Raw genomic sequence first — 260,353 nt, forward strand, 5'->3', positions numbered from 1 at the left:
GGCATTAGTCTTTCTTCTTGACAAACTGGTTCTGAGAAACGATTCTGCACATGATTCTGCAAAGACATCAGGCAGTGAAACTAGCTGCAAAATGCTTTGGCCCCTCCAAGGTGACTTAGAACCTTGAACTTAGAAGCCCATATGACAGACTATTTACTGTGTCTGAAACAACTGGCGACACAAGCTGTTTGGCCTCCAGTCCAGTCTCACTCAACAAGCACGCCACTCTGCAGCGCCCCTGCAGCGCCGAGCCTCTGGTACACCCACAGCCACCCTGTGGTCCAGAGCAGCACTTTGTCCACCCCAAAGAACCCGTTTCCAAACCTCACCCGATTCCTCATAATTTCCTCAGGGTGTCTATGGTCCCATCTTCCTATATTTCAGCTGCGGACCCATGCCTCAGGTAGAGGTTGCGGGGGAAGGAAACGAATGTTAATGTTGGATATTGGTCCCTAAAGCACAAACCACCAGGCACTTTATCTACTTTATCTCTTCGCTTCCCACTATTTCTGTGAGCTAAGCATTATTACCAGCAGAGCCATTTTATCCCCAAGCAAAAGAAGGTTGAGAGAAATGAGTTAAAGTCTCACAGTGAGTAAGTGATGGAAATGGGACCGTACCCTGCTCCTTTTTGAATCCAAGTATTGCACCTTTAATGAAGCTGCATTACTAATTAATTATCGTTTTACCTACTCGGTTTACACGGGATAATTTCCTGAGACAGGGAAGCCTCTTCTCAGTTTGTCTGTCATGACATGCGTGTGGAGGAGGGCTCTGGCTTACCTGCACAGGGGACGTTTCTCAGAACACTTGTCAGTATAAACAAGGAGGGGTCAACATGGCTGCTGAACTGTCCTTACAGCTTCCAAAGCACACTGTTTCTTCTGTTTTAGCCTCCCTGCTGCCATGAGGGAGGAGGGCTGGGGGCCAGGCCATGCAGTGGATGGAGCACTGCAGCTGCAGGCAGGGGGAGCGGGGCAGCCCACAGCACCTCAGGCTCCCTGACGCACTAGGTCCTGAGCTCTGGGATAATACAGTGAGTGTTTGGTTCCCTTCCAACACCGCCAAAAATGCATCCCACAGCAGCAGGGCCGTGCCATTTTCAAAGGGATTTCATATCCATTATCTCATGCCATCTTCGAACACCACCCTCAACAAACTGAGTTGCGGGAAACTTTTATTCTACCCCTTACTTTGTGATCTGGAACCAGGAGAGTAATGATATAAGTCTGTTTCTGGTTAATTGCAGTTAATAAATGCATAATTCCCATCTGGTTGTCCACAGGAACCAGATTGCTTCTTGGTCTCATTTTCACTTGTAAGAACATGAGCAGAAATGTGTGGAATGACGGTTGATCTGTGAGAGATTCCCAAATGATGAACTCAGGGCACTCACTAGTGTCTTTCAGAGCTAACTTGACATTTGTGCTCAGAGGCTATCTGCTTCTGTTCCTCCTCCCACCCCTGTTCCTGAAGACTCATGGATAGGGACTGCGGTCAGGGTATCTGTGGTTATGTCACCTTCTGCATCAGTCTCAGGGCCAGGGAACGACATGTGTCAATATCCAGCTGGAGCTTCTCTTGAAACTTGGGGCTTAGACGACCCAGGATCTGCCATTTCTTGGCTACAAAACCTCGCAAATCCCTTAACATCACCTGGTCCCAGTTACTTCACTTCTAAATGGAGACAGTGACAAAACCTACCTCTTCTTATGAAGATTAAATGAGGTAATATCTGTGAAATTAAGATGCTTATTAAAGGTAACTCCTATACTGAAGGTAATTATTATTAGTCTTCACTAAAGGATACTGCGGGGCAAGGATAAGTTTTAGTGGGTTGTTCCAATCACTCTTCTTACAGAATAGAGTCGGCACATTGAGAGAGAAAATTTCTCGTCTGTATAGTACCTGAGAAAGATAGCAGTATTTCCCAAAAGATTGAACTATAACATCAAAAAGCAACTGAACAAACACAAAGATGTTCTGTCACCTTTAAAGATTCTGGCCCACAGTTTAAATGAAGAAAGTGAAAAATATTAATGTAAACGAAGCATTTTTATGTCAGAGCAGGAGGTTAAGGAGGGGAGCCTGTTGGTCAGCAACAACAGCAGAGGGGGGAGAGAGCCAGGCGCTGCCCACCTCAGCTCCGTCTTCTGGAGCCTCTTCCAGGGTCCTGTCTGGCACGGCCGCGCACTTACATCCTCTGGCCGGGTTGGCGTTACCCCCGCTTGCAGTCAGGTGTGCTCTGGTATCTCCCATCATTAATTCCTACCTCTCTGACCTCACATTCTCTTTGGAGTTGCCATCCCATTTCTCTGCTCCTTATCGTAGAGAGAGGTTTTGAAAGCACATCTACATTTCCTGACTGCATTGCCCTCCTCCCGTTCACTCTGCAACCCACTCCAGTCCAGCTCCCCCGGGAAAACTCTCGATGAGGTCATCAAAAGCCCTTCTGTTTGCCAGATCCAGCAAACATGTTCAGTGCTCATCTTTGGCTGCTTCTCTTTCATTTCTAGGCAAGCCCTTTCTGGCTGCAGACCCTTTGCATACACTACTTTCTTTGCATGCAGTTCTCTTCCCTTCTCCTGCCTTGTCTTATCATTCCTCTCCCCCATACGCTTGTTCCCTGGCCGACTTAGATCCACCTTCAGGTCTCAATATTCTTTCCTTGAAGAGGCCTTACTTAACCTTCCAATCTAAAATAGATTCCTTGCCCAGGCCAGGTGGCTCAGTTGGTTAGAGCGTCATCCAGACACACCAAGGTTGTGGGTTCAATCCCTGCTAAGGGCACATACAAGAGTCAACCAATGAATGCATACATTGGTGGGACAATAAATTGATGTTTCTTTCTCTCCCCCTGCTTCTCTCTCTCTCTCTCTCTCTAAAGTCAATGAAAAACACAATAGGTCCTTCATTATACCTGAAAGTAATACAAAATAGTATTGAATGTAAACTGTAATAAAAAATTAAAAATGTAAAAAAAAGTAAAATAGGCCCTTCATAATTACTTCTCATAACCTTTCCTTTGTACTATTTACCACAATTTATAACCATACACGTACCGGTATATTTGTGAAATGCCTTTCTTACCACAGACTGAGAAGCTCTGCAGGAGCAGAAGTCACCTGTCTTTTTGGTACCCCAACACTCAACCTCACTAAAGCGCCTGAGACTTAATCGGCTTAGTAAACGTGTGTTGAGCGATGGATAAATTACTGTCCTCCTGATAGGCATATTCTACTGTAGAAACAAACACGAGAGCTTCATGCCAATAAATATTTCAGTATAGCTTATGTAGATTCCCCTTGCTAGGATCCTAGGCTCACCAACTGCTCTTCCAATAATTGCCTTCTCACTTCTCACTCAAGCAGCTTCAGCCCTGTCCAGGTAGCTCAGTTGGTTAGAGCATCATCCCCATATGCCAGGGTTGCGGGTTTGATCCCCAGTCAGGGCACATAGAATAATCAACCAGTGAATGCATAAATAAGTGGAACAACAAATCGACCTCTCTCTCTACCTTCCTCTGTCTAAAATAGAGCTTCCCAGACAAGGTAAAGCTAAAGGAGTTTATCATCACCACATCATTATTACATGAAATGTTAAAGAGACTTATTTTAAAAAAGATCAAAACTATGAATATTGAAATGGCAATAGCCCTAGCTGGTGTGGCTCAGTGGATTGAGTGCCTGCCTGTAAATCAAAGGGTCACTAGTTCAATTCCCAGTCTAGGACACATGCCTGGGTTGCGGGCAAGGTCCTTGGTAGGGGGTGCATGAGAGGCAACCACACATTGATGTTGCTCTCCCTCTAAAGTAACTAAAATAAAATGGGAATAAATTCACAACTATCGACCACTGAATCTAAAAAACAAGCTAAGCAAACAAGTAGAACAGAAACAGAATCAGGTATGGAGATCACTTGGAGAGTTTTCAGTTGGAAGGGAGCAGGGGGCAAAATGGGGGAAAAGTGCAGGGATTAAGAAGTACAGATTGGTAGGTTCATACAGAAAGGGGGCTGTTAAGAACAGTATAGGAAATGGAGAAGCCAAAGAACTTGTATGTACGACTCATGGACATGAACTAAGGGGCGGGGGTTGATGGGGGGGGATGAGGGTACCCGATGGAGGGGCACAAAGGGGGAAAATTGGAACAATTGTAATAACATAATCAATAAAATATATTTGGAAAAAAAATAGCCCTGGCTGGTGTAGCTTAGTGGATTGAGCGTGGGCCTGCAAACCAAAGGATCGCGGTTCGATTCCCAGTCAAGGCACATGCCTGGGTTGCAGGCCAGTCCCCAGCAGGGGACCCATGAGAGGCAACCATACATTGATATTTCTCTCCTTCTCATCTTCCCTTCCCCTCTAAAGATAAATAAATAAAATATTTAAAAGAAGAAGAAAAAAATGTTTAATCTTACAATTTCATCAATCATAAAAAATAATATCAATCAGTTTTTAAAAACTCAAATATCTTCAAGTCCCACAAAGGCATGATCAAGTCCAGCTGAGCTTTAACACAATTCATAACTTGGTGGCTCCTCTGAAGAGTCTCACGCTCAGCCCCCAGAGTGCCCTCGAGTATTCTCGCAGTCCACTTCTCCACCCGGTTCCTCCGCTCCCCTGGGCAGGTGTTATCCTTCCTGAGGGGCCTTCCTCAGGGCTTTCCCAAGTAGCAAAGCCTTCCAGGATCCACTTAAAGCTCTGTCTCATGAGCCTTCGCTATTTTTGTTCCAAGTGAAAGAACCTGACCGTGGGGAGCAGGTCTGCAGTCTGTTTAGCGCATGGGCAGCAGAGCAATGACTCAGGGGCTGATGCAGCCCCTCAGCGTGCACAGTACAGTGTGCTAGACAACATGTGAAGGGGTAACACCCCTGGGGAGCAACCAGCCCATCGGAGCCGATGTAAACCAACACAGGCCTCTCGGAGCTAATGGATATACAACGCATGCCTGCTGGGATGGAGGAAAACAGCACATGCTCACCCAAATGAAGAAAGCAATGTGTACGAGAGATTGTGCAAGACCAACATGACTTTGCAACCAAATGAAGCATAAAAGCAGAGAACTTCAGACCGTCCTTCTGACTCTGCCTTGCAAGATGCTGACTCCCCCCTGTTGCCTTCGGGACCCGACCTGATCTGCACTGGTCTGGACTCTTGGGACTTGGGTTCATTACCGCCCCCCCAACTCTCTTGTGTGGTGTTATTGCTGACTGTTTCTGAGTGATTATTACTGTTACTAGGTTAGTGTGGATTTGGATCAAACCCGCATCAATAAAAGCTGGGTCAATAGCACAGTCACCTGTGTCGACTCACTGTCATCCTTTGGTGCCGGTGTCACCTCTAGGGCTGGTGGTCTTATAGGTGGCCTGGTGCTTTTGCTTCTTAAGGCCTGGATCAGCCGACTTGAGCCGAGGCTGAGGGCTGACTTATGGGGAAAAATATATTGCAAAACACTCACTGACAACACCACCTCAAACCAGTTTGAGCACAAAAGAGGCCCGATTAGTTCTTGTGACCCTGGAAGGGCCAGAACTGAGCCCTGGGGGCATCTAAGAGCAGGATCTCCCAGCTTGCTGGCACTCCTTCTCACTGTTCCTCTCAGCTCCTCTCCTCCTGCGCTATAACATTCATTGTCTCTAACGACAGACAAGTTCTTTCCACATATTGGGTCCACGTATTGGGACCTGCTGCAGCAGGTCCAAGATTTCAAGCCCAAGTCCCACCTCTTAGAGAGAAAGAGCTTTGTACTTAGAAAAATCTGAGGGAAGAGTGTTAGTCGACCAGGCAGCCACATGCCATGCTTGGGTGACATTCAGTCCTATGCGGCCAGGGCGTGGATCCCCAGGTTTGGAGTGGTAGGGAATACAGTCACGTGCTGCTTAACAGCAAGGAAAAATGCATCTTTAGGTGATTTTGTTGTTGTGCGAACATCAAAGAGTGCCCTCACACAAACCCAGGTGGTATAGCCCCTGCACACCTGGGCTCTCTGGTACGGCCTATCGGTCCTAGGCTACAAGCCTGCACAGCATGTTACTGCACAAAACACGAGATTAAATCAGGCATGAGAGAAAATGATGCAATCCCAAGATGCAGTAAGTATGAAATGTATGGGGCTGCTGCCTGTGGCATAACACAGCTCACGGCAACTTCTTTTTATAGGTAGAAAGAGTGCCCTTTAAAAATAACCATGTAAAGTGCAGTATAGTAAATAGATAAAGCAGTAACATAGTCATTTATTATCATTATCAAGTATTAGGTACTGCATATAATTGTAGGTTATACTTTTATACGACTGGCAGAGCAATAGGTTTGTTTACACCAGCACGCCAGCACACATGCAGGCCACAGGTTGGGTTTCGAAGTCACAAGGGCTCCTACATCCCCAGGTGACAGGGGTTTTTCAGCTCCACCATAGTCCTACAGGTCCTCCTTCCTGGGTGCCATTCATCACTGACCAGAACATTGAGATGTACGACTACAGCGCCCCCACGGGACAGGAAGGGGGTGGTACACTACCGGAAGACAGGATAAAAGTGTATGAGGCGACATTAGAATGTCCGCTATCCTACGTTTCATGCAGAAATAGAGAGGCTGCCTGCCATGGTTGAATTGCATCCCCCCCAAAACACACATTGAAGCCCTAACCCCCGGTACCTTGGAATGCGGATATCACTAGTTGAGATTGGGTCACACGGGAGCAGGGTGAGCCATTAATCTAACATGACAGGTATCCTTACAGAAAGGAAATATTCACCCTGACCAGTGTGGCTCAGCTGGTCGGGTGTCATCCCGAGAAGTGAGAGGTCACCTGCTCGACTTCTGGTCAGGGCACACATCTGGGTGGTGGGTTTGGTCCCAGGTCAGGGCACATGCAAAAGGCAACTGATTGATGTTTCTCTCCCTCTCTTTCTCCTTCCTTTCCTCTGTCTCTAAATATAAAATATTTTAAAAATGTCCATGGCCCTTGTTAAACAGTGGTAAGGAGGGTTTTATTCAGGGGTACCACGGAGACAGGTTAGGTTAGGGGCCACTGCAATGGGGTTTTGCAGTAGAAGGGGATGACTGGCCTTGACTTTAACACAGCCAGGAAAAGTGAGAATTTTTAGCCAAAGAACAGGGTGGGGTCAGTGGATGGAAAACTCCTAAAAGGAAGCAGCAGGGTAAGGAGGGATTTATTGGTAAACTCACTTAACAGGCTTCTTGCTGAAGGCAGGGCAGGGCAGGGTGACCAGACGTCATCTGAGGGATGATGGCGGATGAGGAGCCCAGTGCGATTCTGAGGGTAATCAGATACTGAGGTGATGGTAAGGAGTTCTGGCTGAAACTGGGTAAGACAAAGGACACAGAACTCCAAAAGTCAAGGCCTCGTTTGAGCACAGAGTTCAGAGGAACCCGACTGGAGTAGGTCAAGGACAGACTCTGTTGGGAAGATCACCCTGTGAAGACGGAGGGGAAGGCTGTGGAGATAACATCTACCAGCCAAGGACAGTCACAGATGCCCTGCCGCCATCAGAAGCACCAGACTGTCCCTCGGTGCTCTCAGAAGGGACCACCCTGCTAACACCTGAACTGCAAACTTCTAGCCTCCAGAATTGTGAGAAGAGAAATTCTACTGTTTTAAGCCATCCAGTTTGTGGAAGTTTGTTATAGTAGCCCTAGAAAACTAAAATATGGCCCCTTTCCTAACTGCAAATGGCCTTTTGTCTCCTGGGCTCCGAATCATGTATACTTTCTCATGGAACCTCCCTGTGTCTTCTGACCAGCTTCTGACTATATACCTCACTCTGTGGGGGTTCGAAACCTAGTCCGTGAGTCTGGAAGGAGAAAGCGATGCTATTGGATCTGCTCCACTGTGCAGATTCCCCTCTACCCAGCAACCACGGTCCCCGGGGCACATGACCCCGGGAGGGCCTTGGCCAAAGCAAGAACGCATTGCTGTGGGCCTCCCTGGCTGACAGGGAGAGAATTCTCTGACTACCCTGACTCAATACCTGTTAAGTTGGGCAGGTGTATTTCCAATGTTTTTCATTGGAAATAAATAATGTGGCATTCTATTTTATGCATTCCTATCTTTGTGCTTCGCTAGCGAGTTAGTGTCTGAGTCCTGCCAACTGTGGGCTGCTAATTTAAGATTCTGAATCTGCAAAGGTAAAAGCCAAACCTCTTGGGCCTGTCTGGAGGGGCTGTCGGGAGGCCAGGTGACACCTGGATCCACGACATCACGTTGCTCCCTTCCACTGAGATGTCTCCACAGGTGAAAGGGACTCCGGTCACAGCACTCTTTCCTGCCCACGGACCCCACCCTCAGTTCCCAATGGGGAGCAAGAACTAAATGTGGCTGTTGTTCTATTTTATTTCTAAAAGCTTCTCTGATTTTATTTCATCTCTAATTAATTTTCATCCTATAGAAAGTAAAATACTCCCAACGGATGAACTCCACTGTAATTCAGCGGTCATTTCACAGTCCCAAGAATACCTGTCCTCGGGCAGAATGTGCCTGTACCACTGAGCAGTTGCGAGTGCCTGTCTGTGTGCATGGCTGCTCCGCTCCAAATGAGTTGCTTTTACAACGTGATAACCTCGTGCCATATGTTGGGCAAATATCTTGGCCATAAGTCACAGGCAACTGACACATTAATAGATCCTCTGCCGTGCTCACCGTGTTAGCAGCCTTTGTCTCCCGTGGACCTGACAGAGGGCAGGATTAGCTCACTGACACTGGGAACACAGTTGACAAGGGATTTCGTGAAAACAAAGCCAAACAAATGAGGCTGCTTCCACGGGCACCGGGCTGAATAAATTAAACTTGATCGAATCCTCTATTATAAAGATGACAGAAAAGGAGGTAAAATACACCTTTCTTAATGAGTTTCTTTACAGTCATTTACTGTTGAAAACTTGCTATTCCAGGAGAACAGACACTCTGTAAGACACCTGCAACTGGGTCTCTAAGGCCCTCTGCCCAGGTCTGGGTGCCCAGAGGCGCTGTGCTTGCTGCAAGCATAGCCGCTGGACGGTGCTCCTACAAAGCCAGTGCTAGCAAACTGAGCCAGCACCCTCTCCCCTTGGTCTGCCCTGGCTCTGGAGTGTCCATGAGAGGAGGGAAATTAAAACGTGCCCAAAAGAGAAAAGACTGACTTGAAGTAACAATCTTTAAAAAAAAAAAAAGACCTACGGGAACAGCAAAATAAGTCCAGATACTACATGGAAGAAGAAGAATATCGCAACAAGGTTTATTTCTAAGACCGATATAAATAAACACTATGTTACTGACTTTGTGGCATTATCTGTGGGTCTCTCATTTGCTACAAGTTGGTGCTACCGGCCAGCATCAGACACCCAAATGCAAAAGTACAAAGGAAACATTTTTCACTTTGTAAAAAACTACTACCCTGCCTAGTGTGGTTGTAATGGAGTCATGCGTTTCCGAATAGAAATTCCCATCAACCTGCCCTGTGCTCTCTTCCCACGGAGAATGCCCACCCCCAGTCCTTCAGCAAAGACAGCAGTGTAGGTCGAATGGGGTAAAAACACACTGAGATTAAAGAATGGAGTTGAAATGCACCAACATTAAGTGGTTACCTAGGAGAGAAAGGAGTAACTGAGGTTAGCACTCACCCATTAGTAAACTGTAGTTGACCAGAGAATCAGCTCCCCACCTTGGTAGATGTGGGACTGATGTTTGATTTCTGTGTGGGAGCGGGGTGCCCACCCCAAACAGGAAGTGGCCAACGGTCATACAGAGCAGAATAAACAGAGCAGAGAGGCAGGCATGCGGAGGCTGTGTGTGTGTGTGTGTGTGTGTGTGTGTGTGTGTGTGAATACTTACTGACCCTACCTCAGAACACTGCTATTCCTGCCACTTCCTAAACCGTGTAATTGTTCAACACATTAAGTTTCGTGGGCCCCCCAGTTTACTCATTTGTAAAACTAGGGTCATAATAGAAGTACCACAAGATTGTTGTATTAACTAAATAAGCCATTCATGTAAACACAAACATATGAGACATAGTATGCATTTCAAAATATCAACTTCTGTCCTCACAGGTGTGGCACAGTTGGTTGGGTGTCGTCCTGCAAAGGAAAAGGTCACTGGTTTGATTTACGGTCAGGGTGCCTGCCTGGGTTGTGGGTTCAGTCTCTCTTTCTCCCTCCCTTCTCCTCTCTCTAAAACACACACACACACACACACACACACACACACACACACACACACACACTTCCTACCTACATTTTCTGTGGGATAAGCTGCACTTGTGGAGCAGTTTGGGGAGGGCAATGGAGCACCGAGGGAAGGCTGTAAAGTGTGGCCAAAGGTGGGACCTGCTACGTTAATTGGTTAATAAAATCCTGTCTTCATATAACCAGTATCATCAGTGCTGGACCTCAACTGGGGCGTTGGCAAACTTCTGTCAAGGGTGAGAGAATAAACATTTTGAATTTTGCAGTGTGTTCCCAGACAATCTGTAAGTGAAGGGCGAGGTCCCGATAAAACATTGTTTGGACACTTGTATTTCAATTTCATATAGTTTTCATGCGTCACGAAATATTACTCCCCATTTGACTTTTTTTCAACTATTTAAAATTGTGAAAACAATTCTGAGGTCATGGGTCATGAAAACCAGGTGGGAGGGGTGAATGTAGTCTGTGAGCCGAAGGCAGCCGATCCCCCCCACCCCCTGCCCCCCACCCCCGCCCTGTTCTGGACACTGGACTGTTTTCTCCACATTCATTATCTCCTTTAGTTCGCATGTCAACCTGATGAGCTAATGTCAGGAAGGGAACTCATGTTATGAAAAAGGACACTGACCTTTGGAGTCAGCTGTGTGACCTTGGGCAAGTTTCTTAACATTTCTCTGCTTCGGGTTTCTCCTCTACGTAGTAGTCTTGCTACAGGATTGAATGAGTTCAGAGGCCGGTGAAGCCATCGAACGGTGCCTAACACATCGCAGGCACCTCAGAAACATTAACTGTTACTTTCCTGAGTGTTCAAAACTTATCTCTGACATTTTTAATGACTGCATAGAATTTCACATAGATTTTCATGATTTATAGTCTCTAATGTTGGACATTTCATTTATCCTTTATTTTCTTTCCTCAAAAGGAACTCGTAATTATTTTGAGGAAAAAATTTAAAGTGGAGATAAGAAGAAAAGAAAAAGAAAATTGCTCGTGATGCCATTATCCAGAGTATAACTGCTGTTATTGTTACATTTTTTTTCAGTTTTATGTTTACCTTTAAATAAAGGGCTTACATTGTGCATACTGTTCTATAACTTGAATTTTCACATATCAAAATAAGAAAAGGTCTCTTGGCCTCTAAGATCCTGATCTTGAACTCTGGCCTCTGACTTCTATCACCTCAGTATATCTAGTGCCTTCCTGGTGCCTGCCACCCAGGCTACAGGGAGACTGTGCTGACCGGCTGGTCTTCTCAGCAGCGCACGTCTTCCTGGCAGACTGCGGATCGGCAGCTGGCGCGCCCAGCCGTCCCCGAGGAGCCTGGTGACCACTAGCTCCCACGGTGAGGCTGAGAGATCACCTCCAGACAGCAAATAAGGGGCTTGGGGACTCTGTGACCTAAATAAATTCACGCAGTTGTGCGTGAGCAACCAAACCCTGTCGGTTCCTTCCCTGACATCTTTATTTTGCTTTCTTCAAGTGCCTTACTAGTTATTATACATGATGACTGGTATTTATCCATTTACATGGCCAACATTTCTAAGTGGCGCTGGCAGGGGGCAAGTTCAGACATCACAATGGAGACTGGCTGAAAATAGGTGCCCCTTTGGTGTAGTATTTGAAAGGCTGACTTTGGTTTTCCAAAATGCCAAGTTACCTCTCCCACTGCCAAATGTTTTTTATACTTCCCCTTCCTGTTTGTACTATCATGGGGGGGGGTGTAGACCTCAGAACTCAAATTTCGATGGGCTTTTGATTAAACTGTAGTTTACAGAACTACGGTAATTTTTTTTTTTGCACTGCTGAGAAAAAGTTGAAATGCTGCTACAATGGATTTTCTGTGGGTACAGAAACCTCTCTCATTGATTTTAATTATCTAAAAGTGTCAACATAATGTGTTTGTGTCCTCTTCTGGTTACACTTGAAGTCAGGCACTAAGACACACTAGACCGTAAACTTGACTGACGTGAAAAGACCACTGAAATCCAGGACTTGCTACCCTACCCACTGTGTCTCCTCTGGGCAATGAAGAGAGTTGGGTACATGTAATTTTTAAAGGCAAGTGTTTGTTGATCTGGAAGTTGAGTAATCCGTGCGGGTCCCTCCACCTGCTGGTAATGGCAGAGCACGTGTGGCATGTCAGCCACTGCATTCAATGTGCTCTCAGTGACACGGGCGCTTTCCTTTCATCTGTCACAGGGCCGAAGCAGAGGCACAGAGACCTGAATGCAAACATGAAAAACACCTTACCACCTGGGAGTCGTGCAGGTTCAGACACATCCATTCCTCAGGCATGTGAGCAGCTGGTTTCCAGAGCATTACCCCGAACAGCAGAGGCAAGACAGTCAGATTAAAAACCGATAAAATAGTGGGCCCCTAACGTCACCCTCAACCTTCTCCTACTCCATCCCCTGCCAAACAAACAAGAAACCTAATGTGGCACTTTGTCAACATTTTAGACATGAAATCTTCTTTTGCTTCATATATTTCCAAGGGAAAAATTACAAGGATTGTTCAGGAACTTTTAAAACACACAGCAAGGCCCTGGCCAGATAGTTTGGTTGGTTAGAGCGTCATCCAGATACACCAAGGTTGTGGGTTTGATCCCCGGCCAGGGCACATGCAAGAATCAACTGATGAATGCATCAGTAAGTGGAACAAAGACTCCATGTTGCTGTTTCTAAATATCACTTTAAAGATAATACAAAACACACAAGAAGCATTTATTGAACACTCAGTACTACGTGCCATGCATTTTCATATTTGTGGTGAGTTTTCATCTCAGGACAATTGGGGAGACAGCTCATCAGCAGACCCAATCCAGGGTGGAGCCTAGGATGGCCAGGCCACACAGCCAGGGTCAAGACCGTAAAAGGCAGAACTCCAATGTGAAAGCAGACCTCTGGCCTTCACCTGTCTAGAGCACAGTTGATAGGCATAAGCTTCTCAGCAACAGGGAGCAGCTGAGCAGAATGCAGTCAGAGGAGGAAGGGCCTGCTGGGGCGGGGCGGACAGAAACACACACCATAGGGTGCAATGGTATTCGGGAGCTTTTTTTCTCAAATACACAGAGGTGTGTTCATACCCAGGCGTGTCTCTCAAACATTCATTCATCCTACTTGGGTACAACAGACTCGCCAGCAGACTGTAGCCACGGGGGTGGGGGGCTGGGAGCAGGTGGGAGGAGGCTGGGGAAGTTGCCACAGTTGTAGTGTGCAGCCAGCACAGGGGAAGAGAAGGGTCACCAGGAGGACACAGCTGCCTGCCCTCTAGCAACGGCCAGGAGAGTGAAGCAGGACCGCAGGACAGTGCTGCTCACCTGTCTGGGGGAGGTGCCACCAGACACTCCAGGAACCCCAGGGGCACCTTACTCAGATCTCAGGGTTAGGTCAGAGGGTGCGAGTGGCCTGTAGGTTGAGTCATCAGAAAATGAAAGCAGCAAGAAGTGCTAGTGCTTTTTTTCTTTTTATTTTCAGGAACTCCTTAAACAGCTCTGCTGGCTGGAAATAAGGGTGGAGGAACCAGGCCATTCAAAGGTGGAAGGCTCAGTGCTTGGGGCGGCTCTGCCTCCCCATCTTTCATACAGAAAGGTCACGTGAGTGTAGGGTGGGGGTGTGTGTGAAAGGAGCGAGGAGTGGCTCTACCCACTCTCCTCCCGAGGAAGGGGCAGTGGCCCGAAATGTCCAAGTGTATGTGCCTTGTGTGCACGAGTGTGTCTGGGAGGTGGGGGCCGGGAGACTTGGCTGTAGCTGGCCGGTGGACACTGTGGGTGGAATAAGGTGACGCCAGTAGCAGAGCAGGGATTCGGTCTTCAGAGGGAAAATGGTGACTTCCTTTCCCTACAGAGCCTACAATCTGGGGGGCCGAGAGATGGATGAATCCCTAATTATAACGCTCAGGGCAAAGTCCTGGGGATGACGGGTGGGGACAGCATCAGCTCCAGAACTCAGAGGGGCACTGAGTTTGGTGTGGAGGACGGGCAGGGGTCCCGAGGTGGTATTGCTGATCTATTTCCGTGTAACAAATTAACAGAAACGTAGCTGCTTAAAACAGCATATGCTTATCATTTCACAGTTTCTTTGCAGTCAGGGATCCAGGTGTTGGCACAGTGGGTGCCTCCGTGCCTGAAGGCCTTCCATCTCAGCTGCAGGCTCAACTGGTGCAGGGGCTGGTCCCAAGCTCCCTCACACGGTAGCTAGTAGGATTCAGTTCCTCCCAGCTGTGGGCTGCAGGCCTCCCTCTGTCCCTTGTCACGTGGCCCTTATCACAGGGCAGCTCACCCTGTGGCAGCTGGCTTACCACAGAGCAAGCCAGTGAGAGAGAGCCTCAAGAAAAGAAGCCAGTCTTTAAGGAACCTGATGTCAGGAGGGACATCCCATCACTCGGCCGCAGTCTGTCCTTCAGAATCCCGTCAGGAAAACCAGCTCGCACACAAGGGCAGGGACACTAGGAGGCAGAAATCAATGGGGCCATCTTGGAGGCTGACGGGAAGAGAGAACCGGAGTCAGCCAGGCAGGAGGCGGGTGGGGAGGCGGGGCGGGCAGGTGCGGCCACTGCAGCCCTAGCTCAGTGTCCCTGAGCAGAGAGCCGTTCCTGTGGGTGGACGGGGCAGCAGGGCCCAGGGAGTGCAACACCTTTCGGCCCAGGTTTGCGAAGGTGGACTTTATCTGGGTGGAATGCAGAGCTAAAGCTGGAAGATGAACTTGAGGATTTGGACTTAGAAAGATTATACTGCCTTGGACTGGAGGAAGTCGAAGAGAGAGGAAGAGGGAGGCCATAGGTGGTGGTGTGGGGGGTAGATTTTAAACTACAGCAGTGACTAAAGAGGCAAAATGAAGTGTAGCAAAATTAAAGACTAGGATCCATTAGATTTAAGGATGATGGCTGATAGTCTGGTGTCCCTCTCTAGAATAGCAGGGCAGGGAGGGCAGAGATTTTTGGCTGGTAGCCTCTGGGATCCCCAGTGCCTGGCACACTGGCTTTAAGAGAAGGAATGGGTTCCCCCCTCCCCATTTGTGGCCAGTGAGGGGAACCCACGTTCTGCCGCCCTGCAGCTACTTCTGGGATATTGGTTTTAAGCTGTTTATTATGAACTGAGACTCAGAGGGAGCCATTGACCCGCCCCCTGACTGCCCAAAAGATTCAGACAGAGAAAAATGCTTCAGGAAAGAAATTTTAGGATGTGGCCTTAGCCTAACTTGCATTAAGTATGGTAAACAAGAAGGCTTCAGGCAGGTGCCTGTTAGATACCCTCTGTCCCATGGTTTCCCAGCCGCCCAGCAAGGATTTTTCTGCCCAGTCTGTTCAGCCCTGGCTCCACTACCCATGAATCACCCATTCTCACTTCTGAAACCCAACCCCCAGCCCCCACCCCCAGCCCCTGCCTTTTTCTCCTTTGTCCCAAAACTGTCTGGCACACCCTATGTTGCCCGTCTGTGGCATTTTTGTGCCTACCTGAGTTCCCCACTGGCACGTGTTAGACTTTGATTTCTCTCCTGCCAATCTGTCTCCATTAACTTGATTGTTAGCTCAGCCAGAACTTAGAAAGTCAGAGGAAAGTATTATTTTTTTAGCCCCCAGATGAGAAACTTAAGATTTGAGAAATATTGACTTTGAGGTGCCTTGTGAGACACCCAAGAGTAAATGCTAGCAGGCAGTTAAAACGTGGGGATCGGGAGAGCTTCCCAGGGAAACGGTGACACATGCAGGTTTGAGAGGCTTCAGCACCCAGATGCCAACTGCGGGGGCCGATGACATGGCCCAGGGTCAGTTTCCCCGAGTGTCCGGACACCCCGAGCAAGGCAGTGCCGTGAAAGACAATACAAGGAGAAAGGCCAACTGTCATTCGCAAAAGAAAGTCCGAAACATGCTGCCGGAGAGGAAAACCAGGAAACACGAGAACTGGAGTGCACCCTGGACGTGGGGGCAACGGCATGGAGATGGAGGGTTTGGGAGGGTCTGCGAGCCCAGGGAGCCGGGGCCGTGGGAGGTGGGGAGAGAGGTGAAAAGGGATGGCTTCCAGAAATGCAAAACATCACTTAATATGTTGGAAGTTACAACCACCATTTCCGAACTCCATTGAAAAACAAACAAAAACACACGCGCGTTTAGACCTCAGTGCCCCAAAGTGTAGCAGCAACGTAGGAACCACGTGGGAGGCTTTTCCAAAACACCAGCTCCAGGGTGCGTGTCTCAGCCCCACAGAGTCAGTCTTCCCAGAGGGAGTCAGGGAAACTCTGATTTTTTAAGTCACCAAGTGATTTTGAAGTGTGATGAGGTTTTGAAATCATTCATGTAAATCTCTAAGAACTACGGTTTCATATTTGACTTAAGCTTTTTTAAAGGAAGAATTAAAGTGGCAGAAAATTCAGATTGTTAAATTCCAGACTTTAATAGGAAATTTAAGTCAATAAAATAAACTCCCCCGCAAAGTCTAAAAACAACTATAAAACACATCCTGTGTGTTTATTATCCAGAAAGTGCTGATGACTGTGAGGAGGACCATACATTTGGTTCAGAGTCAATGAGAGCTAGAGGCATAAATGAAACTGCAAACATGTGTAGACCAGTTATCCCCTGAATATGCTTTGTAAACGGCCCCAGTGGCTACTTGCAATGCAAGGGGACAGTCCCTGGCTCTGGGGGGGTGAGAAGTCCCCACCGTTTCACAGCCCAGAAGAGGCCTGTGTCACACCTCTTCTCTGGGAAAACGCCACACCCACCTCCTCGCCACTCCTGAGCTGCACCGGGGCCTCCACTTCCTCACGACCTTCCTTTGTCCCTCACAGTGTCACTTTGATCCTCCAAAGTCCATTAAAAGCCCTCAGGGTCCTCAGGGGCCGCCGGCCTCCTCCGCTCCTCCTCCGCACAGAACGGCAGCCTCCGCTGTCCACCGTCTCCGTCTCCGGCGCTCCCCTCCCTGTCTGCCGAGAAGCGAGCAGGCCCCCAGGGACTTACCTCTCATCTTCTGGCAATTGCCTTCCAAGTCCACCACTCGCCCTCCCGCTTCCCCAGGACTTTCGGTTGAAATCATTATCCTATGTCTGCCTTTTCTTGCTGTCCTCAAAGACACGTATGCAGGTTTTTCACTTGGTCGATAACATTTAGTTGTCATCAGGAAATGAAAACAAACATAGGAAAAGCAAGCAAGCCACAGCTGTCCTCCCTGGCTGGGGCGGGGGGCGGGGGCCCTCGCTGGTGGGGCTCAGGTGTTTGCGTCTTCAGGTCAAATCACCCCAAACAGGTGCTCTTGGGTTTCACCACACGGGGCAGAAGGTGTCTCGATCTCTCTGGGTTCCATAGTGTTTCTTTAAAATCAGTTCAATCTCCACCTACTACAAAGAGAGGCAAAGAAAAACACCATTTTTATTCTGCTCAGGTGGTAAAAAACAAAATAAAAACGAAGCCCGACAACACGCAGCTTGGGCCAGTGTGTGCTGACTCATTTCTGAGCTGCTGGAGGTTTGCTGAACCGAGACCCTTACGTGTGTGCATGGCCTTCAACCCCGTAAGCCCACTTCTAGGAAAATGTCCTAAGGAAATAATCAAGAGATGCAGTCAAGGATGCATGAACAAAGGATATTCACGGAGAGGCCATAACTGAGAAAAACTGGAAGGGACTTCACGTGCCTCCCAGGTGTCTCGCCCAGGCCTCCTCAGTCTCTGACGAAACGGGTGCATCCAGCCGTGCGGGCCTCCAGGTGGCACAAAGTCACTAAGTACCTACTCGGCATTAGGCCCTTGGCCGCGTAAACAAAACAGGTACGTTCACAGCACCCCTGGAGATGTACTCACTCAAAAGCATGACCTTGTAAAGCCATTTAAAAACTGTACACGTGATTTTTTTCGGGGTGAGGGTGGGGGAAGCAGGTTGCACACTGCACTGCCCCCTTTCTCTCCTCCCCTGCAGGAAGCAGTCACCAAATCCGTGTCGATTTCCCTTCACTGGCTCTCCCAGGCCGACCTCTTCTTTCCTTTTCAAAAGCAGAGCCTGGGGCTCCGAGGTAACCTGATAACAGCGGAAAGAACAGCAACATGGAAATCTTCCGATTGGTTTCTGGTTCCAGGAAGTTGCACGACTTTGGGCAAATCACGTCACCTCTGGGACTGTTTCTAATCAGAATAATGAAAGAAGGGGCTGGACCGATCTTTCCGGTTTTCTCAGTCCAATAATTTTTGGCTGCGTGACAGGACCATCTATAGATGACGGGGTCATAACCTGTGGCTACAGGGAGGGAGCGACTGTTGAGCCCCTGCAGCATCTGAACATTTCTGTTGCTGGGAGTTCCAGGGCAGAAAAAAGGCAAGGGGCCATCCGCTTGGAAGGGGGGTGAAAGCATCCGGAGGCAGGCAGGCCTGTGGGTGGTGGGGAGGTGGGAGCCCCGCAGGCTCAGCCCCAGGCCAGCTCCCTGAGCTCTGCTTTTCTTTCCCCTTCGCAGACTCCAGGCCCCCTGCCGGCTTTGGTAAGCAGGCAACATCCTTCTTCAAGTTGTTATTTAATATTAATAAAGAACAGCTAGCAATTAATGGGTGCTTCTAGGCGCAAAGCATTGTGGAAGCAATTTACACTTCCCTTGCTTTCTCACAACAAAACTATAAGGTCCATTTTGCTATTCTAGTTAAGGCAAAACAGAGGCTTCAGGAAGTCACAGAGTTTACTAGTTGCCAGACCCAGGGCTCTCCACCTTTATCCTGGGCTGTCCCCCTCTTTCCCTGAAAGGGCTGTGGGACAGTCTCTCATTGCATCCCTCTGCTGAAGCAGAAGACAGGAACTCGAGCCCCCAAGGCAGCCCCGGTTTGCTGATTGCCAGCTGGGAGGCTGAGAGCAGCAGCTCACATGCACGTAGGTTAGGGGGCTGTGGAAGCTTACAAACGGCTTTAGAATCTACTGGAGCCCCATTTCCATCCAGAAACCGCCTTCCTCCCAGGCCCCGTTCCCCGGCCGTGCCCTTCCCATGGGGGTCGGTTCTCAAAACGCAGCCCAGAAGAACAATGTGGGTCCGCTCAGTAAAAGGGAGGGAGCCATTTGCTTCTCTGAGGAGCCCAGTTTGGACTCTGACCCTTGCAGTAAAGATCTGCTCCAGGAATTTCCTGTGACCTGTTGAGGTCTGCTGGTCCCAAACAATGAGGAGTCTTTGATGTTAATGTCCACTTACTTCAGGAATCTCAAAAGCCAGTTTAGTGTCAGGGTTTGTGTGCTCCCTGAATGGCACATGAGAGCTTGTGTGTGTGTGTGTGTGTGTGTGCTCGCACAGGTGCCTCTTTTAGGGAGCGTGTTCATAGCTTTTCTCTTGGATTCTCAAAGGGGCTTTCCGCTGCTCAGAGGTTAAGGCCTTCAAGTGACCGGTGGGACTAAGGGGGAACAATGGCGCAAATCCTGTGGGAGGGGAAGAGGGAGGCGGGAAGAAGAAATAACTAACAGGGAGGAGGGGTGGTGGGAGGAAAGACGTGCAGGGAAGACTTCACAAAGAGGCCGGACTCTGAGGGGGTGACAAGGGGGAGCTAAGGTATCTTGTTCTCTTACTGTGTGCGAGCCTTGTTCCAGACTAAAATTTACAAGCATTCTTTAATTCTTGTAACAGCCCTATAAGGTAAATAGTAAGATTAACATTCTGGCTTTGCAGATTCATTCATTTAGTAAATATATATTGGTACATGTTACTATGTATCAAGCACTGTTTCCAGAGCTGGGGATACAGCAGTTACCAAAATACGTCCTTTCATGGAACTTCCATTCCGGGTTCACAGAGAGTTAAATGATGGACAAGGGCCCTCAGCTGGTAAGCAGCCGAGCTTTCAACCCAGGCAGTATAGCACCAGAAGCTGTTTTTCTTTTCTGAAAGAACTGGATAAATAGCTTCAACAATTGAAAACTAAAAATATCTGTGCAACCCCAACAAAAACACCAAAAATTACAGAGAAAATGAGAAAATATTTACAATTGTATACAGCAGATGGAATAGCTTAAAAATGTTTTCAAAATATAAATCCAAAGATGCATATTAAAATGAAGAAATGGGCAAAGATTACTAAAATAAGAAGAGGATATATAAATGATCAATGCTGTTGATACTGGCTTCCTGAATTATCATCAAAACAGTCTTGGGCCCCGGCCAACAGCCCGGCCAGTAGCTCAGTGGGTTGGAGAGTCATCCTGATACGGCCATCAGAGCACAGGCAAGAGTCAACCGACGAATGAATGCATAAGTTGGTGGGACAACAGTAAACGTCTGTTTACTGTTACTCAGTAAGAAGGAGCATTACCTTATCAGAGGACAAAGGGCAGGGACTGGATATTTTTCGAGAGTTTGAAGACAGGCCTCAGGCAAGTTTTCCAGTGGGGAAGGGGAGTTTGGAAAGGATTGTGTAGGATCATGGGTAATAGTTTAGAATTAACAGACAAGGCCAGGAAAGGCTTTTGAGGGGAAGAACCAAAAGAGTCCTAATAAAATGAGGCAGGAAACCTAAGAAGCTCAACCACAAGTTGGCTGTCCCTGAAGGAGTGCATCCTGCGACTGCGGCCCTGTGTCTCACAGGGGTTCAGAGCCAGTCTCCCCGGAAATGCCACTTTGGCATGCGAGCTATTTTGAGCTAAAGAGACAATCAAAGGTCAAAAAGACGGAGGAAGATCTTATTACCTCCCTTTTAACAACCTAGAAGAATGTACAGATAGTTGGCCTGGCCCAGGAGGGAAGCTGTCTCTGGGGATAACTACTGGAGTGAGGGTTGGGTGTGGAGGGTGGGCTGGGGGCAACGGGGCAGGACCTGCAGATCCAAGCCCTCTCTCCGCCCCCATCTCCCCAGCCCCCTGTTCTCTGCACAGCCTGGCAAATGCTTGTTGAGCAAACATTTGCTCTTCCCATCTTCCTGCAAACTGTCTTCCTTCGCTTTGAAGCCCTGGATACCTACTCCCTTCTCGGCCAGAATGGCATATAAACTTTTATTTTGCCGGACTGACAGTGGACTTCATATTCTTATGGGGTTCTTGTGCATACACAATTGTACTTGTTTTTCTCCTGTTAAGTTGTTTTATGTTAATATAATTAAACCAGGCAAAGAAAATTTTTTTTCTCCCCAACAGTTTCTTCATACTAGGCATTTCATCACTGACCCCTGAACACTGTATCTGATGTGAGGAAGTTTACTGAGTTGTTCTTTCTTCCTAAGACATTATTAAATGTTAGAATTTGTCCATTTTTTGCATCTATTGAGATGAGCATCTAATTTGCTTTCATTTTTTACTCTGTAGATGTGGTGAATTATATTGCTTGATTTTTTAAGTGTGAAACCAATTTTGCATTCCTTGACAAACTCCAATTAGTCATGGCATATTTTTGTCACTGGATTTGAATTAATAACATTTTGTTAAGAATTTTTGTATCGCCCTGGCTGGTGTTGCTCAGTGAATTGAGTGCTAAACTGCGAACCCAAGGGCCACCAGTTCAATTCCCGGTCAGGGCACATGCTAGGTCCCCAGCTGGGGACACGTGAAAGGAAACCGGTCGATATTTCTCTCGCACATTGATGTTTCTTTTCCTCCCTTCCCATTAGTCTATAAAAATTTTTTTACAGATTTTATTTATTTTAAGAAAATTTTGTATCTAGGTTCACAAGAGTCGTCGGTCTATATTTTTCTTGGTACTGGCGCCCGGGTAACGCTGGCTCCTGGAAGGAGTTGGGGAGTATTACCTTGTCATGGGCTGAACTGTGTCCCTTAGGAAGTCGTATGTTGAAGTCCTAATCCTCCAAAACTTTAGAACGTGACTATTTGAAGACAGAGTCTTTAGAGAAATAATGAAGGTGACATGAGGTCACTGGAGTGGGCCCTCGCCCAATGCGACAGGGGTCCATAAAAGAGGAAGGGATCAGGACACAGGCGGGTGCAGAGGGAAGACCGTGGGAAGGCACAGACAGGCGGCCATCGACAAGCCCTGGGGAGAGGCCTCAGAGAAACCAGCCCTGCTGGCCCCTTCGTCTCAGACATCGAGGCTCCAAAACTGTGGGAAAAACATTTCTGTTGTTTAAGCCTCTAAGTCTGTGGTACTGCTGGGGCAGCCCGAGAAAACTTGTTAAAAGATTTTATTTATTCATTTTTAGAAAGAGGGGAAGAGAAGGAGAGAGGGAGAGAAATATCAATGTGTGGTTGCCTCTCGTGCGTCCCCTGCTGGGAACTGGCCTGCAACCCAGGCATGTGCCCTGACTGGGAATTGAACTGGTGACCTTTGGGTTCTTGGGATGACGCCCAACCAAATGAGCCACACCAGTCAGAGCCATGTTTATTGATCTTAGGGGACAGGGAGGCAGGGAGAGAGAGACATCAGTGTGAGAGAGAAGCGTTGATCATTTGCCCCTCATACATGCTCCAGTGGGGGACCGAACCGGCAGCCAACCCTTTGGGGGACAGGCCAACGCTCCAACTGAGGGAGCCACCCAGCCAGGGCTGTATTTCCTCTTAACTGAGCTTTGGTAGTTAGTTCAGGTCTTTAAGAAACATCTATTTCATCGAAGTTGTAACATTTACTGCCAACAAATTGCTCATGATATTCCCACGTCATCCTTTAGTATTTGTAGGATCTGCGTTTACGTCACATCTCTCATTCCTGACGTGGGCAGTGTGTGCCTTGTCTGTTTTCTCTAACCGATCTAGCTAGAGTTTCATCAGTTTTATTGCTTTCTCAAAGAACCTGGCTTCATTGATTTTTTTTCTATTTCATTGATTCCTCCTCTAATCTTTATTATTTTCTGTCTCCTTTTAGTTTTTTAAGGTAGCAGTACAAGTCATTGATTTGACTTTTTCTTTTTCTAACAATGTTTTTTAAAGATGTTACTAGTTGAGAGAGAGAGAGAGATTGGTTTGTTGTCTTCCTTATTTAGGCATTCATTGGCTGATTCTTGTATGTACCCCAACTGGAGATCGAACCTGCTACCTTGGCATGTTGGGACAACGCTCTAATGAACTGAGCTACATGGGTAGTAGGGACTTTTTTCTAACATAGGTATTTAGTGCTGTACCTCTAAGACCTGTTTTATATTTATTCCACAAATTTTGACATGCTTTGCTTACACTCAATTCAAAATATTTTCTTTTACTTTTGATTCATTTTGGGACCTGTGTGTATTAATAATTTCCAAATATTGGAGATTTTTCAGCTACATTTTCACTGATTTCTAATTTGATTCCACTGTGGCCAGAAAACATACTCTATGATTTGAATCTGTTGAGATTTGTTTTATGGCCACAAACATAGTTATTCTTGGCATGTGTTCTTTGTGTACTAGGAAAGAATTGTATTCTACTATTGTTGGGTATTCTATAAATATCGAGGTCAAACTGGTTAATTGTGTTGTTTAAGTCCTCTGTGACTGCCGACTTGCTATTTACTCTACCAATTACTGAGAAAGGGGTGCTGGAGTATCCTACTATAATTAAGGATTGTCTGTGTCTCACTGATTCCACCAATTTTTGTTTCACGTATTTTGAAGCTCTGCTGTTTTTAAATAGGACGTGAGAAATCTAGGGGAGGTTTGGGGGCATTTAAGAACCCAAGTTATGGATACAATGGACCTCAGGATTATGTCATTCTGGAGTACAGGGAGCACCTGGCCCACTTGCGCGCGCTCACTAGTGATTTATCTTCAGGTGCCGCAGCCCAGAGACTAACTGCTCCACCTGGTGTCCGACCTGCGGCCCCTGGGCCGCACACAGCCCAGCGAGGCTGTGAATGCAGCCAACACAAAATCATCAATTTGCTTAAAACTGGGAGATTTGTTTGTGATTACGTGTCACGTGCATTTAATGTGTGGCCCAAGATGACTCCTCTTCCTCTAGTGTGGTACACAGATGCCAAAAGGTTGGACACCCCTGGCAGGCTGTGGAATCTATTTTAATTATAGTACAGTCATAATAAAGTATCAAAAGAATGATCAAATATAGCCCTGGCTGGTGTAGCTCAGTGGATCGAGCACGGGCCTGTGAAGCAAAGGGTCACCGGTTCGAATCCTGGTCGGAGCACATGCCTGGGTTTCCGGCCGGGTCTCCAGTGGGGGGCACATGAGAGGCAACCACACGCTGATGTTTCTCTCCCACTTTGTCCTTCCCTTCCCCTCTCTCTAAAAATAAATAAAATATTAAAAAAAAGAATTCATCAAATAAGTTGAGTCATATGGAGCTGTTGACATTAGCCTTTGTTTGACCGACAAAAATGGTAATTTCTCATGAAGCAAAGATGTCTGTTCCTTACGGTATTGTCCGGAGTAGTGAAACACTGGGAGCTAACCCCAAGTTTTTCCTCACAGCATTGTTTAGAACAGAACAGTGACAAAATCTAAATGTTAAATAATCATGCTGCATCCATGTTGTGAAATTAGAACTGTTTTGGGAGATTATTCAGTAACTCACTCCCTTTGTGTCCTCATCCAGTTTTAGGACAATAAATCCCACCTATAAATGCTTGCAACTTCCCAGTTTATATCTAAGTCCAATTGCTCACAAAGTGCAGACACACTCAGTTGCCTTTGCACGGTTTCCACTTGGATATCCAATCAATGTATGAAATTTAACACACCCAAAACCGAACACTTGATCTATCCCCAAAGCCTCCCGACATCACTACTCACCTCGGTTCACAGAAATTCTAGCTTCAGGCTTCCGGTTGTTGGGGTCACAATCCTGGGAGCCATTCTTGGTTCTTCTTTCACTCACACCTCACCTTCACTCCAGTAGGAAATTCTCTGGCTTTTGCTCCAACATATACCCACAACCCAGCGCTCTTCCACCCCCTTACTGCTAGCACGTGGTCTTCTCTCCCCAAGATGGCAAAAGCCTCCTAACCTTTAGCAACCTCACTTAATATTTAAAATTAAAGTCAGTATTTTAAAAGGCAGTGATGAAAACTCTATATATCCGGACCAAGTTCAAAGGAACATGACAATGTCTGCTCTGAGGCACTGACTCATGAAGTTCGGACACGTTTGTTCGGACATAAGAGTTACTCCACCTCCTTACCTTTTCCTCCTGCATTTTCCTACTCATCTCCTCCGCTTACTCCTCAGTGGAATACGAGGAACTAAGCTGTTGGGTGGTTATCGATTTACTGCCTCTCTACTCCAGATCTACCCTGGATCACCAGCTCTGCAACAAGGAGCTAGACCCTCTCGTAAACGTTTCTCCTTTGCCAGCTGGCACAACGGTCAGTCAGGTACAGTGGAGAAACTCTGGAGGAGGTCTCTTCTCTGGGTTCAGCTTTGCTCCCCTCTGCAGGGTCCTGCAAAGTGCAGCGCCTCGTTCCCATGCTCCTCGGGCCAGGAGTGCAGCATGTCCGTAACTTCTTGCCATCCAGTGGGCAATCGTAACCGCTCAAATAAAGCCTGGCTCTCAGCCTCAGGAGGAGGGAAGTCCTCCCTTTGTCGTGACTCAGCCCTGGGGTTAGTGGCTGCTTCCCATTTGGGAAGCTATTCTGTACTCTATGCTATTCTTGTACTCTTTTAGTGTTCTTTTTATCACTTATTAGCAAATCCTCCATTATTCCATTTTTTTTTTATAGTTTGTGATAGTTAATTAAAAAATATTTATTTTTAGAGAAAGGGGAAGGGAGAAAGACAGGGAGAGACACATTGATGTACAAGAGATACAATGATCGATTACCTCTCGCATGTCCCCAGCTGGGGACCTGGCCTGCACCCCAGGCATATGCCCTGACTGGGAATCAAACCAGTAACCTTTCGGTTCACCGACTGGCGCTGAAGCCACTCAGCCACACCAGCCAGGGCTGTGATGGTTAGTGTCCACTTGGCTGGGTCATGGTGTCTATATTTGGTAAAACATTATTCTGGATGTTTTTATAAAGATATTTCTTTTTCTTTTTAAATGAGGTTAACACTACACCAGTGAACATTAAGTAAAGCAGATTACCCTCCATAATGTGGGGGCATCATCCAATCAGTTGAAGGCCTTGATAAAGCAAAGACTGAGTTTCTCTGAGCAAGAAATTCTGCTAGCAGATTGCCTTTGAATTTGAACTGCATCTCTTCCCTGGGTCTCCAGCCTGCCCACCATGTGGATTTTCGATTACTAAGCTTCTATAATTACTTGAGCCAATTACTTAAAATGAATTTGTCTATATTTGTATGTATATACTATTGGTTGTTTCTCTGGAAAAGTCTTAATACACAATTCTTTACATTAGAGTACTCCTGTTCAAAATGCATCGGTTTCTGTCTCTTGATTGGATCCCGACCAATATACCCTTGGTCTCCCCTGAACTACCGATTCATATGTGCAACTCGCTACTCAGCATCTCTACTTGGATGTGCAAAAGGCACTCCAAACTTGTGTCTGAAAGCTCTTCATATTCCTCCTGCAAACTTATTTCTCCTATATTTCTTCCAATCTCAGCTAAGGGCAACTTCACTTTTCTATTTATTAATTTTGGGGGGTGGGAGGCGGAGAGTGAGAAACATCGGTCCGCTGCTCCGCTCATCCATGCAAACACTGGGTGCTTCTGGTGTGGGCCCCGACCAGGGTAGGCCCTGCAGCCTCGGTGTAGGGGACCATGCTCCAACCAACTGAAGTCCCTGGCCAGGGCAAGACAACTTCATTTTCAGTGAGACAGTCCCTACATAACACACTTATAACTGCAGTCCAGCTCCAAGGAGCCCCAACCATACCTTCAATCCCTGTTCTTTGCTTGTTATATTATTATACTACTATATGTACTACTTATTTACCATGTTTATTGTGTAACTCCTCCATGAGAATATAAACTCCGTGACAGCAGGCACTTGATGTAGTTGTATGTTTAAACTGATATATGCCCATAATCTAAAGCAATGCTTAACACATAGTGATAATCAATGAATCTTTGCCTTCTATTTTCACCACGGACTATAAGCTAATTATTTTTGAGTGTCTTGTTTAAAAAATCCTTCACTTTCCCAAGTTTATATTCTGTATTTTCTCACAAAAATTTTGTTTTGTCTTTTAAGTTTCAGTTAAACCGCTAAGAATTGGGTTTTGGTATGATGTGAACTGGAGACCCACGCCTGTATCAGTATCTACTTTTCACCCCTTCTGGATAACCAGCTGCCAGCTGGCTGTGCTTTTACCACTTAATGATCTTGGTTTTCTCTCTCTACTCTCTGACTTCACAGGCTCTGTTAAACAGTCAGTATTATGATTCTACAATAACGAAGCAAAACAAAGTATCAACCCCACAGTTTTATTGTAAAGAACAAAGCATGAAAAGTCAAATTTAAATGTACTCTAAAACCTGAAAAACCCACATCAGTGTCTCTCATATGTATGCTAAAGTGCTTGAAATCACAATACTCTTTAAGTTTTATATTATGTTCAGATGAGGAAAAAAATCCAGTTCTGATGCATTTTGTTAATAATATACAGGAAAACAATATAATTTAAATGCAGAAATGCTCATTTGTTAAAAAGATACACAGGGTACATTTATACATGGTTCAAGTATAACATAGAGGATGTTTTCTGTATGTTTAACACCTTCAGTTGATTGACAACAGGCATTCCTTCCCACACCTCTGTGTCAAGAAGATTCAGTGTCTGGGGTAAAGATGAGCCACACAGAATACATTCAGGTGACTGAGTCAAGTACAGTCCCTTCCCACATAACCCAAGGATACCCTGGATTCCTTCAAATGAGGAGGATTACTTTTTCCAAAGGAGGAGAGCGATTTTGGTATTTTTCACTCTGGTGTTCATTGCTCAGCGTCACGCCTTTCTGGAGTCGACTGTTACTTCGTCCTTGGAGGACGATCAGTTCTAGAAAGACATGAAGGGCGAGGTTCTCCTTGAGTTATTTTGAGCATACTCCATCGACACTCTCTTCAAAAAGCTTGGAAATCGGTTTGAATGAAGAGATGTAGAAATGCATTTAATAGGAATAAGGGGCCTAATAGTTTATTATTTGCTTCTGTCTCCTATTAAGCTAAATGGTAATGTGATGACTACTTAACCTAAGAACCAGGGACTTCAGAAGACAAAGATGACCCTGAAAGAGGATTCACTTTAAGAAAGCAACGAGGAGCAGAAGACTGTGTTCTCCATCAACGAAGGCGCTTTAACACTGAAACAGAAATAGCGAAGGTTCCGATTGTCCTTTCAACACGGTGAAAAGGATGGACTGTTTCTGTAAACCTCACAGAGAAAACACTCACAGTTCTCAAAATAAAAAATCTTCTGAAAAATCCTAATTCTTAGCAGAGAGCCGTTCATTATGAAGAGTTATACTCCCACTGCTGTCGAAATATTTCCCTGGGGATCTGAGGTCCCTGTCTGTTGCCTCATGTTTTGAAACATCTGGAGGTGTCAACCTTGACAACACACAAACTGTTATGCATCATCTCTACCCCTTTCACTTACATGTACATACAACAGCGATTTATTGCCAAAAAAGGAAATATAAGCAATTCAGTATCTCCCCCATATCACTCATTGAGTGGGACAGAAGTTCATGAAAATAATTTTTTAAAAAGCCACGGTAAAGTAAATACCACAGGGTTACAAAAGGTACAAAAATCTGTGAAACATTTAAAATGAATTTTAGAGGGAAATCGTAAACTTTTACAGGTTTTTTGTTACTTATGTGAAATTCTTGCCCCCAGTGGGAAGGAGGGCGGGGAGGGCGGGGAGGCCTTTTTTATTTTTTTTCCCTCGTAGCCTGTTTTCCGCCACCTGGAGCCTCACTTTTCTACACGACTGGACCCTGCGCCTGAGTCAATGTCAAGGTGCTGATGGGCCCTGGCAGGGCCCAGCTGTGGGGTCTCATGCAAAACGCCAACACTGCCGTGGGGGGTGACGCTGCTGTGCTGCAAAGGGTCAGGCTAGGAGTTTCAGGCCACTTGAAAAATGCCTAAGAAAAGGTTTTCAAGAAGTACTATTTTTGGCGATGTAATTTTAAAACGATTTCTTTTTAAGCCATTACTATGCAAAACTACTAATTACGGTCCCAGACATTCCTTCTCATTTATTTTGAGGGAAAAATGTCAATTACAAAATTGCTCTTTATTTACCTTTGAGGTGTGATGATAAAGCCATATACTAACTTTAAAAATAAACATAACAGAAAGGATACCTCTTAAAGGGACCGGCCCCTCCCAGAGTCGGCGTGGAAGGCTGTGCGCGTTTTTCTGTGGAATCCGCTGTCGCCCTGCTCACAGCCCTTGGGTGTTGGCCCAGAGACAGGCAGAAGCCACGTAAGAACTAAACCTCGTTTCTTTAAAATTGTGTCTCTTGTGTTACTCAAACTCTGCTTGAGTGTCCTTTTTATTCATCGGCTTGGATCCCAGGGGCTGCCGGCCTTTCCAGCAGCTCAGGAAGAGCTCCTCCCGGGCTCAGCTGCTTAGCACACTGCTGTCTTCACTGCACTGAGATGTACGGGTTCCCAGGGCGGCCACTTCAAGGGGCCTGGCCTGGTGGGGGGTGTGTCTCTCTCTCTGGACATCGGTGGCATCACCGTTACAGTTATACTACACAAAGTGGATAAAACTTTAGGGATAATAACTCTGTGGGCATTACCTTTTAAGGTCATGGTTTTATTCACAGACCCCCAAATCGAATTTTCTCCCAGTTTTTACTACTTGTGAATAATTTGTTAAAGTGAATATTAATCCTTGTAAGTGGTTATTAGGCAGGAACATCAACCCTTATTTCCTGCCTGTAGTGAATGCCTGAAGATCTGAGGGCAGAGGGCTACCCGGATGGATGGATGAGTGCTCTGGAGGCCGGTCCCACACGGCCTCGTGGAATAAAGCAACGTGACTCTAGGCTCTGTGTTGTCGCTGACCAGCTCTGGGAGTACTTGATCTCTCTAATCCTGAAGTGTTCCCACCTATAAAATGAGAAGGCGGGACGAGTCGGCTCAGTCTAACTAAGTCATGTCCCGGGTTGCCGGAGTGTGTCAGAAGCATGGCCTCATGGAAAAGGCAGTAAGAACAAATCGCTCGATTGGATCGTTCTCTGGTTCCCGATCACTGAACCACGGTAAGGGCCTGGTGCAAAACAGGCTTGTGACGCCTCCCATTGAAGAATTTCCATGTCTCTGAACAGCCACGCCACCAAAGACGTGCTTTAGCCTCAAGCAAACCCACCTCTGGTCCCCCAAGTCACCCAGAACCACCGCCTTAAACCCTTTCCATGGTTTCTAAATTCTTCAACCCCTTTCCCCCTCAAGAACTAAGTCGCGCATCAAAAGGAGGTGTCCCTTGGCTGGCCTGGCTGAAGAGTCAGATAAAGGGAGTGAGGTACTTGCTTCACGAGTTTCTTCCTCCAGGAAATCAGGGCAACACCACTGTTGGCTGGTGTTCCACCAGGGCCGACACCAACCAGGGCCCTCGGATCACACGAGGGTCCTGACAGGCCATGGCTTTGCATCTCGGCCACAACTGGGAATAAAACCCAAAGCTCTGCTGAGGCAATTTCACTGCTAACGATGTGCAAAAAGCCTAATTACAGGACCTCCTGTATGATGAAGACGTAAGGTAACTAGCTAACACCACATTTGTTTAACTTTCTCATACAACATCAAGCTGGAAAGTTACTCATAACATTTGGTCTTTGAAAACCGCTGCGTCTCGTTTCCCTCGCATTTTGCCGTCTGTGCCGTACTGGCTTTCACCTCCCGTGGGCCAGTCGTCTGACACTACTACCCCTGCTCACAAAGGAGCGTAAAGCTTGCCCCAAACGCCCAGAAAGGGCTTGTTCTTTCTCTCCCCTTCTGTTATTTGCATTATCTTGGTCAACAAATACTTTCACAAAAACATTCCAAGCCACACAAAGCCCTCCTCCTTCTCTGAAATTCCTTCCATTTCCTGAGAGGGGGATGGGCACGGGAGAGGGGAGGAGGCGTTGGGAACCAAACAAAGACGGGTTTATGGTTACTCTTCAGAGGTAAGGGACCACTGCAGGGTTTAGGTGGCCAAATAAAAAGTACAGAATCGCATTGCTGTTTGCAGTCGTTATGACTATGAGGCCAACACTTCGAAATTCACATCTGCCCAAAGTACCTCCAATAACAAGAATAAAAATGCAAAGAATGAAGTTAGTCTAGGCTAATCTTTCCGAACTGTAAAGAAGGTATAATCCCACAATTTAACACACTTCTCAGGGCTTTGTGTATTCTCTTTCCAGTTAAGCCAAACTCCTGGGGTTCAGTATTTTAAGTATTTGAATTATATCTTCATCTTGTGCCGATAAAAAATTTTTGGAAAAGTGACTCAAGTCATATGAATGAAACCATTTGCAACTTAAAAAATACAAGTGAGGACCGTCCCCGTACAGTAGGTAGAGCTGTTTACGTTCACATGCCAAGGGTCCGCCTCCAGGGTCCATGGCTTGGACCCAGCAATGCATTCTGGGTTCCTTTGTGATTCCAGGAGGAAAAAAGCCCGGCTGGGCTGCCCTCTATTCACATGTTTGCTGGCTTCTTCCTGACTAGCACCACTCTTCCCCCCAACTCCCAAAGCTTTTAAGCTACTTATTTTAAATCACAGGAATCTTCAATCTAAGAAAAGTATCTTATTAGAGTAATATAATTTCTTAAAGAAGATAGCATATTTACACACATCTAACACATGAAAATACTCTATCTGATACTAAATTCCTGGTTCAAACGAACTACAATACAGCATTTTGCCTTGTCTGTGGTGTGAGGACTGCTCGTGGGCGGGGGCAGGGTGCGCCGCCCCCTGCAGCGGCCCACTGCCTGTCAGACAAGTCCGAATGGGTCCCAGACGGGAGGTCAGGAGCAGGGGTCTGGACTGAGTGTCTAGCCAGCTGGGTTACACGTCCACTCCTTTGATGAGGGATCCTTCTAAGACTATGGTGAAGTCCTGAATGGTCTGCAGAATGCGGATGAGGGAGTTGACGGTCATGCGGTCCCGCAGGAGGGCACTCTCTTCATACATTCGGGTAATGGCAGGACACTCGGCTAACAGCGGAATCCACTGCGGGAGCAGGCGGTCCCTACAGGCCCAAACAGAAATAAGTCCTGAGTGCGGCTGGCAGCTGGCCCTGCTGCGGAACAAGGCACATACTGCAGCTTTCCACGGGAAGGTGGTGGCTTCCTCAGCAGAGAGGAAACCGAAGTCAAGGAGCTGGGCATTTACCGGTTACAAAGGTGCAGTAACAAGACAGTGTGAGCCAGTGGGAACACCCACCAAATTCTAAAAGCAGACCTGGGCAAACAGGCCATGGGAATTTCTGCACATTAAGGAAATTCTCTATTCGGATTTACCACTTTTAAAAAGAGGCAGAGTGAAACTGTGGACTTCCTTTCTTCTGGGGTGTTACTTAGGCATCTGTGGCAGGGACGCCAAACTCTACTAACCTTCCGGAAAGAAAGACTACAAATAGTAGGGACTTAATAGTAGGGATTAGCTTTAAAAAAACACAAAAAACAACTTACACAAATAACAAGGTAAGGAACAAAATCAAAGCAGAACGCTAAGTAGATTTTATAAACCAAAAGAGGGGTTGCGTTGGCCTAGTAAATCAGAACAGTGAAGATGTAAAAGATGATAAGGATGGTGTTCAAAAGGAACTTTAAGAGCACAGCTGAAACTGGGCCCCTTTTGTTAAGAAGAAATTTAGAACTCAGTTCTATAAACCAGTTGTTTCAGGAAGAGGACAAAAACCCCAGTCTTCAGTGTTTTTTGATTAAACTCTGACATTAACTGGCTGTCTCTAAGTACCAAAGATGTCCTTACTGAACATCCTTCGACATGCCTTCTACTGCAAAGACAACCGTAACAGACAACCTGCATCTCTCCTTGGGGCTCTACAGTTTAGAAGGAAACAAACAGTGTAGACACAACTTCCAAAGGTTTCTGTGTTTCATTTCTTACAATTCTGAGAGCCATTTTAAAATTAATGAGTTTATATAGCTCATATTTGTCATTTTGAAGAAATAAAGGGGTAGAAAATTGTCTTCAAGAGAAAACTATATAGCAAGAATTTCGCAATGTTACTAAATTCACTATGGTGGTGTATGTACACCACCAAGCCCTACACGTGTGCACAACTATCCACGAACCTGCCTGCCACCCATTGCTGGAACCAGGAGACTGGACCGGCTGAGCGCCTGGGCTCTGGAGTGAGACTCGGGGTGAATCTTGGCCTCACCTCTTTCTAGCTGTGTGACCTTGGGAAAGTTTGTTAACTTCTATGTGCTTCATCCATTTTCTATTTTCTCCTCTATACGGTGAGGATACTGGTTGCTATTTCAAGTAGTGGTGATGGCGAACCACTACTTGGTTTCATTATTTCACTGGATTCAGTAGGATAATGTGAAGTACTTAGCAGTCTTTACCCAACACATAGCAAGTACCCAATAAACGGCAGTCTGGTAATGAAACCTGGAAGGAAAGAAACCCCGGAGAAGCTGGGGGAAGGGCACGGTCTGGTTTAACCCTCTCTGGACTCTTGTTCAACACGTAAACAAAGACAGTGAAAGTCAAGAACTGGCTTTACCGTGTTCCGAGGCAAACTAAAATCTGGAATTTGCCGTCCTTCCCAATATTCCTGGGTGCAGTATTAATAGCATTTACATAGTGGCAGAACGTTTTGCAGGATGATTTTGGAATAAGGACATCATCTCCGCTGTCCAGGATCTGGTCAGTGGTTTCAAAATAAGCAACCGCTCTCTCTGGGGAAGGAAGTCGGAATCACATCAAAATACACATCAACACTTCATAATAGAAAGATTAATCACTAGGTTTATTTTTGAGACACTAATGCTGTTTTCTTTGTATCACAGCCAGTGCTGAAACCAAAATCATTACTTTGTCATGGGTTTCACAATGAATTCGAGGTCCCTGGTTCATGGTGGCATAATATGTTCCTGGGAGTTTAGTTTCTAATCTAGACTGAATTTTAGAAGGCTGGAAAATGTTTACTTCTCTTTAGAATAACTTTAAGAAATGATCATTGGGAAAAAAGAAGGAAAATAAAAACAGACTCCTCTGTTAAGGCTGGAACCTCGTAGGAGTCAAGCAGAGACACTGCCCCGTCCCAGCTCCCGGGAGGCAGGCCAACGCTCTGCAGCAACATCTCCGAAATGAAGTGGGATCAGTACCTCTGAGAAGGAGGGGTGTGCACATATAGAAAGCAGGAGCAATAGCCTGGGCCTTCCAGAAGGAAAAAATATCATTTCCAGGGTCCTAATCTGTCCATTTTCCTTCTTTCATACAAAAATTCTTTAAAAATATATTTTATTTATTTATCTTTAGAGGGAAAGGGAGGGAGAGAAATATCAATGTATGGTTGCCTCTCGTGCGTCCCCTGCTGGGAACTGGCCTGCAACCTAGGCATGTGCCCTGACTGGGAATCAAACCGCAATCCTTTGGTTCGCAGGCCCCGCGCTCAATCCACTGAGCTATGCCAGCTAGGGCCCCCAAAATTCTAAATTAGATGAAATCAACTACTTCATCTAGACCTTATTTACAAAACACAAGCGGTTAATCACCCCTTGAAAGAAACTGGAAATTCTAGGAGAACTGCATACCAAAGTAAAGAAGAGAGCTTAGCAAGCTAGAGCAGCACACTCCTGTGGACCTTTCTGTGATGATGGAAATGTCTCCATCTGTAAGGTCCAACTGGTAGCTACAGGCTGGGTGATGAGGGAAGCGAACTTTACATTTAAATGAAATCGGTGCAAGTTTAAATAGCCACATGTGGCCAGTGGCTGCCGTATCGGACAGCAGAGAGCGAGAGCCATGCTTCTGAAACATGTGGTACCCGAACCTTCCCAACAACCTCCTACCTCATTCAGGGTCACGACCCAGGTCCTCCCAGTGGAAGACTAGAAGGCTCTACCCAACACCCCGCTCCCCAAACAGCCTTTCTCTCACCCTCACTCTGCCCGGTCCCTGACGGCCCTGCTCCTCCACGAGGAGGCCAGGTGCACTCCCACCCGGGGCACGAGCCCGGCCCTGGCCACAGCCTGCGTGCTCTCCTTCCACACACTCCCACGGCTTACTCTTCGCTTCCTCACAGCCTCTGTTCAAAGGCCGCCTTGTCAACCGATAAGCCTCCAGCCACCCCATTAAAAGAGCCCTTGCCACTCCGTGTCCTCTCGCCATGTCTCACTTTTTCCAGGTATCAGCGATCCCCTTCTACCGTACTAGATAAACTGCACGTTTGTTCTGTTTTTGTGTATGATTTGTCCTCCCTGATTGACCACGGGAATTTGTGCTTTACCTTTTTTTAAAACAGATTTTATTTATTTTTAGAGAGGGGGGGAGGGAGGAGGAAGGGAGACAAACACTGACACTTGAGAGATACATCAATCGGTTGCCTCTTGTTTGCCCCCAGCTGGTGACCTGGCCCACAACCCAGGCATGTGCCCTGACTGGGAATCAAACCGGTGACCTTTCTGTTTGCAGGCTGGTGCTCAATCCACTGAGCCACACCAGCCAGGGCTTGTTTTGTTACATCTTGATAAGTATGTTAAACATCGAGAATAGTGTCTGGAATATGGTGGACAGTATAAATATTTGTTAACTAAATGAAATGCAAGGATGGTGATTATTTGATATTTATTTAAAAAAAAACAACAACCAACAACACAGTCCCTTATCACTAACCCTTGTTTGCTCAATGCCTGGGTTTTTGAGTTTTCTAAGAAGCATCTCCATGACCTTGTAACAACATCCATCTGCCGACACTCACCTATGAAGTCCCAGATGAAGACGTTCTTGTGGAAGATGCGGGCGGATTTGAACCCGTGGTGGAAAACTTGTTCGAGGGCCGCCACCAGGCCGTTCTCCCCACACAGCAGCACCGTGAGGCTTCCTCTCTGTGGGACACGACACACGGGGCCGGAAGTTACCCGCCGCGCCCGTGTTTAAGAAACGCGCTAGAGAAACGAGTGCTGAGGGGAGCCATGAAGCACGGCTCTGCAGCTATTAGAAGGCTTACAAGTGAAAACTAAAACACCCTGATTTGCCTTGCGTATCATGATTAAAAGTGGTTTCAAAACCCTACTGTCTAAGTTTTACAGCTCGTCATACCTCTTTTTCAGGTTTGTGAAAATGTTTCACAATGTTGTTCACGGCTTCTCCGATCCCTTCTTGGATCTGCCCAGCATTGGGTTCTGAAAAACAGTAAACAAGGGTTGAATCCTCACAAGAGGGAGATAAACCAAACAACTATGGGTTATCAGCTGCGTCCACCTACGCAGGCAGCACTCCAACACGCGGGCTGGCCTTGCCAGGGGCTCCAAAAACTTGCCTAGGGTCAGTTTGGCCAAGCGAGAGGCATCTTGGAAAAGAACACAATGAAAAAGAATCCAAGGGACCCCTAGATTTAAACCCCAGCCTTACCCCATTAATCTATAACCCTGGTCAAATGTTTCACTCCGAGTTTGACTTTCCTCAATCTAAAATAGGGGAAACACACACGTCACGCATGGGTCGCTGGGAAAACTGAATGAGATATTAGGTGTAAATCTCCCGGCACGGTGCCTATCAAAAGTGCTAGGGTAAAATAAGCTTTCTCAAAACAGCACTACCGCACGAAACCGAACTGATTCAGAAGCTGTACAATTGGATAGGATGAGGTGAAACCTATTTCTTAGTTTTAAATCAGCATAATTAAGGTATTGCACACAACAAATCCAACAACTTTAACTGTGTGATCTGGTTAGCTTTGATAGCGATGTGGCCATGTAACCACCACCCCACAATCCTAACACAGAAAACTCCCACCGCCCCACCCCAAAAAGCGCCCTGTGCCCCGAGTCAGCCAGTCCTGTTCCCCAGTTCTCCACTCTGGCAGCTGCTGATCTGCCTTCTACCACTATTACATTGCTTTTTAGAACTTAATCCAGAAGGAACCCTACAGTACCTAGTCCTCTGCATCTGGTTTCTCTCACTAAGCGGCACGTTTTTGTGATTCGCCCAGGCTCTAAGACGCATCAACAGTTTGCTCCCTTTTACCTACAGCTGGGAAGTACCCCCTTGAGCAGGTGTACCGCAATTTGTTTATCCATTCACCAGCTGTGGACAGTAGGGCTGTTTCCATTCTTTTTTCTTTTTAAACATCAGTGTGTGGTTGCCTCTAGTGCGCCCGGGACCTGGCCCACAACCCAGGCACGTGCCCTGACTGGGAATCAAACTGGCGACCCTTTGTTTTGCAGGCAGCACTCAATCCACAGCCACACCAGCCAGGGTGGGCTGTTTCCATTCTGACTACATGAATGAAACTGCTATGAACATCCAGTGCATGTCTCAGCGTAGATATCTGTATTCGTTCCTCTTGGGTAAATATCTAAGAGTAGGATTGTGGGGTCAAGTACATGGTAAATGCATGTATACCTTCATAAGAAACTGCCAAACTGCTTTTCCTTCCACACTCCCACGAGCAACGTGTGAGCACTCCACTGTGCTCTATCCACAGCCACACTCACTTCCCCAGTCTTTCACGTTTGATCTATTCTGGTGGGTACATTCTGTGCATTTTATTTCTGACTACAGAAAGGATTTATGGATCAGGGGAGTAATTTAAGAAAGAATAGGGGGGGGTTTATATAACATAATTTTACTAGTGAATATATCGCCACGTGTTAACAGGTGGACTGGGATTAAAACTAAGGAAATTGCTTTGTTAATAAACCAAGGACCTCTTAGGTACTTCTGTTATTCTTACAGTTACTGTCCACAGCTAAAACCAAACCAAGTCACTGATAAGCGTTTGTAAACTTCCACTAAATCACACCGCCTCTGCATTAGCTTTCTGTGGCTCCTGTGACAGAATGCCACAACCTTGGTGGCTTAAAACAATGGAAGTTTATTCTGCCCCAGTTCTGCAGGACAGAAGTCGGTGTGAGCAGGGCCGTGCCCCCTCCCGAGGCTCCACGGAAGAACATGCTCCTTGCCTCTTCAAGCCGGTGGCCGCCAGTGAGTGTGCTGAGGCTTCGGGCCGCATCACTCCGGTTTCTGCCTCGGTCCCTGCACTGTCTTCTCTGTGTCTGACTTACCGCTGCCTCTCTCTCATCAGAACACCTGTGAGGGCACTTAGGGCCCACCTGGATAATCCGGGATAATCTCTGTGTCTCAAAATCCTTAACTTAATCACACCTTTTTCCAATTAAGTAGTATTTACAGATTCTAGGGGTTAGGATCTGATATCCCAGGGAGACATTATTCAGCCTGCTAAAGCCCAACTTAGAATAAATTAGGAGTTTACTGAATTAGTAAAAATGGCCTGTGAACACAGTATCCCTACCCACAGAACTCACTCCTTTATAAATAGTGTCTTCTGTCATCACTTCTGTATGAAGCTGCGGGGGGGGGGGGAATTTTTAGAATCTCTCTTAGAATAAGGGGCTCCAGACAGCTAAATGTGGCCATCTAAGAGTATGTAACACAACACTGTCCTCATTCCTCTTTGAGGTTTCAGGCAAAATATTTATTCATATTTCCATAGCTTAATTGAAACAAAGCATGCAATTGCATTAAATTTTAACATCTAAATTCTTCAGGCTTTTCATTATTTGTAATGTCTTGCCTTATTTTCTTCTCCTCCCTCCCTTTCTAAAGTCCCTTCTCCCAAATTAATTTTTTCAGCTTTCTTCTTTTTTATTTTTAAAAGATTTTATTTATTTATTTTTAGACAGAAGGGAAGGGAGAAAAAGAGGGAGAGAAACATCAATGTGTGGTTGCCTCTTGCGCTGCCCCCCACTGGGGACCTGGCCCACAACCCAGGCATGTGCCCTGACTGGGAATCGAACTGGTGACCCTTTGGTTCACAGGCTGGTACTCAATCCACTAAGCCACCTCAGCCAGGGCAGCTTTCTTCTTTCTAACCTCCCTATTATAATTCATAAATGTGACAGCTTTCTGTGAAACGGCCGTATGACACCTGCAACATTTGAGACATGTTGAAAAATTAAAAACCCAACTACTTACTGGTGACTTTTCCTGTTAGTGAAGTGATGCTAAGTCTCCTGGCCGTGGTGGGGGACTTCTGCTGCGGGGGCGTCCGGCACTGCTTTACCGGGTCCTCGTCGGCTGCCGATGCCATCAGCTCTCCAATAAGGATCCTCTCCAGGCTTCCGTCATCAATGCCCTTCCCCAGCCACCGCCCACAGGGGAACCTAGCAGGACAAAACACACACACACACACACACACACACACACACACACACACACTTCAAATCACCACTGTTGTACTAGCTTTATTCAAAACTTTAAAAATAGCACCATGGGTAAAGTCCATCATTTTAGTGCCTGTGGGTTGTTTCTTTTAATCATGCAAAATTTCAAACACGGAAAAGTAGAAGAACAGTATAACCAACACCTGTATTCTTACCACCTAGATGTAACATTTTGCTATACGCTTCGTTTTTGTTGAAGTATTTTAAAGTTACACACACTAGGGCATTTTACATCTAAAACACTTCAGTATAAATCTCTCTAAATAATGAAGGCATTCTCTCTTATGCATCCTTTACATAACTATAGATTGTTATCACACTGAACCTAATTAAAATAATTTTATATCTTCTCATATCTGACATATTAAAGTTTTGTGCTTCATTCTAGAAGAATATTCTCAAGAGGCTATAAATTAATGTCAAACTTAAAAGCTGCAGAAGAGGAGAAGGTGCCCAGAGAGCAGTTTCAGCTCTAACCAGCTCAGTCTAAAAGAGCCTTCCTCTTACTGAACTTGTTTTAAGCTTCTCTTTTTTCTTTCTATCAGAGTTACAGCAATCTTTTTCAATACAATAAGCAACACTTGTGACCTGAGGATTAGCAGCAAACACAATTTGTTTATCTAAGTATTTGGGGGGTAATTTTGTAACACATAAACAAACCATTAAATAAAACCACCCCCACAACTAAACTAAGATACAGAAGGCAGTGGGAAAGCCTTAGAAAGAAGACAATTCTTAACCTTTTCTTGTTTGAAGAGTCTCAAAATAAGAATTCTGACCTCCCAAGGACATTTACTTACCTGTATGTATGTCCTGTGATTTCATTTCTGACCATGACACAATCCACTAGCCACTTGGCTAACAGCCCCGAGTTATCATGACCAATCTGCACCGTGGTCAGCTTCCCCAAGTTCTGGCACTGCAGGGACAGGACCACAGGTTACTCAGTACCCGACCCCATCCCACTGCCTCCCAGCTCCACCTAACTCAACTGCAGAGGACGCACTCTGCCTGACGTGTGCTCTGCTATGCCCCGGAGAAGCATATGTGCATCTGATGAGCGAGAGACAAGTGGACATTAGCTACCTAATGAGGGGACTGCACAGGTGCCAGACGAGAGAAGTGAACAGGTGGTAGAACACTGGGAAGGAACAACGATTTCTAACCGGGGAAGCAAGGAACATCGCACAGACAGTGACTTGTGCCTTAAAGCATGAGAAGAATTCCAAGAACCAGAAAAAGGATGCAATTTAGACTCAGTTACAAAGAAATCAGAAAAACAACTGCAGATATTAAAAATCACTGACAGTTATTTTTCTGTTTCTAATAAAATACTAAGGTGAAACTGACCTCAAACTTGATCTACTAGAGGTCTTTGAAGCTGTTAAAAAAGAGCATAGTTATGAACATCTTTCCTGGCAAGAAAGTGATAATAGAAATAGTAAAAATAAATGCTGACTAAATTCTGATAAAAGATCACAGACCCCAAGTGCCTATGGAAGGCTGTGAAGATCAGGGCCATGAGTGCTTAAGGCCCCTGACTTCTTTGCATCGTAGTTGAGAGGGCGCCATAGCAACTCAGGTGAGGGAGGAGGCACCTTAAACTAGTGGGGGTTGCGGAGAAGGAAAGAAGCAGGCGATATGAGACAGACTTTGGAAACAGCAATGATGGGACTTACAAAGCAGTTTATGTTCCCTACTTGGAAGTCCAAGAAAGGCTAAGGTGCGAGGTCACTGGGCAGAAAGGGCCCAAATGGAGTTCTGGGTGGAAGGTGCTCTTCCTAGGTGGCACGTAACACGCGAACAGGACATCTGGTTAGACCACTGCCTTCCCGGAGCAAGAGCAGGCACTGCCTTCCTCCCACGGGCCAGGGTCAACCTGCACGCCAGGTCAAACACACGGGAATGCTTCGCCAAGTGAGCTCGGAACTACAGCACTGACAGGCCTTTTTACAATACACTTCAGAAATGTCACCATGTGGTCTAAATGCCATAAGCATGGATGTCAGCTCTCCTGTCCTGGTGGCCGCGTCCAGGGAGCACTTTGCAGTAAGGAAGAGAACCACTGTGGGGGAAACGGTTCGCGCTAAGGCATTCGAATCACGGAAATCACGGAACGGGACCTGGAAGAGGCCCACCGGCACCATTACAAGTGGAAAAACAGAGCTTAACAATGAAAACGGTAACAAAAACACAAAATAAACTTGCGTGTTCATGACAAACTTTAGGAATACAATCGCAAAAATGGTTGTGCATGCCTGCACGTTCCTTTATATTATCCGACTTAAGGAAAAATGAAAACGAGCAACTGGAATCCTTGTGTAGAACTACACACGACCCTTTCTCCTAAGAAGGGTGTAAGCTGAACCCACCTCGAAAGTCATTTCGAGGAGGTTTTTGGGAATCTGCATCACTCCTGTGTCTCCCAGTTCTCCCGACACACAGACCCAGGGGTTCGACGTGATGATCGCATTGCTCAGCTTTTTGATGGGGATGATCACTGACCTATATGGAATCACTGGAAGAAAAATGCTGAAATTAGTAAAACATTACAATAAAATTCTCCTGATAACAAATCAGTATGAAGAACTCTGTTTGCTTTCATAGATAATTCACTTTTTATGGCCCATCGAGATGGACTTAGACAAAAAGATGAGATCACAAGCTCTCCCAGTCTAGAAAACTAGGGAGGCTGCATCTGTAAGCCCTAAGTCCCGGCACTTGTGGTGGTTTCCCAGCACATACATCACAGTGTGCAGGGCACGTGTGCACGGTGTGTGTGCCACCACAGCGATGTCCATCACCACCGCAGGTGTAAACAATCGCAGGCCTCAGCCCCAGAATACCTGAGGCACGGACACTAACGGTGCTATATAGCATTTTCCTCATCTCAACATTTTTATTGATTTTTACAGGACTGAGTACAAATGAGCAAAATTCCTGGATAAGTTTCATATGAAGAAGGGGTGGTGACTATCCCTTGGGGCTGAGGGTCTTAGGCAGTGCTCCAAAGCACTGTACTTACAAACTTTCCCATCCCAATTTTACAGCTCAGTATGCAAAGCCAAGAATAACAACGGCAGGCACCTCCATTCTAGACACAACTTGGAAAGCTGTTAAAGTGACTCATGAAGGAAGGGGCCCCAGGAAAAGAGTCAAGACTTTTTCTCTTCTCTCTGGGAAGAGAGCTATGTGAAACCGGTTCTCCTGAAGGCTCTTCAAAGGCACCACTAGATGTCACTGTGCGTCCACTGTCAAACGCAGAATCACAATGCAGTTAGGTATTACAACCCTCCCTCCATTTTCCCTGAAAAAGTGGGGATGGCTCAAACACAGTAGCAATTTTTCTCCTTGAGGGTCATTCGTTTTCCTTTTCAAAAAGCAGAGTAGAATATTTTTTTGTTGGTATTCTTGTGATTTCTGCTCACCTGGCCACAAGAGGGCATGTTAGAAGCCCTCCTTGAAAGCACTACAGGTAGGATGGAAACCTATACTGGACGAGGTACCCAGACACCGCCCCACAAAAGGGGCTGCAGTCCAGTGTGGAAACTTAGATGAGGAAAACAAAAGGGAAAAATGGTTCATTTCCCTAATTTCATGTAGACCACTGTCTTTATGTTGAGTGAATAACCTCCCTTTCTGCCCTTTTTTTTTTTTGGCTGAAGGAAAGGAAGATATCAGGAAACACTATACTTTCACACTATACGTTCATGGTTTAGTAATCACAAGAATCAAATGGTTTTGAAACTGAAAGCAGGAGAGGGCAGTGCAGGACGGTTTTAGGTGCCGCAGGCCTCTGTGGTTCCTTTCAGGGACAGGATGAGAAGAGCTGCAGGGGATGTCCCTTAGGGCAGCAGTTCTGCGCCTGCCCTGCGAAGGGCCCGCAGACGCACAACCGTGATTTCTTCAGGTATGAAAGTAATATGGACTTAAGCTCAGAGTGTGTCTGTTATGAAGCATCTCGATTCCTCAGACTGAGTTTCTTACACAAACAGAAACTGCAGATATAAAGAAGACCTTTCATTTATTTATTTATTTAATCTTTCTTATATATTTTTTCCATTACCATTCAGACCCCTATATCCCACTCCCCCCAGCAATCACCACCCTGCTATCCACGAGTCTTTTCTCCTTCTCGCTCATTCCCTGCCCCCCAACCTCCCTCCCACTGGCTGTCATCTGCTCTCCCTCTATGAGTCTGTCTCTGTTTTGCCTCGTTAGTTCAGTTTGTTCATTAGATTCCACCTATGAGTGAAATCATATGGTTTTCATCTTTCTCTGACTGGCTTATTTCACTTAGCATAATGTTCTCCAGGTCCATCTATACTGATAAGGAGAATCTTAGGAGTCCTATTTCTTCTCTTTCAAAACTGTATATGACATTTTAGCTTCTCATACATGCAATAAACTAATAGGCTAACAGCAGCTTGACAGATATTATGGGTTGGCCCAATAACCATTTCTACTCCAGTTTTCCTTGTCTGCCTGGACCAGAGACTGGAAAACACAAAACCTAGACAGTTCTGGCCTGTGAAGTGGTAGTGCTGTTCACTGTTATTTCTTGGAAAGTTACGATTTCTAGCACAGATTCTGACCTTTTCCTTGGCATTCCTTTGCTCTCCCCGCTCGAAGGTGGGCTGAGAAAAGCCACCTTGTGACCGTGAGGGTTGTCTAGGAGAGGGACAAAGAGTCTGCGTGCGCACTGCGGGCTGCCTACCTCAAGACTTCTTGTTATGTAAGAAAAATAAAACTACTAATTTGCTTAAAGCAGTGTTTTGCAAGCTTCTGAAACTTGCAGCTGAACACAACTCCAAACTGATACAAGTAAAAATTCTCTAAACTAAGGAAGGGGACCTACTGCTAATAAGAATTAGTAATGGGGAAGAGAATAAACCCTTTAATTTAACTAAGCCATCTGCAATCAGCATTCCTTCCTCTGTGGACCTACACTGTCCATCAAGATCCCAAAGCCTTTGTGACTCATCAGAGTTTACTGATGCTCAGTTAAAGCAGTTTATTTGTGTCACGTACTGAATCTTTGAATTTATGTGTTTGGATAAGATGTAAGAATACTGTTTAGTAAAGCATTCCTTTTCACATCCACCCCATTCTGCACTGCAGACTGAGTGCACTGGGAGGCAGACGCTGAGTCAGAAACCAGCCTGCAGAATGCTGCTTCTGGGATCTACCTGAGAGGAGGAGGCGAGCAGGCCTGGCTGACCAGAAGTTGAGCTGTGATGCTGTTGTAACAGAGAGCTCGGCAGATCCCCCGATGAGTTCTGCGCCAGCCCTCTGATCAGCCCCAGAGGCCAGCTGGCCCTGGCAGGAGGGCTCCCCTGGGTGAGGCACTCCCCACGGGGCTGGGGCTGAGGACTGTCTTTCAGCAGCTGGGGCTCAATCTTCACTCTTTAAGGGAGATGGGGTGGGGGTGGGGAGTGCCTAGCTCTCTATACTATGGTGTGGTGTCACTTTTAGAAATATGAACTCATATTTCATCAGTCACTGAGCAACTCTTCACTTAAGAGTCAGTTCTCCGGACTTACTGATCGTGGTGAACACACTGGTGAAGCAGAAGTAGTCCACAGCGTTGAGGGAGAGGAGATGGTAAAGGAACTGTTCTCTTTCTTCTTCGCAACGTAGGAAAGCATAGCGCTTATAAAGCTTCCTAGGAAAGAGCAGGACAAGCACAAAACGACAGTACAGTATGTTTTTCATTATGTCTTCCATTAAAAGTAAACACCTCCCCTTACACAAGCTGTGTACAAACTCTAACCTGGAAAGAACAGACAATTCCCAAAAGTGACCGTGTACAGAGCTGACATTTTTAACCTGGTCAGTACCAGAGGAAAAACACACTGCGGACGGCCTGGTAGGGAGGGACGAAGAGCCTGCGTCCACGATGGCGCCATGGACTGCCCGGCTCGAGACCTCTCGTTACGTAAGAAGAATTAAACTACGGTTTGTCAACTTACGCAGTTTGCTTTGTGAGCACACAGGTCACAGAAACAGAAATGCCTCAAGAGGCCATCCGTTACCTGGTGAGGGGTTGGTTGGAGAGCAACTGCTTGAGGTGCTGGGACAAGAGCTTCTTTTCCAGAGACAGTCTTATCCATGCCCGAGCTCGTCCAACATCAGTCTTGATCTCGCTCATGTTTTGAATATGCCTAAAAAACAGCAGCAACAGAAAAGATGTAAATCCTGAGAATGACCTTGAACTGGAAAAGAACGCAGGGTTACAGCACTCTGTTCAGGTAAGTTCTTTTATATTTAAAGGAAGCAACGAGTCGCACATGATTTACGCGTGCTCAGGCTCCACCTGGATCCCACGTTTAGCCCCACAGCAGAATCACCGAGACAACACAGGCAGACAGACAGGCTGCCTCCTGAGATAGAGCATTTTACAGCCATTTATTCTTGCAGGTTATGTCCTTATTTCAGCCTCATAGATACCTGTAAACTGTCACCTGGTTATTCCTGACTCTAAGGAAAATAAAATAAATGGGCTGAATATTCAACTTTTTATTAAAGATATCTGTTCTATAGTTTAATTTAGTATCCGCCACAACTTTAATCCACTCAATTATTTGCAAGCAGCCCTAACAACACATGGAAAATATGAAATCTTACTTTCTGCGGCATCAGAAGACAAGCTGTATCGCACTGATAAATTCAACATTTTAAAAATCTGAAATACTTGGAAAATTATGTGGCTACAAAAAAATACCGTATGGCCAAGCCCCTAATGAGTGTTAGACGTGGCGACCAGTGTTCCGTGCAGAAGTCGCTGCTTTCCCCTGAAGGACTGGCGGGAGGCAAGCCTAAGGGAGGGGTAACCGTAAATCCACCCCAGGGAGTCGCTGAAGTCTTTGTAATTGTGACCCGCCCTTTCCTCCCCTGATTTTTTTTTTTGTCTAAAATGACTCATCCTAGCTGTAATAAATACTGCAATAAAACCTTCTGTCTGCCGGTTCTAAGCATTCAGAATAAGGAACAGCCTTACTCTGCAAAAGGCACACATAATTCTCGTCCACCCTTCCTCTCTCCATTTCTCCTTCCCTTCCTCCCTCTCTCCCTCCCTCTCAGTCTTCAGATCTGAAGATTTAGGCCCTCACCCCTCAGTGCTGATTTACAAGCAAACACTCTTGAAAAACAAGATGTGAAGCAGTACAGCACATCACGCAGGCGCACTGAAGAGGTGGCATAAACACAAGTCAGAACGAGATTTACGACAGACTTGTTTTATTTTCCTTTTAAAGGGCCGATACCATTACTTATGGTCATGCACTGAGAGAGCTGGTGACAAGCAGGCCCCCCTTAGACCCTGGTGGCAGCGGTGAGGCACCTGGCAACCCACATGTGACCCCATCAAACAGCACTGGCTGCCTGTCAGCCCTGTGGACAGCCCGGGACTGCCAGGCCGGGGCTGACGTGACCCGGGAACACCAAGTGGATTCAAAGTGAATTCACTGAAAACGAATCTACATGAGGGTTAAGCACTTATGTTGTACAGTTTTTCCCTATGTGTCCTTCCTATTCTGAAACAGTAAAGTCTACTGAAACCAGTTTTATCAGCTGATCTTAAACAAGTACCTGGACACGCGACAGGAGGTGAAGAATGACAAAGTGGAAAACAACTGTAATTTGAAAAACGATCACGTTTAAGGAAAATGGGAAGCACTGGAGTTGAATGATTGAAACCTACTTTATTCAGGTGGTGGTCGGCATTCCCACCATAAAAACACTTGTGCGCATTTTCTTCGGGAGGAGGCAGGGGTTTGGGAGATGAAGGGACCAGACTCTCCTCCTCAAGCCCTTCACGTTCACTGTCAGCGGGGAAACTACTCTGCCTAAAGTACTGCCTCCTTAATGAAATTCCTTTGTTCCAGATCCCTGTGAAGCTCACAGGATACAGGCTGAACTGCTCACTCCTCCTCGGTCTCCGTATTTCTTGCTACTGAAAACGGTACCTTCTAGGCAGTTGGCTTGTGAGACTGCATTCCATTACTTAACACACTTCCTCTCCACTACCTTCCCGGTTTGAGTCTATTCGTGTTTGAATTCCACCTTCTTCTGAAAAGCTTTCCCTGACCACGACAGCCTTCCATGACCTCTCTAATTTACGAAATTCTGTAGTCTGACTTACATGTATCACGCACTGCCTAGTACTCTCATCATTTTCTCTCGACATGCATTCTTCTCGGCCCACCAGGCTCCCCGAGAACAAGGACCCAAAATCCTTCTCAGTAGCCCTGCATCCTTCTTTTACCCAGTAAGACCACGTGCCTCTTACGAGCTCAAAAAATCTCTTTTTGCATATCAAAATTTAATACTACGCTTTAAAAAAAAGATTTTATTTATTTATTTTTAGAGAGGAAGAGAGAGAGAAAAAGAGGGACAGAAACGTCAACGTGCGAGAGATACATTGTTGTCTCTCGCATGCCCCCAACTGGGTACCTGGACCACAACCTAAGTGTTTGTCCTGACCAGGAACTGAACCAGTAACCTTTCTGTTAGCAGGCTGGCACTCAATCCACTGAGCCACACCAACTAGGGCTAATTCTATGCTTTAAAATTATTTGTATGTGTTGTGCTATTATTCCTTAATCCAAATCTAATATTACACATTTTTTTCTGTATAGTTATACTATTTTGATTTTGCTTTAGTTGGAATAATTTATTACAGGTAATTATAATGGCATTTAGCATAATATTATATGAGTATTACTTCCAAAATAAAGCCTGCTAATTCACGGAAAAACATACATGGTGTGGTTTAAATGAATCTACTTGGTTTATTTTTTAACCCTGATACAAAGCTTTCTAATTTAGAAGAGTTTCTATGCACCTTGTCTAATCGGATCATCACAATGACTAGTGAGAGGGAGATCATCACTGTTTCACTGTAAAGATGAGGACACTGAGACTCTTTCAGACTCAGTGACCCACCCAAGGCCACAGGTAACAAGTGTTATGCTAGAGGGGCTGCCCATTTTCTACCCACCACTTCTTCCCGGTGCTCACGTTCTTGGAGAAGCAAACTGTAGGCCCCACGGTGTCCCAGGGCCCAGGCTCCTAACCCCTCAGCTACAACGGGTGGGGCAAGAAGCACATGCCTCCTCTAAGTGGAGCGATCAGGGGTTTTTCCTCAGAAACTGTGAATTAGTACACTGGAAAACCAAGTTAGCTTTTACTGAATATTTAAAATAAGAAAAGCTGTTAAAGCCGGGCCTGGGCGAGCCTGTGCACAATAAAGCAGAAAAGGCAGGGAAGGGTGGGGAAGGGAGGAGCAGAGGGGAACTGCTTCCTGTGAGACAGACAGAGGCTGTTTCCACTCCAGCCCCGGTTCTTGGTCTTGGATTCTGGAAGATAGCCTTGCAGAGCTCCAAAAAATCTGTTTTTGCTGGAATTCAAACACGAATTCTGCTGCAGAATTCTGCTGGAATTCTGCTGGCTCAGTGGGTTCAATCCCAGGTCAGGGCATATACCTAGGCGGGGCACATATAGGAAGCAACCGACCAATGTTTCTCTCTCTCTCTCTCCCCTCCCTTCCTTTCTCTCTAAAGTCAATATATAGCCCTGGCTGGTATAGCTCAGTGGATTCAAGTGTGGGCCTGTGAACCAAAGGGTCACCAGTTCAATTCCCAGTCAGGGCACACGCCTGGGTTGCAGGCCAGGTCCCCAGTGGGGGGCAGCGCAAGAGGCAACCGCTCATTGATGTTTCTTTCTTTCTCCTTCCCTTTCCCTCTCCCTAAAAAATAAACAAACAAATAAATAAATAAAATAATAAAATCAATATACACATCCTTGGGTGAGGATTAAACAAGTATATATTATAAAAGTCTCAACAGCTAGATGATATGTGCACAGCTACTTCGGGAAGAAACTGGTAATAATGGTAATGCCATGGTAATACTCCTCTCGTATATGTAGATAATCTGTAGTTCTTGACTGGCCCCAGCCTTTCCCTCTGGAACAAAAAGTCATTCTGTAACTGACAGTTTGGTGATACCTGGCAACTACGAAGGTCTGGGGAATTAGCCTGAGACACTAGCACAAAGGGATCACAGCCTTTAGGCGTGTCTGTCTCGGACTCATGACATCTGCTAAGTAATCTGGGGCTCAGACCCTGCACAACTGCAAGACCTCAAAGTCCCTAAACTGCCCACGTATTTGCCTCAAGAAATAAACGTGGGAAGACAGGAGGTAACGGTAGAGGCATGAGCCCAAAAGAGAGTCAGAGAGATACACTTTCTAATCTTTAGAAAGTAAGTTTTTCTTTAATTGTCCAGATTTAAAGAAATCAGAGTTTAGAATATTACTTGGGTGTTTTTCTTCAAGGAAAAACCTACTACGTAAACTGTCTAGGTAGCAATTGGGAATTACAATGAAGTACTAGCCAGGAATTTGGAAATAAGCCTGGCCACTGAGAGTTAAACTCTAAAGTAAACATATCAGAAATAAGAACAACAATGCACAATATAAAAAGTCATCTTAAAAATGCAGAAGGAAGCCGAGAAAAGAGAGAGACAACCACGGGCAGCGTTTGTGCAGAGCTTTTCGGAGGCGACCTCAGCCCCCCGAGCATTAAGATCACCAGCGCAGAGCCAGATGGCCAGCCTTCGGCATCTCTGCTACGGCGCACAGGAAGCCTTCCGATTTTAATCTAGCTTCCAGGTAGTCCCTCCCGTATCAGTGCAAGAATATCAAGTCATCTGGGTCAGGAAATAATAAATTGGTTCACCGGATTCCTGTGACTGCACCCATACCTGGTCATGGCAACTAGACAAGAGTAGACAGATAACCAAAACCCAGCCCATTATTTTCCCATCTCTCTTAGGAGTCTAAGTAAGTCTGTTGGGTTAGTAAGAGTCAGTACCTTAGAGTCTGGTTACATTTTGATTCACTCATGAATAGGTTCTGAGCTTATAAAGCTGAAGACTCTAGTTTCATGGGTCCATAAAGACCCAGGGCTTCGTATGCCAAGAGAAACTGGAAGCCATACACCCATCAGGATGGCTATCGTCTAAAACAAAACAAAACAAAATGAAACTAAACCAAACCCAGAAGATGACAAGTGTTGGTGAGGACGTGGAGAAACTTGACCTTGTGAATTGCTTGTGGGAATGTAAAATGGCACAGCCACTATAGAAAATAGTATGATGGTTCCTCAAAAAATTAAAAGTAGAATTACTATAGAATATAATAGAACATGATAGAATAGAATATGACCAAGCAATTCCGCTTCAGAGTGTATACAGAGAAGAACCGAGGCAGGGACGGAAACAGTCACATTCACAGCAGCCAACAGGTGGAAACGACTCGAATGCCCACTGACAGACAAATGGGTAACAAAATGCGGTAGGTGTGTACAGTGGGTACTACTCAGCCTTAAAAAGGACATTTGGCTACACCCGAGAACACGGGTGAACCTCAGTAACATTATGCTAAGTAAAATCAACCAGAGGTGAAAGGCATGGTTCCGCCTATGTGAGATAGCAAGAACACTCAAATCCATAGAGACAGAAAATAGAATAGTGGTTACCAGACGCTTGTGGCGAGGGAGAGAATGGGGAGCTGTTGTTTAAATGCACACAGAGTTTCAGTCTGTGGTGACAAGAAAGTTCTGGAGAGGGACAGTGGTGATGGTTGTGTGTAGTCAGTGTAAATGCCACTGACTACACACATAAAAATGATCAAGGTGGTAAATATTATAGTGTGTTGTGTTAAAAAAAAGTTTTAGCACAACTTTTTAAAAGGCCATAGAAAAACATAAATGGTAGAACCTAGGTGATGGGTATACAGATGTGTTTACAGTAGAATCTTTTGACTTTTCTGTATTTATTTTTTATATTTAGTTTTTACAGATTTTACTTATTTTTAGAGAGAGGAGAAAGGAGAGAAAAAGAGAGGGAGAGAAACAGAGATCAGCTGCTCCTCTCAAGTCCCCAGCTGGGGACCTGGCCCACGACCCAGGCATGTGCCCTGACTGTGAACTGAACCAGCAACCTTTTAGTCTGCAGGCTGGCGCTCAATCCACTGAACCACACCAGCCAGGGCTGACTTCGCTGTATATAAATTTTTCTATCATAAAATGTTAGGGAAAAACCCCTGGGAAGTCAGCTTGTCTTTTCTGGGCATTGCCGTTCTACCTTAGTAAACATCTTTTAAAGTAACCAATCAACCAATCAACCAAGTTTTTATTAAAAGCATCTATCATTTGGCCAAAACATCACTTTAGAATTCTCAGGGGGTCTCTCAGATTTTCTTTTATAGAACAGAATCTGAAAATTAAAAGCCAAAGTAACCCTTAAGTGAGAAATCACAGGACATCAATGTTTTAGTTGTGTGTCCTGAACCAAAACAGATTATCCAAGATTATACTAAACTATACTTAGACTGATGTGCACCCACACACTACTGTCAGCCAGGGCAAGCGATCTGGACTTCATTTTTAAGATCACCGTATTACCCATGGGGAGGTTAAATTACAGTAAGGCAGGCACAGAAATGTGGGGACCATGATGAAACACAGGCGAGAAAATGTTGGGGCTTAGGTCAGATGGGTCACAGCTCATTCATCTGACATTCAATGGCGCATGTGAGCTCTAGCTGTATTGAGATTTGTACCTACTTATCCCTAGGTAACGATAAGCTATCTACCCTTGCATATCTATAGTGATGACAGCCCTTATACACTTGCTTTGTACCAGGCCTGGTTAAGCATGTTTTATTCTGAAATGATTTACTTCTAAAAATGTTGCAAAAGCAACATAGAGTGTTGCAAACCCAGGTTCCCTAAATGTTAACATCTTATATAATCGAACTATTTTTTAATGCTTCTGTTAAAAAAGCTGGTGATTATTTTCCCCTCAGAGCTACAACTACTCCTTTTATGCTGACCATCAAAAGGAATTAAAAGCCACATAAGGACAAATATATTTCATCTACCAAGGAATAATGACTTTTAAGATATAAGTCCATAAAACTGCTTCAGATAACAAAAACCAACATTTACTGAACTCATACTATGAGTTAAACACCTCTTGGAACTTTGAACAATAATAGGCTAATTCATTTCATTCTCATTACCACCCTATAAGGTAACTTTTTACACCTCTGTCTGAGAAAGGGGAAACTGAGGCAAAGAGAAGTCACACAAACTGCCTGAGGTCACAGAGCTGGCCAGTGTGGAGGCCCGGGTATGTTACCACCACACTGCGCTGCCACTGCTCCAAGTCAGGCCGCTCGGCTGCAGTGGCTGACAAGTCAAACATTAATCATCAGTGTCTCAATATTAATAAATCGATAAGCCATAAAAATTACAAGTGTCGTAACATCCACTTTAAATCCACATAGTTAAAGAGCTAAGTATTGTACCTGATATGTCTAAGAGAGAAAAGCCTCTGCCTTCCTCATTTAATAAATTTTTTTAAAGATTTTATTTATTTTAGAGAGGGGAAGGGAGGGAGAAAGAGAGGCAGAGGAACATCAATCGGTTGGTTGCCTCTTGCACAACCCCACCTGGGAACCTGGCCTGCAACCCAGGTACGTGCCCTGATGGGAATCAAACAGGTGACCTTCTGGTTTGAGGGACAACGCCCAACCCACTGAGCCACATTAGTCAGGGACAATAAATCTCGTTAGATATCCTGATGCCTTCTAATGATTTCTAAGACCAGTAATTGCAAGTGATAATTCTCATAGTTGCGTTTGCTTCAAATAAAATCTATTTGACATCAGTTTTTCTGCCAAGTAATCTGTTATTGTTTGCAGATTATTTTTTTTTGAAGAGTGTCAGTGGGCAGCAGGTACTTAAAGAGATTTTAAAACACTGAACAAAAAACTCCGACCGGTATGGCTCAGTGGGTTGGGTGCTGTGCCACGAACCGAAAGATCACAGGTTTGATACCCCATCAGGGCACATGCCAGGGCTGCGGGCCAGGTCCCTGGCTGATGGTACATGAGAGGCAACCCATCAATGTTTCTTTTCCTTTCTTTCCTCCTCCCTCCCCCTCCCTTTATAGAAAATAAATAAAATCTTAAAAACAAACCTGAACAAAACATTGTAAAATAATTTAGGGTGCTTTAAAATTCTTCTCAGCTGCATTTTCCCTTTGGATTTAATGTCAGAGAAAATATAGTATGAAAGTAAAATAAACAAAGTTTTAAAAAATGTTTTTTTAAGAATACATAAGCAAAAAATACACATAGACCAAGTCATTTGAGCAATTTAAATGAAAGCCATTACTATTTCAAAGTTTTCAACACATGTCAGCGCACAGAACAAATACCTCATGTCTTGGATAAGGGAGACCCTGAGTGTTGGCAACATAACTCCGGAGTCAGATTTTCTCCTTTCTGGTCCCAGGGCAACTATGTAGAAAAATATCAGCAAAGTATTAGAGAAATAACAGTAAGAAATAAGCATCTATGTGGTTCACATTCTGTAAATAAATACTTTTAAATTACTTTGATAAGAACAAATTTTCAAGACAAAAGCTCAGGTTCTTTTCCCCCAATGTTGCTACTTTATTAATACTGTAAACCAGCTATTTTCCTTCTAGTTAATCTAGGGCTATGCCTGTAAATTTAAAATGAATCATAATAGCCCACTTAGCAAACAATGCAGTATGTGCAAGTTTTGGCCATAAGGGCCAGTCATTTTCTAAAGTTAGTCATTCTAATTGAACTGGATAATTACATGAAAGCAATGTCTATATATGAAGCCACTGAGCATGTGAACCATCTCTGGGCTCATGAATTGCAATCACACAACTTCCCTACACAGCAGGACTTCAAATAGTGTTATTTCTTTATAACGATGATGAGATGCCATAAGCACCTAATCAGTTTATATCAATTAGCCTGTGGTAGCACTGGTTTCATTACATGTCATTTCACTTCAAGACTCAGAACCTATCGACAATATCACATGAGAATTTACTGTGCTCTATGAGTGCTTGAAAAGGAAAATCTAAGAGTTTGGGCTAAGTTTCTACCTTGAAGTTCAGAATCCAAACTATAGTATATATATAATGCAAAATCTAAATGAACATTTAGAAATGCATAACATCCACAAGTCTCTTATGAAACCCGAATAGCTAATATTTATTAAAAAAAGGAAAAATTGTTCTCTTGTACATCAATGGCTGGAGCATCGATGACTTGCTGCTGTACTGCAGCTGCAGCGCCCAGCCTCACTTTCGTGAGATGCCGTGGGGTTTCACACCTGTGTCTGTTCTCTGATCTGCAAGTGAAAACACAACTGCAACACCGCACTCAGCAAATGCAGCGAACGGCATGGGTCTGAACTGCATGGTCTACTTACACGTGGATTTTCTCCAGTAAATATACTGGAAACATTTTTGGAGAGTTCCTTACTATTGTGGAGCAATCACACTGATTACATTAAGCTATTATAAAGCAATCGTATTGTTGCTTCATTATCAGTGCATGAACCATTATACCCGTAAATAAGTATGATTTTGCTTTTCCCATTATCTTCCCATTTTTAATGTCTAGTGCATCAGTAACATGTATAACACCTACAGTGTTTTGCATCATAGGCACTAACAGAGAGATGGTACATCTTGTGAACAGGTGACAAACTAGAAGTAGTATTAAATACAGCACAGTACTGTTAATGCATTCTCTTATGATTTTCTTAACACATTTTCTTTTCTCTAGCATACTTTATTATAAGAATATGTATATAATATATATAATATAGCTCTCCAAATATGTATTAACCGACTGTTTTTGTTACTGGTAAGGCTTCCTTCCGGTCAACATGAAGCTATTAATTTATTAGTAGTTGAGTTTTGGAGGAGTCAAGTTATGTGTGAATTTTAGACTACACAGTGGGGGCTGGTGTCCCTGGCCCCCATGCTGTGCTAGGAACACTGTATGTACATTGATAACATCACAATTTAGGATGTGAGTTTTGCTGTACGTTAAATGGTATTTTCTCAGATTCTGGACCCACCCTGCCTTGAGGGGCTAGGATGCAGTGTCAGAACACCATCTACCTGATGCTGGCAGGTGGTGAAGGGAGACAGACAGGGACACTGTGCTGTGTTAGCATCTGCATGTTCTGGCCCTTGGGGAAAGCGGCTGAGCTGACACTTGGCAGGGACAAATGAATACTGGCGGGGCCAGCCCAATCTGGGGGCAGTGCTTCTGAGGCCTTCTCCACCAGGTGGGTGGTAGACAGGCCATTGGTTAGGGCCGTTTTGGGAGGGAGTTTTCAATGGGTCACTGGAAACACCTGTTCATCTTGATACGCGGGAGGTAAAAGACCTTAGGAAACTATTCCAAAGATTGTGTCGTATTCGTCTTCCTGTCTGAAGCTACCAGCACTTGAGTGTGTTATTAGTGAAAGCACATCTCTCTTTTTTGAAAGATAGTAAGATACACTCCAGAGACTAGACGGTATGAAAGAGGGACGCACGAGTGGTAAGAAAATAGGTTAAGAGGGAAAAAAAGATCAGGAGGCCAGAGAATGGAGACGAAGCTATAATCAGGAAGGGGGCTGGGAGGGAGAAGGGGCAACAAGGAGTCATGTCTCCAGGAGCAGAGAACCAGCGACAGACTTGGTAAGAGAGGAGCCTGTCGTGTAAACAAGCACCCACAATAAGAACACCCAGACGCCTGTGCACGTTCCAGGAATCCTGTTTGGGGGCCATACATCCTAGCTGCCCTTCTCTGATCGACACTCCTTAAACACACGATGTATACGATGTACTTTCATGTCTCCGTGCATCTGATAGTCTCCAGCCTGTCCTTCAGCGTTCTGCATACTTCTCCTTGTTTGTAGCCTCTTTATCACTTCGGATGGAGAGCAGTACAGCATAGTGGTTAAGAAAACGGCTTTTTCAGATCCTGCAGAGGGAACTTAATAGCTCACTAACTTTGATTGAGTGATTTAAACTCTGGTCTGTTTCCTAGTCTGCAAATTGGGAACAGTAACAGTATCTACTTTATTCAAATAGATGAAAAGCACTTAGAATAGTGCCTGGCACAAAATAATTCCTCAATAAATAAACTGTAGCTTTAATTTTGCCTCTGTGTGAAGTCTTTCCTGAGCATCCTCTCTGCCCTAGGTACACTATTAGGTGTCATTCTCTCTCTCGGACACGACCTGTAAGACCGAACATCTATTACAAACTTACCACAATTGAATGTTCTGTTACTCCTATGATCCTACTAGTCTGTGCCTCTTGAGGCTCCGTCATATCCTGTTTTTAGACTCGCAGGGCCGAGCAGAGGCCCCACACAACACACATGCTCAACAAATGCTCACCATGCTCACCTTCTGAGGAAGGTGAGTCTGTTTAGGGCCAGATAACAGAACCTTAAAAAAGAAGTTAGACATTTACAGAAATCCTAAAGAGAGGGCAGGGATTTGGAAAAAAATGACATGCTTGTGAGTACTTTTTAGTTATTAACTGGAGTGATGGTGTGATGGTGTAAAAGGAAACAAGACTGAGCTAGAAGTGGTTCGAAAGGCCAGTGGATGAACTAGGACAGTGGCAGCCGGTGAGCACCATGAGGCGACACACACAGCAGCAGGGAACACAGGACTTAATCATGACCAGATGTAAAGGGAAGCAAGACTCAAGAGTCAAAAGTGGACAGGCGCATCAAGACAAAAAAAATGGCCTGAACGGAAGAACAGATCAAAGCCCCAGAACAAATACAACTAAGTGATGAAGAGATAGCCAACCTATCAGATGCGCAGTTCAAAGCACTGATGATCAGGATGCTCACAGAACTGGCTGAATTTGGTCGCAAATTAGATGAAAAAATGAAGGCTATGCCAAGTGAAATGAAGGAAAATGTACAGGGAACCAAGAGTGATGGGAAGAAAACTGGGACTCAAATCAATGGAGTGGACCAGAAGGAAGAAAGAAATAACCAAATAGAAAAGAATGAAGAAACAAGAATTCCAAAAAATGAGGAGAGGCTTAGGAACCTCCAGAACATCTTTAAACATTCCAACATCCAAATTATAGGGGTGCTAGAAGGAGAACAGGAAGTGCAACAAGTGGAAACCTTATTTGAACAAATAATAAAAGAGAACTTCCCCAATCTGGCAAAGGAAATAGACTTCCAGGAAATCCAGGAAGCTCAGAGTCCCAAAGAAGTTGGACCCAAGAAGGAACACACCAAGGCACATCATAATTACATTAACCAAGATTAAAATGAAGGAGAGAATCCTAGAAGCAGCAAAGATAAGGGGACAGTCACCTACAAAGGAGTTCCCATCAGACTGTCAGCGGATTTCTCAAAAGAGACCTTATAGGCAAGAAGGGGCTGGAAAGAAGTATTCCAAGTCATGAAATCCAAAGACCTACAACCAAGATTGCTCTGTTCAGCAAAGCTTTCATTTAGAATGGAAGGACAGATAAAGTGCTTCTCAGATAAGATCAAATTCACGGAGTTCATCATCACCAAGCCCTTATTATATGAAATGTTAAAGGGACTTACCTAAGAAAAAGAAGATAAAAAAGATGAACAGTGAAAGGACAGCAAACTCACAGTTATTAAGAACCACACCTAAAACAAAAGCAAACTAAGCAAACAACTAGAACAGGAACAGAACCACAGAAATGGAGAGATCACATGGAGGGTTAGCAACAGGGGAGTGGGAGGAGAAGAGGTGGGGAGAAGGTACAGAGAATAAGTAGCATAGACGGTAGGTAGAAAATAGACAGGGGAAGGCAAGAGTAGTGTGGGAAATATAGAAGCTAAAGAACTTATGATACATGGACATGAACTAAAGGGGGGGAACGTGGGTGGGAGAGGGTGTGCAGGGTGGAGGGGAATGAAGCAGGGGACAAAAAAAGTCAAAAGCAGTGTTGATCTTACTCGTTGATCTATGGATATAAAATGTCTGAACATATATTACCCTAATCATAATTTTCCTCTGAAATTTTTAATCTTAATTTTGCAGATGAAGAAACTGGGGCTCAAAGAGGTTAAGGGGCAAGGTGTCCTGATGGTATGTCCAGTGGGCTTCTGGTACATTACAGATGACTTTCTAGCTTCTAAACTCAACAGAGAGAAGGGGGCTGATGCCTTCAAATAAAGTGGAGAGAGAAGGCCTGACAGGGGCAGGAGGAGACACACTGAGATAATGAGTTTGACTTAGGACCTGCTGGGTCTGAGATCCCAATGGGCCATCCAGATGGATGGGTCGGGACTAGGGCTGGACACAGAGGTCTGTGGATGATCTGCTAATGGGATGCTGGAAGATAACACTGCAGTAGGCAACAGTAGTTGCTATGGTTTGAATTATGTCCCCCAAGAGGATGCCAAAGTCCTAACCACCAGCACCTACAGATCTAATCTTTTTGGAAATAGGATCTTTATGGATGAAGTTAAGATGAGGTCATTAGGATGGGCCCTAGTCCAATGTGACTCATTGGACCCCTTATGAAAAGGGGGAATTTGGACACACAGACAGACATGTGTAAAGAAAAGGACAGGTGAAGACCCAGGGAGATGCCATCTACTGGCCATGCAATTCCTGAGACTACCAGAAGCTGGGAGAGGCGTGGCACAGATTCTCCGTCACAGCCCTCAGCAGGAACCGCCCCTCCTGACACCTTGACTTTGGCCCTCTAGCTGCCAGGACTGTGACACAGTAAACTCCTGTTATTTGGGCCACCCCGTCTGTGGTGCTTTATGACAGCAGCCCCAGGACTGACACCTTAGTTTATCAGGGACTTTGGAAGGAACCGTTTAGAAAGCTTTGAGCAGAAGGCAGGTAAGAGTTAAAAAGTAATGCCGTACTTTTAATCTACAGATCTAAAATCTAAGGTTTCCATAGAGTCTACTCCAGAAAAGAAATTTATAAACTATTTAAATGTGTACCCCTATTACTGTTCTTAATGCAACACACTTAAATGCAATCGGCCACGTTCTCCTTTGATAAAGCCCCGGTGGGCCACCACTTAGCCGCGGGGAGTCCTCTGGGGATCTGCCCGAGTCAACGCTGCCGCAGAGCAGCAGGTGTGCAGAGGGCGGAGGCCGTGCATTCTTTTTACAGAATCATCTACAGTCCAGATGGAGGTAAGCAATTAATAGAAAATTTGGGTTAAGATCAGACGACTGAAGAATGACTCAAAATTCTTGGGCTAGATCCGGAATAACCGCTTAAAAGCAGTATTTCTTCCCTTTTGTGCATCCTACCCTATCTCTTGCCAATGATTTAAAAATCCATTTAAAGTTTAGTGGAATCTTGCTAAGGATTCAAGGCTTAAGAACACCTACATTGCCCTGGCTGGTGTAGCTCAGTGGATTGAGCGTGGGCTGCGAACCAAAGGATCACGGTTCGATGCCCAGTCAGGGCACATGCCTGGGTTGCAGCCCAGTCCTCAGTGGGGGCATGGGAGAGGCAACCACACATTGATCTTTCTCTCCCTCTCTTTCTCCTTCCCTTCCCCTCTCTCTTCTCTAAAAATAAAAAGAAGAAATAAAATATTAAAAAAAGAAAAAAAAACACCTATGTCTAAGCTGGCCAGCATTTTCAAAAGTAGACAGTTTGGGTGATTTGTCAGGAACAATTCCCTTTCTTAGGAGCAGTTCCAACCTGAGATCCTTTCTCTGCAGCAGGACTTCAAACTACAGTGTGCAGGGACTTGGTCAAAACTTGACTAAATCACAATCAAGTTAGTCTAAAAGACACGGAGGAAATTCAAATGCACAGTGCCAGGTGCAAGAAGCCCATCTGAAAAGGCTGTATCCTATATGACGTTCTGGATGGGGCAAAACTATGGAGACAGTGAAAAGGTCGGTGGCTGACAGGTGAGGGAAGAGCAAGGGATGAACAGGCAGAGGGCAGAGGAGTTTTAGGGCAGTGAAACTACTCTGAATGAAACTATAATGGTGGCTACAGGTCACTATACATTTGTCTAAACTCATAGTTCAACACCGAGAATGAAACCCAGTGTAAACCATGAACTTTGGGGTGATGACGTATCAATGCAGGTTCATCAACTGTGAGAAATGTACCACTTTGCCCTGGTGCCTGTGGCTCAGTGGTTGGGCATCATCCCGCAAACCGAAAGGTCGCCAGTTTGATTCCTGGGCAGGGCACGAGCCTGGGTGGTGGGTTTGGACCCCGGCAGGGCGTGTACGGAAGGCACCCAATTGATGTTTCTCTCCCTTTCTCCCTCTCTTCCCCTTCCTCTCGAAAAAAAGGGGCAGGGAGAGAGAAGAAATGTATCCCTTTGGTGGGAGATGTGGATAAGGGGGGAGGCTACTCATCAGAGGCAGAGGGTACACGGGAAGTCTCTGTATCATCTGCTCATTATTGCTATGAACGAAGAGCTACTCTAAAACATAAAGTCTATTAAAAAATTAAGACAGTCTACCCTGCCATGGTCCTCTGGCTGAGATAGACCCTTCCCATCTTCAGCAACCCTTACAATGTCTCTGGTTCCTGACACTGCTGCTTCTGAAGGTCACCGGTCTTCTCCTGGCTCCGGTCAGTGGGACCAGCACGCACACCCAATGTGGCTCTCTAAGAACTCGGAGGGTCTTCCCTTAATGTGAAAATGCAGTCTGTTTACTGCCATTAATTAGAAAGCCTAACAGTTGGCAAACAAAAAGTGTTTCTTTTTGAAAAACAAAACAAAACAAACCACCCTGATTTAAAAGCAGAGAAGTCAATGTACTCGCTGCTCATCTCTACATTATTTGTACACACTGTTTCACAATAATGAAATATTTTATTTTTAAACTGATGTTTTTATACATATTTCACACTGTTATATTTTTAAATCCTAATTTCATGGGCTGAATCATCAAAAGTGTTAGAGCAGTATTTATAAAACCTCTCTCTGCAAACAGACAATAAATTGATTTCAAAAGCTGCAGGGCTTACGTGCACCCAGCCGAGGGCCCGTGAAACAGTGAGCTCCTGCTTTCTTCTGTCCCACTGGCCCTGTGGCACTTGAGAGCACAGCACAGGGACTGTGCCTGGCTTTAGACATTTGGGATCTCTTAGCCTCGAAATCAGAGTTCCACTGGTCCCCTGTGGACTGCCGGCCAAGCCATGAGGCTGTGGGCGGGGCCCGGCGCTGCTGGCTCTCCTGGCTGGGGACCCTCAAATAGCATCCTCGGCAAAGGCTTCGGCCTCCCTGAGGTAACTAAGCTTGGCTTTCCAACCTTTCATCCTAAAGACGTTAGTTTTTCCCTAGGAATTTGTTTCCTCTAATTAGAGTAAGCTTCTTTGGTTATGGTCATACAGGTTGAAAGCTTCCATTTTCTATGAACACAAATGTCAAGAGACAGTTTGAGAGCTGAGATCTCAACAGGTCTTGGTCTCAGTCTTAGCAGATATAGTTACATTTTGAGACATGAGAATCATAATATCCTATTTAGAGGGGCTCCCGGGCAATTTAGTATCAAATTCACATTCTTCGCTGTTTCACTGGACACATTTAAAAACTAGATTTCCAACAGGCACCACATTCAGGGTAGTACTGTGCTCTGGCAGCAGCAAGGCGGGTGGGAACAGAGTGCGTCTGTCCTATTTGCAAGGCTTTATTTTTTCAGCTGGTGGTTGGCTTATGAGTTAATTTTTTTTTGTTTTTTTACATTTCTGAATGTCTTAAAAACTCCACAATTTTAGAAAAGTTTTCCAAAGTCAGTATAAAACATTCTATCTCTACTAGGCTTTCCACTGTTACTTGCACTTTTTGTGAAACAGATGGCTGTTTTACATACAGAAAATCGAGCTCCTTGTTGTAAAAAAAATACACAGCAGGTAGTGCGTCTGGGGACCTCACGTAACTCTAATTAGCTAAAGAAGTTGACGCTTCTAACTTAAGTGTCCTATTATAAACTGAAGGAGAAATCTGACTCTTGAAGATTTTGGAGACATATGCATTTTCCCTCCCTGAAAGATTAATGATGGTTATAAAATTTTCCTTTCAGAAAAAAATCAGTATATATTCACCATAATATTGGTGAGAGTAAGGCATATACAGAAAACCCTCACTTAATATTGACAAGTTCTTAGAAACTGTGGCTTCAAGCAAAACCGTGTATGACAAAACCCCTTTCATCACGGGCTATAAAGAGTTAAGTACTTACAGCATACTTCTGGTCACAAAAATATCACCAAACTTCTAAATAAAGACCCAAAACACTTCTAATATCAAACAATGAAACATATGTGACTTCAGGAAGATTAATAAAGTAAGATGATTTTTCCAATCTGCTTATTCCAGTCCAGGGCCACAGGTGCCTGCAGCCTCTCCTGGCAGCTCAGGCGGTAAGGTGGGAACCCACACTGGACAGGACACCCGTCCGCCGCAGGTGCACGCACAGCCACACGTACTCACACTGGGGCAGTGCGGACAGGCCAGTTCTCCTCACAGGCACACCTTTGGGATGTGGGGGGAATCTCGGTCCCTGGAGAAAGCCTCACACAGATAGTGGCCATGGCCAGGAACTGATTTTTCCTTCATCTGATCAACGTGACAGTCTTGGCACAGCTAGTATCCTCTCTCCTGTCTTGTGAAGGAGGAGACTGAAGATCAGAAAGGTCAAGTGACTTTTCCCTGCTCTCAACCCTAGTAAGCAATATTGCGCCTTCTACTCTACCCCACTACTGACAAGATGGGGTCAGTTTCAGCTTGAGAGAGAGAGAGGCAGAGACAGAGCTATATGGTATTAATCCTTCAGGTGGTCCAATTCTGCCAGTTCTGTAGAAACAATCAAACCAACGAACTCTCACCTGGTGATTCTGCAAGGTGCTCTTGTTTCTCTTCTCTATCCTGAAACTGAATTAAATGTGACCATAAAGCCGACTTCCCCTGAAAGTACAAGGTACATAGAATTTTCATTTTATAAGAAATAATACATCAAAAAATAATTTTGCATCAAAACCATTCATGATAAAATGGCCATTCTGAAGTCTGAAGAACCGAGCTCACCCATGCCCAGGTGTGTGACACCGTGAGCATGTAGTGACTCTCTGTGTAACAAGGGTCATTCTTTGCTTCACTGAGATCAGTGGCAACAGCCTGGGGAGGAGCAGCTACAAAACGAGAGGCCAGAAGTGGAGGCACAGACTTCTGACTTCGGCCTGGTTGTTACCTAGCTGTATATATTTAGGGCTGCCTGTATTAGCCAACACCAGTAACCATGGAACTAAAAGGCTCTAGCAGCACAGGATGAATCTGTGTCCATCCACACGCAAAATATGTTTCATTATATGGAATGGCAAAGAGGGAAAAAAACTGGGCCAAGAGGGGAAAGAGAAAAGGGGAAGAAGAAATATGCACCCAAGAGAAAAACAAAACAAAACAAAACAGAAAGGGAGACAAGAGAGATAAGAGCAAAGAAGCCATCTGAATTTTTCCATCCTGAATAACTAAGCAACTTAAAATGATAAAGAACTGTCAGTTCTGGCTGACTTTTTTGCTGGACATGACAAAAGCAGGCACTTCATGGGACCTACAGGAGACACAGTCTCTGCAGCAAAGGTGCTGCTTCACTCCTTCCTGTTTACCAGGAAGGAGCCCCAACCCGCCTCCTAATCATGGGCTGTGTTTTCTTTTTCTGGCATAAAAACGCCTGTGGTGCGTTCCTAGTCATCCTGTGACAAAGAAACACACCCTTTAATTTGTATGATACTCTCTTCCCCTTGCTATGGTTCCCGACAGGGCTCCTAAGCGGATGTTGCTGAGGGCCCCCTGCGACAGTTACCTGCTTGACCTGCAGGCCGTGGCTCCATATCCTCTCCAGGAGGTCGCAGAGGCTGGCGATCAAGGTGTTCTCCTCCAGGCCCGTGATGTTCGCTTCCCCGTGGCCCAGCTCCACTGCTTCGTGGCCCATCTTCTCCACCAACATGCGTTTTGTCTGAAAACATCACATGCGGCCACAAGTGTTATCCCAGCAGTGAAGCCAAAACTCAGCGAGTCCATTACTGGGTCAGGAGAGCAGGGTTCCCCGTTTATTTCTAACTGCAGGTCTTTGGTCACCTCAGAAAGTGTCTTAATCTCTGTGGTCAGTTAACTGGAATAACATTATGTATACGCTTACTACTTTGTCAGAGAAATAGGTGGTCACTAAAGAGACGTTATGATACTAAAGTGTCCTCACGTAAATGTCGACGTATGACAATTTTCAGATTATTAACTTGAGTAATACTGAGAAAGTACACCAGACCTAGAACAGGTACTGTCAGAATCTAAAACCCTACCTTGCCACCAAGGGAACCCCAGTGCCCCTCATGTCAGGGACACAAGTCTCTGCACTTTGGCAGAAAGCACCATACAAGCCAGCAACTCTCATTTTTCCCCAGAACTCTACTTTGCGAGTGAATCCGTATTTTTCCCTTCCTCCTTTCCCTTTTTATTTGTCTGCTCATGAATATGCACCAAGAAATGGAAAGGAAATGGAAATCAAGTTTCAGGTGGGTTAATTTACAGTCTTAGCTGCTCTTATAAAATATAAAGTGACAGGGAATCTAGTTCCCAGGCAGAGACCTAGTCTATGACTCAGCACTATCTGTGGATGCTAAAAATAGGGCTTTTATTGAGTACACAGAAAAGGTTCTAAAAAAATGACTGTCAAATAAATGAGTAAAACTGTTGGCTAAAATGATGTTCTGAGGTTTGTCAATCTGTACTGCCTACCAGAGGGCAGACTAGTGTGTAATACACATGAACCAGCGATCTTCTTCCTTATGTGTATACTCACATATGTATGGGCAGGAATAAAATTCCCCACAGATGCACGGACAGATACATACAAAAAGGGTGTTGCCTTTTGCATAAGGTGACAACATCCCTGAGACAACTTCTGACTGGCTTAGTATCTGTTCCTGCTGGAGGGGAAGACGGCAATTGTTGAAAACATGACAAAACTGCGCGGGGCCCCCACGTCACTGATTCTGTGGGCAGTGGAGAACCCAGGGAGGTTTACGACCTCAGGAGAAAGCACACGGGGTTTAGGCCCTAGTAAACCCCGTGTGCTTCTAGGGAAGCTACAGGCTCAAACGAGGGTGGACTCTGGTCGTCTTGGCCTCACACGCAGAGTGGACACGAAGCGCGCTGCCCCCGTGCGTCCGTGAGCAATACACACCTTCATTCTGCATTCCTTTAATAAGCCTTCGACAAATTTCCAGTTGGTCTGCGCAATCACTGCTGGGGAGAGGTCTGACAACTTCGGTTGCCTCAGGTTTTTTCCTAAACTTCGCGCCTCTTGCATGTATTTCTAAAAATCAGAAAGTATTTTTAATGCCTAAACGTCAGACACTCCTCTGACCCATTCAACCTTAAACAAACAAGTGCAGGAACGATGTAAAGTGTACATGTGCAACAGGAATTCAAGTTTCAGTGTGCCGAAAGACAGAGGACGTTCCCCGCCCCTGCAGCTGTTAACCGCTGTGAAAACAAGGGTGCAGAAAGCACACTAGGTTAAAGCTCATTCAAAATGAGACAGAATTTCAACCAGTTTAGTCTTTTTATTGGGAAGACGCAAAGTTGTGGTTAGTCGGGATCATGGTCGGAATGACAAAATTTGGTGTCTGGATTGCAAATCGAAGGTTCTGCAGGAACCCAGAGATTCTCAGATCACTGGTTTCCTCCACATCTCTCCCCACAGATCAAGAGACTTAACATACTTCTAGCCTGTTGGGCACTGCACCCAAACCAGCCTTTTCCTCTAATCATGTCACAACAGTAAAATCAGGAGCTCTAGGATCTGGGCGCAACTAATTTCATGACCTCAGGCGCATCTGCATCTTCACAAAATGCGCATAAAACAAGCCCGGCCACCTCACAAGAAAGGCTCTGAGATCACTCTCCCAGTGTCATGCGCTGCACATGCAGGAGGCCTCTGTGACGTTTGCTACATCCCTCCTCTGCTCCCTTACACAATCAAGAGGAAGTGAAAACATCCCATTACTCGAGATGGCTCAGGGAGCAGCACAGCAATGCAGTGAGCTGTGCTTGAGCTTTGGTTAGTGAATTTTCAGGGGAGAAAATATCACTACATGTGATGTGCACAGGACACCTGCTGTCTCATTCTATGCCACCCGCAAAAGCTCATTCAGGTACCTTCTGTTTGCATCAGGACCAGAGAGCAGAAGCCCAAGCCATCCAAGTACCTCAGAACAATTTTTAGAGAATAACAACTCTAAATTATGTAGTAAAACTAGCAGTCTGTTGGAGGGAGAGACTGCAAGCCAGCGCATCCTCCCACAGACACATATGTGAAACCCATCTTGCTATCTTAAGAGGAGGATTTGAAATTGTAAGTGAAGATGTGTAAAATTCTCTGAGTTCTTTAAATAAAAGGGAATTCGTACATTTAATATATTTCCCCTCTGCCAAATCTGACAGCTTTTTTTAAAAAACCCCCACTGATTAGGGATTCAGCTGATTAGCTTACTGCCACTCCCCAACTCTCCCGACAAAATGCCGCATTAGCGAAATAATCTGTTTCTATTCCAGTGTAATCATTTTAAGGACAGATTTACAAATCAAACAAACTCCACAAGCATTCAGTGCCCATAAACTTGTGCCTGCCTCTTTCTGCTTCGAATCCTTTTTAGAGGCTCAAACGAAGAGGGAAAACTGAGAATGAGAGACAACTATCCCCACGAGGAAAACTAGAACAGGCCCATTGAAATATCCTGAAGGTTAGTGTTCAAATAAATAAAAGCAGGAAATGAACTGTCAGAGAAACTAACCTGAGACAGAGGCAAGGGATCCCATGCGATTTCTATTATTTCGGGTTGTACTAATGTTATTTGGAATATTACAAATTAGAGATAAAAGGTTGGTAAAAACAAATGCTAACTGGTAAGTGTTAATAAGGTTTTATTTCCCACCCTCAGTTCCTCTGACTCTAGGACGTGTGCAAATACAGAGAGAACCACTACGAGACTCATTCTCGAGAAGAGTTAAGTGTCGAACTTGGCTTAGGAACAAATGCTGCCTGGAAGGAAAAGCATGAGGTCAGGCAAGAGGGCAGGAAGAACAACTCACTAATTGGACCAACAACTAAGCCCACTTTAAAGTTTATGTCCTATTACATAAACAAGAACAAGTTAGAATGGGCTGTGCTTTGAATGGCCATAAACACTGAGCACCCAGCACTATACCCCTGGGGCCGGGAGCATTAGCAGCCAAGACTGAACTCCACAGGGACCACGTGTCAAGTCTCCTTCTGAGAAGCTCTGCTGCAGCACAGAATGGGTAACAGTCCAGGGACATGCACGGAAAGGATATGGAAGGCAGCACAGGCCCTTCCTCGCACAAGAAGTAAGGCCGCTTCTGTATACTGCAAAACCAAGGGGGGAGAAATACGTGATTTTCCTTGGGACAGCTGGAGGAAAAGGTGTATTTCTAAATGAAAAGGGAGGAGAAAGAAAAGTCTTTCCCAAGAAAGGTTTTTATAATACAGCCATTTCACTGCAGAGAGAAGTCGCCTTAGCTTTGTTCTGAGGTTTCTAATTTGTTCTTTTTTTTAAGGTTTTCAATTTTTTTCTTTTTTAAAAGATTTTATTTATTTACTTTTAGAGAGGGGGGAGGGAGAAACATCCATGTGTGGTCGCCTCTCACACACCCCCTCCTGGGGACCTGGCCCGCAAACCAGGCATGTGCCCTGACTGGGAACAGAACCACCAACCCTCTCCTTAGTAGCCCAGTGCTCAATCTACTGAGTTATACCAGCCAGGGCTAATGTGCTCTTCATTTCTGTCAAAACCAAAAGCAACGAACCACTAGGAAACACCTATGAAAACATATCCTACTAATTAATAATCACTGAACAAACTACTCCTCAGTATAGGCTCTCTCTGAATTTTCTATTAAACATTTGCTTCTAACTGGCACTGAAGTTGTGAAGAGAAGGCCATTACAAAAGTAAGTAAATTCATGCTAATATCATAACAGGAAGAAAATACAACCAGTAGTCTCTTGCCCTCAGAAGTAGCAGTTTGGAAGCACCTGGTCGGCAGGGTTACTGGGGCGAGGACAGGCCTGGGAGCCAGGAGTCCTGGGCTGCAGGCCTCGCTCTGCCTCTGTGTGTCCATCTAACTTTGGACAAGTCTTTGGACTTCAGTGAAATCATGTCAGGTTACACAGATGACCTCAAAGGTTCCTCTTAGCACTAATATTCTGTGTTGATGACCTGATTAAAATATAGACCACAAAAGGTAAATTAAAATTCTGTGGAGATAAAACCTAACTAAAGAGCTGACGAAATTAAATCACTTCTGCGAAATGCATACATAAAAGTGAGCTTGAATATTTAACATATATCCCTTTGAAAGAAAACTATTTTGCCAAATCTGTTCTCCATCCCCCTACCAATCCCACTGATCAGGGATTGGAATGACCAGTTTTACCTGCCAACAGCACAGAATTATTGTGTTAGCACACACCACCATAAAAGAATACCAAACACAAGAGGAAGTGAAGAGCAAAAGGGAGAAGCTGAGAGTTCGCGTCACTGCGTGGTGGGAGGCATTCTGGAGCTATGTGCACCCACACGTGTGGATCATTCAGGAACACCTGCAAAGCACCTTCAGGCAAACAACATACCAGGCAGCACTCAGAGAAGGATTTTTTGGGAAGTCGTGCAGGAGGAGGTGTACCCTGATCCCACTCCCAGAATGCCATGGAGTTCTGACAGACCGAAAGTTCCCCGGAAGGCTACGAGGACAGAGAAGGCCAATGACACAGGAGCAAAAAAGAAAAGGGTATGGGGGGGAGAGACAAGCAAAACAAGCATGCATATGACACAGTTGCCGCAAAAGAAAAAGGGGGGAAGAAAATACGGCAGTGCAAAAAAAGAACTACATGTGCTATGCTCTGGTTCTTAAGAAAATATTTAAAATCATATAGGTAAGAACAAGAAGCCATATACATTTGGAATGATGTTTTCCGCCACACTTCTACACATTTGAGTTCAGAAAATAGTTAACGGATGTTCTGATTGTACTTTTTTTTTTTGATCACAGGAAATAATCAACTTATTTAAAAGCATTCGAATATGTAATTATGGTTTTATTTTCAAGCAGTACATATAAAGCATGGGATCTTAATTTAAAAATAACTTTTAAAAACTTTTAAAATGGTTTCAGCAAGACAAAGACAAAATACAGGCAAGTACATCTTGACTACGTTTAAATTATGCTTGAAATAATGTCTACACCTTCTTAGACATTTTTTTCCCCTACAGGAGACATATTGACCAAAGATTTATCTGAAACTTGACCTTGTAATCATGATATTTGGGGAGATTTGTTTTAGATGTACTGAAACTACAAAAATGGAAAAAAGATGTTTTCTGCTGTAGGTCAGTACAAAAGGATGACTCTTTTAAAATATGACGAAGCAGTTTTTTAAAAAGAATGGGCAAGGATCTGCGTGGTGACCCTGCGGGCTGAGCGAGCCCAGGCAAGGGCTCCCGCATCAGGGCTTCCCAGCCAGGCGGCAACGTACCTCCCTCACGTCGCTGTCCAGGCCCACGTGGTCCGGGTGCTGGCGGAGGCGGTCTTTCCTGCGCTGCGTGGTGGCGCTCCGACTTACCCAGCGGCTGACAAAGTAGAAGAGGTGGGTGAAAACAAACCAACCAAAAGAATACAGTTACTTACCTTAAAAATAGAATGAATGAACTGTTCAAAACAAAAGATTGACAATACTTACCTTTTCTTTATTAAATACAGAACAGCTTTACTGAGATGTAATTTACAATCACCCACTTAAACCATGTAATTCAATGGTGTTTAGTATATTCAGATACATAATCATCACCACAATCAATACTTTTTAAAAAAACTGAGGTTAAAAAAATGCATACTATCTTCTCCGTAATGATCCTCTCCTCTCCATCCTGCTCGTCCAACAGAGCCCCAAACCCTGGATGGATACAACCCTCTTCCTTCCTTATCCTCACACCCACGTAGGTTAGTTATTGATTTCACTCTGGACTGCCGATGAATCACTTCGCCGGCCCTTTATCAAACCTCCCAATTCCCACAAATACTACTCCGTATCTTTCACCCAGTACCTCCACTCAGGCGATGACCTACCTTGCCTCCTTCCTCTTGCCCTCTACTTAATGATGTGCACACACAGACACCTCACCATTCTTCTAATCCCAAAGCATGAAATACGCTGGCCAGGGCTCAAAACTGTTTACCCCGCCTGGCCCCCCTGACCAGTTCTCTCTTGCCTTCTTCAACCTGCTCTCTTGGTCACCTCCTTTGCTGTCTTTCTAATTCTTCTTTCCCAACGGAGTCTTTCCTTCCATTTTACAGGCAGGCCGGTGTCTCTCTTGACTTTCTTTAGTTATGTTTAAACTCCTTCACTCTCCTCATGTAAAACTTCTTAAAGTGAAAAGTGTAGATGTAAGACCTCTACTTATCTATCTCTGGATTTTAGTTCATCTCATGAAAATGCTCTTGATGAAGCTACTGACAACCCCACCTGCCACATGCGATGGCTATTATTCATTCAATTCTTGGCTTAATCAAACTCTCTGTTGCATTAGTGCTGCTGCTCACTCTTTCTACCTTAAAACTGCAGTTAGTTTCAACTGCCTCAGCATTTCCAATGAGATAAGCTCTCTCACATTTGAGCCTTTCCCATGAAGTCTTCTCCCAACTTCTACTCATCTTTCGGATAGCTTAGACAGCACACACAAGATGTTCTATGATTCTTCCAAATCCAAATTAACTCCCTGTTTTATACTTCCCAATTGTAGTGCTACTTATCACAGTTTGTTATTCTCACTCATCTCCACTTTCTATAAAATCCTCTCTAATGTAAACGCTTGAAGGGCTTGTAACACATCTGTCCGGCACTTTATTGGCATAATCCACTATGTCACCTGACCCTTCTATAAATACACCTCAAAAAAATAATCACAGATGCTGCCCTGGCCTGTTTGGCTCAGCTGGTTGGGCGTCATCCTGCAAACCAAATGGTCACCAGTTTGATTCCCTGTCAGGACATGTGCCTGGGTTGTGGGTTTGGTCCCCAGTCAGGGCACATGCAAGAGGCAACTGATCAATGTTTCTCTCTCACATTGATGTTTCTCTCCCTCTCTTCTTCCCTTCCTTCCCCTATCTCTAAAAATAAATAAATAAAATCTTAAACAAAATCACAGGTGCAATCTAACACTGAGCTTTACAGATGTTCATCATGGCATATATGCAGTAACAAATTCTGTGTTTCCTTTATTCCAAGACACATTTTGGCTTGTAAATATTCCTGAAATTAGGATAGATCTTTAACTCCAAAGCATGCTGAATGTGTAATTTTTCCAAAAAGCTCTTGAGTAAACAGCAGATCTTACACCCAACAGTTATTAAGTAAACCTGCTCGAAACAACCTGACTGTTCAACAGTAGGGGGTGCTATACAATGAACTATCACATAATCATTAAAAAAATCAAATTTCTAGGAATATTAATAATAGGGTGTTCCCGATACAATAATAAATGAAAAAGCAAGATACAATGCTGTATATATAATATTCTAACTTCGTAAAAAAGTGTGAACATGCACACACGCACACACACGCACCCCCAGGATCCATGCAAAGGGAAAACCCCACCAAATAAACGTTAACATCTCATGATTTTGGCCTTATGGGTGGTTTTAAAGTTTACCTTCTCACTTTCCAATGTTTAAACACTTTGAATAGTATGTTTTATTTTATATTTAACTGTTTAAAAAATGCCTCAGGCCTTGACTCTGTATTAAAATGGGAAGGCTGCTTCTTTTGTTTCTCACTAAATAATTTACACGTGCCTTTGGCCTCAGGCTTCTACATCATCTCATTTCAGTCTGCTAGGGGAACACAAATAATAACAATAGTAGCAAGAAAGGCAGCAGTGGCCTCTTTTAAAATAGTTTTTTGTTTTGTTTTATTTTAAAGGCTATGGACAGGTTTGTATCAGGGGGAAAATGTGCAAAGAGAGATCTAGTGATAGATCTCTGAAGTGGAATCCTGGGATGTGTCCCTAAAGCAAAGAGAGGGTCAATAAAAGACTGTGAAAAGGATTATCAAGAAAACTGGGGAAACAGAAAAGACCCAGAAACACCACAGTAAGACACTGACAAAGGTTTCTTGCTTGGCCAATCTACAATCAGCCCCCTGAACCTTCTCCTAGACCCGCCTGTGCACATTCTTGTAAAACCCAGTTTTAGTTACGAACCCTGCTGAGTCAGTTCAGAAGAGACCCCCACCCTCAGGAGACAGGAGCTCTCCCATCTGATCCGGTCCCTCGTCCCTCCCCGGCCCCAGGTGACGCAGAACCACCCTGGCCTGCCTTCAGCAAGAGTTCTGTTAGGTCAGTTTAGTCAGGTTCTCCTTGACCCCTAACGTTTCCACTTAGTGATTGCCCATCCACTGACTTCCACTCTGCTCCTTGGCTATAGATTCCTCCTTGGCCATCATACATTTGGAGTTGAGTCCAACCTCTCTTCCCCACTGCAGACCCCACCGTGGTGGTCCCCATCACTACGGCCCGTCATCTTCAACAAGTGTCACGAATGTTTTAACAGCTCTGAAGCAGAATATAAACATCAGGTGATAAAGCTGCATAGTAACTAAAGGGGGAGAGTAAAATATAAATAACAAAAAAATGTATAAGACCTGGGTATAGATTTTTGACCTGGAGGCCTTGGAAATAGCCTGGGAACAAAAATTAAGAAGTAAGTGTAACATAGTAAAATTTGTTCAGGGTTTTAAAAAATTAGGGCTACTGGGTAGAGTAGTAAATAAGTAGTAAATAAGTAGTAAAAATCTGAAATAGAATATAAACACCAGCTAAAGAATTTACATAATAAAAAGAAGAATATAAAGGGCAGAGCATTTATTTGCCTTGGCAGACAAAGTGAAAAAGACTTTAGGCAAAGAAAAGGATAAATATTAACTTAGATAATATAACTAGCATCTTACTATTCACTCTGTGGGACAAAATGCCCTATTTAATTTGATTGTCAAAACAATACCAGGTAAACGAGTGCCCTGGCTGGGTGGCTCGGTTGGAACGTCATCCCATACACCAAAAAGTTGTGGGTTCGATCCCCAGTCAGGGTGTGTAAGGGAGGTAACTGATCAATGTTTCTCTCTCCCCTCCCTTCTCTCTCTCTAAAATCAGTGGGCATGCCCTCAGGTGACAATTAAGAAAATAAAATAAAATGCTAACTATGTTACATAAAAACTTTTAAAAACCCCACACAAGTAAATGAGCACCTGCTTAAGAAAATTACTATGAAGTGCACACATTTCTGGTCTGATTAAATAATTCTTGGGTTGGCCAAAAAGTCTGTTTAGTTTTTTCCCAATAAAATAAGACATATTTTTCACTTTTACCAATAACTTTATTGATTTGGATATTTTGACTGTGTCAGCTATCTCCTGTGTGACCTAACAGTGATTGTTCTCAATTAACATTTCAATGTAATCACTGTCAACTTCAACTGGTTTATCTGGCCATGGAGCATCATCCCTTGAGAAATCTCCAGCATGAAACTTTGCAAACCACTTCTGACATGTTTGATCAGTCACGGCACCTTCTGTATATACTGTACAAATCTTTTTTTGTGCTTCAGTTGCATTTTTACCTTTCTTGAAGTAATAAAGCATAATATGCCAAAAATGTTGCTTATTTTATTCCATTTTAAATATTACAATGGCTACACAAAAACTCATCGATTTTGATGTCTTTTTAAAATGCACACTGATATATGACAGTTGTCACAATACAGTCTAACAAACTTGTTTCAAATGAAGTTAAAGACAGCCAAGCACTACTAGAGTCATCTTACAGAAAAAACCAAATGAACTTTTTGGCCAATGCAATAATTTATTCTTTGCATTATCAAACTTCATTTATTTTTTTAGAGAAGAAAGGGGAGGGAGAAGGAGAGGTAGAGAAACATCAATTGGTTGCCTCTCCCATGCCTGCAACTGGGGACCTGGCCCACAACCTAGGCATGTGCCCTTTACAGGGAATTGAACAGATGATCAGTCTACTGAGCCACACCAGCCAGGGCTAAACCCCATTTACCAAGCATAGTTTTACCAAAGATGATCATGTTTGCTGAATCACTAAAGACTGCTTAGTAACTTCTGCCTCGTAGGCAGCATATTAAATTCAAACAGTGAGTCAACCATTTATATGGGCATGGTTATAAATCCCTTTAATATACAATTATTTCTGAGGTCTTTTTTCTTTCATACTACAAAAAATATAATGCTTAGGCTCTGTGTGTAAATGGGAAACCTTGAGATTATACATAAGATTAAAAGCAAGAAAACGAGCAGTAAGACTTAAACTTTAAGATTAAATTTAAATGCTCCTGAGCATTCCCTACTTCCCTTCCCTGCTTGATTTTTCATCACGAATCTTATCACTGTCTGATAGGTTACTTATTTTACACATTGAGCTTCTTTGTTTTTTTTCCTCCTACTTAGAAGCAGGGATTTTTGTTGTTTTGTTTATTACTAGGCTTTCAGTGAACTAGACTGTGCCTTACATTTAGAAGGGAATCCATAAATATTTGCCAAATAAATGAATGAGCAATCTAATGCTATCAAAAAGAAATAAACACCATTACAATTAATAGCCTACCTGTTTCACAGTGATCCAAACAGGATATTTTACAAATACAAGAAAAAGAGAATGAACCATTGATGATGGAAAACTCTCATCCACTTCTGAGAAATAGCACATTGCTTCTAGTATCTGACCGGGAAAGTCTGAACCCCAACAGTCAATATAATAAGTTCAGTGTTTATCAAAGCAGGGACAGCTCTTCAGTGGAGGGTGAAACCTTGCCAATTAACCGTACACATTGCTGTTTCTTTTCTTTCAAAGTCTAGTATTTTTCACGATAAATCTCCACCCCATACAATCTCAAGTCACAAAAACTGAAAAATTTCATCACTGTTTAATTAAAAGCACCTTGGGAAAGTACCCAAAATTCTGCAACATACAGTTCAGCAGATTATTTGAAAGGTCAAAACATCATACTCTAAGGCCACCTTTCAAAAATCTTCATATTAGTTATTTGGTTTGGGCCACTTAGGTCAAAGGGCACAATTCCGCCTTTTCTCATTGCTGTCAATGACTCTATGCTTGCCTTCTGAGAACTCTGGCAGCTCAGTGCCACTTCTATCCTGTGTATCCCGTCTGTCCTTCAGTCTCCCAAGCCCACTACTTTGCTGCTACGTTACTATTTTGCCACAGCATGGCTTCTTTTCTCCTCCTCCTGACTCTCTTAGGATCAAAGACATAGAATGTTACTTTCAGATGAGAAGAGAGGAAGGTGATTTCCAACTTGTCCGAAGTTCCTAAGTTGGTTAGGAGTTAAGAATGAACTAAATTCCAGAACTGCTGATTTCCCATTCAAAACAAAGCTCTTTGTAACTTACTGCCTTCCCCACTGATAACCTTTTTTGCATCTTTTCTTGTAAAACCCTTTTTTTTAATCACACATTTGTTAACAAAACACTTGTATTGGCCAAAAATCAAGGAGTCCCCTAAACCTAAATAACTGTTTTCATTTCTAATTATATTCAGATATCTTCTGAATGGAATCATCTTTCATAAAGAATAATAGGGTTGGGGGACTTCCGCCAAGATAGAGGCATAGGTGGAGACGCTGTGCTTCCTCACACAACCAAGTTTAGAGACAACAAAATATTAACAATAGAAAACACAGTCAGAACACAGAAAATTGAACTTTTTGGAAGTCTGATAACAACAAATTCTTCAGCCTGACAGGTAAGAGGGGCGAAGCCAGCAGCTGGTGGAGCGGAGTTGCACAGGAAAACTCAGTCAGACGGACTCAGGCTCACGGATCCCAGGTGTGGGGTTGCAACGGGCGGACCCAGCGAGGGCGCAGGGCAGCAGGTTGACTGTGGTGGCGCATTCCTGCGCAGATACAACAGCGAGGGAGTGGGCAGTGAGACAGGACGGAGCAGGCTCCAGCGGCAGGAGGCAGCAGAGGGGGATGCCATTTCCCCGCTCTGACCCCGCCCCCACATACAGCGTCACAACCCAGTGACCTGGATGGCCCCGCCCTGGTGAACAACTAAGGCTCCGCTCCTCATACTTAACGGGTGTGAACAGACCAAAAATGGCTCAAGAAGATCTCAAAGCCCCAGAGCCCGTAACTCTAAGCAATGAAGAAATAGCCAAACTTTCAGATGCGCAGTTCAAAACACTGGTGATTAGGATGCTCACAGAACTGGTTGATTTTAGTCACAAATTAGAGGAACATATGAAGGCTAAACTAATTGAAATGAATGGAATTGCACAGGAAACCAATAGTGATGAAAAGGAAACTGGGACTCAAATCAAGGGAGTGGACCAGAAGGAAGGAAAAAATGACCAAACAGAAAAATATGAAGGAACAAGAATTCAAAAAAATGAGGAGAGGCTTAGGAACCTCCAGGACATCTTTAAACGCTCCAACATCCGAATTATAGGGGTACCAGAAGGGGGAAAGGAACAGCCACCAGTGAAAAACTTATTTGAACAAATAATAAAGGAGAACTTCCCCAATCTGGCAAAGCACATAGACTTCTAGGAAATCCAGGAAGCTCAGAGAGTCCCAAAGAAGTTGGACCCAAGAAGAAACACACCAAGGCACATCATCATTACATTAGCCAAGATTAAAATGAAGGAGAGAATCCTAGAAGCAGCAAGAGCTAAGGGGACAGTCCCCTAAAAAGGAGTTCCCATCAGACTGTCAGCGGATTTCTCAAAAGAGACCTTACAGGCAAGAAGGGGCTGGAAAGAAGTATTCCAAGTCATGAAAACCAAAGACCTACAACCAAGATTACTCCATCCAGCAAAGCTTTCATTTAGAATGGAAGGGCAGATAAAGTGCTTCTCAGATAAGATCAAATTCAAGGAGTTCATCATCACCAAGCCCTTATTATATGAAATGTTAAAGGGACTTATCTAAGAAAAAGAAGATAATATGAACAGTGAAAGGACAGCAACCTCACAGTTATTAACAACCTAAAACAAAAGCAAACTCAAAGGACAGCTAGATCAGGAGCGGAACCATAGAAATGAAGATCACATGGAGGGTTAGCAACAGGGGAGTGGGAGGAGGAGAAGGGGGAGAAGGTACAGAAAATAACTAGCACAGACAGTAGGTAGAAAATAGATAGGGGGAGGGCAAGAATAGTAGGCAAATATAGAATCCAAAGAACTTGAGACACATGGGTCATAAACTAAAGGGGGGGAATGGTGGGGGTGGGGGGTGCATCGTGGAGGGGAATGGAGGGGGGAATAGAACACCTGTAATGGCATAGTCAATAAAATAAAAATAAAAATAAAAGAATAAGAGGGTTTATCTTTATTTTCAGTTATTTTACAATTTTTGCACCAGATACTTAAGAAGTATAAAGATGGTACTGTGAGTTGAATTGTGTCCCCCCAAAACATGTTGCGGTTTTAATCCCAATACCGTGAATGTGACCTTATTTAAAAAGAGGGCCTTTGCAGATATAATCAAGTTATTCCAACATTACTGGTGTCCTTATAAGAAGACAATGTGGACACATACCACAGAGATAAGAGTCATATAAACAGGAATAGAGAGATTGGAATTATGCTCCTGGAAGCCAAGGAATGCCTAGGGCTACCAGAAGGAGAAAGAGGCAAGGAAGGGTCCTCTCCCCAGAAGTGTCAAAGGGAGCACGACCTTGCCAATACCTTGATTTTGGATTTTCAGCTTCCAGAACTGGGGTAAAAAAAATTTTTTTAATTTTACTTATTTTAGAGAGAGAAGAAGTGAGGGAGAAAGGCAGGGAAGGAAACATCGATGTCAGTTGCCTCTCATATGTGTCCCACCTGGGGAACCAACCTGCAACCCAGGCACATGCCCTGGCTGGGATTAGAACTGGTGACCTTTGGCTTTACGAGACAACACCCAATCAACCAAGCCACACACCTCGGTCAGGGCAATTTCTGTTTTTGAAGTCATCAAGTTTGAAGTATTTTGTTATGATAGCCCCAGGAAACTAATACAGATAGTGAAATAATACAGATAATGAAAGTACAACTTAAAAAATATTTATTTATTTTAAGAGAGAGGGGAAGGGAAAGAGAAAGAGTCGGAAAGAAACATCAATGTGTGGTTGCACTCACACACCCACTACTGGGGACCTGGCCCATAACCCAGGCATGTGCCCTGACTGGGAATCGAACCAGTGACCCTTTGCTTCACAGGCTCATGTTCAATGCACTGACCTACATCGGCCAGGCCAAAAGTACAACTTTTTAAATTCCATTAGGCAGTATCAATATTATATTTAAATACAGTCATTGAAAGTAAGGCTATTTCTAAGTGCACGGTACCTAAAAAAAAAAAAAACTCCAGTCTTTGAATTTTTTTTACACAATCAAATCAAAAGCCAAATAGAGAGTCAATCCATATCTCAAATGAATTAATTTGAATTTTTTTCTTCGAAAAAAGTAATCAGATTGGTACAACGTCTACTGGCCAAGCACCCCTCCATCAGAGCTGCAGAGCACCGCACCCTCATTCATCCCTCAGCCAACCACTCAAGTCAAGAATGTACTTACTTGTTATTCGTTGGTCCTGTTGCCAGAACATCGGACTGTAACTTTGGAAAGAACCCTTGCTCGTATTTGCCTTGGCCAATTTTCATATCAAGTAGATGTGGGTGGATTGCAGTGTGATCCATTTTCATCAGCCGCTGCTCAATTGACTGGGCTATAAATTAAATTTGTAACAAATTATAAACATTTCACTGGCTAAGCCTTAAAAAATAATGCTTCCTCTACTCATGCACCAACAAGGAATTCAATCTTTCTGACACTCTGAAATGGATTTTCACTAAGGCTCTTTAGAGATCAGTATAATGTAAGTACAAAAAGGTGAATTTTAGGCAAATACCAAATAATTACTTTTCACAATATTTCTGCCTTTATCAAAAGCAGGGCAGTGGGGTTGAAAAATCTATAATTTAGTATTAAAACAGTTTCCCATAAGTTGGAAACTCAATATTCTTAATGAAAATGTGTTTCTAAGAACAATAGTATAGAATATGATGGCAAATATTTCCTATGAGCTGAAAGACAGGTGAAGAGAAGAGAAAAGCAAGCACAGAAATCTTAAACATATTAACTTTATTTCTTTGTACAAAGACCCCTTAAGTATTTGTAGTTCTTCTTGCAAAAACAAAGAATTTATAAAACAAGAAATTGTGTGAAGTTTGTTACTTTTAGTAATTGTTTTAGTTATTATAGTCTAGTTAGTAGGAGTTATTTAGGAGTGTTTATTAGATCAAGAGAGATAATGCAGAGAAAAATAAAATAAGCAGGCATTTAGCAAATGTCTAGAGGATAAGAAACTGACCTTTTAAAGAATAAAATAGTACAAAGTTAAAAGACAGGAATTACTCAACATCCCTATTTTTAAATCACTGAAAGTTAGAGGATGTGGCAAAACCCCAAGAAATAGTGAATTATGTCTTTGGTAAAAAAAAAAAAATCTGATGTTGAATGTCACTATTAACTGAATTTTCAAGAGGAAACTGAGACTATTTGAGACCAAAAACAGGAGAACAAGAGTGACTGCAGCCGTGTGATACAGAACACACAGGGGGGGGGGGGGGGGGGACTGCTGATCTTGTGAGTTCAGAGAAGTAAAAAAGCATTTTTATAAATATTTCATCGAATTAGTTTCTTTTGCCTCTCTGAACACCAGCAGATTGAGTACTGCTAGTAATTCCCCAAACATGGACTAAAAGAATTGGGGGGGGGAGGGTCCTGTCCATAACACAACCTACTCTTGTCAAAAGAACATGCTCAATACCACCTCGTGTGGGATCAGCTCTTCACCCGAAGCAGCAGCCAGTGTCTGACGCTAACAGTGCGAGGGAAGCTTTGAGCAAGTCGTAATTACCCTCTGTGACTTAAACTTCTGAGTGCTAAATTGTTCTAATTCTTCTTTATAGGAATTTATTCAAAACTTCCTGAATTTCATTTTATTTTTAACGTGTAACTTGTTACCTTCTATTGAAACATAATCCATTATGTTCTATGCTGGGGCAAAGGGTGCCATGTTTTAATGTGAAATTATATTTTAACAATGCCCTATGGCTCTCCAAAGCCCCATCTACGCTCTCAATGCTTCCTAATATTTATAAAGCACAATTAACAGATGGTTTAGGCAAAATAATGCTTAGATTCATGGCATGGAATTTTCTGAAGTTCCTGCCAATTTTATGTTCCGTGAAATACTACTAAATTCCATCTCTATCAATTTGTGCCTTTGTCCTCATGAAAGGAAAATAGGAAAAGTAGCTTCAGTTTTTCCATTGGATTTAAAATGATAGAGAAATCCATCTGATATTGAATTATTCTCCTTTAGTTCGGAAGCTGTTTGAAAACAAAAACATAATTCACAATGACTTGCTCTTGGGTTTACAGTTAAAACTGCCACAGGGAACTTAATACAATGTTCCTTTTCAGTGACACGCCACCAGCGAATGCCGAACATTCAGAGATTATTAAATGCCTGCTTTGAGAGGCCATGGGCCTGTTGTTATACTTTTAAGGGCTGGTGCCAACATTCATTTCTGTGATTGGTAAGGGAAAAGAAAACTCTGCATTACTATCAACTTGTTGCCTTTCTGCACAGAAATCATGAGGTTCTGGGGCCGCAATATCAACAGCAGACAGCCTCTGCCTAAAGAGGTCACCTGTAAATCAAAATTCTTTTCAGTTACGGGGGAGAAAAAGTCCAAAAGCAAAACAACAAAAGACAAAAACAATACACAATAAAAATCCACTGTTCACAACAAAACCCCAACCTCTATAGCTATTGCTGGGGGTGGAGACGATTTCACCGTACAGTAGAAATAACCACACCCTTTCTGAGGGACGGCCGGTGACAGCCATCTGCCTCCTTTTACTTTTTAAAAAGTCTGATAAGTTCCTGGGAGACTGCTTACTGCTTTAGCTGAATCTCATGTGTGTTAAAACTCTAATGGTACACTTTCTAGAGTATTACATAATCTCTATCATGATAGTGGGAATACCAAGTTCTCTGAGAGGCTGAAAGAAACTCTATTTAACTGTAAGAATTTTCTGGAAGCACACACAGGAGTCAGTGCTGAGCTCCACTAAAAGATGTGTCAGGAAGGAGGAATGACACTGGCTTAGCAAGGCACTGTCCTATTCACGTGGCCGTCAGGGCACCGAGCGCCCTGTTACATATACTCTGACAGGTAGAGGCAATTTCTTTCTTTTTAAGGATTTTATTTATTTTTAGAGAGAGGGGAAGGGAGGGAGAAAGAGAGGGAGAGAAACATCAATGTGTGGTTGCCTTTCACATGGCCGTCACTGGGGACCTGGCCTGCAACCCAGGTGCGTGCCCTGACTAGGAATCAAACTAGCGACTGTTTGGTTCACAGGCCGTGCTCAATCCACTGAGCCACACCAGCCAGGGTGGCAGAGGCGATTTCATTCATTCTCCTCTCTCACTCTCCCAGAGACACTGGGACGACCACCACTTCCTGAAAGGCTCCCAGGACCTGCCCTCAGGACATAAAACAACAGGACCATGTTCCAACTAGTGACCAGAGAGACCAGGAAGGCTACATAAATGACATTATTTACATACTTCTTTCCTTAAATATACTACAACTACAGCAGCACAACTCCTGTGACTTTGATCTGCTTACATAAAGTGAGAAAGGCAAGCAACAGAGGCAGAGCAATTTGCTGTTTCCTTTTTCTTCAGAGGAAATACTGCTTTCAAATAGCTCTTACATTTGAACGGGAAGAAATCAAAGTGGAGGGCACTCAGGTGGTAAATATCAGTTTGTTTGGCAAAGAAAGAGTTGGGAACCGGGTATGAATGCATAAAATTGTGCAAATTGGTACATTGTACACGTCTACTGAATGCACAGGTAACATCACAGTCAGGCTTCAGGGGCTAGAAACAGCCACACCTGTCTTCACATCACAGCTCCACCAGTCACTAGCTACCCAATCACAAGTAAGCTGCGTGACTGCTCAGTTTTCCTCAACTGTAAAATGACAGCTACAAAACAAAAGTAAATGTGCCTACACCCCCTTTATCATTAAGAGCAAATGCAAAAAGGCATGTAAAACCTGTCGTATGCTCGTGCAGCACAGAGTAAATACCCAGTGAACACTATTACTAACATGACTGTTTAGTTAGTGGACCTACTAGAGCACACTGCCCGACGAGAATGGCCAAAACTCATGATTATTGGAGGGAAACTGGTGTCCGGGCTGGGAAGTCTCTAATTTGAATACAAGAATCCAGAGACTTAATTTCAATAGATAGAGCTATTATAACTAATAGTACCACTAAACAAATAAATATACGGTCACAGCTATATAAATGAGGCAGCATCTCAGATTTACTATTTTAAATCAATACTTACCCTTCCCTGGATAAAGAGAAAAAAGGCTAGAAGTAAAAAGGCAACATAAGCAGGAAGACAGAAAAGAACCTTTTTTTTTTTTTTTTTTTCCATTTAAGGCAATAAAGAGAGTAAGACACAAACCATAGCAACCTTGTAGTTACACTCATTCAATTTGTTACAGCTTTTCCTCTTCTATGAGAACAGGAATGTCAAGTAGGAATGGGATGGGCATGAACTCACAGAAGCAGGACGAAAAACTAAAGAAAGTACTATTTCTGCCTATAAAGTACAAGGATTAACCATAAAGTGGCAATTTTGTGGCTCGTAAGGTCAACAATGTGTAAAAAATAATCATGAATTTTTAGTTAATTGGAAAACGCATGGCAAATGTACCTGCTTCTTTTAAAGTGCTGCATTTCTGATATATCGACGTCCTCAAGGTGGGCGCCCTTACATTGTACAGTCTGATCTTCTCAATCCGAGAGTCAAAGACTCGAAGCAAAGGCTCTTTCTCCTCCCACTGAGACATAATTTTATTATCAATGAAGGTGGCAAACATCTGTGTTTCAATGAAGCGTGACAGAAAGGGTAGGTATGGCTCAGGCTGGTCAGAGAGAAAGGAAGCCTGTAATGAGATTAATCAGAACATTATTAGTGCAAGAAAACTCACCTCAACACTAAATGATGCATCTGGAAGTTACGTTGCCAAGGTCTTTCTTTTTTTTTTTAACCGTATAACACACAAGACTGACACAATTCAAAAATGTTTAAAAATGCCCTTTTCCCTACTTTCTTCTACATTCATGGAATTTGGGTCACCTAGTTCTTTAGCACTGATCCTCCCTTTTAAAACTGATTTACATTCTGATCCTCATGACCACTACGTAGAGAGAACAACATCAGTAATGAAAGTTGGTGGATCAGTTGCTGCAGGACTGTCACTCCTCTTCACTCACCATTAAATTTGACCCATTCCCCAGTGAGCTGTATTCTCTTCTGCTCTATTTCTAGCCTATGCAATATACCTCTAAGTCTTAAGGCAGTGAGGTGGTTTAGATACAATAATGATATATACATACATATATACATATATAATAACCTTAAACTAACACAACACGGAGTTTGTCTTTATGGGTGAAATCCTTTTATTCTTCTTCAAGAGGATGTCTCTCTAGGCACCAACGCCGAGCTTGATGGGTGAGTGTTAATTCAAGATCAAACTCCTTCCAGACCTCTGCGGACAGAGTAGTCTGGGCCTGAACAACTATAAAAAGCACTGCCTGAAAAACCATCCGAGGCAAGCCAGGTCTCTGGAAAATGTGTACAACACATTCATATTACCAGTTTGTCTGCTGCAGAGAAAGATTTGGTAGATTGTAGTCAGTTTTTAATTCAAAATGTTCGTGTGTATGTGTGTGTGTTCTTCAGGTCTATGTGTCTAGCAATTGTAGCTGCAGTTTGGTACTGGCTGAAATTTGGAGGTGAATTACTATTTCAGCTGCTGGGTTGGTTTGGCTTTTCATTCTTTAGAGCAGATGCAGAAGGCGAAAGGGAAAGATGGAAGGGTAAGTTCTGACATGAGGTTACTCTCCTTAACACTTAGCAGCTTCTTCCTGGCATGATTTCCATTCTGAAACTTAGGAAGCCTTTTAAAAACTCCCTTACAGAAACCCACTTACTCAAGTTAAGCACTTCCACAGTTCAGATGTGTTTACACAACTCCAAATAGCCAGAAAAAGGTTCACAGTAGTCTCTAGAAATCAGTTCACCTCTTTAAAGGGCATTTTACAGATAAACATGAAGCTACTTTTTATAGAGCAAAAAGCTTTTTTTTTCTAAATGGGCCAAATGCCTCACTTTTGATATTCAGACCCTCAGGGACTACAAGTTTAAGGTCAGCAAAAACTTGGCTTGCAGAACTGGTATGTGATAAACTTGTAAATTTTCCTGGTGAAAAATTAGATGATTACAAGCCTTTTGGAATCCAACACAAAACTTTCATTTTCTCAGGGGGTTATATAAAAAGATTTCCATTTACAGTTTGAAGCTGCATAAAGATTAAAGAGGAAGAAAGCACCAGTGCTCAATTTAGATAAGCATTTCAATTGCCCCAAGGATAAATCATGAGAGTACACAGTAGTTCCAAGCTGAATAGGAAAAAAATGTGGAAAAATGGTCAAGCTTAATGAGAAAGGAACCTAAGAGCTTGAATACATTTGAAGAATTGAAGGCTTCTGAATGTATTAAAGTTTTCTCAAACATAACGTGCAGCAGAACTTAACTGTTCAACATAGTTTATATCCTCAACCTGAAAAATATATCTGATAAAATCAGATAATAATCTTTTATACTACCCACTTTGACAGAATGTTGTAATTAACATTTACTGTCAGCTGCTCCAAGATTGTAGATGAGGCCCCATAACAAATTAACCCCTTTAAAAGGTCTTTAACAACAGCAACACTTTTAGTGAAAAGCCGTAATTCATTGTGATAGCGATAGTCACGCCTCAGCCACCACAGAGGCAGGGAACTGATTGTACCCTGGTGACCTGAAAGAGTTAACGCCCATTCCCCTAAGTGATTTTGTCTGGAGGGGAAATCTGTGATAGAGATGCCAAGAAAAACTGGTAGAAGAATCCTCTATAGTAAACCTTTGAAGCTTCAATGTCAGCAGGACAATCAAAAGCTGGCACTATTTTCTTATCTTCCTTTCCCCCAAACTGGAACAGAACCTTAGGCTTATAGTCATAAAACCTTACTCATTCATCTCTCTTTTGATCCTAGAATGAGATAAAAATTTGGCTTCTGAAACTAAACTGTTTTTTACCTTTACATGAGCAATTTCATTATATTTGAAGACAAATATAAAAACAGGATTAGAAAGAAATAGACCTTATTTAACTAGATCCTTAAAATAAGAGTAAATGAAACTTTTACAAGGTCAGATGGTATTAAAAGATTAAAAAAACCCGTGAAATTGAAGCTTCTCTAATTTAAAAATTTTCAAAGTATATAAATTTAAAAATGTGATGATAGGCAATTTAATACACAATTCAATGGCTGGCTTATGAGCCTGCTGGTTTGCTTTCCTGTGAGGTTGTTCTATCTAGTGTAAAATACTGGCAAAGTTCTGAATGGAAGGGAAAGGGGGGGATCTGTGTTTTAGAAAGGTTAACAAGGTCAGGTGACATGGCTCACTAAGAGCCACAAAAAAGGGAAACTACGGCTCTTTTTACTTTGTCAAAGTTCTGCATCTGCTCTCGGTTGGTGAGCCAGGACTCCAAGTCCTGGGCGCTCTGAATCACGAACGCTTCATAGTCTGCAAACATCTGTGTGAAGCGGTTAGCAAACACCTCTCGGAGCTGTACGTTGAGCTGGTAGTCCCTCAGTTCTGCCTCTTCGCACTGCAGTTTCAAATCCTTTTCTTTTTCACCCAGAGAGGCAGAGAGGTCCATTTTTTCCACAGTCACACCGGTCCTCTTGGCCAGAGCCTGGAGGCGGGCTATGGTTTCATTGCCCTTCAGTAACTCATACATGCTGATGTTATTCGCGGAGACGTTGCCATTCTTCTTGTCATTGACCAAGTCTTTCAGGACCAGATTCTTCAGTTTGGTGGCACTGTCACTGCAATGTAAGTTGCCCTCAGGAGGGATCCCAAACTGAAGGAGAACTTCAGAAAGTTCCTGGATAAAATCCACTTTATTGGGGAACTGTGGAAATTCCTCAGGCAACTCAATGAAATGGTTGTCAATATCCACAAAACACAAATTAGCCTGAAAGAGAAAAAAAGAGATATGAAGGTTTTAAAATGAAGGAATTTTAAGCTCTAAAATGTTTTTGCCAGCTATTATAAACAAAATCACAAACTACACAGCATTTTGTTAATCTTCTGAAGGTTAAGAATTTTTTATTCTTTAGAAATAAACCTCTGTTGCCAGCAGTATTCCCTACATGACTATTTTATAGCATATTTAATACAAGCGAATAGTTTTCTCTGGGTTTCATCAACTTATAATAATTGAGACATGCTTCTGTTATATCATGTATCAATCATGGCAGCCACTAGGCATTCCTAAATGAGGGAAGGTGCGCGGACTGGTCGCCCCCTACAAATCAAAGGCACTGGGTGAATCACTGGAAGAGCCTGAACTTTCCATTCCACTGCTCTAACACCATTTGCAATAAGCAATAACAACCGCTAAAATCTAGCAGCTACAGTAATCCCCCAGAAATGGGATGAAATTGGCAAAGAGCAATCCGGTTCACAGAAAATTCACAAATTTTTACTTCATCTAAAATCTGCTTCAACCTCTTGGGCAACAAAACCACTGCAGATATTGTTACGACACAGAGCAGGGGGCGGAGGAAGGTGGAGAGGCGGTGCTTAGAGAGCCACAAATACCTAACCCTTGATAATTAAGAGTTGGCTCAGGGGAGATTTCTGAGTAGAGGAAAAGAGGAAACAGAATGAGAGGAAAAAAATTTTTTTAACTTTGCTTATACTGTAGATTTTGAATAAAAAAGATTTTAAAGTATTTTTGAAGTAGACATGGAAAATTCAAGGGGCCAAGCACCTGTCTAAAATTCTGATTACCTCTCAGGTACTTGATTATATCAGACTCCAAAACAGTACTTCACTCTTACTGTTCGGACCCTCTTAATCTGAACAAGGCTGTCAGGATAAAGGAAGGCTGCCCCTAGACTGGAGGGTGAGGTGTGCAAGGGTGAAGCCCTCGCAGGAAAACTGCATTGCACTAGGGACTGAACACAGAGCATGGGGTGGAAGTCAGCGAACAGAACAGGAAGCTTCACCTTGTGTTTGCCCACCTCGCCCCCCACTCTGGGCCCTACACCCCAACCCTACCTTCCTGGTGAGTAAGTGGAGAATTCACAATGTTCTCTGACCCCGAAGCCAAAGAAAGGTGAAAAGAAGAAAGCAAACACAGCTGGATCTCTGTTTTTCTCTTCATGTTAGATAGTGATGAGCACGAGGTAAATCAAAGTTCCAAATCAACTTCAATAAAAACTCAGGCATTCCACCATCCCAAAACAGAGAACAACAATGATTTCTTCAAGGGCTGGTATAACCTTTGATTCCAGCCCATTAATTCTGCAGACGAAGGAAGTGAAGCCCAAGAAGGTAGGTGACTCCCTGACACCTGTCTCAGACATGCATCCTCAAAGAGCGTGGTGGCTCAAGGGGATTTTTCTCCTGCAGTTTTCCTCTTCTCCAATGTCAATAGTTTTCTTTAAATAAAAAGCTGAAGTCACAACTTGCTGAAGACACAGTGTGCTGCCTATAGCTTTCTTTAAATCCACATCTTTAGATATGTTTCTATAGTCTCTAGAGAGCAGCACATATTAAAAAGCTTAAGGGGGAGAAAGTAGGTCACCATAATTCAAATGGATGATTTAATATCTTTAAAAATGAAAGAGAAAAAATCCACTAAGTTGCTAATTTAAATGGTAACTGGCAACTTCCCACCACTTACATTTTGTACGGTCTCCTTCATTAGTGCCTTCCTGCACTAATGAAGCCCAGTTTGGGGCTTTGATTATCACAAAGGTGAAAGAGGAAATATGAACTGGTGTTATAAAAATTTATGGAAGAAAAACCAAAAAGTTATTTTCTAAAACAAGTAAGAACTTCATGCAATAGAGTATTCTGGTAAGTCACTTTCTCACTTAACACTTAAAATTTAAATCTATGAGAACAGCTCAAGAAGTATTAATACACAATGAAAAACATACTTGACATCTCAACCACAGGTTGTTTTAAGACTAAGTATTTCCGTACTGTTACTGATCAACAATGCTCGGAAACTTTCATAACATGTACTACTTCCAATGAAAAGCAACAAACATTCCCTCAAAAGGGAACAAACTTGAAACTCAATCATCTCCTGCCATGAGGCCTTCCCACGTCCCTATCCTAAAGGCACTCTCATTTCCTCTGTATGTATTGTTAGTTCATTCACGCGTTACTACCTTGAAGTTTTAGCCTGTGTTACTGATAACTGGTAAATGATTTATTTTGAAAAGTGGAATCACTGCTCACTGATCTTGATGTCTCTCAACATATCCTACACTAGTAGTGTATGAGGCAACTATTTGCTGAAAGAATGGACACGGCTCAAAGACACGTTTCCATTTTGAGGAAACATACAGTGCAAGCAGGAGGGGAAGTGTACAGGGCTGTGAGGCCCGGGCAGCTCTTCCCCTGCTGAGTAAAAAATCTGGCTTCCCCATGGCACACGTGACGCGGGCATAAGGGTAAGCCAGAAGAACGCATTTAAAACATTCTCACAGAATTTCAGGGCAAGATATGGCAAAACCAGAAAGGCAAAACCAATTCCTCAGTTTTCTCTAGAAACTGAGATTTTTTGGGTCGACCATTTACTCTAAAGATGAGCAGGAATGGTAGAAAGTGGGGTGTCGTACTATGCAATTATTCCTCAGTGCTATAACCTTCCACATCACTAACTCCACCCCCCTGAAAAAAACAATACAACAAATGGCTACCTGCGCCTATCATTTGGGAATCATGGGGCAAATGAGTGGGTGGTTAATTATAAGCCTACACAGTTACATTAGTCAGCTAACAACTAAAATCATACCTTCCTAAAATAATCATTTCGTAAACATCATTTTCACAACTATTCTAAGAAGCCCTGTAACTACTTTAGCTATTATTTTATTTTACAGTTTTCAGACAAAGGGGTGGTGGTGTTGTTACTAGTTGAGTGTATTTATGTCACTTTTTAAAATGGCTATTTTTATACCTACTTCCTCAAAATTATGTGAAGTCAGTTATTTCATCTCATTATCAAATGATACCAGAGCAAAGTGATACACTCTTCTTCTAAAAGTCATGTACCAATTTATACTTTCTATACAGAAGCACTGCTGTTCTCACAGATGATTCAAGTAACCTCGTATTACTCTACTTAATGAATAAGAAGATGGGTAGGTATATTTATTAAATATTATTGACCTCATGAATAAAAATTAGAAAATCACAGACATTACTGTAATAACTCATGGAATTGTAAAGTCTGTTTTCTTTGGAGTCAGAGAACACACGCATACACAGAAACAGAAAGATTTCCTGACTCCAGAAAGATGGTATTTTTAAAATCCTCAACACGTACTACTCAGGCAAAATTGAAAGATATTTGTATATCTAAATAAAGAATCCTGTAACATATCTGATTAACACACAAATAGACCAGATAATCAAAAAATTAAAACATGTCACTGTGTAAGTCTTTAAAACAAAACGCATTTGGCTACTTTATTTCTTTTTCCTTGAAAATTTAAAGGACCCATGTCATTGCACCAACAAGATAACTTAACAGAGAAAATAAAAAGTGTTCAGGTAACAGAAAAAAAGAGGTGTAACAGGGAAGCAAAAGCACAGAACATGCACACACTCAAAAAAGACCGAGACAGTCAGTACATGTATTTTATACAATCTGAATCAAGCTATTTCCCCCAGAACAAAAATGTTACTTTTGGCAGGAAAATGTTCATTAGAAATGACTACAGGAATCATTACTGGGTATAATAGCTGCAGCTTAGTGTGTTACTTTAAATTCACTTATTAAAATTAGACTGGGGGGAGTGAAGAACAACATAAAGATTGTATTAAGAAAGGTGTTAATTAAACAGCTAATAATATAACGTAATTAACCATTTTATGTTTTTAATAGGCTATGGCAGTCTCAGCAATATTTCATTTTAAAGACTTAACACTGTAATTCTGAGTACCATGAACAACAGCTAGAAACCAGATTCAAAATGCTTTCAAGGATTCCTATTTTCTTCTTAAACAAGACTTGAAAATACAATGCACAGAAGGCACAGTAAACTGAAGATGACCTAAAAGTTGGGGGTTAGAATTTTTACCTCTACTTTCTAGACAAGTTTACATTTAGAAAAAGTTGGTAACTAGCCTTATGCCTGAAAACGAAGAATACTAAATATCCCTAGCTTGCTGAAAGATGTCACTTTTTATTTGATGGAGGTCAAGAATCAAGTTCACCTCAATTAATTAAAGGACCTATGTCTTTGAACCAACAAGATGACTTAGATTAATTTAATAAAAGAGAAAACAAAGAGTGTTCAGGTAACAGCAAAAAAGAGATATAACAGGGAGGCAAAATCATAATACAATCCTTTTAAAGGATGTTAAAATTGGGCTGCTTCATTTAAGAAACAAAATTTATAATGTGAATGGGGAAAAAGAAACAAAATGTTATTGAATAATAAAGCAACTAGATAACGCCAATATTATCCCATCTTCAAGGATCCAATATTCAAGGAGTCAGGGCCTGCATCCTACGGGTCAGTGATGCCCTGGACCTCCTTGGAGATTCAGAACAGGGAGACCCAGTGTGGACAACGACAATTCTGTCTAAGGAACGTACCCTTGACCTAAATCAACAAACAGCAAATGTTTCATCATTTATTATAACTTTTACCTCTTGAGGAAGTTCTAGTTTAGAACGGTCAGTTCCTTCTTTTGACTGAAGGCCCATCAGATAAGGGACAGGAGCATCAAGAAAATGTAGCAGAGAAGCAGGGAGGATGGGCACATAAACATGCTGCCACTGAAATGGGAACAAGAGTGTGGTGATGCCTTCCGCCACAGTCATCAGGCGTTGGTAATCTGCACAGAACAGGGAAAAATGGAGGGGAAGATTCCAAGTAAAAACATAGTCACTGCATTGAGCTTGAAAATATCAATTTCCAAAAAATTCTCGTGCTAATCAATCAAATTTTTCTGTATGACCCTACAGAAAATGGGTCACTTCTATCCCACCATAATTAAAGAGTTCCATGGTTTTGTTTGAATGCTTTTAAGAAGGTGTGGGTAGGTGGGAAACACCATCATACTCCGCTTCTGAAATCACTGGTATGTGAATTTGCATTCCTTTCAAATATGGAGGAAACAAGAAGTAATCAAATTGCTCTTCATACTTCTCCCTTTAACAATGTACTAGAATTTTGCTACTGATCACTTCCTTATTTGACTCATTATTAAGACTTAAATCTTAAATGAAAATCCATTTACAGGAATACTTCTAAAAATCAAATATCAGATGGCCTTAGGTGTGGGGTCAGTCATGTGAACTCATGAAGTTCTCCCATTAACAATATACCAGAATATCTTCACACTTCTCCCATTAACAATGTACCAGAATATCGCTACTGATCACTTTTTGTATACATGTATACCTATACAATTCCCAAATTCAGGGACTTTTTTTGTTGTATATATGATTTTCCTGATTATATCTGCATTAGCCTTCATTTCATCAGTGTAAGAAACCAACAGATATATGCTTTCAGAGTCACTTTTCCTTTCTATATTAACCCCCAACTACAGAACTATCTACTCTGGGGACAAGGTGAAAGTTACCAGACAATTAAAGGGTTTTTTTAAAATTGTTTTATTTACATGAACTGATTTATCAAAACTAAAAACTGTCTACAATATTGAAGTGCCCCCTTCCCCTCAGTTTTGAGACACAGCTGACATATAACACTGTATGAGTTTTATGTGTATATGATGATTAGATTTATGTGTGCATGCATACACTGTAAAATAATTACCACAATAGGTTTAGTTAGTCTCTATCACCTCACCTAATTACAAATACACTATCCTCTTAAGCCTCTCTGCCCCAGACGCCTTACACATATGGTGTATGAAAACACACGCAACTCCTTGGAGGCAGATGTGTTACAGAATTCAGACCGTTTTTGGTTTTGATTAAGAAAGGTCACACTGTGCATACAGCACACACATGAATCTAGGGCAAGCGCCCTGTAATCTAACACACCAATATTTCTGCAGCGAACTGTAAGAGTGTCCCAAGTAGGGCAGGTAACTAAAGATTAAATAGGTTCACTTTGGTTCAGGTGTGGTTTTGCCACTAAATGAGTTACAAAAAAGAATGTTTGGTTTTCAGGACTTTTTTTTTTTGTATTTGAGAATTGAAGGGACAGGATATTTGTAGTTGTAGTAATCTCTCATGGAATTCATTAGGCACAAAAACAGTAAATCTGGGGGAGTAACACTTTGGAGAGTCTTCTTAAAAAGGCTAAGCATTCATTTGAAACATCATCATACTCTGCTTCTGAAATCACTGGTATGTGAATTTGCATTCCCTTTAAATGTGCAGGAAGCAAGAAGTAATACAATTGCTCTTCACACTTCTCCCATTAAAAATGTACTAGAATTTTGCTACTGATCACTTCCTTATTTGACTCATTATTAAGACTTAAATCTTAAATGAAAATCCGTTTACAGGAATATTTCTAAAAATCAAATATCAGATGGCCTTAGGTGTGCGGTCAGTCATGTGAACTCATGAAGTTGACCAGATTGCCTGAAGTGGTGATGCAAGAACACAGCAGACAGACAGACACAGATGGACACACTACATCAGCTGAGGCTCAGAAGAACCTGGGCTGCTACCCTGCGAAGGTGGGGTGTTGGAAGGGTGGTCAAAGGAGATCAGACAATTAGCTACCTATGTCTCTCCTAGTACTCAGGCTGATGTCTGAGCTTCGGAGACAAGGGTCCTCCATCACAGGTGTGGGGTTAAGGTTGGGGGGCTGATGTGAAACCTCTGAAAGCTGTTGAATGTTCTAGGTTTAGAAACTGTGGTACAGTCAGAACTAACTTCAACCCCCTCTGGCAGTCACTCCACAGGCTTTTTCCTCCACTGTGGACTCCCTATGAGCAGAGCAGTATCTCCTAAAATTTTTTTAAAAAGTACTTTTCTGCCCTGGCTGGTGTGGCTCAGTAGATTGCCACTACAAAGCAGAGGGTTGCTGGTTCAATTTCCAGTCAAGGCACATGCCCGGGTTGCGGGACCAGTTCCCCAGCGTGGGGAGCACAAGAGGCAACCACACATTGTTACTCTCCTCTCTTTCTCCCTCCCTGCCCCTCTGTCTAAAAATAAATAAATAAAATCTTTAAAAAAATTCCTTTTCCATTACAGTTGACATTCAAAATTCTATTAGTTTCAGGTGTACAGCATAGTGGTTAGACATTTCCACAACTTAAGTGATCCCCCCAATATGTCTAGTACCCACCTGACACCACAGTTATACATTTCCTGTGCTGTAATTTACATACCGTAACTATTTTGTAACTGTCAATTTGTACTTCTTAATCCCTTCCCCTTTTCACCCAGCCTCCCCAACCTGCTCTCCAGTCTGTCTTCTGTATCTATGAGTCTATGTATCAGAGTATCTATATTTTGTCTGTTTGTTTCTATTCTTTAGATTCCACATATAAGTGAAATCATATGGTATTGTCTTACTCTGCCTAATTTCCTCAGCATAATACCCTCTAGGTCCATCCATGATGTCACAAATTGGTAAGACTTCATGCTTTTTTTATGGCAGAAAAACATTCCATACACACACACACACATACACACACACACAACTTCTTTACCAACTGTCTACTGAGGGACACTTGGGTTGCTTCCATATCTTGGCTATTTTAAATAAAGCTGCAAAACATACAGGATGCATATATATTTTCAAATTTCTTCAGACAAATATCCAGAAGTAGGACTGCTGGATATGGTAGTTTTGTACATTTTTTGAGTAAACCTCCATTTTATGGAGGTTTTTTTATGTAAACCTCCATACTCTTTTCCACAGTGGCTGCACCAATGGACACTCCCACCAGCAGTGCAGGAGGGTTCTCCGCACGCTTGCACACACTGTTTGCTGATCTTTTGTTACGGCCATTCTGACAAGTATGAGATGGTATCTCGGTGCGGTTTTTATTTGCATTTTGCAGAGTGGTGTTTTTTAATCTCGTTTTGCCTATAAAGCATAGAGCCTAGTTCATAGCCATGGCTGACCAAAATTTACTGACACCTCTGAATGTAACATTCTTCTCTCCTCACTGAAAAAGAGAGACACACACACACACACACAGGACTAGAAAGGTATATAGATAAGTAACTATAAAAAGGCCAAATACGGGGAAAGTCCTTAATATTCTCTTATGTGGATATCCACTTCAATCAATCCTTGTAACCACAGCACTCAGTGCAGTATATGACATACAACAGATGCTCAAAAATATTTTTGAATAAATAAGCTTATTTACTCATTTAAGACTGTGTGTTTTTGCTGGTTATACACAACTTAAATACACTTGATTAGATTTTGTCCACATGAGATTAAAGAACCACTAATTTTTCAATAGGAGAAAATGGTAATTCCTCACTCAAGGGACTATCCACTCAAAAATCACCTTCCCTGAATATTCATATATTCAATTATGTGCATGCCCAGACACAGTATAAAGGAAATTCAAACATTCATTCACTAAGCTGCGGATATTATTTATTATACAGAGAATCTTTACTAAGTGACTCATTCTAACTATGTATAAGTGGACTTTACAGGGATCAGGACTATTGTTTAGAAACAATGAACACATTATAACATTTTTCTTCCTGCATAAAAAACTGTAAAGATTTTAAAGGCGAAAGACAATGCAGGCTTCCTAAGGCCCTTCAGAGTGGGAAAGGCTCTCAGGAAGCTTCCACGGCTTTCTGGAAGTGACAAGAGGATGAAAACGCAACTGTCTCCGCATCAGGGACACAGAGTTCACGCATCACTCCTGAAGTGTGAGACCAGGCTCAGTGGAGAGTGAGAGAAAGGAACACATAACTCTGTACTCACTCCATGTAGGTATTTTATGATGTGACTGTATTCAGAAAGTACAGTATGTCCTGTATAGACAGACTATCATAAAAATAACCTGACCATTCTTATCTACACTCACTAACTTTTAAAAATTAGTAGTATTACTTTGGGTTTCTATTGAGTTTTGTTGTCATAAAAATAGTTATATAAATAAACTATTATCAGGTTTTTTGGGGGGTACTGTTAACGAAAGATTAGTATTCTATGACAATCACTTACTTCCTTAATAAAAGGTTAGTGTTTGTGACTCAGCTAGCTTCTTTAAAAAAAAAACCAACACAACATAAAATCTACGTTTCAAGAAAAAATTATATTTTTTACAATAATAAACGTGAGGAACAAACTACGTAATAATCCTTAAATAATTTAAAGTAGGGGAACAGTCATATTCCACCTTACCTACCTCAAACTTTTGAATACCTTACTTATTTTTTTTAAGGAAAAGGAGTGAGAATATTTTTTTAAGATACTTAGTTTTCTAGTCAAGCCGGCAGCACAGGTAAATGTGGTACTTGCATTCTCTCACAACCACACTGAAATTACAACTAAACTACAGAATAACCGTCATTCAGAACTGCCTGAAATAGGGACGAATGAAAGTCCTCCAACCAGGGATTTAAAGAAGCCACATCAAGACCGGTAGAAGGGGTGGAGATGCAGAAGGGGATGGTCCCAAACTCACTGTGTGCAGGATAAAAATGGGGAAGGATATCTCAGCTGCGGAAAGTCCCCTCTGGTGACCACAGGTTCCCAGCCCCACACTAGGCCTCCCGGCCCAGGGTTCCAGTGCCACAAAGTCCCTATAACTGCTGGCTGTAAAAACTAGCAGGAATTGTAGATGAGCAAGGAAGGCTCATGGAGTCCCAGGCAGTTCCTCATAAAGGGCCCATCCATGGAGTTACAGACTCATTCTTTCTGAGCTCCAGTGCTGGGGCAGCGGCTTAAAAGGCACCAGGGACATTTGGGAAAGAAGTGAATTGTTTGACATTAGGGCAAGAGCTGTAGGGGCAGCTTTCTCCCAGACAGAACTGCTGGCAGAGGCCATCGCTCCTTTGCCAAGCTCTTGCCCCACAGAGCCAGCAGGAGGGCACAGTATCGGAGTCTCCTCCAATCTAGCCAAGGCTGTAAACTCTGCCCTGTTGATTCCCCAAGATTCCACCCCATGTAACTTTTGGGCCCACCCAAGCTATTTCCAATGGCTTTTCCATATGAATGGCCTGTCTTGGCTCAAGCTGCAGACTTTGCTAAAATCTCTTAAACAAGCAGTATCTGGCTCAATCTGCCCCATATCTCCTGCTAAGTGGCCCCAAGCCTGGCACTAGTGGCAGCTGGCCTTGATTCACAGCTCGGCCTCTCCTGGGCATCTCTAAGCTCAGCATAAGTAGCAGCTACCTGCAGACTGTTTTGTAGCTCATGTCTGGAGGCCCCAAGCAAAACACAGGCAGTGGATGACCTTGGCCTGTACCTCCTTGGATGCCCCAGAGCCAGCATACCTGGTGGACTGCTTCAGACCACACTGAAGCACCACACAACCATCTTTACAAGCAACATACTCAAGGGGCAGGCTCCGCATGCACCAGAGCACTGCTGAGGTGTCCAGCTCCACAGCTGAGCTCCTACACTGCCGATTCTCCACAGTGGTCCCAGCCAGTCCTTGAAGCCCACTGGCCGGGGGGGTTAAATCACTCCCACTGACATGCTGACAGCAATCAAAGCTCAACTACAACAGGAGGAGGTACACAGCCTACATGGGGTAGATGGTAGTTTGCACTTGGATTGCCCAGTTTGGGTAAATGGGAAGGCTGTGCCAACAGACCCTATAGGACACTTACTACATCAGGCCACTCTACCAAGCCCGGGTCACATAACAACTATACCTAATACATAGAAACCACACAGGGTAGCAGCAAATATTAGGAAAGAACAGGTCTCCAGTGAAAGAAGAAAAAGAACTAAATGAAATGAAAGTAAGCACATTAACAGATACAGAGTTCAAAACAATTGTTATAAGGATGCTCAAGAACTTAGAATTTCAAGAACACCAAAAAAAGACATGAAAACTATAAAAAAGAATAACTCAGAAATGAAGGATACACTACCTAAAACAAAGAGTAATTTATAGGGAATCAACAGCAGTGAAGATGAAGCCTAGACTCAAATCAGCGATTTGGAAGATAAGGGAAAAAATACCCAATCAAAATAGTAGTAACAACCAAGAAATATGAGGATAATGTAAGAAGCCTCTGGGACAACTCCAAACATACAAACATTTGCACCAACCATGGCGGTACTGGAAAGAAAAGAGAGAAAGCAAGAAACTGAAAACCTATTTTAAAAAGTAACTACTGAAAACTCTCCCAACCTGGTGAAGGAATCAGACATATACATCCAGGAAGCACAGAGTTCCAAACAAGATGAAACCAAAGAGGCCCACACCAAGACACATCACAATTAAAATGCAAAAGGTTAAAGACAAAGAGAGAATCTTAAAAGCAGCAAAAGAAAAGCAGTTGTTACCTACAAGGGAGTTCTGATAAGACTATCAGCTCAGACTAAGTTCTAAGCTGATCTCTCAAAAGAAATTTTAAAGGCCAGAAGGGACTGGCAAGATATATTCAAAGAGATGAAGAGCAGCAAGAATCCACTGGGAAGCGCCCTGCCTAGTTTTCAGAAACTGTAACCCCTGGTGGCTAAGGCTGAGTAAAAAGACCTTGGGACCATAAGCCACTAAGGAGACAAAGCTTATCTCCCTGGCAGGGGCACCTACTCTGCCCTCTTTTACTTCACCCTGCTTGGCCCTGGGCAGATGACGGCTGGTTAGCTAATGATGGGTAAGATTCCTAAAGGGAGGGACGACCTAAGACAGGCACGGTCATGAAGGGGCCCTCAGGGAAGGGCAAAGGGGGCTATAGAAAAAGGGGGTGATGGACCCTCACTCCTTGGCTTTGACAAAGCCTGAGTCCTCATTCTGTGTGCAAGAAGGCTCCTAATCTCTTGGCTGCCTTAATTCTCCTGGCTGATTTAAGCCTGAAACAATGTCAGAGGTGGGTGTGGCCCTGTGTTGGAAAGGGTGGGTTCCCCAGGGTAATCAGGCCTAAGAAAGAATGCATAAAATCCTGTGAAACCAGCTTTGCTAAGAATACCCTCAATTTAAATGGTAAGGGTCCAAGCACAGAAGGAGTTTATTTCCCCAGTTTTATGGCCCTTTAGCTATCTGACCCTGCCCAGAATAAGCCCTCAGAGTTCTTTGTATGTTATCTATTGTCTGATCCTTACTGCCTGACAATGACTGATGAACTTTACCTGTATTCCTGTACAAACTGAACCCAGTAAAAGCCCATTGAGAAACAGGTTCCTGGCCCTTCTCCTTCAGCCACCTTTCCTCCTCAAGCAGAGTATGAGACTTATTCTCATCCATGGTGCCCACAGAGCACCCTCCCCACCAAGGATCTACAACCTAGATTACTGTACCCAGCAAGGTATCATTTAGAATTGAAGGACAGATAAAGAGAGTCCCAGACAAGAAAAGGCTAAAGTAGTTCATTACCACCAAACCAGTATTACATGAAATGTTAAAGGATCTTGTTTAAGGAAAAGAAAAAAAAATTAAAAATATGAATAATAAAATAGCAAGTACAAATCTATCAACAATTGAATCTGAAAAACAAAATAAACAAACAAGCAGAACATAAACAGTCTCCTAGATACAGAGAACATGTTGACAGCTGCCAGATGGGAGGGGGCTTGGAGGAATGGGAGAACAAGGTGACGGGATGAAGAAGTACAAATTGACGGAAACAGAAGAGCCATGGGGGTATAAAGTACAACACAGGGAATATAATCAATATTCTCATAACTATGTATGGGGCCAGATGGGTGCAAGATTTATTGGGACGATCACTTAGTAAGTTATATAATGTTTAATCAATTGGGTGTACCTCTGAAACTAACTGAAAAATAAAAAATTACTTAGACAAGATAAACTTAGTAATCATTTATTCCGCCAATGCTCTTCAGTCAAAAATCTCAAGAACACACCTGTATTTTGAATAGCTGGGTTTATTACTCATTGCAGAGAGGAAGAATGCACAGCCTTCTTATATGAGATGGGGAATATGAGATGTCTTAGTAAGAGGGTTTAGAGAGACTCTATTATAGGGTTTAGGCCTTTCTGAATAATTCTGGCCAGGGCCTAAAGAAGTAGAGACATGCTTTGAATTGGATGCTGTCAGAAATCCAGGCAATTCTATCACTGGGTAGCTCAGTAAAGCTGATCTGTAGGAAGGGCAGAGTGAAGTGGGGTAAAGCTGTGACTGGTAAGGAAGTGAAGCAGCAGTTACTAACTTAGCGAGAGAGGAGGATGCCTGGAATTTTGTGTGCTGCACAGTGACCATGCTTGAATTGGATGTGCTTGTGGGACTGTTTATATTCTGTAGTTGTCATGTGACCAGTGTGCAGTAACAGTGAGATGTAGCTGTGAGAGCTAAATCAGTTCCTGGCTGTCACGGGCTGCTTTTTTTCTTTCTTTCTCAATTTTAAGTCAGACACAGGTGAAAGGCTTGGGGTTGGAAGCAGTCAGCTCCTGTGCCAGTGATCTATTTATTGCCTCTCAGTTCCGAGTTTACTCAGCACATGATATACGGCAATGGACTGGACTGTAAGCACTTCTTCTGCAATGAGCACAATGTCAAGGTTCAGCAGTAGAGAGCACCGGAGAGACACTGCAGGGAGAAGGGGCTTCTCAGTTCAGGTGTGCAGTGTTTTGTTTGTTCTTGCTCATGCCACATGGTTGATCAGTGGTGCGGATATGTGAAGACATCTGGTGGTACACTTTCCCAGCCACATGCCCAGGGTAAGTAGTCCCAGTGATGGGCCAGTGGTCATCTTCACATGACTCTCCTAACACCGGTATTGCACACTCAGCTCTCACACCCACACTGGCGCCCTGACAACTTCTATATGCCCGTCTATTCGCCACCCACAACTCGCCTGTGTCTGCAAGGTCTGTCTTCTGCTGGCTCGGTGACTGAGGATTAGCTCAGGCCCCGACAACCCATCGACCTTTTCCACCATCCAGTGACCGGCAGCCACACCTCCTTCAATGAGGAATGATCCTCAGTCTTGGGAAGTGGGTCCCCCACTCTACCTTAATCCTCCTAGGGTATCCTTTAGAGCTTCCTTCATGTCTTTACAGTTACTTTCCTAGTGTAGCTTAATAATTCTTCACATTACACTCCGTTGTTTAAATTATTGTGTAGTTTAATCTGTCTCCTGATTGGATCTAGGCTGAAAGGCAGAGGGTTTTAAGTAGTTGAATCAAACCTGTAACAGCTTGGCTACCTTATTTATAGTTGATGGAAAAAAACATTCAATCTCATAGAAAACACAAATTCTTAAATAATGGAAACCTGGGCTATCTGCTTGCTTTGACAAGGGAAAACTTACACATGGGAAGTAAAAATCAAATTTTCCTTCTCCTACCTGATGCTGCAACACTAGAAGACTGATACACAGGGCTTATCTTTCCTTCACCACAGACAGCAGATCTTCTTGCATAAAGCTAGAACCCAAGGGGGGTAAAAATCTCAGGGAAAAGAGACCAAGGAAGGGAAAAAGAAGAACTTTACTACCAAGGAAAGTTGCCTGTCCTGCTCTAACTCTGGGAAGAAAAGGAAAAAAAGCCTCCTTGAGAATTCCTATGTCCTGGAACTCTATCTGTCACTCCTTGGTCAGCTGTCTTTCAAGTGTGTCTGGAGCCCAAACTCATGCTGCCTGTGTGGCCCAAGGAAACATTAAGTTGAGAATTTTAACTTCAAGTAACCCTGTGTTACCAGTGAACTGAGATGCCTGGTGAAAGAAAATATAAAGCATTCATGGCGGAATAGATCCTCGACGCACAACCAACCAGATATGGAAAATTACCTGAGACAAAACATAAAATATGTATATTTTATGTTTAAGGAAATTAAGGGAAAAATTAAAGAGTAAAACTGTTTATGGGCCGCTGAAATTAAAATGTCAAAGGAAGGGTTAACTACAGATTAGATACAGGTGGAAAAGCGAATAAGCTGGGAGACAAAAGACCGGAGAAAGCTCCCCCATGCAGCACGGAGGCGGAGACAGAAGAGGAGGAGGCTGAGCCAGGTGGGAGGCTGAGCAAGATTTGCATGCTTAATTTCTGCTCCAGGAAGATTTTTTTTAAGAAGACGAATGGAAGTAGTATTTTTAAAAAATGGTTGAGAATATTTCCAAAACTGGTAAAAGGAGTTAGATTTTAAAAAACACAATGACTCACAAGCAGGACAAACAAAGAAACCCTCATCTAGAGAAATCACAGTCAAAATATAGGGTGCCAAAGACAAACAGAAAATCTTATACAGAGCCAGAGTGAAAAAACAAATATTTGGCTAAGGAATGATGAATAGAGTTATTGTGATAGATGATTTCTCAGCAGCAAAATTGAAAACTGGAAGATTGTAAAATATTATTCTCAAAGTGCTAGGAGAAAAAAACTAACCTAGACTTTAATACACAATAAAACCATCTTTCAAAAATAAGGACAAAGCCCCAGCTGGTGTGGCTCAGTGGACTAAGTGCTGGCCTGAGAACCAAAGGTCTGTCAGTTCGTTTCCCAGACACGGCACATGCCTGAGTTGCAGCCAGGTCTCCAGTCGGGGGCACAGAAGAGGCAACCACACACTGGTATTTCTCTCTCTCTCTTTCTCCCTCCCTTCCCCTCTCTAAAAATAAATAAAACCTTAAGGAAAAAAAGGACAAAGTAAACACAATTTCAGATGAACAAAATCTAATAGAGAATGCCATCTCACTTAAGAACTTCTAAGAATAAATTTTAGAAAGAAGATGGATCCCAGAGGAAATACCTACAATGTTAATTATCCAATAATTACAATGATGGGTGAATTTAAACAAAACCAAGTATATAAAATAAAATGTCTAAATTGAGGGATTATCAAGATCCTGAACATAACAAGTAAGCATTCTATAGTGTCTGTATTTTACAGATTCTGATTAATAGAAGACTAACATAAGATATGTTAATATCTCAAAATTTACCATTAAGAAAAAGAAACTGAGTACATAACATCTACGCTAACTAAAAGGAAAAGCTGCAAATAAAAAAATTCCAATTATTTCAGAAACAGCAAAACAAAAAAAAAGGAGAAACAGCTAAAATAAATGAAAATTAAAATTTTAGAACTGAGTAATGGAAATATCAGATACTAAGACTTGTGGAATGAAGCTAACCAAAAAATCCAATGACTAAGATGCTAAGTTGAGGTAGTGTATGTGTAAAGCAATATGCCCAAAGGAAATAGGATACAAAACCAGAAACTAATAAATAGAAAACAAAGATGCAATATAAAGTACCAACAAAGGTCAAAGTTATTTAAAAAGAGAAGATAACCGACAGCCTTTAGGTAAGAAAAATCAAGGGGAAAAGAAGGCAGTAATTAGCAGTATTAGGAATAAAAGGGGGGATTAAACTACAAACAATAATAATTGTTTTCCTACAATAATTTAGGAAAATTATTCCTAATATTCCTATATATAGGAATATATATTCCTATATATTATTCCCATATAGAAATATATTCCTATATTCCTAATTATTCCTATAAAGGGGGACTTACTGTGATCATTTTGCAGTGTATAACATTACCTTAGGCTATACACCTGACACTAACATGTTATATGTCAATTATACCTCAATAAGAATAAATTAAAAATTATAAAACAGGTCTGCACTTTGACAGCCTCGGAGCTGTCGGGTGTGATGGGGGAACAGGGTGGCGTGGCCTCCCAGTCCCTGTGTCTGCCCAGCAGCTGCGGTCATGGGCAAGAGCCCTGTCCTCTTTAGCTTCTCCTGGTCATCCCACCGCCCTCGTCGGTGCCCCACAGCACCTGCTACGAGCTGCTCACCCAGAAGCTCCTCAGCCTGCACGGGGACCAGCTGACCTGCCCGCAAATTCATGGTGCAGCTACTCTCTTGCTGAAAAATGGGGCAAGCCTGTGGACCTGCCCAAGGGTTTCACGGTGAGCAAGCATGGCGAGGTGCGCCTGGGTGCTGCAGACCTGGCTTATGCCCCACTGGAAATCTTATTTCCCCAAGCACTATGTTTCTCTGCTGGGATGTGCAGGAAAGGTTCAGATCAGCCATCGAGCATTTTGGGGAAATTATTATGGTGAGACAAAGACTGTTACAACAGGCTCGGATTTTAGGAATTCCAGTTATTGTAATAGAACGGTATCCTAAATGTCTTGGAAACACCATTCAAGAAATTGTTTTGACAGGTGTACAATTGGTACTAACAAAGACCAAGTTTTTCATGGTATTACCAGAAGTATAAGTGGCATTAGCAGAGATTCCTGGAGTCAGGAGTGATGTTGTATTATTTGGAAGAGAAACATCCAACAAACACTCTAGAGCTGGGAGTGCGAGGCATTGAGGTTCATATTGTTTGCTGCCAGCGCCCCATCCAGAAGCGTGGTGGACAGGATGTTTGCCCTCCAGCATCTTGTTCAGACTGGGATCACAGTGATTACTAGCAAGGTTGTTCGGCTACAGCTGAGGGTTGATAAACACCATCTAAAAATCAAGGAAATTCAGAACCGAATTAAGGTGAGTGCCACAGAGTTGGGTCTGCTCTCCAAGGTACAGACATCTGCAGGGCTGGTGTCCTGGGTTGCGGGCCAGGTCCCCAGCTGGGAACAAGGGAGAAGCAACGAACAGATTGATGTATCTCTTGCACATTGATGCTTTCTCTCTCTCCTTCTCCCTCCCTTCCCCTCTCTTTCTCCCTAAAAATAAATAAATAAGAAATCAGGTGAATAAACCAAATATTGATAGGAAAAGAAAAGGTAAGTGCCAAGAAACTAAATCCAGCAGGGTATCTTTAGATGGTTACTAAGAAATGGGATGAATAAAACAAACAGTGATGTGGTTGAAACAAAGGTCTTAATCTAGCACTTCTATGTAAGATTAGGTAAACCAAGGGGGCCCCCGATGGTCCCCCTACTATTAAAGATCCCTAAACAAATTTAGTCCAGTTTGGAGAAATATAAAACATGGGCAAGGCAAAGGTTACAATGAGAACTCCTACCTGGGGTTGCACTGGCAGAGTAATCAAAGACAAAAGGGCCAGAGTCTCTTGGCTCAACCCCCCGCAGGGGACCCAAAACCTAATGCCCAAAAGTGGGTAAAATAGTCAGGGGTAGAGATACTGGACCCCTTGACCCAGGAGCCTCATGCACTGCAGTGCCCCAAACCCTTTGGTAAAGTCTTAACGCAGGATACAATTAGATTGATAGAATATAAAATTGTCAAGGTTGGTAGGACTAAGGTGGAAGTTTGGGTGAAAACTGGTATGTTTAAATAGGCTGTATATGAACGTGTTATGGGAATGGGTTGGGGAACACCTCCCCCAGGGGTAAAACACAAGGCATGTACATCACCCTTCGAGCAACATTAACTGGACTTGCTGCACGGAAATAAGACCTCCTGGGCTCACAGGATAGAAAAGAAGCCAAATGAACTTCGTTCAGTAGCCCTATGGGGAGCGCAGTCTGGGGCTTATGGCAAGAGCCTGTGAGCACCTCTCAGTGGTAATTTTTGGGATGTTGGACTAGAGATGTACCCTTTGAGAGGCAATTACTAGCTTGCAATTGAACATTAATCTAAATTGCCCCTATGACTGAAAGGTATCAAATAATCTTGAAACCTGAAATACCCATGATGTCTTGGATGGTATCAGAAAAACTAATAAGAGAAGGTAGTGCTCAGAAGAGTTATGTAATAAATGGAAATGGTTTATACTGGAACCTGTTACAAGGAGAATGCAAGGAGATACAACCAGGGGCCTCTTTTCCCACAGGACTGACTCTGGAACTGAATGATGGGCTGCTAGGTTCTAGCATCACTTGGACGGTGCCCTACACACACTTCTCCAATGGCCAACAAAGAGCTGTTTGGTTTATGAACGACAGTTCCAAGGTAAAAGCACGATATCCTGGTTGGACAGTCCACACTTGATCAAGGAAGGTAAAAACAGAGCAGCTCCATGGGCTGATCTGCAGGCTTCTCTCTTAGCAGTGATGGAAGAACTGAACAATGTTAAAAGCACATGTGTTTGGGCTTTTTTACTGACTCACGGGCAATGGAAAACTGGACTTCTAAAAGGACGCCTTATAAGGAAGGATCAGCCCTATGGAAATCACTCTGGGAATTTACAGGGCACAGTAAAGGAGGACATGCTGTTGCCCATCACAAGAACCCCCTTCCAGGTCCTGGAAGTGAGTGCAGCGTCCAAGTGCACCTGTTGGAGGGGCCACCTGGGTCCATGAACTGAGGAGACAAGGGGGTCTGCAGCATGCAGAGAACTCTGCATGTAGTCTAGGTAGAGTCCTCCTATACTCTCTCAGGCACAAAACACCCACAACTATTTTGTCTGCCAATAAGAAAGAGAGAGGCTGCAGGGAGTTGTGAGGAAGATTCCCTGGGGAAAGCATCCCGCCTCAGCAGGCAAGTGTGTGATACTGGATCAATGCCAGCAGCCCTGGGGGCAGGGGGCACTGTAAATGAGTCCTAACAGGAACAGACACTCACTCTGTATTTAGCTGTGCATCCTTGGTGGTAGATGCAATTGCTCAAAATACTACGAGAAGACTGAAACAGAAGATGATACTCTACCAATCTGGGTGGGCGAGTTACATTCCTTCAGAGGAAGGGATGCACTGTGCATTTTACAGCACATAGTATCCAACAGTGGGCAAAGAGGTACCACACCAAGTGGACATATCGTGTTGCTCATCATCCTCAGAGTAATAGTTTAACAGAGAACTGGAACAGCCGGTTGAAATATTTGCTCTCTAAAATGGATGGAGATAAAGGTATGAAGGGCTGACCCACATGCCTTCATGAGTAATGTTCACAACTCAACATGGAGGTGCTGAGACTTCTGCCAAGATGGAGGCGTGGAAGCACTTCGCTTTCTCACACAACCAAGTTTAAAAACAATAAAGTTTTAACAACAAAAACACAGCCAAACCACAGAAAATTGAACTACATGGAAGTCTGACAACAACAAAACCTTCAGCCAAACCGGTAAGAGGGGCAGAGCCAAGCAGCAGAGCAGGGTTGGGCAGGAAAGATCCACCAGACCGACCCCGGCACACGACCCAGGTGTGCCAGCAGCCGTGGGCGGATCCCAGGTGTGGAGAAGCAGGCGGACCCACTGAGGGCACAAGGTGTTGGACCCATTGAGGGCGAAAGGTAGTGGACCCACTGAGGGCTAATCACGGTCACACATTCGCACTCAGATAAACTGGTGAAGGAGCTAGCAGTGAGACGGACTGCGCAGGCCCCAGAGGCAGGAAGCGGCAGAGGGAACTGCCATTGTCCCTCTCTGACCCCGCCCCCACATACAGCATCACAAACCAGCAACCTGGGTAGCCCCGCCCTGGTGAACAACTAAGGCTCCGCTCCTCATACGTAACAGGCACAAACAGATAAAAACATGGCTCAAGAACAACTCAGAGCCCCAGAGCCAATAAATCTAAGCAATGAAGAAACAGCCAAACTTTCAGATGCACAGTTCAAAACACTGGTGATCAGGATGCTCACAGAACTGGTTGATTTTAGGAACAAATTAGAGGAACATATGAAGGCTAAACTAACTGAAATGAAGGGAAATGCACAGGAAACCAACAGTAATGGAAAGGAAACTGGGAATCAAATCAAGGGAGTAGACCAGAAGGAAGGAAAAAATGACCAAACAGAAAAGGATGAAGAAACAAGAATTCCAAAAAATGAGGAGAGGCTTAGGAACCTCCAGGACATCTTTAAATGTTCCAACATCCGAAATATAGGGGTACCAGAAGGGGAAGAGGAACAGTCATAAGTGGAAACCTTATTTGAACAAATAATAAAAGAGAACTTCCCCTTCTGGCAAAGGAAATAGACTTCCAGGAAGTCCAGGAAGCTAAGAGAGTCCCAAAGAAGTTGGACCCAAGGAGGAACACACCAAGGCACATCATCATTACATTAGCCAAGATTAAAATGAAAGAGAGAATTCTAGAAGCAGCAAGAGATAAGGGGACAATCACCTACAAAAAAGTTCCCATCAGACTGTCAGCTGATTTCTCAAAAAGAGTCCTTGCAGGCAAGAAGGGCTGGAAAGAAGTATTCCAAGTCATGAAATGCAAAGACCTACATCCAATATTATTACTCTATCCAGCAAAGCTTTCATTTACAATGGAAGAGCAGATAAAGCACTTCTCATCTAAGATAAGGTCAAGTTCAAGGAGTTCATCATCACCATGTTCTTATTATATCAAATGTTAAAGGGACTTATCTAAAAAAAAGAAGATAAAAAATATGAACAGTGAAAGGACAGCAAACTCACAGTTATTAACAACCACACCTAAAACAAAAGCAAACTAAGCGGACAGCTAACACAGGAGTGGAGCCACAGAAATGGAGATCACATGGAGGGTTAACAACAGGGGAGTGGGAGGAGAACAGGGGGGAGAAGGTACAGAGAATAAGTAGCAGAGATGGTAGGTAAAAAATAGGGGGAAGGGCAAGAATAGTGTGGGAAATGCAGAAGCTAAAGAACTTTATGACACATGGACATCAACTAAAGCGGGGGAATGCTGGGGGAGGGGTGTGCGGGGTGGAGGGGAATGAAGGGGGAAATGGGACAACTGTAATGGCATAATCAATAAAATATAAAAAATATCAGAAATCAAGCATATATTGATATGGTAATAATACATTATTGCAGGACTAGAAGGATAAAATGTAGATTTTTCACCTTACTAAGTGATTAAAAAGAGAAAAACATGGTCATCTTACGTTATACACAGAGCATTCAATAAAATACAACACATAGTCATGATTTTTTTAAGATTGAAGAAAGTAGAAATAAAAGGAACTTCTCTAACCTGGTATGAGGCTACTTCCCAGAAATACTAAAAGCATTCTTTTTAAAATCAGGAAAAAGACAAGAATGTCTGCTACTATTAATTTCATTCTATACTGTACTGCAGAGCCCAACATTATAAAGCAACACAAAGAAATAAATGTGGCAAAGATTGGAATAGAAACAACAAAACTGTCATTATTTGCACATTATTATCTCTCTCACTATTATAAAACTCTACTGACAGACACTAAAGACATTAGAAATGGAGGCATATATCATTTTCATGGACGAGGAGACTCAATATTTTAAATGTTAATTGTCCCAAAATTGAATTCAATAAAAAGATGGTGAAGAGAATTGTCCTATCAGATACCAAGACTTACTGTCAAGCTATAGTAATTAACACAGTGTAATTTAGTACTGAGACAGTAAGACTGGCAGAATAAACTGAAAGCCTTAGAAATATGCCCTCACATACAGGACCTTAAACGTAGCCAGAAGTGGCTCTGCAGATCAAAGGGCGGAAGGTGGTCTACTCACCAACTAGTACTCACAAAACTAGTTATAGATAGTTCTAAAGTATTAAATTTGATCTCCTCCTCACAACATAAACAAAAATCAGTTTCTTAAATATAGATTAAGGCCTTATATACTAAAGGTAATTTTAAAAGATTTAGAAAAAATATAGAATATTTTTATGATCTCAGAATAGATAAGTATTTCTTAAATAAAATGCGGTTAAATAAAAAATTTTAAAAAATCGATAAACTGGAATTCATGAATATTAAGAGTATTTTAATCCATGAAATGATCCCTGAGAGAAAATAGTAAGCCACAAGTTGGAAAAAAATGTTACACATAAACTGACAAAGGATTAGTGTCTTGAATACATAACAAAAAAATCATTTAGAAAGTATCTTAATACTGAGATTCCATTATCACAAAATAAAGCTAATAGTATAAAAATACTGGCCAAAGCTGATCATATTCTTCTGCGTTTAAGATACAGATCATGGGAACCTACTGTCTACCATCAAAATATCAAGTATGCTTTCACGATTTATAAACTCCACAACCAATAAGCTATGATGTTCAATTGAGCATGATCGGCAACTTGTGAATAGAAGACTCCCAACGTTTTTGAGAAAAATCTCAAGTAGCTTCTACTTTCTGACAAGGTTGTTTCACGACGCCCAACTGACAATGGGGGGGGGGGGAGCGAGAGGAGGATTATGTAGGACAGAGGCGGGCAGGGCAGGGCAGTGCAGGCTGTGGGGAGCTGCTCATTTCCACGGTGAAGAGTCAGCCAGAGATGTTCCTGAGACTTTAATCGTTGGTATCGGAAGTTAGACACTGGTGTTTAAACTCTCCTACTTTTTATTCCTCCATTATTCCTTTGAAAAGAGGATCACACTCCAATCTTCCCTGACTGGTCTAGGTATTTCCGGGCTGCAGAAGAAAGTGCTCTTTTCTGATTTGGGGTACCAGAAAAAAGCTGTTATCTCCTGGGTACATTCTCCAGCTAAAATTTCTAGCTAGTTAACACAGCAAAGTGACTGTGATGTATATGCTCTGTAAATAACAGAATGAATCTGTTTAAATGGGCTGTGACTGGAACTTCAAATCAGTCTAGAAGGACAATTTCTTCACTGAAATCCATCTAACCTTGATTCGCTTTGGGGTTTCATTGTAATTTTTTTACCACCTGCAATATTTCAAAATTTTATGGCACAGCTTTATCAGTGAACAAGAAATGAAGTATCAGATGTTATTAAAACCCCCTTAACACAGTCAGGGAGAATGAAGAAGGGCATCGGAGTACGAATCAACATAATGATTCTTTTATTTCATTCATTTAAATGAAATGTCTTTCTCTAATGGGAGAAACACTGTCAGTGTTAAAACTTGCATTTACAGAGCTTTCATTTTTTTTACTCTATAATTACTTAGCGTGGTACCTTTACAATAGATGTGCAGAGTGAGTTTATAAAAATATTGAGACAGAGGAAAAAAGGTTAAGTGCAGTGCCCAAGACAGTTAAAACAGCAGTTGAGTGCTCATCCGAGTCCTATATTTAGGTCTGCCACATTATGTAATAGCTGATTACTAAGCTTCCCTGAGCCTCAATTTCCTCCTGGATAAAACATTGATACCAGTACCAACTCACTGTTGAGAGGATTAGAGGTAGGGGTGAACAAGCAAAGCATACAAGGCGTTTTTATAGTATGATTCCTAACATAGAGTGATTACAGTAAATAATTATAAAATTATTCTGTGAGACTTTTTTTTGTGTAACAAATACACACACACACATACTTCTATAATCTCAGGAATCACTCTTGTTCTTGATATAAGTTACCAAAAAAAAAGAAACTGAGTACAAAAACATGCCCATAAATAATCATTCTTCATTTGAAACTGAAATAAACAGATATATATTAATCAACAATAACCTTCCAACAGGCTCCCATAAGCCAGATGTGACAAGGTGATTAAACAGAGCAGAAAGATGAGAGCTCGGGACAGACCATAAGCAGCAATGAGATGCGCAGTGCTATTTAAAACAGAAAATGTCCTAATGGAAGGTTTTTTCTTAAAAAAAAAAAAAAAAAAGTATGACATTTAATAAAAGAGAACATCTATTAGGTTCTCAATCTTGAATAAGGGTTAAAGTTATACTTTACACAAAGCAATATATTTGACCCTCATAATTCAAAATATCATAATTCATAGAGGATTAGGTAGGACTAGTAAAACTAGTCATTACAATGACACTGGATATCATGTAGTCAGGCAATTATGCCCAAAGTATTCTGTACATGTTTTCTTAGTCTCACAGTCAGTGATGAGGAGGAATTAAAAAGAAAACAAAAACACTCTTATCCCTATAGACAGGAACAGAAGATTATGTAACTTGTCCATGTTTCCAGTCAGTAAGTGACAGAGCAGATTTGAATCCAGGATCGTTATGACTTCAAAAACCAATATTCTTTCCAGGCAGAACATCAGGACACTGCACTAAATGACCCTGCAGATGCCTTGTGTATCTAGGATCTAAAGTTCTCTTTCCTAATGGGTGAATGCAGCTGAGGGTATTAAGCTTCATGCCCCTGCCCCTTTCAGCAACTCTCCAGGCCTACCCACTTCAGAGAGTAAAGCAAGAAAGGAAGAAATAGAACGGAAGGAAGAGTTAAATCTTTCAGATACAAAGGGGTGATCTGCATGTAATGATGAGCTCTAAGAAAGCGAGAGCTTGAGGAAAGGAAAGAACTTAGACTGGCCATTAGAGAAGAATTTCCTGACAATAAGCACCGAGACACTGGAAACTCATTATCCAAGAATGTTATGGAGGATAAACCAAACAAAATACAGCCTCATGAAGGGCTGTCAACACACAAATAGTGTCAACATACACACAAGATGGGTAAGGACAAATATAGCCTACTTGGCTCAGTCTCACTTATAGCTTAAAATAGAAAAGAAAAAACGAAAAGTGGTAAAATAAGCCCAAGAGCATCAGTCAGGAGATCACACTACGATTCTGTCAGCCTGAATTAAGTTAGCAAAATGCTAACCCAAATATTTGTGCCGCGTTTCTCGGAGGACTCATCAACGCACAGGTACCATTTTATACTTTCCTTCAACTCCTTATCCATTAAGAGACAACATTTATTTCCTCTGCAGAGTCATATTCGTACTGGTAAAATAAAACCCAAATTTTGTTAATTTCTTAAGTAAGTGCTGGGAGAACTCTGAATGAAAAATGACATCAAGATAACTTCCTTCTGGGGTTACAAACAAAAGGGAAAAAACCCACATAAACCTGGTGGAACTGTCAGACTATTGTATTTGTGCCGCGGCTACATCCCTCCTCTCACCCACAGGCTGATTCAGAGTCGAGAGCCCTAGGACAGCCCTCGATCTTCCATGATGCTCCACATGACTCTGTGAAACGTGCAGCACCTGACTATTTGGTCAGGGCACTGACCTCTTCCCTTAGACTGTCAAATAAAAAGATGACGGCAGCCAACACAAAAACAGCCATGTGATGTGAATAATCAAAATTATACCTATTTGTTTTGTCAGATCAGTAAAAAATACGTATCTTTTGGTATGCTGCAGAATTTTAGGAATTAGTTTGTGTGTGCCAAGAGGTGAAAAAGGTTGAAAATTGCTGCCTTAGGAAGCTGCAGGGTTCTAACAATTTTGTTTCTCCCTTTCAATATCAGCTGAGTTTCGATGTGAACCTTTGCGATCTGTTAAAAAAGAGAGGTCCACATGTTCCCGGTAGTAACAGAATTCTCTTTACTCTCATTATGAAAAGAAACATTTCTTTTAGGATAATTACCTATTGTCGGAAAAAAGGGGGATTTTCCCATTAAAAAATAAATAGACTCGAGTAAGCCAAGTTACTGCTTCTGTATTCTTTCCTGTTTTTCTCTGCCGTCGCCGCCACCATAAGGAGATGGAACATTTCAGCCTCTGGTCCCACCTACACCTGTTCCTTTTACCCAAACCAGAAAAGACTTCTGACCATGAGTAATTTTGTTCTAATAATATACTCCATGGAGACAGAGCAGTAGAGCTTAAGTACGCGTTTCTAGGAGACTTAAAACCTAGGGCAGACCTACCTTGTGAGTAGAGAAGGATCTGCATCTCTAAAAGAACACAGGTGAACACCTGCACCAGGTTCTCCAAGCCCAGGAGCTCGAAGGCCTCTCGAAGAGGGTAATCGGAGAGGGGGAGTTCGCTGGGCCCAGGCCTCTGGCAGATGATGGGTTCATAAACACCGTAAAATTTCAGCGATCTCCCTGGAGGTGGAAGGGGCACTTCATAGAGAATATTATGGATGTAGCTCTCCAGTGGCAAGGGTGGTGGCTGCTGGGAGGTAACTGCCTTGTAAAGCTGGATAAGGAATTTCTTGCAGGCCTGCATGAAGGGCAGTGGTGTGATCAAACATATACTTTTGGAAACATACAGGGTGTCCCTGCTGATGTCATAGGAGTTGTATCGCTGGAGTTTCAAAAGGGAAGTAGTATCCCCCTCATCGATGCTGCTCGCCAGCGAGTCCATGCTGCAGGAGGAGGAAGCACAGACGCTGCTGTAGTGCTCCGCATTGTGCATCTGGTAGAGCGTCTGCATGGCCGTGCAGATCTGCTTACTGGTAACTTCTTCATAAAAAGTGAGAACAAAACCGTAGGTACGAGACCCATCTTCCCGAGTAATTATAAATGAGTGGAACTGAGGGTCTCTATTGTCAGTCTGTGTTCTGAAGGACAGCCCTTTCGGCATGCACAACTGTGGAGGAAGGGGGAAAAAGCATCAGAATGCAGTCCGCCATGAATAACTTCAAACCAGAAGAAATGCCTGTGAACCTCTATCCAAGCTTGGGGACCTTCAGCAAGTCACCTAACTCCTCTGAGCCACAGTTTCTTTATCGCCAACATCTGCTACATCAGTGACTTGACAGCAACATATGCAAGGGCGCCTGAGAAATATTTAAGTACTATTTTTGGAGTTATGATGTTTCAAAAGAATAGGGAAATAGTAAAGTCTCATCTGATAAATAGAAAGAAAAAAAATAATAAGTTATTTTCTCTATTTTGAGCAGTATGATACTTCTTCATCCTCGAAAAATAAACTGAAGGTGGAATGATTTTTGATTTACTGAAGCAGAAGGGTAGAAACCAGACATTTTAGATTGTTTTCAGCAGATTCAGGGGTGCTCAGCCTTTTCGCATCTCTGGGCTACATGGAAAGAAGAGTAATCTTGCATTAAATACACTGTGACAAGTAATTACAAAAAAAACTCAGTGTTTTAAGTAACTTTATGATTTTGTGTTGGGCCACATTCATTGCCATCCTGGGCTGCATGTGGCCCACAGGACGGCAGGTTGGACGCCCCCACGAGATCTTGGGAACTGCCCAGGATTCAGTCAAATTTGGGAATAAAATTACTTGAGGAGTTAAAGATGTTATATTTAAGACACTTAAAATGTATAAGAAATTAGAATTGATTCTTTGAGACTCTTCTAAAAATAGTTTAAAAGAAATAAAACAAATTCCAGAAAATTTTAAATATACTAAAGAAAACAAAATTTACAATTCAACTACCCTAACATGATCATTATTTTTATATTATAGTATGCTTTCTGCAGAGAAATAATTTTACCATACATTATTACTTGATCATTCATCTGGAAAACCAAGAGGTTCTCCCAAATCCATCCCCACATTACCAAGAAAACACTTTACAATTTACCTTAAAAGTTACACACATTTTCATCAAACTGTCAAAAAACACTAACTAATTGCTTTTATGAGCGAGGCCCTTGATGGTGACACAAGCTGAGACAGAGAGACATGGTCCTCGATCCTTTGGAGTTTCCAGTCCAACAAGAATGACAGATGATTAGAAAACCATAAACTATAAAGTACCGGAAACACTATAATAGGGTAAATACAGGCTGTTACAAGAAAAACATAGAGTTAAAACATAAATGAGAAAAGGCGAGCTGCCAGGAAAAAAATGAAGAAAACCCACGCAGCAACCTGGGTGTAATGTAAGTGTAGGTCTCGGGCGAGGAGAGGCAGAGAGGACAACATGTGCGGAAGCCCAGGAGACAGAACTCGAGGGCAGGGGGACGTGCAACTCATCGCAGGTGAGGAACGGGGCGTGAGGTGGAGGGAGGTGAGAGAGGATGCAGGAGAAATAGTTAGGGGCATGGTCATGAAGAGTCTTGGTGAGTCTTGTCAGAAGTCTAAGGAGGACAGTGAGAAGCCTCGGGAGGGTTTTTGGCAGAAGAGGGACAGAATCAGGCGTGCTTTTCAGCTTATCAACCTCCTGCACGGAAGGGCAGTGGTCTTCAAAGGGGTCCCGAGGAGGCATCACAAATGCCTCAGGGCCTTGGGGTCCTCTTTGACTTCTCTTTTTCTCCCTCATCCCATTATCCAACCCATCAACAAAGACCATCAGTTCTACCTTCAAAGATACATCAGAAACAAATAACTTCATTCTACCTTCATTCTTACCTCTCTAGTCTAAGTCACACTCCTGTCTTGCCTGATCACCAATACCCTGCTTTTGCCTTTGTTCCCCCAATCTATTCCTCCTATGTAGCTAAAGGGATCCTTAAAAAATATGTTAGATCTTGTCACTCTTCTCAAAACCCTCCAACGGCCTTTCATCTCCCTACAAGCTGAAATCACTCTTGCTCCACACTAAACTCAGACTTGTTGAGCATGGTGCACGACACATACTATTTGTTGAATGAATGAATGAATGAATGAACAAATGAACAAGAAAACAAACCAAAACAAAAGCTGGGGGTTACAGGATCAGACTAAATTCATCTCTTGATTCAGTCTGTAGTTCTCTTTTTACATCAGTGGGCAAATAAAGGAACAATGACTCCAAAGTCAACATAAAGATTAAATTTAATTGACAGGCTTTCCTGACACCACAGACCACAAGATAACAGCTTGAACTGTTTTTGAACAGCTGCCAAATATTCCCTTAAGGGTTTGTAGCTTTCTTGAGCATGCACTCAAACATTTACAGGGAAACCTTGCCAAAAGTTGTATTCGAAGTAAAGAATGACTTTTTAGACTACAGACAACAGAAATAAGAATTCTTAAATTCTCTTCCTACAAGTTAAAAAAAGTAAAAGTTGTATTTCTAATCTGTGAACCATGGCCTGGAAAATTGCTTTTTCATTTTCAGAAGTAAGAATTGTTCAATTAATCGCCAGGTTTACTTTTCAGAAAATCTACAGCATTTAACAATCTCTTGTCACCCCTACTATTGCCATTCACCAACAACACCCACCCCTGCCTCCCCATGCTACCCTCTCACAACAAAACAACTAAAAACTCAGGACTTACTAATGTGGACCAGGTCGCCGCTGGCAATCAGGTGATGTCAGACAAACGGCTCACAATGCTGTGTACATGTTCTGGTCTGAGGGGCCAAATGTCCCTAACTGTCTCTCTGGACTCCAACAGGAAGCCTGGCTAAAAGTTTTAATAATTCCTTTTTCCATTTTCCTAGTATTCTATGACTCCTATGCTCTCCTCTCATCACACAAATGAAAGAGAAATTACTCGGAAAACTCTCAGAGAGTTAATCAGTGTGCCTTCCTTCCTCCTCTTCCCTCCTTTCTTCCCTAATAAATATTTGGTTTAGACCACCTATTGTTGCATTAGATCTTGGTAACTCAAAGACAAATATGAAAATAATCCTTACTTCAGAGAGCTCACAGTCTAATAGGAAAGACAGACATACAGGGTGGGACAAAAGAAGTTTACAGTTGTTTGTATGGAAAATAATACAGTGACCAATAAATACTAATACAAGAATAAACCCCGTTTCACGTACTCACAACTGTAAACCTACTTTTGCTCCCCCCTGTAAAAACCAATAGGGACAAAATGATGTGATCGATGCTGCTACGGGCTGTTTAAGACATTACAGAAACAGGGGAGAGAGAGCACCTATCTCCTGCTGAAGAGACGGGTTTGCAGTGCAGGGAACACCTGGCTGGACAAGGATGGGGAAGGAAAGTACTGAAGTCTTGCAAACAGGTAAACAATCCTTCACTTCTTCAATGACCTGAACCTCTACTATATGCAAAGCCAGGGATACAGTCGTGAGTTCCTGCCTGGTGGTATCTACATTATAGTAGGAGACACAGAGTGGACAAATAACTACATAATTAACTAACTACAACTGTGATAAATGCTACAGAAGGTACCAGATGCTAAGAGAACCTAAAGGAGCCTGACTGAATGTTGAAAGGGTAGTGGAAGGTGGTGGCTTTTTTGAGGAAATCGTGTTTAAAATGAAATCTGAAGGATCAGTAAGAATTCACTATGTGAAGACGAGCCTTTCAAGAGAAGCGACAGCACAGACAGAAGCTACAGTGTGAGGAGTGGAAAGGACGGGAGCAGGAGGCCAGCCAGACAGTTTCTGTACAAGCCCCAGTGAGAGAGCATGGTAGTCTAGACTATGGTGTGTGTGGAGAAAGAGAGAGAAGTAGACAGATAACTGATCGAGTGTGTGGTGTGTGTGTGTGAGAAAGTGAGAACTTTCATGGATGACACTACAGTTTTGACCCAGGCAACTAGAGAGATGGTTGTACTAACCACGGTTGGTAGGAAGATTGTGAACTCAGTCTGGACACGCTGAGTTTGAGATGCCGGTGTGATACTCTAGCTGTAATGTTCAGAAAACAAGTGGGCTCCCCCAATAATAACTGGACTGGAATCCCATTCCTATGAGTTTACTGTGAGACATAAACTTGGGTCAAAAATCACTGCTTACTCTCATTCTGATGCCGAGCCTATTAATGTGACTAAGGATTATCCATTTCAAATTCCTGCCAAGTCTGAAGTATATATATAGCACCCTTTTCCTTTTAATCTTGCAAGATGGGCCTCTGAATAGCCTTTCTTCAGCCAATACTTTACCCTTTACTCTTTGCTCATCGTTCCATTCCACCCGTCTTCATGATCAAAGTAAAAAGTAAATTGTAAACTTACAGATTTATAGATTGTAAAGAGCTGTATAATAGTTATTGCTCTTTTAATTCCCAGAAATACCACGTATCAGATATTTCATTTAAGACAGACATATAAAACAAACCTTGCTTGAAAGGTATTGACCATATTTTCTTCCTGACAACTCCCAGGTTTACGACATTCCTAAGGATAAGATTATCTACCAGAATATTACATAAACAGCCATGGATGCCAAGGTACATTCTCAAAGAGATCTGAAATGGAGGCAAAGGCAAGGAAGCTTCAGCTCTATTTGCAATATTTTGTTTCATTTAAGAGAGAAGGTATGGATCTGAAGCAATTTGTTGATGTTGACATGTTAGTTCTAGGTGGCCATAAGATTGTTTGTTGTATTGCTCTGTTTTATAATACTGCCATTTCCCCATAAAAAACTCTGAATCAGTAACCAAGAGATATAAAAAGCAATTAATTCAGAAATAATTTCACCTGTTACTTTTATCTATTTTCTATTATGTTTGCACTGCACTCATACACATGGAATTTTTTTACTTCATAAAGTTCACTGCTTTGGGGCACTTTTTCTGTGTGAAATTAATGACTCTTATTTCAAAGCACCACTGTTGCTTTCTAGAGGAATGACTGATATTATAGAAGGTGGCGACTCGTTGGAGTGGGGTTTTGCTAACGACAAGAACAAAGCTTTATAGCTTTAGGTGGGAATAAATTACAGCTTCATACAAATGCACTTACAATAAGTCAAGGGGGAAATTACGGGCAGTAAATCTATGACCCAAATGCAGACTAATTTGATGGGATGCTTTCTTTTCTGAGATTTTTAAGGAGTGCTAAAAAATCCTTCTCAATCTGCAGCAATAAACGAAATGCTGTGCCATGCTTACCCATCAAAACACATGCCTATGTGAGGTAAGGAGTAAAGAAAATATCAAACACAGAGCAAGAAAATGGAAACTAACTTTAAAAAGGAATGTTCTGCAGTGGAGGCAAAAGCTATCACAAATATCACACTTTCTAAACCCATTCAAATGATTAAAGAAAGAAAACACATGAAGTGTGGTATTTGGTTCCAAATGTCAGTGGGTTCACATTATTGTTCAGATCCTCATTTTGGACACCATTCTGATTTCTCGCAGAATGATTTGACTTATAATTTGAAATATCTTACTAATTTAAGAGGATTAAGGGTTAAAATCTACTTACATTCTCATCCATTTCCCCACTGCTTCATTTTGACACTATTTTCTTTAATAATTTTCCTTTAATTTGCTGTGTTAAGCAGAAGATAAATTATTTTTTGTCACTGCTGTGTGTTGACAATTTTAGTCAGAAACTTGTCTGTGTTTCTCCAAGTCTTATGAATATAAGTAACAGTTGTGTTCTACTTACTACCTGTAGTTTTGTCTTCGAAAGTGAGGCAGGACTCCACACAGCAAAATGGCATCTCTGATTACTCTGGTGCTGGGAGGCAGTTTAGAGACGCAACTATGCTGTGCTCTACAACAGATCAAAGCCAAGGTGCCGAGTGGCTCAGGCATCTCCCCTTAGAAAAGTCAGCATGCTAATTCCTCACTGGTGCACAGGTTTACTGTGGTATAGAAATACCACTGGGTCAAGACGAAGCATAGGTAAACTCGGCTCACCTGCTCACACAACCACAGTAATAATTACAGCTAAACTACAAAACGGCTATCACCCACAATCATTAGGAACTGATCTTAAGTCCGACAACCAAGGAATTAAAGTACTCACATTCATCACGATGGGCAGGAAGGTCAGAGACACGGAGACATAATGGGTGCTCCCTCACCCATGGGTGGTGTATAAAAACCGCAAGAGGCACCTCAGGAGCAAGGGATCCAGCCCAGGGTTCCAGCTCCAGGAAGGTAAGTCCCCATAATTTCTGGCTGTAAAATCCAGTGGCAGTTGGGGCAGCAGAAGAAAATGCAGGATTCTCAGGTGTCTCCTCTTAAAAGACCCACAATGGACTTAAGACTTCTGCAGACTAATTCCTTCTGGGCTCCAGCACCAGGGCAGCAGCTGGAAGGGCACCACTGACACATGGGGAAAAACTGAAGTGTCTGGCACCAAGGCAAGTGCTGGGGGACAGCTTCCTCCCAGACAACACTCCAGTGGCCACCGTCCCTTTTCTGAGCCCTCTCCTACACAGAGCCACAGAGTAGTGACGCCATATCTGAGACTCCATTACCCTGGTTGACACGGGATGACCTGCCCAAGGAACTGTCTGAGGCTCTGCCCCATCCCACTAAGGGGTGCGCTTTCCTACAACAGGCCACACTACCAAGACAGGGAGTCGAGGCAGCTCTACCTAACACATAGAAACAAACACACGGAGGCTGCCAGAATGAGGAGACAAAGAAATATGGCCCAAATAGAAGAACAGAATAAAATTCCAGAAAAGGAATGAAACAAAACAGAGATAAGCAATCTATCAAATACAGAGTTCAAAACACTGGTTATTAGGATGCTCCAAGAACTCACTGGGTAATTCAATGGCATAAAAAGACCCAGACAGAAATGAAGGTTACACTGAGTGAAATAAAGAGAAATTCACAGGGAATCAACAGTAGAGTGAATGAAGCCAAGAATCAAATCAATGATTTGGGACACAGGGAAGAAAACAACATTCAATCAGAACAGCAAGAAGAAAAAAGAACCCCCCCCCCAACTCACAAAAAAAGAAGATAGGCAAAGCAGCCTCTGGGCCAACTTCAAATGTACCAACATTCTAATCATAAGGGGTGCTGGAAGAAGAGAAAGACCAAGAAATTGGAAATGTATGTGAAAAAATAATGAATGAAAACAGCCCTAATTTGATGAAGAAAATAGACATGCAAGTCCAGGAAGCACAGAGTCCCAACCCAGACAAACACAAAGAGGACCACTCCAAGACACATCATAATGAAAGTGCCATAGGTTAAGATAAAGAGAGAATCTTAAAAGCAGTAAGAGAAAAGCAGAGAGTTACTTACAAAGGAGTTCCCATAAGGCTGTGAGCTGATTTCTCAAAAGAAACTTTGCAGGCTACAAGGGACTGGCAAAAAATATTCAAAGAGATGAAAAGCAAGCACCTGCAACCTAGATTACGCTATCCAGCAAAGCTATCATTTGGAATAGAAGGGTAGGTAAAGTGCTTCCCAGATATGGTAAGGCTAAAGGAGTTCATCATCACCAAGCCATTATTATATGAAATGGTAAAGGGACTTACTTAAGAAAAAGATCAAAACTATGAACATTAAAATGGGAATAAATTCACAATGATAAAAAATTGAATCTGAAAAACAAACTAAGCAAATAAGCAGAACAGAAACAGAACCACAGATATGGAGATCATTTGTAGGGTTATCAGTTGGGAGGGGGAAGGGGAGAATAGGGAGAAAGGTACAGGGGATTACAAGTACAAATGGGTAGGTACAGAATAGACAGGGGGATATGAAGAGCAGCAACGGAAATGAACCCCCCCCCCAAAGAGTTTACATGCATGATCCACAGACATGAACTAATGGAGGAGAGTGCTGGAGGGAAGAGGGGGTACTGGGTGGAGGGGGGGCAAAAGGGGAAAAATTGGGACAACTATAATAGCATAATCAATTAAATGTATTTTTTAAAAAAGAAATGCCAAAAAGGTACAATGTCATCCACATCATTTTGGTGCAAGTCAAAACTTTTCTTTGGGGGAGACAGCATGCTGGTAGGCCAAAAAGTGAGCTAGAGGAGAAAATGGTCTGAATTTAACCTCTGAGACTCCCTGTCCAACTTTGGGCAAGCAACTTAACCTCTATAAAATGAGTTAAGAGTCTTCATTGGGTACATGTGAGCATGTATGTGAATGGAACATACACGAGGTATCTAGCAGGCATCTATACTGATCAGTGTCTTAGTCCAACTTTAATCATTTCTATACTGATCATTCCTGATCTCCAATTTGCTCACTTTGGGGCCCCTTATTTTGATGATCATAGAGTTCATTAGGTCCAAAATATTATCCAGGCTTCTAAACATGACCTATTTATGCCCAAGAATGTCTAAAGGACTTACAACCGCCACTGGTAATTCATTACATTAATTCAAATTTCTTATAAACAAACTCCTACTGTCTAAATGCTGCACTTGACTTCCTCTTCCTACTTGTGACTATGATAAATTACAGGCCCATGATACAACATTCCTTGAAATTTGAAAACTGTAATCATACTCCTTCCATCAGGATTCTTTCCAGGAAAACAAAGTGATATCACTGTTCGTCAAAGCCATGTATGTATTAATTAATGCAAACTCACAACACGGGTTAATAGCAGGAAAGGAAACGAGCTTAGAGGGTCTGCTGTACATGCTTAGTTGCCATGGGGGCTACAGGCAAGTTACTAAAACTCTCTGAGTTTCAGCTTTTATATGTGTAAATGAGGATATTCTCACATTAAAACTATAAAGGATTAAATTAAATGAAATAATGTAGGAAACTCAAAATAGTCACTATTATCATCTTAATAAAATAAAAAGAAGACTAAGGAGGAAAAGAAAAACACATACCATGTTCACCGCATCCTGATCAAAAGGGTTCCATTCTATATTCTGAGGATAGTGGGCCAGAACCTTGGATTTGAATGTTCTTCTCAAAGGACTCTGGTCAAAATTTTCACCTATAACAAATAATTAACAATTAGTTAATATCTAGAATTTTTTCAAAAGCACGTCATAGTTTTATTTTTATTTTGTAGCTACATTAGTTGATAATGTTGAAATCTAATTCAACTTCTACCTCCAACAGTCCGCACTGTAAAATTTTCAATGAACAACAGAAAAAGAACTGTTTAATAAGAGGTCTGCATTTAAGAATGCAGAATCTGAACTTCACCTGGCTAGACAACTGATACTAAAAATCAGATATGATAAGATAATCCTTGCCTGTAACCTGATTTTATTGTCCTCACTCTGATATGTGGTGATAAAAATATCTACTTGGGAACATTTATTTCATTAAAGAAACATCCTGAATTAATCTAATCATACCTCTTATGATCCCAAAATTTTGTATATGGTACAACGCTCAAAGGAGACAATGGGCTTAAATTTTCCCAGACTTCTGTGATAAGTGTGACAGCACCTCCAAGCTTTTACCAGTAACACAATGAACAGAATTGGAAACATCATTACTGAGTCTAGTTTTGTCTAGTTTAGTAGACAAAACACATTAAACACACAAAACTCTGAAAAGAAACAATCTATTCCAAGCCAAATTCATAACCTGTCAAAATGTGGAAAGAAGAGTAGGCTACACTTTATTATATATAAGAAAATTTAATAATAGCTGTCAGCTCAGCATTTTATCTCCTTGACCAAATTAACTCTCATGAGACCTGTTACCAGAAAAGCTTTAGGTTCATAAAATATTTTCATGTGGATGGATCTTAAATCCTCAATGCCAAAAAGTTGAGATTGAAGAATTAGAAGACCTTGGAGCAACATTATTCTGGCTACTGTGTTTTTTGTATTTTTTAGGCTTACTTTTTAAGTGGCAAACATGACCTGTTATATCAAACGATAAAACTGCCATTTACCAGTATTTATTTGTACAAGTAAAAATATCTTAAAGCAATTTATGAGTCACATTTGGACATATAGTCAGACTCAGTTTCCATTTTTTGGTAAAAATACAAAAAGATGAATATTAAAACATCTTTTAAGTGCAAAACTTAACAGATTGTAGAAGAAGGGGAAAAATCACACTCTAAAGTCTTGCTGGAGACTGAAATATAAAATACACAGAACTTTTTTGAGTAAAGGCACATTATTTAAATAGATTTGCTGCAAGTGACCTACTGTTTCTCATTTAAGCCCTTGGCTAATGATCACTTTCCTCTGGGCCCCTCTTACTTATTTAGGCAAGCATTTCATCTCTGTATCTTTCTACCCCATACTCCCATCTCCTGAGAGATAAAGAGCTTTCGCTTCTAGAAGAAAAATGCCAAAGGTACCCCCAGAGAATGTTCATCAGTTTTTGCACAATGCTTCCAGGGTATGTAAACATCAAAAAGTCAATGGAAAAATGTGAAGCTAAGCGTGAATTAATGTGTCTGAAGAAAAGAGTTAGGGTTCAGAACGGTTCATTTCAAGAAGGGTGAATGACATCTTTAAGCTAATAGTGGATTCTTGTGCAAACACTAAGATTTTTAGATTGGTCACTTCTTCATTAAAAAGAAAATGTTTACTTTCTACTTCACTTCAAGTCACAGAAAAAAAATTAAAAGAAGCTCCTTCCTGGTTCTAAAGGTCCATCTGCTGACTGCTCTTTGGACACAGCAACAGGATATCCTCAGAAAACACACAGCCGTCAAGAAACCCCTTTGCCCATCCCCATACACCCAAAATGCTTATGTTTATTATCCAGAAATGTAAATAAAATAGGAAACACTGTGGGGCAGAAGAAACAGCACATACACAGGATTTAACTCCTGGAAACACTTACCTTTTAATGAATTCCTGCCTGAGTTCGGTTAAAATAGTAATAGTATCTTCATTCATATATCAAGTTATTAATGGGACAGGAGATAAATCAGAAAATTCATGACAGTGCCATTTTCAATATAATTGTTCTCTTAACTAAGGAACACCACACCCTCTTGAGGCCCAATTAGTCACCAGAAGAGAGAGAAAGAAAACCACCTCCAGAGAGAAAAAAATTTCACAAAAACAAGACCCGAAAAAGCCCATGACACAGAAACACAAATCTAACAAAAGAAAACCAGAACCACCACCACTTATTAGACTGCTAAGAAGGGGCGGAGGGCGGGGCGCAACAGGAAAGATCATTGCTATATACACAGCTGTCTTGGCAAATATTATTTTGAAGGAAATGAGGGGAAGAAACAACCATGTAGAGATTCTGGTAACATTGTTAGGGATTTAAAAATGAGTGGATGCAGCTATTCCTATTGGTACATGCCAGAGAAGAAAATCTTGGACATGCCTTTTGGAGCTGCGAGATGGGCAAACCACCTTATCTTCTCATTTTGAGCCCATGTTCCACCAACCTCTAACTTAGACTAGGACTTAGCCGGAGAAATAAATCGGTTTAAGAATCTCGATTCCCAGGAATTGGAAATTACATATAAACATCCTTAACTTAAAATCCACCTTTCAAGCATTATCCTGAAAAGAACAAGGATTATAAATCTGTGCAAATATTAATATCCCCCACTATAACTACACAAGAGTTAATTTCAAGTAATGCTGTCAAGTAACCTCCCACTAAATCTAAGCTGCAGTGAAGTCCTGCCTTATAAGAAAATAGGACATATCTGCCAAGAGAGCTTAAAGAAAGGCTCATGAATAATTTTTTCAAGGCCCGAAGCAAATGCTGTCTTTAGGAAAATTAAAATGCACATGAGAAAACAGAAATACAAAACAATACCTATGTTTTGCTTGAGCAAAACTGAATAAAGAACCAATTGTGATGGGCTTGGGTGAATCAGAATACTGATTTCTAACACCTCCACTTTTTATTGTTACCTGAGGTCGTATCTGCAGCACCTTGGCTCCTGCCATGACGATCTGCTTCTAGCCATTGGTACAAAACTACATAATGTAACAAAAACAAAAGAGCTTTATGAACAAATAAACAAACAAAAAAGCAAAAAATTGACTTTGAAGAATGGAAAATGAGAATAAAAAGTTAAACAAAAGCAATTAAACATGAGACATTACCATCACTGGAATGTAACACCAATAGCAGGCAGCTTATAAGCTATTATCAATAAGAAAGCAAAGAGAATGTGTTATTGTATTTTATAGTAATAAGTGAAATGTTATTTAAACATTGCAACTGCTATTTAATGGGGGCAAAGCACACACATTCTTAATGCTAATTTGAAGAGAAATATCAGGAGGAAGCTAAAGTTTCTATAGTCAGATATAACACAATGATAGTAAGATTAAATTAAACAATTATATCCCCACCTATCAGAATGGCTGAAGTCCAGAAAAACTGACTCCCTGGCCAGTATGCAAGTGACAGAACTCTCATCAATTGCTGGTGGAAATGCAAAATGGTATAACCACTTTGGAAGACAGTTTGGCAATTTCTTACAAGGCTAAACATAGTCTCATCATATGGTTTTTACAGCCCCAGTACAATCTGGAGAAAAACATCAGACAGATTCCAAGAGGAGGAATCTACAGTGCACCTCATGAATACTTGTCGAAATTGTCATGGTCATCAACAACAAGGGAAGTTTGGGAAACTGTCACAGCCAAGAGGAGCTTAAGGAGACATGACAACTGATGGCATGTGAGTGGTATATTGGATCGGATCCTCCAATCAGCAAAGAACATAAAATAAGCAGAGAAAGGACATCAAATAAACACAAAGGACATGGGAATAGGGTATAGACTTTAGTTAACAAAAATGTATCAAAAATCATCCATTAATTGTAATACGTATCAGACTGCTGGATGATGTTAATGATGAGGAAAACTACGGGTGTGGATGGCGCTGGGTGATACGGAACACTGTATTACCTTTTCCGTGTGTCCATTAATCTAAGACTGCTCTAAAAATTACATTCCAATATTAAAAATAGTCTATCTTTTGTAAATTACTGTGCAAGCGTAAGCTGAAGTCTGTTCTACATCAAGACTCTACTTAATCAACTATCCTCAAGCATTATTAAGTTTTAAAAGTTGTTATTTATTTATTTTTAGAGAGAGGGGAAGAGAGGGAAAAAAAAGTGGGAGAAAAGTTGGTTGTCTCTTGCCTGTCCCCAACTGGGAGCCTGGTTTATAACCCAGGCATGTGTCCTGACTGGGAATTGAACCAGTGACCTTGTTGTTCGCAGGCTGTTGTTCAACCCACTGAGACACACCATCCAGGGCTATCCACTTAAACACTGTCAACTAGAAGTGTCAACTTTTGGAGGAAAGTTTACTACAGTGAAGACCAGGCTATTAAAAAATTCACACCAGAGCTCTGTAGCTCAGCAGCATTGATTAGTGTTAAAACTTCTGGATGTCTTTTATGGGTTTCCTAAATATCTACAACTTTTAGACATCTTTAAAGAGATGTCAGCCCTGGCTAGTGTGGCTCAGTGGATTGAGCACCAGCCTGAACATCGAAGGCTTGTTGACTGCAGTCCCAGTCAGGGTACGTGCCTGGGTTGCAGCCACAGTCTCAGCTGGGGGTGTGTGAGAGGCAACTGATGGATGTATCTCTCGCATATTTCTCTCCCTCTCATCCTCACTCTTTTCCCCTCTCTCTAAAAGTACATTTAAAAATACAAAAAAAAATTTTTTTAGATTCATTGATTTATGTTTAGAGGGGAGGGGAAGGAGAGAGGAAGAGAAACATCAGTGTATGGTTGTCTCTCGTGGGTCCCCTGCTGGGAACTGGCCTACAACCCAGGCATGTGCCCTGACTGGGAATCAAACCATGATCCTCTGGTTCCCAGGCCCGTGCTCAATCCACTGAGCTACACCAGCCAGAGCTAAAAAATTTTTTAAAATAGAGATGTCAGAGTCTCCTTTAAAGAGTCAAATAACCATAATGCAGGGTCTCAATGGCCAAGGCAAGTTGCCTATAGAACTCTTGAACTGATGGAATAAAGAAACTGGTTCATTATAAATGACTAAAAACACCTTGAAATCACCAAGTAAATTATTTGGATCTTCAGGGACAGCTGGGACTGTGAACTGATGTCCATCATCAGGGACAGAGGCCCGAAGCAGACTCTGAACAGCCCCTACACGTGCAGTGTGTCATGTGCCTGGGTAGGGCTGCCCCCGTGGGCGCACAAGTCGGCACGCACCTCCAGGACACTGCACACTTTAGAGGCAAACAATCGTTACAATTAGCACTAGCACGAAAGAATTCAAGAAGCAGACAACACTCACTACATATACAGTACAGTATTCCCACTTTCTAGTTTGCACGAATAACAACTGCTCACTAGAGTAGAGCAGCAGCAGAGTGGAGTAGTATTAGAACCTGACTCCGAAATGTCCCTATCTGGAAAAGGAAGCATGAACTTTACAAGTGATGCTAAAGATCACTCTCACAAAAATGAGACACAGTAGGGAAACTAATCCACTAACTGGTCTAACAATTCTGCCTTGCTCTTCTCTAAAGCCTGTTCTGCCCCGATGAAGGTGAACACTCCTGGCTGTGTTCAGGGTCTCCCTAGGAATAGTTACCAGTATAGTTCCAATTACTTCCAATATACCAGTAATAGTTCCAATTACCAGTTAATATTTCCAGTAATATCAGTAATAGTTCCAATTTACCAGTAATATTTCTAATATAACCATTAATAGTTCCAATTACTTCAGAGAGTGTTTGTTTCTGATTTCATCACAGAAAAAAAGCAAATGTATGTCATTCCAGGTCAATTTGCTCTGACCAGTTACACTGAGAACTGTACATAAGCAATGGTGCTAAAACACCAGGAATACAGCTCGTCACCATGGCTGGGAGCATGAGATCAGGCCTCACACCCCCTCTACGCAATTGGCACTGGGACTAAGGACTCCACCCCCTGCCCCAAGACACTGTTAAGGATTTCTACAGTGTGTGCAAGAGATTGCAGGTAGAGGGGAACTGGTGAGATTTGTGAACTTTGGAGCGATTTCTCAGCCTGGGAGGCCCTGTTAAATATTTCACTTCTCTCCTCTCCTAGCCTTCTCATTCCAGGGCCCCACCTGAGTTCCCTCCCTCGTTATCCACTTCCACCACAGACTGCTTCTGACCAGGGTGTTTCTCTGCAAAACAAGGCCAAGTCCACAGTATTTCCCCATCCTCCTGTGGCTGACGGACACCAGAAAGTTTTGAAGAAAGTTTGTTTTAAAGAAAGAAAGTTTGCTGATAGGAATAATGAAAACAGATGGAGAGTTTTAAAAGGTAGTTAATCTCTTGTGCTCTGCCCCTTTAACATTTTGTTCCTTTTCTCTCTAAAAGGAAAGTTAAAACACACAATACAACACAACACACACACACAGGTAGTAAATGGACACAATACTCAAAGAAAAAAATTGTTCCTCAGCACTCTGATAAAGGCAAGGGGAAGAAATGGAGAACTCTGGGTGCTGCCCATGAAATCCACACTGAGGAAAAGAAAAAGGAAGGATGTACGTGGCGGTGAAGTAACTCCTCTCTTTCATGAGTCTACCCCCATAGGTTTCCAACTGTCTCCAAAGAGCCAACCTGAATTGGCACGAGCTGCAGTTGGGAGAGGAACTACTGAGCAGCAGTCAGTCCTGTAAAACAGACTGAAAAGGGAAAGAGAAAGGGGCGGGGAGGGGGGTAGTTACAGGTCAGAAACTAAAATGAGGGGCATGACTGTGGTGTCCATCACAGTGAGCTGTCCCCTACAAAGCAGATCCCCCCAGGAGGCACATTTATCATTTATTCTGAGGAGTCTACCACTATTTAAATCATCACTGAGCGGGTGGCATGTAAGTCGAGAACCGATGAAGTAATAATTACCATCACAGCTAATATAGAGAATTTACTATAAGGTAGTGTTAGTCTGAGTGCTTTACATATATCAACCCATTTCATCCTCATAATTACTCTACAAACTAGAGCGATTATTCTTGGGTACAGAAACTGAAGCACAGTAAGGTTAACTACCTTGTCCAAGGTAAAACGACCAGAAAATTCAAACCTAAGCAGCCTGATTCCAGAGTTTGTGCTCCTAATTCTATGCATGAGGTTATCTCAGGAAAGAGTATTTCAGGCAGAGGAAGCAGCAAGTGCGGAATTCCTGAGGCAGAAAAGAGCTTGTCATGGCTGAGATTCATCACGGAGGCCGGCACGCTGCTGTATCTGGGTGAGGCGGTAGAAGATGAGGCTGGAGAGGTAACCAGGGGCCAGATAAAACAGGTCACCTTGTACGCAATGGTAAGAACTCTCTTTCGACTTTATGCTAAGTTGTCATGGGAAGGAATTGGAGCGTTTTAAACAGAACAGGCTGTAGTGGGTAAGAGTGAAATCAAAGAAACCAATGAGGAAACCTCTGCAATCACCTAGGCAAGAGATGATGGCAATGGATTAGGGAAACAGAGTTGGGGTGGTGAGAAGTAATAAGATTCTAATCATTTTGAGGGCATAAAAGACATGATTTGCTGGCAGATCAGGTGTGAGAGAAAGGAGCTGTCAAGAAGGATATCACGATGCTAGGAATTTTGGTGAGCACCTGGATAAATGGTGTAACTATTCACTGAAAAGAGGAATGGAAGAGGAAGGGGTCTGGGGGTGGGGGGTCAGGGAGCTAGAATTCAGTTTTGAATATGTTAAGTCTGAGATGCCTATTAGATATCCAAGTGAAAAAAAATTTTTTTTAAGAGAGGGAGAGAAACATCAATGTGTGGTTGTCTCTCACATAGCCCCTAACAGGAACCTGGCCTGCAACCTAGGCATGTGCCCTGACTCAGAATCGAACACTTTGCCTCACGGCCCATGCTCCATTCAATGAGCTATACCAGCCAGGGTTCCAAGTGAAAATTTTGAGTAAGCATTTAGATATATGAATTTAAAATTCAGAGGGGCCCTGACCAGTATGGCTCAGTTGGTTGGGCATTGTCCTGCGTAGCAAAAAGTCATGGGTTTAAGTCCCAGTTGGGGCACAAATGAGAGGCAAGCATTTGATGTTTCTCACAAGAATGTTTCTCTCCCTCTTGTTCTCCATTCCTTCCCCTCTCTCTAAATATAAATAAATAAAATGTTTAAAATTGGGGGGTAAAGTCAGAAATTCAGGGGTGAATATCAAATAGATGGTATTTAACATCGCAGAGTTGGACAAGGTCACCTAGTTAAGGAATGCAGATGAGGAGAGGAAGTTCAGGGTCGGAGCCCTAAGGAGACTCACATAACAATAAGAGGTTGGGAAGAGGAAGAGGAGCTGGCAAAAGGGTAAATGAGGAAAAGCTGCCAGGAAGGGAAAAAAACAGAAGTGTGGCCATCATGGAAGGCAAGTAAAGGAAATGGTTTAACAAGGAGGGAGTGGATACCATGTGACCCTGACAAAGAGGTTTTTGTGGAACGCTGCGGGTGAAGACCTGTGTGGGGCGGTTCCGAGACAGAATGCAAGAGAGGAAGGAGAGGCAGAGCGTGCAAATAACTCTTCTGAGAAGTTTCTCTGGAAAGATGAGAAATGAGTAATACTGGAGGAGAACATGGGGTGGAGGGAAGGTTTGGAATGTGTTTGTTTAAAGACAGGAGATACTGACTGAGCCAAGTAAATTTCCAGGAACTCAGGACAAAGACCAGTCGAATTCTAACAGGCACTGTGCATCCTACCACCACGCGCAGAACACAAGAGCAGATTATTTACTTGCAAATATTAACTTATAACAAATCCAGCACCCACAGTTCTCTGATGATGAGAAATAAACAAAGCGTGCTGCTCCTAATCCTTGCCTGTCATACTATCCCTTCTGTAGAAAAAACATGGAACAAGAAACAACTTTAGAAAGTCACTGAAGTATTATAACTGGTATCATAAAACTCTCTAAGAGGAAAGGTTCCATTGTTTTTTTAGGTTAATGATCAAATAAATATCATGTGTTCATCGGTGCTTATGAAATGATTTTTATGAGTCTGAAGAATATATAAGTAATTTTCAAAAAATAATTATAGCCAAAAAAACAAGGTTCTATTCTGGCTGAAAGGCCTGGGGTCTAATAACCTGGGACAAATCACAATTCCTTCTAAGCAAAGGTTCCTGCGTATGTAACATATAAATTATTTTATTACGGTAATAAAGTAATAACAGTAGTAGTAAAAGTATTAGTAATATTATTAGATACCTATCTTCTATGAGATTCATTTATCAATTATTTATGGTAGAGTATATGTTGTTATTTATATTGCATTTTTATCATACATAAAACAAATCTCCTCTTGCTAAAGAACTCATTCTCTGCTAAGCCACCTGTTGCCTTCAGGAGCAAAAGACAGTCACCTACGAATAAAATACTTATATCTGACAGATAATACTACAGAGCTACAGTTCTAAGATGATTCAGACTGAAACTTTCTGTTGCATGACTCAAGGAAGCAGTTACTTGCACAGAGCTATAAAAGACCTTTCCCTCCATTTCCATTCATTGCTTTTTGCTGACAATACTCTCACCAAATTTATAGATATATATGCATATGCATATAGGGAGTCAGAAACACAAGCAAATCAGTTTAGTTTACATAGGGATACTGATTAATATACACAAGAAAACCACTTTCTTGTGTATGTTTCCTCTTACCCTCTTCAAAAAAAAATCCAACATCAGAAATCAATAAAATTCTCTAAGAGAAAGATAAAAACTACAAGGTAGGGAAGGGGGTACATCTATTTCACTAATGCTCTTACCTCATGGTCTATGCACCTATTCTAACACAAGCAAAAGAGGACAAAAACAGCCTCTAAGTCTCTCTGCATTAGTGTGAATTTTCATTTTAATGTAAAAATCTAAAGAACAGTAAGGGCTTTAAGACTTATCACTCACAGGGAACTGAGGAGGAACTGCAGTCTGCACAAGCTCACACAACCCTACCAAGTCGGGTCAAGGCCTTCGATGTCCAGATGGAGAGAATGAAACTCGAGAGAGGCTGAGGCATTCCCCCAAAGCCACAGCACCGGGAAACCGCAGAGCTGTGGGGAAGCCGGGACCAGTCGCCTCAGCCCCGCCTCCTCACCCGGCCTCCTCAGCCCGGAGAGCTGCCCACAGGACCCAGCACAGCAGCCACAGGGGAACCTCTCCGCCTGCAGGCAACCTCCCAGGTACCTCCGCATCCACTCCCAGAACTGGATTAGCCTCTCCAGGAGCGCCAGCACTGAGCAGTGGAGGGTCTAATTCAAAGCAAAAATAACTCAAAAGCATAAAGCTAAGAACCGACATGCACAGGGTCCAGCACAAATAAAGCCTCCCCTTTTTTTATTACAAATCATAAGCATGTACTTCTGTAATGTAAAATATCACACTCAAGCACACCATGTGACATTTTAGGTGAAATGTTAAAATTAAAACTATAAATTATACCCATGTTATCACCCTGCATTACTTCTGCCAGACCCTGTATAATAAAAGTAGGAGGGCTTCTTTCTTTAATTTTTTTTTTCATTTCTCTCTCTACTTGGCCTTTCCATAACACATAACACTGCAATCTCCTGGTGCCCTTGTGTTCTGTGGAACCAATCTCTCCCAAGTTCTTCTATCTGAATAATCACTGCTAGAGTCTCTCTGCTGTAGTATGTGTTTATCTTATTCCTTTGTCAGACAAAGAATTCTGAAATGGTTACTCATGAGTAAGGTCAAACCCTTGTGGGTAAAGGATACTGTCTCTCTTGAAGAAAGGAGACACTCCTATTGTTAATCACCTTGAGAAAATATAACTTATGACATGAAAAGCAAATATGGAAGCTGGAACTTAGACCAAGATGAAGGAGGTGTCTCCTCTCTCTAGACCTGACTCCCTTGAGCCTAGACTCCGGGCAGCCCAGAGAGGCTGCTGGCGCTCCTCACCAGTGGGAGGAAAAGAGCCTGCCATGTGGGGGCAGACCCTGGTGTCAGCGAGGAGGCAGTCCTCCCCTGGGAAAGACCACAGCTCTGCACGGGGCCCCGAAGGACCAGCTGATTCTGAGCAACAAAAGCAGCCACACACATATTTTCCTAAACTGGTTATATTACTTTCCACTTATGACTCCCTTTTGTTTTCTGTAAGAATTTTGTGAAGTCTCACACTCTCACAGCTGTGAGAAACAAGAGCCAGCACAGTCGAGAGAGATGCATTCCCCCAAACCAGCGCAGTGGTAGCAAGCAATGACTGCTGAGATCCCCAGGTGGGAACAAGATTTGGAGTTGGGAAGGTCAGCTGCCCGTATCCAAGTTGGTATTTTCTCTTTTCTACTAATTCTTATGGACTGAGCAGTTATTAAGGGGGATGGCTGTCACTCACCTCCAAGAGTTTCTCTGTTTCTACTGTTCCCTACATATTTGTCTGCCACTGGGCTCTGGCTGCTCTTTGCTCTTGCTCTACACACTCCAACAATTTGCACTGCCACCTATATCAATGACTTCTGAATATACATGAAGGCTGATCACTCATCTCTCCAGGTCAACGTTTCCAAGTGCCTACTGGAAATCTTTAGCACATGCTATTAAAATCAAAGTATCCTAAACTAAACTCCTTATATGTCTCTCAGGCTACCTCTTCCTGTTTCTTGTGCCCATTAATAATACCAAGACCCACCCGACTCCAAACCTGGAATCCACTCACCCTTCTCTTGAAAAAGACTGAGGAAAATCAAATGGAATGAAACCAATCCCTTTGAGCATGTGCTCAGGTGTCTTCTATAATAAGGAGGACTCAGTATTTTCACAATGTGGAGAATGAACCTTAGCTTCTTTCTCTGTTGCTGGAGCACTAACACAGTATGACTAAGTCATAAGCAGCTTCAGGTAAGCAACATCTTTCTGTGTTTTCCAGAAATAAAAATGGCAGTGATGTGTAAAGTTATGTCATAAATATTAGAAAGGATTTTTTTCAAAATCCCCCTCCTCCAAATGTTAGGAAAAGTGAGCATGACAGTGAGTATGTTTAACAGCATTTCTGACTCACGGTCAGTTCACCATTTGCTTGTATCAATTTTTCATTAAAAAAGAAAATCCACCAAACTATTCAGAAATATGAATCTATTATTAGGTACTCACTTGTAGTTGGAAGAAATACCCTATTGTTACTAATGTAAGTCAACAGAAGCAGTATTTCCAACAGATACTGTAAAAGCCAGAAGAAAATATTTGTGCATGTGTGTGTCTGAATAGAAGATGATCCTCAATAAAAGACAATCCACACATCATTATCACCCCAAATCCATAGTTACAACAGGGTTCACGCTTGGTGATGTAGATGTTAATGGTGTTGACAAATGTATAATGGCATTATAGTATGGTACAGACTAGTTTCACTGACCTAGAAATAAAATGTGCTCTGCCTATTCATCTCTCCTTCCTCTCTAACCCCTGGCAACCACTTATCTTTTTAATGTCTCCGTAGCTTTGCCTTCCCCAGAAAGTCATATGACTGGAATCATATAGTATAATCTTTTCAAGTTGGCTTCTTTTATTTAGTTATATGCATTTAGGCCTCCTCTATGTCTCTTCGTGGCTTATAGCTCATTTCTGCTTAGCACTGAATAATATTGCATTGTCTAGATGTACCACAGTTTATTTATCCATTCACCCACTGAAGGTTGCCTTGGTTGCTTCCAAATTTTGGCAGTTATGAATAAAGCTGCTAGAAACATCCCTGTACAGGCATTTGTGTGGGTGTAAGTTTTCAACTCCTCTGGCCCTGGCCAGGTGGCTCCGTGGGCTGGAACCTCGTTCTGTACACCATACTGTTGCAGGTGTGAGCGAGTCAGGGCACGTGCCTAGGCTGCAGGTTTGAGGCCCAGGTGGATGCCTACCAGAGGCAACCAACTGATGTTTCTCCCTCAGATCGATGTCTGTCTCTTTCTTTCTCTCTCTCCCCTTTCCTCAATCTCTAAGATCAATAAACATATGGTCAGATGAAGACAAAAAAAAAGTTTTCAACTCCTCTGGATAATATCAAGGTGAGTAACTGATGGATTGTATGGTGAAATATGTTTAGTTTTGTAAGAAATTGTCACTCTGTCTTCCAAAGTCACTACACCATTTTGCTTTCCCACTGGCAATAAATGAGAATTCTTAAATGTTTGCTTTTAATGACTGTTGATTTACTCAGATATTATATTTATGTTTTCAGCTTCGACACACCAGTGGCTGTCGTCATTACAGCGATTTCTGAGTCATCTACCACATGACTATACTATCAAGGGCCACATATACTAGTTACACGTGTAACTAGACAAAAGTAGGCGCACCTGCAGAGTGGTTTCTACTTTAACAAATATGCCAGTGAGTCCTGACAGTGAATCTTCACTATTATTTTGAAGTCTGAGTAACCAGGGATATGAACATCTCAGGAATGAATATTTATATATGTACCTAAATGGCTGTAAAAATGGTCTTATCTGTAGGATACAGAATGAGTTTTCTTTTTTTAAAATTATTACTTATTGATTTTGAGAGAAAGAGAGAGAGACTGATTTGCTGTTCCACTCATTTTTGCATTCATTGGTTGATCCTCGCATGTGCCCTGACTTGGGATTGAACCAGCAACCCTTGCATATCAGGATGATGTGCTAATCAACTGAGCTACTGGGCCAGGGTCAGAATGAATTTTCTTAATCAAGAACCACAAATTCTTGGACTCACGATACGAAGAATTCTCAGAGACCAGAAAGGAATCACTTCCAACACCCCCCTGGTCATCTGTCCAGCTCAGTGAGTAGTGCAACCAATGCGCCCAGCTGCTCAAGTCAAGTAGCTGGAGTCGTCCTTGACCACTCTCTCCCTCCTACTCCCCGAGTGTCATCAGTACCTCCAGCCTACCGACTTAAACCCATAATTTCCTTAAACCTATCCAGTTCTCTCCATACCTGCTGCCACTGCACTAGTCCAGTCCAGTGTCATCTCTCATCTGAATTATGACAAATGTCATCACCTTTTTACTGCCTCCAGGCTTACTCCTGCCAATTCCTGCTCCATAAAGCAGCCAAGAAATCTTTCTAAATGCAAATCTGATGTTACTCCCCCTCAAAAGCCTTCCACGCTGCTTCAGTATTCTAAGGATAAATCTCAAATTCCTTAACACGGCTTCAAAAATTTTCACAATCTAATGGCGTATGCCTTAGCCCTTCTTGTAGAATTTTCCATATCCTGTGTATTCTGCACTCTAGCCATGCAGAAATCACTAGCTGTTCACCATATGTACTATGCTCTCTCAAATTGGCTGACTTTTACATATGCTGTTCTTTCTGCCATAAATATTTCTTCTAGCATTGCCACATCAACCCCCATCCCACCTGCAAATTCTTGGCCAGCCTTCAAATCTAAGTTTATAGGAATTTCTGCTGGAAAAGTCTGCTGCTCTATGAGAGTCAGAGTGGCATCTTGTTCACCAATGAACCTCACAGCCTACACAGAAACCACTTCCTAAGTAACTAGATAAGTATGAACACAGGATAGCTGAAAGAACACAGGACTGCTACTGACTGTGTAAAGATTTTTATCTTGTGTGTACAAATTCTAGGATAATACTTCTATAGTGGGTATGAAGGTCACTTAATAAGCATTTATGATTTGCAATTATAATTATACTGAAATTCTAAATTAAAATGAGCATTACTATTATTGTAAAAATATTTGTTTCTTTTACAATATGATGTAGAAATAGTTAAGAAATAAAAAGGGAAGATGCATTATGGACTTTGTTCTCCTGCAAGACCATTCCAGATACTTACAGTAATTTTGCAGATATACCTACAGGGTGGATTGATTTTATAAATAAATAAATATTTTAATAAATGTTTGTTAAAGACTTTGGGCCAAGATGGAGGCATAGGTAGGAACGCTTCTCTTCCTTGCACAACCAAAAGAAAGTTCTAGTTGTTAAAAACAAAAAAATCAACTAGCACTGCCAGAAAATCAAACTGCATCTGACAACCTAGGAGTTAAAGAAGCATTCATCCAGACTGGTAGGAGCAGCAGGGACCGGGGGCAGAGAGGACACAAGGCAAGGCAGTGGACCACAGGGGCGAGGTGGGGTGCTGGCTGAGCAGAGGGTCTAACATTCCCACACAGATAAGTCAGGAAGAACAGCAGGGAAGTGAGAGAGACCACACAATCCAGGGTTTCAGCGCAGAAAACTGAAGGCTCGAAACCTCTGGCTGTAAAAACCTATGAGGTGGCAGAAACTGCCAGTCTCATAGGACAGTCCATTGGAGAGGCCCACGGGGTCCTAGAACGTACATAAACCCACCCACCTGGTTACCAGCAACTAAAAGGCCACAATCCACTTGTGGCAAGCGAGGTAAATGATGGAAAGTGGAGTGAGAGCCAAAGCAGCGGCACTATTCCCTCTTTGACTCCTCTCCCCATAAATGGTGCCACAACACAACCAAGAGGGTTTCCCGATGTGGTGAATACCTAAGACTCTGTCCCTTACATGTAACAGGTGTGCTGAAACAAAGAAATATGGCCCAAATGAAAGAACAGATCTAAGCTCCAGAAAAAGAACTAAGCAACAAGGAGATAGGCAACCTATCAAATAGAGAATTCAAAACACTGATAATCAGTATGCTCACAGAAATGATCGGGTTCAGTCACAAAATGAAAGAAGAAATGAAGGCTATACAAAGCAAAATAAAGGAAAGTACACAGGGAACCAACAGTGAAGGGAAGGAAACTGGGACTCAAATCAATGATCTGGAGCAAAAGGAAGAAATCAATATTCAACTGAAATAGAATGAAGAAACAAGAATTCAAAAAAAAAGATGGAGAGGCTTAGGAATCTCTGGGACAATATTAAGCACTCTAACATCAAAATCATAGGGGTGCCAGAAGGAGATGAGAAAGAGCAAGAAATTGAAAACTTACTTGAACAAATAATGAAACAGAACTTCCTCAATCTGGCAAAGGAAAGAGACGTCCAGGAAGCTCAGAGAGTCCCAAAGAAATTGGACCAAAGGAGAAACACACCAAGGCACATCATAATTAAGTTACCCGAGATTAAAGATAAAGAAAGACTTCTAAAAGCAGCAAGAGACAAGGAGGCAGTTACCTGCAAAGGAGTTCCCATCAGATTATCAGCTGACTTTTCAAAAGAAATCTTACAGGCAAGAAGGGCCAGGACAGAAGTATTCAAAGTTAAGAAAAGCAAAGACCTACATCCAAGATTACTTCATCCAGCAAAGCTATCATTTAGAATGGAAGGACAGATAAAGTGCTTCCCAGGTAAAGTCAAGTTAAAGGAGTTCATCATCACCAAGTCCTTATAAGAAATGTTAAAGGGACTCATGTAAGAAATAGAAGATCAAAAGTATGAACAGTAAAATGACAACAAACTCACAACTACCAACAACTGAACCTAAAAAACAAAGAAACAACAACAAAAAACTAAGCACACAACTAGAAAGGGGAACAGAATCACAGAAATGGAGATCACATGGAGGGTTATCAGTGGGAAGGGAGAGGGGGGAAATGGAGGGAAAAGGTACAGGGACTAAGAAGCATACTTGGTAGGCACAAAATACACAGGGGGAGGTTAAGAACAGTATAGGAAATGGAGAAGCCAAAGAACTTACATGTATAATCCACAAACATGAACTAAGGCAAGGGGCAGGGGGAATGCTAGAGGGTGGGAGGGTGCAGGGAGGAAGAAGATTAAAGGGGAGGAAAAAATTGGGACAACTGTAATAGCACAATCAATAAAATATACTTTAAAAAATAAATGTTTGTTAAACTGCACTTCTGTGAGGAAATACAAAAATTCAAATTCTTTTAGGATAAGTATTTTTTAAATTTTTTATTGTGGTAAAATACACGTAACATAAAATTTACCAAATTAACTACCCTTAAGTGTACAATTCTACTGATTGTGGTGTTAAATACATTCATAATGTGCAACCATCATCACCATCCACCTCCATAACTTGCATCTTGTAAAACTGAAACCCTACACCCACTAACAGTAATTCCCCATTCCCTCCTCCCCCTAACCTCCAGCAGCCACCATTCTACTGTCTTTCTAATCTTGAGCACCTATTGACTCTCTATTGATAGGAGAATCATACAGCGTCTCTTTGTGACTAGGGTTATTTCACTCAGCATAATGTTCTCAAAGCTTATTCATGTCTCAGCATGCTGGAAAATGCCCTTCCCTTTAAAAGCTGACTATATCCCATTGTATGGATAAACCACCCTCTGCTTGTCCATTCGTCTATCACGGGACACCTGGGTTGCTTCCGGGTTATGGCTATCACGAGAAATGCTGCTGTGAACACTGGTGCACACCTATTTCTTCAAGATTCTACTCTCAGTTTTTCTTGGTATATATCCAGAAGTGGAACTGCTGGGTCATGTGGTAATTCTACTTTTAATTTTTTGAGGACTCCATACAGTTTTCCAAAGTGGCTGCACCACTTTACATTCTAACCAACAGTGCACCAGGGTTCCAATTTTCCCACATTCTCACCAACATTTGTTGTCTTCTAGTCTTTTAATAGTAGTCATCCTAATTAATGGGTGTGAGATGCTTTTAGGATGAGTTTTAAAGGCCTTTCCATTTTGTATAAGTGAGTGGAGAAAAATCCAACAAATTTGGACTTTGTTCAATTATATTTAAAAGCAGTAAACTGTGATTTACAAGACTATGTTGCATAGAAATACTTTTTGCACTAAGATTAAACTTATGTATTCACTAGAACAGAATATTGCTGGTAATGAACAGACTGTTCAAAATTCTATATTGTTAACAAGTATATTCAGTTCTTTTTATGAGTTTAATCAAGCATATTAGAAATACAAAAAAAGGTTAGTAATGGTTTTTCTTCACTGCTTATAGACAAAATTCTTGGGAAAGCAGTAATTCAAGCTGGCAAACAGAGGCAATTGTATCACAAAAGAGAGGCCATACAGTGTATTATTTTTTAAGAATTTAAATATATGCATTAAAGCCGCTCTTTCAGAAAAATAAGGCTTATACTTTTTTAAAAATCCTCACCCAAGGATACGTTTTTCTCTCTTCATTGATTTTAGAGAGAGAGGAAGGGGGAGGTACGGGGTTGGGTGTGGGGAGAGAGAAATATTGATGTGAGAGAGAAACTTCAACTGGTAGCCTCCTATATACACTCTGACCGGGGATCAAACCTGCAACCCTTCACTACAAAGGATGACGCTCCAACCAACTGAGCCTCTGAGCCAGGGCAGATTATGCTTATTTTTCACATAGAAACAATACTGTGAAAACTATGTTTACAGGCTGGTTAGCTTTATTTTATTGTGCAGTATGCCTGAACTTGCATCTCTTGATAAGAGACTAAAATATGTCATTTATTTATATTCATTTCCTGTTATGATGTATAATATAATTTCAATTTCTGTGTATTTCTCATGCCTAAGAGATGTAGGGCCCTGGATGGAGTGGCTCAGTGAATTGAGTGCCAGCCTGTGAATGAAAAAGTCACTGGTTCGATTCCCAGTCAGGGCACATGCCTGGGTTGCAGGTCAGGTCCCCATTTGGGAGCATGCAAGTGGCAGCCCATCCAATGTATCTCTCACACATCGATGTTTTTCTCCCTCTTTTTCTCCCTCCTTTCCCTTCTCTAAAAATAAATACACAAAATCTTTTAAAAAGATGTTGGCACAAGCCATGAAGAAGCTTTGGACTTTTTTATTTTGTCCACGTCTTCATTAATTTGATCTTTCATATGGATGATCTTAGTCACTTTTCAGTTCCTTGACTGCAAAAAATATATACTATCTGTGTGTTCCGCAAGAGCCTGATAAAATAACTGATTACCATTAACATCTGCTTACTCAGGAGCTGGCTACTGACTTGTATATTATTCTAGTTTTCCTTGGTCTCTTGTGGAACTCATCCTTCACTGCCTTTCTGTCTTAGGCTGTCTCCTCTGTATTGGCTTTTCTTTCCCCTTTTCCTTTCCTACCTCTCCTTCTTAGCCTCACCAGTGTACTCTGCCCCTGCAGGCTGGTGGAGCTGTGGGGGCCGTGGGGAGGGAGGGGTGGAGCTCCTCCCCTCAATCCAGCCTTGCCTGCCCTGCTGGGGCGAGAAGCCTGGGTTCCCAGGAGAACCTGTGGGCAGGCTCTGCCAGGGGAGCAGTCCTGAGAAGAGAGCAGGGCAAGGGAGGCTGGTTACTGGACGCTGGGGAGTCAGACGTCTTAGGTTCCAGGTTCCCCCATTACATGATTCATCTTACCTCCTATTCTAGACTGGAGGTCCCTCTACCAGAGGTGACTCTATAAACACTTAAAACCTGATTTAAATATTTTAGAAAATGACCCTGCATTAATGAGTAATTCACAACATACTGGACTCGGATAATCTTTGAAAGATTATGCAGTCCATTGATCCTCCTCCCCCACTCACCACAAGCAGATCTTTCGAGTGGCTTTCAATCGAGCTTTTAGTACAGTACACTACCTTCCCTTCTCAAACTTAAAATCACCCCAATTCCACACTCACTGCATCATACTCAACTAGCAGAGCTAGTTCTCTATTTTTCTCTTTTTATCTGCCTTTGCTTCGTGCTGTGCTTATTTAACCGTGTCTTGATAAACAAGAAAATGGTCCAGGTTTGACAGACCCGAGCTGTAGCAACTGCAGCTGGCCTGTGTGCAAACCAGTTCTGTGCACTCTTCATCCTGACAGGCAGCCCTAACCTAGAATTGGGACTAATCAGCATTAAACCTGTGTCAGAAAGGTTGCTGAAGGCAGACACAGAGCAAAGTGGGGCAGCAAGGCTGTTCAGGAGAGGGATCGGGACAGACGCAGCAGCCATGCACAAACTGAGGCGCTGTGCTGGTGAGGCCAGCTTCTCCTCTGGGCCTTGGCACTTCTTGAGAAATGAGTTGGAACGAGGACTGGGAAGAAAAGAAATGCACCAAATTTGCTACTGAGATGATGGGTACTTGGTGACTGGCCAGAAAATGTTACTTACTTCAGATGGTAGCAAAATGGGAAAGAAATCAATGCATCCTTTGCCACCCTCTGTAGCTGAAAACTGTACGGTTTTCCCTGGGGTATCTACTGAGTTAGATGGCATGACTTCCTGCAAGATGAACCTGAGGTACAAGAAATGGGAGCTATACCTAATAAGACCCAGAGTAGATATAAACAACTCTAACTCTGTCTAAAAAAACTTTGTTAAAGAATGAATTCTTTTACATCAAATAATCAAATATTGGAGAGGTCTGTTTGTCAAATGGACCTGCTGGATTCAGTCTACATCTTTAGCGTGTTCCATTCATTTTGTACAGAACTTGAATGAGACTGAAGTGTACTCAATCGTTCAATCCTGTTAGCTAAATAAACAGCTTAATAACTTCACAAGCACCCACCCCAACAAAGGCTACTTGGCTTCCCTAAACCCTGCCAGATCCGTGGGGCTGGTCTGAAAGCCAAAAAAAGGGCAGTCCACTTTGATCACAGTAATTCTTGAATATATCGCTGCTTTCTGTGAATCTGCGCTCATAATTCTCATTAAATAACTAGGAAGTTGGTAACTACAACAGATGTGCATGTAGAGACTGAGCTTTATGTAATAGCTTTATTAAGGGATAGCTCATATACACTAACATTCACCCTTTTAAAGTACACAACTCAGTGCTTTCTCGTATATTCAGTGTGCAGCCATGACCTCTATCCAATTACAGAACATTTCATCCCCCCAAAAGAAACCCTGTACTCACTAGTGGACAGAATTTTTGATACAGCAGCCATCTCTATTTGCTAGGAGTGTTTTGTTACCTGTGCAGGCATTTCTTGGCTTTTGTCAACTGGAACAAGGCAAAAAAAAATTAGAGTGTTCAGAATACGCCTACAAAGTCTCAAAAACTGTTTTTCAATCTTATCCATGAAGCAGCTTGGGAACTTGCACTGCAAAAATAATTTATTTGCAGAAGAGTGAATAAACACTATTCAACTTACGGGTTTCAAAGCACATTTGACCTCATCTGCAAAAGCCACTCTATGGCAGATATTCTGTATTAAGGCTCCTATCAATAAAATTAGCTATAAAACTACATCAAACTTTTCAATCTTGTTTCCCAAAGATATGAAAACAATTTTGCATTATTGCAGACACCTATTATAAATGAAACTGAAACATTGTGTATTCACAGTGGGTAGCATAAAAGGCATGTGACTAGAGTGAAATGAATTTAGTCTGCAATGAAAAACATAAAAATATAATGTGTACTATATATGTAATTTAAGATTTCCTAGTAGACACATTTTTAAAATAGTAAAAAAAAACTGGAAAATTAATTGTAATGATACACTGTATTTAACTCAATGTATCTAAAACACTGCTTCACCGTGTATCATCAATACACAAAAAACTGTACTGAGATCTAAGTCTTTGAAATGTGGTGTTTTACACCTACAGCACAACGCATTCTGGAATGGTCAGGTTTCAAGTGCTCAACAGCCACATGTGGCTAAGTGGCTGTGACATTCCTCAGATCACTGCGGGTTCTCTTTCAATGCATCGTAATGAATTGCCTCAGTTTAGGGACTCATCATCTTCTTGCCCAGATTACTCCACTGGCTCCTAACCAGTCTCCTTACCAATCCAACCTCTACACTACTGCCCAAATCATCTTTTCTGAATGTGCTAATGTGCTAGTACGGTCATTACAATCCCCTGCATTAAATCCTTCACTGGTTCTTTATGGCTGAATAAAAATCCAAATGCCTTAGCTTTTAATATAAAACTTGTATTTGGCCTGTGACTACCCCTCCAGTTCTACACCCTACTCTTCCTCTTCTCTCCCTTGTTGGCTACAGTAAGTAGCCATATTTGACATGACAGTAAGTTGCTGTCATATTTTTACCCCTTTCCTGCCTTTACAAGTGTTTTCTCAGAGTTCAAGACATCCTCCCCTCAATCCGTGACAATTTAACAAACATCTGCTCCTACTTCAGTATTAACATCGTTTGTTAAACTTTCCCTATTTCCCACCAGAGAAAAGAAAGCTAGATGCATTCCTCCAAACCCCCTTCGACAGCACCCGTCACATCGTGCGGTGGAGTCAGTTTTTATGCGGACTTGGCTCCAATGTGACCGTGTCAGGCTAAAACCAGCCAATTCCCTTTGGAAGTCTTAGGGAAGCGAGGCCATCCTGGGAACTGAAATTTGCTGTACTCTGCAGTCCTAAATGCATCTTCCTCTGGGAATTGGGCAGATCTCCGCCTCAGAGATGAGGAAAATGTCAATGAAGTTATGACTGTATGAAATTTTAATTAGTAAGGTCGCTAACATTTTTCTTAGTGTATCTCATAATCATCAGGACTCCTTCTCCAACATCTGGTTTTAAAAGGGGGTGGGGTGGGAATACTACAGCAAAGAAGGTTATTTTTCTCTTAAATCTTCTTGCTTCCATTCTATCCCATTCTCATCATTGAGATAAGGCTGGAATGATCTATTCTTCTAGACAGAGTGGTTCTTTTTCCTTACAGATGTTTCCTACCTCCCCCATCCCTCCACCACTTTTTAGGTCAAGGGAAATGGTAGTTAATTCTCGAGACTGTTGTAAGTGTGTGAGAGAGAGTATAGCAAAATATTTTAAAGCTCCTTTAAGTCTCTAAAACCTTACTGTATCTGTCCAGTTTTTACTTGATCCCAGTAAAGCACCAGTGACAAAAATACCCAAATGCCTTCCCACTTTTAGGGAGAAGGGAGCAGGGGCTGCATGCAGCCTGCAACACCCAGTTTGTGAGGGTGACCTCAGCCCTTTGGACAACTTGTGTGTCAGTCACTCTGCACGTGTGGAAAAGGACCAGCAGAGGCTGATGAATGGCCACAGTCTCCACTCCCAGGGAAAGGCCTGTTCTCAGGCGTGCAATGGGTCTGTGAAAGTTCTAGGGCTTGGAGTTTGGGGACCAATGCGGTAGATTCCCTGAGGATGATTAGCATCTCTAGAAGAAGAGAGAAGATAAGCTACAAGTGATCTACTGCAATTCTGGGGAACTTAGGAAGCTGGCAGGAGGCAAGAAGGAGGTTGCTGAGGCCATCCTGCTGCTGACCAGACACCGGAAATGTGGTGGGAATGCAGTGGCCCCAGAGCGCCATTCCACCAAAGGCATGTTGCTTCTGAGATAACGCTTGGACATCTTATTAGTCTGCTTTGTGATAATTTTATTGCTCTTCATTCCCGTGAAAGTAAACTCTTCCTTGAAAAAGTAGGAAGAGTTGTGCAAATTGTGAATGTACTAATGCCACTAAATTGTATACTTTAAAATGGTCCATGGTTAACTTTGTTATATGAATTTCTGCTTCAATTTAAAAAACAGACAAATAAATAAAAATACTTCAGCACTACTGAGGCCATCACAGTTTCCTTCCCTGTGGGCACGTGACTCAAATGGTCCCACAGTGCTGCCCAGGAATGAATCTTGAGCCCTCAGACTGCTGAGCCCGGCAGAGAGAAGAGAGTGTCACGTCGGTGTCCTCGGCTCCTGGGTGAGCTGAAGCTCATCTTGTTCATCACCAAAGTGGCATCACAACACTCTTTCTGGCATAGTTGAAGAAATGAATCCTGATTAACGTCTGTAATAACTCAGTAAGCTTCCTTGCTGTCTTGTAAGTGAAAACTACTGAGTTTTTTAATCTCAAATTTCCTATAGTTTCTTAGAAACACTGGTGGCAGAATGCATGCTGTAAGGAGTAAACAAATGCATGGAATAAAAAAAAGAGTTGGAAAGATGCTCAGCAATAAACACAGGACTAACTTTTAAATTACCTGTTTTTAATGAAATTATCTTCTATTACTGGGAAGGGAGTAAAAGGCAGAAAACTGTACTTGAAAAATAATTAAATTTTTAAAAATTTAAAAAATATGTAAAAAAAAATACTAAGCATCTATTTCCCTGTTGTAAAATGTTACAAAAAGAAATGGCCACCAAAATTTCTCCCCTTCCCTACGTATGCATGCTGCCCAGCCGCCAAGAGGAGGGGTCTGTTTTCCTGCCTTGAATCTGGGCTGGTCCGGTCTACTGTGCTTTAACCAGTACAGTGTGACGGAAGTGTCCCTGTGCCAGTTCTAGGCCTAGTCCTTAAGAGCCTGGGCAGCTCCTGTTTTTTTTTATTCCTCTCTTAAAATACAGCCACCATTTAAAGAAGCTTGGGCTAAACTACTGAATAACAATGAGATGACATGGAGAAGCAGAAGAGTCCAGTCTGCCCCTCGTCATGACAGCCACCAAAGTCAAGTGACAGAAGCCATCTTGGAAATCGGGCCAGATTGGTGACCCCCCCCCCCCCCCCCCCAGTGAACACAATGTGAAGCAGAGTAATTGCCTGGCTGACCCAGAGAACTACAAAAAATAATAAATCACTGGTGAATTAAGCAACCATGGAGTAGTTTGTTACACAGCTACTGGTAAATGATAAACCCTACATACCCCCAACTGATATTCTTCTAGAACCCTAGATTTAAAATTGGAATTAAATTCTATCCAATAATAAACTAACTAATCACTTTGATTCCCCCAAGATCTTAAAACCTCTAAATTGAATATTTTTCTTATTTTCAAAACCAAAAGTCCTTATCTGACAAAGTTTGTAACCAGGATAAAGAATTCCTATAAATCAATAACAAGAAAGACAACCCATATTTTTCATTGATTTTGAGAGAGAGAGAGAGAGAAATGCCGATTTGTTGTTCTACTGATTTATGCATCTGTTGGCTCACTTTTGTACCTGCCCTGACTGAGGATCAAACCTGCAACCTTGGTGCATCAGGACAATGCTCTAACCAACTGACCTACTATGCCATGGCAAACAACCCCATTTTTTTTTAATGATCAAAAAATCTGAACAAGAGAATAAAGAAGATATATACAAATAGCCAATAAGCAAATGAAGAGGTATTTAACATCCCGAGTCATCAGGTAAAATACAAATTAAAACCACATGAGACCCCACTTCACACCGACTAGACTGAACAAAATTAAAAAGACTGACAATAACCCCCTGGCGAGATGCTCAGTTGTTTGGAGCACCATCCCGTGCACCAAAAGGCTGTAGGCTTCATCCCCAGGCAGGGCACATACCAAGGTTATGGGTTCAGTGCCCAGGTGGGGCATGTACAGGAGGCAACTGATTGATGTTTTTCTCTCATATCAACATTTCTCTTTCCCTTTTAAAAAAATCAGTAAACGTATTCTTGGGCAAGAATTAAAAATAAAAAGAAAGCTTAAGATTCCAATAACAAGTGTCGGTGAGCTTATGGACCACCTAAACTCTTACCCTTTGCTGGTAGGAGTATAAAATGGTAATATCAATTTAGACAAGTGTCGGGCAGTTTCTTATAAAATTAAACATATATCTAACTCATAACAGCTACAATTCTCCTTAGAAAGCACACAGTCACAAAATTATCTGTACAAGAATGGCAGCTTTACACACGATAGCAAAAAAACTGGAACCTCAAATAATGTCTATCAAAAACCAAAAGGATACACAAATTGTGGTACATTCCTTTAATGGAATACAACTGAGTAATACAGAGCAATAAACTACTGATGCACACAACTACATGGACGAACCTTAGTAATATTTTGTTGAGTAAAAGAGCCAAACGAAAGATTCCATATAAAGTTCAAGAACGAATCTATGGTTCTTTCAGCTGGAACCACCATTCCCCAGTAATCTGTCAATATGACAAACAGAGGGAAACAGGAGAGGTGCCCATGCTCTCTAGGCCTTTTAGAAAACATGGGGTTGTTCCTTTGGCCACATACATGTGAATCTATTAAAAAGGTGACATTGTAGACATCAAGGGAATGGGTAGTATCCCACAAACGAACTTCTGGCAAAAATGGAGGCATAGGTAGACACACTGTGCCTCCTCGCACAACCAAAAGAAGGAAAACAACAAATTTAAAAACAAAAATTAACCAGGCAAAACTGCCAAAAAATTGAGCTGCATGGAAGTCCAACAACCAAGGAGTTAGAGAAGACATATTCATTCAGACTAGTAGCAGGGCAGAGAGGGCACATGGCAGCAGCTGGCAGACCAGGTGGTCCCACATTTGCATGGGGATAAGTCAGGGGGAACAACTGGGGAGTGAGACAGACTGTAAAAACCTGTGGGGGTTGCAGCAGAGGGAGAAACTCTCAGCCTCACAGGGGAGTCTATTGGAAAGACCCACAGGATCCTAGAATGGACACAAACCCACCCACCTGGGAATGGGCACCAGAAGGGCCCAATTGGCTTGTGGGTAGCAGGGGAAGTGAGTGAAAGCCAGCAGAGAGCTAGCAGGTGGCATTGTTCTCACTCCGACCCCTCCCCCACATACAGCACCACAGCGCAGCTGCCCCACCTTGGTGAATACCTAAGACTCTGCCTCTTACAATGTAACAGGTGCACCCATACAAAGAAATATGGCTCAAATGAAAGAACAGATCAAAGCTCCCAAAACAGAACTAAGCAATGAAGAGATAGCCAACCTATCAGATGCACAGTTCAAACACTGGTAGCCAGAATGTTCACAGAAATGGTTCAGTATGGTCACAAAATGGAGGAAAAAGTGAAGGCTATGAAAAGTGAAATAAAGAAAAACATACAGGGAACCAACAGTAAATGGAAGGAAACTGGGACCCAAATCAGCGATCTGGAGTAGAAGGAAGAGATAAACATTCAACCAGAACAGAATGAAAAAGAACAATGCGAAAAAATGAAGAGACTTAGGAATCCCCAGGACAACTTTAAACATTCCAACATCTGAGTCATAGGGGTGCCAGAAGGAGAAGAGGAAGAGCAAGAAATTGAAAACTTATTTGAAAAAATAATGAAGGACAACTGCCCTAATCTGGCAAAGGAAATAAGATTTCCAGGAAGTCCAGGAAGCTCAGAGAGTCCCAAAGAAGTTGGACTCAAGGAGGGACACACCAAGGTACATCATAATTACATTGCCCAAGATTAAAGATAGAGACTCTTAAAATTGGCAAGAGAAAAGGACACAGTTACCTACAAAGGAGTTCCCATAAGCCTATCAGCTGATTTCTCAAAAGAAACCTTACAGGCAAGAAGTATTCAAAGTCATGAAAAGCAAGGACCTACATGCAAGATTACTCTATCATTTAGAATGGAAGGGCAGATAAAGTGCTTCCCAGATAAGGTCAAGTTAAAGGTGTTCAGGTGTTCATCATCACCAAGCCCTTATTATATGAAATGTTAAAGGGACTTATCTAAGAAAAAGAAGATGATCAAATATAAACAGTAAAATGACAACAAACTCACAACTATCAACAACTGAACCTAAAAAACAAAAACAAACAAAGCAAACAACTAGAACAGGAACAAAATCACAGAAATGGAGATGACATAAAGGGGAGATATCAGCATGGTAAGGGGAGAATGGGGGAGAAGGTACAGTAAGTAAGAAGCATAAATGGTAGGTACAAAATAGCCAGGAGGAGGTTAAGAACAGTATAGGAAATGGAGAAGCCAAAGAACTTACATGCATGACCCAAAGATGTGAATTAAGAGGGGGGGTGGGAGATATTGGGGAGATATTGGTGGGAGAGAGGGTTGCAGGGTGGAGGATAATAAAGGGGAGAAAAAATGGGACAACTGTAATAGCATAATCAATAAAATATAGGTAAAAAAAATAATACCCCACAAATGTCACCATGGCAAAACTGTAAGAAATCCACCTGAAGAAAGCAGAGGAGGTACATGAGCAACTAAGCATTTCAGAAGTTAGGCAAAGAGGTAAATTATTTTATAGCTATGTATCATACGTTTAGGATAAATAAATAGAACATCATTAATTAAGCCCTGTTGATATAATAAATTAATAAGGCAGTTTAATAACCTTGGTATCTGAACCAAAAGACTTTTATGAAATTTTTGTAAAACAAAGAACAATTCCTCAAATGGGTTCTTGGCTTTGTAAGGACCCAAGAGATTTTCTACCCTTTAACAAATATTTATTGAACAGCTTATGTAAGCAAGATACCTGCTAAGTGCTATGGAAGATACGAGGCAGTGAAGATCCAAAAATCCACATTTCTATAGTACTATCTCATAGTTATATCTCACAAAACTCACTTATTATAATATACATATTCATTACATATCATATGCAGGAGTATAATGACACTTTCACTCAGCAAATTCAGCAAACATTACTGTACTATCAGTAATCTGATGCCAGATTAATTTACACAACCATCTGTTCAACTAGTGAATGAGGCAGACAATTAGAACTTTTCAAAATCTTTATGATTTATCAAACACCAATCCATCAAAATTTCTGGACTATAAGAATACTATTAAATTTTTTTTTTACTGTAACAATATAAAATATGTTTCCCACCAAAAATTGTATGGGGAATTGAGAAATTTTTATTTTTTCTTAAGGCCATAAAACCTAGGTAACTTAAATGACAAATGACTGATAAAGAATATCAATGCTCTGAAAGATTGAAATAAGAGGTTACTATTCACGGGACCTGGATTACGATGAATTTGAGAATTTGTCTAGATAGACTGATTTCACATCTCATACAAAATTGTACGCTTTTACATCCCTAAAATACATCATTAAGCTTTTGTTCCAGTGACTCATGAAATTACACACTGTATTTTTTATATGGTCTTTATAATTTTAGAAAACTTTTTAAAGATGCAATCTACTTTCCTATAACATACTCTCTAGTCCCAGTTCAACTCTCTAGAACTACAGAGGTTCACATTCTTCTCTATATGACCAGGCCTCAGATTTTCAAAATTGGCTGATATATTCCCTAATTTCTTCTAAGGATGCATACACTGTTCATTTTAACAATATCTCAAGAAACAGGAAAGAACCTTCACCATTCTATTCCATATTCCCTGGATTCAGTAACTTTAAAAATGCAACAATCACAGACTGTCTGTCTGACAGGCATTAATATCCTTTACTACAGGCACTAGAGAGGCAGCAGTGAAGAAAAGACAAAAAGTTCTGCGAAACATGGTCTCTGTCTCACAGAATTAACACTTAGGGGATGTCCTGCGGTTAATCATTGCGTATCTTTAAAATCTATCCCCCTGGTTCAACACAATACGAATGCAGTAGAATTATTCTGAACCCTGCATACAACTAAAGCAACCCAGCAGTCACACTAATCTATTTTTTTGGACAGCCTGGTCATGTCACTGAGTTGTACCGAACTTGCAGTCAATTCATTTTTTTATAGGGAATATGTAATCATATGCCAAGTATATACTAGGAACTGTGCATAATAACAACAAGGGAGTACAGTGTTGAGCTCAAAGAGAATAAAAGGAAGACTAACGAGCAGACAGTTACACAGCAGTGAGGTAACTGTCACAAAAGAGGCATCTACACTGTGCCTGGAGAACACAGTGGAAGAGTGCTTAACTTGGCATATACAGCAGAGGCCTTCCTAACCAATCTCTTTAACTACTAACCTGAAATGAACTAATCCTTCCTGTTTCCCCTGTAAAACACAAAGGCTGTTGGCCGGAAATGCTCATGGCCAGTAGCACTTCTGCTTCCACCACCTGAATCTGCTTGCCACAGACCTATTCCCAACCTGTTTATGCAGTTGTACATGATGCTGAATTCATAATTTAATTTATTAAGTAAACCCATAAAATACAATTATGAAAAGAACTGTAATTTCTATGAAAATGAAGTTGAGTATGAATTGGGTTGGCCAAAAAGTCCATTACCTTTTTTCCATAAAAGAAAAGACACATTTTTCATTTCCACCAATAACTTAATTGATTTGCATATTTTGAGTATGTCGGCTATCTCTCGTTATTGGCTTCTAGTGGGGAGAGGCCAGAGGTGCTGCTAACCATCTTCCAATACATAAGACAGCCCCACAGCAAAAAGTTACTTGGTCAAAATATCAACAGTACCAAGAAACTTCACAAACCATTTGGACACATCTGATCAGTCACAGCACCTTCTCCATACACTGTGCAAAAATCTTTTTTTGCATTTCACTTCCATTTTTACCTTTCTTGAAATAATAAAGCATAACGTCAAAATGTTACATATTTTCTCCATCTTCATAATTAAAATGGCTGCACAAAAATTCACTGATTTTCCTAAGTTTTTTTAATGCATACTGATTAAGACAGCTGCCACAATATAATCTACCAAAATTGTTTTGAATGAAGTTAAAGACAACTAAGCACTACTAGAGTCATCTTATGAAAAAAATGTAACAGTTTTTTGGCCAACCCAATATACAGGCATGTTGCTAAAATAAATAAATAAAACAGCTGTCCAATTAGATATAGAAAGAGTAAAAATTAGGGTAGAAAATCATAAAAATCTCAAAGGATTTTATAATCGGATATCTTTTAAATAGCTTTAAATTCTCATTCCACTGTAAAGAAATGGAAACTAAAAATCATAGATGATTTTACCTGTGGGGTTTACATAAGAAACATCACAAAAAATTATAGTCAGCAGATCCCTATTCAAAGGAAAAGTCTTGGTGCTAAAACAAGATTTATGAAACAAAGGTATTTATGTATGTTTTCAAAGAAAACGTTTATAATATACATACAACTTTTCTTTATAGTTTTTCAGACTTTTTGATTAACTGGAACCAACTACAATGGAAAAAAAGAACTTTACCTACAATAGTCCTAAAAAGAGAAACAAGGATGCCAAGAAGGATTTCAGGCTGCTGCTGTGTTAATAAGCGTGACTGAGGACTAAAGTTTAAGTCTGAAAAGGTGAAAGCTGAAAGGGGCTATGACCCAAGCCAATAAAATCAGCAACAGCATGAACAAAGTAGATCTGATTTGTTTACTGAACCCTAAAATGCTGGGATAGGGACAGCCTCTAACAAGACTTTTTTACCGGTACAAAATCATCCTCACTAATAAATAAGCTCCATGAAAAGCAAGGAGCTTGTCTGTTTTTGCTCACTGGTCCACTCCTCTCGCTAATGGGGCCTGGAGTGAAGTAAGCCCTCAGTAATTCTTATGTAAGGTTGAATGATTCTATCAAATGAGCTAACCACAACACTATCTGACATTCACAAAAGAAGGAATATCCTTGAAATCTGAGCAATGTAAGCCTAAGATAAGCAGAAGACAGTGTGAGTTGACCCATCAAAAAGTAAACTTAGAGACCCAAACCATTTTCCAGTGTCCTCTCTCTCACGCGACCTTCCTCTGGGACCCTACTCCCTCGTTTTACCGGCTCATCCTTCCCAGGCCTCTGTCCCTGTTCTCTTAGGACCAAGTGCTCCCTTCCCTTCCCTTTCTTCATCTAGTAAAATTCTATGCCTCTAAAGAAGATATATAAATGGCTAATGAGCACATGAAAAGATGTTCAACATCATTAGTCATCAGGGAAATGCAAATCAAAACCACAATGAGATGCCACTTCACACAGGATTAGACTAAACTGAAAGGAAAATAAAACCAGTAACGTAACCTGTCGACTAGTCTGTGATGAAATTGGAACCCTCATACATTCACTGCTGGTGAGGATGTCGAATGGTATAGCTGCCCTGGAAAATAGACAACTCCTCAACCCAAGAGCACTGAAAGCACATCCAGACAAAAACTTGTACATGAATATTCACAGCAGCATTATTCCCAAGAGCCAAAAACTGAAAACACCCGTATGTCCATCAAGGAATGAATGGAAAAACAAAACGTAGTATTTTCATACACAATGGAATTATATTTGTCAATAAAGTGGAATGAAGAATGGTATGTACCACAACATGCATGAACTTTTAAAGTATCATGCTGAATGAACGAAGTCAGACACTTCTTGTATGATTCCCTTTCTTTTTAATCTCACCTGAGGCCATATTCACCGATCCTACTGAGAGAGGGAGGGAACGAGAGACAGAGGGAGAGAGAAAACAGTGATGTGAGAAAGAAGCGGCGATCGGCTGCTCCCCACAAGCCACGTGCCCTGACCCAGGATCAAATCCACAATCTAGGTGTGCGCCCGGACCAGGCATTGAACCCATGACCTCTTGGTATATGGAAGATGCTCCAATCAACTGAGCCACTTGGCCAGGGCTGCATGATTCCATTTATAAGAAATGTGAAATGTCCAGAAGAGGCAAATTTATAGAGATAAAAAGTTGTGTTGCAGTCGCCAGGGACTGAGGGGAGGAGAGAACAGGGAATCAACATAGGTAGAGGGTTTCTTTTGAGGAATGATTACAGTGCTCTGAAGTTTTCTGTGGTGGTTTCAAAACTGTGAATATACACTCTGAAAATATACTAAAAGCCACTGAAATTGTTCACTTTAAATGGTATGTTTGGTAAGTGTACTGTATCTCAACTAAGCTTTTATTTATTTTTAGAGAAAGGGGATGGGAGAGAGAAAGAGATGAAGAGAAACACTGATCGATTGCCTCTCACACTCCCCTCAACTGGGGACCTGTTCTGCAACCCAGGCATGTGCCCTGACTGGGAATCGAACCAGCAACCTTTGATTTGCAGGCCATTACTCAATCCACTGAGCCACACCAGCCAGAGCATCAATTAAGCTGTTTAAAAAGTTCTGCACATACTTTAAAGGCAAGTTCCCCCCCATTTCTCACCTCCCCCAGTCAAAACGTATATTCTCTATGCTGTCAAACCAGTTGTTAACTATACTCTGTTAGTTACATATCATCTGTATTAGAACCCACTCTACTAAACTGTAAAAAAAACCTCTTATTCTTATTTGCATCTACATTGCCATTCCTCACAGTAGGTACTTAATATAACAGTGCATTCCTCACAGTAGATACTCAATATATCTGTACTGTAACACAAAATTAGTTACACTCAAAGAATGATGTAAGCAGATAACATGAGTGGAATCAAATTTTGTAAAATCTACCTATGAAAAAAAGATACAAATAGTTAAGAGTTATTCTCAGATTCGCCTCTTCAAATGATAACATGGAAAGGGTCAAGACGTTCTGACGGCGGAAGAGAATGGACTAGACATACTCTGCATCTAACTCAGAAAATATGTCAAATCCTGTAACCATCCTGTCCAAAGTTCAACCATGTGTAACCGTGCAGAAACTTCATTTCTCTAACATGACCTTTTCTCTTTCTTTCCTTCTGATTCAAACTGGCCTCACCCAGCACCCTGACTCACCAGCCCCCTTTCTCCCTTGTGTGACCTCTCCCTCGATCATTAAGCCCTCAGGACAGTGAGGTTCTGGTGGGCATCAAATAACCTCAGAAAACAAAGACCCTGGTCTACTGACCACAGGGACAGAGTTTTGGTCAAACTAGACCTAACGTCTAGGCCTCAGCTGTGTTTGAGCGCCAGGCCCAGAAAAGCAGGAAACCAGACAAAGCAATGCCACAGGCTGACATCAGGGCCAGCAGCGCTGACTAACTACCCCTACCCTAGCACTGACCAATCAGCAGAAACCACAACCATGACCATGACCCTCGCCCCCTCGATCACCATGATTAATGATTTTCCCTCCATATGACCCGTCCCTTGAAAGCCACCAGGGAGCCAGGTCTTTGGGCATTAGCTCACCTGTGACTCCAGGCACAGGCCACTTCCTGAAATAAACCCTTACTTTTTTTGCTGCAAGATCCTGTTCATGTATTACTGGGCTTAGCTGCAGGCAGACAAAGAGACCCCTTTGGTCCAGTAATACATGCCTTGTAGCTATAAATACTAGTGCTACAGAGTTTTACTATCTTTCTTTCCTTTAGAAATAGTCTCTTGCTTAATGCACAAGTTCCAAGTGTTTTACACAAGCTAGTATTCCTAGGAAATATTCAGTCTTTTAATAATCAGTCTCTCCACAGATTACAGGACACTAAAGAGACATAATCAACTGCAACGTGGTATCCTGGAGAGGCCAGTGACACAGAAAAAGGACAGCAGTGAGAAATCAGTTAAATCCAAATACAATGTCTAGTTTAGTCAGCAGTACTATTCCCATGTCAGTTTCTTAGTTTTGATCAAGGTACCGCGGATATGTGGAGCGTTAACCTCTGGAGAGCTGGGTGAAGGGTATACAAGGACTCTGTGCTGTCTTTGGAATTCTTCTGCAAATCTGAAGTTATTTCTAAATAAAGTGCTTTTTTCTTTTTTAAGCAGAGACTCTAATATTGCAAAATGTTATCAACAGGTGAATCTAGCAGGAAGGTTTACAGGGTTGGTTTTTTTTTTAAAAGATTTTATTTATTTATTTTTAGAGAGATGGGAAGGGAGAGAGAAAGAGAGAGAGAGAAACATCAGTGTGTGGCTGCCTCTCACACAGCTCCTACTGGACACCTGACCCACAACCCAGGCATGTGCCCTGACTGGGAATTGAACGGCAACCCTTTAGTTCACAGGCCAGCACCCAATGCACTGAGCCACACCAGCCAGAGCGGTTTATGGGTGTTTATTAACTACTCCTTCAGCTTTTCCGTGGATTTGATGTTTTTCAAAATAAGAATTTGTAGAAAAAAAAACAATTAAAAAAAGTATATACTGAGGGAGTTGAGCAAGGCAAAAGTAGAAGCGGAAGACGGTGGAAGCTATAATCTAGGCAAGAGATGACAGTGACTCTGACCAGGATGAGTATAGGAACCTGGGCCCGGGAAGTGAAAAATATCAAGTGCCCAGGAAGGCAAGTTAAGAGCAGGGGGCTAGAAAGAACACAAAAGCATCACCACTCCCTACTCAAAAACGCAGAGGTTGATTCATCTCCCTTCTAACTGCTTGCTTATAAACTACCGAGGGCATGAGCTATTGATCGAGGTTTGACGGCCACAGGACCTTGCTTGGGAGGCAGTAATGAGCAGTCCACCGTCTTGCCCCCACAGTGTAGGTGGGGACATAATTACCAGCCAAGGCAGCTGGAGAAGCAAGTCAACAAACCCTGAAATGGAAAATTCTGCAAGCCTACCTTTTTCAAAAAGCTCGCCCCTGCAGGCAAGCCCACTTTGTCCCCAGCTTATAAAAGCAGCCAAGTAGAGCCAGGCTCCAAACCAGAACAGAGGACCTTCCTTCCCTCTGTGCTGCCTCCCCTGTGCTCCGGCATAAGCTTCATGAAATCTGTCTGGAGATTTCTCCGGGTTTCCTCTGGATTTCCACTTGGGGAGCCCAAGAATCCCAATGCTGGTAACAGAAGCAGTGGAGTTAGTGAGATGTAGCTGGATTCTGGACATATTTCAAAGGTTGAGGCTGTAATTATTAATGGACTAAATTGGAATCTGACAGAAAGAAGAATCAGGAGTAACACCAAGGCTTTTGAGAGATGGACAATCAACTAAAAAGGGGAAGACTACTTCTGGGGAGAAGTAACAGGAATGCAGTTACACACTGAAATCTGAATTCCAGGAGAAAGGTCTGGCCTAGAGACAGAAGTTTAGCCCTCATCAGGAGCGTGTTGCTAGTGGAGCACACTGACGTCAGGGCAGTGGAGTAGATCACGGGGTGGGGGAACGGTGTCAGCAAAGTATGTAATGACAAGGTGGTGGACATCAGGACAGAGAAGAACTCAGGAAACCCTGGTAACCTCAGTCATCCTAAGGATGAACGGACCTAGCATTTCTTTAAAAACACGGCATCCCTTGAAGAAGCCCAGACTACTTAAAAGCCTGCAAAGATTTTCTGGTTCCCCCACATTTTAAAATATATACAGCTAGTGAAAGGCAGATCCAGAATCCCTGGGATGGGGGACTTTGGACCAAGATTCTACTTAAACATTCCACAACAGCATTCAGGACCCAGAAAAAAAAATTAAACAACCATCACTCAAGACAATGCACCTTAAACATTTCAAAAAGACAAAATAATAAAAATCACTAAGCATAACTGTCCCTCCTGCTTTATTATTTCTTCCAAACAGAGGATCTAGAACTTCTGCATTATACAAATAAAGCACTATAGCACTGTAGTTCAATTTCAATGGAACTGAACCCAATGGGACACATTATCCTGAATGGAAATAGTCTAACAATATATCTAAGGAGAAGCAACAGTTTTTATAAACAATAAATGGGTAAGTTTCAGAATATTTGTAAAAAGTCTGAAATTGTATATTTTTCTTTCTAAAGAAGGTTCAAACATTTTATTACATTCTGAATGTGATCTATGATTTTGACATAGTTGAAACTTTCAAGTTCAAAAATTAACATTGCTGGAGATCTGAAAGTCAAATCACAAACTGTCAGACTTGAAAAACACTGAATTTTTAAGCAATAGAACACACTTTCACACCTTTAAAAGCAATTACATTGGCAATAAGAGAGGAAATTGGTCAAGTTCAAGTTATAAGTCCCGACATGATAAAAAGTCTTTAATGAGAACATGCTTCAAAAGAACTGTCTAAACATAGTAAGTACATTTACTTCGGAAAGCTTTAAACCTTAGAAGAATACAAGCCTCAGACCTTAAATCTAAGTTGCTGCTGTCAGTCACCAACGAGGTTATTCGTTAATTCCTTCTGCTTCTAATAATCAGACAAAATTCATCTATTTTACCCCAGGCATTTTTTAAGGCTTTTAAATTAAAAAATATGGGTAAAACTGAGAAGGTCCTCGGTTGAATGGGTAAAACACAAAAGGGAAGGAAAGGCAGAGACAGGTTTAATCCTTATTTTCTATTCGGTTCAGTTTATTCAGTATTCAAAGAAATACTGAATATGTGGTAACAACTGTTCTTAGCACTTCATTTCTATTAGTTCACTTAATCTGTGTGTGTGTATACATATATTTTTGGTTTGCTTTAGTCCTTAAGGACTATAGTAAACTTGTCTTTAAGTACTGTGATTTTTGTGAGATTTAAACTCCCTGGACTGGCAAGAATGACCAGTATCATACTCCCATTCTCCCCAAATTTCACTTTGGGGTTTGAGTCAGACGTATGACTTCCACATGAGCCTTCCAAGTCCTGAAGAATCCTGGCATCAGGGCTAACACAGGTCTGGACTAAGAGTCCTATGCGGCTCTGTTCGACTTGGGATTGCATTCCTTCCAGGACAAATATAAGAATCTCGTTCAGCTCAAAACTTACTCAAATATCAGATGGGCCCTACAGCCGTCTTGGTCTCCCTGGCACAAAATGACTCTCTTATCTCCATTCCACTCATCGTAACAGACAGCCTGGATTAGGCCTAAAAGTAATGTCAAAGTTGAAAATACTTCTAACTACCTATCTGGGGACTCTGAAGGTCTTCACTTAGACTGACAAGGAATTACTTTACTCAGGTAATATATACAAAACAATGTATAATAGTGAAAAGTAATATTTTACAATGTTCAATGAATAAACAGGATAAAAGAATATGTAAGGTAGAAGAAAAAGTATATAAAACCACATTAAACACTGAAAGGAAAAATAGTGAAATGATAGCAATGGTTGTGGCTGAGGATAATACTTCTAAAATATTTTATTTTTTCTTTACTTTCTAGTTTTGATAACCAGACATTAATTTGTGCTTTTAAAATATTATCCTCAAACTAGAAACTATATATAAATTAGATATAGCTAATCTACATAGGATAGCTTTTTGTTAGAGCACATTTATTTATCCCGTATCAAAATATTATTTCCTGCCCTGGCTGGGGCGGCTTAGCTGGGCACTGCGCTGCTGCTAAGCGGAAGGTCTCGGGTTTGATTCCCCATCAGGGCACGTTCCTGTGTTCAGTGGGGGTTCACCCCCAGTGGGGGTGTGTGCTATGGGCAATGTTTCTGTCTCACATCAATGTTTTGCTTCTCTCTTTCTGCCCCTTCCCTTGCCCTCTCTCTAAAAATAAATAAAATCTTTTAAAAATGCTATTTCCTAAACAGAATGCCATTCTATAACTGTTTTGATCAATTTTCCAAATTCCTACCAAAACCAAGGTTTCTGCACTATACCCCTTCTCCATTTTACGTGTTTTCAATTTGTTTTGTTCCATAGACTATAAAATCACTCTGGATTTAAAAGCATTGCTATAACCCTACATCTAAAATCTCCTGTAGTAGCAGGAAATATTTCTTACAGATGCACTTCCTGTCCCCTATTTTAAGTAGCTTCATCCTATTAAAAAAATGGTAATATTTGATTGATACATTTAACACAGCAACCACAATCTATTCTGAGGTTACAGTTTGCAAAGTGAATTTCCAAAAATATCACTAACACATTCGAGTTTAGTTGGCATAGACACATCTGCAATGTTTAACAGAAACAAACAGCCTAAGTCTGGCACCTACAGAATGGCTGAGTTTCTCACTTTGCAGAAAATGTGCTTCATTAGACATTATGTTTTTCTCCTTCAAAGCGTCTCTCTCAGGTCACTGCCACCTTGCACCCTATTAGACAAATTAGCATTCAGAAATCAGTGTCTAAAGCAGAGAGAAGGAGACGAAGGGAATAAATATATATATATAAATACCACAGTCTGTGACCCTGGCAGATTTACATTTATTTGTTTGCGTGTTTTAGTTTTCTAAAATACATTTTCAAACACACACTTAAAGATAGAAAATAAGGGAAAAGTATAACAAACCTTTCTGTACCCATCACTCTGCTTCAACAACTACTGATACTTTGTTATTCTCATTTTATCTACCCCCTCTCGACTTTTTAAAGGGAAACAGTGAATACTGGGATATTTATTTCTTATAAAGGTCTTATTTATTTATTTTTAGAGAGAGGAAAAGGGAAGGAGAGAGAGAAGGAGAGAAATGTCAATGTGAGAAAAAAAAACATCAATTGGTTGCCTCTTACACACACCCTGACCGACCTGTAACCCCAGGCGTGTGCCCCGACTGGGAATTGAACTGCTGACCTTTCACTTTGTGGGATGACACCCAACCAACTGAACCACAATGGTCAGGATGTGCCGGAATATTTTAAGACCAATCTTAGACATTATCAGACAAAAAAGTTCTCACTAGGAAACTTAACAGATGTAAAGGAGCTTTTTTCTTCCACTTAATGATAATAAAAATATTTTTTAAATGTTAAGGTATTTAACTTAATGCCTAGAATAGCTTAACTCAGAATAAGACTTCTAGAACTAGCAGGAAACACAGACCCCTACTTCCTTGCGATTCTAACTGTGACTCCCCGGCCAGCAGCACTGGCATTACCAAAGAGCCTGTTAGAAATGCAGAGTCTCAGGCCCAGCCCAGATCCACTGAAGCAGACTCTGCATTTTAACAAGATCCCCAGGCATGTTCATCCAAGTCTCCAAACAAGGCTGAGAAAACTGAAGCCTAGAAAGGTTCAGCAGCTCTCCCAGTAGCAGTGAAACCCCGAGTGTCTGCTTCTGAGAACAGGTTTTCCCTTACATAATACGCTGCCTCTCTACAAACCTGGTTCCCATCACAAGACCCTCCCAGGCATTCACATCTTTCTGGAAACTAATTCAATTAACAAGTTAAGTGAATTTCCCATATAACTTTTTTTTAATTCATGAGAGCCTGACATTTTCCCAAATACTGTATTATATGCTTCGGCAGACCTTTAAATTAATCAAACCCCTTCCTCCTTCTTTGTGTAAAGGATAGACCTTTTCAGCAAGAGTACCTTCAAGAGGACCAATTTAATTAATGAAATGCTATGTATTTTTTACAAAGGTCAGATTGATAGTCTCCATATGGGTGGAATATATTATTGGGTGCAGCTGAAAACTTGGGCCTTTTGGCACAGAATCAATAAATACTTCACTGAAAGCCAAGCTCATTTTCTAATTGTGGTTCACCAAGAAAGTTCAGAAATGATTTAAAATGTACCGTCCAGTCCTATCAGCAATGAAAACCACGTCCCCTTGTCACAGTTAAAACACACTGCCTTTTTTAATTCCAAGAAAAGAATTATAATTTTTAAGGAAAATTACATATGAAACCTAAGATTATTATACTTCTTTTAAGACGCAAAATATTTGACTTATGATATATACTTATTTTTAAGAAAATTAATGTTTTTGGTCATATGGACATCCATAAGAGGGCCATTCTTAATTTTCAGAAGAAAGTTCTATGACATCTGGAATTCCAGAAACTCTGCAGAACACTAGTAAGAAATCTATCATTTACGGAATAGAGATTCTAAATCTTCCAGTGGGTTGTGTTTTCTTAACAAAATATTCACTGGAGGGTTAAAAAAACCTGACAAAACCAGTAATATTTCTTCAAGAATACTGGTAGGAGAGCAAACCAGCACAGCCTTTGCAGAGGGAAGTTTGGCAATATGCATTAAAAATAAAATAGGCATGCGGCTTGACTCTGTAGTTCCCCCTCAGGAATGTGACCTAAGAAAAGAAATCATTTCAAATGTGTGCAAAATTTTTCCTAGTTGAAAGTTCTGTGCAATACTGTTTACAATAAAAATGTCAAAAACAACCTAAGATCCTACAGGGAGACGATATGTAAAAAATAAGGGTACATCATAAAGTACATGGTGTTCTACTATTAAAAATATATAGCATCCTTTTATGATAAAAACATGCAGCAAAGTGGGAGTAGAGGGAGATACCTCAACATAATAAAAGACATACATGAGAGACCTAGAGCCAACATCATACTCAATGGGCACAAACTAAACACCTTCCCACTAAGACCAGGAATAAGACAAAGATGTCCATTTTCACCACTTTTATTCAACGTAGTATTGGAACTCTTGGTCACAGCTATCAGACAAAAAAAGAAATAAAAGGCATCCAAATTGGAAAGGAGGAAGTAAAACTGTCACTGCAGATGACATGATAGTATACACAGAAAATCCTACAGACTCCACCAGAAAACCACTTGACCTAATAAGTGAATTTGGCAAAACAGCAGGATTCAAAGTTAATATTCAGAAATCAAAGGCATTTTTGTACACCAACAATGAAATATCAGAATCAGAAATCAGGAAAAAATGCTATTTGCTATATTGACAAGAAAAATAAAGTACCTAGGAATAAACCTTACAAAGGAGGTAAAAGACTATACTCAGAAAACTACCCAACACTGAAAATACTGCCTTTTGTCCCACAATTTCACTGCTGGGGTTGTATCCTAAGAATCCTGAAACACCAATTCAAAAGAACCTATGCACCCCAATGTTCACAGCAGCATTATTTACAACAGCCAAGTGCTAGAAACAGCCAAAGTGCCCATCAGTAAATGAGTGGATCAAAAAAACAGTGGCGCGTTTACACAATGAAATACTATGCAGCAGAAGGAAAGAAGGAGCTCCTACCCTTCAAGACGGCATGGATGGATCTGAAGAGCATTATGCTAAGTGAAATAAGCCAGGTGGTGAAAGACAAATACCATATCATCTCACCTATAAGTGTAACCTAATCAACAAAACAAGCAAGCAAAATATAACCAGAGACATTGAAATAAAGAACAGACAGACAGTAACTGGACAGATGCTCCCCACTTTTGCCACATCGAAAGCAGTGCGGGGGGAAGCTGATTCCAAGTCTACCAACCCTCAAAGCAGGCCAAACCACGCAGACCGAACTCTGGAGTGCTCACTGTCATCACCATCGAGCTCTAGCTACACTCAGACACAGCCTGTTTTAAAGTAATATCGAAGTATATGACAGCCCACACATTTTACTGTTCTTTTCAGTAACTCCTCATACAGGACTGTTCTCAATTTCCTTATATGTGATGCACCAATATGGACACTGCTTCCCAGCCTCTTGTTTCTCCCCTGGCCGGGGCCTGGAGCAGAAGGCAATTGCACTGGTGACGCTTGGCAGTAATGTGAGCTCTCCGTTTTCCCATCAAAGATTACAGCAGTGAAACCCAAAGAACGACAAAAGAAGAAAACTGAACCCCAGCTTTCTGGTCTATACAGACAACTGTATGTGAACAATAGAATAATTTTTAAAATTAAATTAAAAAAAAAAGATAGACCTCCAGGGTCTAGAGAAAGTTTTCCCTGAACCTCCTAAAATGTAGATGTGAGACCCAAAAAACTTCCTTTCCTAGTCTTTTATTTTGTACCTAAGTGTCACAACTTTTTTTAAAACAAGGTTTACTGTGACCTTACAAATAAAATCGGAGCTTTCATTAAAATTTCTCTGAACCCATTATTCTATCAATAAAACAAGAAAAATACTCGTACTGATAGAGAAAACACATTTTGCACAATACTTTAAATCAACTCTCTGTCCCTAAAAAATTGGTTTAATTACAGCAGTAAAACCCAAACACAAATCAATCTAAGGACTAGGAATTGACTATGCATCCATTTAGCAACTGGAAGTTTATTTTAGTATTTGAAACTGTGGTTCTTCAAATTAGACACCTCATGAATACAGTCTGATATTGATTTTTTTTCACTAACAAATGCAACTAACACAATTTCATCCCTCATTAGGAATGACTTCTTCTGACTGCCAATTTACTCAGCATTATTGAAGTATTTTACCTGTACGGAAAGAAAAAGTGTCCCTTCAAATATCAGTCATTCAATCACCAAATGCACCTTAATTCAATGGTAAATATGTCACTTGAAACAAAAGTTTTAACCACAGGCAAAAAATAAAAAGCAACCTTTCTACCATCCCGGTACTGATAATCCTTATTACTAAAGGAAGGGGGGAAAATCAGTCTCCAACCTATTTTAGGCAAACCCTTCCATTAGGAGAGGAAATGAACTGATGGCAAATCAAGCTACTCACCGTAAGTTACTTCCCCTCAACATATCAACTTTAAAGACAAATCTAGGAATTGGGAACACAACATGGAAAAAGAGAGACGAAAGGAGGACACAGTTTCCTAAGCCACATTATAGTTCAGTTTCAGCTCCATTAACCTAATTGAAAGTACCAACGAGAGTTTTCCATTGGCTAGATCCGCCACCTTCTGCAATTCACTATGGTGCACTGACTGCTTAAGCACATAAAGTTGCTGAAACACAACTATTTTGAAATTACCTCAGGAGAGGAGACAAATTACAAGAAAAAAATAAAGGCCTGGTATGTCCAATGGCTAGTTATTTTCAAAATTTATATTAATATATTGTTAGCAGTAAGGAAATATTTTCTGCTTATATTTTGTTTCAACATTGAGGTTAATAAAAAGTAAATAGAAATATAAGAACCTGAAAGCATTTATTAATATTTGTTTAGCAAACAGACACTTGAAGTTTAATGAGGGATTTAAGAACTTTAATAAAATAGCAAAAAAACAAAATCCAAAGATGTCAATCTACCTGGAAAAGGGTGAGCTATGTGTTCACTCTGACCTTGAGCTTACTACCAAGTGAAAAAATTTAAGAACTGTACAAAAGGAAGAAAAAGGGGGAACAAAAGAGATATTCTGAATGCTGCTGCCTTCCTTCTTTACTGTTCTATTTTCTACAAAATACTCATAGAGTTTTTCCTAGAATGTTTTCATGTCCTATTGACCAGTCTTACTGTCAGAGTGTTTATGAGCTATATATTTGGCCTTTTTCCTGTTCTCCATCTACATTCTCTCCCTTGGTGATCTTATCCAGCCTTAAGAACTTAGAATATGAGTAATTTATAATTCCAGCTCTGTCCTTTCTCCTAACCCCAAAGTCATACATCTAACCGCTTTCTTGACTACGATACCTAATAGGCACCCCAAACTCAGCATGTCCAAAAATGAATTCTGCACTACCCCCACGTCCAACCCATGCACCCCCAAGTCTTCCCCATAGAAACTGACAGCAACTCCATTTTTCAAGTTGCTCAAGTCAAAACTTTGGGAGTCGTGCTCAATTTCTCCCTTTTTCTCACATTCCACATTTGGTAATGAAATCCTATTGCTTCAATTTTCCAAATACAGTATATTGGATGCTGATATCTCACCATCCATTCTGAGCTACCAAGATCTCTGACCTAGATTGCTGCGAGCTTCCTAACGGATTCCCCTGCTTCTGCCCTTGTACCCTTACAGTTTCATCTTCGCACAGCTGCCAGAGGGTCCTTCGAAGCTAAGTCAGAGGTCCTGCCTCTCTTCAAGGCCTGAAATGGCTCCCCATCTCCCTTGGAGTTAGAACCAAAGCCCTTTCAGGGCGACAGGGCCCTTTTATGATCTGGCCTCTTGTGACTCTTCTGCCCTCCCCTCTGGTTATTCTTTCCCCTGTTCGCTCCCCCAGGACTCTCAGGGTTAAGTCATCAGACAACCACCAAGCCCCACTGAGGGCTTCTGCCTAGCCTGTTCTCTTAGCCCAAATATCTACTTGACTAACTCTCTTACTTCCTTTAAACCTTTGTTCAAAGATCACTTTCTCTGTCCCCCTATTTAATATAGCAACCAGCCCCTCCCCCACTTAAAAAATAAAAAGGAATTTACCTTTCGTGAACTTATTTCACCTAGCAAAGACTGTGGAAGGAAGTGCTAGAACAAGAGGAAATATATTCCCATGAGAAAATGAAATCAGAGATCAGCTAAAAACTTTAGTTAAGACCTCAGTCATGTTTAGGGACTTGAAAAGAGAACTCAATATGCAAAGGATAAAGAAAAGAGATCAGCAACCAGAAAGGATCTATATTCAGAGGCCCTATTTGAATAACAAATATACAGTTGTTAGTCACTAATGTAAGAGTCTCAGAGGAAAAAACAAAATTTAAAGCATAGAAAAGCGTCTCCTTACCCATGCATGGCAAAAGAGAAACAGCAAGGAAATATATCCCAATTCTAGGTATATATGTAAATAAATACTAATTTCTGCTCCACATACCTGTGCCAGTTTGTCTTTAAGAGGCTTACCTGAGATTTGATGTTCAGCTTTAAACAGCTTTAAAAGCAAGAACAAAAAACTCATCATTTTGAAATCTGATTAGCCAACATCTACTCCCCTCTACTATAAAGATTTATAGTTTCAATTTTCAAAAAGGATACCTAAAACTCCAATTTGTTTAGGAAAGCCTAAAGAGACAAACAGAAAAACTTGTCATTTAAAAGGGGAATGCGCCCTAGCTGATGAAGCTCAGTGGACTGACTGAGTAACTGTTCTGCAAACCGAAGAAGGGTCACCAGTTTGATTCCTACTCTGGTACATGCCTGGGGTGCGGGCCTGGTCCCCAGTAGGGGGCGCATGAGAGGCAACCACACACTGATGTTTCTCTCCCTCTCTTTTTCCCTCCCTTCCCTGTCTAAAATTAAATAAAATATTTTTTAAAAAATAACTGGAAAATTAGAAAATAAAATAAATAAAAGGGGAATTAAAAATCAATAATTTATTCAAACATGTAACAAGTGCCTCCTATTGTCAGGCCCATGACAGGAGCTGTCATGACATCAAGAGTGCAGCAACTGCAGCCAAAAAGAGGTACAAATAAACATACACACTTTGTTTTTTTCTTTTTAACATGTTTATCAATTATACTGATAATAGCTATACATTCTGGAAGTGTTCCCATTCAACCCATGTACCCTGAGCATGTGTTATGTACATGGCACTGTACCAGGTGCCGAGGGCGCTAAAGGTGAACAACAGGTGGTATTCATCGTTTCTGAAGTACCCCAGACACTGCATATCATCTCTTTTATCAACCCAGCAACTTCAAGAGTTAAACACGACCCTGCTTTAGAGACGATAATCTAAGGCTTAGAAACTTTAAAAGGCAAGACTAGCAAGTGGCAGATTTAATCTATGCACTTTAGAAAACTCCAGAACCCATGCCCTTTATTACCCTGGTACATTGGTACTGGTTAATCCATTCAGAGGCATGGCGAGCAAGCAATGATTGATGAAGAATTTTCTCTTGTGGGGTGGCACTGTGACTCAAACAAGTTCTAGCAAGTGTGATGAATGGTGAGCAAGCACTGAGCGCTGAAACATTTTTTCTTGTCAAAATGCGACGAGTACCAGGTTTGACAGGTTCTGAAGCCAACGAGTACCGAGGCACCACTGTATTATGCTAAATGGTTTCCCTCAAGCGGCTTCAAGCCTATAGAGCAGAAAGAGGGGCTTAGAAATAACGTTAATACACATGGCCAGCCAGCCCCACATCTTCAGTGCCCAAAAGTCTACCTGAGGGGAGAGGGAAGGGAACTTAAGGGGAAAAAGGGGGAGGGATTTTGAGGAACAAGTATGAAAGACACAGAGATGAGGACTGTGGGGGGGGGGGGGATGGGAGGGAGGGGGGAGACCGGGCAGGGGGGTGGGGTGGGATGGGAGAAATAGATTTAAAAAAAAATGTACTTGAAAAGTAACTTAATAAAATTTAATTTAAAAAATAATAATAAAAATTTATATTTTATTGAAAAAAAAGGCAAATTAAGTACCTACAGGCAAAAAGTGCACACATTTTTTTAAAGATTTTATTTATTTATTTTAGAGGGGAAGGGAGAAAGGGAAACATCAATGTGTTCTCTTGCAATTCTGTAAGAAAAATAAAATAAATGAAAATAAAAGATAAAAGCCATTAACTGAACAATTCCCAGCTTCTTTCTTTCTACTCTAAAAAAAGCTGCTCTGTAATACCTTCAATTTACTTACTTCAGTGACGAGACTTCTGTTCAATTCATTCACTTCCTAATACATGGGGACAGTTGGGTGACTTTCAGTACAGCACGAAACTAAACAGCATTTTAAGTGTTTACCCAGAAACTGTTTTCTGAATACGTATGTAGGAAAGGCTTCCTTCTGCCTCTGAGTAAAAACAACTTTTTGCACACTAGCCACACAAAGCTTCCTGAGACAGATGGGCAGCCTGCATAGCCTGCAAATCCTTTGTTTAAAAGGTGGCAAATAAAGTCAGCCAGGTTTCTGGGAAGCACTGACCCCAATAAAGCCATTATGTTTCTTCATCTTGTAAAACCAGAGCAGACAAAGGAGGCAAAGCTAAAAGAAGAGAAACCAGAGGAAGATTACACTCCAGCACTAAAATCCACATCACAGGCTTGGGGTGGTGAACACACAATACAATATACAGATGAAGTATTAAGGAATGGTACACCTGAAACCTTTGTAATTTTATTAACCAATGTCACCCCAATAAATTCAATAAAAGTTTTAAAAAACCCTATCATAAAAATCCATGGCACAAACAGCCCCCTATTGTTCAATGCTACTGTCACAATGTAAACCTACAAAAATGAAAAGGCTGACCCCACTCGGTGTTTGAAATCTTAATCACTCAACAAGGTAAAATCTCAGTAGTTGGTACAAACACACACTGCCAACCTCCTTTAAGAGAGAAAAATAGGAGGGTTCTCTTCCCATGTAAAACAGGGAACTAATGAAAGAAAATCGGATTTGAATGTTGAAGACATTAAATAGTGCAAAGTTTCTTCTTAAACTAAAGTGGAAATAACTAGGTGAATGTCAAATTACTATTCAGTAAAAAAGCACGAGCTCTGAGAAAAATTTATAAGATCGATTTTCAAAACTCTTGGTTCTGAGTGCTAAATAATAATACTAGTATCAGTGATCTGAAATAAAGTTAATTTTAAAACATAAAAGGATTACTTATGATCTCCCATGATCCACATACTAAATGATTTCAAGAAACTTCTGAGAAATTAATTAAAAACTTGGCAAATGCCCTTTATTAATAAAAATTTTTAAGTTTACTAATCTTATGCTCTCTAAATCAAAAATAAAATTTCTCTAATGGAAATTAAGGGTGCTGCTTAATGAGCAGAGGAGATTCATAATTCAGAGATGTCTAAAGTGTTACAGCTACTTTAAAGCAGAAACTTTAGTGGGTTCCCTTAGCCATTGTTCTCAAATCCTGCACTAATTTGCCCCACACCTTATTTTGCAAGAGAACTTTTGAACATACACAAACTTTTCCTTGTCTGCCTTTTCTTTACTGATGACACGCACAGAAACAAGGAAACAAAAAACAAAGGGCAACCACTGCAACTCCAGATCGGCTACCGGAAGATGAAAATATGCGAGGACCTAATGGAAACAAGGCAGGGACTGTTGGAGCCCATGAATATTTCAGAAGAATAATGAAAAAGTGTGCCAGATGGGTGCGCTTGCAGCTGGCTAACAACTAAATTTCTGACCAAAGCCAAATGTTTCCTTACATAATTTATCAAGCACTTTTCAGTTCCTTCCACTACCACCCTTTTCAATATTCTTTTATTCATTTTCCTTTTTAAAAGAGCAATACCACCATAACTTCTCTTTCAAAGCAGGACAGTTATAAAAAAAATTTAAGAAAAGAACACCTGTGTGCCCTATACTGCTGAGTCTGAGGCATGAATCAAAGTGTTATTACTGAAGCAAAAACGGAGAAAGGCAGTGATACAAATGCCTAACCATTCTTTATTTTAACAAAGTAGTTTAAAATAAACACTAATTGCCAAGGGTTAGCAGCATAAATACAAATCAACTCTGCTCACCCTTACCACAGGTCTCTGTCCACCTCTCTACTACCTGCCAAATCCTACCCTATATTCCAGATATAAAAGCAGCTAAGTTCACTTGTATTCTTAAGTTCTTTTAGCAATAAAAATAATAGTCCTGCCTGATGTGGCTCAGTGATTGAGTGCCGGCCTGCGAACCAAATGGTCGCTGGTTCAATTCCCAGTCAGGACACATGCCTGGGTTGTGGGCCGGAACCCCAGTGGGGGGGTGCATGAGAGGCAACCACACAATGATGTTTCTCTCCCTTTCTCTCTCCCTTTCTCCCTCTCTTCTTCTCTCTCTAAAAATAAGTAAATAAAACCTTTAAATCATCATCATCGTTATCATCAACATCATCACATAACACTCGAGCACCTACTATGTGCCAAGCACTGGTCTAAGCATTTGACCTGCAAATCCCAGGAGAAGATAGAATACTATTATTATTAGGTAAACAGAATTCAAGTAACCCGCCCAAAGCAATCTGGCTTCAGAGCCTGCACACAAACTCTGTACCACGGCCTCCCTAAAACAGATCTGTATTATTTATTCCAGGACAGACTGCACCAAAACCCTGCACACCACTACAGTTTTGGTCCACTCTACTTAAAATCCTTGCTGAAATTTTTAAGTCCGAAATCACAAGTTTAAAAGCTTTCCTTTGACAATACCAAAACCAGTGTGGCAGCCAGCCTCCAAGAAGGCCCTCAGTGATCCCTGCCGCCTGGTACCCGCGGCCTTGTGCAGTTCCTTCTCCCGTGTACCAGCCTTGGTCTATGTAACCACTAGCACAGAGCAGATATGGCAGTGTGCCACTTCTGAGATTAGTTTATTTTTTAAAAAATACGGTTTCCATTATGTGCCTCCTCTACCCACATCTCCACCCCAATCACTTGCTCTGAGGGAGACCAGCGGCTGTGTCATTAGGGCGTACGCGTGACCCATGAGGAGGCCCAAGTGCTGAGGAACACACGCCTGCCAACAAACACACAAGTGAGCTAGGAAGTGGTTCTTCAGCCACAGGTGGGCCAGGCCCTGAGGTGACGGCAGCCTCTTGAGTGAGCTGAGCCAGAACCACTCAGCTAAGCTGCTCCTGGATTCCTGACCCTTGGAAAGTATGTGAGATAAATGCTTGTTTTGAGTGCTATATTTTAAGATAATTGTTCCATAGAAGTAGTAAACTAATATGATCAACCAGCCCTGTTTAACTGTGTTAAAAGAGCCTTCTGATTCCAGAAGTAACAAGGCTTAGTGTGCTCTTTGTCAGCTTCCACCATGGTGTACCATGGCCAAAAAGTATGGAGGGTGAGGGTGCAGCCCATCAACCTCATCCGTGCAAAACAGATCTCAGATGCAGGTGTGGCTTTATAAGCAAGTGAATGCGCAGAAAGAGGGCTGTATCACTGGTTTTGGTGAGTATATGAACCTCATATTCAATGACGCAGAAGAGATTCTTTCTAAAACAAAGCCAAGAAAACAACTAGGTCAGATCATGCTAAAAGGAGATAACATTACTCTGCCCCAAAGTGCCTCCAACTAGAAATACTGAGTGAAGTGAAAAACTGTTGAGAAGCAGTACAATTTGTATTTTTTAGGTATCCTTTGTTTGGAGTGTAGTTATTAAACATTTACTCATATTGCTTTGATAACCCTTATGTTAGGAAGGGAGGGAAAGGGAAAGGAAGAAAGCTCTCTAAGCTTTCTAAATTTCCAAGTTGGACTAACACTCATGCTTTTAGTAATTACTTACTTTCTCAAAATCTGTCGATACAACTCTGAAAATGTTAAGAGCACACGTAAGGCCCTGGCCGGGTAGCTTTGTTGGTCAGAGCACCATCCTAATACACCAAGGTTGGGAATTCGATCCCCGGTCAAGGCACAAAAAAGAATAAACCAAAGGACACAGAGGTGGGTAGAACAACAAACTGGTATTTCTCTCTCTCTAAAAACATCAATAAAATTGTTTTTTAATTAAAAAACAAAGCACACATAAGATTTACCTCTTGATTTGATTATTCCATTTGGTTCATGAGAGACTACAATGTTCATATTGTTTATTAATACATAACTGATTACAACAGGCATCTGAAGATTAAATAGAAAATCAAAACTCATTTTTTAAAAAGCATACATAAAAGAGCCCTTATTTTTAGAGAGACGTTCTAAAATATTATGAATAAAATGACACAAATCTGGAATTTGTTTCGAAGTAATTCTTTTGTGGTAGGTAGGCATGAGGACGGAGTAAGGAGAACTGGCAGTGAGTGACAATCAGCTGACGGGCACACGAGGATTCACCACACCATTCTCTCTAGTGTATGTGTGAAATTTTCTATATCAGAAAGGTTTTTGTTTTTTTTAGTTTCTAAGCAGACAAAACAAAACATACTCTACACTGGATAATTTCCTACTCTCCCACCATACTGCATCCAAACTTCCACTTAGCATAGCAATACTCCACAAAGTCAAGGTGATATCACATAATTTATAAAACTATACCTTACCAAAGAAAAAGATTAAACCAAATCATGTATTCTGTATCTCTTTAGATAGTAAAGCATTTTCTTTTTGAGAGGAGACAGAGAGAGAGGGAGAGAAAGAGAGAGAAACAGACAGACAGACAGAGAGAGACAGACTAATTTGTTGTTCCACTTATTCATACATCCACTGGTTGCTTCTTGTATATACCCTGACTGGTGATTGAACCCACAACTTTGGCATATTGGGACAATGCTCTTACCAACTGAGCTACCTGGACAGGGCCAATAAAGCATTTTTTCAAGTAAAACTTTTATTAATGCAACATGTATAGTTACCCTTGTGGCTGAAAGGAAAGATAGTATCTATTGAGTTCTTTTACATTAATGTTGGTGAGCCTTCTTGAACAACCAACCCCCCAGTGTCTCACTTGAGTGAGTGCCTTTGCTTAACTACACGTAGGTAATCTATTTTTTCTTTTTAATCCGTTCTTAATTTTCTTAAAAAAAAGATTTTATTTATTTTCGGAAGGGAGGGAGAAAGAGAAGAGGAGAAACATCAGTGTGTGGTTGCCTCTTACTTGCCCCCAACTGGGGACCTGGCCTGCAACCCAGGCATGTGCCCTGACTAGGACCTGAACTGGCAACACTTTGGATAGCAGGCCCACGCTCAATCTGAAGCTACACCAGCCAGGGCAGGTAATCTATTTCTGAAACAGTTGGGCAACCAACAAAATCTGTAATTCTAATGTGTACAAACACCCAAAGTTGGTTCTATTTTCATTCATTCAAAATGTGATTTAGGTTAACACATAATGGGTTTATTATTCTTCTTTTAAAGTATAAGCGTTCTGCTTTTACATCAAAGAGGTGAGCTGTTTTCCATATGACAACAATTAAATTCCTCTGTAGTGAAAGGGGGCTGATATGGACCCCAAAGAACCTTCCTTCTGGTTCTGATTCTGCCACTAGCAACTGAAGCAACTCGTTTACGTCTTTGAATCCCGACAGCTGCAAACTAGAGGCTGTGTTTGACCAGCTATAAACAAGAAATATAATGTGAATAATACCTTCATTATTGTTACTAAATACAGTAAAAAGGCAATAACATGGATAAAGAAATATAGCAAAGCTCAAAGGTAAGAGCATACTCTAAGAGTAGTAAGAAACACGCTGTGGAACACAGAGAGTGTCTCTGGAAGTCTGAGCAAGAAAGTGGTAGCTATGGTTCTGTCTGGGGAAAGGAACTAGACAGCTGGGGAAAGGGATGAGACATAATTTTTAAATTTTTGTATCTTCTGAAAATGACACCACATGAATGTGTTACCTATTTTAAAAATAAAGTAATTAGCCTTCAGTTAAAAAAAAATTGCCCTGGCTGGTGTAGCTCAGTGGATTGAGCACAAACTGTGAACCAAAGGGTCACCAGTTCAATTCCCAGTCAGGGCACATGCTGGTGGGGGCCACATGAGAGGCAACCACACACTGATGTTTCTTTCCCTTCCCCTTTCTCTAAACATAAAATAAATAAAATCTTTTTAAAAATTTTAAAAAGGCCCCAACCCCACAGGATTGTTTTTGAGTATCTAAGGGAGATTTACAGCAACACTTTAAATGCCATCAAAGTGCCTGAGAACGAATCAAATCAACTGTGTTTAACGAGCACGTAGCTGATGTTTACTGAGCAATTACATCCCGCCTAGTCACCCACTACGGGGCAGTACTACCAGCCAGATGAAATACGGAGCTGTGGGGTGGTACCCGGCGACCTGGACATTCTAGGTGGGAATGCCTAGCACCCAGTGCAAGCACCTGCAGCACACAAAGCGGTCCGAGCTGTCTGCTGTACCTACTCTCAAGTGTTAAAGAGCATACGGCTCACTGCCTCCTGGCTGAAGAACAGAGATGCATTCTAAATGCACTGGTACAGCCAGCCACAAAAACAACGGTGCGTTTTAGCCACAGATTGAAGCACTACAGTAAAAGGTAACTTACTTACTGATTAATTCCCAACAAATTATCCTAACTCAAAAATAAGTCTCAGCTTGTATCCTGGGCAATTTCTGTATTTTTCTTAACTATAGTATTTTTATATGTCATGCTAAAAAAAAAGATTTAAATTTACAGGCACAAAAAAAAAATAAACTAATATGTACGCATTCTTGGTCCCCTAAAAAAAGGAAGAGAAGGAGGGAGGAAGGGGGGAAGGAAATAAAAAGAGCGCATGAATTACGTCTATAAACAAAGGTAAGTGTGATATTATGGAAAGAATACAGAACTGTGCACCTGAAGCCTTCAAGTTCTAGCCCCACTGCTTGCTTGCACACACCCCATAACACAGTTAATCACTACTGTCATGATAAGATGTGGAAGAAATGGTTTTAATCCTCCCTGCTATAATGGAAAATAAAGTCATACCAGCACCATCACTACCAAACTCAATTAACCTAACCACCCATCCTCTGGCACCCGTTTGCTCCCGCGTCGCTCCCTTCTATGACTGTCACTGCCACGTGCCTGTCGCCTGGGCCCGTAGTCTCAGTCCTGTGTGCCCCACCTCCCCTTTAACTTCACGGACAACGAGGCCGTCAAGTCCCACTCATCTGATGTCTATCCTTCTCTTAGATCCATCCTCTCTACTCCCTCTGACATCACCCTAATTCAGGCCCTCTCTCTAGTTTGTTTTACAGAATATCCTAACTCATTTCCCACTTCTAGTCCCTTCCCAGTCCAATCCCATTCTACAGCCCTCATGCAGGGGGATGTTCCTGAACCACAGCTGGGAGCATGCCATTCCCTGTTCAAACCCTGAGGGGCTCTTCTCTGCCTTTCAAGGGGCCCTCTTCATAGCCTTCCCAGCAGCCACTTCCCTTTCCCACTGTAAAGCAGTCCTGTAGTTTTTAATCACAGACTGGTCTCTAAACAGTTGCTCTAATCCCATCTTCCTTGCCACACTAATGGTTCAAGGACAGGCCCCAGGGAAGTGTGACCTTAAAGTGATCTAATCATAACAAGGACCCAGATTTCTGTTTTATGCCCTGAGTGGGGAGTGGCCGAGGAGTTAAATCTCTTCTGGGAAAGGTGTACTGTGCAAATGGGAAGCCTCAACTACTGCCACCACTGTGCCACCACGAAGGAAGCGGCCCTGGAGAGGAAGTCAACACGGGACAGACAGAGCATAAATACAGAACTGCAGTGAAACGGAGCTAGAGGTCTGTTCCAGTTGCAACTCAACGCCCCTCCACCCCCAAAGCACCTGTATGTGAACCAGCCCAATTCCTTTATTCCTTAGGTTCTCTTTGACCTGTAACAAGCATTCTGACAGAAAAATCTTTGTAAAGCTGAATTCGACCTCGCTTCCCAACTCCTCTCCCACTCCGTGAAATGCTTAAAGCAGGCTAGTCTACTTTTCTCTTTTAAAAGTGTAACATCTGCATCTGGTTCTCGAAACAAAAAGGGTAGAAATAGAGATCTAGACACAGATAATGAATGGTTGGCCCCTCAACCTTTTTCGTGACTGCTATGTCCTCTAGCAACTTTCTATAGAATCAGTGCCACTCACAGTACCCAGAGCAACTAAAAATAACCAAACAGAAACAAAAATGCAAATTATACCTCACCGGGTAAGAACTAACTAGAGTTTTGCTTTGTTTACTCAAAATAATTTAGAATGCACTATCATCACAAGTCATATTCACATTAGCACATTGATAGGTTTAAAGAAAACGAGAAGCACATCTGTCCTTGTATAGTTTTTCTAATTACTGTGACAAATATCCCTTCTTTGGCATCTTAAGGTCTCTATTTTGGCTGGTTGGTTTAAACATGAAGCCCACGATAAGCATCTTTTAGGAGAAAAGTAATTTACAGAAGAATTCCAAAAGCACCAACAGCCAAAACATGCAAGACAATTAAAAGACCATGCCTGTTCTATTATTCGGCTCCACGAAAAGGGAAACTTCAGGCATTCCCTGCAGCCCGTGCCAGCTCTGAGCATGAACTGTTTACACAGCCCTTACAAGGGAGACAGGAAGGGAGCTTCCAGGGACAAGCGTCAGATCTGCTCTGGCTTTGAGATTCAGCCTCCCTCCAGAATTACACTCTCCCAGCAACCGAAAAGGAGACAACCAGATCTGCCGTCAGAGGTTTCTTAAGCCTCCTAAACGTATTTCCCTTCTGCTACTGCAGATGAACGAATCAGATTCCCAGTAAGACAAAGATCAAGGGTTCGTCGTGTCTGTCACCAAACTGCCTCTTCTGACCTCTTTTCTGCCTCCCCATCTCGTCTGGCACCAGTGCCGCTTCCCCTTTCTTTTCCATAATGAAAAAAGAAATGTTAAGAGATTATTTCAGCTTTAAACTCCTGAGATTCAAAGCTACTCTTTCTCTTCCATTTCACCTTAAATACTGACAAGTATAAAGGATTTTGGTTTAAAAAATAAGTTCCAAGTACTAAGTAAGGATTTAATTTTTATCCCTCAAAATAAACACATGAGGTAGACAATTCTATTTTATTCATTCAGCCTTTCAATCAACGATTACAGAGATCTTTACAGATGTTAATATACTAACTAAATCAGTGGCAAAGGCTTGGACCCCCTGCAAAAAAATCTTATTGTGTTGCTTGGGCTGTTGCTCAGTTCATTTAACCACAATGCCTCAGTAAGATAAATGGTCCCTGTGGCTTCTGATTAGTGACCAAAAATTGAAACTTAAATTCCTCCCCTTTGACATAATAGGTGATTGTTGCTTTCTTTGCAATCCTGCACTGTCCAGTTTTTAAACTAACCATATATTATTAGTTTTTAAATTTAAACACAATTTTTTCAAAAAGCAGTTTCTTAATTTTATCTACCCTTAGTCCTGGTAGAATATTCAGTAGTGGGAAAGTACCATGAAAACCAAAGTCCTAAGGGTTCATTATTATAAATCCTCCGACAGTGTATAAACAGACACTCTTCGGAAAGTCCTATTAGCACTAGCAGGTCTGGCTCCACTGGCTGGAGCACCATCCTGTGCACTGAAAGGCTGTGGGTTTGATTCCCGGTCAGGGCACATGTCTGGGTTGCAGTTCGTTCCCCAGTCCAATTGCCAGTGGGGGTGTGTATAGAAGGCAACCAATGGATGTTTCTCTCTCACATCGATGCTTCTCTCTCTATATCTCTCTCTTTCTCCCCCTCAAACCAATAAATGTATTTTCTGGCAAGGACCGAATGAATGAATCAATGAATGAGTTAATGAATCAATGAATGAATCCTACTAAAATGTCTGAAACAACACAAATGCTTAGTTTTCTAGGTAAACTTGAAGATAGTATGCAAAATAAATAAAACACATAATCCCCAAGCCCTTATGTTGATACTACTATTATCCTGTTTCCAAAAAAAATGAAACCAAAACCCCCAAAATAAACCAAAAAACCCACTCTTACAGGAACTACTAACAAGTAACAAAAGTAAGTGAATTCATCTTCTCTTGTCCATCCCTGGTTCACTTCCTGCTACATTTCAGGAATCTGATAAGGTACCTAAAAAAGTGACTGATATAAAATAAGCAGGTGAAAGTACTGAGTCTCTCTCTGAAAATATTTCATCTGTTGCTCTTGCATGACACACTCTGAATCCAGATTTTAACCTCTCATACCTAAAGAGGCAATGATAGGGAATAAACAGCTGGGTCTCTCTTAAGTTCCCTTATCCTGGAAAGCTCTAATTTCTAGCCTCTCCCTAAATAAGCAACATGACTTTATGATGTCTGACTCCAAAGGAAAAACACACTTAATCATATACACACCCACAAAACTTGGAAGTTCCTATTAGAAAATATACAGATACTGTGGATAGTATTAAGAAGAACAGAACAATGTAAAGAAAAAAATTTACAAAACTCAAGCCCACAATTAAATCCGAATGTTCCCCTCCATTCTAAGACCATCTTTTAAGGAAGATTAAACCTTTATGTTGCTGCATAAGGAAACCTGGGTAGACTGGAGAAAAACTCAAAGGCCTATAATCTCATCACAAAGCACCCAGGTCAAAAGGTAGAGGTCAGGGAACAGGGTGCAAAATAGTTCCCACACTTGAGAGGAGACTATATCTCATTATTTCAGTAGACATTCAAAAACTATTCAGTTGCATTTACTAAAATAATTAGTAAACCACTTACACTGCCCCTATGTCCCAAGGCTAATCTCAATTTTACATAAGAATTTATTTTTTAAGAGCAAGTATTTAAGAAGTTACTTCTTTCTTTCCCTTACATTTGAAAACAACACACAAAAAAACTAACCTCCCTCTCTCTCACTCAGAGACCAATGGTTCAGCTGTCCCTCAAAGACCACCTTTCAACAAAATGGACTGATCTGGTCAGCAGAGTTCAGAGGGGCACAGAAATAAACACTAAGTGTGCGTACGTGTCCACACACATTTCACAGAAAGTCCTCTGCCCCCTACTGATTCAACAAATTATGTCTACTTCTTGGCCTGATGGCCACATTTTTTAAAAAGCTCAATTTTTAATTCTGCTTAGAAATTTCACTCCAGGGAAGAGTGAACACAATTTTGTTAAACTTTCTGTAGGTACAACATTTGTGCAGGGGACTCCACAGTAACTCTTCTAGAAGGCAATTAAATACCTGTGGACTCCAGGGTCTGGAGCCTGTGTCTGGCTATCCGTACCATTTGCCCGACTCTGACCATGAAGACTTGTTTTCCAAGTCAAGAGAGGGTGAAGAGAGATGGACAGATCGGAAACGAGGTGTCTGAGTAACCAGCATGGTTTTAATTTTTTGTTTTTCACCACCTTCTACCCACTGTGCAGCCAACTTTAATGCTGTCTCCACTAGCCTCTTCCACCAGGGACGAGAGTTTTACAAGTTGTTCCCAGCAAATGAGACCTCTCGGTCCTTCACTGTGAGGAAGACACAAGGTTTTACCTTCAAGTACACGCGGCTTTTGTGTATTTATTTAAAATCAGATCGTAACTAGGGCTGCCAATGGAGAAATAAGCACTGCCAGACAGGAGTGAGAACAACTAAACAAAATAACCTATTTTGGCATAATCACCTCAGTGCTACCAACGCTTGTGTTTTAATAAACTGCGAAATCACAGTCATTGTTCTCGTGAACAATGGCACAAAGCAATGAAGTCAAGTACGAAAGCTCACTTCCCTGGAGCCGAGCCAGAATATTATGAAATACAGACAAAAGTTTATTTACTTAAAAAAAGAATACACTTGAGACAGTTGATGGGAAACGTGTTTAAACAGTCTGTTATCTTTCTACCGCAGCCATTTAAATTTCCTTACACTGAGGAGAAATTAACCTAAAAAATCAAACAAAACACTGGGGTCCTGAAAGTGCACCATCCGTAAGCTTTAAAGCTATAATCAGTTCTAAATTCCTCCTGCTCACACTATTCTTAGGAAAGTCCGCATCTCATCCTGATGGAATCCCAGTGTATTTGCTGGGGCTGATTCTTATGACAGGGAGGACGTTCAGGACGAGATGCTCACTCCTGCTCAAAACGACTCGAGTCTCATCTGCCTAGAGGGGAACAATCCCTTCTTGCTATTTTAGTCCTGACCTACAGAAAAAAAGAAAAGTGATATAAATTTAATATACTGGAAGAATACTGTTGATCTAGCAGAATGCCCCTGTTTTCTCAAAGGACCATCAGGGAAAGATGAGGAAGGAAACTGAAGGGATATTAGAAACAGAGTATAAAACCTGAGAAGCTACGGGCAGTAAGAAACTCTTCCCAGTTTCTGCTGGAGATGAAGGTAACTGGAGGATTCAATTAGACATTACCATTTCTTTACTATGAGGTCTTAAGAACACTGGAAATTTTTGCCAAAAAACGATTTCTTCCTGCACAGATTTCTATAGAAGAGAGACAACCAAAAGGGCAAACAGGAGGTGGCTTCATGGAGACTAAGGTAAAAAACAGGAGTGATCTTTGAAGAAGAAATAAGGGGAAAAAAAGTATAAAAGCCTGGTCTAAGTAAACTTGTGCCAAACTGTACTGAGGAATAGACAACTAGAAACTTAATTTACATATCACTTCTACAATAACGTTTCTTCAAACTATGGAATAATTTTCTGTGTGACATAAATGACAGTGAGCGTGCTGTACTAGGAAAGAGGAAGTGGGGCGGTGCAAACCCCCCCCCCCCACTCTTCAAAGCAGAAACCTGCATTCTCCAGGCATGAGCTCCAGAAAATCACGCAAAACAGGTAGATTTACATCACAAGGCTTCTGGGACCTAGAAAACAGATACTTAAAAGTATCTTTAAACCAGGCTTCACAATTTGAAACCTAGAGGTCCACACTGCATCTGAGGATTCGGCATGCTAGTCCTCACAGAAGGGTTAGGCTTAAACGGTTCTATCACCAAAATTCTATCGCATGTTTTTACAGCACTCTCTGGTTTACAAGCTCTTTCCAAGACGTCATCACATTTTGCAGTTGGGAAAAGTATCTAGAACAGTCTAGATCAGCATCAGTGCTAGAAAACATACTCCCATGGATGTCCTCAAATTATGAACACATTTAAAAAAAAACATACAGGGTAAGGAAGCATATAGAGTACTTTTGCAGGGGTATTCCTAATAGAAGATAAATACGTGAAAACTATTTTCTAGGTCATCAGTAACAGCAGCATGGCAGTAGCCTTAACAAGATACATTTCCCACTATGTATGGGCTTTCCGCAATCGCTGGTATGCTCCAAGTAATGCACCACCCTTTTCGCTTAGACAATAAAAAGCACACAGGAATGGAACTGAGTGAGACTGACATCATTTGGGAAGATCTTGAACCCAATCCACTTATTTTTTAAATATGTATCCTTTAGCTCTGGCCAGGTAACTCGGCTGCTTAGAGCACTGTCCCAGTATGCCAAGGCTGTGGGTCTGATTCTGGTCAGGGCACACATAAGAAGAACCAATGAATGCAAAAATAAGTGGAAAAACAAGTCAATGTTTCTCTCTCTCTCAAATCAAAAAATAAGTTTTAAAAATGTTTATCATTTACAACCTCAGTATTCAACTGTTGTTAAAAATTAACTGGTGACCAGGTTCCCCAATGGCAGGCCTACTCATGTGCCACCACCCAGCAGTTGAGGACAGCTGGCCTGAAGGACATGGGGGGGCAGCAGGACAGAGCAGCTAAGGGCCACTTCGGAGTCAGCCTAGGATACAGTCCCAGCTTTGGCCTTTACTGTCTCTGTGAATTTGGGCAACACCCCATTGAACCTGAGCCTCCTCATCTGTACAATGAAGAAAACACTGCCTTCCAGTTACTGTGAGGATTAAAGATGATGTTTGTAAGTCACCAACCACAATTCCGGACCCAATATGTGTTTGCTACCGTCACGGTTCACCGTGCTTATGAAGGCGATTTTCCAGAGCCACCTCTAACTTAACAGTGCCAACACATAAATTTGAAAGTCATTTATAGGGAGCATTATTTCATAAGTAGACTTCTGTACCAGTGATGTAGACAAGTTTATACAGGAAACAGTTACAGTATCAATTTAGAATTGTAAATAAATGTCATGGGTTCTTGGGGAAAATGCAGGAATGTCTAGAAAGCAACTGTTCCATGTTTTTCATCCTCAGGATGTGCTGTCCCAGTAGCATATAAAACACAAAACTTCCACGTTTATTCCCAGAATGCTCACTTCTTACGTCCTCATACTCAGCCGACCATCTCTGCGTTCTGTTAGAAAAGTAATGTGCGAAAGAGTCTCACACTAAAGATTTCTGGAATCTCTGGCTAAAAGGTCATTAGTTGATACCATCTTAAAAAGCCAAGCCTTAGGTGGCATAGAACATTATGTACGGTACAATAAAGACAAAACATAAATGGGAAAACATGTAATTAAACTTTATAGAAACAAAGAAAACTACCCTGGCTGACCATGCGTCAAACTGATAGAGATGCCCAAGAGCAAGGAAACCGTGAATGCAATTTCCTAAGATGCTCCTACAGAACCACAAATGCAGCTACAAGGGCTCTTTAATACAACCACTTTCTGAAATTCCATAAATACTTCCCACCACTTATGTGCTCATCACTTGGCACTAGTGTAAAAATAAATAAGACATGTCATTTGCTTTTAAAAAATCAAAGCCTTAGGCCTGGCCAGGTAGCTCAGCTGGTTAAAGGCTTGTCCCAACACACCAAGGCTTGGGTTCAATCCCTGGTCAGGGCATACACAAGAATCAACCAATGCGTGCATGCATCAGTGTAGCAATAAATCAAAGTTTCTCTCTCTCTGTCTCCCTTCCTCTCTCTAAAAATCAGTATATTAAAAAAAACCAAAGCCTTGCTGATACCTACATGCCTGCTTGCATAAAGCTGGTAAAGAAAAAAAAGTTTATTAAGCTTATTTAATCACAGCTTATTTCAAGAGGGAAGGAACAGGCCAATAAATATTATAAACAGAATAAATTTTAGTAGCTCACCACAAAGCTGAAAAATACTTATTTAAAAAATTAATCATTCATCCACACTCTTGCTTTTTCATCAATTTCACAAGCTTCCCATTAAAAAAAAAACCCTCTAGCTTCCATTTTGGAGGTTAAAAACCCACATATAAACATACTAACTTTTACTGTCAGTGACAAAAAGAAATGCTATATTTTTTGTCCATTTAAAATGATCTCATTCACTTAGTCAATCTGTAATATTCGAGTCACCATTGTGGGCCAGGCACTACTGCGGTCACTGGGTACACAATTACAAAGGTCCTGCCCTTCAGGATCCAACCATCTAACTGGGGAAGATTGGCATTGAAAAGCGAAAGTAAAGCCCTGAAGGGGCAGTGTGCCTCAGTTGGTTGGGCGTTGTCCTGCTAAGTGCAAGGTCACCGGTTCAGTTCCAGGTCAGGGCACATGCCTAGGGTGCAGACTGGGTCCCAGGGCGGAACCAGTAAAAGAGGCAACCAATGAATATTTCTCTCTCACGTCATGTTTCTCTCCCTCTCTTTCTTCCTGCCTTCGCCTCTCTCTAAATAAATAAAATCTTAAAAAATAATAATTTTTATGTCGATGATGTTAAAATAATACCCTAGATACATAAATAAAGCATATCACTAAAAGTAATGTCTGTTTCCTTTTGCCTTTTTAAATGTGGCTACAAGAAAATGTTAAATTACAGACTTGTCTCATTCTTTGTATTTTATAGATGATGCTGGTCTAGAAAAAGAAGATTCCAGGGAGAGAATGGAAGACGCACAGGCCATGAGACAGGAAGAAGACAGATGTGTTTATAAACCTGTAAGGAATCCAATATAGCTGGAACAAGTGACCGAGTCAGAAAAGGTTGGAAGGGTACGCAGAGACCAGACCACGAAGAGCTTTGTAAACCACAGACTAAATATTTGTGCCCCCCGCCAATTCAAATGTTGGAATTTAATCCCCAGTGTGGAGGTGGTGGTATTGGGAGGTGGGGCTTTTGGGAGGTAGGTGCTCCGGGTGCCGCCCTCCTGAATGGGATTTGCGCCCTTATAAAATGAGACCTCAGAGAGCACTCTCTCTCCTTTCACGTAAGGAGGCCGTCTGTGAACCAGGAAAGGGGCCTCCCCAGACACGGATTTGCAGGGACCTTGACCTTGAACTTTGCAGCCTCCAAAAGTACGAGAAATAAATTTCTGTTTATGAGCCACAGGTCTATGGGAGGCAGGCAGCTCAAACAAACTAAGATACATGGTAAAGCTTCAATCTTAATCTAAATACAAAGGGCACTGATTAAGAATTTAAAGCAGAAAAAAATTATTCTATCTCATCAGCTATTTTGTGGAGAACTTGCAGTATAGTCCAGACTGCTGGAATATAGACTTTTTAGAGATTATCAAACATGGTAATTCCAAAGAGGGGGCCCTGGGTCCCTAAAAGTCCATGTAGGTAATAATTGAGAGTCCATGAACTGATATTAATATTTTTTTAAAGCGTATTCAAAAGAGTACCTTTCCTGTAAAGGGAACTGCACAAACTAAATGATTTCTTTTTCCTTTCCTTCTGGCAGAAATGATAATTACTACATTCATCCTCACGTGGTGTATGTGGAATATATTACCCCTCATGTTTTATGTCACTTAGGATTAATTTTTTTAACTGATACATCATTTTTTTATTCAAAGATGATGTCAGGCCAGTGGAGGGGCGGGCTGGTATGTCTGGAACCCAGCCGTCTCACTGAAACCCTTGGAGACAGATGGAAGCACCAAGGCCCACAGCCACCCTGAGGGAGGAGCCAGGACTGCGTGTCCAGCTCTAACTACTGTACTCACTGCCCCGCCAGCCTTGGTCCCACAAGCAATCATGCATTCCCCTTAAGAACTGTAAACTTCGCCCTGGCTGGTGTAGCTCAGTGGATTGAGCACAGGCCTGCAGGCCGGCAAACCAGAGGATCACGGTTCAATTCCCAGTCAGGGCACATGCCTGGATTGCAGGCCAGTTCTCAGCAGGGGACGCACAAGAGGCAACCATACATTGATGTTTCTCTCCCTCTCTCCTTCCCTTCCCCTCTAAAATCTTTTAAAGAAACTGTAAACTTATCTAAGGAAAGTAATGATTTAGGCTAAGATAGATGATAGAACCCTGTAAGAAAAGTAAAGAGGTTAAGAAAATTGAAAGTGGTATTTGTAGTTAATGTAATAAATGCCTTATATTTACATAGTAACATCTAATTTTTATAAATATTCATAAAAACAAAAGTAGCTTTCTGATGAATAAATGAACTGCTGGCCCTAAGAAGAGACAAGTGAGGGCAAGTCACAGTGTCCCTCTTAATTATCTCTCCTATACAGAGCAGTTAAGAGACAACCTCATTTGATTATAAAGTCATCCACATACAGTTCTTACACTGATACACTTTATAGCCTGTGTAACACAATGTACATTAGTACAGAGGCAGCAAAGGCAGCGGTTATGGGCACAGACGGATCCCATCAGACAGACTTTGCAGTGCAGGTTTCTCACTCATTGTATGAGCCTGGGTTAAACAACCCCCTAGCCTCAGTTTCCTCGTCTGTTAAACAAAGAAAATAGTCCCACCTCCTACAGTTGTTTTTTAGGATTAAATGAGGTAATAACTATGAAGCATTTAGCACATGTCGATATAGAAAGCACTGAATGTTAGTTATTTTATTATTGCTATTTCATTGAAGATTCTTACAGAATGGTGGCCCAAACATTTTATACTGAATAAATAGTTCAAAGTGTAAGGGCCAGTTATGGCTTTACCAAAACAAAATGCAGGTCATTAATGATCAAAAATGTTAAGGATCTGAAGGTGTGGTACTTGTTTCCTCAAGTACCTCAAGTGGGAACTGTCTCCTCCAGCAAATTACAGAAGAGGAAAACGTTTTCGCCTGAATGAAGCTTCATGGAAATGATAACAATGCACTGTGTTCTAGACATTTACTTTTATTACTTCGAGAGTGTCTGTGCCAGCAGTGGAAATACAAGCAAAAGGATATGCTCAGATACTAATTAGTCAGTGCACCTTAGCAGCAGATATTACTTGTACTCACCCAGCGTCCTTTCTCTCTTTCTCTCCCTGTCTCCATTTTCTCCTTCTCCAAAAACACTGCATGTCACCCCTACACTTCCCCTTCCCCTCTTCTCATCTTCTGGGTGGGTCCTGCACTAACAAGTGGGGTAGGTGCCTGGGCCTGCGGCTTTCACAGGGAGTATAACTACACTCACTACAGGGCCAATTTCCCCATAAGGAGCTGTATTCCCAGTGGATTTTAAAAATCGAGTAATCATTACACCACAGCAACTAGACCTTGAATTTTCTTTGGCCTCATTAGAATAGAGACTGATCTTTGCATTACTCCTTCTCCAGCCCCAGTTGCCAGCCTGATCTTCCAAACTCTCAAACACAATCTATTTGGGGCCAAAGATGTCAACAAGGTGAACAACTGAGGCACTACCAATGGCAGTCAGATCAGGGCCACTCCTACCACAGCCATGCCTGTATGCCTGGCCATTATTTTTAAAAGACAGGTTTTGACTATAACATTCAGTTTGGAATAAGAGTAAGCCTGAAATACTTGCTGAACTCCACTCAAACTCATCTTTTTCCTGAGCTGAATAAAATAACTATGGCCCTCGCTGGACAGATCAACGTGGGTAGAATGTCATCCCAATTAAGCCAAGGTTGTGGGGTTGATCTCTGGTCAGGACACATACAAGAAGCAGCCAATGACCCTGGCCGGTTTAGCTCAGTGGACTGAGCATGGGCTGCAAACCAAGGGGTCGCTGGTTCCATTCCCTATCAGGGCACATGCCTTGATTGTGGGTCAGGTCCCCAGTAGGGGGAGCGCTAGAGGCAACCACACATTGATGTTTCTCTCCCTCTTTCTCCTTCCCCTCTCTCTGAAAATAAATAAAATATTTTTTAAAAAATTTAAAAAGCAACCAATGAATGCATAAATAAGTGGTACAACCATCTGACATTTCTCTCTGTCTCTGTCTTCCCACCCCCTTCTTCTCTGTAAAATCAGTAAGTAAAAATAAGCAGGAAAAAACCGACCTGTAAAGCCCAGTGTACTAGCACAACCCAGGCTCTAGCCTACTCTCTGCTGCTGGTCAGTGAGCTCTCTGAGAGGGTCCTTACCCTCTCAGCCTTGCTTTCTCCCATGCATGATGATACTGTCAGTCTCAAATTCTGTATCTGAATTTAGACCACGGTCTCCACTGCCTCTGAGCAATTCTGGAAACCACACCCAAGATAACCAAAGCTAAAAATAAATAGCTGGAGGCACCAAGGAAGAGAACTAAACAAAAGCCTGCGGCAGGAATCCCACCCATCCAACTCGGTATTATCCAGGCCGAATCCAGACTCCCAGGGGGATGTTTTAAGAAAATCCTGGTCACAGTACAATTTGTTGACTCATATGTACTACATTCATTCACTTATTAAACACTAGGTATAAGGCACTACAGAAGTGAGAGACAAAGACCCTTCCCTCATGGGGATTTGTGTATTTATATTAAAGGTCTAATTATGTCCTTCATTTTTTCCACTGCCAAAGATTTGTTGTACATCAAGCCACGTAAATTCCTATAGTTAGCCTTAGAGGAAATGAGCCAGAGAAGAAAATTTCAAAATGATGTCTGCCTTCCTTCACGTCAACTAATTCCAGCCACTTGTTTGTATTTATTCCTTTCTTTTCTATGCAATAAAGAATCAGTTTGAAACTTTTTTTGTATCTTTGACATTTTTTGTTTAAGTGTATCTTGAAAATATACGGTGAATAAAAGAAGCACAACAGCGAAGATGTGCCAGAGAGACAACAATGGGTAGCACCAGTACATCGGTATGTGTACATACATGTACCCACATGTGTCTGTGTGTGCATGTATGTACATGTGGGTCTCTCCCACTAATTCCTAGGTCCTCCGTAAAAAAATATTTTATTTATATATTCAAATTTTTGTCGGCTGTTAAAAGACCTATTTGAGATGAAACAACTCTTTTCCATTGTTGGTAATGCTGGGCTTTATTGTGAGTCATGTCTGAATAACAACTTCAGGTCCTGACAACTTTAACATAAGGTCTTAGTGTATTTATTACTTCATTGTATGGTTTGTGTCCTCAATTAGATTCCAGTGTCCCACCACCTGCAGAGTATAAATTCTAGGAACACGCATAGATTAAGAAAAAGCCCACAAAGCAACTGGTAGAATTTGTTTGATAACACTGAATTAAGACCTTCTATAGGCAGGGTGACAACTTGCTAAGATACAGTATGATAAAAATAGGTCCGTTCCAGAGAAGTAAAATAGAAACCTGTCAGTACCTTTAAAGTAATGCAGCAAAAACAGAAACCACCTTCTGACTAATCTGTCTACCTCACTAGCCTTGTTTCTTCATCCCCACATGTAGCTCTGTGGAATCGTCAAAAAACTATTGATTGATCGGGAATATGATACCATATCCTCCTGTTTTCCTCTCATCTCACTGGCCACACTTTTTTGTTCTTAATTGATTTTAGAGAGAGAAAGAAGAATGGGGGTGGGGGAGAGGGTGAGGCAGGGGTAAGAGACAGACAGATGTTGATTTGCTGTTCCACTTATTTACACATTCACTGGTTGCTTCTTATATGTGTCCTGACCTAGGATAGAACCCACAACCTTGGTATATACAGAGCTACCCAGCCAGGGCAAGTGGCCACACTTCTTAATCTCCTTAGTAATGTCTCCTCTTCATCCTCCCCACCTGGGAATGTTGTAATGTCTCTAGGCCTGTTCTCTTTACTATCTACACTGACTCCCTAGGTGATGTCACCCAATTTCATGGCTTTCAATGTGTATCTAAACAAAAATGGAGACCCCTGAAAGAAGTCCTGCCTACCTGATATCTCCATTTGAGTGTCTAATGGGCACATCAAATGAATATGTCCAAAACTGAACTAATCTTCCCTAGCCTGCTTCTCCATCCGTCTTCCTATTTCAGTAAATAGAGATGCTTATAAATTAGGTTGAAACTCTTGGAGTCTTCTTTGATTACTTTCTTGTAATATGAACACAATAACCAGTTCATCAGCAAGTCCTCCTGGCTCTACCTTCAAAATATACCCAGCTCATCACCATTTCATTGCTACTGCCTTGTTCCAAGCCACCAACACCTCTCACTTCATATAGTGAAGAGCCTCCGACCTGGTCTGTGTCTATCCTTGCCCCTGACACAGTCTAATCAACACAGCAGCCACAGAGGTCCTTTTAAAGGACGTATCCGATCTCATTACACTACTCAAAACCTTCTGGTGGTTTTCCAAAGAATTGTCTATGACGTCCTACACAATCTCCCCCACTCTTTCTCTGTGGTCCTATCTACCACTATCCACTTCCCTCACTCAGCTCCAACCACAATGGCCTCCTTGCTGTTGCCTGCATAAACTAGGCACTACCCCACCTCAAGTCTTTGCAGGTGCTTTTTGCTCTGTCTGTAATGCTGCTCCCCAAGACAGTCCATGTGGCCTGCTGTCTTAAATGCTTCAGAGCTCTGTTTGAATGCCAACTTATCCCCAAGGCCTTCCCTACCATCCTATTTAAAATTGCAACCCCGCCTCCCCCCATTCTGTTGGCACCTGGCCTAGTCTCATTTCCCTGCTTCATTTTTCCTCATAGCAAGCATTAACATCTGGCAAACCACATATTTTCGTTATTTGGCTATACCAGAATGTCACGCTAAAATGACAGAGATTTTTTACTGTTTTGTTCACAGCTGTCCCCAGTGCCTAGCACACACCTAGGGAAAAAATATCAACATCTAAAGGCTTTCAGAAACCTTTCATTCAACTACTTGTTGATACTGAAATATTACCAGGCAAAATAGTTACTTCAAAAGACCAAGTATTATGAGGAACAGAAATCTCAATTGCCCACATTTACACATAGTATTGCAAATAGAAATGCCAGTTCATGCCCTAAAAAATGCATTTAAATTTTTTACTGTTTAATTTTGTTAAAGCCTTAGCACTGTGCCTAAGGAGTCCCAAGCCACACCTACAGGTTTTTACTTTGGCTTTACTAGGAATATAGACTTGAAATGAAGGAGGAAAAAAAAAAATACAGGCTTTTCCTTTCATCAGTCACCATAGACAGAAGACCTCCAAGGGACCTGGTGCCAGAAACGTTTAGATGTTTAGGGAAAAAGTGATTCTGGAAAATAAAATAATCCTTTCGCCAATCCCCAAAGAGAAATCTCTCCAAATGCCTCTGCAGACAGTTGTTTTCCTAACTTTATAGCCCTTAACAAAGGCCTTCTTAATATATAAGTGAAATCGAGGTTGAAGAAACAGGATACAACATTATGCATACAGAAAAACTAGTACTCAACTCATCTTTTTTAAAAAATTAGCAAACTACACTTAATGAGTTTTTATGGAAACGTTTTGCTGTGAAACTGACTTAAATAAAAAGATACTCATCTAAGACGTAACTGTATCTTGAGGCTGAACAATTTTGCTTACTATTCTTTATTTAATACATTATTCCCAGCTCCCATCCACCTACCCCAAAGGGGGGGGGGGGAACCCCATACACATTAGTGCAATCAGTAAGGAATGCTATGTCCAAAGAAAGCTGTTCTGAAAGGCTATGACCTAAGTGTTTAACACTGACACAGATAAAGTTCTGGCGGTAGATGTCACTTGTCTTATCCATTAAAAAAAAAACAATAATCAAGATTCATATTCAAGAAGGCAAGCAGAATGAAACCGGCGTGAAAAAAATGAATCAGTGGTTTCTCCCCTGCCTCAACACTGCGCAATCGCCGCGCCCCCCCCCCCCAGCCCCCCAAATCCTTTTACGGCCCCTTTTCCTAGCATCGGTTCCCCAGCTCAGCCCTGCACTGCGCCATCAAAAGAGTCAAGATGAGGAACCAGAGCCCCTCTAGGAAAAGCCAGGCAGTAACACACCGAGCACCTAACAAAGGGAAAAAATATCCAACTACTAAAACTCGGGAACAATATACAGTGTCAACAAAGCGTGGTGCTGGTCCCAGGTGTTCAAAGGTCTTCGCGAGCTCCGTGACACTGCCAAATAGGATTCCAAAAGGTGACTCGACTGTCACCGCAGGAGCTGGGAACAGCCAGGGTTCATCCAGCCAGGGTCCGACTACCGTTCCTCCCAGCGCTCGCCCCAAAGCCCGGCGGTCTCTGACGCCCCCTCCCCTAAGAGGACCAGAGCGTCGCGTCACGTGCCGGGGCTGAAACTTCGCGGCCGGTGTGCAGAGGATGGGGGGTGGGAGACGCAGGATCGCAGCAGGCCGGAGAGTTAGCCTGACCAGTGACTCACTAGCCGCCTCCCGGTGCAGCTGCCGGGGGAGGGGGTGCCGAGTCCGTAAGGGTCGTGCCCTCAGGGCCACTTCTGCCCCTCCCCCCCCCATTATTAACAACTCTGAGCCTGGAAGCAAAGCCCCCGGCGGACGTCCTTAGCAGCGCGGCATCCCCGGCTTAGAAGCGCACCCAGCACGCGGAATAAATAACAATGTCATTAAATAACCGCCCTAGCGCCGGTCCGGCCGCGGAGCGGGCGCCGCTGGGAGCTGACTTTGTCTGGAGCCTGCACTCCGCCTCCCGCGCGTCCCCGAGGGGACCCCCACGCCGCCGCAGCCCGGCCTTACCAGCCAGCTCGTCGGGCTCCAGCCCGCTGTCCGCGTCGATGCCGCACAGCACGAAGTAGTGCGCGAAGCGGCAGGCGGCCTGGGAGGAGCCCGAGCCCGGGCCGGGGGCCGCGCCGCTCCCGCTCATCCCGGCCCCGCTGCTCCGGCCGCCGTCGCCCGGGAGGCTCGCTGCAGCGGCTGCCACTCTGGCTGCGGTCTCCGCGCCCCCGTCCTAGGGCGACACCGGCGCGCCCATGGCCGGACTGCCACCGCTAGTCACCACAGCCTAGCTCCTCGCGCGGCGCCGGGGAAGCAGCCGCGAGCTCGCTCCGGGTCAGCTAGGCTCCCGGTCCCGGTGGGGGAAGGGCGCGGAGGGGGAGTGTCGGCGGAAGAGGCTCACGCCCGCCGCAGCTGCGCCAGCGAGCGGTGAGCCCGGCGTCTGGCGCCCGCCGGTCAGCTGAGCGGCGCTCCGGCTGTGGGAGCGCAGGGAGGGTGGGGGCGCCCGTGACCGGCTGTGGGGAGGGAGAACGGAGACGCGGGGGAGGCGGCGCGCGCGAGTAGCACGCGTTTCGGCCGTGCGCGCACGCGCCCAGCGGGCTCGCGGGAAGCGCCAGGCGCGGTCGGGATGCGTGCCCGCCAGACGGGGTTGCGGCGACGGGGCCGGCCACTTGCACACTCACACCGTAGCCTCCTGCGCCGCGCCGGCCAATTAAAGGATTAGCCGCAGAGCGGGATTCTGCCTTCTAAATAGATGCTGCCTGTTCAGTTTTGGGCACGGTTAACAGCCACTCTGAGATTATTTCCCGCAACGTCTGGACCATCAACATCTTTGAAACTGTGACATGAGCAGATGTCAGTCTCATATTAAGATCCTAGTCCTTGACTCCTTCCCCAAGCCTTCAATTCCCATTTACCAGCGATCCCCTCTCAGTGAATTGGTAACAACTCAGAGGCGGGCCTGGGAGTGGGAGGGAGGACAACTAAATATCCTGAGAGCGTTGAGACTTCTAAAAGGACTACCGTACCCAACTTCTCCTCCTCACTCCCCCACCACCCGAACCCCCCCCCCCGCCATTCCGTAATTTATCCTGACATTTTCCAGGTCAGTGTAAAATAGCCTAGGCTCTTCAGTTCCCTAGCTCTGTACTCATTTGATATTATCAGCTCTCGATCAGAGAGTGATAAAGCAAAAGGAATTCGACCCTGAACTCTGCTCCTCACCAGGCCATGGCTTTCTTACCTCCTATTTCCTCTGACTATCCATTCTAAAGAAGGAGCTCACCAACAAGTTCTTAGTCCTTCCAAAGGTGAAAAACTGAATGCATTACATCTCCACATTGTCTCTTCCACACCGCTCCCTCCTCTCTTCTTTCAGGGTCTTGGTATAAGATGGGATGGGTTGGGGTGGGGGGTGTCATGAACACCACTGTAGACACACACTAGCGAGCCTTCCAGGGAAGTGGACTAAGAGAACGAACCTCAATTCTTTGACCAAATAATGTTCTTTCCGGAAGATACGTATGCATGCATACCATCATTTACTGTAGCTTCTATCCTCCTTTCTCTTCAATTTTCAAATGTAAGAAAAATCAAGAAATCAGAATGAGCCACAGCCTGGATAATTGGTCTTCAGTTTCTACTGCACTCTGCCCCTTTCCTTCAAAAACACTTGTGACTTTCCCTGTGTCTGTCTTCATTAGCTGGACTGTAAGCTGCACAGAGCAGGAGTCATGCTCTCTGCTTCAGCATATCTCTAATATCTAGCAGAACTCTGGTCCCACATGACTCTTCAACTTATATGTTTTTAAAGATTTTGTTTATTTATTTTTAGAGAGAGGGGAAAGAAGGGAGGAAAAGAGGCAGAGAAACATCCAACAGTTGCCTCTGGCACTCCCCCAACAAGGACCTTGCCCAGAACCGAGCGAGGCATGTGCCCTGAGCAGGAATCCAAATGATGACCTTTCAGTTTGCAGGATAACGCCCAACTCACTTAGCCACACCAGTCAGGGGTCAACTTATATTTATTGAATAAAAAAAAGATGGCTATCTAGGTAGTAACAAGTTGTCGTGCTACTAGGAAAATATATAGACTTTAAGATATGTAATAGATATATGAATATATGCTAATTTGTTCTTATGCAATTATTGCATTTCCTCAAATAGAGGGTATGAAATGTGTAAAACAATTTCACTAATCAAAAGGGAAGGGAGTGACTGGATATATATATATGTTTCTCCTATTTTTGTTGGTAGCTTCTTACAGAATGTTTGTTAGATTCTAGATTAATCAAACAATGCACAATAGGAAGTTAATTTAGTGTTTACACTAAGAGATATGTCATTTTTTGTTCATTTGAAAGTAACTGATTTATGAGCTTAAAGTTCCACATTAATGTTTTTAATATGGTGAAATAGAATAAAGCCCAAACAGAATTTATTGAATTATGACATAGAAATCTCTTCAAAATTGACCAAAAAAAAAAATCCTAAAATCTTTCCCGAAGATTTCAAGAAAATAGTCACACATTACAAGATTACACTGTAATTTGAAAGTCTCAGGGTATGTTTCTAATTATCACTTCAAAATGACACTGTGTAGGTATATTTTGCACTAAATAAATTAGCTTAGTGAACACGAATGAGGTGCAATAAACCTTCAAAATATTTAACTTGTGGTGAGGAGGAGAGAGATCATATCCTTTTCTTATGCTAAAATAACCTTTGTCAAAGCCCATTCTTCAGGAGAAAAATGGGGACAACCGTAACTGAACAACAATAAAAAAAAAACATGCCTCACCTCTGTCCTGCCATCCACACACCCAACCAGGAGAGAAGGCGTGGCTAAAGTAACTGTCAGAGCCCGACGTTCAGAGGGCCACATTTTCCTCGTAGTCATTCACTGCGTGCCACCAGCTGAGCAGTGCTATCAGTTTCTACTCTCCTGATTCCCACAGGCAGCAGCACCAGCTGGGCTCAGCCACGCTAAGTCATGCCCTTGGGTTAAGGTTTTACCAGAGTCTGTCAAAGGTAGCAGATAGCTGCTCAGATACATGGAGCATTGTCTTCCATTCTGGGATTGTTCCTTGTGCATTTGCTGCCCAAACTGAGTGGAGAATTTACCGGAGTGGAGACATTAATCCTAATTTTAACTCCTAAATAGCACAAAACATAACAATCACAATTCCAAAAAAAAAAGGAAATCTTGAGTAACGTTTTCTTCTGCCAGGGTTTTAGCTTTCTGGAAAAATTCTTGCTGCAACAAAAGGTTATTTGGAAAAAATCAATAATCATATTCCCTTATCATAATTTCAGACAAAGGGTCAATTTATGCCAATAAGCATTCGGAACAAAACAGATGACTCATAATTTTGCATAAATCTGTCTCTGTCTTACACAATAAGTCCAATATTATCCCCCCAAAAATTCCTTTATATATGTCATTGTGCTATGCTTTGAGTACATGAAACTAAGAAGACATGATCCCTCTTCTTCAGGAGTTTATAATCTAATAGGAAGGAAACTATTTTTCAAACATAATTAAAATAGCCCTGGCTGGTGTGGCTCACTGGATTGAGTGCCAGCCTGTGAACCAAAGGGTCGCTGGTTTGATTCCCAGTCAGGGCACATGCCTGGGTTGCGTGTGAGCCAGGTCCCCGGGGGGGGGGGGGCGTGCAAGAAGCAACCACACATTGATGCTTCTCCCTCTCCCCTCCCCTCTCTCTAAAAATGAATAAACTAAATCTTTAAATATATAATTAAAATTCCAAAAAGAGATGATAAAAATAAAATGTAGTATATTCCACATGGCAAGTTCAGAAAGTGGGATTTAGTGAGCAGAGATATCAGATCTCAGTAAGAAATCCAGTTAGATACTACAAAAGTGCTAATATTTGAGAAGAGCTTTATAAGAGAAATAAGATTTTATCAAGTATCGATGGGAAGGAAGATGCTCCAGGCACAGAAGAAATGACTAGGGCACAGAAGGTGCACAGAGGACAGCGGTTCAGTTGGAGCCCAAGCACTAACAGCCTTGAATGCCCAGAGAGCAGGGTTGGCTCACTTTCTTCTCCTCTCACACCTCCCTACCTTGCCGGTACCTGAAAGCCAGTCTTAGCTCGCTTGGAGCTTAGCAGAGACTATTTGAGAACAAATAAATATCTAAGTCTTGCAGAATTTTGGTGACACATACATTGTTAGCGAACTAGAAGCAAAGCATAAAAGACTAGATTATACGATATCTTAAAGTCCCTTTTAATTCTAATGTCTATAAACCTATGAAATCTCTTGAGTTTAGTCATCTTTCCCCCATATGCTACTTATAACTTCTTTTCAGAGATCCAGTTTGGAATTTGATTTTTTCTTTTTTTTTTTTAAGATTTCATTTATTTATCTTTAGAGGGAAAGGGAAAGAGAGAGGGAGAGAAACATCAGTGTATGGTTGCCTCTCGTGGGTCCCCTGCTGGGAACTGGCCTGTAACCCAGGCATGTGCCCTGACTGGGAATTGAACTGCGATCCTCTGGTTCGCAGGCCTGCGCTCAATCCACTGAACTACACCAGCCAGGGCTGTTTTTTCTTTTTATAATAAAAAAATTTAAATATACAGAAAGACTAAAATAGTAAATGCCTACTTACACATCACCTAATTTTAATATCAACCTTTTGCCATTTTTTTTTCATCTATTTGTTTTTTTACTGAAGTACTTGAAAATAAGTAAGGCATAACATTTGTCAACATTTTGATAATGTCTCTGTCTTATCTGAAGTTTCACATGAATTTTTTTTAATTTCTCAATGAAATCTCCAGACTCTCTTTACTACACATAAAATGTCTAACATTGGTTCCTAGTCATCATCTAGTCCTAGTCTCTCAGACTCATTTCCAATAATCTATAGTAGACTCATATACATCATGGCTTTCTCAATACTGCCTCCATCTTTCCAAAACCACTTCCCTTCATCCCACCCAAATTGTTCTCTCAGGAGCTCCAATGATATGCTACCACTTCACACACACACACACACACACACACACACACACACACACACACACACACACCACAGTTGACTGGTCCGAAAGAAGGCTAGTGGCCAGGCTGGGCCACTGAACAATCTCCCATTGGTCTTGGACTTAGGTCTTGAAGAGTTCAGGTGGTCGCTCTGCAGGTGGACAACTATGTTAGCTGAAAAGCCCAGGAAATATCAATGTCCATCTTTCTATCATATGAGGAAAGAGAGGAGAATAAGGCTGACATGCAGAACAGAGAGGACAATTGGGGCAACCATTCTCCATTGTTATCATGAATTTTATTTTTGTTCCTAAACTAATTTAAACAGGGGTTCTGGCACTTGCAACCAAAGTGTGATTGGTCGGTGCAGTCTGGCCTGGGGGATAGCAGTATGAAGGATGGGAAAACCTGTGGATTACCCTGACTTAAAGGCATAAAGACCACTCTAAACATATACCTGTTCCCACATTCAAAACTTGAAAGAGAAGTTGTAATTCTGTGTATGTTTTCAAGATCTCTCTATAGTTATAAATACATAAACCTATAGAAACTAACTGTACTTATCGTTCTACTTATTGCGACAATAGCAAACCTGTATTAAAAATATAATGAAGTTTTTCTCTCCTGTTGGTAGATTTTACTCTGTGTTCAAAAATCTTAATGTTACATTGTTTGCAATGCATGTATCTGACAAAAGACTTTTATGTAAAATATTTAAAATTCTTAACTGAGGATATTTTTTAAAACAATTTTATTTATTTTTATTTTTAGAGAAAAGGAAAGAGAGGGAGAGAAACATGGATCAGTTGCTTCTCCCCAAACTGTGGACCTGGCCTGCAACTCAGGGATGTCCCCTGACTGGGAATCAAACTGGCGACCTTTTGGTTTGCAGGATGACACCCAATCCACTGAGCCACACCAGTCAGGGCCCAAGGACATGTTTTTATTGATTTTAGAAAGAGGAAGGAAGAGTAGAGAGAAACATCAATGGGTTACCTCCTGTATACACCCCAACAAGGGACTGAACCTGCTACTCAGGTATGTGCCTGACCAGGAATCAAACCCACAACCCTTCTGACGTATGAAGATGACACTGCATTCAACTGAGCCACCTGGTCAGGGCTCCAAAACTCTTATAACTCAGTTAGACAACCCCATTTTTAAATGGGCAAAATATCTGAACAAACACTTCACAAATGAAAATATACAAATGGCCAAGAAGTCCAGGAAAGATACCTAACATCATTGTTTCAAGAGAGAGAGACAGAAAAGATCAGGGATGACTAAATCACGAGGACACAGCACTTCCTGTGCTCTAGGATGGCTAAAAATGAAAAGTCTGACAATACCAAGTGTCGGGGAAGATGTATATATTGCTGGTGGGAATGCAAAATGACACAATTGGGGAAACAACTTAGTAGTTTCTTATAAAGTGAAACATATGCTCACCATATGTCCAGGCAAATTCCACTTGTATATATCTCTCAAGAGAAATTGAAACATGAGGCTCATGGGGGTGGAGGATAAAAAATGGAAACATACGACCACAAAAAGACTTGTTCCCATAAATGTTCGTAGCCGCTTTGCTCATAACAACTCCAAAGTAGAAATAACCTATGCCAGGTATTGATTTGTTGTCTCTCGAACACAATAAAGTCTCAGAGAAAGACTCGAACCCACCTTTGTCTGCCCTGCTTTGTGACAGGGGAGCTGGAGCCTGTGAGCATTTCTCGCCCGCCTGCTGGCACCTCGGGCTTTGTCAAGGTGAGGGCACTGGAGGGACGTGACAAGATGGCATCAGCAGGAAGGCCTGAGGGAGAGTGAGCTCTGAAGGGACCAAGGACCTGGGAGAGTGTGCCCTGCCTTTCACAGGCTAAGACTCAGACTTCTTTGAAGAGGAGGTGGCAACCCCTGGAATGCATGACGTGCTTGTCTGTGATGAAGGAACTTGCCAAAGGACTCAAGTTAGAGCTGGTCCATAGGTGGACTGCAGCCTCCAAACAATTCAGGCAGCTTGGAGCTGGCATCCAGGAGCAGCCTGAGGGTGGGAAGAACAGGCCTGAGACTGGTTGGAACTGGCCAGTGAGGGCTGCAGGGGCGAGGGCTACCAGGTGTCAGTACCTGCTTTGGATAAAAATATGAAAGAAGGACCAGAACCCAGGAGGAGACAAGTGGGGAGAAGGGTTTTCAGGAACTGCTATAAAGGACACATAGTCAAAACCAAGGGGGAGGGTGGAAGCAAGGGAGGGAGGTGGGTTTGGCTGGGATGGGGGGATGTGGGGGGAGAAAATGCAGATAACTGTAATAGATCAACAATAAAGTAATTTAAAAAAATGAACTTCTGATACTTGCAACCAAGTGATGACTGTCAAAACTTATGCTGCACAGGAAGATACCAGGTGCAAAAGAGGCCATAGTACGTTATTTTTGAGAAGTTCTAGGGCAAAAAGCAGATCAGTGGCATCCTGGGGCTGGGGTGGGGGTCAAGGGGTAAAGAATTGACTACAAAAGTACACAAGTGAACTTTCTAGAGTATAAAAAAATTGGATGTCTTTGATTGTGGTAGTGATTTCATAGATACATATATTTGTCAAAAGGCATCGACTTGTGCTCTTAGAATGTGTGCATTAAAATATGTGTAAATTATACCTCAGTTAAATATACTGAAAAAGAAAAAAACAGCCCCGGCTGCTGTGGCTCAGTGGATTGAGTGCCAGCCTGTGAACCAAAGGGTCACCAGTTCGATTCCCAGTCAAGGCACATGCCTGGGTTGCAGGCCAGGTCCCTAGTAGGGGACACATGAGAGTTTGATGTTTTTCTCTCTCTCTGCCTCCCTCCCTTCCCCTCTTTCTAAAAATAAATAAAATCTTTTTTTAAGTAAAAAAACCAAAAAAAATATGTAAATTTAAATTTTTTAATTTAATTTATTTTTTAGAGAGAGGGAAAGGGAGGAAGAAAGAGAAGGAGAGAAACATCTATGAGTGACAGAAACATCAATCTGTTGCTTATCCCAAGCCCTGATCTGGCCCACAACCCAGGCATGTGCCCTGAGTGAGAATCAAACTGGAGACCTTTTGGTTTGCAGGCCAGTGCTCAACCTACTGAACCACATTACGCAGTGGCCTCTTATGTTTCAAAACTTTACAGTTTCTAAAAGTCTACTCATGTTTGTTGATTGACAAGACTTGATTCAAATTCTTACAAAAATCTTGTCCAATGTCGTTTGCTCAGCTGGCTTGTTTTGGGGCCGTTTGGTCTACGGGTGAGGAGGATGACCTTCAGGGTCACACAGCCAGGCTTCAAACCTCACTTCTCACCTCTAAGACAACTGCTTAATGTTACTAAGATTTACGTTCCTTATTCGTACAGTCGAGATCAAAAAAGGGGTCACTGTAAAGTTTAGAGGAGATAATACGTATATGGTTAGCATAGTGCGTGGCACACAGAAAGCCTTGAGTACATGTGAGGTATTGTTTTTATGAGTCAATCATTGAGCTAAATAGCCTAATGTACAATATCTCATGATTTGACTTTTAGCAGAAGTTATGGGATTGGAAAACCAGTGCTTGGGTATTACTATAAATATTTGAAGTTCTTCATCAAAATTCCGAGAGGTCCACCTGGCTGGATAGCTCATTTGGTTGGAACGTCATCCCAACATGACAAGGTTGCAGGTTTGACCCCAGTCAGGGCACATACAAGAAGCAACCGACGAATGCATAAATAAGTGGAACAGCAAATCAGTGTCGGTCAATCAGCTCTGGAATCAATTTTTTAAAATTCCAAGAGGTCTAGTGCTTCTTGGATACCACCTCAGAATACAGCATTATAACTGACATGGTCAGTTATAATCAGACAGGGCTAGTGGGGGTATCTGACCCTGGCCCCAGACCGGCTCAATTAAACGTGATAAACACAGGGGAATGGGGCTGGGGATAACCCAGAATTCGTGCTGGCACCAACGGCAGAGTTTGGCTTTGGCAGCCAAATTGGCATCCAAGGAGGGCCACGATCTCTAGATGGTATCTAGACAGTCAGCTAAAGGGGTCATAAGATTTATTTTTTGCAAAAGGTGGCAGAAGAGAGGCTCTAATGCAGGTAACCTTCAGAAGTCTGGGCAAGCAGTCAGCCTCAGGAGGTCATAGGAGTCATATGGGAGTCCTTTTGGATTAAGAGGTAAAGATAGTGGGTTGAACCGTGTCCTCCCTAAAGATATGTCCAAGACCTAATCCCTGGCACTTCTGAATGTAAACTTATTTGGAAATAGGGTCTTTGCTGATATAATGAAGTTAAAGATCTCAAGATGAGGTCCCCTGGATTTAGGATGGGCCCTACATCCAATCATGGTGTCCTGATAAGAGAAAGGGAGATGTGAGATACAGAGACACACAAAGGGGAAGGTCATGTGAGGACAGAGGCAGAGACCGCAGCGATGTTCCTACAAGCTGAGGATGCCAAGGGCTACCTGAAGACACCAGAAACTAGGAGAGAGCCATGGCGTGGACTCTTCCTCACGGCTCCACAAGGAACCAACCCTGGAGACACTTTGATTTTGACCTTCTGGCACCGAGAACTGAGAAAATAAATTTTGGGTTTTTTTTTAAGACACCAAGTTTGTGGTAATTTGTTGCCCCGGCTCTGGGAAACTGACACAGAGGGGAGCAGGCAAGGGCCCAGCCTGAGAAAGGAACTGGAGGCCGAGGTCAATTACCAAAGTCGGATCCAGGCGTGGGACTCGGGGCTCATCAAAGGAGAGTGATGTCTGCATGTAAGACAGGACCCAATTTTGATAACCTAGTCACAATGACCAATTCTAAGTAGGAAACACAGGGACTAGATTTGATAGAAGATCTTGACTTGAAGCAAAAAATAGGGCAAGGGAAGGCCTGGAAAATTATAGGCAGGTGCTTCCTCCTATGGGAAGGAAAAGCCCTAAAGAGGCCTGAACCCGAACCAGTACAGCATTGGGTTGTTTTGTTGTTTTTAAATATTTTACTTATTTTTCTTTAGAGAGGGGGAAAGGGAAGGAGAAGGGGTGGGAGAGAAACATCAATGTCTGGTTGCTTCTCATGTGTCCCCTACTGGGGACCTGGCCTGCAACCCAGGCATGTGCCCTGACTGGGAATCGAACTGGTGACCCTTTGGTTTGCAGGCTGGCACTCAATCCACTGAGCTACACCAGCCAGGGCAACCCTGGGGTTTCAAAGATCGCTGAACAATGTCTTCTCTCTATTCCAAGATGAGAACCCATTCAGAAGGCATAGGACACCAGGAGATGAGGAACAAAATACAGACTCTACTAATACAGCTGATGAGAAGAGAGAAATAACTTCTGGGGGGAAATTATTTGCTGCATTACTCCACGTCCCTCCAGCCTCTGCGTCTGTGAGGACTTGGCACAGCTCACAGGAGAGATGTGTGAGGCTGCAGAGCATCCACATTGACCCTGGTGTCGCTGTTCCACAGAAGCTCCACGTCGAAAGAAGACAGATGACTCTCCCCTGCTTGCAACCTTTAATGGGATTAGCTTCATCAGAGACAAAATGAGGACCATGAATGTCAGACTTTGCTATCGGCCAGTCAGGCAGAGGTAAGCAGGGGGTGAAGGAGGGGTCCAGAGTTCCAGAGCAACAGAAGTCCCTCCACGTGGAAGCTTGAGGCAAGAAGGTAGGAAGCTCCTCCTCCAATGGTGGTGGTTTACTCAGAATCAGTGCCCCTTCTCCTTCATTGTGAAGCATTCATGTTGTTTGACATTGGCCTTACTCTTAGCTGTAGGGGGAGGCTTTGTGAACCTACATCCTGATGTAAGGGTGGACAAGTGCCCTAAATGGTTGATTAGTGTGAGGTCCAGGTCTTTTGAGTGACACTTGGAGAAAGAATCGCCCTGTTCCTACACTGGATGTAAACAAGGAAGAGCACAAGGACAGCCAGGTCAAGAATGAAGCCAACATGCAGAAGCGGCCAAGCCAAGACAAAATCTAAAAAGAAGATTATATCATAGACTCTGGATCAAGTCTCACAAGAAGCCTGCCGATATCTTGAATTTGTCAGTTAATGTCAGCCAGTACATTCCATTGATTGTTTCGGCAGTCTGAGTTATTTTCCTTTACTTGATACCAAAAGTACACCTTCAGATTACGGGAGCTGACCTCTAAATTTCCTTCCATTTAAACAAATTGTATTCTAACTCAAAAAGGAAGGAAATCCACAATTCCATATTCTGGAAAAAACGATCCCAGCGCTGTCTCTCCTGAGGGAGATGACGACGGCCGTCTGCCACCAGGGCCTCGGGCAGCGAGGAAGGACCTGTCCTCTGTGGAAGACACTTTCCTTGGCTGGCTGGGTTCCTTCTCCCTAAACCAAGATGGGCAATATAAAAACAGCTATTAAAATACAGATTTTCTAAATAAAAATTTAGGACATTTATACCCTTCAGTGCATCAGTGCTGGCCCTCAGAATCTCTCTTACAGCAATACACAAGTGAGGGGTAGGGGCACAGTAATGTTCCCTGAAACAGTGTTCATGATCATCAAATAGCAGACACAGTCCTATTTCTACCACGAGGAAAGGCTATACACATTCTGTGCAATGCAGTGGTAAGAATAAGGCAGCGCTGGTGCAGAAAATATATCTAATATAGTTGAGTGGAAAAAAACAAGAAAGAAAAACACATATACTATGATACTATTGTTTCTGTTAAAATGAACTGTATGCATAAGTAGTGCCTAAAAATGAAAGGTTTCTACTTTTTATTTTTCATATTTCTGTACTTTAAAAAATCTGTACAACAGGCATCTATTGCTTTTTGTAATTCAAAACCTTTCTTTCTTAAATGTGTGTACGTGTATTTTTCTGTGAGAAAAGATTATCAACATTGGTAATCATGATTATTAGAAAAGTAACTCAAACTTGTAACTATTTTGTTGACTTTTTCTTGACACTAATTCAAATGACTATATATATTTATTATGCATATATATACACATGCATGCATAATCATTCATTATTTAAAAATTCTTATTGTGTTCCTACTATAGGCCAGGCATTGTTCTAGAAACATGCCCATGACTGAAAATCCTGTAGATAAATCATGCTGCATATATGTAGATCAACATAGTCTAAAAAGTATAAGTAACTGTACATGTTGAGATGAAGCAAAATATATATGTTTATGTATGTATTGTTTTCAATCATCAAAAGACATTTAATTTGGCTATAAGTTAATGAACTTGATTTCATGTTATGAATTTGTAGTCTTTCTCAATTTCATCCAAAAACCTAGTGGTTGAAAGCACTGACTTCATCTGAGTATATTTTATATGCAGCATCTTTAGGCTCTGACCACATGGCAGCATTTGAACCTGAGTTCTCAGTTTTAGAACTTACATACAATTTCTAATACCTCTAATCACAGAAATCTCACTCATTTATTCCCTCACACTCTAAGTTCAGAGGCATATGTAATTAGCCCTACACAATTTAGGACTGCAATGTTAATTAATTCAGGTGTATAAATCTCTCATTCCAACTTATGCAGCTGAGAGCTTCTGGAGGTCAGGAACGGTTTTCCTCTTTTGTTACATTCACAGATCACATGGTTTACTTTTCCAGAAAATTGATTGACTAAATATATCCCTCAGCTTCTTCAACTAAGAGCTTTCATTTAAGCTAAAAATAGAACACAGATCCTTGGTGCTTTTCAGTCATAATCAATATTACTATTCATGAGGCAATTACTTTAATTTTAGCCATTTAGACGTAACCCCATTATTAAATTAGGCTTGAAATCTTAGAAAGAAATTTTAGGATATTCAGTCACCTTACCTCACTTCGAAGCAACTGTCTCGCAGGCGTAGAGCCACTTCCACAGGCACCCTTTTTTAGGGGCAATCTTAGCTGACGTAGTAGTTTTTGAAATACACTGTGGAAAGTACCTATTAGGGGTTAAGAAAACTATGGACTCTATCTCTCTTTTGTTTAAAGAATTCTTCTCCTGTGACTCTGTCCTTGAACTTCAGAGTCCAACAATAATTAAAGGTATTAAAAAAGATGCTGGGAGAAAGGCCAATTTAATTGTACTATCCTGAATAATTGTTTCTGAATTCCAGCTTGCTCATTGTGGGGTTTTTTTTTTTTTTGGCAGGAAAAATATTAATATCAGATTCCAGCAATCTTCAAACAAGTAAGAATTGTAATCTGGTTGGGGCCTATTTAAAGTATCAGAAACCAAGGCAACACAAGAGCCTTAATTTTAGATATGCAGGTTATTAAGTAAGTGTAGGAAAGAAAATGATCGAGTAGTGAAGAGCCAGGAGCATGAAACAACCATCTCAAATCTGTATTCCCACAGCCTGGCTGGGTCGCTCAGTTGGCTGGAGTGTCGTTCCCATGCACCAAGGGTGCAAGTTCATTCCCCAGTGGGGGCACATGAAGGGGCAACAAATGAATGCGTAAATCAGTGGTACAACAAATCCATGTTTCTCTCTCTCTCAAATCAATAATAAAAATAATGTGTACTCCCATTTCTTCAAAGTTTGAGATGGATAAAATAACTCCAACTCTCTGTATGTACCTGCTTTGTCCTTTAGTCAAGTTTAACTCTGGCATTTCACAAAATTGTTAACTACATAGGCTTATAAAACCCCAAACTCCTTGTCTTTGTTAAGGCTGTTATAGCAATAGACTGACGGGGGGGGGGGGGCTGCTTAAACAGTGGAAATGCTCACAGTTCTGAAGACTGGGAAGTCCAGGATCCAGGGGCCAGCAGATTGGATGTCTGGTGAGGGCTCGCTTCCTAGTTGGCAGAAAGTCGTCTTCTTCTCATGTCTTCACATGGGGGCAGGGGAGGAAGCAATGAGAGGAACATGTTTATATGTATAATTTATAGCTAGAAATGTTAAATAGTGGGTAGCCAGCTTTTCAACATTGTTGGGTAAAAAGTGAGTCTTGGAGACTCCTCTAAGGCAATGGATGGCCAGATTATAATAAAGAATTAAGTCGGTAACAGAATTAAAGTTCAACCTCCCCCCAAAATTAATTACTGAAAAATGGAAAGCTTGCTAAGTTAACATCTGAATTTGACACTGAAATGTCTGTCTTATCTAGAAATGTGTTTTCGAATGTTATCACTGGCTACAGGCAGGCAGTAGCTACACAAAGATAGCAATTAATGTGACAGCACTTGACTGTTGAGACCAAATTAGGGGTAATTATTTACTCTCATTGCTATAATTGGAAATGTACATGAGGCACCCAGAAGCTACTATAAAGGGGGTTGTGGATAAATACACACTACTTTTTATATTAATCTGGAAATGTACAATTTTACAAAAATGTTTTAAAAAAACAAATGAACCCTAAAGCAAGTGAAATACAGAAAACAATTTATAGTCTTATATCCTGTGCATTCCTTTTTGAATAGCAGCCATAGTCTACAAACATGAGATAAATACTGAACTCTTTTCTTGAACCATTGTTATGGAAATTCCCAAGCATACACAAAATAGAAAGAATAGACCCAATGGTACCCATGTATCTGTACCTGGTTTAATATTTATCATCATATGGTCAATCTTGTTTCATTTATAACTCTATTGTCCTGCTACACTAGATTATTTAAAATCCACTGTCAAATATCATAACATATCATTTCACCAGAAAACACTGTAGTTTGGAGGGGGGTATAAGGGGACTAAATGGTAAGGGAAAAAATATAATAAATATTATATTTTTTAAAAAACAAAATACTGTAGTTTAGGTATATTTTCACATACTGTTTTGTGTTGAAATTATGTTCAAATGAATATATTTTATAAATCACATTTCCACATTTAATAGATTAGTTAGTTGGCTGATTGGTTTTATTCAAGGATTAGAACTGAAGCCAGTTGATTTTTTGCAAGTTAAGAAACAGCAGAACTGAACTCTAACCTCTTTGCTTTTGAAAATAATTTCTCTGAGTCCAGGATGGAAGGAGAAATATTTTGACATCCTCTTTCCTAACACCATGGCTGACTGTTACACTCACTGTTAAAATAATAAAATTCTTCTTAAAAGGTGGAAATTAGAGTTTCCACCCACCTTCTCTCCACACCCAACCCCTGGCTTCTCTGGGCCAAAGGAGTGCTGGGCTCTGGTGAACAACTCTGCTGTCACCCTAGTGGGCGATGCTTGGTGCCCATTTGGTCCTCTTGCCCTGGTTGGCCAACCTGCTGTTCCACAGATAACCTTGTGTCTACTGTGGCAACCATGGCCTCTACAGGGTGCAAAAGTGATTGTTAAATATTTTAAGTAACACCTTTACCTAAGTCCCTTCGTTATTTCCTGTTGTTTGGGAGTTTAGGCGAATTTAATTAGGGCTACAGGGGTAAATGTGGACTTCAGAGTCAGGCCTGGTTCAGATCAGAATCCATCACCTGTGTTCTAGGTAAACTGTAAAATGGTAATATTAATAATATCTAACTCAAGCCCTGGTCGGTGTAGCTCAGTGGATTGAGTGCTGCCCTGTGAACCAAGGGGTCACTGGTTTGATTCCCAGTCAAGGTACATGCCTGGGTTGCAGGTCAGGTCCCCAACAAGGTGCACATGAGAGGCAAGTGCACACTGATGTTTCTCTCCCTCTCTTTCTCCCTCCCTTCCTCTGTCTAAAATAAATGAATAAAATCTTTTAAAAAAATCTAACTCAATCTCTGGCCACAGTGGATTGAGCACTGGCCTGTGAACCAAAAGGTCTCCAGTTCAATTCCTGGTCAGGGCACATGCCTGGGTTTTGGGCCAGGTCCCCAACTGGAGGTGTGGGGGGGGCCGCTGATTGTTGTTTCTCTCCTTCTCTTTCTCCCTCCCTTGCCCTCTCTCTGGAAATAAATAAATATCTTTTAAAAAATAACATCTAACTTAAAAAAATATCTAACGCATTGAACCAGTTGGAGGATTGAATGAGGTCATCTCCCAGTGTCTGAATGTCTGGATTTCTGATCCAGGACTTGGTTCTCTCTGCAGTCCTCCTCCTCACACAGTTCTCCTTGGACCAGCCCAGGACACTGCCATTCACGTTTGCTGAGGCCCTAAACCAGAATTCATTCTTGATTTTTTCCTTTCCCTTACCACTAACATCTAACCCCACAGCGAGGGGGTCAGCCTCCAACTAGATCTGAAATGCCACCACTGTGTACCCCTCCGTTGCCGCCATCCCAGTCCAACAGCCCCCAGACTTTCGGTTTCAGGATCCGTCCACACTCTTTGAAACCGCTGTGGACTCCAAAGACCATTGTTTACGTGGGTTGTATTAATATTTATCATCGGTATTTGAAATCAGAGCTGAAACACATTTAAAATATTTATGTATTCATGAAAAAATAATGCGCCCATAGCATATTGATATAAATAATATATATGTATTTTAAAGTAACCATCTTTTCCCCACAAAATTTAAAAAGAAGAGTGGCATTGCTTTGTTTTCCTTTTTTTTCCTTTTCTTTGGGCTGATCTCCTCAATGTCTGGCTTTAAGAAGAGGTTGGGTTTTCACAACTACTTCTGCATTCAGTCTGTTGTGGTATCATATGTCTTGTAGCCTCTGGAAAACTCTACTGAATACTCACAAAAGAATGAGAGTAAGAAAGGCAATTAAGGACTTCCACCAAGATGGAGGCATAGGTGGAAGTACTGCACCTTCTCGCACAACCAAGTTTAAAAACAACAAAGTTTTAGCAACAAAAACGCATCCAAACCACAGAAAATTGAACTACACAGAAGTTTGACAACATCGAACCCTTCAGCCAAACCGATAAGAGGGGCAGAGCCAGCGGCAGAGCGGGATCGGGCAGGAAAGATCCACTAAACCGACCTGGGCGCGCGACCCAGGTGCGCCAGCTGCCATAAGTGGATCCCAGGTGTGGAGAAGCGGGTGGACCCACTGAGGGCTGACCACAGTCACACATTCCCACGCAGATAAACCGGAGAAGGAACTAGCAGTGAGATGGACTGCGCAGGCCCCAGGGTCAGGAAGCGGAAGAGGGAACCGCCATTGTCCCTCTCTGACCCTGCCCCCACATACAGCCTCATAACCCAGCGGCCTGGGTGGCCCCGCCCTGGTGAACAACTAAGGCTCCACTCCTCATACATAACAGGCACAAACAGACCAAAACATTATGGTTCAAGAACTCAAAGCCCCAGAGCAGAGAAATAGCCAACCTATCAGATGCACAGTTCAAAACACTGGTGATCAGGATGCTCACAGAACGGGTTGATTTTAGTCACAAATTAGAGGAACATATGAAGGCTAAACTACCTGAAATGAAGGGAAATACACAGGAAACCAATAGTAATGGAAAGGAAACTGGGACTGAAATCAAAGGAGTGGACAAGAAGGAGGAAAAAAAATGACCAAACAGAAAAGGATGAAGAAACAAGAATTCAAAAAAATGAGGAGAGGCTTAGGAACCTCCAGGACATCTTTAAACATTCCAACATCCGAATTATAGGGGTACCAGAAGGGGAAGAGGAACAGTCATAAGTGGAAACCTTATTTGAACAAATAATAAAAGAGAACTTCCCCTTCTGGCAAAGGAAATAGATTTCCAGGAAATCCAGGAAGCTCAGAGTCCCAAAGAAGTTGGACCCGAGAAGGAACACACCAAGGCACATCATCATTACATTAGCCAAGATTAACATGAAGGAGAGAATCCTAGAAGCAGCAAGAGATAAGGGGACAGTCACCTACAAAGGAGTTCCCATCAGACTGTCAGCTGATTTCTCAAAAGAGACCTTACAGGCAAGAAGGGGCTGGAAAGAGGTATTCCAAGTCATGAAATCCAAAGACCTACATCCAAGATTGCTCTATCCAGCAAAGCTTTCATTTAGAATGTAAGGGCAGATAAAGTGCTTCTCAGATAAGATCAAATTCAAGGAATTCATCATCGCCAAGCCCTTATTATATGAAATGTTAAAGGGACTTACCTAAGAAAAAGAAGATAAAAAAGATGAACAGTGAAAGGATGGCAAACTCACAGTTATTAAGAACCACACCTAAAACAAAAGCAAACTAAGAGGACAGCTAGATCAGGAGCAGAACCATAGAAATGAAGATCACATGGAGGGTTAGCAACAGGGGAGTGGGAGAAGAAGAAAGGGGGAGAAGGTACAAAAAATAAGAAGCATAGATGGTAGGTAGAAAATAGATAGGGGGAGGGCAAGAATAGTATGGGGAATATAGAATCTAAAGAACTTGAGACACGTGGTCATAAACTAAAGGGTGGGGATGGTGGGAGAGGGGTGTGGAGGGAAATGAAAGGGGGAAATAGAATAACTGTAATGGCATAATTAATAAAATATATTAAAAAAAGAAAGGCAATTAAGGCCCAACTGTAATTATAAATATAGTTTGGACCATGCAGACACACCGGGTTCTGTCTCAGGGATTCCAAGAGTCCCCCAGACCATAATTTTTAACATTTTTTTTGAAAATTGAGACATAATTTACACACCCAAAACTCTATCCATTTAAGATATACTATTCCATGTCTTCAGTATATTCACAAAGTTGTACAAAATCGCCGTTACCTAACTCCAGGACATTTTTGTCACTCCATATCAGCCATGATCCATTCTTCCTCATACCAGCACCTGGTAACCACTAATCTACTTTCTTATTCTACAGATTTGCCAGTTCTGGACACTTCATAAAAACTGAGTCATACTATGTGCAGTCTTTTCTGTCTGGCTTCTTTTATTTAGCCTAATATTTTCAAAATTCTTCCAGGTTGTAGCGTGTATCCGTACTTCATTTATTGTATGGCTGAATAATACCTATTGCATGGGTATGTTGCATCGTATTTATTCATCAGTTGTTGGACGTCTGGGCTGTTTTTACTTTTTGGCCGTTAGCAGTAAGACTGCTGTGAACCTGAGTGGTACGGGCAGGTGTTTTCAGTCCCGCTGGGCACGCCCCCAGGAGTAGAACTGCTGGGCCATTTGACAGCTCTATGTTCAGCTCTTTGAGGAATGGCCAAGCTGGCAAGACCACACTGAGAGCCACCTCCCTGGTCTGAGCCATTCTCACTTACTTCCTGGACTATTGCAAGAGTCGCCTAACTAATACCTCTGATGGGTGGGGAGTTCCACCAGGGTGGTCTGCTGCCTCTGTAGTTTTCATTCCACACCTTTCAGAGCCATCTTTTTAAGAGCTCACATTATAGCATATCCCTCCATTGTGTAAAATACTGCAATGGTTTCCCATTACTCATAGGATAAAATCCAAACTCCACCATGGCCCTAAACATGGTCTAGTGCCTACCTCCCTCTGTGACTGCATTTCCTCACCACTCTTCCCCTCATCCCTGTGGTCCACCCAGGCTTCTGCTTTTCAGACCATCCAACTCAAAGCCTTTTAACTTGTCCGCTCCCTCTGGAACTTGCTGCTTTCTAATTTGGGGGTAGTTGGCTCCTTGTAAATCATTCAGATCTTAACTTGAATGGAGCATCCTTAGAAGGGACTTTTTTGACCTTCTAATCTAGAATAACCACACCACTCTCATTAAGCATTATTTATCTTAGCTCTATTTTATTCAGAGTAAACATTATTTACTTATTTGTTTAATTGTTAATGTCCAGCATATATCCAGTTTCTAGAACAGACACACAGTAGGTATTCAGTAAGTATTTTGGAATGAGTGTATTTAAAAAAAGCAAAGTCACCTGGGGTTCCAGTTATCTATTGTGGCATAACACACTATCCCGAAACTCGGGGATTTAAAACAACTTTATTTCGGCTGGGCTCTGCTAAGGGATTTTTCTATCGGTCTTGCAAGTGATCACTTGTGGAGCTGCAATTAGCTGGCAGATTGGCTAAGGGCTGGGCTCAGCTGGCTCTCCCCCTCCCTCCCGACCTGGCCTCTGCATGGTCTCTACAGCAAAGTAGCTGATTTCTTACATGGCAGCAAAGTGCTCCCAAGAACAGCAAGTAGAAGCTACTGTCCTTTCAGACATGAGCCTGCCTTTGCTGGTGTAGCTCAATGGATTGAGTGCCAACCTGCAAACCAAAGGGTCACCTGTTCAATTCCCAGTTAGGGCACATGCCTGGGCTGCTGGTCAGGTCTCCACTGGGGGGTGCGTGAGAAGCAACCACACACTGATGTTTCTCTCCCTCTCTTTCTCCCTCCCCTCCTCTCTAAAAATAAATAAATAACATCTTAAAAAAGACATAAGCCTAGAACTAGCACAGCAACACTTCTACCTTTTGCTATTGGTCAACAGCCAGCCCAGATTCAAGGGACTACATAGGGGCACAAAATCAATAATAGTGTTGCATGGAGATGGGTCACCAGGAGGTAACCAAGGAAATCGACAAACACACCATACGAAGGTTCAGCATATTTTACCTATTGTTATCATGACTCACTGGCAGCTGGAGATGGCATCTTTCCTAACGTACAGTTGTATGAACAAAAGTAAGAAAAGCTTATGAATTATCTTGAGTATAGAACTCTTTACTGCAACTTGATCAAAAAGCACACACCTAGATATGGAAATATTTTATTAGAGAAGCTTTGTAGCTATTTTTGTTACAATGGAATTCCGATGAAATTCTAACCCAGGGAGCAAAGTATAGGAGTTACCATTTTTCAGATGATAAGATGCGCTTTCCCCCCAAATTCGGGAGGAAATGGGGGTGCATCTTATAGTTCAAATGTAGCTTACCTGCCTCGCTGTGGGCAGGGGGCAGCAGGCTATGTTATTTATGTTATTAAATATTTTACCACATTTTTTGCTTCAAATTTTTTTTCCTGTTTTATTCCTCTAAAACCTAGGTGCGTCTTATGGTCCAGTGCATCTTATGGTCTAAAAAATTCAGTAAGTAGTACTCTGAGGCCAGACTACGTGGGCTGAGTCCTGACTAGGCTGCTTACCAGCTGGTGATCGCGAACAAGTTTCTTGTGCTTCTGTCTTATCTGTAAAGTGAGCTTGGTGATAACAGGAGCTACATAGTGGGTTACTGAGAATGAAGTTGGTTCATACCTATAAAATACAGGATAATGCCACATAATGACTGGTAGGTAAAGATTTGTTAAAAAAAACACACCAATTTCAGGAAAAAATATGGAAACGTTAATTCTAATAGCGTCAGTAACTGCTCTTATAAACTAGTGGATAGACTTTTTTTTTACTTGCCAAAAGGCAATAGAACTAAATCAAAATAAATTACCAGGACGTTATCTAAACCCTGCCTTCTCCCGGGTTTTCTCTAATCATTAACTACATAACCACAACTAGTGGCCAGTCAACTAACCAGATAGTTCTCAAAAATTCGTTTTTACAATGATTTAATCAGAATTTCTTAAGACTTTGAGCTTTATTGTACTTTCCTTCACATTCCTTAATAACTCCTTTAAAAAGCATCCCCTCCCCCCAAACACCCCACGATGATGACTAGCAAGATAAAGTAATATTGGAAAGCAGTGCCTGTTCAAAGGTTGGGTTTGATTGTGAAGGGCTGAAGGTCACCCATAGCTGTGAGTGTCACAGTCCCAGGAGGGCTGATCATTGGTCTTTAGGACCCAGGGCAAACTCAAGGCTATTCCAGGACTTTTGCTTGCTGTTCTGTCGGGATAGATTCTCCCGGACTACACAGCCACTTCACCTCCACACAGAGGCCCCAGGCACACAGAGGCTTTGCACAGGGGCTCTGAGTTAATCTAGTTCTCACTAGAGCATTCCAGGATAAATTTCCAGGCCAAATTCCAGTAACATTTTTAGAAACCATGGATAAGATGGAATCATTATGAAAAAGATTAAAATATCACCTTATGCTTATGTGTCATAGTAGCTTTTTAAAGTATTTTCAGTGTTTTATGATGAACAGTCTTAGGCACGGAGCAAGACTAATACAATTCACTATTGCTTCCGTGACAGTCAGCATTCCAAAGATGAGGGGTCAGAGCCGAAGGTTAATTATAAATCAGAGTATCTGTGGATCCTTGGATCTGGCGGTGTGTCCACACCTGACTGAATTAAAGAGATGGCTACGGGTTCCCTTCGTTTCCCCTGCAATTCTTCAGGACGAGTCCCTGCCAAGTTCTGAGCACTGACAGAGCTTTACTTCTCTTGTTTTCTCCTAATTTCCATTTTTTGTGTGTGAAGCTATAACAATAAAGAGGGAAATGGAAAGCATGCATAATCTTACCACCTTAATACAATTATCTTCATTTCTATATATTGCTTCCCAGACTTCATCCGAATGCACGCAGGGTTTCACATAATTATCATCTCAGGGCACATGATTTTAATTTCACTTTTCCCTTTTATAGCAACATTTGCTCACATTGTTTCATAATCTTCTTAATTATTGTGGCTTCATATTTCTGGGAGCTGGAACATGTGTGTTATTATGGGGCAATTTACTTAGTCATTTATCTATTAGTAGACATATAGTTGTTTCCACTTTCCTTGCTGCTGATGTTACAAAAGTTGTAATGTACTTCTCTGTTTTCAAACTTTCTTTTACAGCATTTCTGTGCTGTAAATTCCTAAGAGGAGGGTATGGGGAGTGGATGGGACGTTCCCTAAAAGACGGTAACAGTATCTCTTCCGATCTCATCGCTCTTGGACAATGCGACCTTTGCACTCCCCCTCAAACCTGGGTGAGTCCTGTGACTGAGTTGACCAATAGTACTTGGCAATAGTCACACTGCATCCATTTAAAAGGTAGAACCCTGAATTGGCCTGGTAACATCTACTTCCTGTTTCCACGGAGTGCCTCTGTCCTGAGCTCACTGTGCAGTGAGAAACTGCAGCCACTGAAGAAGCCCTGAGGTCTGAGGCCCCATACTGGTGACAGAAAAATCCCAGAAGCACTGAGCTACCACACGTGTGAGCACACACGCCACTTGGATGTGTAGCATCTAGACCTCTCCGCCCCATGAAAGCCAGGCCGGCAAACTGCCCAGTCCAGCCCTTCCCAAATTTCTCACCCACAGAACTGCATGCAAAATAAATTGTTGTATTAAACCACAGGGTTTTGTGATAGTTATTTAGTAGTAAGGTATTTGGAACATGGGTCAAAAATTAAATGTTCTCCCAAAATGCTGGCAAAAGCAATTCTAGCAGATTTGAATCAGTTCATACCATTTGCAGGGTTTTGAAAATTCTATGCTTTCCAAAGTGCAAGGCTTTAGAAGGATTTTGCTCTCTGTACTGGTTCTAACTTTCTTCACTTAAGGGACAGCAATAGTCTTCAACTCTGGAGGGATTTTTACTTTTGGCTCTCTTCTCAGAAGGTAACCACTTACTGTGGGAGTCCTCCACTATTTTTTCATCCTCATTATTTCTAGTTTGTTTCCTTCTTCCTTCTTGCTCCCCCCAACTTTAAGCCCTGCTCATCTTCATACAAAAATAATACTGCCATTTATCCCCTTTGAATGGAAATGCATGAAGTTCTTTGAAGTCACCTGGAGGAAGAAACCAAGGACTGAAATGCATGTGGACACCTGCATGGTACATTGAAGACCAACACATGCTTGTGGGGGAGGAAGTTTTCCTCTCCTCTCTGGGTTCTTCTAGCTGGTCTACTAATCAAATACTGAGAGAAAATAACCACATTTAACTATATATGTCCATAATGGAACCTCACATGCATAAGAGGTTCAGAGACACAGAGGTAAAATGAGGTTTCTGTGACACCCTGAGCTAAGGGTGGGGTGAGGCACCTTGAGGCTTCAGAGAGGAGGAAGGGCATTCGCAGGATGACAAAACAAGCAGATATTCAGTAACTAGAAGTTTGCCCTGCCCTGTAGATAGATCACAAAGTTATTTCTAGTGATTACTATTATTATGGGCAAGGTTCCAAATGTAAAAGTTTCTCTTGAACTCACAGGGTCTCATAATAATTCACAGGCCAACGTGGCACATCTTGGGGAGGTCTGTTCTGAAGCCCTTCAGTTGATTCATAAATTCATCTGAAAACCTTCCAGTGCACCTATCTTGTGATAGTAATACAGATCCCCTCAGGTAGGACTCTGAGTATCCGGTGATGGAAACCAACTCAAAGTGGATCAGGGTGAACGGGAATTCAATGGCCCATGGCACTAACAACTGGTTTTGGCGGAGGCCTGATTCCGAGTCGTTGGTTGAAGCAGCAGCTCCAGCCTCACTGTCTGTTAGGTTCCAGTTCAATGAAAGGGAGAGAGACAGTCTTCCAGGGAGCCGCCACACAAGTCCTGGGATCCAACAGTTGGACCATCTTGGATCTTGTGCCCTTTTCTGAACCAGTCACAGAGATGGTGGGGGGCAGAGGTTGGTGGGAGAGGGAAGTATGTGCTGATTGGCTGAGATTGGGCCACGGGTTCCATCCCTGTGCGGAGTCAGTGTCACCGGAAGCAAGGGAACTGAGAGGGAGCAAAGGAAGTGGGACTACACTGTCCAAGAAGTAGCTGCAAACGTCACATCCGCCCGCCGTCTCCTGTCCCTGCGCAGCAATTCTCTGCAGACATTACGGTGTCACTGAGAGTCGCAGTGCACAGCCTTGTTGACCAAATATTCCGCTCACGCCGCCACTATTTCATCAGTAACAGTCCCTGTAAGAGTGTTATGGCTTTGCCCATGGTTCATACTCAGCTTTCCTTTTTTTTTCTTTTTTTGCCCTGCATGCAAGGATATTTCTAAGTGCTTCATTGTTTCTCCTCAGAGGCGCCACAAAACACCCTTCCCTACTACAAGAAGCAGATTCTAGACTCAGGAAAGAGGCCAACAGATGAAAAATGACTTCTTTTCATCCACTCCTGGGAAAAATACATCATTAGAATCTTCCAAGATGTAAAGAAAAAGGGCTAGAGCTAGATTCCCCAATGTGGAGTGACAGTATTTTAGAATGAAAGAGGTAGATTAGACAACCCCCTTAAGTTCCTTCCAGTTCCAGGACTCTATGATTCACTTTCTTTCTTTTCACAGGCAGTTTGGGGGTTCATTTTTAAGAAGGGGAGAAGGCATTGGCTTCAGGAAAGAGGGAAGGGGCTGGGCAGGGAGGGCAAGTGGGAGGGAAAGATGCTGCACCCGAGCCCCAGTCGTCCTAACTGTCACCTGGCTGCTGCTCCTCGTTCCCCACGCGGATGCTGAGCATCTCCCCAGATCCTCAGAACGAGTACCAACCATCAGCGTGTCCTTGATAGCTCTATTCCCTTGGATGTGGGAAGGGAAAGCAAACTAGAGCTCGCAGGCTCAGAGCCTGGCAGGAACCTTCAATGAGGTGTCCATTGGGGTGGGGGCGGTCATCACTCAGGGGCAGATGCAGAATCGGGCTGGCTCCCAGCACACAGAGCAGGCAGGAGGGCTCACAGGACCAAAGGCAACGAAAAGAAGAGGAAGAAAGAAGAGGGGAAGTATTCTAGGAGCAAACTGGTTTAGAAAGCCCTGTCCCGCAAGCAAAATGCTCGAATTTATTTAAGGGAAGCAGAGCAAGGAACACGGGAACCCCTGGGTCTTCCTGGGCAGGAGCGGAGCTCTGCAGGGGGAAGCAGGCCAGTGCTGAGCCCGAGGCTGCCACCGGCAGCCCAGGAAGAGAGCTAGGCTGTCAATAGGGGTTAAACGAAAATGAGACCTCAACAGCTGTGCTCATGTCGCTTCATCTGAGTTTATTTCTTCTCGATTCACTTGTACGTCAGAAGAAACGCGAGAGCTGCGCAACAAGTCAGTATATTCCCAACAGTCCGGTTTGGCAAAGAAGGTGCCCGTGGACGAGCCCTGGCCCCTCTCCCTTGGGGACCTGCTCCTCTGTATGAGACTCCAGAACCCCTCAGGTCACATTGAAGCCCAAATTTCATCTTTTATCTGAAACACAACATTTTGAGAAACAGAAAACATGTAATTTGCAACCTGATAATGTTGAATCTTAACCAGAGTGAGCCCAGTGAGCCTGGAAAACAGTAACAGGGATTAAGGAGTCCCCCGACTCTTGGTGTTCCAGCAAAGGGCCCACCCTAAAGACCCACCCTTTCCCACGGGATTTAGAAAGGACTCATCGTCCCTTACCTGTGACTAGACTAGACCCAGATCCCTCAAATCCCTTTCTTTGCTTCATAAATAAACTGCTCGCCCCTCTGATCTGTTCCAACAATATGCTGTTAACCAAACTATGGTTAAGTTTCCTTCCCCCGGGCCCCTGAGCTGTGTGGTCCACCCTGCCCCTCGCCTGAGCCGGCACACAGCCCCTTGAGAATAGCCTGGCCTCAGGGTCCAACATTCTCTGACCCACTATCTAGTGGCTCAGGCCACTTGTTCATTCCACTCCCCTACGCCTGATTCGCCCTAGCCTTGTTTATTCTCGTCTACAACAGAACTCTTTGCATCACTCCTGAAATGCGGGCAGACCTTCAGGTCACGGCGTGCTCCTACTGCAATAGTTCCTCTCCCCCCTTGCAATAATCTGTTTGACTACAAGTCTCTTCTTACTAGGTCTGGAATATTCTTTAAAAATTTGACAAACCAGAAATGAAAGACAACCCCATTGGCTCTTTTCCTGCGCTCCTTCTACCAATTCAAGTTTTATGGAAGTTAAATCCTGTTTGATTCTTCAGCCCTCTGGCTGGGTTTCCAGAGCCCGTGGTGGTTTATCTAGAGAAGGGCAAATGATAAACAGGGCAGATAGTGTAAATGAAATGACTACTATGCAATAGGCACTGTTTTACATATGTTATTTCACTTAGATAACTTGGTTTTCAAAACAAGTCCTCTTTTTAGCTCCATGTTAGGAATGAGGACCAGGCACAGAGAAGCTAAGTAACTTACTCAAGGTCACACAGCCAGGGAGTGGCAAAGCTGGCAGACAGTCAGGGCTGTCTGAGGCCATGCTTAGGAATTTAATCACCATGCCAGGGCTTTCCTGAGGGATGGCTTCCTGGGGGTGCCCCTGCTGGCCATTGCTCCTTCCTATCTGTGGATAGGAAGCAGGTGAAAAGAAAAAAGACTCTGACAACTGTCAGCGAGGAACTGGTTTAACACCCACCAAACACAAACCATCTCAGACGAGATCGGGCACATTCAGGGTGGTATGGCCGTAGATGCCAACCCATTTCACAGACCGGCAACGTCTAGCGGGCGCCCTCCACCCACTTGGCATTCAGGCCTTGAGCACAAAAACAAGAACCCTGGGTGAACCTCAGAAATGGCCGAACATTCCCCTCTCCTGGCTAATAGGAGCAACTGCTGCTGCTTCATCAGTGAGAGGTTTGGCTGGATCCCATTCCTGCCGGCTCCTCAATAAAAACTCAGTCTCCAAATTACCCCACCCCCTTTCTGACAGCACCCACTTCAGAGAAATCCTCTCTCTGCCAAATACTTCTCAAAATCATCTAACAGAAACCCAAATCCTATCACAACCCCCTCCTCATTTCCTCTTTTCTAGTTGTGGCAAAGTTCCCCAAGGTCTTTATAGTCACGCTTGCTTTATTTAAACTGCTGGACTGCTGTAGGTGAGATGTAAATTTGATGCTTTCCTATGCTCCCCCTGGTGGTTATACCTTATCATAGCAGGAGCTTCTATGAGGGCTGCATTTACATTCACTTATAAGCACATATTTAGCAGGTAATAGTAAATATTTTTCTGTGTTGATGTGTTTCAGATTCATTGTTATCCTATTTAATCCTTGAAGGGGGGGCAAAATTTTACCTTTCTTCTCTTATCCTTTTCTGGGCCTGAGAATTAAATTGACATAAGACAGATTAACAGGAGAAAAGCATATGGATTTATTTAATATAGGTTTGTGTGACATGGGAGCCCTTATAGAGAAATGAAGACCCAGAGCAGTGGCAAACCCGAAATGCTGTTATACTAGGTTGAACAAGGAAAGGTGGTTGTGGGAAAGGCTAGAGGAAGATAAAAATTATTTTATCAAGATCTGTTTGGCCCTGGCTGGTGTAGTTCAGTGGATTGAGCACGGGCCTGTGAACTAAAAGATTGCAGTTCGATTCCCAGTCAGGGCACATGCCTGGGTTGCAGGCCAGTTCCCAGCAGGGGACTCACGAGAGGCAAGCATACACTGATATTTCTCTCCCTCTCTCCTTCCCTTCCCCTGTAAAAGATTTTTAAAAAATCAGTTTGTACAAAGTTCCCTCACTTTCAACTTTCTGCCCTCAATGACAAGAAGTTTGCTTTCATCTTGGCACAGAAAGGGCATCTTCCATATAGGAATTTTATCTCCTGCTTTTTGGGAAGAAAAGGGGGAGAGTCAGAGCACCCTTCTTGCACCTGCTGTGTTTTTAAATACCTTTAGCTCAAAATAATCCTTATGCCAAAGGAGCCCATTTTGGGCTGACATCTTCTGCCACCCTCCTTCTCAGCAAGAACTTTTGTGGCTCGTGCCATTCTTAATATACTTACAGATGAGGAGCTGGACTCACAGAGGAGACGACTAAATGGTTGAAGTTGGACCGCTGGTAAGTAACAGAGCCAGATTCCTAACTCCAGCTGTTTGGTATCCCAAACTCTCGATTGCAATACGGCACTGACTCCCCCTGGCAGGCTCAGCACCACCCCCGCTGCTCTTTGGTTCGCTGACCGCAGGGTCGTGGGGACTACACGCTCGTTCTGTGCAGATACGCAGCCTGATGCGGCTGCGTCGTCGGGCAACTGAGCCTGCGCTGTCCCGAAGCTTCCGTGTGGTGATAAACACAACGGTAAACACAAGAGGGGCTGCTAGCTTGACTCTACCTATGCAGCCCGTCTCTGCCCCTTTCTACGTTGTCAACACCTGGGGTGCATTTCTCAATGACACCACAAGATTAATTTAACTGTCTTGGTTTGTCATTTGGGTAAAATTAAATCTGGGACTATTCCATCACCATCCCTTCCTGACCTCATTTCTGACCCATAGATGAGTTCTTCAAATTCTGTTTCAGTTCATCAGAGTGAAAGAGTCCATTTGTCCTTGGATCTCATTTTAAGCGCCCCCTCACCCCGCCCCCTGTCTTGCTTTCATTTATGAAATGAGGATAATCCTGGCCCTATTCCCTCGGAAAACTGAGGATTATATTAGAGGACATGAAAGTGAAAGCACTTTATTAACTGGAAAGCACTTCAAGTCAGCATCTCTGACTTGTGCCCCGTGCACTTCTCTCTGGACCGTGAAGGTGGATGAGTAGCTCTTAGCATTAATTATTAAGAAACAATTAATGAGAGTGCCCAGACATGACTAATGCTTTCTAAACAACATACAACCAACACAGACTCTTCCTCTTTAACCTCCTCCCTTTTTCTAGATTTTTTTTTATGTTCACCCAAGGGCACTTTTTTCTTTCCATTGCTTTTAGACAGAGAGGAAGGCAGAGGGAGAAACATCAATGCAAGAGAGAAACATCGATTGGTTGCCTCCTGTGCACACCCGGACTGGGGATTAAACCCGAAACCTTAGGTATATGCCCTGATCAGAAATCAAATCCACAACCTTTTGGTTACAGGACAACAGTCCAACCAACTGAGCCACAATGGCCAGGGCTTCCTCTGTAACCTCTTTCTATGAATATCTGTTTGCAATATCCTAACAACAGAATGCTACCCTTCTCTATTAATGTAAGTGCATTCTCTCCTAGGGAATTTGGATCAATGGCAGAAAAGCTGCATTAGATGCCTGGCACCCAGTAGGCTTTCACATATCTATTCAAAGAATAAAATGGAAAACTGGTCCCAGTCCAGCCCTATTAAATGTTGATGCATTTACATTTATCGCACTTTCCATATGCATTGGCTTTTCTCCTCTTAAGGTGAAGAAAATAGTGTCTGCCATCTTCTTACCTCTCAGAGGTGTCGTGAGATTGAGATGACATATGAGGCATTTATCTCAATATATAGGCTTAAGATATGCTTATGCATGCATTTCTCTTTAAGGCCTGCATTGGTGAGACGAGGTTATCAACATTAGCGCGTCACCAGGGCATTGATAGCCATGGGAGTCAGCAGTTCTCAGGTCTGGGGGGTAAGCAGGGGTGGGCAGCGTGAAAGGCAAGGGGATGACTGGGCAAAGTGGGAGAAGAAACAGCTGGAGATCATGACAGGAGAGCAGCATTCAGAGTTTGGGAGGTCTTGGAAAGGAGGTAGAAACTAGTTAATACTGGAAAGAAGATGAAAGGAAAGGGCTCCTCAAAGCCAGCCCCAGCGGACAGAGGCCTGGCAATCAACAAGAGGGAGCTCGCAAACGGGTTACTGTTGGCGGTCCTAAGGCCAGAGTTACTGCGTCTGCCTTGACTTATTGCGTCTGTGCCGGAATGGCTCTCCACATCTTGCTGACACCGGGCGCTGAAGGCTCACGTCGGCACTTAGGAGAAGTGGTCACCATCCAATCAGTCAGTGTCGATCGCAGCTGTTCTTCTGTGTTACGAGTCTGCCCCATCTGCAGCAACAGTGAGTCATCCTTGCAAGCGAAACAAATATCGACACATTCCTGTGCATGATCCTCCTTGGGCAAATCCTGTGAGTGGTGTTACAAGAAATAACACATCAGGGGAGCAGGATAAATGCTCAAGTTGGCAATTTCCATACGTGGTTTCAGATAATGCTGTTACCTTGCTGGTATATCTCAATGTTACTTTAGTCAAATAATACTGATGAATGTTCATTCATGCTTCCTCGGTGTTTGAATATTCACTATAGGCTACAGTTCCTTGAAACACTACCAAACTTAATAGTTATTAATCATTCAACAAGTTTGAATAAACTTGTTTGGATAGCCAAAACAGTGAATAAAGAGTAGGAAGGACATTGGTGGTATTTTAAGAAGACTTACTGTTTCTGGAATTCTTGGGGATTCAAATTTCTCATTTATGAATCCCAAGGATTAATATCTGCCAGGAATTTGGGAACATTAGTGTCTTTGTGGTGTGGGGGGGCAGTTAAGGCTTTGCACCTGTGCAGAAGCCAGACCCTTTGAGTGGTGGCAGGTTCTAACCGTGGATGGTCTGAGTCTACAGGTGGGAAGGGCAGGGGCAGGGGGAGCGGGGTCAGCATTCCTCCATCGGTTAAGAGTGGTTTATAGTTAGAATCATCTTCTAGGTTAAGCGAAATCTCATGTAGATTAAAATACTTATGTAGGTTAAAATGTATTTGATAATGCCACAAGGGTACAAAAGTTTCATTTCATTTCTACCTGTTATTAGAAATTTTACAGAATACAATAAAGTGGGGTTGAAATGGAAAGACATTTAGAGAAATGAATAATAATGAATGGCGGTGCCACAGCCGATTGTGTTCAACAGACCATTTCACTTCCGTTTTGAGCGCAGAGGAAGACTACATGGCAGGACTCCGTGGCATGAAGCGCCTCTCTTTCAGGCTGGCCCCCGCCCCAGCTGCCTAGTTGGAAGTGAAGGTTCCGAGATGCTGAACACACATGATAGGAAGAACTCCAGTCCCTGAATTTGCCACTTAGAGAACAGCTGCCCTGGTGAACCCTCTGACCAGCATGATGGATAAACAAAACTTTACAGTGTTAATAAGACACTGGGAGTTCAGGGTTGGTTTGTTACCCAGCACAGACTATCCTGTCTTAATAGCATGCTGCTACTTCCTTATTCTTCTTTGGAGCGGGGGATACCAACCTGGGAGGAGCACCATGTGGGATATACAGCATGGTAAGTGACTATAAAATAAGTTATATGCATATTCTAGCATAGACGAGCCATTATAGGAAACTATCCCTCACACTTGGAACTAATGTGCCCACTGAGAAACCAACTGAAAAAGCCCACGTTTAATAGTGTAGGCTGCTGTTTGTTGAAATAGCCTCAAGAGCCCAAGAGCTCTGTTCATTAACCCATGAGGCTCCATCATTATACTGATGCTCCATTCGTTCGTTAGGATTTAATAAACTGCAATTTATTGGAATGATAAAATTGCAATTTATCATTCTCTTGGGAATTTGGTAGTATAAGACTCAGTCATCACGCTCTGCCCAAGTGGGTTTTCGGGCTGTGATAAAAGAGAATGAGACACAGGAATGTGAGGTCCCCACCAGCTTTCTGTCCCTCAGGAAGGATTCCCGTAGCAGTGTAGGCTGACCAGCCGACATTTCTCATGCAGTCCAGTTGCCCTTTATGTGGTTTAAAGTAATTCAGATCTTTACAAAAGAGATCGTTAGCAAGGGGAGATAGCTGAAAGGGAAAAGCGAACTACTGAACAACGAGAGAAGGGTTCCAAGCCCTGGCTGGTGTGGCTCAGTGGATCGGGCACCAGCAGGTGAAGGGAGAGGTCACGACCAGTCAGGGCAGGAGGCTGGCTTGGGGCTAGGTCCCCAGTTAGGGGCGAGCAAGAGACAACGAATTCTTATATTGCACACACTAATGTTTCTCTCCCTCTGTTTTCTCTTTCTCCCTCCCTTCCCCTCTCTCTAAAAGTAAAAAAGAAAGAGAGAGGCAGAGAGAGCAAACAGGGGCCCCCAGCTGGGATGCAGCAACATTCCCAGTACCCACTGCAGAGGCAGACAGCGTCGTGGGAACCCAGTGCAGCTGAATGGAGGCCATTTTCTTGATGGAGGGTTTGGTTTCGTCCAGAACGTGATTCCTGTCTTGACATAATAGCACCTGCGCAAATAAATGTAAGTGCAGCTGTTTAATTTAAGGATTTATAAAAATCTAAGGTCAGATTCTTAAATTTGTGTCCCTAAGTGTGTAAAGATTAGATAATCTACTTCAGCAGATAAAAGCTCCTGGGGCCATGTCAGAACTGGAATTAATTCTCTTGAGAGAATGCAGAAGTGAATCACCCCCAAGACCGCATTTAAAACCGTGCACAGAAGGTGCCCTGACCGGGGTGGCTCAGTTGATGGGCGCCCTCCTGCAAAGGGAAAGGTCACCTGTTTGATTCCAGACCAGGGCACGTGCTTGGGTTACAGTCAGGACACATGCTCTGTTCCAGTCAGGATGTGTGTGAGAGGCAACCAATCGATGTTTCTTCCCTTCTCTTTCCTCCTCCCTTCCCCTCTCTCTAAAAATAAATAAATAAACATCTTTAAAAAAAATAAAGGCATGTATCCACAGTGTATCAGTGACACAGCAAACACCTAACTACATCCTGAAATCTGTGGGGGTCTCTAGGTTACAATACCAATTTGCAAATGTCCCAGATGAATGAATGCTGAATGAATGTATTCAACAACAGGTTGTTTTTTCCTTGTTTAGACAGCGCTCAAAGCAGCCCTCCCCGACTTTTAGAGCCCATGGCCCGGCAGTTATGAGCTGATGGTGCCCCCTGCTGGCCAATAAAGGGAACCACCGGTTACGTGCCTTCTGGCTTTGCACTGGCGGAGCCTTTACTCTGGCACCTGCGCACAGCATTTCTGAAAATCGAAAGTAAGAAAGTTGGTTATGTACTCTGCGTGAATTTACATGTCAAGAGAGTTCTCATTTCTAGAGAATCAAAATGGATAACCAAACTTTTCATTTTATTTCGCAATCTTCAAATACATGTTTCTAATACAATACATGGCACGTACTGTCTCCTTTTCCTGTTCCTTCACAGCTGGACCAGAAGACATTCGACTGAGACTTGGGATGTCTCCCTCTGAGAATCATCACTGTCTCGACTGTGTTCTATTAATAGGGTTTGCATACTCTATTAAAAATTTTTCTACCACTTTTAAATTAAAATAAGGGAAAACAGAGTAAGGTATTAAGTCACAGGAGCAAACAGTGCTGAACAAAGATGGCCCACCGGCCAGAGCCTGCTGGGTACCAGCGTCTGTCCCAAAGGAGCGCGGGTGCGCAACATGCTGTGGTTGAAAATGTGAGAGTCCACGGCTGTTATTAAACACTTTCTTTTTCTTTTTCCTTTTCCTTTTCATCCTTTTTAAATCCACCTGTTTTTATTCAAGTGTCAATTTCAAGATGAAGAAAAATCTGCTGATTATATTTTTAGTCACTATTCCATTTATTTCCTGTATTACAGTCGAATGGTCTTAAATCTGTTTTTAGACTGCAAACAGGCAAGTCCTAAATGACAGCACAGCTTTAAAAGCCGTTTGTTTGATGGCCTGGGAACCAAGCATCACCTATTACAATGTGTCTGTGTCAAGATACAATCCAACCTCCCACCAAAAAAGGAGGAAAAAACAGCCTAAAAAAAGGTATACTCCAACTTTTGAAGTAATGAACAGATGAGGACTTCCTACGCTAAGTTCACAAAACTTCTAGCTGATTTGACTCAGGCAGGGACAATAGTATTTATTGGCTTTGCTTAAAGAACGATAATTGTCATTATAAACATTCATTGAATGTTTTCTGCTCTCCAGGCCCTGCTGTAAGAAATTTGTACTCACTGACTCACGACGCAGGCGCCTCTGGTTGCCTTGGTTTGTGCACAAGGACACAGAAGCACAGAGAGGTTTTGTCCCTTAACAAACCTATAGAGCTTTTAAGTGGTGGAACAGGTTTAATTGGGAACCACTGTGCTCTGCCGTTTTGCAGAATTTATTGTGTAACACAGGCATGTTTTGAAGTCTTGGTGAACTACTAAGGTTCATATTAAAGCTCCTCACAGGTAGACACCCAGTCTTAGTCGATTTTGTTTCTCCCACCATGTCAGCTCCCATTGGATTCTCAGTTAGCCATTAACAGCTGAGCTGATTGGGAACACCTGTCTCTAGTGAACACTGTCTGTCATATACAAGGTTTCCATGTTCCCAACATGCCCCGAAAGACATTCGTTAGCAAATGTGAAAAATCCGGCCATGCCAGTGTGGCTCAATGGACTGAAAGCCAGCCTGTGAACCAAAAATATCGGCGCCGTAAATGTTGTTGTAATTGAACGAGCCTACGGGGCTGCCGGCTGGGAGACAGTGCATGCATGCAGCCAGCAGCAGAACTCGGCCAGGTCAAGGGGCGCCTCTCACCCGAGGCACCCGCCTTGTCCTGGTCCCACCCATTCTACCAGCAGCCTCCCACTGCAAAATATACAGTGGGACCAGGGACACTGTGCGTGATGTGAGCTCTTGTTAAAGTAGCAGACCCAGAAAGAGGGGGCCAAAGTTTTTGGGTTTCCCTTTCCTTGGAGTCTTTCACTAGAGGCTGGTGTGGGAGCAGGAGTGGTGGGAAATCCTGGATGCTGTCTCTAACGTGTCAGGGTGGGCTCACCTCCTCCCTGGCACAGCTGCTAATGTGCAAGGCAGTGTCTGTTGCAGCCAGCGGCTGTCGAAGCAGGCTGTCGCAGGAGAGCAATTTTGCTGTAACTAGAGACTACCAATAGAAAGGACGACAGAGATAAAGCGCAGGAGGCACAATACAATGGGAAGTTATGAGCCAGATGAACCCGCCTCAGCATCCAGGTTCCGCTACTGCCAGACCTGTGTGAATTTGGGCACATTAGTTACGTAGGCTGTTTGGCCTCAGTTTCTGTTTATTGCACTGAAGCTGAGAATAATCATCTACCTCACACGGTTGTCGCAAGAAATAAATGAGATGATGGGAATAACGAGCCTGCTGTAAGATCACAGTCAATAAATATTGTTTTATTTTCCCCGGAATTCCCTTCCTGTACTTCTGGCACATGGAAAAAATAATTGGTAGAAATAGGCTGAGCGCAGGGGGAGAAATAGACAAAGCTCTCCTGGATGAGCTTCGTCCTGGACGAAGACATTTTTATATGGATCAAGATCTTTGCCTCTGCAAACACGTGCAGCATTTAGTACCTGTAGGATATTAGTGATGTTTCTCCTGCTGTTCTAGCTCCTGAGGGTCACTGCAGGCCTGGGGTGAGGACAGACACGCAGTGCTGCCGGCGCCCCCCGCTCTCAGAAGCAGAGGTAGGATCCAACAGCCAGGAGTCCAGCGATCTTCAGGTGTTGCAGAGAGAATTGAGCCCTGGTGTGGATGACGGTAATGTGTCCTTGCTGTTCTGGAACTGAGGTGGCGCAGGCTGCCGTGCAGGTTCCATGAACTACTTTATATCGAGGATGTGAAGTGCAGTACAGTCGTGTGCTGCTGTAATGATGTCTTCGTCTACAATGGCCACACATACAGCAGTGGTCCCGTGAAAGTCTGACGGGGCTGGAGATTTTCTGTCACCTGTTGCCATCACAGCCGTCACAATTACATGGAGGCGGCAGCATTGCTCATAGTGATCAGTATAAGAATGGAAAGATGTATTTTTGGACAGCTGTATGTGTGTTTTAAGCAAAGTGATATTACAAAAGAATTGAAAACTTAAAAAGAATTTAACTTTATAAAGTAAAAAGTTACAGTAAGTTAAGATTAACTTATTATTAAAGAAAGAAAAATATTTCTTAAAAAAATTTAGTGTATGCAGCCCTGGCTGTTGTGGCTCAGTGGCTCAGATTGAGTGAATTGCTAGTTCAATTCCCAGTCAGGGCACATGCCTGGGTTGCGGGCCAGGTCCCCAGGATGGGGGTGCTCGAGGGGCAACCACACATTGATGTTTCTCTCTCTTTCTCCCTCCCTTCCCCATCTCTAAAAAACAAATTATTGTAGCCTAAGCGTACAGCGTGTATAAAGCCTACAGCAGTGCAGAGCATGTCTTAGGTCTTCCCACGCACTCACCACTCACCCACTGACTCCCCCAGAGCGACTCCCAGCCCTGCACAGCTGCACCGTGTTTCTCTTTTATACTGCAGTGCTTTTACTATGTCTTCTCTATGTTTAGATACACAGGGACTTACCACTGTGCTACAGCTGCCTGCAGTACCCAGTACAGTGACGTGCTGTACAGGCTGGACGCACAGGAGTGTTACAGAACAGGGCCAAGGGACGGCACGATATACCGTTACCGAAAGGATAGTGTATCATAGTGAACCCCCCAGGTTCACTACGCCCGCTGCCAGAGGAAAGACGGCCCTCAATGCCAGAGATTTGTGAAAAGGAAAGGAAATATTTATTTAAAGCTGTACAGACTTAAAGTAGTGACCCAATGTCTTCATTAAAATACCAACGTCTTTTAGGATACTCCCAGACTCACACAGTCCTTCTTTCTCCCTCTGCCCTGATCTGGGGAACCGTATCTCAGGAAAAGAAGCAGAAGCCTGTGACTCAGGCTCCCAGCACCATTACCTGTGTCGCCGTTAGGATCTCTGGTTAATCCAAAGCCCTGTGGCACTTTCTCATGGCTCACCAGCCAGAGTCCTTTCACTACTTTTCTTCCAGGCAAATTCTCTGTTGCTTCCTGAGCCACGTGGCAAAAGGGAGCACCCCAAAGCCATGTAGTCCTCACTCTGGCCAAAACTGTGGGGGTCCCCACCGTGCCTAAAACCACGTGATTCTCTCTTCAATGTCTGCTGCCAGGGTTTAAATCCCCACGCCAGTCTTCCTCTGCAGCCCCATTTCCGACTCCTCCTACAATTGGTTACACCTGCCAGCATCCCCGTATCCTTCCAGCTTTACTGGGCTGCCATAGTGAGTCCGGGCAGGTGTGGCCCTGTGGGCTCCAAGCTCTCATATGGGCATTGTAACCGGGAGGAGTTGCCTCCCAGTTACGTCTTGGATGGAAGTCATTTCCATCCCCCTGTCTCAATGCATGGCCACAGCTATTTAACATATCTACGAAACCAGTTAAAGGTTATAGATATGTTAGATGACCATGCCAGAGGTTAGCTGCAAAGCTGTTGCTATGCAAAACAGCTCTCAGTGGCCCTGTTCCATGTGTCCCTTCCCCCAACTCACACCTGTGGTGGGGGAGAAGAGGTGAGGACATCCTATACACCTTTCTAATATTTCCTGGACACCTTGAGTTTTGGACCTCACTCCAAATCCCTGTTTGGAGCCCCCCTCTGGACTGTACCCTGTTACAGGAGTAGAAAGCTCTAGAGTACAGCCCGGGCACATAGTAGGCTGCACTGTCTGGTTGGTGCAGTGCGCTCTCGGAGTGGATGAGATCACCTACCAGTGCGTTCCTCGGAATGTATCCCTGTCACTAAACAGCCCTTGGCTGTACGTGGATGACAGCAGGCCATGATGGTGCCATCACTGTTAACAATGGCTAGTTATTGACTTGGATATCTAATTCTATCTGACGGGGACAGGGCAACTTTGTGAGAATACCTGGGCTATCTTTCCACCTTTAAAACATTTTTTTGAGATTTTATTTATTTTTTAGAGAAAAGGGAAGGGAGGAAGAAAGAGAGGGAGAGAAACATCAATGTGTGGTTGCCTCTTGCACACCCCCTACTGGGGACCTGGCCTGCAACCCAGGCATGTTCCCTGACTGGGAATCAAACCAGTGACCCTTTTGTTCGAGGGCCGCTGCTCAATTCACTGAGCCACTTTTGAGGTATTAATGTCAATTGGAATTTCTTTTTTCATAACTTATTTATTCACTCCTTTACCCTCAGCTACTCTTCCTCCGTCTCCCTACTGGTACCCAAGCTTCTCCGCCTTGGAAGGGACCCTAGATTTGTCCGCTGTGCTCTCCTGCAAGGCAGACAGCAATGCTAGTTAGCAAGGGCCTCCCCTAGCGCACACCGGCACGTATAGGTAGGCCATGGAACTGGGGGCTGCGTCATCACCAGCAATACATCCTCATCCCTGTTGGCCCCAATTTTGCCATTTGGGGTGAAGGTATGACTGGAACTTGGACGAAGACCAAGTAAGTATTTTTTTTTAATAATAACAAAGTCTTTTAACAAGCCTTTCTGAAAAATCTTCCTTAAGCGTTCAGAGGATATCTCTGGAACATGACCCATCTGTCTGAATCACAGTCCTGGGAAAACTATGAAAATAAAACATTGATATGAGGCAAAATCCTTATGTCCTGTTCAAGCCTCTGCAAATGGACTTAATTCGTCTTCCTCCTCGTGAGGCAGTAAATGTGCTCCCCCGGCTCTTTCTCTGCCTTCTGGCGGGGCAGGGGCCCGCTCTAGTGAAACCTCTGCTCTGACAGCAGCAGGGAAGCCTCGTTCGTCTGTTTCCCACTTGGGGAAAACCCACCTAATGTGTGTAGTGATAAAGGAACCCAAGTCACTGAAAAGTAATTAAGGAACTCTCCACGGTTCCGTCACCATAACCTTAGCTGCCCTAAATGTGTGCGGTCCTCAGAGAAAATGGAAAGAATAAATATTAACTTGCAGAAGCACCAGAGGTATTTAACTTCAGTGGCAGTTACCTGAGGGGTCCTTCCTGAATCATCATCTGAAAGCCTGATTAAGGTGAAGGTAAAGAAACGGAGCAGTTTATCTAGTCCGGAAGGAGATCATTCAGAATGACATCAAATGAGCACAAGAATGAAGCAATCTGAGAGCTGGAATGCAGAATAGAATGGCTTTCAATTTGTGTTTAAGATGGGGTTGAGGGGAGGAGTGGGAGGGAAAAGGCAGAGAACTGTATTTGAACAACAATAAACATTTTTTTAATTGTGTTTAAGGGCCATTGTCTGCCAAACTTTTGGGCTGCTAGTCGTTTGTGTTCCTTGTAAAATAAATTCCAGAGTTCCGTCCCAAAGCTACTCGGTCAGCATCTCCCATCGGGGACCTGGGAACTAGAATTTAATCAAGGGTCTTAACTGTTTCCTACCACCAGTGGAGTTGGGAATACATTGTTCTAAAACTGTGTTTGTAAACAATATCAGCGCTTGGAGCTTTTGAAATGGCAGCTTCCAGATTCTTCTCTGAAGATGCTGCACCTAAACATGAGTGGGGGTGTGTGCTTGTGTGATTTAAAAACTCGTTTCAGATGATACCCAGTGACAGCACTGCCTTCCCCGGGAGGCTCCTGAAAAATGCAGACCCTGGGGCACCACCCTGACCTGAACCTGCATCTGACTTTTATCCAGTTTCCACAGGGTGATGGGTGTGCATGCGAAGGTCTGTGGAACACCATCACGGGTCACTGAGAGGTGCAGGTATCTCGAATCTGTTCCCAGTGTGGGACGAGTGCGGGCTCGATTCTGAGGGGCGGCCCAAGGCACCTGTGAAGAGTGCGGGGTCCAGCCTCCGGAGGTCTCAGGGTCCCTGAAGGATGGACAGCACAGGTGATGATTAAAGAGTCAGACACCTGATTGGATGCTGGAGAACAGCCAGCCTCTGAGGGTCTGACTGAACTCTCTGAGTTTGATTTAAGCTTTATTTTTATACAGATTGTTACATAACATGAAAGGAACAGATGTATGGCGTGATCAGTTAAGCAGAAAGAATCAATACAGAGGTAACTAGGAAAAGTACAGGAAATTCCATAGATTCAGCTGTGTTAAACAAAGATTATTTTGACCAGGAGAGCCATTAATCAGACCATTGGAAATAGCTGTATGTACAGAGTTTTAAATGTCTTCTTGTTTATTAAAGTTCTTAGAATTTGGCATGGGTCAAAAGGATACGCTAGACTGAACAGTGGTTATAGGAAATTTTTATAAGGCCTATGTGGCATCTAACTTAGCTATCCATCTTCCTGTCTAATATATTTCTTTATGTACTATGGACTCTAACTCCTTGGTAATTGTTCCTACGTGCTTAGTTGGTAATAGTTAACCAGCTTCCCCTGCTTCTTTACCTGTCTAATCCCATTAATATACATTCCTGTCCAAGGTAGAGGAGGAGCTGTTACTCTATCAACTTTTAGAGGTTCAGGGGCTACCCCATCAGGGGGGACTTGTGTTCTATGGCCAATAAATCATTTTGTACAATTTCATTGGAATTCTGCAAATCATTGGGCCTGAAATGCAGGTGTCTAAAAATCCCACCACCTACTAATCACAAAGACAAACATGCGAGGAGAGATAGACAGGAAGTCCAGCCACAGTTGCCTCTGCTGTGCAGATGCATCTCATCCATCCTGACTGTGTCAAGGGATGGCTGTTGGTCGGCTCCTGACCAAGAAAAGGAGCCCACCATGCCTTCTTGGGTTCTGGGTGATGCTGCACTTGCAAAGCAGTTTTCTGCTGATGAGAAAGTTGGGAATAGGCAAAGGTGCAGTGATGCTTTGGAAAGAAAACTGAAGTGGGAGTAACCAAGTTTTGGGGGTTGACTTTAGGGGCTACAATATGGCTAAAAGGAATGTTGTGGACATGTCATGAGACTGTGTTTGCACGCCGTTTCTCCTTAGGGTGTGTGCTTAATGAAGCTGCTGGAAAGGGGTCATGGTTGATGATGCTCAGGCTCTCCTTGGGGTCCCAATGGCTCTTTGGTAGACCACTCTGTCTCTCTCGACCTTAATCTTGACCTCTGTAAATACAAAGGACTTTGGCCAGAGACAAGTCCTCAGCTCTAAGACTGGAAACAGGGAACAAGGAACTTTTTTTTTGCATTGAAAATTAAAAACAAGTTCACTTTTCTTGTTTCATTTGTAATACTACATTTATTTAAAACAAAAATGACTGGCTTTGGAATTTGACTCACTTGTTTGCTGTCCTAGATATTTGTTTGTATGATTTCGTATCCGTCACCTACGTAAAGAATGTCCAATCCCTTTCTGATCTTTATGGGGAACAAAGGAGTCTGCAGTGTTCCTGGTGTTTCCTCTGGGCAAGAATAAATTCTTCAAACAAGTCTCGTAGTTCTCTAGGGAAAAAAATGTAGGATGTTGTGAAAAGAAACGAAGAGCACCCAAACAGGAGCAAACAAGGAATGTGTTGAGACTTCGCATCACGGCAAGGCAGTCAGCCAGCATCACTCTGCATTCGGCAGAGACTGAGGGAGTGGGACGTCTCCAGGTCTGCTGGGATGGGAGGCTTCCGGTACGGGAAGCAGCTGTGCTCGCTAGAAGTAGGGTGTCCTATGAGGTTGTTTGGAGAACATATCGTGCTTTCTTTGCTTGGTCCTGGGTTGGAAGTGGGGCAAAATATTAGGGAAGCCGGCAGTCACTGACCTCCTCTGAGTGCTGTGAGCTAGTTGCTGCGAGGCTGTGGTTTGCTTTCTGGGCCTGGCTGCTGCAGGGGCCTGGCTGCCGAACCACTGCAGGTCAGAGTTCTGTGGTCACACACGCTGGTTTGTCTGTGTAGTCGGTGTCTCAGTATGGAATGGTTGGAAAAAAGATAACACAATTTTTTGTTCCTAAGAGTACCTTCTATATATCACAAGCCACATTTAAAATATATTTTGAAGCATAGAAAACATATTCTAGAGCTAATCTATTCTAAAGAATTTTGCTTTTAAAAGATACAAAAGCCATGCTTACTGAAGACCAAATGTCCAATCAGTTATCTACTCGCAGTGTGATCAGCCTGATCAACGGGTAAGTGTGTGTATGTGTGTGGGGGGGCAATAAAATGAATTCTGCTATTAAAAATCCTCTCTCTGTTAATAATGTACCTAGACATACCAGACTTCCAAATTTAGAACTTAATTAATAAGGCTTCTTCTATGGCTTATCAATCAGAGAATTAGTTAATTCACTAATTAGTTAATTAAAGGGTAAAATTACTGCTCCCATGTATATGAGAAATAAACATGTGTTAAAGATTTTTAAAGACTCATTAATGAGGAGCCCTGGCCAGGCAGTTCAGCTGGTTAGAGTATTGTCCTGATTTGCCGGTGTTGTGGGTTCAATCCGTGGTTCGATCTCAGGTGGGGGGGGGGCACATACAGGAAGCAGCTAATGGATGTGTAAATAAGTGGAATGATGAGTAGATGTCTCTCTCACTCTTAAAAAATTTTTAAACCTCCTTGAGGAAACCAGTTTGAAAAACCAAAGTGGAGGTCACACTTTGTTACACCGTAAGCCAATCATCCACAGCCACGTAACCAGAACCTCGACTGTCCCGATTTCCCCAAAAGGCTCACTCCGACCACAACCAAAAAATCTTAAGCGTTCTTCAAGTCGGCGTTCCTATGCAGCTTCCTAGCCAATCAGATGTGAACAAGGAGCTTCTGTAACGCTGTCGTCACACAAGGGGTCAAGCCCTGGGGGGGTCTGCCTGGGGCCAGCTGTAGTGTGTGGGGGTCTTCGTGCAGGAGAGATTTCATAAGGCGAGTACGAGTAACTGTGAGGGTACGTTTATTATAGCTGGGGGCAGTGACATGACCAAGGGCTTAACATAGAAGAAGCAACAGGAGAGCCTAGGTCTGGCTGCCTTATCTCACTGGGAAGTCTCAGAAAAGAGGGATTTGGGGACAGGTTCAGACTGGCCTGGGACGGGCTGCCAGCTGCCCCACTGCCTTAGCGTTTAGGAGAAGTGTGCCTGTAGAGAGAGAAGTTGGGTTCGGGGAGAAGAAAGGAATGGCACCAGCTGTTCTCCAGAGGGAGAGCTGAGACTTGCTGGGTCCTTTGTCCCAGGCTTGCCTCTCTCACACAGGCGGGAATCCTAGGGGAGGTCTCAGGGGAGGGTTGCAGCAGAATATCCATCAGTTCTCCAGGTTTGCTCTTTTAGGGCCATGGTCTCCTCTGACTGGTTAGTGCAGTTGGTCTTGGTGTCATCCACTTGGTGTTGCTGCTTTTCTGGGTCTGGGGCTGAAATAAAACTGAGGGCTCCAAGTTATCTCCTGAAAGGAAAGGTTTCCCTGGGGGATAGGTCCTTGTTTTCCCAGTTTTGCCTTCTGCCAAGCAGCCAGGGGTTTGCCCTGATGACCATTCGCACCAGGCTGCAAATCTCTGGGCCGTTGTGTTCAGCTGTGTGTCTCAGATTACCCATCCCACTTGCCAAGGAATTTTCCTAGCTTCTTACTGTTCCATCTCACTCAATGCAACCACTCTAAGAGGAATCTAAGTGTCTAGTAATCCAAAACAGTAAAAAACAGTGAATTTCCTCATTCCTGCTTTATAAACTGGGCTATGATTGCTGAAAGATGAACTTCTTACTGCTTTTGGTTTTGAAGTCTCCATTTGTCAAGTGTGTTTCTTCATCAATATAATATATTCATAGCAAGCGAAGCTCTGGAAATTTCCTTTGGACACTGGCAAGCTGGTACAGCCAGTTCAGAGAAGATGCCAACAGATTTATTTGCGGATCAGGAATATTGAAATGAATTGGTAAATGGAGCAAAAGTAGCTTCTTTTTCCCCAGAGCAGGGAAGAAGGGCTTTGGACAGGACAGAATCTGCATGATGATATCAGGATTCATGTAGGACTGCTGTCAGCTTTGCCACAATTTACAAAAGTGTAAAACGGTTTCCGGAGATCAGAGTCAGGCGACCCAGAGGTGAGTGTTAAACAATGTGTAGTTCTCCACTGAAGCACTGGTAGTCACCGCACTTTAAGAATTCTGAGCATATTAAGTAAGTGTTCAAGGAGAAAATAAAAACCCAGGAACAATTTCCAATAAGTTACATAAATTTTATTAAAAGTTCTCACATGTTTTTTAACCCCAAGCTGTAGAAGACTGATGATGTTTGAATGCACCCCACAGCCATAAGGGCATAAAATTTTTTTTCAAAGACTATAAACAAAATTTTAGGGAATAATTATGGTAAGTCCTTTTATTTTCCAAAGATATTTTTTCAAGATTTTATTTATTTATTTTTAGAGAGAGGGGAAGGGAGAGAGAAAAAGAGGGAGACACAAGAGAGAAACGTCGATCAGTTGCCTTCTGTGCCCTGAGAAGGGACCAAAGCACAACCTGGGCATGTGCCCTGACCGGGAATTGAACCACCAACCTTATGTTTTGTAGGATGATGCCCAACCAACTGAACCACACTGACTGGGGCAAGTTTTTTATTTCATTTTTTAATGTTTCAATTATAGTTGACATTCAATATTTGTTGGAAGCCGACCAACAGCTGTCCCTTGACACAGTCAGGACGGATGAGATGCATCTGCACAGCAGAGGCAACTGTGGCTGGACTTCCTGTCTATCTCTCCTTGAATGTTTGTCTTTGTGATTAGTAGGTGGTGGGATTTTTAGACACCTGCATTTCAGGCCCGATGATCTGCAGAATTCCAATGAAATTGTACAAAATTATTTATTGGCCATAGAACAAAAGTCCCCCCTGATGGGGTAGCCCCTGAACCTCTAAAAGTTGATAGAGTAACAGCTCCTCCTCTACCTTGGACAGGAATGTATATTAATGGGATTAGACAGGTAAAGAAGCAGGGGAAGCTGGTTAACTATTACCAACTAAGCACATAGGAACAATTACCAAGGAGTTAGAGTCCATAGTACATAAAGAAATATATTAGACAGGAAGATGGATAGCTAAGTTAGACACCACAAAGGCCTTTTAATAATTTTTCTATAACTACTGTTTAGTCTGGCGTATCCTTTTGACCCATACCAAATTCTAAGGACTTTAATAAACATCTATTCATCAATAGACATTTGAAGCTCTGTACATACAGCTATTTCTAATTGTTTGATTAATGGCTTTCCTGGTCAAAATAACCTTTATTTAGCATAATTGAATTTATAGAACTTCCTCTATTTTTCCAAGTTACTTCTGTACTGACTTTTTCTGCTTAACTGATCACACCATGCACCTGTTCCTTTGATGCCATGTAACAGTGTCTGTAAGAATAAAGCTTAATCACACTCTGAGAGTGTGGTCAGACCCACAGAGGCTGGCTGTTCTCCAGCATCCAGTTGGGTGTCCTACTCTTCATTCGTCACCTGCGCCGTCCATCCTCCAGTGACCCTGAGACCTGCTGAGGCTGGACCTCAGCAAATATTATATTTGTTTCAGGTACGCAGCATTGTGGTTAGACATTTCTGTCACTTTAGAAGTGACCCTTCCTATAAGTCTAGTACCCATCTGTCATCGCACACAGTTATTACAGTATTATTGACTACATTTCCTATGCTGTACTTTACATTTCTGATATGTTCTAATTACTATAACTATCTGTGTGATATCAGTTCAGAATGGGAAAATCTGAACTGGGTTTAAAAGCATTCCCAAAATATCTTTTCTTTCCCTCTCAAGAAAGCCTTCAAAGTTCAAGTCAGAGAAAGCATTCTCTGTATTATCAAGGGTTAATAACTTTGAATTCATTCTAATTTATTTATTTTGGATTAAATTATTCATTCATTCAACAAATATTCATTGGTCTCTTAGTACGAGCATTACTTTGTTCTAATGTGTAGGAAACAAAGCAATAAAATGGATAGTACCCCAGCCTTCAACAGCATCTGGAAATAAGTCATTGGGAAAGGGAAATCAAAAACTGCAATGAGCCCTGGCTGGGTGGCTCAGTGGTTGAGCACCAGCCTGTGAATCAAAGGGTCGCTGGTTCGATTCCCAGTCAGGGCACATGCCTGGGTTGCAAGCCAGGTTCACAGTAGGGGGTGCACAAGAGGCAACCACACATTGATGTTTCTCTCCCTCTCTTTCTACCTCCCCCTCTCTAAAAATAAATAAATGAAATCTTTTATTTAAAAACCCTGCAATGAGATACCACCCCCTACCAGCTAGGATGGCTAAATTTGAAATGCCTGGCACTGGAATTCAAGGCATGGAGCTCTTACACACAGCTGGTGGGACTGGTAACACAGTATAACCATTCTGAAACTGTCTGGTGGTTTCTTGTGAAGTTAAACATATACCTACCCTATCGTCTAGCGATTTCACTCCTTGCTATTTTCCTAACAGATATGAAAACATATGAGCTCTACCAGAATGTTCATAGCAGCTTTATAACTTTATTTATAATAGTCCCAACATGAACACAACACAAATGTCAATAAACAGAGAAATAGGTGGTGTGAAGTATGTTCATACAATGGCATACCACTGAATAACAAAAAGGAACATCCATATAAGCAACAAGATGGCTGAATTTCAAAAACATTATGCTGAGCAAAAGCAGCCAGATGCAAAAGAGTATACACTGTGTAACTCCATTTATGTGAAATTCTAGACCAGGTGAAACTAACCTGTGGTGATAAAAATCAAAACAGCAGTTGCCTAGAGGAGGCAGGCGGATGGGTGAAACTGGTGGGCGGTGGGCAGGAAGCGTCTTCCTGGAGCAATGGGAGTGTTCTGTACTTACTTAAGTGCGGGTTCCAGACACACGTACATTTATCTAAACTCTCACCAGATAAATCGCTTAAGATTTGTGCATTTCAGTACATGTGAATAGACCTCAAAAGAAAAAGAAGGAAAAAAAAGAAAATAAATCCCTATCCTCATGGCAAGTCCCTGTCCTCATGAGAGTTCAGCAGGCAAAACCAGTGATGAAGGTGTCTGGAGAAAAGCAGAGCAGGGAAAGGAAGGGATGAAACTATTTATTTTTTAAATATTTTATTTATTTATTTTTAGAGAGAGAGGAAGGGAAGGAGAAAGAGTGGGAGAGAAACATCAGTGTGTGGTTGCTTCCCCTGCATCCCCTACTGGGTACCTGGCCTGCAACCCAGGCATGTGCCCTGACTGGGAATCAAACCAGCGACCCTTTGCTTCACAGGCCCGTGCTCACCAGCCAGGGTGGAAGGGCTGAAACTTTAAATAAGGTGGTCCGAGCTTGTTGAGATGGTAGCACTTGAACAAATGCTTAAAGGAGATGAGGGGTAAAACTGCAACGAAATACTAGAAAACCAAATTCAGCAGCATGTTAAAAGGGTCGTACATCATGACTAAGTGAAATCATGATTCCCAAACAAGCACATAGAGTCCTACTGGGAGGCAAGGATGATTCAACATATGCAAATTCACAAACATAATAACAGAATGAAGGGGAAAATACTACATGGTCATCTTGACTGATGCAGAAAAAGCACTGGACAAAATTAAAGGGGATGAGGGGGTTCATTGTGCATGCATCTGAGGAAAGACCAGATACGACCATCCAGGCTGGCCATACTCTGAAGCAGGAAACAGCCAGATGTGTTTGCGAAACAACTATGTGTTTGCGAAACAACTATGTGTTTGCTAGACAGTGGGTCCAGAGTGTTTGAAAAGTTGTTGTCAGGGGAAAAATAGTAGGAGTAGAAGTCAAAGACATGATGGGTGCAATTGGAGGCTTTTCCAGTGGAAGATCGACATGACTTGTCCTCCTTTTAAAAGGATCCCTCTGGCTTTTCTGTTGAGAGCAGACCACAGAGAGCAGGGGTAGAAATACAAAGGTTTGTTAGGAGCCTATTTCAGTGATGGAGGCTGAGGTGATGGTGGCTTGTAGAGAGAGGCAGTGTAGGTGGTGAGCAGTAGGATTATGAATATATGATGAAGGCAGAGTCTATAAGATTTGCTGGTGGATTAATCATGAAGAGTGTGTGTGTGTATGTGTGTGTGTGTGTGTGTGTGTGTGTGTATGAAAGAGAGAGAGAGATACAGAGAATGTGTCATGAATGATATCAAATCTTTCTTAAACATCAGGCCTTAACTATTATCAGCGATAAGAACTTACACCCTACCTAAAAAACAAGCATTCCACTATACACCTGAAACTAATACAAAATAACATCAAATGTAAATGGTAGAAAATATACAAATTTAAAGAAAAACAAGTATGTTGGTTGGTGGTTATATTAAGGGTGAGAATCTTTGCTCTTTACATGTAACTAAATCTGTTTTATAGCTTCACTTTTATTTTTAGTTTGGCTTTTAATTTTTTAAAATGTTTTTATATTTTATTGATTATGCTATTACAGTTGCTTTGATTTTTCCCCCTTTTGTCTCACCTCCACCCAGCAACCCCACTTCCTCAGGCAATCCCCCCACCATTGTTCATGTCCATGGGTCATGCATATAAGTTCTTTGGCTACTCCATTTCCTATACTGTCCTTTACATCCCCATGGCTGTTCTATAACTACCTACTTGTACTTCTTAATCCCCTCACCTCTTCACCCATTCCTCCACACCTTCCTTCCCACATGGCAACCATCAAACCACTCTTTGTATCCATGATTCTGTCTCTGTTCTTCTTGTTTGCTTGGTTTGTTTTTTAGACTCAGTTGTTGATAGATAATGTATTTTTTTGCCATTTTATTGTTCATTGTTTTGATCTTCTTTTTAAGTAAGTCCCTTTAACCTTTCATATAATAATGATTTGGTGATGAAGAATTCCTTTAGTTCTTTCTTGTCTGGGAAGATCTTTATCTGCCCTTCAATTCTAAATGATGGCTTTGCTGGGCAGAGCAATCTTGGCTGTAGGTCCCTGATTTTCCCAACTTTGGCTATTTCTTGCCAGTCCCTGCTAGCCTGCAACATTTCTTTTGGAAAATCAGCTGATAGTCTTATAGGAACTCTCTTGTAGATAACTAACTGCTTTTCTCTTGCTGCTTTTAAGATTCTCCCTTTATCTTTAATCTTTGGCATTTTAATTATGATATGTCTTGGAGTGGGCCTCTTTACATCCATCCTGTTTGGGACTCTATGTGCTTCCCGGACTTGTATGTCTATTTCCTTCACCACATGAGTGAAGTTTTCTGTCATTTTTTTCCAAACAGATTTCCAATTTCTTGCTTTTTTTTCTCCTCCTTCTGGCATACCTATGATGCTAATATTGGAATGGCTGAAGTTGTCCCAGAGGCTGCTTATACTATCTTCATTTATTTTGGATTCTTTTTCTTCTTGTTGTTCTAATTGGTTGTTTTTTACTTCCTTTGAAAGAAAGCAAAATACTTGTTCCATCATATTAAATTACATATCAAATCTATGATATGATGTTCCATATCATTGATTTGATTCTTGGCTTCATCTACTTTACTGTCATTTTCCTATAAATTGTTCTTTACTTCAAATAGTGTATCCTTCATTTCTGACTGGATCATTTTTATGCTGTTGAGGTTCTCTCTAAGTTCCTGGGGCATCTTTATATCCAGTGTTTTGAACTCTGCATCTGATAGTCTGTTTATCTCCATTTCATTTAGCTCTTTTTTCTGGAGTTTTGATCTCTTCTTTCACTTGGGCCATGTTTCTTTGTCTCCTTGTTTAGGCAGCCTCCTTCTGTTTGTTTCTATTAGGTAGAACTGCTTTGATTCTGTGTCTCAGTAGTGTGGTCTCATGTAGTAGGTGTCTTGTAAAGTCCAGTGGCACAGCCTCTATCACCCAAGCTGGATACTCAGGTGCACCCTTAGTGTGGGCTGAGTACACTTTCCTCTTTTAGTTGCTGTTGGCATATCAATGGGAGGAATTTACCCAGGCCAATCGGTGGCAAGTACTGGCTGTGACCACGGACCACCAACCTCCACCCTCCATGGAGGATCAGCTGTGAGGGGGTAGGGTGGTGGTGCTCCTGTGTGGTTTGTGGCTGTCCACTGGGTGCTCTGATCCTGGGGGCTCCCAGGTGGTGCAAACCAAGGTCAAGCCCTACCTGTGTTTTTCCCAGGGCCACCCTGCTTGAGCTATAAAGCAATCTGAGATGGCTGCTACATGTGCTAGGCATGGAGATTCCCAGGTGAAGCCAAGCTGTGAATCTAAGCTGGCTGCTGCTAGTACTGGGCTTGAGGCTCACTGAGGCCAGCTGTTGCTTGTTTGAAATGATTTAGGACATCATGAAGCAGGAGCCAAGACCTGCCATACATATGAAAAAGCAGCTTGGGTGGGCCCTTAAGTTGTGTGGGGCAGAGTCTCTGGGGATCTCCAAGGTAGGTCAAACAGTGTTAGCCAGGTTGATGTAGTCTCAGATGTGGCACCGGCCTGCTGTCTCTGTCGGGGGAGGGTTTAAAAAAGGAACAATGACCTCTGTTCTCCTTGATGCCAGACACTTCAGTTCCTCCCTATATACCACTGGTGCCTTTCAAGCTGCTACTCTGGTGCTGGAGCTCAGAGGGAGTGAGTCTGAGTAGGTGGGTCCATGTGTGAGTTCTTTAAGAGGAATTATTTGGGCCTCCAGAAGTTTCTTCCACTGATTTTAATCCCTGCTGTTTTTTTGTAGCCAGAAGTTGTGGGGACTGATCTTCCTGGCACTGGAACCCTGGGCTTGGGGACCTGGTGTGAGACTGGCTCTCCTCACTCCTGAGATATCACTCCTGAGTTTTTATCCACCACAAATGAGTGAGGGACCAGCCCATTCCGTGTCTGCAAGCCTCCTACCAGTCTGGAATGATGTGGTTTCTTTAATTCCGTAGTTGTCAGACTTCCATTCAAGTCGACTTCTGACGATTCTAAGTGATAGCTGTTCTATATTTTAGTTGTAATTTTGAAGTGGTTGTGCAAAGAGGTGAGCCAGGTCTGCCTATGCTGCCATCATGATTGGAAGTACACTTTTTAAAAACCATTTTAACAGATACACCTGGGCAATACTAAGCTAAACTATCACTAGATGGCATTATAGCTTTAGTTCATTGAAGGTTTCAATTCTCTCTGGGAACTCAGTATCTTCTATAGCAAACTGATCTCAAAGAGCCAGCAATCAGCATTTTTAGGCATGACTTACGAACCTGTGTTTAGAAGTTTGCCTAGGGACTAACTAGAAGATTGTTAACCTCAAACAGTAGATAAGAAACCAATAAAAGGAAACATACAAAAATCACACAGACATCGTGCTACAGATTTGTTGCAAGGGCAGTTTGGTGGAGAGAAAAAGCTGGAAGGAAGCTGAAGTTCTAAAAAACTCAAAAGCACGAACGATTTAAAAGTCTGAAGAGAAACACATTCTGGGATTGTAGGGCAAGTCACGGTTGGGTGCAGTTTATCTGTTGTTTGCCTCTCCATGCTGATTTGAAAACTAGCTGAAGTGGCAATATTTTATTAGGAGTATATTTACAATTTTATTTAGAATTTATATTTGTCACCATTTATAAATTATATATTTTGTTTATAAATAATAGTGTCCGAAAGAGGTAAGGAAAATTATTTTTTTCCTCATCATTCCAGATAATTTCATTAGTTTTATTGAATTGTTTTAGACAAAGGCCCTTATATATTTTTTAAGATTTTATTTATTTATTTTTAGAGAGAAGGGAAAAAGAGAGGGAGAGGAATATCAATGTGTGGTTGCCTCTCATGTGTCCCCTAATGGGAACCTGGCCTGCCCCCCAGGCATGTGCCCTGACTGGGAATCGAACAGGTGACCCTTTGGTTTGCAGGCCTTCACTCAATCTACTGAGCTACATGAGCTGGGGCAAAGCCCTTATATTTAATGTACCTGAATTACGTAAGATTAGAGAAATAATGCAACGTTTTGGATTTTAAATGAGGCACAGTTTGCCCTGGCTGGCGTGGCTCAGTGGGTTGAGCACCAATCTGCAAACCAAAAGGTTGCTGGTTTGATTCCCAGTCAGGGTACATGCCTGGGTTGCAGGCCAGATCCCCAGCTGAGGGTGAGTGAAAGAGAACTGATTGATGTTTCTCTTACACAGCCATTTTTCTCTTCCTGTCTGTCTCCCTCCCTTCCCCTCTAAACAAATAAATTAATTTTAAAAAATAAATAAAATGAGACAGAATTTGAATAAAAGATAGACGGATAGCAAAGGAGTCCATGGAAAAATGCTCAAAAGTTGTCAGTCATGGGGAAATGCAAATTAAAACCAGATGAGGTATCTGAGATACAGTTTCATACTAAGATGGCTATAATAAAAAAGACAGACAACAATAAGCATTGGTGAGGGTGTGGAGGGACTGGAATTCAGTTACAGTGATGGAGGAATGTCAAATGACAACCATTTTGGGAAAAGTTTGTCATTGATCACATAACCATTTAATCTTACCACTGGACTCCTAAGTATTTACCCAATGGAAACTAAAGCAGAGGTCCATACAAAGACTTGAACACAAATGTCTATACCAACTTTAGTTGTAGTGGCTTTATATGTAACAAGAACAACAGAACCCAGAAAAACCCAAACATCCATCAATAGGTAAATGGATAAACAATGATATATACACATATAATGGAACACTACTTAGCAACTAAAAGGGATGAGCCATTGATGCACAAAACTACATGGACAAATCTCAAAATAATCATGCTGAGTGAAAGAAAAGAGAAAAAGAGTAGATGCTGTATGATTGCATTTATATAAAAATCTATCAAATGCAAACTCATCTTTAGTGACAGAGCAGATCAGTGGCTGCCTGTGTATGGGGAACAAAGGGAAAGGCAGGGAGGGGCCGCAGGGCACCCGAAATATGTGCGCTGCCTCGATACTGGTGATGGTTTTGTGAGTGTGCACATTTATCAAAACATTAAATTACACACTCTGAATTTGCGAAGTTTATTGTGTGTCCATTATAACTTGATAAAGCTGTTAACATTTTAAAATGAGACACTGATATGTGGTATTTGTTCATTTACTCATTTATCTGCTTTTTCTTTCCTTGAGCAGAATTTGAGTGTCCAATGATGCCAGAAGATAAAGGAGAAATTAGATGGTCTGTCTGTAAGTCCAGGCCGGGAGCCAGGCAATGACAGTTCTGCATGACGTCCTTCTTGACTATACCTATAGGAAGCTAAGAAAATGTCAAGATCAGTGTGTGTTGGAGAAGGCTTTTCAGAGGGCCTTCAGCTTGAGCTGCATTCTGAAGGATAAGGAGATGGTTAGGGACAGTGAGGAAAGGGGTGTGTGTGGTGGTGATGGTGGCACTTTACGCAAGGCTTAGGGTGAGAGAATGGGTCCTGTGCAAGGAAAGCAAATTGTAGAGAAGAGGAGGGTTTTGAAACAAGGCAGGATATATAAGTAGGCACTGATCAATAAGAGCCTGGGAAACTGTGATCAGAAATGTGGCTTTGATATCTGAAGGCCTGGGGAGCCGGGGGGATTTTGAGGAAGGGAGAAAACATGGTCAGATAGCATGGTGATTAAGAACACAGGTAGGTTGAGAAATCAAAACTGACATATTGCCCTTAGTTGTCTATTGTTATGGTTAAGCAAGCATATTTAGACAGTCTGCAATTCCTGATAATAGCTTCTCCTAAATCATTTTCAGAGGTGTCCAGTTCTTTTCATCCCTCTTGCAATTGTCTTAGTTCTGATCCTCATTATTGCTTGGATTGTCACAATATCCTCGAACTTGTGGTCTCCTGTCTTCAGTCCTGCCTCTCTTTAAACTATTTGCCGCCTGCAGCTTAAATATTTTTCGCAATCTCAGGTCTGATCTCTTAGCTGAGAATCTGATCTTCAGCCTCCAGTCTTGCCCCTTAACTAGTACTATTTCTGTATTTCCAATAATAATAATCAAAGTAATAGTGCACTTACCAAGCATTTACTACGTGCTATTAACTTGTGCTAAGCACTTTACTTTTGTCTTACTAAATTCCCTAATACATTATCATTTTTATCAACACTTTACAGATGAGAAAACTGACTTTGTAGGGGAGGACAAAGTTTCCTCTACCCTCATATGTTCGGTGTCTGGGACACGTAAGTTACATTGACGAAAGACAGATCAGTGAGGGAAAAACCAGAATTTACATGTGCAACACACATACATGCAGGAGAATTTAGTGATGAGTAACTGAAAGGAGTGGTTAGAATTTGAGGCTTATACATCTAACTTAGTAGATAACAGGGAAGGGGAGAGAGGGCACATATGGGAATGACTTTTTGGAAAGATAAATGGAAAAAAAGACAAATTCTCCCTTAATAGATGGGAGATAGTCTGGTGAAGATGTCTGGTTGTGGTGTCTACTTTTCAAGTCAAGAAGATAAGAGTTGCTCTTGGAAAGGAGGATTTTGACAATTGAGTTCTTTTGGGAGTCCCTGCTGTAGGCAGATAAGCAATTTCAGGAACGCAACTGCCCTTGGGCTAAAAGAATTCTTATGTTCAAGTAGGAAGGTTTAATAATGTACCTGAGGTCATACATCTAATAAATATAAAAAGAAAACCAAACACCTGGCTGGTGTAGCTCAGTGGGTCGAGTGCAGGCTGCAAATCAAAAGATTGCTGGTTCGATTCCCAGTCAGAGCACATGCCTGGGTTGCAGGCCAGGTCCCCATAGAGGGCACAGGAGTAGCTACCACACATTAATATTTCTCTCCCTCTCTCCCTCCCTTCCCTCCTCTCTAAAAATAAACTAATTAAATTTAAAAACATTTAAAAACATTTAAACATAAATTTGAGTATGAAATAAAATTTTTTGACTTGCACATGCAAGAAAGATCTGTTTTCAGAGAACCAGTTTTCTGAACTAAAGTATAGGCTGATAATTAAAAGCAAAAACCATGTGGGGGAGGAACTTTCCTTTCCACTCAAGGTTCTTCATGAGACAGGTTAGCAAAAGGAAAAAACAACTTAATACATACATAAGAACGGGAACTTCACGTATATAACAGTCATACATAACTTCGCATACATAACAGACTTGGGTCTCTACCCAACATGCTCGGGTTCAGAGACAGAAAGGAAACATGGGCATATGAGACATGTGAGCTAGGGCTGAGGTAAGGGGCCGTGGAGATTTCAGAAGGCCACTGCAGGATAAGAACAGCAGACCTTTAGCAAATAGAAGTGTGCCTGACCTATAGATAGGTCAAAAGAAGTTATCTCTGTTAATCCCTTATGGACACAGTGTCTGATTCAAATTCTTCTAGGTAGTTAAGATGTTTTTCTTGAGCCTGTGGCTAATGTTACCTTTAGCTCACAACAATCTGCATACCACAGAGGCACCCCTTGGGGTGATTCATTCTGGGCTACCACAATCACAAGGTCGGAGACAGTTCCAATTGTTATCAGATGGTAAGTCTGCTTGGTTGCATTTAGGTCAATTTTGATAAAAGCAATTAGAAATTTCTTTCAATTAAAAAACAACAACATTTAACACCAAACAATACCAGAAAACGGAGGTGTCTGTTTTTCCAGCTTATCTGGGACTATAGGGATGTAAGGCCTTTTCTGAACTATGAGAATGTAAATTTCAGAAAAGACCGTTTGAGCCTCAGTGTAAAGAGTGGGTTAGAAGAAGGCAGGATTGGAGAGAGAGCCCAGTTAGAGGACTTCAGGCAAGCTCTCACTAGGCGGAAATAAGGCAGTGGTGGGCGAAGGGGGGTTGGAAAGAAGTGAGTCAAAGCTAAAGTCTAAAACTAGGAAGGGAAGGAAAGGATCTAGCAATCTCTTTAGCCTAGTTCCAAGTTTTGGATAAGGTGTCTTTACATTGTTAAATTCATCTTCAGTGGTGATCACCAAAATTTTTACTGGAAATGCTAGCTCTGCCTCCTCTCTGGCTTCTTGGGTGATAATTGGGATGTTCTTGCCATTCACTGGGATACAACACAAGCTGGTTAAAAACAAGTCTTAGACAAATTGATCTTGGATATGTATTAAAGTTTAGTGTTTGCAAGAGAATTGGTGAGTGTATGGAATTGAGGAGTTATAGTTGAGAAAACAAAGGTTTATGGAAGCAGTTAATTAAAACAGCTAGTACATTAATGACTATAGTTTTATTCACAGGCATAGAAACACCATACTAGTAATTACAGAGGAAATGAAAGCAGAATACTATGAAGTGCCAGGTGTGTAGCCTATCAGAAATACATATGCTATATTCATCTAAGAAGCTGATGGTGGGGATCCACCTTGCACTGTTCATGGAAATAAGAGTTTCATTTCTGTTTACCAAGTTTCAGTTTACGGAAGCAGCAGAAACCCCATCTCTAAAGAAGGCAGAAGCAGAGAACCCAAGCAACGAGCTTTGAACAGGCAGCTGCCAAACTACTATGTTAGAAGTGAAAACATGGTTTGCCCAGTTTTTGGTTTGAGACCATTTCCCCTGCTTTGGCACATGTGGAGCACGTTTTAACTCTGGTCAGGTGAGAGGGTGAGTTAATTTTGGAATATGCTGAATTGAGGGATCAGTGGGATATCTGAGTCTGGTTGGAAGATTAACATCTGGGTCCAGAAGTTGACTGATTTAAGTTGCAAAAAGGTTTAGATTGTACGTTTATTAGCATTAATTATAAAACGGAGATTTACATTATGATTTAGTTGCAGTTCAATGTAAGCATCATAAAGAGTGCATACTCTATGTTGCAAATAACTCTATACCCAGTGTGTAGAAGTGATTGGCACTAAGTGATATAAATGGTTTAATAGTGAATATTTAAAAAAACAGAACTTGACCTCTCCTTACAAGTGAGATGCGGGCGTCCTCTGGTTTCGCCCCTCCCTGCCCCTTTAAGAAAGCGCTGGAAAGGCTAGAGAAAGCGCTGCTGGGAAGGAGGGCGGAGTCTACTACTCGATCCTTCTGCTACCGGTTCTGCACCAGCCTCTGGCTTGGGAAGCTGGACCCACGCACAGTTGTAAAAAAAAAAAAAACAATGCACGAAAAGACTCGTGAGTGACAGACACACCCTGTGCTTTAGCTTCCCAGGGCGGTGTTAGCAAAGCCAGGTAAGGAGAAAGGAAGACTGTACCTGTCCCTTTAAGATCGATTCCTGCCCTCCTTGGGGGAAATACCAGGTCACAAACATTTTGTGGGATTTGCCACTTTATCCCGTCTTACTTCCTGATCAGTTAATAACTATAGTAAGTGTCGTCCACATAAGCACATATTCATAACCGATTGGCGCTGGGTGGGCGGGGCAGACGTCCGTCTGGAGGACAGAGTGTCCAAAGCAAGATCACCTAACAATTAGGCCAATCGGATGTCAGGCGGTTAGAGACCCGGGCTGTTCCTAGGGCACGAACGTGAGATAACTTAACACCCACTGAGGTGGCCTGACAGACATCATGTCCTGCTCAGGAGAGAGAAGGGAAGAAAGGGATACAGGGAGAGAAATGGGATGTGAGGGAGAAACATGATCGTTGCCTCTCCTGCCCGCCAGGGTGGGGAAGAAGTCTCCACCTGGCTGGTTACCCTGCAGTCAGCCGGCATCACTAATTTACCATCACCGTCTGCCTCCGGCTAGGCATTTGAGTTGTGGGCCCCTGCTCTAAACACTTCCGTGGGGCATTCTTAATACTTATTAAGACTTATTAGTATTTAATGAGACTGTTTAAAAACATTCAGGCAGAACAGACCAGAGGTCTCAAACAACTGTGTATAATTCATGTTTCTACTGCTGTTTCTCATTCCTACTTTTTTTCAAGGTTTTTCTTTTAGAACAAGTCTTTTCAACCCAGGGTGGTAAAGATGAGTCATCGCATATATTTATAGAAGGAGACTTGGGAGTTGATAGTCCTTCATTACAATGAAATCCACGAAGTTTTTTTTTTAAGGGGAAAGCCTGAATCTTGTTTACACAGATATTTTATGCCATGACAATCATTATTAAAACGGAGTGTGGTCAGTCAGTATAATCCGTGTGCCTCTGCCCACAGAAAATTATGGTTTGTTAGCCTCCGCAACTCGGGACTTGACTGCACAAAGGCAACAACTGTGTTTGCCTGTTAATCGCTCTATCCCAGCATAATCTAAGCTTTCCAGACTTTTCTTTTGTTCACAGATGCCAAGCACCATGCCTGCTTAAAGGTAAGTGATTAAATGTATAAAAGAACTTTAAAGGTACACCTTATTTTCCGTAACAAGCATTGTTTCTGAAGATTTCTCTCAAAATCAAATGCTTGTATATTTGTTGCTTGAAATTATTATAAAAGGATTCTGTTGTGAAAAGGCATGCTTTTAAAAGATTGGATTTTCCTAAATGGATGCACCAGTGCTTTGTTCTAAAATGAATTTGTTCTTGTGGATCATCTGCTACAGAGCTTATACTGTAATATTTTCTTACCATGTAACAGAATTTAGAAGTGTTATGAGCCTTGGAATTTTCAGCACTGTTTCTGTTTTTAGAGATTTAGAAATTCCACTTGACACCACATACTTTGCCTATAAGGAGCAGCTCTTAACAACAGCAGTGACAGAACCTGTGTTTTGGAAAAGGATCGATGGCTTTGAGCCAAGGTTGGAGAGCATATGCGCTGCTTCCAGGGAGTCACTGTGGTGTTTATCTGAAGGCTCTGAGAAGCAGTGGTCTTTCCTCATTTCCCTGGGGCCACTGCCCCTGGAGAAGCACTGGAAGCTCTTTGGACCCTGAGATGAAAGCGTTCCTGGAGGAGAACACTGAAGTCACCAGCAGTGGCAGTCTCACCCCTGAAATCCGGTTGCGGCTTTTGACCCCCAGATGCAAGTTCTGGTGGGAAAGAGCTGACCTGTGGCCTCACAGCGATCCCTACTGGGCAATCTACTGGCCAGGAGGCCAAGCCCTATCTAGGTACTGCCCTAACCGAAATGGAAACCCATAAGGATAGTACTCTTTTCAGCACCTTCCAGCTCTGCATTCTCCCTGCCCCTCACAAAGAAACAGAGAAAAACCCAACATTCCTCTTGTTTTCTTAATTTAGAGCAGTTTAAGCATTTAACAAATTTTTTTGGTTTGCTTTGTTACATAGTTTTACTCCAAGCTTATCAAGGTATTTATCCCAATACAGATCATTCCCCAAGAGAAATCCTAGGGTCAGCTGTCAAGGCTGGAGATAGCTATACATAGGCAGATCTTACACTGTTCTCAGGTTCATGGTTCATAATGTATGGCCAGTGCAGAGCTCCAGGATGAAACCTACAGCCCCAGTCCTCAGCTCTCCTGGTTTAATCCTGTAAATGCTGCTCCTTAAGCCTCTCATGCCATCCATCATTGCCTCTTCTCAGTTTCCCAAAGAACAAGAGATGTGAGTGAGTGAATGGGCTCAAGGCAATTTTCTTCTCTAGTGGTTTATTGACAGCTCAGGTGAATGCATGACTTGAATCTGCATTTTTGAGCTTCCTCTCTCCAGCTTTCCACACTGCAAAGGTCTTTAGGATGTTTTCTCACACATTCGCACTATGCTTTTTATTAAAACACAGCTGCTGAAACAAAGGCAGGAACTCGCAGCTTTCGATCTAGCCTTTGCTCTTAAACTGGTAAATGATTTCCTGTTTGTGCTTTGAGATTACAGAACTATGAAACGAAAAGGATAAGGACTTCTCTTTCACAGGAGTTAATGCTGTGTATAGTTTAAGAATATGTTAACTGATGTGAGAGAGAAAAACAGTGATTGGTTGCCTCCCATATGTACTCCCACCAGGGATCGAACCTGCAATCTTTTGATGTAGAGGACAGTGTTCCAACCAGCTGGGCCACACTGGCTAGGGCTGTGTAATTTTACATGTAAAATAAATGCAAACATAGAACGTTTTGGAGAATACTGAGGACTGGGAAGCTTTTCAGGTGCTATCAAACAATATTAGTTTTCTGACTTGTGTTGCCAAATTTTCAAGCTTTTCTGCTCACATCGTATTTTAAAAGTACTGACATTATAAGTGACTGTTTTCTATGAAAGTTACTATTTATCAACTCCAAACAGACAATCAAATTTCTTAAGAGACTGCCTGAATCAGAGAATAGGAACTGGTGATCCACAAATGTATGTTGTTTGGCTTTTACTTATTGTGATGGGAAAAAAAAGTTTCTGCCTGGGCGTTTTACAGTGTGATAACCCTGCTTAAACTCTGACTCTGGGCATTTTTATAAGAACATGAGTTTAGGAAGCCTGTTTTAAGTTTGCCTTTCCCAGGGCACCCTTTAAAATAACCACTTAGAGTTAAGCCCTAGAAGAGTTGGCGACCTCTGCCCCAAGTCACCTGGAACAGAGGACTGCCCTTCCCCCAGCCCATTGTGCCTTCTTGCTGCTGGGATCTGCAGGTAATAAATCTTGTGATTCTGTTTCCTTTGTGGGTGTTTTGAAACTGTGCCTTCAATCAAAATGCCTTCATGGTTTTCACCTTCCTAAAGTGGAAGCTTGCACGCAGAAGGAGCTTGCTAGCTACCTGCTGTTTCGGTGTAGGTGGCTTGTGCGCCTTCATTTAGCAGGCCCTCCCTCACCTGCATGTTCTTAGTTCAACACACCAGCTCCGGTGTCTCAGCGCACTTGCAAACTTAAAAAAAATCAGTTGCCAACAAAAACATGCATTGATTTGAGAAACAGGAATAATCTCTGATAACATGGGATTTCTGTGTGGCAACAATTAGCGCAAGAGGGCTAGCACCTGTCCCTTTAGACATGGCATGTACACCACTACCTTGCTATAGTCCTGCTCTTCTTTATTATTCTAATACTAAGATCAAGTGTCAGTTGAAATTCATTATTTCAGTGTTTCCCCACTCATCTTCACTTGTTTGGTAACTACTTAGCCGTGGTCTAAATTCTTCGGTTGAACTGGACTTTGATAGTACCTTACTAGAGAGGTCATTACAAGACAATTCAAGCAGTTGGTAAAACCCTCCGATGAATAATCGAAAGGAGATGATGGGCCCTGGCTCAGTGGGTCAGGTGGTTGGAGCATCATCCTGTACACCAGAAAGGTTGTGGGTTCCATCTCCGGTCAGGGCACATACTCAGGTTGCAGGTTTGATCCCAGGTTGGGGTGCATATGGGAGGCAGCTCATGGATGCTTCTCTCTCAGTATCGCATCAGTGTTTCTCCTTCTCTCTCCCTTCCTTGCTCCCTAAAATCAATAAATTTATACTTTGGGTGAGGATTAAAAGGAAAAAGAGGGAGATTGTGGATTTTGGATCTGGTGTACTAAGTCCTGATTATAGTAGTATTTCGTCAGTCTGTATTCTTGGTTCTTGGAAGTTTCTGGATCATAGTAAGTGCTCAATACTTTTGAACAGTGGACTTGAACAGCCTGATCAGTCACTAGTGTGGAACAGCTCTTCACACCTGCTGAAGAGAAATCAAATGACTGGATCCTCTGTCTGCCACTTTGGTCCAGCTTTCAAGGTCAACATTTTGTCTCACTCTAGTCAGGCAGAACTCGCTAAGGTTGGACCAGGTTCTTCTGCTAAGTTTCACTATTTCTTTGTATTTTTTTGGACAGCTCTTACTGAGTTTCTCCCATCTCTTAGATAATGTTTTCCCCTTTCTTTCTAATTTAGGTATCTTTTGGATAATCCCGATGTTGTCAGAGGAAAATCTGTGTTGGATCTCGGGAGTGGATGTGGAGCTACAGCTATCGCTGCTAAGATGAGTGGGGCATCCAGGGTCTTGGCCAACGACATAGACCCCAGTAAGGATTTCATATTTAAAACTATGTAAATCTCATCTTTTTTCTCTTCCAGCATAAGTATCTACAAATGCCTCAACATGATAGCTTGTACCAGGTGCATTTTCTGATACGATATTGTGAACTTATGGTCAGCAGGACATTATCTGTGGGAATTCTGGGAGGCATAAGTTGACAGTGCATTTTCCCCCAGGATTTGTATTTGTGTGTCAGCTATCTCTGAGTGATAGCAACCCGAGAACACTTACTGCTACTTCCTGGGCTAGGAATTTATTGAAATATTTGGTTGAGTTTATTTGATTCCAAACCCAAGTGAGGATGGGTCTGTGTCTTTGAGGGTGATTTTGTTCCATTAGAAGCCAAGCTGCGACAGGTAAGTTTTAATTTTATCTGATTTCCTCCCAGCCCTCCCTTTCACAGAGGATCTAGTCCTTGAAGATCCTTATACAGGGGACCCAGTTTTAACTTACCACATTGCTCAAGCACGAGGCTTGTTTCCCTGTCTCCTGTAACAAATCAACCCTTGTGGTTATTGAGATCGGCAAATGTTCCTTCAAACCCCAACATTTCCAAGTATATTGTTTGTTTTGCATCTGGGATATCCATTCATATATTTGAAAATCTCAGTAAATAACTTATATTGGCATACTCTTTAGGCTTCCTTACCTAAAAACATCTTTCAACAAAAAAGGGAGGAAACATTGTTAGGGGATTTTCTGAATTATTGATACTTAAATTAATAATAAGGAATTAAAACAGCCTAGTATATACCCATTCATTACGTGCTTTTTTAAAGTTGCAGGAATGGCTATCACGCTAAATTGTGAATTGAACCAACTGAATCCTTTCCCCATTTTAACCAAAAATGTTTTGGATTTGGAACAAGATAAGTGGGACCTTATTGTGCTTGGAGATATGTTTTATGATGAAGACCTTGCAGACAGTCTGCATCGATGGCTGAGGGGCTGCTTTTGGACCCACAGAACTGAAGTACTGATTGGTGACCCTGGCCGACCCCAGTTCAGAGGACACAGCATTCAGCATCAGCTGCACAAAGTGATAGAATATTCACTTCCAGAACCTACGAGGCAGGAAAACAATGGACTGACAACAAGTACAGTATGGGAATTCCGGCCCTGAGTTATCCAACTGCTTCCAAGGATGGATGTAGCTATGTTTGGGTTTAACCCTAAAAAACTCTCCAGTTTGAAGAATACAGTTCCTATTAAAGGGCAAATGTTATTTCCGAAATATGAAGGTTTAAAGTTTTGTCAGCTTTTGTCATGTAACTAGTTGTGCATTATGCCAAATATATAATTTTGTGTCAGTAATTTTTTCTAGTTTTACTGCTCTAGGAATATAATTATAGAAGGCAATACTGCCAGCAACGTGTAATTTAAGTTGTGGAGAGAATCTGATATTGTAGCAGTCTGTTTCTGGACTTAAGGACAACTATATGATGTGTTATTTAATTAAATGAACAAAAAGAAAAATATAGAAGAATATAGTATTTAGTACATAATAGGGCCTAAATTTGACAACCACGGATAAAAAAAGATGTTAAAATACCCAAGACTTCCAGCCAAGATGGAGGCATAGGTGGAAATACTGTACCTCCTTGCACAATCAAATTTAAGGACAACAAAAATTTAGAAATAAAAACACAACCAAAACAGACAGAAAATTGAACTGTACCAAAGTACGACAACAACAAACCATTCATTCAGACCGGTAAGAGGGGTGGAGTCAGCAGCTGGTGGAGAGGAGTCCATGCAGGAAGAGGTGGCGGTTGGCAGAACCGGGTGCAGGGACTAATGGAGCAAACCCAGTGAGGCGCGCAAGGCAGCTGGCTGACTGTGGTCACACATATGTGCACAGATAAACCAGGCAAAAAAATAGTCAGTGAGACAGACCACACAACCCAGGACCCCAGCAATGGGAAATAAAGCCTAAAAGCACCGACTAGAAAAATTTGTACACAAGCCCACACACCTGGGAACCAGCACCAGAAGGGCCCAATTTGCTTGTGGAAAGTGGTAGAGGGAACCGAAATCTGAGAGAGAGCAGAAAAAAATGTCATTGCTCCCTCTCTGACCCCACCCCCACATACAGCGTCGCAACCCAGCAACTGGGTTGACCTGCCCAGATGAACACCTAAGCCTTTGCCCCTCATACATAACAGGTATGAATGGACCAACATGTTATGGCTCAAGCAGAAGAACAGCTCAAAGCCCCAGAGCCAATACTTCTAAGCAACAATGAGATAGCCAACCTATCAGATGCACAGTTCAAAACACTGGTGATCAGGATGCTCACAGAACTGGTTGATTTTAGTCACAAATTAGATGAAAAAATGAAGGCTATACTAAGTGAAATGAAGCAAAATGCACAGGGAACCAATAGTGATGGAAACAAAACTGGAACTAAAATCAATGGAGTGGACCAGAAGGAAGGAAGAAACAACCAAACAGAAATGAATGAAGAAACAAGAATTCGAAAAAATTAGGAGAGGCTTAGGAACCTCCAGAACATCTTTAAACGTTCCAACATCCGAATAATAGGGGTACCAGAAGAGGAAGAGCAACAAGTGGAAAAGTTATTTGAACAAATAATAAAGAACTTCCCCAATCTGGCGAAGGAAATAGACTTCCAGGAAGTCCAGGAAGCTTAGAAAGTCCCAAAGAAGTTGGACCCAAGAAGGAACACACCAAGGCACATCATAATTACAGTAGCCAAGATTAAAATGAAGGAGAGAATTCTAGAAACAGTAAGAGATAAGGGGACAGTCACCTACAAAAAAGTTCCTATCAGACTGTCAGCAGATTTCTCAAAAGAGACCTTACAGGCAAGAAGGGGCTGGAAAGAACTGTTCCAAGTCATGAAATCCAAAGACCTACATCTAAGATTGCTCTATCCAGCAAAGCTATCATTTAGAATGGAAGGGCAGATAAAACGTTTCTCAGATTAAGGTCAAGTTCAAAGAGTTCATCATCACCAAGCCCTTATTATATGAAATGTTAAAGGGACTTATCTAAGAAAAAGAAAATAAAGAAAAAACAGTGAAAGGACAGCAAACTCACAGTTATTAACAACCACACCTAAAACAAAAGCAAACTAAGCAGACTGCTAGATTAGAAGTGGAGCCACAGAAATGGAGATCACAGGGAGGGTTAGCAACAGGGGAGTGGGAGGAGGAGAGTGGGGGCAAAGGTACAGAGAATAAACATACACAGTAGTGAGAAAATAGGGGGAGGGAAAGAATAGTGTGGGAAATGTAGAAGCTAAAGAACTTGTGACACATGGACATGAACTAAGTGGGGGGGGATGTGGAGGGACGGGGTATGCAGGGTGGAGGGGAATGAAGGGGGGAAATGGGACAACTGTAATGGCATAATAAATAAAATATATTTTTTAAGATTTCTCTACCTACTCTGTACTAACAACTTATGCCTCTTAGAAATTGGTTATGACCCCGCTACATGTCCCAGGCTTTGAGGATCCTATGTATCAATAAAAAACACTATGATATAAGTGAGCAACAATGTGAAGAAGAATGTGTGTAGTATTCCACTGTGGAAAAAAGATGTACATGTATATTGTGGAAAAGAATGAAGACAGGGAAAATACAAAATGGAGTCACTTTAACCAAGCTGCTAAATTATTAACATTATAAAGTTTGAGGCATAAGGAAATGATTCTTTTCCTTGTCTTAACTTCCCAGGGAACTTAAACTTTTGAACTTTTCAGGCCCATGTCAATCCCCAGATACTTATTTACCTTCCAGTAACCCCCTGACTACCTGCTAAAGGACTCGGGATGTGCCCAGGCCTCCTGGTACCCATCCTCAAGACTCCCTGGCATCCATCATCCAGACCTCCGACATTGGCTGGTAACTGCCCTGGACCAATCCTACGGCTGAGAATGCAGCGCTGATTATTCTCAAGGATGTGGCTTTTACTATAAAAACCCTTAACTTTTCTTCTTTGGAATACTTCTGGGTTTTTGCCTAGCTGCATTTCCAGTTTGCAAATTCTAAGACCCTTGAATAAATCTTTGTCATTTTTTTTAGCAAAGCCTCCAGAATCTTTTTGAGTCTGTATGTGTGTGTATAAAATACATATGTGCTTGCAGTATACATAGAATACCCCTGGAAAGATAAATTAGAAACTCATAATGGTGGTTGTCTTCTGAGAGGACACCAGATAGCCGGTGGACTGGGGTGGGAGGGAGACGTAGTTTTTACCTTTGGGTCTTGTAATTTTGTACTAATTTTGTGTTCTGTACTTTCTATTTTTTAATTTGAAACTTCTGTAAACACCACCGCTGTATATGTTACAAGTTAAGTAAAAAAATGTAGCTTGGTAGTGCATTGTGTATCTATCTATCTATTTCCACACTATAAACATACCACATTTATAAAGTAATGAATAGTAAGGACAAAAATAGAGATGAATAATCCTTCCTCTAAACAGTATAAGAAATTTACCATTCCATACTTTCCTTGTTTTTTCCTATATCAGAATTAAAATAAGAAATCTTTATGAAAGTACCACTGAGACAGGCTCCTGGCAGAAGAAATGCTGAATTTGGGGATAGTTTAAGCATAGGCTACTTCAGAGGGTTTCGTGATTGTAGAAGAGCAATACATTTCATTTGAAAAGTAATACCTGTGCTTTTTGCTTCACAATGTGGAACCAGCAGAGCTTCAGGATACAACCTCTGTAAGGATAGGTTTTTGTATTTACTCATTCTTACACAGTGCTGAATGCACTATTTGAGGGTGAAAGTTCATAGATGGAGAGCAGTATTTTGGAAATTTGATATTGTGGTATATAAAGATTACTTAGTTTTTCACACGTCCAAAATACATTTCTCAGACATATTTGGTCTTCATCCACAATTCCTGGCTCATATTGCTTAAATCTGGAATTTCCTGGAATAGGATCAATGATGCCTCTTTTATTTTAAATTTGGTCTCTTAGTCTCAGTTCCTGAAAATAGAGGCATAAAGATGAAAGGGTGTCTTGTTATCATAACTGAGTTTATGTAATGAGTGTGACTTTGGCAAAGCACCTGAGGATGGGGGCTGGTTGCCAAGAACCAGCCTTGAATAAAGGGTTGGAGCTTTCAGTCCCACACCTATTTTCTGGGGAGGTGTGAGCAGCTAGAGGTTGAACCAATCACCCATAATCAATGAATAAATCAATCTTGCCAAGCAATGAGTCCTCCATAAAAATCCCAAGGCCCTGGATGGGTGCCTCAGTTGCTTGAAGTGTTGTCCCATATACCCAAAGGTTGGGGATTTGATCCCTGGTCACAGCACATACCTGGGTTGCAGATTTGATTCCTGGGTGCTCACAGGAGGCAACTGATCTACGTTTCTCACGGTATGTTTCTTTCTCTCTCTCCCTTCCTCTTTCTCTCTAATGTCAATAAATATATCCTCAGGTGAGGATTAAAAATAAAAATAATAAAAACCACAGGGAGGGGATTCAGAGGGCTTCTGGAAGCCTTCCAACCTGTCACCACTCTGGGCGCAAGCTCCGAGAGGAGAGAAGGCTCCTTTATGACCTCTCCCTATGTGTCTCTTCATCGGGCTGTTGATTCCTAGCCTTCACTATTCTTTGTAACAAACTGGTAATCTAGTGAGTAAACAGGTTTTCCTGAGTTCTGTGAGTCCTAGGAAGTTAATCCAACCCAAGGAAGGGGTCCTGGGAACCTCCAATTTGTAGCCAGTTGGTCAGAAGCACAGGTAACAACTGGCAAGAGGTGTCTAAAGTGTATGTGCGGGGGGAGGGCAGCAGGGGGCAGTCTTGTAGCAGTGAACCCTTAACCTGTGGACTGTTTCTGTCTCTAGTATATAGAATAGAATCTGATTCTGTCTGCCGGCCCCCCACCAACTACATGTTGGAATTGGGTCTGAGAACCCTTTTCAGAAAAAGGGGCCATAAAAATCAGTAGAATAAGTGACTAGGCAAGGGCCTCAGTAACATTTCATATGCTGAAGTGCTAAGGGATATTGATGTCATGAATTACAACATTAAATATGGTATTTCTTTGTTTCGTTGAAATACTAAATTCGGTAAAGAATTTACAGGCCTTT

At 42.3% G+C, this 260,353-nt stretch overlaps 2 protein-coding genes and 2 pseudogenes across 12 annotated transcripts; 3 read left to right on the top strand and 1 right to left on the bottom strand.

The window, feature by feature from the left end:
* Window positions 1–27,380: 27,380 nt before the first annotated feature.
* DENND5B (DENN domain containing 5B) lies at window positions 27,381–193,039 on the bottom strand. Of its 7 annotated transcripts, none has more exons than XM_053662188.1 (24): window positions 192,577–193,039; window positions 125,566–125,631; window positions 122,587–122,696; window positions 113,133–113,799; window positions 91,291–91,478; window positions 86,044–86,580; window positions 83,199–83,430; window positions 81,021–81,107; window positions 78,964–79,114; window positions 69,843–69,936; window positions 68,940–69,050; window positions 65,470–65,601; window positions 64,090–64,242; window positions 63,116–63,194; window positions 53,655–53,736; window positions 45,399–45,527; window positions 44,907–45,028; window positions 41,736–41,881; window positions 40,164–40,282; window positions 39,116–39,303; window positions 36,218–36,300; window positions 35,877–36,003; window positions 33,678–33,852; window positions 27,381–32,171 (listed from the first exon to the last, which is right to left on the bottom strand). In XM_053662188.1, exons 1-24 carry the CDS (start codon window positions 192,701–192,703, stop codon window positions 31,988–31,990), a joined length of 4,089 nt encoding a protein of 1,362 aa, XP_053518163.1. In that variant the 5' UTR covers window positions 192,704–193,039; the 3' UTR covers window positions 27,381–31,987. The 7 variants fall into 7 exon arrangements, with proteins under 7 accessions (XP_053518163.1, XP_053518166.1, XP_053518164.1 ...); XM_053662191.1 differs by lacking the exon at window positions 192,577–193,039 and adding an exon at window positions 168,283–168,307; XM_053662189.1 differs by lacking the exon at window positions 125,566–125,631.
* LOC128626848 (isochorismatase domain-containing protein 1-like) lies at window positions 103,411–104,333 on the top strand (annotated as a pseudogene).
* Window positions 172,230–172,494, top strand: LOC128626902 (small nuclear ribonucleoprotein E-like; annotated as a pseudogene).
* Window positions 193,040–247,901: 54,862 nt separating the features above from the next.
* On the top strand, window positions 247,902–255,501 carry ETFBKMT (electron transfer flavoprotein subunit beta lysine methyltransferase). 5 transcript variants are annotated; one of them, XM_037139746.2, is made up of 5 exons: window positions 247,902–247,949; window positions 248,831–249,027; window positions 250,999–251,419; window positions 254,123–254,253; window positions 255,047–255,501. In XM_037139746.2, exons 3-5 carry the CDS (start codon window positions 251,094–251,096, stop codon window positions 255,388–255,390), a joined length of 801 nt encoding a protein of 266 aa, XP_036995641.2. In that variant the 5' UTR covers window positions 247,902–247,949; window positions 248,831–249,027; window positions 250,999–251,093; the 3' UTR covers window positions 255,391–255,501. The 5 variants fall into 5 exon arrangements, with proteins under 5 accessions (XP_036995641.2, XP_036995637.2, XP_036995639.2 ...); XM_037139742.2 differs by lacking the exons at window positions 247,902–247,949; window positions 248,831–249,027 and adding exons at window positions 249,450–249,599; window positions 250,299–250,680; XM_037139744.2 differs by lacking the exons at window positions 247,902–247,949; window positions 248,831–249,027 and adding exons at window positions 249,450–249,599; window positions 250,530–250,680.
* Window positions 255,502–260,353: the final 4,852 nt, after the last annotated feature.

This window comes from Artibeus jamaicensis, unplaced genomic scaffold, assembly GCF_021234435.1.
Source record: "Artibeus jamaicensis isolate MK-2021 breed Jamaican fruit bat unplaced genomic scaffold, CSHL_Jam_final contig_233, whole genome shotgun sequence".
Classification (NCBI taxonomy): Eukaryota; Metazoa; Chordata; class Mammalia; order Chiroptera; family Phyllostomidae; genus Artibeus; species Artibeus jamaicensis.

Coding starts and splice junctions, on each gene's coding strand:
- DENND5B (XM_053662188.1), bottom strand. CDS start 192,703: ATGAGCGGGAGCGGCGCGGCCCCCGGCCCGGGCTCGGGCTCCTCCCAG. Junction 36,301..39,115: donor ACTAACAGGAAAAGTCACCA/GTAAGTAGTTGG, acceptor ACTGTTTTTCAG/AACCCAATGCTGGGCAGATC. Junction 33,853..35,876: donor CTTCATCTGGGACTTCATAG/GTGAGTGTCGGC, acceptor TTCCTTCCCCAG/AGAGAGCGGTTGCTTATTTT.
- ETFBKMT (XM_037139746.2), top strand. CDS start 251,094: ATGGCTTTGAGCCAAGGTTGGAGAGCATATGCGCTGCTTCCAGGGAGT. Junction 251,420..254,122: donor GGAGGCCAAGCCCTATCTAG/GTACTGCCCTAA, acceptor TTTCTAATTTAG/GTATCTTTTGGATAATCCCG. Junction 254,254..255,046: donor GGCCAACGACATAGACCCCA/GTAAGGATTTCA, acceptor GCTTTTTTAAAG/TTGCAGGAATGGCTATCACG.